This window comes from Molossus molossus, unplaced genomic scaffold, assembly GCF_014108415.1.
Source record: "Molossus molossus isolate mMolMol1 unplaced genomic scaffold, mMolMol1.p scaffold_m16_p_3, whole genome shotgun sequence".
In the NCBI taxonomy this organism is placed as follows: Eukaryota; Metazoa; Chordata; class Mammalia; order Chiroptera; family Molossidae; genus Molossus; species Molossus molossus.
Window position 1 is genome coordinate 20,852,353 of NW_023425366.1, and position 288,358 is coordinate 21,140,710.

The 288,358-nt window shown below is 35.0% G+C and overlaps 1 protein-coding gene across 3 annotated transcripts; it reads left to right on the forward strand.

Annotated features, from left to right (window-relative positions):
• The first annotated feature begins 23,392 nt into the window (after window positions 1-23,392).
• CDH10 (cadherin 10) lies at window positions 23,393-159,109 on the forward strand. Of its 3 annotated transcripts, XM_036279250.1 has the most exons (12): window positions 23,393-23,621; window positions 79,029-79,384; window positions 112,753-113,047; window positions 114,293-114,412; window positions 114,829-114,996; window positions 135,492-135,679; window positions 137,291-137,544; window positions 141,796-141,932; window positions 146,971-147,092; window positions 152,220-152,328; window positions 155,330-155,581; window positions 158,060-159,109. In XM_036279250.1, exons 2-12 carry the CDS (start codon window positions 79,154-79,156, stop codon window positions 158,548-158,550), a joined length of 2,367 nt encoding a protein of 788 aa, XP_036135143.1. In that variant the 5' UTR covers window positions 23,393-23,621; window positions 79,029-79,153; the 3' UTR covers window positions 158,551-159,109. The 3 variants fall into 3 exon arrangements, with proteins under 3 accessions (XP_036135143.1, XP_036135145.1, XP_036135144.1); XM_036279252.1 differs by lacking the exon at window positions 141,796-141,932 and having other exon boundaries at window positions 23,417-23,621; XM_036279251.1 differs by lacking the exon at window positions 23,393-23,621 and having other exon boundaries at window positions 158,066-159,109.
• Window positions 159,110-288,358: the final 129,249 nt, after the last annotated feature.

Consider the following 288,358-nt stretch of genomic DNA (forward strand, 5'->3'; position numbering starts at 1 on the left):
TACATTTTTTTTTTGCAGGAATTTCATATTCTTAACATTTACATATAGGTTTGCCATCTTTGTCAAATTAGTTGTGGCCTGTGGAGGCAAAGATTTGGGATCATCTTTTTTCAACATTTATCTGTTTAATGCAGCACTGTTTGTTGAAAAGACATTCTTTCATTCTGAACTTCTTGCACTTTTGTTGATAATTGTCTATATAAACTGTGTTATTTCTATTTTCTCTCTTCTGCTTCATTGATCAAGTTTACCAACTTAAGTCAACACTATAGTGTCTTATTACTGAATCTTTGAAATGTTTTAAAGTTTGCATTAAACAGTCATTTATTTTTTAAAGTAATTTAATAGAAGCAAAAATACTGTATTTTAAATTTCACTACACATTTACTTTTTTGGGTGTTCTTCATTTCATCTAACTGATCTACATTTCTATCTTGGACTATTTCCCCATTGTTATGAAGAATTTTTTTTAGCATTGTTTGTATTGCAGGAATTCTCTCAAACTTTTTTTTCTCTAAATTGTCTTTATTTTGTATTCATTTTGAAAGATGTCTTCATTGGATATTGAATTCTGAAATGACAGTTACTTTTTGTTGTTGTTGTTGTTGTTCTGCTATGTACTGGTTTCTTCCTGATTTTTAAAAATATATTGCTTTTCCTATCATTCTTTTCTCAATACAATGCGATTTTTTTTAAAAGCCAATTTTAAGAAATTTTTTAGCTTTGGTTTTCAGCAGTTTGCTCATATGAACCTTTCTTTATCTTATGTTAGTTTTACCGAGCTTCTTAGATTTCTAATATAATGTTTGCACCAAATTTAAAAGACTCTCAGTGATTTTTTTTTTTCCTTTATTGATTTTAGAGAGACAGGAAGTGAGAAGGAAAAAAGAGATAGAAACATCGGTGAGACGGAACATCGACCGGCCGCCTCCTGCATGCCCCACACTGGGGATCGGGCCCACAACCTGGGTATGTGTCCTGACCGGGAATCGAACCAGCGACCTCCAGACTTAGTAATTATTTTTACAAATAAGTTTTTATTCCTTCCCATTATTTTTCTCTACTTATTCTGTTATTCCAATGATATATACGTTATTCCAGTTTATAGTTCTCACAATTCAAGGAGCTTCTGATCATTTTTATTTTTCAGTTTGATTTTTTTCCTTGTATTTTATATTGGATCTTTATTCAAGTTTATATTCCTATGTTTTGCCATCTCTTAATATCCTGTTGAATTCATGTGTTTTGTGTTTGTTTATTTCAAAATTTCAGGTATTATAATTTTTATTTCTACATTTTTAATTTGATTATTTGGTGTAGAGTCGTCTTCTTTTCTGAGATGGTCTATTTGTCTGTTATGACCATGTTTTCATGGAAGTGTCTAGACTGCAATGTTATACCACCTGCTTTGTATGACTTCCCTCTCCCTCCACAACAAATTGTCACAAAATTACCTGCCTCAAATAACACCAATCCATTTTCTCACCGTTTTTAGGTCATCATTCTGGATGCATTTCATTAGTGTCTACTAACTGCATAGGGTCTACCCAAGCTGAAATCAAGGTTTCAGCTGGGCTGGGTTCTCATCGAGTGGTTCTAGGGAAGAATCCACTTCTGTTTATTCTTGCTTTAACTTGTGGATGTAGGACTGGAGTATGCATTGTCTTTGTAGCTTCTAGTCTAGGGCTTCTTGCCACTTTTACAGACCCTCTTCACCTCCTAGAAGCCACTCCAGTCTTTTCCTGTGACCCCCGCCATCTTAAATGCCAGCGCATGGGTCAAATACACCTTGTGCTCCAAATCAAGTAGATAAAAGACTTTTTACTTTTAAAGAGTGAATTTGCTTAGAATAGGTTCAACTAATAGGCTATCTATATATATATAACAAAATTGGCTGCTGTGACTGGTTCAGTTCTGTAGTATGGGTTGGCAGTAAAGTGATGCTGTTTCTGTCTGAAAGCTGGTACTCTGGGGACTCAGGAGAGTCTACGGCCCAGATGAAGTCTGAAGGCAGCCTGTTGGAGAGTTCTTCCTTGGTCTGGAGGCTGGTCTGATCACTTTATTCAGGCCTTCACCTGATTGGAAGTGGCCCACCCACATTATGGAGGACAATCTGTTTTACTCAGAGTTCACTGATTTAAATCTTAATCTTGTCCAAACATACCCTTCATGTTGACACATAAAATTAATCACCACAAGTAGTAACCTTAATTTTTTAAATTTTCTTTTGCCATGTTACATGGCATGATCATTGTTGTGATAGCTCAATATACTACAGTTCCAGGAATTCAGACAGAAAATTTTGGTGGTTCATTTTAGGATTCTCCTAACACATGTTTTAAAGTTCTTGTTTGTTCATTTTAATACCCATGTCATCTCAGTTTCTACTTGTGATTGCTTTTCCTCTTGATCTTTAATCATATTTATTTCCTGTCTACTTTTCACTATAAACTAGATAGTGTGTGTGATGGCATGTAGTAACTCTGCATTCTGTTATCTTTTTCGAAAATGCATTGATTTGTGTTCTGGTGTGAAAGTAAATTACTGGCAATCACTTTGAATTTGTGGAGGTTTACTTTTTTTTTTTTTTTTAAGGAAATGCCTTGAATCCTGCAATCTAGTCTATTCAGGTATGGCAATTCTAACTCTTCAATGATAAATCTATGATATCTATCATTTCCTTTAGAATGTTTGGGGGCTACACTCCATACTTCACCTCTGCTACTGTTAGCAATTATCCTTCCAATGGTGACTTTCTGATGGGCTTCTTGAAGTACCCTTTTGCATGGCTAGGTCAGGGTATAGTCAAGGATTTATAGCGACTTGTACACAAATTGTGGACTTGCCCCTTTTGGCTGGCTTCCTTCTTTTCAGGATTTTGTTCCTCAATTTCTAGCAAAACTGGCAATTCAGAACTCTATTTTCTAATACCTAAATTAATAAAACTGCATCTTTCTGCTGGAGTTTTAGTCACCTTATGCCTCATAGACTGAGGATTTCACTCAGATTAAAGCATTATAAGAATTTCATTTAGTATACTTCATGTTTTTCAAAGGGTTGCATTTATTTAAATATCTATTTGAATTTATTTTCTTTCTAGTGATTTTTTTCTATTCCATTCCTTAAGTTTTGTTTATTTATATTCAGGGAAAAATATGACTTTTTTTCTTAAAAAGCAAATAAAGACAAAGTTTCTATATTTAACAGCTTCAAGTTAAAACGTGTTCTAACTCTATTAATATCCCTTATATATTTTCCAGCAATTAAAAATTCAATGATCAAAGCCTAATATATCTCCATGCAGTTTTCACTTAATTATATTCTGAATCTTTTAAAATTTCTGTGTTTGATTAGATGTTCACAGAATTAAAGGCACACTAATTCAAAAAATGTAATTTCATTATCCCATTACAATAAACACAAACATGGATATAAAAATGTGTTTTATTGCTCCATAATTTTTGAGATATGGCCAACAAATTTTTCCAGATTTAGCTGCAGTGAGCAGAGAGCTATGGTAAAATATAGGAGGATATTATGACAACTTGACTGAATCAATTGATGTTTTAAACTTCTCATCTGAATCATAGGCCAAATGTAATATGGTGTTTAGGCAAAGCAATTCACACTTTTCAGATGCTGGGTAAGTCGGTGTCTAGAAATAAAACATATCCTATATAAACTTATTTGTTATGATAAACTGAAACCATCCCATTTTTCTCAGATTTTAATCTAATTATTATAGTTAGAGATTTTACCATTTATAAGGTTTGCATAATCATTATTTTTTTATTTTAAAAAAATAGAGCTGGTTTTATTTCTTCCTCCGTACTACCAGGGAAGATATCTAAATTTCCCAATGCTAAATTGGTTTGCTAAAAAATATGCATTCTATCCAGTTAGTTGAAGCAAAGTAAAAAACTACTAAAGTCTGGGATCATTTCAAATCAAATTTAAAGTTATAGAAATTTTGTTTGTTACCATATTCCTCATTTCACATTGAAATATCTCAGCCACGGTGCTGTATCCCATTTGGTGTCCTGCACATGTATTAAAATAGTTATGCAATCCTTATTGTTGCTATCAGAAAAATACATTTAAGATTATTATTCAAAAAATGTTAAATTTGTTTGTTGAAAGTATTGTTATAAATAGAAGCACAGGGATCTAATTAGCTTTGGTACTGATAACACAGAAATAAGACAATAGAATTATCACTCAACCAGCAAAGATTATTGAAAACAAAGTATGTTTCCAACATTAGTATATAATTCTAGGAAATTAGTAATGTAGACTGATGTAAAGTCTACAGAACACTCTCAAGTACATTTTTCAGAGGAGAAACTGAGGCCAGGAAATTTAGGAAATATGTCAGTGTCACTCAGCCAAATGTGAGATCCTGCAACTTACATCGGTCTGAGTACAGACTGTGAACTCTCTATTCACTATGAACAGTTTAAAAAATAGTCTTTAACTTTGTACTTATCTTAAATAATTTTGCTCTCACGCTGAGGTGGTATGAGTGATGTGTATGCCTAAAACAATAAGAAAGCCAAGTCAGTATGAAAAGTAGTGCTAAATCATGTTTTAAATATCAGTGCTAACAGTCTTTGAAGAATTCTTTATTTGGCAGATAGAAATTGAATTAGATCTTAAAGAAATAAACAATTTGAATAGTTTAGGATACATGATTACGCAAAGACCAGCTGTACTTACTTTGAATAGAGCAAATTGAATGGCATATAATGATTTCAGTACTTCTTCCAAGTGCAGTTATATCGAATTCCATTTCTACTGAAGATGAGTATGTGTATGTATATATGAATACATATGTAAGTACGGGTGTATAGTTTGTATACAAAGTGTAATAAATTTAAAATGAATTTCCAAATTTAAGGACGCATTACAATTAAGCAGTTATTATTTGTATTATTATTATCATCCTCTGAATATTTGTTAGTATTTTAAATTTGATGTCTTTAGGACATCTACTTCAGTAATGACAACTCAGTTCAGTTACAGCCAGTATCAGACAAATCCTGTCACAGTGAAGCATTATAACCTGTGGACAAAATATAAAGTTAGGTAAATGAATAAACAGCATGAGATCTATCCTCTTAACAATTTTTTTAAGTGTGTAATAGATGATTGGTGACAGTACCTACAATGTTATACAGTATATCAATTATCCATCTTGCATTACTGACACTGTATGCCTGTTGGTTGGACACTCCCTGTTTTCCCTGCTCAAGCCCCTTGCAACCATGTTTCACACATGCGTCTAAGACTGTGCCACTGGAGGCACCTCCCAGAAGTGCTTGTCTCTCTCTGACCGGCTTATTCCGCCTATGGTTGAATCATGCGGTAGTTCCACTTCTAATTTTTTGAGAAACCTCCATACTGTTTTCTGTAGTAGCTATTCTATTCTTAAAGTATTAACAACACTACAAGTAATACGGACAGGATTAAGCATTTTTTCCATGTTATAGACGAGGAACTGGAAGAAGAGAGAGTTTAAGTCCCTTGCTCAGTGTCACACAGCCACCACATTTCAGTCATAACCCTCAGCACACATACACTAATGTAAAGTAATATGATGAAATATGTCACCTATTTTCTCACTGACGAGATACATTCCAATCACCCCCGTCATATTACTCTCACTCACCCCAAGAAGAGAGAGAAAAAGAAACATGAAAAAATAACATACAAGGCTCTGCATAACATATATAGCTCTACAAATACACTGAGATTGATATCTTACCTCCTAAACAAATATATCACAGTTTAGACATTATCGATTAAGCACCAAAGAAACATAAATGCTTCATTTAGAACAGATCTTTCTAAATGAAACCATGGCTATTCCTCTGGATAGACCTAGTCAATGTCTGCATTAAATCAAAGTTTGTTAACTCAGGACTAAAAATCAGTGGGTTTTCTCCAAATGCTGTCAAAAATACTATTTAGAGTGTTGAAAATAATTAGACTGATTTTTTTAAAAAGATTCAAGTAGTTGTACTGTTTTGTGATGCAGCAACAAATACAATAGCTGATATATTTTAAAGCAGCAAAACATGGCTTTGTATTGCATAACATTTTATACATATTGTGTTATTTTACATATTCTCTTTAGTCCCCTACAAATGTCATTGCATGAGTGAGTGATTGTTTGGCAGTTTTATATCTATAATTGACCAGTAATGAAAACGTAAGTGAGAGAAAAATATATAAGATGTCAGATGGTGATAAATTTATAGTACAATTTTTTCATGTAATGTTCTATAATTGAAACAATATTTGGAATAAATTATCTTAGAAGAAATTTTTCCTGAAGGCATGCATATGGAGCATTTTCCAAATTGCCTTTATTAAAATTTTATTGAAAACAAATTATTTAAGTTTTATTAATATTAACCCTTCAGTATAATGAGTAGTACTTTTATTATGATAATATCGAGTACATGAGCATCTAGAAATAGCTCTATGCTTGAAAATGCTTCCACTATAAGACTATGGTACTGAGTGATAGTGTCATGTAATTCTTTTTTATTTCTTAACTCTATATGGCTTTTAAACACTGAAACATAGGGAAAACAAACAAACATACCCAAACCTCTAAAACTTGAGCTAATCATCTCCCACAGGTCTTCATTATAGTTCTGATCTCTTTTAGTACCACACATTAGACATTTTCAGAACATAGATTTGGATGAGGAACTGGGATAAAAAATCCTCAGCTGGTTTTCAGTTCATACGTGAAAAAAAAATAGGTCACTGGCCTCTTAAACTCTTCATTTGCTATTGCTGTTTGTATGTTCATTTTTTTTTTTAAACGACCTTAGGCTAAACTCTGTAATTATTATTATTTTTTTGTGTGGGGGGGGCTTATTATTCTGTACTCTACTGTACTTTTTGTGGACAAGGAGATTAAAATTTCTTTGGGGAACTTTTTATGAGGAATATCACCCAAGGGATTCTACTTAAATGAGCATCACTTGCACACACAGGTGTTCTTGAAGATTGAATCCTCTACTCCAGACACACAACTCCAAGTTAGTAAGTGCATTAGATCCCAAAGGACGTGGGATTCAGTGTGCTTCTAATACAATGACAGCATGCATAAGAATAAATAAATGCTTAAGTATCCAGTTGTTTGACAGGTCCCAAATGTGCTAAAAATCAGAATCTTAATACCAAGCAGGGATTAATATTTTTCTGACTCAGCTTATTCAACTCTCAAACAATGATCTTAAAGAGGCTTACTCACAAGCTTGCAACCAGACCTAAGATTTGATGATTTAGTGAGTTAGTTAACACTCATGTTACTAAAGAGGTCACATCAGGTAGTCACCAATTAAAATGAGAAGAAAAGATAATCATGCAGGAATCAGAGAACCCTATTAAATATGACAGTCCTTTCTCCACTGTTCACTATAAGACATCAGAAAAATGTTGTTGAGTATAAGTGATAGACAAATACTAAGATATGAAAAGTGGTGGTTTAACTTACAACTAAAGGCCTTGTAACAAATGTACAGAATAAATTTAAATTAGTAACTTTGTAATTTAATTTGGTAAAAAAAAAAAAAAAAGACCTGTACAGAACTTCATTAATTAAATATTTGGAAAGCAAAACTGAACATTTTTACTTTGACATAACTGAATTTTATGTGCAGAAAAGGGAAAATAACCCTGCTGATTAATGATGATATTAACAGGAATAAAATTGTGGTCTCCATTACATGGAATTGATCACATTTCACATTAATTTTTAAAAATAATGAGGTTAACAGAAGCTATTCTGCATCAATAAATTTTAGATGATTTCAATAAATTACCAGAATAGTAATTTAGTACTATTATTTTCAAAATTCTGCATTTAGTAGAATATCCATTTTATTGTGAAACATAATGAGGGATTATTTTGGGGATAAATGACACTTTATATTTAGACATAAATTAGTGAGCATATTTTATTATATTATTAATTCAATAACCAGGTCATGGCTTAGCTGGTGCTAAAATTCATTATGAACTATTTACTATTTACTACAACATCCTTTTTTCCCTCTATGTTGCACTCTTCACACTATGTATTTGTAATACTTTACCCAGATGTGTATGCCTACATGACAGTAGCAAAGGTCAGTGTTAGCACAATGAATCTTGCAGGAACCTAAAGTAGCCACAAAAAGCTTACATGCTCAGGCAGGGAAGAATGTCATTTTTTTCTTTGAGAATTTCTAAATCTTAATATTACTTTAAATATTTGATGATAATTCACAAAATGCATAATCCCAATAATTGTATTACTTGTCATTATTAAAAACAAAATTGCCCTGACAGTGTGGCTCGACCCATGCCCCAAGAGGTCGCTGGTTCGATTCCCAGTCAGGGCACATGCCCAGATTGTGGTCCCAATTCCAGGTGGGGGTCGTGCAGGAGGCGGCCAATCAATATTCTCTCTTGTCGATGTTTCTATCTCTCTCTCCCTCTCCCTTCTTCCCTCTCTCAAAATCAATAAACAACAATTAAAAAGCAAAAGCCAACTGATTAAATCTGAAGATCTAAGTGGCTTTATTAAGCAGTACATGAATTGGGCAGCATCCCATCTAGCAACTAGAAAGTTAAGATTTTATAGGAAGAAGGGTGGGGCAAGGGAGCTATTAACAAAGGAAAGGAACGGATTATTCTTTGGTCCAGACACCTGTTTTGGGGGGAAGTACACAAGGAGTGTTCTTACAATGCATGTTGTCTCTTTCTTCTCTGGGGGATGGAGAGGGCCCATGTGACAGGTCATGTTACTGGTGCTGAACCACACAATTCCCAGACTGATCATGAATCTAGGAGAGGTTGAAACTTGAATTAGATCAGCTATTAAACTAGGTTTGGTATCATGGGCATTTGGTATAAGTGACACTATTTTAGGTCTGTGTTTGTTTGTTTCCTTTAACACCATTAAAATGTTTTCTCAATAGATAATTTAATGGGAGTTTATGTTGATCAGCAAATGCTTAAGAATATTTTGTGCTTGGTCGAGTGGCACAGTTGGTTGGAGTGTTGTCCAGTACACCAAAAAGGTTGTGGGTCTGATTCACAGCCAGGGAGTTATTAACAAAGGAAAGAAAAGGATTATTTCTACCCCTAGGTTGCAGGTTTGCTCCAAGGTAGGGACACGTAGGGGAGGCTACCAATCAAAGTTTCTCCCTGATGTTGAAGTCTCTCAGGTGAGGATTTAAAAAAAAATACTCCTTTTTTTTTGCTATAGTAAGAGATCTACACATTTAAGTTACATTAAACTAAACATTATTTTATATACAATTTATAAATTCATATCTATATGTTGAGTTACTTTATATGGGTTTAGAGACAGCTGATTATACAGATGTCTTTTTAAACAAGATGGCAATTCTTTTTTTTTTCCCCCCACAGAAATGTTCTTAGTTTATTAATCCTTTCATGAAAAATCTGTACAATCACAGCAGACAAAGTCACTGAAGAATCTTTACTTCTTTCTTCAGCACCAACATTGGTGTTTGCAGTCGCCCTGACTTTCTTCATTCTGTTCTTCTGCTCCTTTTCTTGAGGGCTTCTTCTTCTCCTACCGGCCAGGTCTTGCCAGTCTATGTTTGGGTTTGTTTTTCTTTGTACAATCCAAGGAAACATAAATCATGTCAAAGGCAGTTGTCTGGCCACCACCAAAATGAGTTCTGCATCCAAACACACAGATGTCTGGTGTGGTCTTACATAATTTGGCTAGTTTTCCCCAATTTCGGTCTTGGGTATTGTTGCCTTCCCAGGGTGAAGGACATCAACGACCGTTCATATCCGTTGAAGTAGTCTGTTTATCGTGAACTTCCTAGTCCAGATAATTACTGTGTTGTTCATGATGGTAGCTGATCTTCAAGCAGCCAGGGAAGAAATGCAAGACAGCAATTTTTAAAACTATTTTCATTAAATGCAAGTTATCTTTTACTTTATTCTGATTAATTCGCTGTTTAATAAGTGTGTACACTTAGGCTTCATTCTTAGTACAGAGTTTTTCACTTATATAATTCTGACATTTTCTAATTAATGAAACCATAGTCATTACGTTGAATGTTTGAAACCTATCACTGATAGGCCCAAAGTGCTCAGCGCACACAATACCCCCTGGGAAGCAACGGTCTGCGCTAAGAAACCCAAGTGCAGAACTTTCATAATTCTGAAATCTCATCTCAGTAAATTTGCATATACCTTCAAAATACTGTTCTTATTTAGATTGTCAAATTTGGTTTTATTTAAAAAGCACTGACTAGAAACTACGTAAGTTAAAAACGTGCAGTTTGCAAGGTGGTTAGGGAGACGGGGAGCAGAAAACCCGGCAGATCTGAACTTCTGGTGGTCAGCACAGAACTGGTTTGTCAAGCATGAGAGTCCCCCCAGTCTCTCCAGCATTCTTCTACATTTTTTTTCTGCCAACATTAATGCTTTATTTAATAATTCCTTTAGACATTGAAATATCATATACAACTTACTTGTTAAATCAGATTTGTTATTATATAAACTATTCCCTGAAAATGACTAGGGATTTTTTCATAAGCAAAGTTTTTTTGTTTTTTTATAATTTTTTATTAATTTATTTTTGTTACAGATGTTTCTCCTTTTTTTTCCCCCATTGACACCCTCCTCCTCACCCCCCCCCCCACCCTATACCCGGCTTTGTTGTTAAAAAAGCAATAATAGTCACGTCTGATGTTGAAGGTAGAATAAAGGACAGATACATTTAACTCATGTGAGGTGTGGAAAAGTAAGAAATGTTTTAAAATCACAAGGCAGCCATTTGCCCATATTTTGGTTGGCCACGGACCTATTTTTTCTCATTTCAGCATGGCAACTTTGCTCTGCAGTTGGAGGCATCACCCTTTTATTTTTCCTAACACTAACATCTAATCTATCAGCAAATACTCTTAAATGTTTATACTTATCTTCATTCTCTATCCAAAATATAACTGTTTTTCTCCAGCCCATAATGTCATTATCTCCATAATGTCATTATCTTCATAATGTCATTATCTTCTATTTGAACAAGTTTCTTTGTTGGTCTCCCAGGCTGACCACTCTTACTCTTGCCCTCCTACAGTCAGTGATCAAATGACCTATTTAAAGTCTAAATTAGATCTTTTCCTTTACCCCTAACCTGCAACAGCCCCTGTCTCAGTCGGAACAAAATGCCATGATGTCACCAGCCCCAGCATGTCTGGCTCCCTGAAGTCGGCACTCAGCCTCAAGGCATTCCAGCACCATGTCCTTGATTTACTGTTTTTTTGGTCCTGATGATTTCCTTGCTTTTCCTCAACAACTGAGCATGTCCCTGATGCAGGGCAATTTCAGTTGCTGTCTCCTCAACCTGGAGAATTCTTTCCAAGGTATAGGCAAGGGCTGCTGCGGTCCTTGGGGGAAGAATCTGTTCCCTTGTTGTTGTTGTTGTTTTATCTTTTGAAGACTGATCACATCCTTTGTCTCATCCATCTTCAAAGTCATTAACTGTGGATGGGTTGGGTCCTTCTCATGCTGCCATCTCACTGGTTCTGTTCCTGTGTTTTCACATCTCTATTTAAGCTGAAATATTCTCTGCTTTTAAAGACTCAAGTGATTATATTGAGTCTTGCAGAATTGTGCAGGGTAAACTCTCCATCTCAAGATCCTCAGCCTAATCACATCTGCACAGTGCTTCTTGCTGTGTGAGCTAATATATTCATAGGTTTCAAGGGTTGAGGTGTGGACATCTTTGGGTGACATTCTTCTGCCCACCAAACCTCCTTCTTCTGCTTTATTTTAACCGATAGCTCTTATCACCATCTGCAGTATCATATGCGTGTGTATCTGCTTCTATCTTTCTCTCTTTCATTACATGCAAATTTCTTAAGAACAAAGACTTTGTATAGTTTCTTTTTTTAAAGAGTAGTTCTTGATTTTGAGAGACAGAAGTGGAGAGAGAGAGAAACATCGATGTAAGAGCAAAATATCCATTGGCTGCTTCTTGCATGCCCCCTTCTGGGAATCAAGCCTTCAACCGGGCATGTGCCCTGAGTGGGAATTGAACCACCAACCTTTTGGTATGCAGGAAGATACCAACCAACTGAGCCACACTGGTCAGGGTTGTATATTTCCTTTTTACTGCTATATTCCTGAGGCCTAGAATAGTCCCTGGAATACAGAGGCATTAAAGAAATATGGGTTCAATGAATAAATAAGTATTTAATAACTAAAATAGATATTTATGACTAGGAATAGTAGATTCACTATTGAAATTAAAAACTATTACTCAAGAAATTTGAATTAATTTGAATATAAGAACAGAATTTACAGGTGTAGTGAAACAATAAATCATGTTTTCATTATAGCAATCTGTCTGCAAACCACCACATCACCCAGGCCCAACCAAGGAACAATAGTTAAGTAAAGAAAAATGAGCAAATCCTGTATTAAAAGCTTATAGGTAGGTGAAGCTTTTAAGAAAAAAACAAAATATACATTAGCTTATTAGCTATTAACTAGATTACCCTCTAAAGATTCTGAAGTGTGTATGGGTGGGTGACGGGGGTCACTAGAAAAAATAAATAAAGTCCAAATATTTCACACCTAGAGTATTGTACATCAATGTCTTCTAATTGGAAAGTACTAACACTCATTGAAAAAAATTATTATCTGAATCCATTCCCTTTGCCATTGGTCATAAACCTATCCTCACAGTTTTCATTTAACTTTTGATTATATTTAATTTTTGAGGGATTGTATATAAACAATATTATATTTTTGAGGCACTGCATGTAAATAAAAATCTACTGATTTATTTTTATTGGCTTCAACAATGGACACAATGGTGGCTGCACTATTTATGGACTGTGAGCTAATAAGAAAAACACAAAGAATAAAAATAATATCATGCTAAAGTTTTTTGAAGCTCTAGTAATTAACACCTTCAATGTACTTCCCTTTATGATATCGATAGCCATTTATCTGTGACTATACTGTACTAAATTTAAGCACATGCACATATTACATATGGGTCCCATAGCTTCATCAATACCGCTAAAATAAAAGTGTACATATTCTGATTTGTATGTGGTTATCAGCTTCATAGATTTTTTCAATTAATTCTATTCATGTATAATTTTTCCAAAAGAAAAATATATGAAAATTAATTAACATTATACCAATCAGAGACACAAAGACACAAGAATAAACGTAGATATTAATGAAAAATGCTAAGACAGTGAATCATAAACTCATATTTTATCATAGTCCACTTTATCTTCCATCTTGGTTTTATGGGGGGGACAGTTCATTGTTGTGGTGACAACCACCAGCCCCAAGCCTGGACCAGAAGCCCCCAGTAGTGAGGCCAAACTTGGAGGCCTCTCTATCCTGCGGCTCTGATTCAAAATCAGTTTTGTTCCCATTTCTTATAGGCCCCTGCATATCTTCCCTCAATTCAGGCCTTCTCTTCTCAGTACTATTCTCTCCCAACCCCAGTGATGGATATAAGGAGCAGAAAATATCTAGACCGATTAATGTGGAGTGAGACTGAACTTATTAAAAATGTCAAATAGGTCTGGAGGACGTGCAAAGGGATGTGTGAGTGACAGAGAATGCAGCTCAGGCTAAAGACAGAAAAGAGAAACCTCTCTCTCTCTCTTTTTTTTTAATCCTTATCCAAGAACTTTTTTTTGCATTTATCGGGGATGAACCGAAACCAAGGTACGTGCCCTTAGCGGGAACCGCACCAGGTACTCTCTGGTCCACAGGCCAACGTTCTAACCGCTGAGCTAAACCAGCCAGGGCAGGAATTCTGTTTTTTTTTTAAAGTAATCCCAAGAGTCCCGAAACACCAATCAGAAAGAATATATGAGCCCCCAGTGTTCATAGCAGCACTATTTACACTAGCCAAGATCTGGAAACAGCCCAGGTTCCCATCAGTAGGTGAGTGAATAAAAAAGCTGTGGTACATATACACAATGCAATACTATGCAGCTGTGAAAAAGAAGAAGGAACTCTTACCTTTTGTAACAGCATGGGGGGACCCGGAGATTATTATGCTAAATGAAATAAGCCAGTCAAAGAAAGAGAAATATCACATGATCTCACTTATATGTGGAATCTAAAGAACAAAAATAAACTGACAAACAAAATAGAACCTGAGGCATGGACAAATGGAACAGACTGACAGATCTCAGAGGGGAGGAGGATGGGTAAGATGGGAAGAAATCAACTAAAAAATATATGCACATTTGTGCATAACCCAGGGGCACAGACAATAATGTGGTGAAGGCCTGGGGGTCAGGGGCAGAGTGGAGGGAGGCAAAAGCGGGGGAGGGGGGGTTTGGGGGACATCAGTAATAGAGTCAACAATAATAGAAAGTAATAAAAAAGTTTAAACACACTTTTATAATTACCATACTCTAAATATTGTGTCTGTACAAATATATTTAAAAGTTTTAGAGTTATTGTAATATCATTTGATACGAGATAACATTGCAAGTCAATAGATAATTTCCTATCTTAAATCTTTCCCACTGTTTAGTATACTTATTTTATTGAATTATGTTGTTTTCTTATTTTTCTTAAATATTGATCATTTCTTTTGTTAGAGAAAGATTGTTTGACTATACTAGAATAATGACAAATTATAAAAGTAAAGTTGATAATGAACACACTTAAAAAATTTTCTACTCCTGGAGCCATATTTATAGAAATCAACTTAGGAATTTCACAAATGATCATTCTCATAATTTGATTTGTTTTGTTTCTTAAATTTAAATTTAATATTTTAATATAGACAGTAACTGAACTAATCATGTTAAATCACCTAAACTTTGCTTTTCATTGTGTACTTTTTGCAAAGACTTTTAATCCATTTGCATTAGTTGAGTTAGGATAAGAAATGCAAAAATGTGAAGCAACTATACTTAGCTTGAGATCTTGTATCTAGTTGAATAGTTACTGTATCAATTAAACAATGAAATTTATGACATATAAATCTTTATCTAAAAATAAAACTCTTCTAATCAGAGTGCATTTATTTTGACTCTTGGTTTAAATGAGGGTTGATTCAGATTGTGTTTTCTAAGTACTTGATAAATTTTAGTCACTCTTGGTATTTTGATGCAGGGACCATGATAAAATATGTATATATTTTATGTAAATATATAACAATATGCAATGGCAAAGATCACTATATTAATAAATTAATTATCCCAACGGTTTTTTCCCCAATGATTTTCCTAAAATATGGTCTGATACTAAATAATTAACAAATGGTTCAATAGTTGCTGTTTTTCTTTGTTTTTGTTTTGTAAGGTTTGAAAGTTTTTGAAAAACTGCAGATTAAAATACTTTCACAGGGACTAGATAGAGGTAACCTTTGATACACTGTGGTAGTCAAAGTATGTTCTGCTTTATTCCAATGACCTACAGCATGAGCCAGATGTTCTTAGTGTAACAAAATACATATATGCATGTATGTATAACATGTCTGATATACTAGGAATGTATTGAGGCAGTGGTTACAGATATCTACAGTAAAGGACCTACTTGGGCAATTAGGTGCTAGGAGGGCATGATTTAAGAGTTACCACCAGGCAACACACACAATGATTTTCTTGTAAAAATCCCTGGAGGAAAGGACATTTGGTCAGGTTTCTAATTTCACCTCATCTAGGAAATTTCCCCGGTGCCCTTCCTAAACTCTCTTCCTACCTGCCCTCTCTCAGTTGTTAGGTCAGGACCCTTCTCTAAACTGCAATGGAATCAAGTTCTTTTCCTCAGAGCACTTATCAGGATAAATAATAATATAATCATTTGTGAAATTCAATAATTATTCTTTTCTCCTACTAGAGAGTGAGCTCTACGTGGTCAAGGACTGAATGAGCTATTGATTACCATCACATCCCTAGTGCTAAGCAAAATGTATAGTACATTCACAGCTCAATAACGAACTGGAGAATAAATAACTGCATACATGAATGAATGAAATTAATATATCTACTGATTTCACTGAGGCCTTATGGCAGTGCCTTGACACTGGAGATCAAATGTTACAGAGTCAAGCCCAGCTTAACAGAAGTCAAGTACACTTTATTGTCCTTGTTTACTAATGACAAATACATTTATTGATGTCTTTGTCTGTTAAATGTCAGCATTGATTGTTGTCCAAACATTCACCTATGACAGGGCCTTTCTAGACCGTAGGTGACATCATACTGCATCAGCATTATCAGCCAGTTACTAGGCAGATCAGCTACAAAATCATGTGCCCCAATGCAAAGTGAAATGTAGAACTCTTTGCTCAAAAATTATTTAAAAATTCAAAAGTGCATTAAGCCAACAATGAGCCCTTTCTAAGTATGGGGCCCTGTGTGACGACACAGGAGGCACACCCACAAAACAAGCCCTGTCAATAAGGAAAAAGACATTTTTTGGTTTCCTTTAGTTTTGGAATCTGATTTTATAAAACTTTTCTTCCTGTTTTCTCTCCTTGTTTTGTTTCTTCTTCCTGATTTTCTTCCATAATGTCACATAAGGGATTCCAAGGGAGGGGGGTAATGTGATCACAAGAGAAAGTGGGATAAAGACAGACATTTGTATGCAAAGTAAGCTACCCTCATCAATGGAGATTATAAGAAAGAAGTTCAGAACTCCTCCTCCTGGTCTGTTCTCTAGGCAACTCTGGTGGGACTGCTTCATCTACATGCTGCTGGATGGAGCATCATGGCCAGGCGTTTTCACTGCCCTCCTCCCCGGAGCATGTCGACAACTGAAATGAGAAACCGAAGCTGACATTCATCAGAGTTGTAATTCTCTATTTTGAAACCTCGAGAGTAACTGCTTCTACATTCATCACACACTTGGCAAAATTCCCTTCTTTCTTCCCCTTCATTTTCTTTTGTGTATCACTTGTCTTCATTACTGTCTCTCTCATTAGATGGTTAAATCCTTATTTAGCCAAGACCGTGGTTATAGCTCTCTCCCACAATCGTGTAAACAGCATAATGTTTTGCAGTGATTCTGCATATAATCTATATGTGCTAAAAATAATAAGTGATTGCATAAACAAATCCCTCATTTGTAAACCATGAGCTTTAAGTCAGGGTTTCTTTCTTTCTAGATAGCTTTAAAGCAACAGTAGGCCTGTGATTCTCAAATTGTAGCTCTCAGAAGCACCTTCAGAAAGTTGGAAATGCAGAATGCTGACCACTCCCATAGTTTCTGATTAGTAGGTCTGAGACGGGGCCTGGAAATCTGCATTTATATCAAGGTCAGGTGATGCTAATATTGTTGGTTCATAGTATGGTGATTACCAGAGGGAAAACCGGGGTTCTGGGAAGGTAGAAGAGGGTGAAAGGGGATGAATGATGATGGAAGGTGACTTGACTCTGGGTGGTGAACACACAATGTACAGATGACGTATTAGAAAATTGTGCACCTGAAACCTGTATAATTTTATTAACCAGTGTCACTTCAATCAATTCAATTAAAAGAAAGAAAGAAAATTACTCAGAAGAAACATCAGGAGCAAGAGGGGATTCTGGCTACACGAACCTAACAGGATTCTGGTAGAAAGCAGGACAGGATGATCAGACCTCACCCAGGGGATGGTAGAGCACAGAAACCTGATCGAAAATGGAAGGTGATATATGTACCCCCAGGTTTGTAGCAGCACTATTTATAATAGCTAAGATCTGGGAACAGTCCAAGTGTCCATCAGTGGATGAATGGATAAAAAAGCAGTGGTACATATACACAATGGAGTACTATGCAGCTGTAAGAAAGAAAGATCTCTTATCCTTTTAGACGACATGGAGGGACCTGGAAAGTATCATCCTAAGTGAAACAAGCCAAACAGAGAAAGACAAGTATCATATGATCTCACTTATTTGTGGAATATAATGAATATAACAGTCTGAGGAATGGGGTAGTCCCAGAGACGTGGAGGTGGGGTACAGACTGACAATCCCCAGAAGAGGGGTGTGGTGGGGGAGAGATAAACCATAGAACTTATATGCATGTATGCATGAACAGTGGACATGGACAACAAACTAGGGACAGGGCGGGGAGGGAGGGAGAGGGGGGAATCAGTGGGAGAAAAAGGAGAAACATCTGTAACAAAAATTAATTAATAAAAAAGAAAAAGAAAATGGAAGGCGAACAGAGAGTGTGGGTTGGGATTCTGATTAAATTGATTTAGCAAGATTCTTGCTAAAATTGGACAATGCAGCGACAAACATGAAAGACCTAAAGTCAGACCTAGTTGAAAAGTTCAGGGGAGTTTGAGTCACGTTTGATCAAGGAAAGAGTCTTTGTTACAAGCTCTATAATTAGTTCCAGAGGCAGATTAGCCAGTCATTTGCTGACTTTCCCTAAGGGTGACCATGTGTAGGGCATAGGTATGTTTTCCAGCTGATACTTCTCATTGAATCAATAAATAATAATCTTGGGAGACAATTATCCATATGTCTCTCACATTTCTGCACTAACTTCCTTTTTCTTTAAAGTATCATTTCAAGGACATTCATAGAGGAACATCCTTGGATGATGAGTTATTGTCCCCACCAGAGTAGAAGGATTTGCATACTGTACAATAAAATAAAGATAATGTCTCCCTCTGGAGTAGAGTTCAGGCAGTTTTGTTCACAGCTCATTTTATAACGAGCAGGGCCCCCTAAGCTTGGTTCCTCAGCTATGCTGCAAGCCCACTGCAGGTGCAGGGACCCTGTGCCCATTTCAGGCGCTGCCCAAATGAAATGGGGGCAATGGAAATCGACACAAATGATGGTCAGGCTGCTTCTGGTGCCTTTGTCTTGGGCACAGGAGTCTCGTGTCTTCTGCCAGTATCCACAAAGCTAAGGAGCTAATTTGATAGCTTACAGGTAGGATAAAATACCATAAAATTAACAGTTATTGACAGATAATAAAGGAAAGTAGGAGGAAAAATGCAATGATATAAGAGAGAAGTAAAATAATAGTTATGATTTGTCTAGTTTCTAATAGATATTTCATTCATTTAAAAATATTACTTTTTCTTGCCCTGCCCAGTTTGGCTCAGAGGTTAAAGTGTTGGTCCAAGGACCAAACATTCATGAGTTCGATTCCAGTCAAGGGCATGTACCTGGCTTGTGATTCAATCCCTGGCCCTGGCTGGGGTCATGTGGGGGCAACAAATGGATGTGTCTCTCTCACATTGATGTTTCTCTCGCTCTCTCTCTTCCTCCCTCCTTCCTACTCTATCTGAAAATCAACAGAAAAGTATGCTCAGGTGAGGATTAAAATATATATATATATATATATATATGTATTGCTTTTTCTTAAAAAGATTCTAAGGATTCTTAGAATGGCTTTTGGTGATAATATTAATTAAAATCTGACTTTTATCACTCAGACCTAATGTCTGCATTAACAACTTAAAATATAAAAATAAAAGATTATATTTTTGTCCATTAAATATAATTGCAAACACATTAGATTTCTGATTTATTGTTTTCCACTATTTTTTTATTTGAAAGATTTTTCTTTCTTTCACTTTTTCAGGCATATTTTTATTTATTTATTATTATTATTTTAAATTTTTTCTTTATTGATTTTAGAAAGAGGGAGGGAGAGAGGGTGACCTCTTGGTGCATGGGTCAGCCCTCTACCAGTGAGCCACACTGGCCGAGTGGTCTCAGGCATATTTTTAAATCACCGCCAGACAATAGAAAATTCACTCCTTATTATTTTCATTTCACCAGTGTTTCAAAATTTAAAATAGGCCAATAACCTTATTTAGGTATGAATGGAAACAGATTGAGTAAGAATTTACTTTTCAAACAACATGATAATTATTTAATCTCTTTCTTTTTCGCCTCATGAAGAAGGTAGGATTCAATTCTCTTGTAAATCTTTTCACATGTAACCAATTTTTTTACATTAAAAATTATAGAGGAAAGAGATCAAGCAGTCTGATTTAGGTTTGATCTAAGGAAGTTAGGAAAACCAGCCCTGATCTTTATCCCTTTATTCTTTCATTAACACTTGATTGTTTTTCAAAATAACTATATTTTTGGAAACATAACTGGCTATTCGATACTTTAATCGTGCGCTGGCTCGGTCCTCCCCGGCCCCACTCCCAAGCTACAGGATCTCAGAAATGTTGAGACACATTTAAATGGTCACGATAGCAGAGGCTGCTGTCACAGAGGTTTCAGTAACATTTTAGTGCAGGTAACAGAAAGCACTCTAGCTACTTTAGGCAATAATAATAATAATTTCATTTTGAGTAGTAGGTGGCAGTTACAGCATGAATAGAAAGAGAAAGACTAAGTGAACTTCAAGAGCACTCCAGCCCTCCAAATCCCACATCCAATGCTGTGGCCCGAACCGCTGCCAACGCTGCCCCAGGTGAGGGCAACTGCAAACCCGGCCCCCTCAGCCGTGGTGGCCAAACATTGCCTTCCACCTTGCCTTTCTCCTTATTTAACTCAATTCCCAATTCAAGGATGCTGAGGACATCTTAAAAATTGGCATGTGAATTCCTCTCCTTCCCCACCCTGAGCACCCGCTGCCAAAGGAATGTAATTTTTACCTTTTCCAGTATTTATAGTCCAGGAATGCAGACTGGAAGAAGATTAGACAAAAACTGTGCCTAATTATTTTTCTGCAATGTGTTTGTGGACAGTAAGGCAGCATAGACTTCCTCTACTCCCTTTTTATAGCCACAGAGAGAGAACTAGGTTTAACTTATTATCATAGTGGAAATTGATATTGTTTGTCTCTAATATAATTAAAAGAACCCCAGGAAAGGGTAGCTGGGGAACTATTGTTTGAAAACAAGTATGTGGCTATTTAGCAAGTGACATCTTAAGGATGGATGCTTGCTATATAGCAACAGCATGACATTTTTAGGCATATAATTCCACATGGAATGGAAGGTTATTTTATTTCATTGATTTCATTTAACCAAATTGGGTCTTTTACATTTGCAATGAAGGGCGTCAGCCTTCAGAGGGGAATGCTCTTCAGTTTCTTGAGAGTTTTATGATTACAGGAAGGCATTTCCTATGCAATTTCACATTTAGTTTCAAAAGTATAGAAACACAACTTTAAAAGTTTTCAGCTTTGTTTGCTCATAATATACATGTAGCCTCTCCTCACACTGGGGGACCCTTTTTTGGGACACTGACCCATTCTTCCCAGGCCTACAGAGCTTACAGTCTTTTTTTCTGACTTTTCATGGGCCATTATTTCCTAACACTGGTGACTACAGGGAAGCTTTATCTAATTCACAGGACTCCTTCACATGAAATTTCCAGAGAAAGCCCGAAAGAAATAGAGAAATTTGCAGAATCCCAAGTTTACCCATTTATAGAGTAAAACAAGGAAGGAACTGAAAAATGATATTTTTTAATTAAACAAAACTCATCATGAGGTTTTAATTTTTAGCCAATGTTCTGTTTGTTCTTTATTTTAATTTTTATTACTAAAGCGTATATTCAATAAGATAGCAGATGAGGGCATTAGAAGAAGGACATTAAGGAAAATGGGATGTTTAAAAACAATCATTGTACATTCTCTCTTTCTCTTTCCTTATATCTACATTTACATCTCTTGAACTTTGGAATACATGGATGCATGGATATTTTGTTTATCATTTAATATGTGATCATAAAACAAAATGTGCAACCACTAGCAATACCATTGTTTCATACTTCAAAGTTTAAAAATATTATTAAAATTATTTGCAGAGACTCCATTCTCTAAAATAATGACAACATTTTAATTTTACGTAAGAACACATTTTGTGTGTGTGTGTGCTTTTTTTCCTCCAAAAATCCATACAATGTGCTATAGTTATGACAGCACTGCAGTTCTTTGTATCCAAGTCTGTCATCTCCTTCCCTAAAAGTATCAATGATTTCAGCTGGGCAAACAGATTTCCAGAGTAAATCCTACATTTCTAAGCCTCCCTTGCAACAATTAGTGGCTGTCTTGTTTCCAGCCAATGAAATCTTAGCAGGTTTCTGTGGTAAGGAGCCATCCTTCCTTCTTCATTTTACTCCCCTTTCTAGAAGACAGATGTAAGGGTAATCTCTCTTGGATTATCTAAATGAATTCAACTCCAAAAGTATTGAGTCTTTCCTTTCCTGTTATGCTCACAGTATAAGGAGACTACTGATACTGAAATAACAAAATATGTACCCAAGAGGTAGTATGCATTTCAGGAACAGTATTAACCTGTAATTATAAATATATATTATGTATTTATAGAAATATGAACTGTCATTATAGTTTTGACTCTGTCACTAGTTTCCTTGCTTAAGCAAGTCATTTAACATGTCTGAGCAGTATTATCTACTTTTTAAAGTTATAACTGGACAAGGTTGTCTTCATCATTTATCACCCAGCTTTAAAATGATTTTCTAGTATATTATTTCATAGTGTGTTTAAATAATTTACTTTAAAATGGTATCTACATGTAGCCAGAAAAATATAAAGATGTTCATTATTTCATGGAGCTATACTGACATCCTTTGGTAAGGTTTTGGTCGATTCCGACTTAATGTACAGATAGAGAAACAGATGGACACTGAGATGGTTGATAAGTAAATAGAAGCACGCACACATTTGGGCATGAAATTGAAATTTCTTTGGGGGAAAAAAAAAGTTCTTTAAAAAAAGAAGGCGATTGTGTCAAGTCCAAAGTCTCGATATTTTAATGGAACTCAGTGCATATTCAAATTACGAATACGATATTTGGATCTTTAAAATAGAAAACAGCAAGGCAGACCCAATTAAGCAGACACATCTGGCTCACGGACGTTCCAGGACGACGAGCAAGGTAGAGCCTCCTTTGAGAAGCAGCAACCAAAACAAGGTCTTGGGAGAATCAGGAAAGGAAAGTTCCCTGAAAGCAAAACCCCAAATCGTCCAGCGCACAAACATCACTTGGGCAGGAAGGTGCCGGGCCTGGCTGCAGCGTGACTCGGCGGCCCGCGAGCGCTCGCCGGCGGGTCTGGCGCGGGGGCGGTGCGGGAACACGCGTCAGAAGCAGAAGAAGTGTCTGTTTAAAAAGGATGGCGAGACGAGCCCTGCTCCGGAGACTGCGTTACGGACCCAGCCGGATTAGATCGGGCTGATTACCTTCGCCGGGAAACAGAGAGTCTTTCTGGCCTGCGGGGGAGGGGACGCCTTTCGCCGCCCCGCGCCCCGAGGCGCCCCCCTGCTTTCACTTGCAAATCGCCGTGTGCTCGCTCGCGGACCGCGCTCCCCGCTCCGCTCCCGCGGCTGCAGCGCGACCGGCAGCAGCTCTCCCGGCGCGGGGATCGCGCCCCCACCCCGCCGTCCCCGCTCCTTCATCAGAGCCTGAATGAAAGCCAATCAGAGCCGGCCCCCCACCCCGTTTTCTTCGCTTCCCTGCCGTCCAGAGTTAAAAGTGATGCTGAGAGAAAGCTTGAGTTAGATCGAAGTAGAACCGGTGATAGAAAATAACAGCCGAAAACAAACAAAAACGGGACGTACTGACAATTGCTCCGGGGTTATTTTGGCTGGAACCAACTTCCGTTATCCAGAAGCTGATTTAAAAAAAAAAAAAAAAAAAAAAGGTAGGAAGACTTCATCTGTATTTTTATTTTTTTTTAAACTCCCTTATGGTCTTTTATTTCCTTGGGGTGAGGGGGGATGTTTGTTTTTAACTGAATTTTGCAATTATTTCCAAATGACCATCTTTAATACATAAATAAATATGTGTAAAACTATGCATATATTGGGTTCTAGAAACAACTGCTTTGGATATCTATAGAGGTAATGTAGAACTGGATACATTGTATATTATGCTCAACAGTGGGTCATGATGTTAGAGTTCGTGAATGTATTCACTTTGTACAAACGCTAAAAATAGATTATGGAGTGAAATTTGGCATGTTCATACTCGTTCTTTATTTTGAAAATCACTTGAAGAGGTAACATTGTTGCTGTGAACTCCAGCATCATCTAACATTACTTTACATTCCATATGAATGGACTCACTGCACTTATTCATAATCATAGTTCATTGTACGTTTCCTATAAGGAGAAATGACAGGAAGAAGACAGATTCCTTGAAACAGTCAATGGTCACTAAGCATCTACATAAATAAAATAGATTGGCATTTATCAGAAATAGACTAGGCATCATTCCCATATTCACATTTTTATGTCTGAGTCAGAAGTATGAGGGAGGGGAGATGAAGAGGGGAGATTAAATGCATGTAGTCAGCAGTTGCAGCATTTATTGTCTCTGCTGCAATAAAATCCATATTTTATGTGGTGTTAAATTAATGCAGCACACTGCAAGTCCAAATGCATGTTCCCAACAAGTAACTATTGATAGCACAGTAAGTATGGGCAAAAGCAGAAGTCTCAAAGTGTTTTTATGCCCCTGCAATAAAAACCTACCATCTCCTTATCATTAAAAAGGGGAGGGGGTCTAGGGGTGCAATCAAAGACACTCATCATTTTAAACTCTGACTTCTTATCTTTTGCTTCCAAAAAACGAGATCTATTTGCTATGATTGTGGTTCTTCATTCCAGTAAAAGCTTATGTTAATCAAAACTACACATCCATTACTCTCAGCTCTTTGGAGATGCATTATTTTTGTCCCTTTCTTTTTTACTCGAAGGACCTAAATTAAAAATAACCTGTCCCTCGGATGCGGACAACTGTTATACTTCAATGCATATGTTAGTAGACTTTTTTCCCCTCTACACCATCCCCCTCTCTATGCTTCCTTAAAATGTAGCTACAAGAGCATCTCTGTGGTGAAAACCACTTGGCAAGAGTGTGTTCATTTTTTAGGTCTGGTATGGTGAGGATTTTCAATTAGTAGAACTTTTGTGAAAACATTATGTCATTGGCAAGAGCTGCTGGTTCATTTTGAGTTAAAGTGATGGAGAAAAAAGGAAAAGGTTGTGTCGTAGAGAAATAGGTAAGCGAGAAGTTGCACAGATAACCTGCCTTGCTCCCCTTCCCTGCAGTGTGGTAATGAGGTACATATGTATTCAGTGTGTAATGTAGACGGAAATAGTGGTTTATTGGCGTGGGGAGGGTGAAGGGCTTGGAATGTGCACAGATATAAGTAGAATGTCTCTGTGGCTTACGAACACATCAAATACGAATCCATTCTGATGAAAAGAACATAAAGAAATTCTTCTTTCATTTGCTTTTACTTTTTTTTTTTCTGGCCGTGTTTTTAAAATATGAGTCAATGTATGCTTTCATTAAATCAGTTACTTCTTTGGTTTCAATTACTTTCTCTTAACAAATTGACTTCCCTGGTGAATGCATATCCTTTCCCTGACTCCAATGAAAGAATAAAATTCCTCACACTTAGGTATCTTGGAGAAGAAAAGAAAAAACAAAATAAAATAGGAAGACAGCATATAATCTGTGTGATGTTCACATGCATATGTATATGTATGAAGTCTGTGATTAAATTTCCTGATCAGTGCTTCAGGTGATATTCCTAGATGTTTATAAAAAATTAGCTGTTTATTGATCAGGACAGTAATATATAGGTATTCATTTTGATGCTATACTCTAAAATTTTACCTACAACTCAGATTTTCTTTCAAAAAGAAAAGAAAAAGGGGATAGAAAATAAATTTTCTATCTACTGAGAGAGGCGTTTCTGGCACATTATTAAGAAAGTTAGTGTCATCTAAAGGAGGTATGATTTTTTTGTTGTTGAAAAAGAGAATATTTGCATTTGAAAAGGTTCATTCTAAAATATGTGAACCCTGTTCAAACGCCAGGGGAACTCCTTGAACTTCACTTGATTTCCCATATAAACAAGTAACTGGGGCAGAGTATATGTTGTCTTTGGGATTTCTGAACATATGACTTATTTCCTCTGTTTCTTAACCTACTTTGCAGCAAGTGATAACACCGTGTCCTGGAATATGTCATTTTTATACCAAATCATTCCGCTAGGCTGCAGCACAGGAACAGCATTAGCTCCGACGATGCTGATTCAGCAGCAAAGTGAACCATATTTTGTTAAGTGTTATTACCAGTAATAGTGTTGCATAGTAAGCAATTAGTACAAATCACGATGTGAAACCAACTACCTGTGGTCTAGCCCTTGGGTTTCAAAAGCATTAGCCATAATATATTCTTATTTTTACTGTGCAAATTACATTCTAATACTGTTGCCACATTAAAAGTGCTTGTAAAACACTGAAACAAAGTAACAAAGTATAAGCAGATAAATAAAAAGTATTTATACCAATCATAAGTAATTGTATGCAGACATTTGATCTCCGAATATCAGGTCTATGTTTGAAAATTCTACTTTTTGATCAAACTAAAATATTATCTGGATAAGGTTTCAGGAAAGTCTCTTTACTAACCATATTATATTGAACAGTTATGTCTGAAATAGACTAGAGCTAAAAATCAAGTAACAAGAAAGGTGCTCTAGGTATAGACTGAGCCATGGTTACACTGATGAAGCACTATACTGTGTACATGGTCCCTATTTGAATATTTTGAAAAGAGAATCAGGGTCCAAGGAATAGCATTAATGAACACATATTTGAGAAATGAAAAGTTAACATTGGAAAACCCGTTTTCCTTTTCTGGATACTTTATTTGAACCAATGAGTTCATCCAGAAAATTTTATTTTGTCATAATGATAGTAACCTGAAATATACAGATAGAAAAAAAAATGTACTGAATTTAAACATTTTAAAATCTGTCTTCTTTTTTTCTAAAGAATTTAGATTAGGTCCACAAAGCTTTTACCTTCAATAAATTAAACACTCAACATTACAGATTTTTTTTTATGCCTAAGAATGAGAAATTTTTAGACAGTCAACAAGGAATGTCTGTTTTCTGAGATAACAATATCAGCTCAGAGTCATCTCTGTCCTTTTCGTCCTTCTTGCCCTACAAACAGCAACCTCACCTCTCTTGACATTTTAGTATGAGACCTTGAGCCATTTAAAGTCCATTTCTGTGGAATTTTGTTAGGTTGTCTAGAGCTTATGAGGCCATTTTTGCCTCTGCCATACCTTCTTTGTCTCTACTCTATCCAACTCACTCAAGAGGCAAACATTGTAAAAAATACATCTGTAGCATCAAAGTTGTAGATTTCTGGGAAGGCATTATCCTTAATGAAATGTTAACATTGATCCGTTAAAATAATCAGAGATTTAAAACAAATGTTTTAATACAACTTTTGCTTAACTCTTTATTATCAATGGAACTTCTCACATAAATGTAACCTGTTCTTTTCAAAGAATAAAAGTACTTTGTTTCTACCAAAGTCTTTACATTTTTATTTCTCTCTTGAAATGTGTGTGCTGCTCTCTAGGTAAACATTACCATATTGGTGGTGGGTTTAAAGAAAGGGAAAGCTAGAAATTGAGCAAGAATGAATGAAACAAAATTACATTTTGCCTCATTTTAGGAAATAAATGTAACATTCCTCGAAAATAATGACTGCCTGTGGGAAGTTGAAATGCCTTCATATAAACAATCCCCTGTAGTAGAGGGATACATGTCCTTGGAGAGTTTGTCAGTAACATTATAAAGCACGTTCCCAAACCATGTGATCTCAAGTTCAAATCCCCTCCCCTCCACCACCACCCCCTTATAGAAAGCATCCTTGATTCTAAATACTCTGCATGAGGTAGAAATATAAAGTTAAATCACATTTTGAGTTTCAGGACAGAGTTAAGAGGAAGGTATATTACAACATTGCTTCACAATAAGAAATTCATCATTAAATGACATGTCTAAACACTTCAGAGCCCTGTTGATCTCTCTCCTCCTCCTCCTCTCTTTCTCCGTCTTTCCCTCTCTCCCTCTCCCCCCATCTCTTTTTCTCCCCTTCTCCCTTTCTTCACTCCTCTTATTTATGACAATCACAAAGGTTATTGAATGAGTTTTCCATGGACTTTTTAAATACCCTATGTGAAATAATATTTCTGTAAAGCTTGTGATTTTTATAGCCAGTATTTTATCATCTGCTATATCATACACCGGATTCATTACATTATCCTTTGCATTATACCATGAAGTATATGATCGTTCAGTTGGCTAGAGCATGTCCTTTAAAATTAAAACAATTCTTATAGATATTGTAACAGATATTGTAACAGCTTTTAAAGATTTGAAATTGGAACCAATGTTTATTGCACTAGCAAACAATAATGGAAAAGTCAGCCTTAGTAATGAAATGACTTCTCCAAAGCATCAGGATGTAGAACGCATAGACATGAGTTATTTTACTCAGTATATCAGTTATTGATTGGGAATCTTTGTTGATTTACTGTAACAGAGAATATTGAAATAGTTTGACAGAGCCCTGATTTTAGAAATACATTAAACATAAATTGTGTGTTTCCAAAGGCAGCCTTTGATTAAACATGTTGATTCTTCTTTGTTGCTAGGTATACATAGTACCAGTTTGTAATCTAACAATATAAACTGATATATAATAAGCAAATGTCTATTCTAAATATTGTAGAGTAAAATACTACCAGTTCTCTCTCTCATATCAAGTTGAAAAATTGGGAAACAGATTAACTGTAACCAAGTCAAGCAGAATGTGTGGGATATTAAAATAATCAATAAACTGAATTAAGTTAATGTTTTAACTTGGGTTATTCTGGTAATTCTTTGCAATGTTCACATAGTATTTATAAATACAGATTAAAGGCTATCAGCATATTGGCCTAGGTTTTAAGTACGTTTACCTCATTTACTAATATCATACATTTTTGAAATGTGACTGATACTCCTTTTTCATGTAACTCTACTCACGGTAAAATCAAGTTAAAACTTGATTTGAAAACCATAATAACTTCTGGGATTATAAAAAGTCATGAATGTTTTTATAATTCTTGAATCAGACTTCAAATGTAGATGAAGTATCATAGTGTTTTTGGATTATTTCACCTCTCAGTATCACCTTTAAATTAATAGCCTCATATTTAGTTAAATATGAACATGTTTGAACCAAAGGACTTTGATGGTTTTGTGTTTACTATGTAAACCTTCTACATATAAGTATATTCATTCATTATTTTATTTAAAAAGTTTTCTTTAAACTAGAAATAAGTTTTTACAGCTTCTAATTCATTGGTTTAAATCTATTGGTAATAAAATAAGGAATATGAATTGTGTATTCTTTCAACAACAGCGTGGTATTTGCTTTTTCAATAACATAGATAAAAGAAACCATTGGAATAAAATAACCTGTGTGTCAGTTTATTCAGTCTAATTAGCAGAAACTGAGTACACAGTAACTAACCATTAGCCAATTATAAAAACTTCTTCTCCTCCTCCTCCTCCTCCTCCTCCTCCTCCTCCTCCTCCTCCTCCTCCTCCTCCTTCATAAAGAATTATAATTTGGGGGTTATTGCTGCTCTGTAGTGTTGAACTATGTTTTGTCAAGAGAGTGACTTTTATATATGTAGTCCCTGGAAAGTAAATCTACCAACATGAACATGTATTCAGTTGGCATCTAGTTTCCTAAACTTGAATAAAAGCCTTTCCCCATGAGTAAGAACTTCTGGGAAGTCTTTCTCTACTCCCTTCATGAAGTCTTCCGTTACTCTTTTGGAAATTTATTCCAGATTGAATGCTAAGTACAGACATGTACTTGGAAGTGCTTGTCCCTCTTTCTCTACTCTACTCTACTCTACTCTACTCTACTCTACTCTACTCTATTCTTTCTCTCTTTTTCCTGCTGAAATGAAGAGTGGTTATTTTCTATAGAATTTCTATTCTAAATAAATGTTTTTTCCCCTACTGACATATAACTTTTTTGATTCAGGCAATAAAAAATGAGAACTCTACATTTTTCTAAGAATCTCTTTTAGCTACTATGCCTTATAAAAATGCATGCCCTGCCCAGCTGGTGTGGCTCAGTAGTTGACCATATGCACCAAGAGGTCACTAGTTTGATTCCTGGTCAGGACACATGCCCAGGTTGTGGGCCTGATCCCCAGGGCGGGGCATTCAGAAGGTGGCCAATTGATGTACTCTTTCATTAATGTTTCCATCTCTCTCTTCCTCTCCCTTCTTCTCTCTCTAAAATCAATAAAGAAAAAAAAAATACATGCCCCACCTGGCCAGCGTGGCTTAGTGTATTGAGTGTTGTCCCATGGACTGAGGGGGTCCCAGTTCGATTCCTGGTCAGGGCACATGCCCAGGTTGCAGGCTCGATCCCTAGTAGGGGGTATGCAAGAGGTGGCCAATCAGTGTTCTCTCTCACATTGATGTTTCTATCTCTCTCTAAAAAATCAATGAAAAAGTATATTTAAAAAAATACATATTCCTGTTTTTCAACATTAAATAACTAGGTTGTTCTACATATTTTAAAAATTCATTCATAAAATTTCACCATCTTGGGTATAAATACAAGTATTTATTTTCAACATTAAAAACAAAACCAAAAAATACTGGGGAAATTAAATATCCCTAAAATCTAAGTTAAGAGAAATACTTTCTGTACTCACTTTTTAAATTGGAGTTGGATCCTTCATCATAGTGTTTGAAATCTGAACAAAGTGAGGGGAAAACGTTTTCTTTTTTAGTACAAAGACATGTCAGTGTTGGGTGTACAATCTCTGTTGAGCATCCTGCCCAGTGGCGATGTGAGCCTTGACTTCAGAGAAGAGACATTAATTCACTTCACTTTATTGGTAGGAGCTGGATCAGCCCCATTCTGAGTCGGTCCAAGATGAAAAAGGTGCTCTTTCTAGAAACAAACTAAGATGTCACATGTTCTCCACTATCCTCAAAACATCCTTATGAACCATTTCAATTTTTAATAGTGCTAACAGACTAACTACAATGATAAGGCAAAGCTTACAATAATTAATTTAACTGTTTTTTGATTTTAGGCTATCAAGTGTAGCAACTTATTTTTCTGCATGTGTCTTTTTTTTTTTTTTCATTTTTCTTTATAAATTTAAATGGCCTAAAATCTAAATAGTAGCTCGCTGATTTTTTTCTCAACCTCTAATTTCATTTATTTGGGGGGAAGTTTGTATGAACCATTTTTTTAGTGCCACACCCAGAGAGATAAGGGTGAATGCAATACCAATTTTATATTTAAGAAGGGATGGTTCTAATGTGAGATAATCACAATTAAATATTATATAATTTATAAAAATGTTAGTATTTCTAAATGTTTTAGTTTTCATAGAACAGTGTTATATCAGATAGCAGAAAAGCATTGGGAAGTTACCCAATATCTCCACATAACACAGTTCTCAGTTTTAATTTTCTTTTTATTAAATTTTTTTTTCTTTATGGATTTTTTAAAGAGAGGGATGGGTAGGGAGAGAAACACAGAAACATCGATGAGAGAGAACATCGATTGGCTGCCTCCTGCATGCCCCTGACTGGGGAGTGGGCCTACAACCTGGGCATGTGCCTGACTAGGAATCGAACCTGTGACCTCCTGGTGCATGGATCAATTCTCAACCACTGAGCCACACCGGCCGGGCAGTTTTGATTTTCTCGTATATCAACTACTGAAGAAACCTCTCCATATCTTATTTCCTTCCTTCCTTCCTTCCTTCCTTCCTTCCTTCCTTCCTTCCTTCCTTCCTTCCTTCCTTCCTTCCTTCCTTCCTTCCCTCCTTCCTTCCTTCGCCATGTATTCCTTAAGCCCTACCACAGGCCAGACACTGCACGAACATCCTGATACACACATGGAAAGAGAGGAAAACAAAACAAAACCCCTGCACAGTGAGGCATTAGATGAATGATCACCTGACTTAGTCTATTCTTGTTTTGAGAACTGTAAGAAGGATGAATATTAGGTACTTTTAGAATGAACAGCACAGGGCACCCATTTCACCTCTTTTTTTAAAAAAAAATGCATTATTGTATTCAAAGCCACATGACATTTTTCAAGAACATAGTGAGAATAAGTTAGTAGATTAGTTCAAAATACATTTTGTGTAGCCTCAGTTCTCTACCGCGGATTCCGGAGAGTGAACTCTGCAGGTCAGAGGAGCCGTCTTGATTGGTGATTTATGTTACGCTTATTTGCAAAAGCTATTGACATTTTGCAGTGAGGACTCAAAATTGAGACCAGTATTTTAGATCCAGACAAGAGGCCTAAGTAAAAAGCATATGTCTATAGACCAAGTGAACCCCAAAATTCTATTGCTGAAAATTCTCATGAACAAAAGTTTTCATGTCCCCACAAGCATTTAAAATATTCATGGCATAGAAGCCATAGAGTTGCAAACTTGGTCACTCTGAAAGAGTTTCTTTGTGCAATATTCTACTTTTGTGAGGACACCTGACGGAGGTCATTTTTAATGAAACCACACAGTGAGATTGCCTTTCTTATAATGGCAAGATTGGCAAGATCACCTTTCTTAGAATTTCTTTGATGGATAAAAGCATGGATCATGGTACCAAGCTCTTTGAATTTAAATCCTATGTCACTTATATATTTAATATTAATATGCTTAATATTTAATATTCCTGGTGGTTTTTCATCTGGAAAATGGGTTCATAATTGTACTTACATAATAGTACAACTGTCATGATTAAAAGAAACTATAAGTGTAAAGGGCTAATCATACCTGTCACACAATAGGTGTTCTAGTGCTATATATTATCATTATCTATCATTTTATTATTATTATATGAAAATTTATGTGACCTGTGATTTTTCATTAATATTGCGTGTGTATTTTTTAACTGTAGCATATGATATGTGGCTACCACTTTACAATTTTTGAAAAATTTAATTTGTTTTATGTAATAATAGTTTTATGCTTACGTTGGCATGAGAAATCCTTGTCATTTTAAGTCTGATTTTGTCACTAATTCTACCAATAGTATCATACTTTTTTATTCCAGCATACTTTTTTGGTTTGCAAAAATTGGAATTTGAACCATATAATTTCTAAGAACACAGTTCATTTATCCATTATCATTAGAACAGGCTCATACAATCTATTGTAACTGGACAGGGCTCCATCTATAATTGTTATAAATATATTCATTTCCTAATAATTGTGAAAATGTCCATTCCAAAAAAGAGAGAATGTAACCTGAAAACTTAAATTACATTCTCAAGTTCACACATAATAATTGCACGAGCTAGGGAATTAGTAGATGTGCAATTTGAAAATGATGTAAAGGACCTAAGAAAGAGACCAAGGAGGGAGAAGGCATTAGAAAGATGGAGACTGACTGTTGTGAGTTCCATAAGCCACATAAACTCACTCAGGTGAAACATGAACCATCTGAACCTACTGCAGTAATGGCTCCGTTCACAGATTCTCCTTCCTGAGGTCAGAGTAATGAGAATTAGAACGAGAATGATGGACAGAGGCAATGCATTACAGAAACAATCTCATTAAGGTTTGGATACATATAAATCTTAGGAATAATTCAGCAGTATATATTGCAAGCTGAAAGGTCAGTGGGATACCACTTTCTCACACTAGTTCCTGGAAACCGTCTGATGAAGACTTATCATCTGCTGTGAAATGTGAACATTTTAACAGGTTTTATTTAGATAGTTCATTCTGACTTTATGTTCAAGGTGATATGAAGATCAATTTAAAACCACTGTTTCTGTTTTTTCTTTCTTTTTAGGGCTCTATTTATATAGTAATTTAAAAAGCATCTGGAATGAAAATTCTATGCATTACATAAATAAAAACAAAAACATTAAGATGATAATAAAATAGACATTTATGTGACTCATAAATACATTTTTTTAATTTTTATTTTTAAAATTTAGAATTATATCAGTTTTCATTTTTATTTATAATTCAGAATTAATTAATATATTTATTTTAGAAGTTCACATAGTTAAAGAATATACTTAGCACTTTATCTTTTTTACCCACCTGTCAAGGGGAGGTGAGTCATAATAGAGACAAACCTAGACAACAGGTTTAATTTTGTGAACATAATAACAATAATTCTCAATTTTTTTTATCACTTTATATTTATATTTGTTATCTATTTAATTGCTTACTATTTATTTAATCAAAGTCAAAGTCTTCTTCATATCATCTTTATTAGATGCTGTGATCATTTAAAAACATTCATTTTGTTTTCATGATTTCTCTATAATATTTGGTTAAATGAGTTTACTCTGTGGCTGATTGATTAGGATGGCTAATTGAAAATGTTCTATTAATATTACATACTTTTACTTGATTTTCTAAAAGTATGTAATTTTAGAATTAGGCCTTCCAAGGGCTAACATTTGGATGTGCTTTCTCTTTAGTTTAAAAAATTTTAATTATATTGGAGAAAAGTTTATTGAACTTGCAGATACTTTTAGAAATCAAGTGAGAATAGAATTGTGAAGAATTTAACGGAGAAGTTAATTTTAAAAACTTACAAAATAAATGTTGAAAAAAAAAAAAAAAGCCTAGCTGGTGTGGCTCAGTGGCTGAGCATCGACCCATGCACCAGGAGGTCGCCAGTTCCATTCCCGGTCAGGGCACATGCCCAGATTGTGGGCCTGATCCTCAGTGTGGAGTATGCAGGGGGCGGCCGGCCGATGTTCTCTCTCATCAATGTCTCTCTCCCTTCCTCTCTCTCTAGGGTCAATAAGAAACAAATAAAAAATAAAATAAAAAGAAATGTTGAATAATTAGTGATGCAGACTAAGTAAAATACATCAAATTCTTCAAGGTTTCCCAATATTTGATGTGTTGTTCAGAATGTTTGCATTTTAAAATATAAATTATACTCAAAAGTAAATCAGAAGGTTGAAGTGAGTTTATATTTTTTGAGGTATTGACCTATTTATAGGGTAACTTACTCTTAATATTTCTGGTAAAATTCTATTCACATGTTAAGAGATGAAATAACATACTGCGGTGTTTGGCGCCACCTAGTGGCCATATTACAGCACATTGGGGAATGCGCTGTGGCCTGGCTTCTGTTAATTTTCTAACTGAACATTGCACTTGGAAGCAATCAAACCAATGTAAACTTACATTAAGAGCTATAAAATCGCATTTGAATGATTACATTTTATTGATTAAGTTTTTTTATGTTTATATGAATTATAATAATATTGTTTCGCAAAAATATAAGCAAAATACTTTAAACACTTTGGAGGCAACATATACTTCATAAGCTAAAATATAATTTTACTGTGCAGGTACAAATCCACTTTAGTGACTCCTTAAATGTGTAACTTTCTCAAGGCCTAATTCTCTTCGGCATCCTCTGGTGTGCAGGACAAAGAAACCAGGGGCTTGTTATTGTTATTGTTGCGGTTTGGAAAACTTAAATGTGAAGATGCAGCCTGCACGAAAAGCAATGAACTGATGCCAGCAACCCTTGGTTCCTGAATGTGCTTTTCAGGGGATGTTCAGAGAGACTAATTTGTTTGCTTTCATTTTTCCATGAATACGAGAAAATTTATAATTCGCATGGTGTAATGCACATATTCACCCAACATCAAACCTCTCCTACAAGGTTATTTGTGAGCTAATGACAAGCTTGAATGAAAGAGGGACCCATAGATGCTGCTTCTCCTATAATTTTACAAGAAAATAAACTTAAAAAAAAACACACAATACAATGATTTCCTAGGGACCAGAAATAAGCACTTCTCCATTTAAAAATCTGTAACGATCATTGATTACTTATGTGGTCTTAGCTCTCTTTGTTCATTTTACTATCTGAAGACAATAGTAAACAAATTTAATAAGATGCATTTTCTTTGTCCATTGCCCATAGCGAAAGATTAACAAAAATCATTCTCATTTATTTCTATATCTACAGCTATATCTGTAACTAACTCTTTTCTGTCTATCATCTATCTATCTATCTATCTATCATCTATCTATCTATCTATCTATCTATCTATCTATCTAATCTATCATCTATTGTCTATCTACCTGTCTATCCATCTGGACAGTTTATGTTACCATTCTAAAACATTACTCATCATCATCATCATCATCGTCATCATCATGAAAACCTGAGTAATGCTTCAATTCCAAGATTGGACATGGGGTCACTTAGTTACATTCACAGGCCACGATGTGAACAGTTCCTGAATCGCCTCTCTTTGGAGCACTGGATGATTAACTTCAATTATAATAGAATAGAGCTTCTGGGTAACTGAAGACAAAGTTATAAAATAACAAAAACTCTTATGGCGGTTATCTCTATGATTGTTACATGTTAAAGCTCTAAGTTGTCCATCTTTATAAAGCAAATAATTTTCTTTTGGTTTTGAACTCGCCAGGATGTCTCTTACTGTGCAGCAAGTGGACAGAGCATGTCATTTCTCATGCATAGCCCCAGAGTCTGACGAAAAACAAAGATTACTTTGCTTCCCATTAAGCCATGTTCCCTCTGTCAACAAAAGTGCTTCTATTCTAAGAGATACTACTATCGATTTGCCTTTATTCTCAAAAGACTGCTAAGGGTTGTTTTTTTTTCTATCTAATGCTGCACACTGTTTATTATTTCAAATAAATATATGAAGTATTTATTTCAACTCCAAAAGGGAAACAAATTGAAATGGTGTATTTAGAAATGTTTAAAATATAGATGAAACCTTTTGATGATGTCATATTCATCTTTAGTGCTATTGCTTAGGGGAAAGTTATTTTGCAGAATGAATAGTAAATGGATAGTTATAAATATAGAAAGAGACATAAAATCACCACCCTTGGTGAGGTAAAAAAAAAAATCCCCAAAAAACAAGAAACAATGCAAGACACTTTTAGCTAGAAATTTCTAGTTCTCATTTTTAATCTAAAGCATAACATACCTGTTTACCCAAGATATCTTAGCCTCAAGAAACAGGGACATTTCCATCACAGGCCATCATCCTCAAACCACTTTCAACTTCTTACTACTTTTTAAAGGACCTAGGACTAAAGATAGATTGTCTATAAATCTTAACACTTTTTTACCCTCTCAAATATGATTATTTAACAAATCTTTTAAATTCTTACTCCACAAAACTATAAAATTGGTTCTCTCCTTGATTCCAACTCAATACTACAGAAGAGGAGGGGCATATGAGGTTAAATGCAAAGACACAGGACAATGTTCAAGTCCAAGCCAGGCTTCCTTCGGGGATGAGATCGAAGTTAAATCCTGAAAGCTGTGACTCTGTTTCACTCACTAGCGCAAAAATTTTCCTGCAGGACTCCATTCTGAGAGATGCTTCTACACAGTGGGAAATTGTTGTCACTCCAGAGTTGGGCAGATGTACATAGAATAGTCACTCTGCCACCAAGGAGCTATCTTGTCTGGAAGAAGGGATAATGTGGCTATTTCTTAAGCCTACTGAAAGGGTTAGATGAAGCTATAATTGCAAAATACGTGGAGATTTAAAATATACATATATAGCCCAGCCCGTGTGGCTCAGTGGTTGAGCATCAACCCATGCAACAGGAGGTCGCCGGTTCGATTCCCGGTCAGGGCACATGCCCAGGTTGTGGGCCCGATCCCCAGGGAGGGGCATGCAGGAGGTGGCCAGTTGATGTTCTTTCTCATTGATATTTCTGTCTCTCTCTCCTTCTCCCTTCCTCTTTAAAAATCAATAAAGAATATATATCTATGACTGAAAATTTTCTAGTAAATAATAGCAGCATTATTACTACTTACTGGGTAAAATCCAAAATTTTAAATTTAGCTTTTTTATATTGGTCACACTGCCCCCAGGCTGCCGCTTCTAAAACTCAGTCCATTCAGGTAGGCTTCATGTGTTACTTTGTTCTTAAGATGATCTTTGAGTTCCACAAGAAAGGCTCTCTACCTTTGAGAAACTCTGAACTTTTTATTTATACTTCTATCTCTCTCTCTCTCTTTTTTATCATGGGTTATCATCTGCTTTGTAATATTTTGTACATGCCTTAACATATATTATGGTTTCCATTTTACAGATAAATCTTCTACCTAGATAAGTATGCTCTATTGAAAGATTAAATAACTCATCAAAAGGTATTTTTTCCATCAGACAATATTCTTTATCTCTCCTTTAATCCAAAGCAATTTTTAAAAAATGTACAAACCCTAAAGCAGTGTTTTGGTTTGGATCAGTAGAGATGTTTAATTGAAATATCAGAAATAGATTCCATACCTTCTCTGGAAAATAATATTTATATTATATATAATATAATATTTATATTTAATTTTTAAAATAAAATTAGATTTGTGTACACTTATTTGTGTTTGGTCACAAAGCATTGTTTTTGTAACTGTAGTTTTTTATTGTTAAATTTGTTTTTATTGAATTTATTGGGGTGATGTTGCTTAATAAAATGATACCGATTTCTGGTGTACAATTCTATCGTTTTTTTCCAACCTGATTGATTGGTTAGTAGATTGATTATTTTACTTATTTAATATGCATAACTGACCTTATCTTAGAGCTACTGCATCAGAACTTTTGGAGTTATGGTATGGCTGTATATTTTTAAAAATTCTTGCTGGGTGACTTGAATGTGCACACCAGATAAATAAATGTAACTAGAAAATACTGTGATGGTTTTATGTCTGAGCCCATAAACTGATTCTAAATCAATTTTAAAATGAAAAGAAATATATTAAAAATAACAAATATTTATTCTTGAATGTGGGAGTGTTGAAGGGGACATTATTCAGTTTGAAATGTACAAATTCTTGTTTGATTCTTTTTTAATTGACTCTTGCTTTATAGCCATTTATTGTTTCAAGCATATATTATGTACAAAGCCTTGTGCTATACACTGAAATGAATATAATAGAAAAAGTAAGAGATACATTATGATACTGAGAAACAAGATAGCATAGGAAGTGCTTGGCAGTACATAATTAAGCTCTAAAATGACTCTAAACCAGTAAGTACTAGCAATTGTTAGTGTACGGCAGAAAGCTAAGTAATGGGATAGATGAAACTGTTACTTGACCTTGGCTTTGGAGAATGTATAGAATATAGATGAGGGCAGGTGTTCCAGAATTTGTATCTCTGAGCAAAGACAGGAATGAATGCCGAGTTTTTGGTTGCTTGCTTATAAACCATGCTGAGAAAACTATATTTATGAAGAAATTTACATACTGGTTTAAAGCGTTTGGACATAAAATGATGAAAACATTTTAAAAGAGGTTTTATTTTGAAAGTTTATTTAAAAATATTACTTTGCCATACCTGCATTGGGACAAATACAGTTAAAGAAAGAATAAACCATTACTCTTGGCATTTTATATACCTCAAATGGTGGTGTTAATATAAACCCAAATGCTTCAGTTAACCAAAAATGATTATTTCCCCAAGGTAATTCAACCTGAGGTCATCAGTGAAATTATGCTAATAAATAATGTGTCTAGTTCTGCCCATTCTCCATCTCTTGCCTTTTTAAAAATCTTCAGCCAAGGATATGCTTATTGATTTGAGAGAGAGAGAGAGAGAGAGAGAGAGAGAGAGAGAGAGACAGAGACATCGATCAGTTGTCTTCCTCATGTGCCCCGACTGGGGATCCAACCAGCAACCTAGATATGTGCCTTGACCTGGAATAGAACCCAACTGAGCCACCTGGCTGGGCCCCAGTCTGTGCTCTCAAACACTTACCGTATGTAGTCCATCATGGTTTGATTGCTGTCTAGCATCTTCCATGGGAGGAAGTGGAATTTTATCTAGTCTGTGTCTGTTGATTGGTTTTGGTTTCAAAGCCATTCAAGCTACTGATGTGATGGTCCCACAAATGAGTTGCATCTTTGATGTGTCAGATGTTTTGTTTAAATTTTACTTCAGTTTAGGCTCATTTGTGTAACCGGGTGTTAGTTATTTTAAACTTTTGTATTATTTTTTCATGAGAAAACAGCTTGTCCTTAGTCTCATAACCAGTTATTGGCCAAATACTTATGTCTTAAAATTCCCATCTCTGTGTGATTACTACCATGCTGTAAGAGTTGTCAGGGTTTTTCTCACTGTGAAATGAAAATTCAATATCAACTTAATGAGTTTATTTTTTATAATTAACTGAGATAATATATATAATATCCTGGTATTATACGGTGTATAGTACATGCTCTAAATATTAGAGTTGAAGCTATCATTGTGCTTTAACTAATAGTGATTATTTATATATGTTAGTTTTGTTATTAAAATGTTTTAAAGCCAATTATCAAATATTGATAATACCCATAATAAAGATAACTATTATTTATTGAGGATTTCCTAAGTGCTAGACACTGTATAGTGTGATTTACATGTAATATTTCTTTTAATTCTCATGTTGAAGGAGATGGGTAATACTGTCTTCATTTTACAAATGAGAGAACTGAGGCACAGAGAGGTTAGGTACTTTCTGCACATCATAAAGCTAGAAAGTGAGAGAAACAGAATGCAAACCGATATTATGTTACCTGCTCCCCATGCTGAACCTCCACCCCATAGCAAGTACTCAGTAACTGCTGAATTGATGACTTTTCTGTAGCCAAGGTAAAGCAATGTTATATATGTATTAATGATAGAAAAAAAAAAAAGTATGATTTATTTTTTCTACTCCTATTTTCCTTTTCATACAATTTCTGTTTGTTATTGACTTATTTTTATTGTGTTTTTTTTTTTTTTTTTTCTAATGGGAGAAGATTGGCCTAAAAATAAGTAGGGTTTATCATGTAAAAGAACAACAGTGCCGTGTTTTAAGCACTGTTTCGATCATGTGTGCAATTGAGTTGTCAAAATTTGTGAATGAAGAGAAGATTTGCATTGTAGGTAGGAAAAGTCACTAAAACAGCTAATGTAAAAAGTTGCCATAAATTCCTCAGTAGACTTTATGGCATTCTGTTGGCATTATATAGTAACTTATTATTTTTTAATGCTACCATTTGGTGAAATAAGGCATATAATGATATTTTTGAACATACATAAAATATTTGTAAAGTATATAAAGGAAAATAGTCACAGTAGTTGCTTCTGGTTACAGAGCTAAGGAGTTCATGTGTCTACAGTTAGAGAATCGTTTCCATTGTATATACAAACTTTTGTTAGAAAGTGTTATGACTATAGATTGATTAAAAAATTAATCAGAAATGGCTTGATAATGATTATAAAGCCTGTTGAACATGTGCCAAATGAAAGATTCCAATCCCTTAAATCATCTGTGTAACGTAAATTGACCCACTCATTATCAAGTGCACAATCACACTACTCACTGCTACTTAGTAAGCTGAATAGTTATTACCAGGAAACATTAAGTAACATTTCTTCCCCACGTGGGATTTTCTTTCTCAGAAGCTTTTATATACTTTAAAGAAATTCTCTGTTACAAAGCCTTGTTATGACATAAGCCTGAGATTATGACTCAGGTTTTGTGAATTTTGAAAAATGTGAGCTTTCATATAATCATATGAATATATTTAATGCATTCATATATTTAAGGTGAATAAATGTATCTGTAACGACTCATCTCATTAATTATTTTCCATTGAGATCACCGTCACTTTCATGCTTCCACGAGGCTGTGGAGCAAGAGCAGAGGTGGGATTTTTGTATCTCTTACGGTTGCTAAGTGAGCGCAAGTGATGTTATGGTGAAGTATGTGAATTATTTCAAAATTTTGACACAGAGTAAAGAGTTTATTTTGCTTTATAAGGATTCATCTCTAAAGCATTTCCATTTTAATTTGCAGTGCCATGTTCACCCTCATCAACCACTTAGTTTTTGTAAAACAAAATAATCTGTACATAAAATTAGTATTCATTTGAGTGCTATTAATTTTGTGATTTTTTGTATTGCAATTATTACGTTTTGTATTGTAGGCACAAATGTTTATCATTTCACCAAAAGTCTGTACTAGCTCTTCTGTTTATTTCATACATTTTCCAGTAACATTTTTCTACAAATCATTCACATCAATGTAGCAGCAGGTATCATGATGGAGACACGATTTAACATGAAAGCCCATGATTAATCTGAAGTGATCTCTCTCAGTATTTACTAAAAATGTTGCAAATCATAATTACTGAGTGAAAATAATAGATGTTGATATTTTTTCAGCTAAGGTTAGCATTTTAAAATGTGATGAACCTCATGATATAAGAAAACTCTGTAGATCCCTAACACCAAGAGACTAAGGAGCTTCATGAACTTTCTGTGTACCAAAATCTAGAATGCATATCTGGCAGAGAAATAGCCTTAGCCTTTGACATGTTTTCATGTTTATGAATTTGTTTTATAGGTATACATATAATCTTCTATATAATGTTTTATAATATAATATAATCTTTAAAAAAATTTTTCTTTCCTATATAGAATTTTAGAGAGAAGAGAAGGGAGAGGGAGAGAGATAGAAACATCGATGAGAGAGAACATCGATTGGCTGCCTCCTGCCTGCCCCCCACTGGGGATTAGGCTCACAACCTGGGCATGTGCCCTGACTAGGAATTGAACCAACAACCTCTTGGTTCATGGGTCAACGCTCAACCAGTGAGCCTCACTGGCTGGGCAATATATATAACCTTATATATAATCTTTCATAATCTTATAGTTATTGCTGTTAAATGTAGAGATTTCATGCAAACACCTGAAAAGAATGCACCCTCCGAGAGAGTTCAGTAAATCTAATCACATTTTCATAATGGTCATTTGGAGAATTTATCTTGGTGACAGGAAGTTCGTTCATTCAGCGGTCCCTGAAGTTATTGAGCACGTACTATATGTTAAAGCTCTACACCACATCGGCTCTTGCTATTGAGCCCATGTTACTAAGACATTCGGTTCTTTAATTTCACTGTAAAAATGTTCAAGCTTGATCACTTCAAATACAACTAAAGAGAAAGGAGAGCCCTGCACTTTGAAAAAGATAAAAGCAGTATTAATGGTATATTGGGCCACTTTTTAAAAATAGTCTAGAATTGATTTATTGTATGTTTTTTTTTTATCTAAATCTTTTATGAACCTATTATATTTCCCACTCATGTTACTTCCATGAGCACATTACCTAATAAATCAAATGGCATGGCACTTCCCATTATTTATCCTAAATTTATCTCTTTTAACTTCAAAGGGTGCCCTTAGACCTTGTATAATTGAAGTGTGTGGATAGCTTGGCTTTCACACTATCCACCTTCTTCATGATTTAATAGATGTCAGAGTTTCCAGATTGAAGATTCTAATCTTTAAGGTCTTCCTATACAAAGCTCTTCTATTTATTAACGAGAGTCTCACTTTGTTGTACTTCTTTGAGGTAATGCAGTCTGCATTGTGTAAGAACACTGAGCTAGTGGTTCATAGACATTCATAATAGAAAGACTGAGCGTTTCAGAACAGGGGTCCAATCTGGCCCTTTTCACCAACCAAGGGATCTTTAACACATGCCTAATACCTCTCGAATTTATTTTGCTTCCATCAGAAATCGGGCGTTTAAGAAGGTTGACTTTCAAGTTTCTTTCTGAATGTAGAATCTCAGAAATAAAATTACAAAATTACTATTTAAAAAGAAAATAAATGCTTTTTAATGTGGTCAATGAGACAAGAAATATGATTAAATAATTTAGAAAAACAAAACAAAACAAACAAAAAACCTTTGTGTGGTGAATAATCTGGAAATGGCCACATCGTTTTATATACTAACATGGATATCTTCTCACACCTTCTTGATCACCACACCCAGTCTGGGTCATTTCATTATAGCTTTCTTTAAATGCCTCAGAGAGAATTAAGTTTTCTTTCCTCTTTGGGCTTATTGTTTACCCACAATGTGATTAAATAATTTTCAGCAATATTTGATAATTCTTTATTGATGCACTTAAATATTGAGAGAAAAAATCCACATATAAAATAGACTAAAATGTATGACCACATGGATTTACATTCCAGAGCAGGGATGAGACAATAAAATTCTAAACAGCAAAAGGCTGAATGTAACAATGCTATAGAGGGAGCCATGTTGAGAAAGGGGTGTTACTGCTCTAAAAGGGGGTTCTTTCTCAAAATAAGAGACTGCTTCTTGATGGCTGGGCTTTTGTCCTCTACTGTACCTTGGAGCACCTAGTGAATTCTCAGAAATTGGTTGCCAGGTGTGTATCAGGCTGTGTCCTGTTCTGTTTTTTTGTTTTTTGTTTTTTTTTCCTTCAACTTGCTGTTGGTTACCCTTTGATAGTGGAGAGACATTACAGAAATGTATTTAGGGAAAAAAGAGAGAGAGCACTTTCATTTCTCACTAGATAAGGCACAGTTCAGAAAATGAAAAACAAACTAGCTTTGAGTGATACGTTTTTCATTTTTCATCACTGATATAGTTGACAGTTATGTAAAAAAAAAGACACACGCCATGAGACAAATCCCTAACAACACATATGCAGCTGGTTTGAAGTGCAGCTCGTCCCACAGTTGCATTTGGAATTCAGAATTGCTTTCTGCTTGCTTTGTTTCTGATAGCTTTCCTTGTCTGCCAGGTAAGAGCTGCTCTGACCAGAGGATCTTTCATTTCATAAACATTTGCGTTCCGGGGATCCTTCAGTGCTACTGAAACGTCCCGCCCCATCTGAAAATCCATGTTTGAAGTTTTCTCTTTCTCTGTTGCTAACTTTGTATCATTTTGCATTCATGGAGCTTTGAGCTGATTGAAAGATATTTTTCTTATTGTTTACGTGACTTTGGATTCGAAAGAAATGCCGTCAGAGGATGCACATTGCCTTGATGTTCTCTTTTCAAATTTGTCACGGGGCCCACACGTTTGGGACCCGCACTGCACATGTGTTCTGTTGTATATCGTTACTGCCTTTATCCTCACTGGATGTCATATTTTATCTGCGATCATCACACACTTTCATGCTCAAGTGGTCGTTAGCGGTGCTCTCCAGCTGTGCGGGACTGTTAACTAAACCGAGTACACCCAGGGGGAGTGTGCCTGCCTGGCTTCCTGCGTCTCCAGGAACCAGTGGCTGCGAGTGGCTGCAAACGAGCACCTTGGGGCTGCCCTGAGCTGCAGCTGTTTCCAAGTCCTGTGGTTCTTCCTGTGTGGCCCGGCGGACAGGTGAGAGAATAGGCACTTCTGCCGGAGGCACACCATGCTCTTCTTCTTCCTTCCACACGCTTAGCATTGTAAGCACAGCACTCTTTGAAGCTACCTTACATTTCCATGTGTCCTAGAAAGTGCCAGAACTCAGGTCACATCGGCAAGTCACATAACTTTATTTGGTCTCAGAATCCCCTTTATGAAATGAAGAATTGGACTGGTGGATTCCTATCATTTCCGAGTTTTATAAAATAGAATGATTCAAAGTAAAGGTTTTATTTTAAATATGTGGGTACAATATAAGTCTGACATTAAAGGTTCTTTTTTTTTTCTTTTTTCTTTTTTTTTACCTCTAATGAGCTGTATTTTATGTCTTTGTGATTAAAACACACTAAGCGATGTTTGGTGTTTCATAAGTTCTGAGAGTTACCATAACACCTGCCATCATACCACCAACACCACCAATAAATGCCTCTTCTGTCCTAGGATTTTTAAGTGCTGGGAACATGAGGAGGAGTCAACCAGAGTCTGTCTCCAGAAGTTTATACTAATAGATTTAAAGTGAATCTGATAATGTCCAAAATAACAGGTTTAGAATGGTGACACGATCTTCAATCAGAGTGTTTTGGCTAGAGCAAATCTCTGATTCTGCACATTCTCATCCATTCTAATGTATTTCAAATTCTGAGCACCCTAGTACAGACTCTTGAGTGTCAACAGAGCTATAGAATCTTATATGGCTAGCTATGAGAATGCCCCTTCTTCCCCCCATGCTCCTATTTTCTTCCTGCTTGCAAATGCTTGGATATATTCTTGATCAGCCATGTATACTCTTGCCCACCATATTCAGAAGCTAAGAAATTTTGGTTACCAGTCATTCAGCACATCAAGTGAATATATTTTGTCGAAGATCATCTGTGACTCATGAGACTGAGTGTGTGCTGACATTTTCCAGAGTCTTCGTGCTGACTAAAGCTACACATGGGTGTCCTTGTTTCCCTACCTGCCCTACCTGTTCTCTCCAAGTGAGAGTGCGTCACTCTTCTGTGCAAGCATCTCGCTTGGTGTAAAAGCCAAAGGCTTTGAAAGAGCTGGGAAGACTTCTCTATAGTTCGTTCCTCATTCCCTCTCTGAACTCATCTCTGTCCCAGGACTTAACACTGCTTCTGCCGTCCTGGTTTCTAGCTGATCATATAACATTCCGTTATGCCCCTGCTTTGGGTGAGGTGTTTGCATTTTGATGTCACTTCTGCATGGAAGGATTTTCATATATATGTATATATATTTTTACATATATGTATCTGCAAGGGCAGGCTCACCCTCCAATCCTTCAGGTCTGTACTCAAATATGACCCCTTCAGGAAGGCTTTCCCTGACATCCCTCTTTAAAATAGAAATTCTTTAACACCCTCTCTGCCATTTTTCAGTTTTGGTGTTTCTTAAACACTTCTCACACCCAACACACTATATATTTTACTTATTCCATCTGTTTATTATTGCTATCCTCTCAAGGAAATCAAGTTTCTTGAAGATTGAATTTGCTTGCTTTATTTCTGTTGTGTTGCTTTTTTATGGTGTTTATTGTTGGAATCTTCCAACGTAAGCTCTGTGCTGGTGAGAACACGGATTTGTTTAGCTTCTCGTCCTCTCCACTCACATGTATTGGTTGAATACTTGAGCAAATGAATAAATATGGGGGTTCCGTCAGGTTTCTAGATGGTGGCCAGTCATGAAGATTTCAAGGTGACTAGATCAATCCTTTGGTTTTCTTTCTCCCGACTGCTACTCTGACACCCCTCAGTGTTGTGGGCGAGGGATGAGGGCAATGGCAGCCGGGGCTGTCCTCGAGTAGACAGCTGATAAAGGAGGCCCCTTCCTGAATTAAATGACATTTGCCTCATGCTGGCAGATATATCCAAGTTACAACCTCAAAACATGAAGTCAGATGTTGATACTTCCAAATGTCTTGTATATTTGTTGGCAGCTAGACCTTGATGATAAGATGAAACTAAAAAGAGTTTTCCATTAACCTTCAAAAGTTGAAACAAACTGTCCAGAGCTAGTCAGTTAGCTAAATTGATTGCTGCGTCATAGGATTTGTATATTTTGCCTGGGTCTTTTCTGTCAACATTCTTTATGTCTAATATGAATACTGACTGGCACAGGCTCACTTACAAACCTGACTGTGAAACGAGAAGAGCCCTGCTTCTCCCGTAAGTGTGGTAATTTATAACTGGCATATTCGGAGTTGATTGCCTAGAGTAATCCTAAACAATATATAAAGGTCAGACAAGTACAGCATTGACAAGTGCATGTCCTACCCTTACCATGCACCCAGAAGAATAGTTGGAATTATATGATCTTAAATCCAACGCAGTGTTAATATGCTTCTTCATTTTTAGAAAACTTCCTTTATTCAAAGTTCAGATTTTGAGAAGAAACAGCTCACAATCACATTTTATATGTCTTATGCAATAATTTGGTCTTACCTTAATTGATTCATAAATAAGGCTTGTTCATTTTAGACACAGTAAGAGATTTGCTTTTAATGCTGTGTCAAAGTTGTTGTCAGGATGTGCGAAAATTGTCTTAAGTTGCAATATGCTTTAATATGTTTGTTTGTTTTCCTTTTTAAAGGAGGTCATTTTTTAATGTTCAGAGAGGAGTCAGTCAATCCCTAATCATTTACTGAGTTTGTATTCTGTCTTAGATGAGGGGGCAGGGGGTGGAGGTAGATAAAAGGCTAGGCAAAATTTTACAGTGAGTTTATAATCTAGACAGGGATTTTAAAAAACACATGCTTATAAAATTATCTCTGAAGATTTAAATATTTGAGTACCAAATAAATGTCTGACTCAGACCACAGGAGGATTTAGGACTCTTTGAGATGACTCCTGAGGGCACTGCATTATTTCATCAGCGTCAGTGGGCCTATGAACCCAGTTAGCCGCCTTGTCGAGGAGTTCTTTGTCATAGAGCCATCCAGTGTTAGAATAATCAAGTATCTGCTATAGATTGAATGTTTGTATCCCTGCAAAATCCCTGTGGAAACCTGATCCCCCCTGTGAAACACTTCGTAGGTGGAGCATTTGGGAGGTGATTACTTCATGAGGGTTGAGAGCTTATGAATGGGATGTGTGCCCTCATAAGGTGGACCCCAGAGAGCTCCCTTGCCCCATGCTCATGTGAGGACATAGTGAGAAAATGGGCATCTGCGCGCTAGGGGGTGGACTGTCACCAAGCACTGAATTTGTTGTTGCCTTAATCTTGGACTTACCAACATCCAGAACTGTGAGAAATAAATGTTTGTTGTTGCCCAGCCGGTGTGGCTCAGTGGTTGAGCATCGACCCATACACCAAGAGGTTGCTGTTTTGATTCCTGGTCAGGACACTTGCCCAGGTTGTGGGCCAAACCTCCAGTGGGGGGCATGCAGGAGGTGGCCAATCGATGCTCTCTCTCATCAATGTTTTTAGCTCTCTCTCTCTCTCTTTCTTCCTTTCTTTCTCTCCAAAAATAAATAAAATAAATAAATAAATAAACATTTGTGTTTAAATCACCCAGTCTATGGTATTTTTGTTATAACAGCCCAAAAGTAAGAATACAGGATCTTAGCAGTCAGTCTTTCTCCACTTCACCCCCATTTTATTTTATATACCATTGTTAAAAATGTTTTGTGATTTCACCTGCCCCACAACTGCTAGAAGGTAGATAATGTCCCCAGTTCCTCAGGGTCCTAGTTTGGGAGACACCAGCCATTTGACATGCAAAGTCTGTAAAGCTGGTTGCTAAGTGTGTCATTACCACTTGTTTTTTAAATTCTTTCAATTAATATGATATTTATAATTTACTTAATAATTATCAATAATAAAATGCATGATTATATTACTATGTTTAAATGATCAGTGAACAAGCACAAAACATTTTTCTTTGTTAAACTTTATATTTTTATCAAAGTTCTTTGGTCCGCAGGCCAACGCTCCAACTGCTAAGCCAAATAGGCCGGGGCTCAGAGTTCTAAATTTAGATTAACTATATCTTTTAAACTCTGGCCTCGATTTTATTCTGATTATAGTGATTTCAAGGAAGTACTGGTTCCATCTAACTAATAATCAGCTAACTTATTAAACAAGTGGGGTTCATTAATTAACACTGGCCATTTTATAGAATCATCGAGGAGAAAGTTATAATGTATGGTTATCTCAGTGATGCTTGACCATTACAACAGTTTAATCAAATGTTTATTTATAGTCATAAAACTTTATCTACAGAAACATTTCCTTTTCTTTAATTGGACTTTCCTTTGTAGAGGTTACTTTATATTGAAATTAAATGACATGTTAAGAGTATAGAGGCTTTGCAGAGTGTCCATAATTATTGTCCTATCTTTTTAATTATCCTCAATGTTTTTTTTAAAAAATTACTTGATTGCTTAATTTTGAATTATTTTCAAACTTCAAAGTCCTCTGTCAAATTTCATTTTTTATAATTGTTATTCTTTATTGTTTTAGTGCATTGTCTAGGATTGTTCAACAATATACTAAAAGAGTCAAACTTAAATAACTCGAAATATAAAAATTGGCAAGATTACATACAATAATGATATGAATTAGCTAATCCTTAAATATTTATACAATTGTTAATATATTATCTTAAAATTGAAAAGTTGGGAACACAGAAAGGTAACTCTAAGCATCCTTTTACACATGTTAGCAAGATGTGAATTAAACCCTCTTCTAGGAAAGTATATTAATTATGTGTGAGCATCCTAATTTTTAGAAGAAAATGTAGTCATAAGTTATTTAACCTAAATTACTTGACATTGTATCCTAGATATATGAATTATATTAATGGAGTTCAAGTTTTTAAAATATTCACTGGATTAAATTTGTGCTTTAGACTTAAGATTCAAATAATCAAATGTTTAAATCTGCCCTGGCCGGTTTGGCTCAGCGGTTAGAGTGTCGGCCTGCGGTCCAGAGAGACCCGGGTTCGGTTCCCGCTAAGGGCGCGTACCTCAGTTGCAGTTTGTCCCCGCCCTGGTCGGTTGTGCAGGTGGCAGCCACTCGATGTGTCCCTTCACATCGCTCTCTCTCTCTCTGTCCCTCTCTCTCCCTCCCACTCTACCTGAACAAAGAATGGAAAAATGTCCTTGGGTGAGGATTAAAAAAAAAAAAGTTTAAATCCTTATTTATGCCTACTTAAAAATTATTTTTAAAGTAGTCAAATAAAATATAAAAGCTATGACACAGTGTTATTAAATAAGTCCACTGATGAATTTAAAAACCCTCACAAAATGTCCTAGGAGTGTCAGTGAGCAAGATATGGCTTGTATGGAAACACACCCTGAAGGATTCAAATTGCAAATTTCTACAGAGTATAAATCCCATTGAAGTGACCATTAAAAGTCTTCATAACTGGAAATTTATTTGGAAATGTCTCACACTTACCAAAATGAGTAATAGTATCATGATGTTTTTTTCACACTTAATCTATTATGTTAAGATGTTATGTAAACATGCCCCTTGCTTAATTTTAAAAATTGCTTAATTTTTAACAAAGTATAAACACATGCTAGCTAGGAAAAATTTTCATAATTAAAGAAATACATGATCTTATATTTGGAGCTAAACCAACAAGTAACATTTTATTTTAAGTTATACATTCTTAGCTTGTAGCAGGAAGTTAGGATGATTTTGTTTGCAGATTTTAGTGAATCTCCTGTTAGTGAATCTCATTACGTTTTTAAGATAGCCTGTTGCTTCAGTTAACTAGAAAGCAAGAGTCGGGCCATTCTTCCAGTTTTCTGATATACAGATTCTATGTTGTTCAAGAACCCAGGTTCCTTCTGGCTCTCTTCTCTAATTCAGTTTTTAATCCCTCTAGTGATAAGGTCTCTCATGATTGTAAAAAGTAGCCAGTAATTATCTAGGCTACATGCTTTGTTGCTTATGACTAGTAGGTGTGAAAGAGATAGAAAGAGAAAGTGAGACAGAGATATTAAGAATAACTGGAGAGATTCAGAATTGTATCCTTGAATCAATCATTAATTTGCAAATTTGGATGTGGTTAAGGCTTCGCTTGAGCAACGTAAGTTGACAAGGCGGGAGTGGAATAAAAAAATCAAAATATGAGATTATTTAAGAAAGACACAAAAGGAATAAATGCTGGCTAACTATTGGATGTTTTATTCCAGTTTCTGAGTGTGTTTTTTACAATAATATGCCTAGAAACTGATCATACTGCTTTTGGGTATATTTAAAGCTTCACTGAGCTGATCATGGTGTGAACTTGTAATAATTTAACATTTCAATTAAGCAATAAAGGTTATGTATTCTACATTCTTTTAAGGCTACAGCCAACTCTCTTTTTTCTCAGAGTATGTAAATAAAGCCCTATGTTTTCGCTTCTTATATAGCCTTTTTAACAGTTCAGAGAAGCCTGCTTGGAGGAAGAAGGGCAGCTTGGCTCCAGCCATGAAGACCCACAGGTATCTGCCATAACAAAAATGAGTAGAGGAAGAAAGAGAAGTAGCATGTTTACATTCCCCTTCAGTTCCCCATCCCTTTACTACTCGTGTACACTGCAAGTCCACAGATCTTCCCCCTGATCTTTTTGTTCTGCTTTGCCTCTCTATGTTTATAGAAACCTCTGCCTACACTGAGATATTAAGATGGGTTTTTGAGGACTAAGAAAAGTCTCCCATCTCTTGAGATACCAGCACTTTAATAAACCTCTTTTCTTTTAACCAGCATCTGTCTCATGAGTTTGGCCTTTGTTGCGGCAGGCAGCCAAACCTGAGTTGGGTTACATAATTAGGTCAGCATTCATTTTAATACTCATTTGTCCCCATCTAGTCATGATTCAGAAAATCTTTTGGATCTGCCTAGGTGTTTTTGTTAGCTTGAAATTGATCGAAGTTCTCAAAATATCTAGTTATTTCTGTCATCCTACTTCATGGTTAGCCCAAAAAATACCCACCGTCCTGTTCAGAAATGCTAGAGAGAAGATATTTGTCCTGTTATCATGGTTATCACTCAGGTATACCCAAATACTTAATTACTAACTGGACTCCAAATCCTTGAAGTAACTCAGATCTGATGTAACTCAACTTTGGCTGAAGAGCCAGATCTTTTTGTAGTTGGAGCATCATTTTTCTACCTGGTCAACCAAAAGGTTTTTCATTTACATAATGATTGTCGACCTTAGGGTGCTGTGCATGTATTTAAGTCCTAGAGACTCTATGATTAATTAGGGACTAAAAAAAATGCTCTCTTGCACCGCCACTATTAATTGTAGAAATTACATCTTGCATCTGATGGTTCATTAATATTATTTGGTCTTAACACCCAAGGATCTTGTCATGCCCATGGAAATAAGAGAGCCTATTTTATTTTTATTTTTTTTCTTTATTGATTTTAGTGAGAGAGGAAGGGAGAAGAGGAGAGAGATGGAAACATCAATGAGAGAGAACATTGATTGGCTGCCTCCTGCATGCCCCGCACTGGGGATTTGGCCCACAACCTGGGCGTGTGTCCTGACTGGGAATCAAACTGGTGACCTCTTGGTGCATGGATCAATGCTCAACCACTGAGCCACACTGGCTGGGCAAGAGAGCCTATTTACTACAAAATTTCTTAGCAGCAAAATTTCTAGTTAACAGAGAACAATTTCTACAAGACTTTGAAAGATAGTGATGTGCCATCTTCCATGTAGTTCTCGGTACCCAGGTTAGAATGAATTTTTTGCCCTCTCTTAAGCAATGTAAAGAATAGTTTGAATGAATTACACATGATAAACCCATTCTCATTTCCTCAATTAAAATAATCTTTTTTATATACAAAATATTAAAGAGTTTTAGTCATCTCAGAGTCTTCATTAAGTCCATATTTTAATTAGCTAACCAAGCAAAAAAAATCAAACCCCATTATCATGTACAGAGGTTCATACAGTAATTCTAAACTTTACGAGGATGATCGTATTAATATATGTTGCATTATAAAATTACGTTCCACAATCTTTGGTTTAGTACTTTCAAAATTTATTGCTTTGCATATTTTCTAGATTTTGCTGATACAAATCCATAAATTGTTGTGTTGTTTTCATACTTAATCATTTCTTCTAGAATTTGAGTTTGTAATTGTCTCCCTGGGGCATGTTGAGTTCTGCTTCTAATTTAGATCAGGAGATAATTAGAAGTGGTGGAGGATGGGCATAATAATAGTTTTTTCCTTGTGAGTTAAGTCTCAGATGAGTTTGTTATTGGATTTCAACAAAAGTGAAAAAGACCTTCTTGGGCTGGAAAGGAAGGGCTGCTTTTGCAAACAATAAAGACTCAGATGTTTGGGAGTTTGGGGGGACACTGATACATCTGGATCCTATCTCATTTCCCTGCTCCAGTATTCAGAATCTTATTTGTTCTCAGTCAGTTCACTGGCTTTTATACTGTGGTAGTAATGAGACCATGCATACAGCCATCTTTTAAGTTTTATAATTGTCAGGATCCAACTTTTGAGTTCAGTGTTCAGATTTAGTTCTACAGTTGTAGATGATACAAGATTATTTCATCAGTCATAAAATTCCCATGGTTTCCTCTCTAGGCCTTGAGCCAAAATTTAGGGCTTTGAGCTTGTTTCTCATTTACTTCAAGCTGTCAGTACAGTTTGATACAAGCAATTTACCTTTCCAGTTCACACATTCCTCATGCCATTTACATTGTTCTCTCAAACAGCTACCTGATCCCTCATAGCCTTGTGCGCAGTGGGCATTTCACTCTAGACTACCCTAAGTCATAATTTAATTAGCTGTTTTGCTACTGCAAACCATGTTATGATAAAATTTTGTTTTTAATTTTAGCTGGATATTTTTGCGATATCAGCTCTACCAGAACTGATAATAAAGTCAACATTTCTTCTGTTGTCCTGAGGTTTGCAGTGGTTGCCGACAACCACTTCTACCACTTCATATCATTTCAGGTTCGGATGCATCAAGTGTGTGAGGCCAGATTCTCATGTAGTTTTCTAACTGCAAAGGAGGCTAAGAAATCTGTGCTTTGGAATTATTACTTGGGATTCAGGGATTATAAAGCAGGTCATTCACTAAATTGGAAGGATGTTTAAAACAAACTTGTCAGCAAACATTGCGGCAAGTACATAAACAGTGATTCTTGTCTACCTTTGGGCATTGCCCAATTTTTTTTACTTTTTTTAAAAAATTATAATTCTCATTGTTTTTTCTGCTTAATTTGTCAGAACACTCTGTCCCTTAGAGATATTAAATTCTTTTTTTTTTTTTATCCTCACCCGAGGTCATTTTTTGTTCAGATAGAATGGGAGGGAGAGAAAGGAAGAGAGAGAGAGAGAGAAACATCGACGTGAAAGGGACACATCGAGTGGCTGCCACCCGCATGACCAACCAGGGCCGGGGACAAACTGCAACCGAGGCACATGCCCTTAGCGGGAACCGAACCTGGGTCTCTCGGGACCGCAGGCCGACGCTCTAACCGCTGAGCCAAACCGGCCAGGGCAGAGATATTAAATTCTTTATTATATCTGTTGCATATATATTTTACCAAATATGCCTGTTGACCTTTAAAAGTCTTCAAAGACTTTTGAAAACGTCATTATTTAGCATCGTGGTATGAGAGTTCTACAATTACCTTTTGATTTATTTGATTTATATTTCATTACAATCCTTCGTTGCTGTGTTTTGTTTTCTCCAAATGTCACTCTAAAATACTCAAATCATCTTTTCCTTATTGATATGAAATTAATATATGTTTGGAAATATAGCTAAAACTTATATTTGTCCACTACTTTTTAATGTCTTTGTGTAAGCAAAACAAAATCTTAGTAGTTCTCTTGTTCCTGACTCTGCCAGTCAGTGGCCTAAACAAGTTATGTGACCACGATGAATGTTAATGGTGTAATGATGTGGGTGGCCTTAACTCAGCAGGGAGGATTTTCTGCTCAGAGGGATGAGGTAGAGAGTGTAGACATGCAATGCTAGCAGAAGGAGCAAATAACAACTTAGGAACGGTTAATTATTTGTTTGACATCTCTTTCATTAATTTATGGTTAGCTATTTTATTTATTTTTTTGTTATGTTTTCATTTTAAGAACTGAAAATATTAGATAATAATTTCCCTTTGACATTTACCCTCTAAGTCATTTGGAATTTATGTTGACATCCTTAGACTATAAGGACCTAATTTTATCTCAAATAATCAAATACTTTTATAACCAAATTTGGCTGAATATATGCCTTTTTCCATGTTTTAGATTACTGCCAAGTGTTTTTTGTTTGTTTGTTTTTAATTTTTGGAAAGTGCTATGAGTATTGACAAAAAGTCACATAAGGTAAGATCATTAAGTCATAAAAAATACCACAATTGACAGTGTATTGTCATTATTGCCTTCAAACCAAAAATGAAGACATTGTTCCCAAAATATATGTTGAGTTAGTGCATTCCGAGGAAAACCAAGGTGAAAATAAAGATAGATGGTTAGGGAAACTCTTAGGATAAACACTCTAAAAACTATACACTGCATACTGTTTCTTATGAAAGGTGACTTTTTAGCTCCTCAAAACCCAAGCATTCCTGACTCTACCTTCTCCAACATACCTCAAGTACCAGTTTTCCGGCAAGTCTCTGGGCCAGGTATTACAGTATACAACTTACTAAGCCTAGTCATACACACACTGTAGTGTAAAGAAGCTTTTCAGTATTTTCCTGAGTTCCAGTTTGATGTGTTACAGGACCGAGACTAAGTGTATGCTTGAAAGTGTACAGAATATTTCAGAGAGTAAACTGGATGTTTTAGAGAATATACAAAATGTTTGAGGGAATGTGGTGTATGTCTGGAGTGTTGGGGTTTGGGATCAGCTAGTGCCTGTATTAACCTTTGGGGAAATAATTTACCTATGATGAATCATTCTTTGCATTTATACAGTTACTAATTTAGATTAGATTAACTCCAAGGTCATTTTAAATTTTAAGCTTTTCTGAAAATAGCTTAGAAATGAGAAACAGAATGGTATTCATAAAAATCTTGGCTTACATTCTAAGTTTGCATCTGAATTAATTAGCAAACATATGCTTAATGCCTACTCTTTTTCAGGACTTTAGCCAGATCCTAATTTCAGTCTTCATTTTCTTTAAACTTACACATTTTTGTTTAAGGTTTGCTTTTCATGCTTAGTTAAGATTTTGTCTAAATATAAATAATTATAGGTGATGGTAGAGTTTTGTGGATCTTGATTGGAGACAGTTTTGCTCCTACTCCCCCAGGGAACATTTGATAATATGTGGCGACATCTTCATATGTCAATAGTGAGCATGAGGTTGCTATTGGTGTTGGGTGACGAGAGGCCAGGAAGGCTGCTAAACATTCTCTCTTTAACAAGATGGCCCTCCCAAAACAGAATTAGCCAGGCTAAAATGTCAATAGTGCTATTCTTAAAAATCTCTGATATATGCAACTGACTACAACTTGATGCATTTGCAAAGGGCTAGATTTGCCATTTCTTTCCGGTAATAACCATGCAAAGATTTTTGATTAAAGGGATATATGTTTTCAAAGATACATTATTAAATTTAATCAAATCGTAATAATGAGAGATTTGTGTTTTTCTAAAATCACTGTTTTGCTTAGATTCTCTTGAAAAAATAAGATATATTCATAATATATCTGCTATAGGATTGGTAGTGCATACACTCTGAGGACAAGTACTGTCAATAGTAATGCCACAGAGTGGCCTCAGCTGACACACCAATTAAGAAACATAAGACATGGCCTTAGTCCAAGGGTCTAATCGATATATGAAGTTGATGCTCTTGTTTATCTGGAACAAATGGACACATCTGAATGCCTTCCAACATTACTCTGGGCAATAAATATGATTTTCTTTCACATTTATGTTCTCACAGAAGGGGAACAATGGCTTGGACAATATTTTTAAAAAATATAAAAAATATTAGTTATGTCCAGATTTTTCAGAATAATTGCAATCTAGTAAGAGCTCCTACTTTGTACATCTATCAATGCTACCATATTTATTTTTTTATACTTTTCTTACTTTGTTTTAAGAAATCCTCGTGTATGAATATGGGAAGAGCCCATATTCGGTGTTCTATAAAAATGCAAAAAAAAATCTTGAAAACAATATATTAACTGTATTCCAAATGTATTGCTTAAAAAACAGGTTCCTGATCTGATTCTCATTAGTCTTGGGAAACAGGAGAAATATCACTCATAGTTTAATGACTTGCATAGTGAACATTTAAATGTTACTTGGTCTTTGCAGTAGAAAAATGAGTTAACTGGTCTACGTTTTTACTAAACCTGTGTAGCTTTTAAAAGTTACTACACACAGTAACTTTTCATTTTTACTTGCTTAAAAGAACAAAATTCAAGCAATGTAATGTAATATATCCTTTTTTTTTGGAAAAAGCACAACAGGTAAAATAATTGTAAGTAACAATGCATAAAAAGAGTGTGGTTCTCATGATATAATTTGGAGTAATTAAAATAGAAGGCAGGCTGCTACTTTGGTAAGGTGAAACGATAAATAAAAAATGTTAACCCTAACCCTAACCTTAACCCTAACCCTCTAATTTCCAAAATATTTGGTCAGTGAACATGTGCTGTGGCCGATCACAGTAGGAACCACTTTATGCTTCAAAGCATAACTTCCAAAAGCTACGGCATGTTCAACCTGATCACTAAATGACATATATGAATTAAATGATCACATCAGTATAACAAGTGTCAGTCTAAAGGATCAGCTTGCAAGTGAGAATCCAAACTGTTCTTGGGAAACAAGTAAAAGTTAGAGATGTCTTTTATATTGTTTACAATTATATTCACCAGAAGAAGCACTATCCATGACACAGAGGAAAGGTTTTAAGGAAGTTCCCTAGTCCTAGAAAGGAGTCAGCTATTCATCAAGTCTTTGTTTCGTTTGATTTGTTGCAAAAAGAGCGTTGCTCTACAATGTGCTCTGTTATTGTGGCTGCAACAAGAAACAATAGACATTAGTTTCTTGTATTCGTGTAGAATTTATTTCAGGGATAGATAATGAACAGTTAAACAATAATTAAAAATACCAATCATATAACGGTGTAATACAATCTGTGTGAAAGGAATGAATGACACGAAGTGAATGAGAATGTCTTTCAGGGCTAGTTTCAAGTAGGACAGTCAGACATTTCTGAGGAGATGATATTTGAGTTGCAATTTGAGAATGTTAAATGTGAAACGTGAAATATGAGTAAAGAGCTTACGATGCAGAAAGTATGTTCTCCCATCCCCCCTCCATACACACACAAGGGCAAAGGGAACCAAGGAATGTTTTGGACATGATGCTTCTGTTATCACCATTTTTTGTTGTGATCATATCATGAGTATATATGTATGTCCACACTCATCAAAATATATTCATTAAATATGTGCAATTTAAAAAAATATATTTAGTATATGTAAATAAAATTAATTTAAAAAGAAAAAAAGCATAATTAAAAGTGTATGTTAATGGATTGGGAAGGTGGCCACACCCATCAGAACATGTGAATGTCTCCAGGTGCTGGACTTCGGCAGTGGAAAATGGCATGATGTCTAAAAACCAAAGCCTGCATATCTTCATCAGCTATTGCTCTAGGCAGGAAACTGGGCAAAACTACATTAAAAAAATGATCCCTGCCCTGGCAGTTTGGCTCAGCAGTTAGAGCATTAGTCTGCAGACCAAAGAGATGCGGGTTAGGTTCTGCTCAAGGGCACCTGCAGTTTGGGTCCCAGACCCTGGTCAGGGTCATGTGGGAGGCGTCCAATCAATGTATCTCTCTCACATTGATGTTTCTCTCCCTCCCTCCCTCCCTCCTTCCCACCCACTGTATCTGAAGATAAATGGAAAAATATCCTCAGGTGAGGATTAAAAAAAAATGATCCCCATTCTCTTGGATTTTCTTAGGACAAGCAAGTGGCAAAATGAAAACCGAGGTAAACATGGGTCAGATGCTATGCCCCAGTTTAAACAAGTGCCCAAAATTTATCCCCAAATATCACATTTTAGTCTAGTTGGCAGAGAGAATTATTGCAGACACTGCTAGCTTAAGAGTTGTGCCTAGTTCTCTGTTTACCTTGTCTGGAAAACAAAGCTAAATGCTTCATCAAAGGGTGGCCCCATCAATGAGAAGCTTATGGAGGATGATGACAAAGAAAATATGGTGGCATTGAACCAGGACCCATTTTATCCTCACCCAAGGACATTTTTCCATTTTATTTATTTTTTTGTTCAGATAGATCGGGAGGGGGAGAGAGGAAGAGAGAGAGAGAAACATCGACGTGAAAGGGACACATCGAGTGGCTGCCACCGGTATGACCCAACCAGGGCCGGGGACAAACTGCAACCGAGGTACATGCCCTTAGTGGGAACCAAACCCAGGTCTCTCGGGTCCACAGGCCGACTCTCTGACCGCTGAGCCAAACCAGCTAGGGCGAACCGGGACTCATTTTATAGGCTTCTGACATGTCATGTTGGCTGTTTTGCCAAATACTTATCAACCATCTATTATTAGGATTTAAAACCTTGGTGTGTCCATTTTCAACTATAGTCAGGCCAGCAAATACAGTTTCGTGATTCTTACTTTTCTGTTCCAAATTAATATTTCCTGAATTCTGTACCATATGATCAGGAGGGAGTATGGCTACCATTTAAAGGGTTCAAGCTCTAGTTTTAATTTCATGACAAAAGAGGTATTTTTCTATCTCTATGGTTTTAGAAAGGGGATATGTTGCATGTGTTATGCAGGTCCAATTACTCAAGCATGCCTTTGATCTGCGCTTTTTGAGTTTTCTATTCTGTTTTTGTATTTTCATTACAGTGATGTGGTCTATCCTTAGATTCACAGAGTGTGTCCTCTCAATAGTGAGTAATTACTTTTATTTTTCTAACACTTTCGGATCCATGGTGGTTGTGTTGTAGCTATATAGTAACACTGAACATACAACAGAAGCAGAAAACACCCTTTTCAAATGAGACTATGTTTCTTAACCTGTCTGGTCTGACTGCAATCATACTCTTTCTGTCTCCATGTTTTCACCCATAAATTAGTGTTAGTTTTGCTATTTAGGTATCTCTCCAAATAGATAAATCCTCAGATTCAAAGTTGTATTTGTCATTTTTCTGTTACAAAAATGTTTTACTAAACAAGCATCCATTTATTGAAAAGTTAAGGTGTTTTCAGTAGAGGTTAGGAGAACAAGAGAAACCCAGTTCAAAAAGTCTTTCTGCCAGAAGTCTTTCTACTCAAAACAGTTAAAGTATTTCATCTCTACTATGTGCTGTATCTTCATAAGAGACCAGTCCTTTAATGACCAATACAGTATTCACCCCAAAAGAGCTTATTTAAAGCTTGAGACAATACCCAGGAAGTATTGTCTGTAGCAACACTGTCCCCGTCATACTGAGAATGTCTTCACCAGCTGCTCTAGGTACTTCCAAGGACATTCTTTCATTTTTATTGCAAATGAAAGCTGTCATTTTATGTTTTCAGTGAAAAGGATGCTTGCAAGCCAAACAATAGAGCAAAGAATACAATGAAAACTATGAACAAAATTTTGGAAGCTACTGTACAGGAAAGAAAGAGAACACATAGGAAACAAAGATGATTTAATCTCTTTTTGCCAGCAAGGCTATAAAAGTGAATCATGGTGCTGTGAAAATGAGTTTTATCTAACCACTCAGTAATTTATACTTGGTTATAGATATATGAGCAGAAAGTACCAATGCATTTTTTTCTGAGTTTGTTTCTTAAGGTATTTTACTAACCCCAGCTGTAGTCAAACAAAACATGAAATAATAACAGTCCAACGCTGATACCACTCTTCACTCCCCACACATTCTCTGCTGCTGATTTGCACTTCAATTAGCATTTTGTTTTAAGAAACCTCTCATAAGGGTAGAATAAAACTCATTACATTGCACTGTTTTAACATTTTTTTCTGTATGGAAGTGCTCTAGGATTATCCCAGATGATGGCTGTGATACCCACATTCACTTACTTGCCGTTTGTGTCAGAAGCAGATGTGAGTTACATCTCTTGCAGGGGTGTGTCCTCATGCTTTGCACACTCCTGATAAAGAAATCCAAACATCTTTTAAAAAGACCCAAAAACATAATAGTAGTATTCCATCAGAGGTTCTCATTACCATGTACTTTTGTTTTTTAATTTTTTTATTGATTTTTTAGAGAGAGAGGAAGGGAGAGAGAAACATCAACGAGAGTGAGAGAGGAACATCAATCGGCCGCCTCCCACATGCCCCCTATTGGGAATCGCGCCAGCAACCTGGGCATGTGCCCCAACCGGAATCGAACTGGGACCTCTCAGTCCATGGGATGACAGTCAATCCACTGAGCCACACCAGCTGAACCCACATACATTTCTTGATGGATCGAAAAACTATTCTACATTCCCAGAGTTCAATTTGTGTCATATCAATTTCACTATATTGATTAAATGAGACCACACCAATAAATTTGAACAAGTGAAAAATTTTTTTAAATTGCTGTAAGACATATGTGTATAGCCCTGGCCGGTTTGGTTCAGGGGTTAGAGCGCTGACCTGCAGTCCACAGAGACCCGGGTTTGGTTCCCGCTAAGGGCATGTACCTCGGTTGCAGTTTGTCCCCGGCCCTGGTGGGTCGTGCTGGTGGCAGCCACTCGATGTGTCCCTTTCACGTCGAAGTTTCTCTCTCTCTCTCTTCCTCTCTCTCCCCCCTGCTCTGTCTGAATAAAGAATAGAAAAAAGTCCTCCAGTGAGGATATTAAAAAAAAAGAAAAAAGAAATATGTGTATAAATTAAGGGTTATATTTTTTCTTAGTTGACTTCAGAATTCCTAAGGATCACTGTATTCAGAAACCTCATCTTTTATTCCAATATCACGGAACAAAAAATTAATAATGTATATCATTAATACAATTTTACATTGTTGTGGTTCATCAGTTGTATGAGCACTATTTGTGTCACTATGAGAACAAGCTTTAATTTATTCAACTGTCATTGATTGAAAGACATTTTCTGCATTCAAACATGGCAAAATATGAAAAAATGCATTTTTGAATTGATTACATAAATATATAAGAAGTGGGGTTCACAACAAATAATTTTTATTTATACATTTTGTATTGATATTAGAGAGACGGGAAAGGATAGGGAGAGAGAGATAGAAACATCGATGAGAGAGAACATTGATTGGCCGCCTCCTGCATGCCCCCCACAACCTGAGCATATGCCTTGACTGGGAATCAAACCAGCATCCTCTTGGTACGTGGGTTGACACTCAACCACTGAGCCACACCGGCTGGGCTACAACAAAATAATTTTTAAAACTTTAAGAAAGTTTCCATTTTGAAACACCTTGTTGCCATTGGAACCACATTAATTATGGCAGTTACTGTAATTGATAATGATTTATCAAGTAAATGGGATTAATACTTAATATGACCTAGTTGCCGGTATCTCGTGAGGGAAAAATGTGTTTCTTCCCAAGAAATTACTGAATGACAACACACACAGGGATCCATGCTAGATCCTAGGGATAAAAAAGAAGTAATAAATAATCCTTTCCCAGAGCAGTAAAGAATCTAACAGTATTTAAATTATATAGAAATATGTCTGATGTATGTAATAGGCACTCAGCTAATGTTGGCCCTGCAGTCTCTTTGTTTCTATTTTCTACTGCTTTATATTGATTTCTACATCCTTCAGTGACAATAAAGGAGCAACTGTTACACTCTTAGGAGATCAATGAAAGGGCATCATCCTTTCTTTTTCAGCACTTCCCCTGTTAGTTTGCCTTTCTTTACCTTGTTATCATTTTTCATTACGCTCCCCACCCTCTAAAAGCACCTAAGTACAAGGCACTTAAGATTTTCTTGTGGATTTGATCTGAGGAAAACAAAATATTGAGGATGAGAATATTGCCAGGAAATATTTATTAATGTTAGCATGAAGATTTCACCAGAAATAAATTAAATCAATATATAATCTCTATGTCCAGGGATAATAATTCCATTTGCTAGAGCTACTTAACATTGCCATTCAGAGGAAATGTAATGTTTTATTCATAGGTATTTTCTGAAATAGAGGCCAAACATTCATATTTATAATATGAAAAATACATTAATATTTATACATCGGTCTCTAAATTTAATCAGATACAATTAGCATAATGGATGTAAAAATACAGATGACCCTGGTCAATACAAATTTTAAATGAACTATAAAACTACTATTTATCGAAATTAAGATTAAATAACTCAATTTACATTTAAGAAACAATTTAGTATATTATATTCCATAGCCCGACATATGCATCTTAAGGATTCTCTGCCTTATTTTTCCCATTTATATAATTAAAAATCTAATTCACACTATTTGAAGAATTATCTTAGTGTTTGGCATATATGAATTGGTCATATATGAAAGATAATTTTCCAAAACTGTCTCAAGATAAAATTAGGCTCTACAAGCAAGGATCAACTAGTTAAACACTTCAAGTATGTGTGTATTAATCTGGAATATTTCTGAGACCAGGACCCTCATAAAATATGCTGGAAACGTCTGCATTTCCCTCTATGCTCCTCTGCTCTGCACACCTATCTTGCATTACAATGGTTACCAGGTGGTCTAGCCTGAATTCTGGGACTAGAATGGAAGGCAGTGAACAGGTATCTAAGAGGCAGGGAGCAGCATGATCAGTAATTCTGATGGGCGCCCGACCATGGAGGCCAAGCAGGTCAACCTGGGAAATGAGAGTCAGCAGCGGTGAGAATGACGTAAGCCAGGTTGGGCAATGCGTTTGCAGGGAGACCTCTAGTAAGAAACAGCAGAGCCCAAAACATTCCAGGGAAGCTCACATGGCCTATTGGTGGTGGCACCTGGTCCCTTGATTTCCTGTTGGCCTCTGTTGCAAAGTCACTTGTACTTAAAAACCTACACCATATGGCCCTGGCCGGTTTGGCTCAGCGGTTAGAGCGTTGGCCTGCGGTCCGGAGAGACCCGGGTTCGGTTCCCGCTAAGGGCATATACCTTGGTTGCAGTTTGTCCCCGGCCCTGGTTGGTTGTGCGGGTGGCGGCCACTCGATGTGTCCCTTCACGTCGATGTTTCTCACTCTCTCTCTTCCTCTCTCTCCCTCCCACTCTGTCTGTACAAAAAATGGAAAAATGTCCTTGGGTGAGGATAAAAAAAAAAAAAAAAAAAAAAAAAAACCTACACCATACGCCTTTGAGGGGATGATCATTTTGGTAGATACCCTCAGAGATGTGCTTGCCTCTGATGTGATGTAGGGGGCTTAATACCTTTCTAACTGGGCTGAAGAGGTCTGTTTGCCTGCATGCATCAGAGCCCAATCAAAGAGAAACAGGAGTTTGAGGCCAAAAAAGTAAAGGTTTTTTATTTGAGAAAATGGCACCTTGTCTGGATCACAGGTAAACCGGTGTTAAAGACCTGGCTTCCTGGTGGCCTCCAGGGCATGGGATATACTGGGGGGAAATTATTAAACATATTGGCTAAAGGAGTTGGGATCTTGGGCCCTACTTACTGGCTGGGGCCATAGTAGGGAGTAGTTAATCATTGTATCAGGTCCTGATGTCAGACATGGCTTTGTTCTGTCTGGTGTCATGAGGGCATGGTCTCTAGTGTCCTTCAGCTTTCATGGTCTGGCTGAAACACAACTGAAGTCAAGATGTAACCGTAGCTTAACCAAAACTCTTGTTTCTATGGTCAACAGACCCACTGAGGCTTTGTTCTTAGACATTTTGATACTGACCAGAATCTGATATCCTCAGAGCTTAATGATGAAGGAAGCTAAAATGTCCAAGTTAATTTTATTAAAAAATAATAATAGTAAAAAGAGAAGCTTGCTTTAAAATATAGAATTCCTTTAGGCAATGCTGAGTTAGTATTTTTTTTTATCACCTGATAGTTTTTAATATTTTGGTCAGGCTAGGTAATAAAATATTTAAAGTTTTAATAAAACACTTCTATGCGAATCACAAAGCATTTGCTTTTGCTCAACTATGAACAAAACTTTCATTTGTATGATTTCCTGAAAAATTCTTCATAGCTCTGTGAATGATTCGTAATTCAGCTCCTTTTGAGCCCATTTGACTTTTTAGATATAATTTTAAAAGGTGTAACTAATGGACAGTCTTAACCACTAAAGTGTAAAATACACTATTTGGAAGTCTTAACTCACAGTTCTAATTTCTCTGTGATTTTACAAGGGATTATTAAAAAGCTTAGCAAGTAAGTCTTACAAATCTTATTTTTTTTTTTTGTAATTTATGTTCAAAATATATGTGTGAATAGAGTGGGAACAAGAGAAGCCTGTTGGAGTCTTTCATAGCCTTTGTTCTTGTAAACAATACAACTCTGTTGAGGTTGTTTCCCAAGTTGGCTTGCCCTGAAGTGTACCCTTCCCTATTTTTGTTCTGTTCCATCCGTTTATTGCATGTCTCACTCCCTTTGAGAATAACTTTCCCACCTTTGTGTGTGTCTCCAAGGGAAAATGTAATCTTCCTTCAGTCATCTAATTAGCAGAGTCTCTGTGCTGCAGGCTTGCACATCAACACCAGTGTGATGAGCCAGCGTGCTGACATCAATGAACACTTTATTAAATTACACACTCCCCCAAGCAGGCACAGCTTTCTGAGCCCTAATATTTTATGCACCATTGCACGGACACCTTGTTTTTGGAGCTGCAAGTGTCCAGGCCAAGCTGAGGATATACATTTCTGATGGGATTATGTAGATTTTTTAAAAAAAAAATTTGGCACACCGTTAGGTGTTAAATTTGGCCTATTGTTTTAACAATGTATAAGTAGCTGGAATTACAGAATAACAGAAAACAATACTGGGCATATAATTTAGGACATGTTGTTCTTTGGAACAGCAGTGTCTCAGAGTAGAATAAAGTATCCATTGGTCTGAGTAAAATTTCAAAATGGTAATCCTTTTCTGGATATAGCATATTTAGATTTATAAATAGGATGTGGTAGTATTTTCCTCTCAATAATTTATAAGTACACATTTTTAGTCTTTATTTATTCAGTAATTTATAAAAGCACACATTTTAAAATACTTTTAATTATTCAGATATTTAATACTTGATAAAGGAAAGTGCAAGGAGGGTAAATATCTTTTTGTAAAAATGACATTCACCCTTCTATGTAATAGTGATCCTGACAGGTGTGAGGAGAGATTTCATTGTGGTTTTGATTTGAAATTCCCTGATAATCAGTGACGTTGAGTACCTTTTCATGTACCTGTTGGCCATTTGGATGAACGTATAATCTACTTAGAGTGAATTAATCTTTTCTAGTGTAAAATTCTATGAATTTTGATAAATGTATACCATTATAACCACAATAATATATAAAATTGAAAGCATTTCTCTTTCCCCCCAAATTTTCCTCATGTCCCTTTGCAGTAAATAATAGGCCCTGCAACCATTAATCTGTTGTTTTGTATCCTTACACTTCTGCTGGATGAATACATACACTGTTTATAATGTTTGAGTAAGGTATCTTCTACTTAGCATAATGCATTAGAGGTTCATCCATGTTACTGCATATATCAGTAATTCTTAGGTTTTTATAGATAAGGAACATGTCGTCATATGAATGTTCCAGAACTTGTTGATACGTTTACTCATTTGAGAACATTTGGGTTGTTTTCGATTTTTGATGATAATGAATAATGTGGGTAAAACCATTTACATATGGTTGTATGTAAACAAGTGTTTTTATTTCTCCTGGACAAATATATAGGATGGGACTATTATATCAAATAAGGGCATGCTTAACATTTTAAGTGATTGCAATTTGTTTTCTAAAGTGACGATGGTATTTTGCATTCCCACCAGAAAGGTAAGAAGATTCATTAGCTCTGCATTCCTGGCAACACTTGGTAATGTCTTTTTTAAAAATTTATTTTAACAATTTTAATGCAATGTAGTGGAATATATTGTGGTTTTCATTTTCAGATTTTCATTCCATAATGGTGAATGATGTTGAACATGTTTTTATGTGCTTTTTTGCCATTTTTATAGTTTTGTACTTGTTACAATGTCTAAGTCTTTTTTCCATTTTAGTTGGGTTGTTTGTTTTTAATAATTGAGATTTATGTTTCTTAATGTAATATGAATACTTTATCAGATATGTATTTGAAATTATTTTCTCCAAGTTTTGACTTTTCTTATTATTTCATTAATTATCTCTCATAATAGACATAATATATATAATATATAATATAAAAGTATATATAGTAAATATATATGTATATTGTATATACATATATGCTTGATTTGGGATTAACTTCTTTTAACAGTTTATTAAGATAAACATTTAGATAATTGATTTGATATGTTTCTCCTTACTGAAGTTGGTATTTCATATTATACATTTTTCTCTGGGTACACAAGAAACATATTTGCGGGCAAGAATCTGTGAAGGACCGCTATAAGCTTTATGATCTTAAATGACATTTTGTTTTTCATGTCTTCTCATATAGTTTCATTATTCTTTTCTCACTGATGTGTATTCTTGTTGTTCAGAGCTTTCAAGTAAATTCAGCATTAAAAGTATGAGCACACTGTGTGTGTGTGATAGATGTATAGATATATACATATTTCCTGCTTGATTTACATTACAATTCAAGACAAAAAGTTCAAGTTGAATTGAATAGTTCTTACAACTAAAGCTGAGGAGGGCAGAAATTGATACCTCTGGTTAGGCAAAATGCCACTGTTCTTTATCACACTGTGTTCTCTGTTCCTATATCACAGATGTGTTATTTCTTCCCTGGTAGATTTACTGCTTCTATTTTTAAAAAATCAGGTAAGTTTTAGAGTTTCATTATCAAATGAATCTGCTATAATCCAAGATAAGTTATGGAAGTAATCAATGGACTGTGCTTAAAGGGTGAATATATGTGTTTACAAAAGAAATTAGGAGAAATCTTGAAGGAATACAGGAGGCTTTTATTCTAGAAAATTAGGACTTGAGACATATTCGTTGTGACTATTCTCATTCTATAGCTGACCTATGGGGAAGAGAAAGTGAGAAAAATCAATCTAAATATGTTCTTAACTTCTTTTTGATACACCCCACCCCACCTCCCCATCCACAGGTATCAAGGATTTCATCTTCCCAGGCAGTATTAGGAGACAAAGAAACAAGTTAAAATGCTCTCAAGTAGAAACTCATGTGATCTAATACTTCCTTTCACACGTACACACACACACACACACACACACACACACGACAGTAAAAGGATGCATTTCCCCAAGATGCAGAAAGAGTGTCTGAAGGAAAAGTTAGGAATTCAGAATATGATATCATATTTTCAATATATATAATCTGTGGTCTTTAGTTCAGATATCCCACATGTCAGAAATCTTCCATCTTATTTCTGCTCAGCAGTCTGGAAGCTAGCCAAGATGTCTTCTAGATAAGAGCATTAATGTGTAAGTTTCAACCACAATACCATTTATTAATTATTAAATTATGCAGGATATTTCAAAACAACTCAAGGGGAATCTGGTGACCCTAGTTATATTTCTGATTACGACACTAACTTTTTGAGACTGATCACATCACCTAGCATTACTCCTGAACCTGTTGTTTTAACTGTCAGATTAAGTAATACAATAAAAACTTTATTTCTGAAGCTCAGTTCCAAGGTACAGTGATACCTCGGTTCTCGAACGCCTCGGTTTTCGACCAAATCGGTATTCAACCAGGAGATTCGAGAAACTTTTGTCTCGGAATCCGAACAAATATTTGGAACTCGAACTTCCGAGTTGAGCCGAATGGCGTTCATTCGGCCCAGCGCGCCTTGCTTGCGTCATCAGTGTGAGTGCAGAGAGAGAGTCACGCTTTGTGGAGTCACGCTTTCCTATTGGGTTTCATTGCTTCGGTTCTCGAACAATTCGGTTCTCGACCGTCCTCCTGGAACGAATTATGTTCGAGAACCGAGGTATCACTGTACTTGATCAGTCCTGCGGTCAGGCCCAATTTCTCCATTAGGCAGAGCAGACTCCCTCCCAGCTTAGGGCCCTTGATCCTTTCAGGGAGGGGCCTATAAAAAGGTTTTAATTTCTTTAAAAATCAGAGGAAATAAAAACTTTGAGGTCAAAGACACTGTTTTAATCATGTAATATTGATATTAATATACGTGTCGTTATATGAATGCAGATGCAAGATACGTTTTCTATTGTTTTATCAAGAAAAAAGGCCCACAAAGGTGAATTGCCCAGGTCTTGTGAAAGTCATAAGGCAGTCCTGGCTAAGACAGAAAACTGTGGCTGAAGGACTAGATGATTTGGACTCCACATTGTAACAGGCCTGGGCCTAAATTTAGGTTGGAGCTTAGGCATCTTAGACTGTGCCATTCAATCTGTGTGAAAGTATATCCATTTGTGAATATATATGCTCCTTGTATTTCCCCTGTGCTTCGTACATTCCTTTCCCTGTCTGTGACCCTTAAATACTCATGCTCCATTATTCCATTTAATGGAACACGGTTCCACCCTCTTGTGTGGCCGGACCTCAGTGTAACTCCCTCACCTCTGTGCATCCAGCGTGTACACCCAGGCACACACCATCAGTCTGTCTCCTCTTACCTGTGTGTTATCTAGGACACGATTTCCTTCAAAAAGATTTCTCAGACCACCTATGTTTGCCCTAGGTGATCTTTTTATCGTTCATACTGTTAATTCTTAGATGTTGAGAATTATTTCACTTTTGTTTTCATTTGAAAGATTTCATATAGTAGAATGTGAAGCACAGAGACAGCACTCCACCCTCGTTGTGGAAAGATTCAGAGCCTCACTGACCCCATCTATAGAACAGGAATTCTAAACACACTGAAAAAAATCACACACGTGCAACAATGTGCAAGTGGTTTATATTATAATCTAGCCTACTTCTACCACTTACAAATCTAAGAGTATGTTTTAGAGTCTAGAGCCTGTACTTGGTTACTAATACCTTTAAGAGTTAAAAAATAAATATTAGAGCCCTGGCTGGTTTGGCTCAGCAGTTGGAGCGTTGGCCTGAGGACCAGAGAGTTCCAGGTTCAGTTCCCGCTAGGGGCATGTACCAAAAAAAAGGAAAAATAAAAAAAAAAAAAAATATATATGTATATATATATATATATATATATATATATATATATATTAGAAAATAAATAAATAAACCATGTATTGTCTTTTTAGTTCAGGTGAAAACTGATAAACTGATGAAAGTACTATTTAGCATTGAGCCAAGCATTATGGAAATAGAAAATCAGTTACAATCTAGTCCCTTTCTGCCCTCAAGAAGATGAAATTTAACTCACACACTGCTATTCCAATCTTATATTTTGGCTGTGGATACATACTTTAGGAGTTAATCCTTTTTTTAGGCAATGGGCCTCATATAGAGATAAGACAGACTATCTAAAAATGAGCAAATATTGAAGCATAATTCGAATTAAAAATTAGTGCCAATAACATTTTCTTACATTTAAGTCTGACCATCTCATAAATGTATATGACAAAGATGTCTTATGATTACTGTGCTTATCCTCATGTAATGACTATATTTATACTTTTAAGTAGATTTTTAATGGCCAATAATATATCTGTGTTTGTACCTTTGCTATTTTTCACAGTTGAGCGTCATGTACATGTTTCCCTTTCAGGTGTAACAGCAACAGCACACTGTGCAATACAGTTAATCCCAATTTAGTACACATTCTACACACTTATATAGTGGACACTCTAGAATGCATATTAATGACTGTTTACACACTTTTTATTAGTATATGCACAGAAGGTCTTCCTAGAAGTAACTTTGAATGTACTAATAATACATTATGTGAGAAATGACACCCATCCTGGGTAGCAGGCACTAATAAAACTCCCACGCTCACTCTCCCCATCTCTTCCTTCATTGATTTTCAGAAGCGGTTCAAGTCCTGGGGATCAAAGGAAATAGGGTACCAGATGGTTTTTATTCTAACATCTTTAAGTTAGGAGAGCATTCTTGCTGAGAGTTGCTTGCTACCAATTTCCACATAATGAAATAAATCCTAGCTACAGTAGAAAGGGACTTCCAAGAACAGCAGGTGTAATGTCACAGCTGTATTAGCACTGCTAACTTGATCGTGGATCAACTTACATCTGGGACTGTCACACTCACTGCTGAAGTTTAAAAAGGCTGCTGAGAGAGTAGCAAGAACACCTGAGTGCCGTTCTTGAGCTTATTAGCAGCATCTTAGAGAAAATGGCCGCACCAAGTTATGTGTGTCACCGTCGCTTGTCTTTAACGCTGCCATACGCTTTATCCAGCCACCGCCCGACATTTGTATGGGTTGTAGTTGGTTTTGCAAATTATCATGTTAAGATGTTAGCACATAGTATAACTGCAGAAATATTACTGGCTTGTGTGCAGGTCACATTCCTGGAGGATAAAATTAATTTCAAATGGTTTTGCTTGAAGGGGAATTTTAATCTGAGTAGAATAACAAGGATCAGAGCTTCTTGGAGTTCTCTCTATATTGGTAGTGATCTTAGCAACATATGATAACTTATATCTAAAACTAGCAAACCTTTGCTTTGTGTATTTTTTAAACAATTATTTATTGATTGCCAATTTGAGTAATGCCTTGTGTGAATTCTGTGATTTTATATAAAAATAGGATATAAGCATATAATGGGCTAAATGGTCCTTGACATGTTGTTGTGCTTTCTTCAGAAAAGGAACCAAATTTCCTTCTAATTGAAATATTGCAGAAAGGATAACCCCTTTAATCCAATTAAAATGTTTGTTGACTATGGTGAGCAAGTCCTAATATTAGCCAACTTTGGATGTAAACGTAAAATCTAGCTTTAAACTTAGAGTCTAAACAGAACTTCATATGCAAATGCATACTTAAACTAGAGTGATAAATATTAAATGTAGAATTATACATTTTCTATGAGATTAGAGCACAGTAGGTAATGTGTAGTGAACTCTTGGAAATATAATCAAGCATATGGACTCATATTATTTGAGTCTTTAGTGGAATGCTTTGATTCAATTATGTCACATAATGCTTTCTACAAGATGCATAAAATGGTATCAGTGCATAAAAGAAAGTATTTAGTATTCACTGGCTCGTTTTAATTGTATAAACACACCTGAAAAATGTACCTTTACTTCTTACTGTTGAAATTTCATTAGACTCTATTGGTGCTATGAAACTCTAAAAGGATTAAAACTGTTCATCCGTGGAGGCTTGGGTTTGGTCTCAGTAATCATTAGCATTTTCTATTATGATTATAAATGGTAAAAAGAAAAAAAGCTGGTACATTAAGATCTTAATCAACATAATCAACTGACTGAAGAATGACTAATTCCTTTTATTAGCTAAGGATGGATTGTAGCTTAATTGATCACCTGTGATGTGTGGAGACTTAATTAATAATTGAGATACGTCAAAATGCCTATTATGTTATATTCTGTGATTTACTGTCCTTGGCTTCCTATATAATAAAATTAATACATTATGGAAAAAGCAATTGCAGTAAGTATATCAGAAGAATAATGAAATCTCTATGATTGCAAAAATAAAATAAGGTTAAATGAGACAAATACTTTAAAATGTACATATAAAGAAAAATACAGTTTATAGCATAAGCCGTAGAAGAATTGACGTAATGTGGGCTGACTTGAGTCAGAAAGATTCTTCTGCTTTAAAATAATCTGGAAAGAGACTGGTTATTTAGAAATAATGCTCTGCTCTCCCATCGTTTTAGCCTTACATTTTGTTTTCCCACCAGAGAAATAAACTACATACCTAGTTGTGAGGCTCTGAATTAGAAAATGTTGTGGACATAATCTGAAGATGTTTTAGGTTTGGCGTGGTCTGCAGCTTTGCTGTTCAGTGTGTGGTCTGGTCTCATTGGCATGACAGTGGAGCTTGTAAGAAATGCAGAATTTTGGACCCTACCCCAGATTTAGTGAGTGAGAACACAGATCTTTAATAAGAGCCCCAGGAGATGTAAATATATATTAAAGTTTGAAAAGCACTGGTCTAAAGAAATCATGGGAATGTAGAATGCTAAGGGATGGTTTAAGAACTCTTAAACTTCATGCAGTATACATATTAAATTATTTTTGAGCCAATAATAAGAAAATGTGGTTTTGAAAGAATTTATTTTTTTGCTTTGTTTTGTTAATCTTCACCTGAAGATATATTTCCATTGATTTTTAGGGAGGGAGGGACAGAGAGAGAGAGAGAGAGAGAGGAGAGAGAGAGAGAGAAACATCAATGTGAGAGAGACATATTAATTGGCTGCCTCCCACAGAACCCCAACTAGGGCTGGGGATCAAACCTGCAACCCACATAAGTGCCCTTGACCAGGAATCAAACCTGCCGCCCCTCAGTCCATGGCCAACGCTCTAACAGCTGAGCCAAACCAGCCGAGCCAAACTCGCCAGGGCTGAAAGGGTTTCTGAATAATGAAATTTATTAACTGGGAATGATACTATAGAATATTATTAATTTCTTGCATTTTTATTCCAAGAAATTTTTTAACTGTCTCAACCCACTTGCTTCTCTCTAATTATAACTCTGCTTACAATTTCAAACAAATAATTGCCCTTAAATAATATTTTCTTGCTCTAAAATGTAGGTTTAATGTTTCACTGTAAGTAATCAAACTATTCAGAAAGATTCTTTTGTAAATGCACTAGTTATTTAATTCAGGAAGTGTTTACTGTCACATATATATACACAACAATGTGATATTCATAAGTGAGGGGAATTCCATGAAGTATGATCACCTAGACATGATTTGGAATTATATATTAATGGGAATGTAGTTTGTACATATAAGAAGTTACACATCAGGCTTAAAATTAGATAAAAAATTGAAAATAATGTACAATACATTTTAAAAATATCATCTGGTTTCAGATGCTGCAATGAAATAAAAGTTCAGATATTATCTTCCTAGTAGTAGACATGTTTAAAATTTTTAATTGATTTGGGTTTTGATGAAATGGGTTTTGGAAAATTAATTTAGCTGACACCCTGTAGGATATATTTTAAATAAGAAAGTTAAGGTTATGAAAACCTGTTAGTACATGAAATGAGGATGATTTAAAATGGTGTGGTGGCACATGTACATATAATAGGAAAAAAAGCTGAGGGCCGAAAAGGAAAATAGTGAAAATAAAAAAATAAAGAACAGGAGGAGTGCTTGGTTAAATGGAATTATCAAAAATGTTCTGGCCCTGGCCGGTTTGCCTTAGCGGTTAGAGCATCGGCCTGCGGTCCAGAGAGATCCAGGTTCAGTTCTCGCTAAGGGCACGTACCTTGGCTGCAGTTTGTCCCTGGCCCTGGCTGGGTCGTGCGGGTGGCAACCACTCGATAAGTCCCTTTCACGTCAGTGTTTCTCTCTCTCTCCCTCTCCCTCCCAGTCTATCTGAACAAAAAAATAAAAAAGTGTCCTCAGGTGAGGATAAAAATAAATAAATAAATAAAAATGTTCTGTATTTTGAGTCAGATTACTGGAAGAATTATTATTTGTGGTATTTATAATAAAGGAGCAATGTTTTGAAAAGGCTAATTAATAGACTCCTAGCTACATACCATTCTGAGGAGGAACTAACAGGGAAAATCAATTATTGGTTTATTTCTTATTATTTCTTTGTGTGTGTGTGTGTGTGTGTGTGTGTGTGTGTGTGTGTTGAGATCAATTATTCATATTTTTAGAAGTTTTAGGTTTCGAAGAAAATTGAGAAGGGATAAAGGTTTCACATACACCCTCTGCCCTATACATGCATAGGCTCCCTCTTTATCAGCGTCACTCATCAGAATGGTCCTTTTATGTTTTACTAAGATGTGCCTTCATCAATACATCACAACCACCCAAATTCCGTAGTTAACCTACGGGTTCAGCTGGGTGTACATTCTGTAGAACAAATGTCAGAGGAAGAATATTGAGGATTCTTTTGCTGTGTCCTCTTAACTCAGAGATTCCTTCCTCAGCCACATCCAGTCACATGCTAAGGGGACTGTTACGTCACTTCCTTGAATTGTTTTCTAACTCGGGCATCTTTTTTTAGTTCACGATTTCCATGTCTCTGCTTACAGTGCCCATCTGTTCTTGCATGCTGTCTACTTTCTTCATTAGAATCCTTAACATATTCATTTCTTTAAATTCTCAGTCTGATCATTTCAACATCCCTACTATGTCTAGTTCTGATGCTTATTACTCTGCCTCTTCAATTTGTATATCTTGCCTTTTGGTATGTCTTGTAATTTTTATTTTTCTCGATAGCCCCACTTGATGTACTGGGAAGTGGACCTGCTGTAGTAGTCGTCAGTAAAGTTGGGGTTAGGTGAGGGGCAGGCGAGCGTTCTGTAGCCCATGGTCAATACAGCTTTTAGTGACCTGTGGCTCTAGACTGAAACTCACAAGTGTTTCTCAGTTTTTCTTTCTCCTTTCTTGGGACAGGATGGCTAGAGGGAGGGCACTGGCTGAATTGGATATTTCCCTTCCCTCAGGTCAGTCAGACTCTGATAATATTGTAGCAGGTTAGCCTCTGGTTAACTAGTTTCTTCTGAGGGCGGGCCTGGTTAAGATCAGAGTGAGCTGAGGTATTTCAAAATGTTTTATTTTCCCCTCCCCTTGTCGGCAGAAGCAAAGGGGTCCTGCAGGTTAATCTCACAATACTGAGCCCCTTCTCCCGCCCTGACTGGGTCTCCCTGGAGCTATAATTTTCAGAATTGTGCACACTGAGACTCCAGCAACTTGTCAAGTGCAGTTCGGAGTTCAGGTTCCTACCCGGGTACTGGCTCTGCGTGGTTCCTGCTCGCGCGTGTCCGTGATAAGCCGCGTGTGCTTGTATTTGCCTGTCTGCCCCACTGATCTCGCAAGCAGTAATTTGTCCTGAGTCTTCCAGCTCTTGTGGATCCGAAAATAGTTCAGCAAGACCTGTATACTGAAATCTCCAAAACATTGCTGAGAACTCAAGAATGCGTGCAATCCCAATCAAAATCCCCTCAGGCTTTTACATGTAAATTGCAACGTGATTATAAAAATTAAATGCAAAAGACCTAAAATAAACAAAACATTTTGTAAAAGAAGACCATAGTTGGAGGACTAACATGACCCGATTTCAAGATTTCTAAATTACAGTAATCAAGATAGTGTGCTGTTGGTATAAGGATAGACAAATACATGAATGTAAGAGACTAGAGATTCCAAAAATAGACCCACGCAACTGATCTTTGACAAAGGCATAAAGGCACAAAAGCAGTTCAGTGGGAAAAGTGTGCTTTTCAACAAATGGTGCTGGAGCAATTGGTTATTCATAAGCAAAGCAAGGCCTTTCTGTTCATACGCGGTAACATGTACCAAACTTGATTCAAATGGACCATAAACCTATATGTGAGAAGTAGGACAACAAAAATTATAAAAGAAAACATAAGAGAACATTTTTTTTTATCTTAAGTTAGGCCCCAGCTATTAAAGAAAAAAATGTATAAATCAAGTTAATTAAAATGGAAAACATTTTGCTTTACTTATTTTTAAACATGTTACTGTTTAAGAGGACTTTATAATATAATATATAAAATACATTTTAAAGATGTTTTAATGATCTTCAATCAGTATTAATGTATTTTGCTACAAACTACTTAGGAAATTGATCAAAAATAATAGAAACGAGCAATAATGAAGAAAAGATTCCATGCATATGTGGAGTGCCAATTATTTACTAATCAGTTTTACAAATAGAATTTCCACCAACTTATTCCCAAAATATTGGTGCTTAAACTTCTAAAATAATAGGTAATGTTACAATCATATTGAAAATGATCACTGATATGTACTTCTGGCAAATAGTTTTTAAAGGTAACAAAAGAGGGATAAAATAAGAATGGCGATTGCTTCAACGCGTTTTAAAGTTTTCAGAGAGAAGGTGCCCCGAGTTACCAAACTGTCCTCTAACTCCTAGGGAACTGCGTACGTTTATAGAAAAGAACTTCTAACATTTGGTAAATGCTCCTGTTACTTAGAATCCAATCAGTCTGAGATTCTGTAAAGTCAGTGCTTTGTGATGTAAAGTCATTTTATGCATCAGGTAGTTCCTGTGCTCCGTGTGTGGCATCGCAGGACGTATTTGAGCACAGTTCCCATCTGTCACATCGTATGCTTCACGTGCTGTGGGAACTCCACTGCCGTTTAACACACTCAGGAGAAATACTGCTCTGCTGTTCATCTTACTAACACTGCACGTTTGCAGTAACCTTAAAATCTTCTTAACAATGAAACAATAGAAGTAAACAGATTGTGTACAAATCATTGTGGATCAAAGCATAAATGTCAGTGCTGGAATATGGAGACTGTATTGTTGTATTAGAGAATTAGAACTCACTCCTTGTGGTCCCCAAACTACTCTATATAACATATTTCATGATATACTGAAATAAAATTCATGCCTAACAGAAAACAAATTGAAAAAAATTTAAATAAAAAGTGATATTCAAACAATATAAATGAAGAATAAAATTAAATAATAATTTTAAAATATGTGTTTCTATTCATATATGTTGGGATATAACTACATAGAGGAAGTATGGTACTCAGGTGTTTGGATCAACTTATAATTTATTCATTCAACTGAAGTGTTAAATTGAGTATCTATGACTCAATATTCTGTTCTAGGCAATGTGAAAACAGTAGCAAAAAAAAAAGAACAAAATCTCCTTACTTCATGGGATTATAGCAGGGAGACAACATATACACAATAAATAAATAAAGCGCGTGTAATATATTGGTATATATGACATGATAGTGGTTGTTTAAGAAATACCTGCAGGAACTGTGTTCTCCTGATGGCATCTACCGAGAAATGCATTCCAGGCAGAGGGAATAGGTAGAAAGGTCCTGGGTGAGGGGCAAAGCATCTGACATGAGTTGCAGGGTGAAGTGAAAAGAGCACTTGGGCTGGAAAAGCCAAATTTTGCAGACTAGTGTGGAGGATTAGAGTAGAAGATGAGGTCAGGGAAGTGACCAGCAGTCCTGAAACCAAGTGCAAATTGTAGGTCCTTGTCTGATGTTGGATTTTATTCAAAGTGAGATGAAAAGTCGTTGGAATGTTTTGTGCAGCGATGGGACATGGTCTGACTGACAGTTGAATGGGACCTGGGATGTTTTGTTGAGAAAATAAGCGCAGGAAGGGAGGTGGCGAGCAGAAAGGGCGGCATGGAGTTCTAGCCTGCATAGTAGCAGGGGGTGTGGTTCGAAGTGGACACGTTTCCCAGGCACATCAACATGGTTACATTCTTCAGACAATAGTATTCACTACATTACAACTTGATTTGCCATAGTAATGATTTTTTGTTCTGTTTAAAGGAAATTCTAGGTGTTCCACAGACCAGTCTATGGGGAAGAGAGGAGAGGGCTTCAGCTGAAGGCATTTTTGCTTTGGTTTCGTTGTTTACTTTTATGTTCAAGCAGGATTAAATTTGAAGAAATGGTGCCACTGTTTATAAAACATTCACGTATCATTCCATTACACAACAAATGCATGTTTTCTGTAGCTTATTTATGTCACCATTTTGTTTTTTATGTTTTAATTTATGTTAAATTACTCTGGAGGAATTAACATGCAAAATCAATTTACATCTCACTCTATATAGAGATTATAATTCCTGAAAACTGTTCAAGTGCCAAAACAAAAAAAGAAAAGCTTAATATGTCCCTGCTTTAGAATGTGTTTGAAATAAATTATTTACTATTCATCTTTTCTTAAATTGTAGACATGTTACTAGACAAGTAATATTTTTTAAAATTAATCATTATTTTATGTAAAAGAAGGAAAATAAATGTTTTGGTTGCTGTTATTCATTAATCTTTGTACCATTAAGTTTTAAGTGACAGGTAACATTCATAATGTTGTCAACTGACTTTTTAAAAATGTTGTGTTTGTTTGTTTGAAGCTTTTGGAAACATGTCCAAAATATTGATGAAATGTTGGAAACCAGTTGAAACACAGTAAAATTCAACCCAATATAATAGGACTGCTTTCTCTTCATCTGCATTGGGAATTTTCAAGAAGTGAACTATGACAATATATCAATTTTTGCTACTGTTTCTACTCTGGGTATGCCTGCCACATTTCTGTTCTCCAGAGATAATGTTCAGAAGGACTCCTGTGCCTCAGCAAAGAATTTTAGGTTCACGCCTATCTAGAAGTGATGGCAAAATTCTGCATCGTCAAAAACGTGGTTGGATGTGGAATCAATTTTTCCTACTGGAAGAATATACAGGATCTGATTATCAATATGTAGGCAAGGTAAGTCTGTATTGAAATCCAAATATTTAAATTCTTTCTTTATGTGTCTTGTTAAGGAAAAGCTGAAGATCATCAAGACCATCATTCTCATAAACTTCTCTAAATATTTGTAAAGCAATAATTGTTTTGGAATACAAATTATAATTTGAAATTTCATGGAATGAATTAATATAGCACCATAAAAGAATTCATTTACTAAATTCTGTCCACTAACCCATGGATTAAGAAGTACTAAACATTGCCATTTTAGAATTTGTAGTTAGAAATCAATGATAATGAGAAAACTGTGTCATATAACATAAAAAAATGTATAGTTTACATTGCTGTTGACTTCAGTAAGGATGAAAATACATGCTTAGAAGTTATTTAATGTTCTACAAAATAAAAAAGCAAATGTCATTTAAAACATGACCTAAGGCCAAAAAAAATTGCTTATTTATGAGAAAGCATTTCAGATATTTATTTTTCTTAAGTCCAAAATGGATACATTTAGATAAATGAAAATAAATAGGAAGACAAGCAGGTAATAATAGTTAACCAATGGTGATATGATGTGTACAAAGAGGTATTATCATCCTGCTTAATTAAAAGAGTTAGTGAGGAAAATTAGATGTGTTTGGGAAAGGAATGAGAAGTGTGACATACAAGTACTGTAACAATACATAATTTTATACACTAGACTGTATTAATTTCCAGTTTTCTCTCTTGGCACTATTTAAATCTATTTGAAGTTAGATAATGTCTTAAGAAAGAATTTGCTTTAATAGTTAGTTATTATTTTTATGGACAGTCTATGAAAATATGTCAAAGAAAAAAAGAGAAGTTAAACACACCAACAAAAGGAAAGCAGATATAATCACATTTATACATCACATATTAACACTATAAAATTATGGTAAGTACATTGCTATTGGGGACTTTTGCATTAACCTAAATTTTAATAGTTTCATTCAAATAAAGAAAAGTGTGTTGATTTTAAAACACTTTGATACTTTTTTTTTTTTCATTTTTCAGTTATTTCAGTCTTTTTTTGTGTCTGGCAATAGGGGAAAGTTGACATTAAACAGTAAATGTTATATTCACTACTAGGAGAAAAAAAGAAACAGCAACCTAAGCAATATTACCAGAAAACACACAGAGGCAAACTTATCATGATGCCTTTATCTGAATGCTTAAGATCTGAGGGTTAAGATAAAGTTTATGGTTGCTGCAACTGGCAAGTTTTAGTTTATGAAAGCATCCATATGAAATATAATAATAGAAACCTGAACCATAGAAACTGTAAATAGTTTCCTTTGGTTCTTCCTAGACATAGTTGTTATTTGCTTATTTGTATCTATTTTTCCTTAATGAGGATTTAATAAATATTGGTAAATTGAATTACCCTTACTTTATGCACTCTCTCATGATAGTCAAGCTACTTCATATGTAGTTTTATTTGTTCTCTCCCCAAAGAACATGAACACTTGTAAATCAGGAACTTTACTTCATATTGCTCTTTGTTTCTGGCTGTCAGAGTAGAGCCTATTGTTTAGTTGATTGAATTGACCTGATTTGTATTGAATTGAATGTCCAGAGTCAACTAACACCACTTGGCTCTTGTTAGGGAAAACTAGTCTAGAATTTTAAATCACTGTGGGCAGTTAAAGCTGGTAAATACTTCAGATTTATGCATCTTGATATACAACTCAAGTCATACTCTTCCTTACTCTGTTTATGAAAGCAAATCAGAAAAATTTTTAATGATGACAGGCCTAAGGAATTAGTGAGATGTGTTCATCAGTTCTTTTCTATACAGTGTATGTGTAACTACTAGATTAACAGAAATATATTAGATGCTGTAGCTCTGAGTTTACTTCTAATGTGCACAGTGTCTATTTTTAGCTTATATTTTCAAGTCTATTTTGAATTTCTATCATTTATGTCATGACTTTTGAAATAGCTATTTTAAAATGTATCTTGTCTATAGTATAGTCTTATATTAATTACTTATTATTTATATGCATTAATAATTTATACAATTAAAAAACTTATTTTAGATATAAACACAAATTTTTCTATGCTGAAAAGGCAACATACAATGTAGAATATTTCAATAAACATACACTGTAATGAATACAAATTGAGGCGAAGACATATTTTCTTCATGATGTATAAACAATTAAAATTTTTTTAAAATTTAATTATTTTATTTTTGTTACAAATGTTTCTCCTTTTCCCCCCATTGACATCCTCCTCTCATTCCCCATACCCCAGCATTGTTGTCTATGTCCATTGGTTATGCTTATATCCCTAAGTTCTTTGGTTTATCTTTCCCTCCTCCTGACCCCCTCCTCTGAAGTTTGTCAGTCTGAACCCTACTTCTATGTCTCTGGGTCTATTTTGTTCATAAACTTATTTTGTTTATTATATTCCACAAATAAGTGAGATCCTGTGATACTTGTCTTTCTCTGACTGGCTTATTTCGCTTAGCGTAATGCTCTCCAGGTCCCTCCATGTCGTCTCAAAGGATAAGATTTTTCTTTCTTACAGATGCATAGTACTCCATTGTGTTTATGTACCACTGCTTTTTAATTCACTCATCTACTGATGGAAGCTTGGGCTGTTTCCAGATCTCAAAGGATAAGAGATCTTTCTTATAATAAAGAATGAATGGCATACAATTTCTCAGCTAAAAACCCATTTCTGCTTAAGATGTTAAAGCAAAGGGGAAAACCCCCTACTTTTCATTTGGTTAAAGCAGAGGGAATGTTAGGAAAAGGATATAAATGCCAATCAGAAGACCTAGGAGGTAACCTTGTTTCTGCCACCAGATTTCTGTCATTGATTAAAACAACTGTCTTCTCTTGACCTTCATTTCTCATCTATCAAATCAAAGTGTATGATTATGTCAGTGGTTATTCATTTACATATTCACTTTTATATATATTTGACATATATATTTATATATTAATATATCTTTATTTTTAATGTGATCACATGATACAAGTAGAGTATATGAGTATTTAAAAACCCATTTAGAAAAATAAAAATATAAAGAGAAGAGAGAAACAAGAAAAGAGAAAGAAACCCCAGGAACTTAATTATCACTGTCACAACTTGTTACGAAGACACCAAGCCAACCAACAATGTACCCAAAGCATTTCTTTGTTCAGCTTTCAATGACCAAAAAGCATTTTTATCTAAATAATTCCATGAAATACATTCTAAGCCAAAATATATTAGGTTTCAGTTATTATTTTCTTTTTGGCAAGATAATCACAATGCTAATCTTTTAAAAATGTCCTATATACAGGAAATACCTGCTCCCCCCTTTTCACCTTCCAAAGCAAAGGGTTTGCAATTTGAACTTCAAGTAATCTACTTCTGCACTGTTGTCATATTGCAAACCTTATATGAGCAGATTCAAAATTCCCAGTTTAAGATTTGAGAAACATTATTATTATGAACAATTTTTTATTAGTTTAAGGTCTTTTTACATGCAGTGTATAATCATGGGCTCCCATTGCCTGATTCAGTTTTGCTGGATAGATAATTTAAAATTTTCAGGTTTCCAAATATGCAAATTAGATAAATTATGACATTAAACTAGATACTCTTGAATTTAATTTTAAGTGTAGCAAATACAAAATTCTAAGTGAATGACTAATTTTATTTACTACACAAAACTTACCTGTGTTTTATGTAATAATTATTTTCATTTGGAGAAAATAATGTTAAAAATAGATTCTTAATCAAAATTAGAGACTGAGAAAAATCCCAAAACACCAAAAATTTAATAATATAATCGGGCAACAATAAACCTGTTTCTGAGTCAGCACAGTAAATTAATTTGCTCAGAGAAGTAAAAAACATGATATATGTTTAAATAAGTAGGATAACTGTCTATATTTTTCGACATAATGAAAACATACACCATCCAGAGAGGAGAGATATTCTTGGGGCTTCCAAGCCATTCAGACCTAATGGTGTGTCAATTGATATCATCCAAATACAGAATACATGTGGCACTTACAGTCTTAAATTGTTTGTAAGTCTTGCAGAGTTCTCAGTTCTTTCCCATTATTGAAGAACATAAACCATGCTTGATTATTTAATCTCATATTCCTTTTGTTGAAGAATTGATGACATCCTACAGCTAGAGCAATCATGGCTGCTTTTTATTTTAGCAGATTAAGAATAATATAGGTATTGTCTGGCTGGTGTGGCTCAGTGGTTGAGCATCAACCCGTGCAATAAGAGGTCACCAGTTTGATTCCTGATCAAGGCACATGCCCAGGTTGTGGGCCAAATCCCCAATGGGGGGCATTCAGGAGGCAGCCAATTAATGTTCTCTCTCATCGATGTTTCTATCTCCCTCTCCCTTCCTCTCTCTCTAAAATCAATGATGTAAAAAAAGTTTTTTAGAAAAAGAATAGTATAGGTATTTATCATTTCCCTTTACTCAGATGATTACCCGAGCCCCTCTTCATCCAGAGGTTTATGGTCCCCATAGTTTACAATGGCATTGTCCTTCTATGATTTATAACCCAGGACAAACCTTCTTGCCCCTTCTTAAGTAGCCAATGAAAATTATCTCCCTTTTCCTAACAAGTTCATTTTCTTCAGAACCAACTACTATTATTTACACAAGATCTTACTGATCACTTGACTTTTAAATATTTCATTTTGTACTTTCTGACTCTAAACGTCCCATTATTGAAAATGATAGAATGAGTCATATATTCTTTGGTCTGTCTCACCACTATACCTTTAGTACTGTCATATTTGCCCACGTATCCCCTAAATGAGCATGAGTAGGTAATTTTAGGTAGAAAAAGTCCTGGATGATTATAAAGACCTTCCTATGAGAAGACGTTTGAGCATTTAGATGAAACAGTATTCCCTGATAGGTAAAGATCAGTGAATAAGGTGAACCTGTATGTATGTTTGAAGGGAGTTGTTACACTAACCCTCGAGCAAAGGGTAATAACAGCATTTAAAATAGAGACGTGCCCTGCCGAACCCTGATCTTTCCTAGGCAGGCCACCTCTTGGTCAGTGCCAAATAAATTTAGAAAATCTTTACGTATGACTTTAAAATATTCAAATTCAAATAAAAAGTTTAATCTATAATTTAACCCATCATTTTTCAAATATAGAGATTTAGGGAATAGAATCATTTTATAATGAAGATATGTGAAAAATGAATAGATGACTTTTAGCAAAAACTCAAGATATATCTCCGTAGATGAAAAATGTATTCAATCACACATGAATTTGCTCTGCAAAAGGTATCTCAATATAATTTATCAGTAACAGGTGTGTGTGTAATGGCCACAAAGCATGGGAATTTATTATTATGGTATTATGAATTTCTACCAAAGCCTTCTTATTTTCTTTCTTGCAGACGATTTATAATTATATATTGAACTAAATTATGTCCCCATTGTATTGAAGAATAATGTTCTTTTCAGTAAAGAAAATGAAAACGTGGAATGTGTATTATTGGGTTTGCTCATTAACGTCTCACTTGGTATATGTTCATATTCTCAGTTGCTTCTCACGAAGAGATGATTAGAAGAGGGGGATCACTTTAATACGTTTCCTGAAGTCAATTCTTTAACACTCAGTTAAATTTGTATAAACATTTTCTTATATAATATTATTTAATATTAATATTTTATTGTATTACCTTGCTAATTAGATGATTGCATTTTATTGCTTCTGGTAATTGTAACTAAAAGTTAAAAAGAAAAACATGTACATTTCCAGGTCAATGGATAAAATTTAGAAAAGGAAGCACTATTTTTAAATGCCAATATCAAAGATAAAACCTGTGGTTCTCAGAACCAGTGGTAAAAAGCATTTATATAAATTTCACATTCCTCCTTGGTAAAGTTATTTTATTAACTTCACCTTTAAAACTATACTTTATGTATTTATAGATTACCAAAAAAACCTTTTAATTTTAGAATTTTAAATTAAGATATTAAATTTCAGTGCAGGATTATTTTGCCAACTAGGAAACTGAGCTATGATAATGTGTACCAATATAGAAATTTTTCTAAAGGAACATTTCCCATTTTGGTTGTTGCATAGCTTAAATCGCATCACTGACCTTCTCCACTCCATGCTGTCTTTTCCAAAAACCCCAAAATAGCTCCAAGAACACTGAGTTTTCAACTTTTCTTGTCACCCATTCTGTCACTATTTACAAACCAGCAGTCAAATCGGCACTGAATTTAGTCTGTATGCGGTTGCTTCTCCTGAGTCCAGCCGAGCAGAGGGCTGGAGGAGGTGTGAATCAGGAATCTGTCTCTGGGCTGGCTGAGCAGTCTCCTCACGCTGCTGCTTCTGACAGTTTAGACATTTAATCAGGGATCACTTGCCTTTGTTATGAAATATGGATATTTATTAGTGTATATGTGGGCAATGGTATCTTCAGTTTTGTTCATCTGAAGGTATTGTTGGCCTTATGTTAAGAATTTAATACCTGTGGGTGTGGAATTTAAGAATGGCAGACACTTGAGGTAACATTTCTCTCTCCTGGATTATTAATAGAGTGTTGATTTTGAGAAATCAGCTGACAGCCTGGCTCTTTTTTTGAAGATAATTAGCCTGTTTTTGTCTGAATTCTTTCAGGTTTTTATCTAAGGGTTCTCTGCTTTGCTTCCATATTTTTAATCTGGCTCAGAATATGGGTGAGCTCCAGACTGCGGTCATGGCCTCCTGGCCAGTGCTTTTCCCTTTCCCTTCAGCTCACTTACACATTTTCTTGTCTTTATTCCTTTATCTTTGCTGTGGTGAAGTAATTTTCTCTCTAGCATGAGCAGCTGGTTTTTTACTGTTTACTGTTTGTATGTTGAGTCTACATTTTGGGCCTTGAATTGTATATCTATTACCCCAAGAGGGCAACAGCTGAAAAGCATATTAATGTATTCTCATAGAAAAAGTAGCTTTGTGACCCGTTGTTCCACTTAGCGATCTAGGCTTCTACTTCCCATTAGATTTGGTTCTGGCATCTTGTCTTGTCTTTATTACTTTTACGGAACTTTTGTTCATATTCTCTCCGGCAATTAAAATTGTTTTCAACGTAAGTTTTTCCCAAATAACCTCTACTGTCTCTGGTTATTTGGAATGGAAAGCTCTAAGAATTTTATTACAAGTTGCAAACATATGATCACTAGAATGTATATTCCACTTAACCATTTGCGTATGTCCTTTAAAGAGATCATTTGATTGTTTTTATGATGTGCAATTCTTTTTCTGTACTTGGCTTCTAAGATTTTTGCCCACACTGGTTTCTCTTCTTCATTGTTTTGTTTTATCTTTAAAATGTTTACATTCTACACCCAACTAATTTAGTTTTTATCTGCCTTATTTAAACAAAGACATTCTCTTATATAGCCACAACACAACCATCAAGGATAGGAATTTAACATTGATAAATTACAAACATCAACCTCAGACCCCATTCAAATTTTGCCAGCCATTCCAATAACGTCCTTTGTAGCAAAAGCATGCAGCTCACAACCATACATTGCATTTAGCTGTCATGCCTTTGGTTTCTTTTTGTCTTCTGATAAAGTTCTCCATTTCTTTTTGAGTTCATGAATTTGACTGTTTTGAAGATAACAGGCCACTTAGTTTGTAGAATTTCCTTTAATTTGAGTTTGCCTGATATTTTCTCATGGTTAGATCTAGGTTATACATCTTCAGCAGGAATCATACAGGTGATGGTGATCTCATTGTATCCCATCAGATTTCAATGTGTCCCATCACCAGTGATAACTATTTATTGGATGGAAATCACACATGCATAGCTTCCCCATTATCAACATCCTCCAGAGGTACATTTACTAAAATTGATGAACCTACATTTACACACTATAATCACTGAAAGTCCACAGTTTACCTTATAGTTCACTCTTGATATTGCGATTTCAATAGGTTTGAACAGTGTATAATGACATATATCCATATTATGGAATCATACACACTCTTTCACTGCCCTAAAAAATCCTCTATACCTTTTCATCCCTCCCCGTCCCATAATCCTGGCAGCCAGTGATCTTTTACTGTGTCCATAGTTTTGCTTTTCCAGAATGTCATATAGTTGAAATCACACAGTACGTAGCCTTTTCAGATTGGTTCTTTTATTTAGTAATATGCATTTAAAGTTCCTTCTTATCTTTTTCCTGGCTTCATAGATCATTCTTTTCAGTGACAAATGGTATTCTGTAGTCTAGGTTCACCAGTTTCTTTATCCATTCATTGAATACAATTTTGTCCAAGTCCAATTTTGTCCTGTCCTCTATGTGTGAACATGATGTGAGCTGGATGTGTATATGGTGTGAATAGCAGCAAGATTTTTGTTTGATTTTAACTCTTTGTGGCCAACGAACCAGTGGCTCTAGGAGAGTTCAAAATGTAGTTTTCTCATCTCTTACAGTCTTGTACCAGCATAGCTTTCTGCACATGTGATTCTTCTGTGTGACATCTTACATCGCCGTGTGCACTAAAACTGGTGCTCTTACTTCTGCCACCAGCCCACAGGACCACTTCCTTTCCTCTACATGAGACAGAGTTTATTCTTTCTTGCTATACTACACTTAGTGTTTTGTCACGTTGTACTCTGCCAACCTTTGTAGATCCTCAGCTCCAGGTAGCCTCTCTTAATGCCTTTTCCTTCTGCTCTTTTAAAATTCACTTGTTTTTTTTCAGACCAGGCTGTTTTTCTTTCTTAATCTCCGAAAAGCCTTTTAGCGTTTTGAAGGCTAGGAAGAGGGATACTTTTCTATGGGTACACAGTAATTTTTCAACTGAGAGTTGCAAAGCATGTTTCAAAGTTGTAAGGCTCTTTTCTGGATGTCCACAGGATGGTGGACTTCATTCCTGTAGCTCTGCCATTTGGGTTTCTCAGGTCCATTTAAGCTCCCCATTAATTTTGATTCCAGGCCAAGACAGAACTCTAGCATAACATTCTCAACAGCCGGGCAGACAGACAACATTTTATTGTGTTATGTTTTCTAAATACCGGTCTAGGTAAGGTATGAATTTTTCAACCAGAAAAACTTATAAATTTGAGTCTACCCTTTCCTGAATTTATGCTTTTATTAGGGTCTTTATTAAACTAGACATCGCAGTAATGGTATACTGTAGCCTGCTGATGCCAGCTTGTAAAAACCCATTGTTAATTTTTCAGGCTGTTTGTATGCCAGTCGATGCCATGCTGCTAGTTTTAAATTGAGTATGGTGTGATAGTTACACCACAGGAATTGGCAGACACAAATCAGGAATCCTGCCTCTGGAGAGCTAGTTGTGAATGATTTGCTAACTCCCCACTGTATATTTGCATTCTTTTCATGAAGATATTGCTAAAATTGAATATAATAATTTGTGGAATACATCAGTATGCTTTCTAGCATATTGTAAATATGCAATAAAAATTTGTAATTTCTTCCTTTTTTTGCCTTTCTGCTAGCCTCTAACCGGTGTCTTAATTTCAGTTCTCATGGAATTTCTTAATTGTTTCATTGTTCTTATGCTGACCTTGACTCAAAGCTGAATGATAATGCTTTCTTGACCTGTGACTTAAATTAATTTACTTTCCTATCACACTTTTCACACTTGTATTCTCTGAGGCATTTTCTTATGGCTGACCTCTATGGCTTTTAATATTAATCAATCTCTTCTTAGTTTAATTGAAACTGTTTCTGTTATTCCTTACCTCCTGTTTAAAAAATAATTCCAGCTTCTTAAACATTTCCCCATTGTCTATACAGTCTTCAGTGTTCATCATGAATCTCACTATTAAATGCAGTATTTAATAGCGTATTTAACAATTGACTATTGAGATCCTAATTGTGCTGAATGCCAAATAAAGTGAGAGAAGATTGGTTCTCCCTCAAAATTTTTAAATCAGATATTTATTGACACTAAATTCAATTTTTTATAATATGCAACTTCTAAAAGAAGGAATGAGTTAATGGACACTATTTCTTTTCTTTCCTCAGATCAAATTCTGAAATTGCTATCAGGAACAGATCTTTATTAAAGTATGTAAAAAACCAGCAGAGCTTCAAAATTAGCAAATGCTAATACTTTGTTCATCTCACACCGTAGAGAGTCTAGCCAGGTCAAAACTGCCTTTGCAAGTCAAAATGATTTTAAAACATTCACAAAAGTACCTCATTATTAATTGGTAAAGTTTATGTGGTACTAAAGCAAATTAGATAAAAAATGTGAAGCCCAAAATAATCATCTGCAAAATAAGCAGATACTGTCTAGATATTCTACAGATAGATTTGAAATCTGGAGATCTGATCACATAGACATGTGGAAAGCATTTTCCTAGTATAAATTTTTTTGTGGTAGTCAGATAACAAAGAAAAGTATATACTTTGGGTGTTGCATGATGCATCCTTTCAGAATATATGTGAGGGAGTTCTTGGTATAAACACCTGTGGAAGGGAGATGTAAGAATTGGGATTGGACAAATAGAGACTGGGTCAGTGATGCAGGTCCTGCGGCCCAAGCCCACCCCATGGGTTTTCTGGAGCTTAAATATTCCATCAGAATATTGAATGATCTAGACCCTTACACCTCTAGCTCCATCAGAGTCTGGGTATGGGATCCACTCAGAAATGGTGACCTGGGGTGAGGCAGCTCTCTGAAGCTGAGGCAGTCATGAAGGGGATTCACTCAGCTGGGACAACACTCTGTCTTTCCAGGCCAAACTGGGTCTGAGTCTGCACACCCAGAGATAAAGAATTTAACATTATTGTTTTCAGTTCAAACAAAATTAATGAGAAATATTTTGTCACTGTTAAAATCTTATGAAAATGTTCTTACAAATTAATATTGCTATGAAAATAATGGATTCTAATGCAATAGAAAATTGGAACATTTCTGGACAAAAATAAATCTCAAGGAAAACACACTTGCTCACACTGACACACACACAAAGACCATAGTATCTCCCCTAATTAATTCAGTATAAGAATTTGAAAAAAAAATGCATATATGTTTGAAATAATCTTACCAAGTCCACTAAAAGTTTGTAAGAAAAAAATTGACTTATTTAAATTAAGAAAATGTATGGAGTCATTTGAAATAATATAAATTTGTACAAATTATTTTAGAAATCACATTAATGGTTCTGAGAGAAATCTGTTTGACAAATGAAATTATTTTAAAATCTCAGTGGGTTTTTAGTGCATTTATTTTAGCATATGTATAAAATGCATTACACATCATGTATATTAAAATTAGTATGATATTAACATTCTTAAAATAATTTCTTTAATTATTTTGGTAAAATATATATAACAAACTGAAACTCTGTACCCATGGAACAAAATCTTTCTTTTATTTTCTCTCCTTTCTGCCCCTAAGAATTTGCCTATTCTAGGTACCTCATCTCAGTTGAAACACACAATGCTTGTCTTTTTTTTTTGTCTGGCTTATTTAACTTTACGTAATGTTTTCAAGGTTCATTCCTGTTGTAGTATGTGTCAACAATCCATTCCCTTTTCAGGCTGAATAATACTCTATGGTATGTATATACTATATTTTTACTTATGCATTCACCTGTCAATGGACAATGGGGGTTGTTATTACATTTTGGCTATTGTGAATAATTGTTTTGCGAGCATTGTTGTACAAATATATGTTCGAGTTTCTGCTTTCAGTTTCCTTGTGTGTATACCCAGATATAGAATTTTTGTGTTATAATAATTTCATATTTAATTTTTTGAGGAATCACCATACTGTTTTCCAGAATGGCTGTACCATTTTACAATTCACTGGTAATATAGAAGGGTTCCAATTTCTCCACATCCTTGCCAACACTTATTTGTTTTAGTTTTGTTTTGTTGATAATATGCATCATAATGGGATCTCATTTGTGGCAAGGACTAGTGACGTTGAACATTTTTTCCATGGCCTTTAGAGAAATGTATATTCAAATGCTTTGCTCATTTTTAAATTGGGATACTTGTTTAAAATTACTTCATTTTTAATCATTTTTTAAATGCAAACTAAGAGTACATTCTCTATGCCCAATATTCCTTTATGGACGTAACACATTCAACACACTAATGTTTTTCTGACTGATTCTGTCTTATGTAATTTTATTTTTATAATAAGCCTAATTAAAAAAAAACTTTTAAAGTTGCTTATGTGAAAAACTAAAATACACAGTTAAAGGCAAACATAATACAAAAAAACTCATCTGTGGTTATTGAAATCATTCAAATCATGAAGTTAAGAAAAGACTAACTGTTCCGGCTGCAAAGATACTAAAAAGAACTAACGCCTAAAGCAGCGTTTCTCAACCTGTGGGTCACGACTCCTTTGGGGGTTGAACGACCCTTTCACAGGGGTCGCCCAAGACCAGTGGAAAACACATATTTCCCATGGTCTTAGGAATCAAGACACCGCTCCTCTATCCGTCTCCAGACGGGTCCGCCCACATGCAGATACGCCCACATACAACATGAGGAACTGTATTAAAGGGTGGTAGCATTAGGAAGGTTGAGAACCACTGGCCTAAAGGCAACATATGGTTAAGCTGAACACTTTTACTACATAGGCTACTACTGGAAAAAGTGGTGAAATTTATATGAAGCCTAAGGATGTACCTATTACATTAGTGATTTTTGATAGATGATTGGAGATTATATACAAGAATCCCCTTGGTAGGAAATGCCAACTAAAGAACTCAGGAATGATAATTCATCAAGGTGACGACTACTCTCAAATTGCTAAGTAGTTTTAACTTATTAAAAGATCTTATTTCACCCTTTAAATTAATATACTTGTGATTGTATTTTTATTTACTAACTGCAACAATTAAGTTCTTTAGTATTTTAAACAGAAATTATGAGAATGGGAAAATTTTGTCTTGTTTTGACTTTACAGAGAAGTCATTCTGCCTTTCCACACCATATATGATTTTAATCACAGAAATTATGTAGCATAAGTAGAAAATAATATTTTTAAGTTGTTTATAATGAAACACACACAGTTAATGCTAACACTCTTGTAGATATTTTCTCTGAACACACCCCATGCTCTGCCATAATTAGCAGTGTGATTATGGGCAAATCATTTAATCCCTTGGGTTTCTGGTTTCAACAAACCTAAAAACAGAGTAGTTGATGAGATTAAATTTGAGATGCCATTACATTCTTTACATTTTGTACTTCTATATTGACATGGCTAATAAAATAAAAAGATAAGAAACAAAAAAACCACTATACTCAGGAAAAAAATGGAAAATAACTCGACTTATTTAACTTTTCTCTAGAAATCTTTTCAAGAAAATATTTTTCAATTATTGAGGTATAATTTATATAAAGTATGTTTCCTTACAAAAATTTTGAGTATGGCTATATAAGTGTCTATATTTAAATTTATATGATCGGTATTTTGCTAAAGTAATTCCATTCTTCATCTTTTTCTTATTAATACCATATTCATTTTAAAGATTTATAATACTATTTCCACATCCATAGTGTTGAATTTAACTGTTGCACAATATTTCACCATATGCATATACCACAAAAATAACAACCAACCAACCATTCATCAGCCTTACTCAGAAAGACTTTGATTCATTTGGTCAACAATAAGAGCTAGACTTTTTTGTTTGTTTATTTTTGTTTGTATATTTAGAATTCCTGTGCATGGGACACAGTGGGAACAAATACATAGCCCTGCCTTCCCTAAAGTTCTTAATCCTTGTTTTTAATTACTATGGTCATTATCCCATGGTTTCTTTATAATATAAATTACATGGAATGAGAAAAGGGGAAAGAAGAACGCAATAGGGTTGTGGCTGATGGACTGTTGGAAGCTGACCACCAATTTACCTTAAATTAAGTTCAGAGTAAACTTTCTGAAACACTGCTAGAAATATATATAGTATTGTCTTTCTCCTTTTCCCACCAAAGTTTATCTTCGTAATTTTCTCATAGAATTATTTATTACTTGCTTATTTACTTATTTAACTTAAGACTTTACTTTTTGTAGCAGTTTTAGGTTCACACTAATATTGAGGGGGAAGTTACAGATATTTTCCCCATACCTCTACTCTGGGACATATATGTTATCAACATCATTCATTAAAGTGATATAACTGTTAGAATTGATGAACCAACATTCACATGTTATAATTGCCCAGAGTTCAAGGTTACCTTAGGATTAACTTTGGATTGTATATTCTATGGTTTCAAACAAAGGTATAATGATATGTATTCACTGTTATGTTACCTTACAGAGTATTATAACTGCCCTGAAATTCTCTGTGGTCCACCTATAAATCTCTTCTGCCCAACCCCCAATCCCTGCCAATAATGCTCTTTTTACTTTTCTTGATAGTGTTGCCTTTTCCAAGGTGTTACATAGTTAGAATCTAATATTATGTAGCCTTTTTCAGATTGGCTTCTTTCACTTAGTAGTGATGGTTATTTCATAATTTTTTCATGGCTTCCTAGTTCATTTTTCTTAGTACTAATAATATTTTGCTATCTGAATGCACTATTTTACTTATCCATTCACCTATGGAAGGACACCTTAGTTGCTTCCAAGCTTTGGCAATTATACAAGCGTGGGCAAAAGTCGATTTACAATTGTAATACAAATAAATAGTACAATAATTAATAAGTGATAATACAGGATTAAATTGTGTTTTGCTTACAACTGTAAACCTCCTTTCGCCCACCCCTACAAGAAAGCTGCTATGAACATCCAAGTGCAGGTTATTGTGGGAACACAAGTTCTTTCAATTCCTTTGGGTAAATACCAAGGAGCACAGTCACTGGACCATATGCTAAAAGTATGTTTAGTTTTGTAAGAAACCTTCAAACTGTCCTTCCAGTGGCTGTACCATTTCGCATTCCCACTAGCTATGAATGAGAGGTCTTATTGTTCCACGTCTTTGCCAGCTAGAGTGTTGTCCATGTTCCAGATTTATGGCATTGGAATAAGTGTGTGGTGGTAAGTCCTTGTTATTTTAATTTTCATTTTCCTGAGGACATATGATGTAGAGTCTTTTCATGTGCTTATTTACCATCTGTATATTTTATTTGGCAAATTATCTTTTAAGATCATATTGTTGATTTTAAGAGTTCTTGGTACATTTTGGGTAACAGTCCTGTATAATTGTATTTACAAATATTTCCTTCTATTTGTGGTCTATCTTCTTATTTTCTTTATACTCTCTTTTACAAAGCAGGAAAATTTGATTTTTTTAGGTACAGCTTATCAATTCTTTCTTTCATGATCATGCCTTTGATTTTTTATCTAAAATGTAATGTACATCCCCAAGGTCTGCTCTAAGTTTTCTTCTCTGCTATCTTCTATGAGATTTTAGTTTTGTATTTTATGTTTAGGTATGTGATCTATTTTGATCAAATGCAGATCTGTACCACACACATAATCCTGAAGTAACTAATACATAGTATGAGATTTATGTTAATCCCCTGAAATTTCTGTTTTCAAATTCCATAAGTATTCAGTGTCATTTATATTTTTACTATATATAAGCATAATATTAGCACTATATAAAAGTGAAATGTGTGTAATATTTTAAAACATTAAGTAATAAAAGTAATATTAGTTACTGTTCATGGAGGGCAGGGTGTATGCCAGCTATTGGCAGGCACTATAGATGCTGTAACTCAGACGACAATATTGCAATACAGAGATTGCTTCCTACTTTACCGAGAGGAAACTGAAGCTTAGAGAACCTAGCTATTATATCTAGTTATTTAGCTCTTAACTTATTATACTGCTATGATTCAAATATAATTCAGGATACTTGAATTATTTCACTATAGTATACTACCATATTAATAACTTTTCCTTATTACATTTTATTTTTGTAGGTAATACTCTTATTGAATACATGAAGCTATCAGCAATACATTCCAACCTGAAATTCCTTTACTCTTAAAATACTGACAACCATTTATAAAGAACCCTGAAGTTTCAGTTTCTGCACACATTAGCAGCCATATGCTTTGAAAGTATGACCTAATCCCTCAGTCTCAGTTTCTATATTTTTAAAACAAATAATAACATCTATTCATACAAGTTGTAACTTTGGAAGTTAAAAGTAGATGATGAATATGCAAACTTTTAAAAGCCCCATTTAAATAACTGCACAGAATTATTAAAATTTAGGGCACACAGCAATGAAACAATACAACAGCTTATAACAAAAACTATATTTAGTTCAATGCAGTTTTAATTATCAAATGAAAAGAGGAATCTAAAGGAAACACTCAGAAATGGAAGTGGCAGCATAGGTGATAATTACATGTTGGTTGCGTGCTATGCTGGTTGTTGGACTTCTTTCTCCACATGTTTCCCTACTGGCCTGTTTAATATGTTCTGATACATGCAAGCCATTGGAAATGCATAGAATACTGAAACGCACACACACACACTTACTCATATAACACATATAAAATCGGAAATATTTCCAAATGAAACATCATTACCTTATTTTTTAATTTCATCAACAGAAAGTAAGAACATCTTGTTTTTAGTTGAGAGGTTGGGATCATGGATTACCTAAGTAAAATCATCCAAAAAAAAAAAAAATGTTGTTGAATGTAAAACACAAATTTAGAGATCAAAAATGAAAACTAGTAAGTCACTTAAAAACAATAATATGAAAATAGCAAACGATTAAAAAGTCTTACTTTAAAACATGGAAAGTATGCTATACATTTAATTTGTCTCTTGCCAAAAGCAGTATACCAACTGATAAAATAAAGAAACGAATCCCCCCTCCATTTTAATCAGTTAAAGAGTTCCAAATAAAAACCATTCTCCATTTTTTGAAGAGTAATTTTAAACGAGGTTGTAATATTTATTAAATTTGCACTTTGTTCTCAAAGAATCATTTAGAAATCCGTTTTTTTTCTTTAAACCTCATCAGTTACTGTTTTAACCTGTCTCATTGTTATGTGCAACAATTTTTCATAATATTTAACCACAATTTTTTCAATAAAAAAACACTGCTTTTCTCTTTCCTGCCCAGTATGTTTTCGGTCAGCCAAAAACCTTTGATGTTTTCTCTGCCAATAAACACATTTTTTTGAGATAAAGTAAATACTGCAGTGTGGATCTGTCCAACAGTGAAGGGTCTAAAGGCAGGGTTGTCATTTTGACATTTATCTAGGGTCAATATATGCATACTGTAGCTACGCACTAGGTTGTTAAAAAAAAAAAAGTAATGTATTATGAATGTTTTATTTATGTGCCCAGACATACATTTGTGTTCAAAAATTAATAGGCAAGCCCTGGCCAGTTTGGCTCAGCGGTTAGAGCGTTGACCTGCGGTCCAGAGAGACCCGGGTTCGGTTCCCGCTAAGGGCACGTACCTCGGTTGCAGTTTGTCCCCGGCTCTGGTCAGTCGTGCGGGTGGCAGCCACTCGATGTGTCCCTTCACGTCGATGTTTCTCTCTCTCTCTGTTCCTCTCTCCCCCTCCTACTCTACCTGAACAAAAAATGGAAAAATGTCCTCGGGTGAGGATAAAAAATAAAAAAAAAAATTAATAGGCAAAAATGTCACAAACAACTAACACATTTCACAGATGTCTACTCATTACTAAAATTGACTGTAATATACAACTTGGCCACAGAGGGTGAGTAGGGTGATTTTCCTGAAGAGTAAAGTGATAACAGCCTGTTATCTTTACCTGTTTATTTCTACTAAACAAAGGGGGATTACATTTTTGAAACCTATTTTCTTACAGCATGTTTATTGGTGTGAACCAATAAACAAAATAAACAAATGTATGTTTTATGAGAAGAATTGTCTCAGTGAAGAGAGCTGTTAAAACAAATAATTCATACTTAGCAGACTCTCTCCCCTTCCCTCCTCCCAACACCATGCTACCCTAGGCAAAATGTTTGCTTTTTAAAGAATAGGATTTTTCTAAATGAGATAAGGCTAGGCTTATGAGAATATATACTGAATTTTAAAACACATAATTGTAAAATATTTCAATAACTAATATGAAATGTCAAATTTCATATTAGCAGGTCATAGCAGGGTAAAAACAGAGTCTTCTCCTTCATTGACTCTAACACAATGTACATGCTTTGTGTTTGTGGAACCAACTGATATAAATTGTAATTATATGTCTTCTCTTACAATATTCTCTGATTTATTTTTACTCTCTGTTTGAAATTCTGAATGTTCTGTAAAATGCAGAATCCAGATCATAGCTTATAATAATGAACAGCTAAATAAATTTAATGATGTAAATTCTGTATGTAATTTCTGTATAGCCAAATATTCTGAAATGATAAAATGTAGTAGTTTTGTATTAAACATCCTCAATTGCATAAATTTGCCCCCAAAACTTAAATAAGTCTCAACATTACTTTCTGAGAATCTTACAGATATTCAACAATTAAATAATTTTGGTTGATAATATATTTACTTTATTACTCTCTATTAAAATAACATTGGCTTTTTATTTTTATTATGCTTAACATCACAGTGAATTATGATAAACACAAAGTATTTTTTCTTTATACATCGTGCCTTGTTTAAAAAAAACTTCAGTTTTGGGGGTGGTTTAATAAGCAAATATATAAAATTATCTAATGATTTTTCAAAGGAGTTATCAATTCAATTCAATTCTTGCCTGAGAAAACTGATATGTATCATTAGTTGTATATTCAATCCATTCTATTTATCTTATTTTATTTAGTGACTATAACAAATTTTAAGCAATTGTTAAATTCAACAGGGAGGGTTTAGTTGGAATATTAGCAGTGATTTCAGAAGCTGCAGTGGTTATTTGTTCTCATAGACAGGGAGAGTTACTGACAACCTCAATTTCTTTTTTTTTTTAACTGAATGAATATTCATCTCATTTTCTTCTCCCTTGACTAATGACTAAAGTATACAAGAGAACAACTTAGCGGAAAAATTAAATTAAGCTATTGAATTTTAATAGTGTGTTGTTTTTATTTTTAACGTGAAGACACTCACGGATGAAATTAAGCATAAAATTATATGGAAATATATTGAACTCTTTTTCAACCAACAATTGGTTATATTTTACTAAAAACAAAATGAATATAATTTGAAAATGACAAAAAGGAAAATAAGAATACTTATACGGATATTAAAATAAAAAATAAAATAATCAAGCCTTTTGTAACTAGCCATAAACTCAAATGACAAGTAATGCAGAAAACCCTGGAAATGTTCAACTTCAAAAACTGTCAAGGTTATATTAGTGGTAAATAGAAAGTATCTAAATTGAAGTGTAAAAAGTAAATACAAAACAAAAAAGAAATTGATTTTAATAACCCCACTTTTATCTGTTTTCAAATTGTGGAATACAGTCCCAACAGCACTGAAAGCCACCTCCTCATCACATCACCGACCCATATCTGCATCAACACTTGTAATGTAAATTAGGCAAAAGAAATGAGGTGGCCTGGGCAAACTTGAAACAGTAGCTTTAAATATAATTTATAGTTATGATATTTAAGAAGAAGTGAAAAATCTTGAGATTAAAATTTATCAACTTTTAAAAGTCATTTTCAATATATGAGAGTATATCTAAAAATATTTTATGAATAACTCTAGAAAACAAAAATAACGTGTAATAATTATCAGCATGTATTAATAAAGATAATGTTATGCTTAATTAATTTTCTCTATTATAGGCTGTCATACACACTGTCATACATTGGTCTCTATTATAAATGTATGAAATATTTTATTATTTAAAATGTGTTTTCCCAACTGTATAGTCATTAAATTATTTAAAAAATCACAGAAATAATGACCATTTAATGGTTAGTTTAAACATTTTGTTTAACCATTGGTAGTAAAGGTGCCTTTGATAGATTTTCTGTAAGGATGGAGTTTAGACTTAGTAATTTTAATCAAACCTTGGAAAGAAAGCCGTTTCTTTCTTTCTTTTTTTTTTTTGGTGGGGCTTTTTGTTTTGTTTATTTTTCGTTTTAATTAAAAACTTTTTTTTTCAATTATAGTTTACATTCACTGTTATTTTGTATGAGTTTCAGGTGTACCACATAGTGCTTAGGTAATCAAATACTTTACAAAGTGTTGTCCCCAGTATTTCCAATATCCACCTGACACTATACATAGTTACTACAATAGTATTGTCTATATTTCTTATGCTGTACTAAAGAAGGCTTTTGAATTAATCATACAAAATAGTTACATTCTATAGATTTTAAATATCCTTGAAATTTGAGATTGTACAGCACAAAATAAAAATTAACACAGCCTTCACAGTTATATTTCATTTAATAATTTAAATTAAACCACAATTATTTGGAGAGCAACTAGAGCTATAGTTTTAAATTGAATTAAGTGTAATTACATCATTGAATTTATTATTGTTATTATTATTATTTTAATCCTCACCCAAGGAAATTTTTCCTTTTTATTTGGATAGAGTGGTAAAGAGGGAGAGAGAGAGAAAAACATTGATGTGAGAGAGACACATTGATTAGATGCCTCCCTGACCAGGACCAAGGATCAAACCCACAACCAAGTTACGTGCCCTTGACCGGCAATCAAACCCATGACTCTTTGGTCTGTGGGCCGATTCTCCAACCACAGAGCCAAACCAGTTGGGGCTGCATCATTTTTTAAAATAAAAAGATCTGTTTCCATCAACAATGTAGCCTAATAAATCTTGCTTATTTCTTTTTTCACCTAAAAAAACAATTAAATGATATGTATACAGGGAACAAACTGATGAACAAAAACTATGAGCACTTTGTGGGCCAGCTCAAGTAGATGAGGTCACTGTGACAGCCTCACCAACCACTAGAAGTAGACAATGAGAGTAGTATAGGAGAAAGCTAAGATGGAAGTGAGTATCAATTTTTACTTTAATTTGGACTCATTGATTATTTAAATTCCTCCACAACAATTAGTTGTATTGATTGGCTTCTCCTACCCATCTCCCCATCCACAGCTCTACTAATAGCACAAAAATAGCATTCAGATGGGTATCTTTCTAGAAGAGATTATGGCTCTTAAATTGGGTATTACTAATCTCAGTATCCAAGCATTATAGTGGAGCTGGAACCTCATTATCTCCCCTTTTCCCATTTGTGCAACTTACTTTGAAGTTCTCAATTCCAACAGACATATTCTATTCTATTTGGAAGACAACCTTTTATAAATTTCTTCCATTGTTTTTACTTCTAGGTATTAACAGCCGATTTGCTTAGGTTAATTTACCTTCCAGAATAGTACAAATAGAAACTAGCTGACTACCCCCACGGTATTCCAGGATAGCAGAATCTACAGGAAAGATTGCTTACATTCCAGGGAAATAATGCTGGAAATTACTTGGGGCTTTCCTGGGCTTAGAGTCTCTCAGCCGTGACACTGACTTATATGCACAGTGGGTCTGTGATGCTGCCTCACCCCCTTGGGATTGGGCAGCAAGGAAACCTGATCCGAACATGCAGCCTAGGCTGCCAGTTTGCTTAGCCCAGTAAAACGTCTCAATCTATTTTGGTCCATTGTGTCTTTAGTGGCCAAATTTATGGATGTGTGGGAAGCCAGCCTAGCAATACTTGGGAACTGCGTGCAGTCCTCATGCTCACTTAATGGCCAGGCTTGTAAAGAAGGAGAAAAGTCATTTACGCCTCTAATGAACCTTTTACACAAATGTAAAAGACTCACAAGATGTCACTAACACCTTAGAAAATCCCACAGCACCAAAAAAGAAGAACCTCATTTAATAAATGGAGCATCACTCTCTGGGGTAACAAGAAATAAGTCACAGAAGAGTAAAGAACTTTAGAATAATTAAATTAAATTTCCTAAGACAGTGGAAAAATGTAGGACATTTTTATAAAAAGAATCATTTGAAACATGTATTTTATTTCATATGATAAATAGTCAAAGCAAATGTTAAAAGGAGGTGATATGGATAAAACAGTCAAAGATGAATCCAGAAGGTCTAATAAGCTTCTAATAGAAAACCTAGAAAAAGAGAGGGGAAGAGAGGGGGAAGGAGAGAGGGGTGAGGGGAGGGATGGGAAGGGAAGGAAAGAAGAGAGCACAGCAGAAAGCACTAAGGTAATCAAATATTAAGCATTGTAATACTATTTACCAAAGCTGAGGAAAGACATCAATGATCAAACCTTCAGATTCCATAAAACATTAAAACGAAAGGGCGCCCTGGCCGGTTTGGCTCAGCGGTTAGAGCGTCGGCCTGCGGTCCGGAGAGACCCGGGTTCGGTTCCCGCTAAACCTCTGTTGCAGTTTGTCCCTGGCCCTGGTTGGTCGTGCGGTGGCAGCCACTCGATTTGTCCCTTTCACATCAATGTTTTTCTCTCTCTATCTCTTCCTCTCTCTCTCTCCCACTCTATCTGTACAAAAAATGGAAAAATGTCCTCGGGTGAGGATAAAAAAAACCAAACAAGCAAAAAAACCCGAAAGGGCTTAATTTCTAGTATTATTTTTATGAGATTTTAAAAACACAAGTACAAGATCTCCAATCTAAAGATACCCAGAATTTTTTTTTTTTTTTTTTACCATAATCAAATAACAATTATTAGATTCTGGTTAGAAATCTTCAACAAAACCGTGCATTAGAAGAAAATGGAACAACTTCTAAAGTTTTTTGAGGAAAAGATTATTTGGAATATAACGGTATATCCAGTTAAATTTATCAATCAACCCACTTGAAGAAATCTGTTATTATAAGTCATAGAGAAAAAAACAGAGAAAGAAAAGCAATTTGAAGGAATTGGAGAATATGTAGAGAAAAACAAACATTTTCTATAGGTATGCAAGATAAGTGTATGTCAGTATTTAATCAATATTAATTTATATATGTTACACTGAAAAATAAATAAAAGATTGTTCTTTTCTTCTGTTTAGCTATTGCTGCCAAACACCACAAATTTAATGACTAACCACAATACAATAATTTTATTTGCCATAGTCTCCCTCTCTCTCTCTGTCTCTGTCTCTCCCTCTGTCGAGCTGGAATTCTTCAGAGCCTGAGAACTTCACAAAACTGGACAGCTTACACCCTGTCTTCTGAGGGCTATCGCCCCAGTATGTTAGCTCACAAAGGTATAAGTCTCCTCACTTTTTCTGACCCAGCCTCGAACATTAGGCTGCATCACTTTAGCTACATTGTTTCCGTTACAAGAGATTCAAGGGAAAAGGAATTGAACTCCACCTCTTGCTGGGGGTTCCAGGGAAATACTGAGCTCTTCCTCTTGTTTGGATGGTCACAAATCAGTGGAAGGGAATATAGCAAATACAGCATGGAAATAGTGTTGCAGCCACCTGTGGAACTACTATCTGTTAGAGCTACGTATATAATTTTTTTTTTTTTTAATCTTCACCCAAGGACATTTTTGCATTTATCATCAGATAGAGCAGGAGGGACAAAGGGAGGAAGAGAGAAAGAGAAACATAGATGTGAGAGAGACACATCAACTGGCTGCCACCCACACAACCCCGACTGGGGCCCGGAACAAACTGCAACCAAGGTACGTGCCCTTAGCGGGAACCGAACCCGGGTCTCTCTGGTCCATGAGCTGACACTCTGACTGCTGAACCAAACCAGCCGGGGCAGATGTATATAATTAAAAAAAAAATGAATTCACATAGATAAAATTGTCTTTGGGATTTAAAGATTTGATGCCAAGTATAGAAATCTTAATAGATGGCATGGAGAATGACATTAGAATCATAGCCTAGAATTCAAAGCAAGAAGGCAAAGATGGAAAATCCAAGGCAAGGAACAATGAAATTAAAAGGCAAGACAATAAGGAATGGCACCGAATAGACGTTTCAGAACAAGAAAACATGGAGGAGAGAGGATATCAAGGAGAAATGCACTAGATTGTCTCAGAACAGAGCAGCCTGAGATTGCAGAAAGGCAGTCACAGGTCCTTGCCCCCGAGTCCAGGCCCAGAGCTGGCAAATTCCCCGGGGGAAAAGCAACTGGCAATCCACAGTTCACCTCTGTACAATTCTCTCCTCAGCTGTCAGTCTGTTCGATTCTTGTGATTTATATAGCCATTTGGCCTTGGCAGTATGTTGTGGTTTTGTTTTTGTAATCTATCTGGCTGTTCTGTATGTTGTCAATGGGAATGTTGTCCTGCTATTATTTATTTCTATTATTTATTTATTTAAATATATTTTTAATTGATTTTTTGAGAGAGAGAGGAAAGGAGAGAGAGAGAAACATTGATGTGAGAAGCATTCATTGGCTGCCTCCTGCCTGCCCCCTACTGGGGATTGAGCCTACAACCCAGACATGTGCCCTGACTGGGAATCAAACCGGGACCTCTCAGTCTATAGGATGATGCTCAATCCACAGAGCAACACTGGCTGGACATTTCTGCTATTATTACCTCAATACCTTATCCTACTGGTAAAATAGATTGACAGATGTCTGCAATGACTTATCATATAGTTTCAGAGACAAGTGTAGATTTACACTTCTATCCCTGGCTACTACAGAACACTTTAAATTTGTACCCCAGTAAATCATGTAGATATATTCCACTGATTCCATCTCGTATTTAACTGGAATTTCCATCTAACTTCCAGCCCCAATCTTTTCCACTATGAAGAATGATTTTTTTAATGAACACTTATACTTATAATGTAGTGAACAGTACCCACTTTTTATTATGGACTTCTGATTCCATTTTACTCTATCTAGAATTTTTAGCCCTTCCAAAGACAAAATGAATTCTTTGTTTTTCATGTCTGTGGCATTTGACTTTGATGTCCATTCCTTCTACAAATAAATAATTCTGAGTTGTGTACTGTGAAATGTTAGTGCATTAGTGGTTCTAATCCTCAAAATAAATATATTTGTAGCTCCATAAAGTCATAAAAGTAATAATTCAAAATTTTTCAGTGTTATAAAATTATATGTATATATACACATTTATACAAAAACAAATTAGAAAGGGAAGAGAGGTCAATTTAGCCTTTAAAAAGTGCTTCATGTAGGATATAGGGAATAAATAGGAACTTAACAGATGAGTAAGGATTTGCAGGGTGGATACATCAAGATAGTGGGGAAGGACACATGTTATAGGGGTGTGACATTGTCTGGTAGTTTGGGAAATAGTTTTCATAATTTGATGAAAGGAGAATGTCTCAACCAAATGACCAATCTCCTTTCTTGACGAGGACATTTACTTGATTTCTAATTTTTCTTTTCTGTATGGCAAAACATAGATGGCAAACCTAGACTAGAGTTTTGTTTTGTTTTTTATTTAGTGTTCTATGGCTATATTTTAAAGGATAGTTGAAACCCCAGATACTACATAAAATATTATATTTTACACACACACACACACACACACACACACACGTGCACATTTTTTCATGGTGTTCCTATTCCTTTTTTTTTAGATTCTCATATCAATCAGTGCCTCAAAAAAGACAATAAATGAAAATATCTAAACTTCTTTTAATTTTTCTTCTCCTTGATCATAACCTCTAGAGAGAACATGCAGCTGCCTCATCCGTCTCCTTTGGTCACCCAATTATGTACTTATCACTCTATGGCTTTTAAGATAAAAACACCTTTACAAGCCTTAGAAACCCAACAGCTTCAAATACTACCTCTGTAGCAAAAATGTCTAAAATGTCTTAAAACACCATACCTAGAACTTTCATCACTCTCTCCAATTTAGTTTATTTTAGTTCAATCTAGTTCAAGAAATACTTATTTAAATAAACTTCAGTAAATACATATCCCTAGCCCTCTCCCCTTCTCTCCAATTTAGTTTATTTTAGTTCAATCTAGTTCAAGAAATACTTATTTAAATAAACTTCAGTAAATACATATCCCTAGCCCTCTCCCCTTTTACATTTTGTATCACCAAACCTTTCCTGGCAAACAGGAAGGAGGATAGATTCTCTCAGCTGCCTCTGTAGCCCATAGAAAAGAGGAGATTATTTATTTTTTCTTCTCTAATTTCTTTTACCTGATTAATCATTAAAAAAATCTCTTGGCTTTAAATATTTTACATTTACTTAACAACTTTTTAGACTTGTATTTACATGTGTCCTCATATTTTAATTCCAAGAAACCTAAGAAGACCTCTTGAAGTTTTAAGGGGAAACAGGTATAGAGTGTTCGATGTCATTTTCACACCCCAAGGGGATACTTTGTATAATTTAGTGATTTTTCAAAACTGTAAGAAGGAAGATGCCAGGCTTCTCAAAGAATATAAACCTTCTTTAAAATATTTTCCCATTAACTCTCTTCAGAAAGGATAGATTAATCATTATAAAGAACGTTTCCACTGTGTATTATACATATCATTTAAGGTCTTGAAGCAGATAATGCCCTGTAAATATATGTGTTTGAAAAACTTAAATAAATGCCTTCAATGCAATGTTGGTATCTTTGCAATACTAGCAAAGAAATGTACTTTCTTCAGCCACTTCCAGATGTTAGCAGCAGCAGTCTGGCCGGAGTTGTCTTCTTGAGTTTCATAGCACCCTCTGTGAAGAAATCTGACCTGTTATAGGGTCTTGGGTAACCCTTAATATCTTCAAATGAGCCCCAATTCTTTAGGACAATCCCAGATTGGACTCGCTGGACAGAGTAGCCCATAAAACAAGGCCAAATTTTAACAAGCTGCACTCTCGGAAGACCAAATGGGAAGAGGAAGAAGACGAATCCCTACTTAGTGAATCTAGACCCACTAGGGTTTTTTCTCTTGGAGGAGATCACCAGAGCACTCTCTCAATTGTGGAAAATAAATTACTTCATTTTTTTGCCAGACCCTAAGCCATCATTTAATCCTCTGTGCTCTCCTCTGGCCCCAGAAAGAAAGTGTTCAGAAAAGTATCATTCTAAATTATCTATATGGTGATGGCCAGAGGGAAAGGGGGGCGGGGGCTTGGTGGAGGTGGGCAAAGGAGGGGACAATAGAGACATCTGTAATAGTGTCAACAATAAAAGGTAACAAATTAGCCCAGCTGGTGTGGCTCAGTGGGTGAGTGTCAACCCACACACCAAGGGGTCGCCGGTTCGATTCCCAGTCAGGGCACATGCCCAGGCTGTGGGCCAAATCCCCAGTGGAGGGCATGCAGGAGGTGGCCAATGTTCTCTCTCATCGATGTTTCTATCTCTCTCTCCCTCTTCCTTCCTATCTCACTGAAAACCAATAAAGAAAAAAATAAATAAAAAAGATAAAAGTTAATAAGATAAAATAAATAAATTATATTTATGGGGTATTTTTAAATTATCATAATTGTTTTCATAATCCATTCCATTGTTAAACTTTATTTCTCCTCATTTCTATTTTTGAAGGGAAAAAATGGTTTCATTTGGATTCATAAAATTTAGTTTATATTTTTCTATGTTATTAATATTAAAATAATGTCCAGTCTTTTCTGTAAGCTTTATATACTCAGTTTCAAGATTTCCCATCCTTTTTTTCTTTTTTCCCTTAGTCTGAACAAAATGAGTAACTACTTATTTATTTCTGACCAGATTGTGTTACATGTTTTAACATGCTTTTAGCTGCTTCCTGATACTGGGCCATTTCACTAATATTTTTCTCTTTAAAAAAATTTTTTTATTTATTTATTGATTTTAGACAGAGAGGAAGAGAGAGGGAACGAGAACTAGAAACATTGATAAGAGAGAACATTGATTGGCTGCCTCCTGCATGCCCCTCACTAGGGATTTTGCCCACAACCTGGGCTTGTGCCCTGACTGGGAATCAAACCAGCGACCTCTTGGTGTGTGAGTCAATACTCAGCCACTGAGCCACACCAGCTGGGCTCACTAATATTTTTTGTTAGAGGCAAATTTAAAGTTATTTCATTTAATGCCTTATTTTTCGTTTGGTATTATCTTACTCACTAGAGCAGTAAGAGCAAAATGCTAATGAGGATGCTACCAGAATAGCATAGCATATTTGCCACAATCTGATTTTATTTTTAACAAATACAGAATGTATTGGCTGTTTGAAAGAACAGCAGGCATAAAATCATAACTGCATTAGCAAATCTTTTTAATAATTTGTAAATTATTTTCAGTTAATGAACCCACACACAAAAATAAGAAATTATTAAATCAAAGAATGAATATTATTGTCATTGTGATACGTTCATCAAAATTTATCCTTCAAAGAACTAGTCTAACTATTTAGTTACAATATAATTCTATAAATACCATTCTAATTTTTCTACATTTTCCCAATTTTTTTAACTTTATTTTGATTATTGACACTCTTACAGATGTCCCCATTTTTCCCTCTTTTGCCCACTTTCACCCCGCCCCCAGTCCCCCTTCCCTCTGGTCAGCTCCACGCTGTCTGTGTCCATGGGTTTTGCATATATGTTCTTTGGCTAATCCCTTCACCGTCTTTCATCCAGTCCCACCCAACTCGCCCTCTGACAGCTGTCAGTCTGTTTTATGTATCCATGCCTCTGGTTCTATTTTGTTGGTCAGTTTATTTTGTTTATTAGGTTCCACATATAAATGAAATCATATGGTATTTGTCTTTTCTCTGACTGGCTAAGTTTGCTTAACATCATAAACTCCAGGTCTATTTATTTTTGCAATATAACCAAATACCAAAAATTATCAATATCCGAAAGGCATCAATTTAATGAATAAACTGAACTACCAAGCAAAATAGAGACAGCTTCATAGAGAGCAGGCAGACACCTCTGGGGGGTTAGAGGGGCGAAAGGATTGAGCCAAAAAGGTAAAAAAGAGAACTAAGAATACATATTTGAATAAGAAAGTATCTGACACAACAATATAAGTCCTGAACTACTACTCAGACTTTTACAGGCAGAATTGACAGATAGGTTTTTTACTTTTTAAAATTTGTTCCTGATTTTTCTTCTAGACAAAGTGAAAATATAGTGTACCATTTTTTATAGGTTATCTTTTGGTAACAAATTACATACATTTCCTGTACTTTGTGATAGATTATAATAGTTCCTCATTCAATGTGAGGAACTGAAGAATAAAAATGAGCTGATATTAAGAGGCACCCTTTCCACCAACATAGTACCTGCAGAACATATGAAGTGTAACTTACAGTAACTTCTGTGACATAAACAATCAATTGGATCTCAGTTTCTTCTTTTAGTGTACATACTTTTAAAAAATTAAAGAGGGCTTTAAACTATATAAGCCGCACGACCACTTTCAGCTTATAAAATGTGTCTTAGACAAATATCTTAAGATGAAGGCTTTACATGAAATGTAAAATTATCAGAAGCCTGCCACATTTAAATTTATCAGACTTCCATTACATTATCTGCACTACAAATTTGTCTTTAAATTCAGTGGATTGTTTAGTTTAAATTATTAAACTGCTCAATATAGGCAGTGAATTACAATTAACCACATCTAAAAAATTTAAATAATAGGAAAATGTCTTTTGAATGTGCAGCGGTTCCCGTTTCATTAATTGTCATGTATCTTACCATGTCCTTTATCTGCTTGTGAATTTACAAGGAGCATAGCAGGTTGTGAATTTTTAATAGGTTTTCCTCAAGGAAAGAAAAGGTCAGTATTAACATAAAATTCCTCTTCAAGATTTGTGGCACAAATGTTTCACACCAAAGAACAGGTGTTACTGAGGAACTAAAGCCTCAATAATCTGACATTTTTTTCTCCATTTAAAGAAAACTTAATGTCTCACATAATAAAATAGCACAAGGTCAAATCAATATAAAAGTTATTTCAAAGTTGATGCTGTAAATTCTTTGACACATAATCCATAATCCCACTTCTCAGTAACAGAAATAACTGATTTTATTCAATGAAATGTTTAATAAATCCAAATATTGATGACTGACATCCAAATATAAAAATGCAGAGTAATAAGAAAGCCACAGTTGTTAGTACTAATGATCATCTGATAATTACTTAGTAAATGAACTGAAATGTGAAATAAAATTCTATCAAGACACAAGAAAAGAGGAAGAGAGACAATACCAGGGTAAGGATAGAAAAGGTCTGCAAAGGAAGAAGTAATTAAAGTAATAAAAAGAAACTTAAAAAGAAGGAAAGGGGCTTAGGCAGGAGACTGTAATTAAAACACTTTGTCCATTGCCCTTTTTTTTAACTTAGGAAATCATCAATATCAATTTACGAACCTGTTACTAGCTAGTTCTTGTCTTCTAACTCTTTCATCTAGGGGAGGGAGCAACTCCCCAAATCTCATGTCTAGAAATGCATCTCTCAGCCTTATAGTAGTAAGTATCTGTTTTTGTTGTTGTTAATCCTCACCTGGGGATATTTTTTCACTGATTTTTAGATAGAGTGGAAAGGAGGGAGGGACAGAGAGAAAGAGAGAAACATCAATGTGAGAGACACACATCTATTGGTTGCCTCCCATACAACCTCGACAGGGCTGGGGATTGAATCTGCAACCCAGGTATGTGCCCTTGACCATGAATGGAATCCATGAACCTTTGGTCCACCAGCCATTGCTTTAACTGCTGGGCCAAACCGGCCAGGGCTGTTGTTTCTGTCCAGTTCTCAAATATGTGTATTTAAATAAGATTTTAGTAAATATAAGCTAATGGCATTGGAAGTAACCCCAAACAAGGTTACTTTGGCCTTTTATTTTAGTGGTCAATTGTTTCTCCCTGTAAGAAAAGAAGGCACCTTTCCTTCACGTAAGCCTAACTGTTCAGGGAGAGTTTATTGTAAGTCTAGATCTTTAGGCCAAAACTTACAAATTCATAGGTCTAATGTATTTCTCTTAATTAAGAGAAGACAGAAATCTTTTTATTTCTGATTCTCACAAACTCTGTACTTCAAATCAATGTTCTATATTCATCCAATGTTTCCTAGGAGATGTAAAATTTGTAAAATGCAAGAAAATTCCCAAGTTTAAGCCTCTTCTCATTCTTCTTCTTTTTTTTTTTTTAATTTATTTTTGTTACAGATGTTTCTCCTTTTTGGTGTTATGTACTTAAGGAAACCCTCACTCATTTCTGTGGGCTATTTTGTGGGTTGTCTTATGAATTTCCATTACACGCAGTGTTTGAATCCTCCACAGCACTAGAATGGAATTGATTTCCTTTTAGAAGTACCTGATTCTGTGAAAGTAAATAAATATTTCTCAATTAAAATTGTCGAAAGACAAAACAATAAACATCATAACTGTCTACTATAAGCCACACAATTACCTGATCAAGTGATTGATAATATTAATAATCTTTTCTTGAATTATTTTGATTCCCAGACAGAGTAAGAAATATGTAACACTTATAACCTGTCATTTGGAATATTACCACTGTGGTACATGTCCACATAATTGGAAAGTTTCCAGGCAACTACATGCAATTTCAGTTACTAAATAGCATCCATCTTTTGACTTTCTGAGAGTGTTTCTCTGGACAACACAGTCATTAGTTACTTCTGAGAGCTTTTTAGTTAAAAGCAGGTGTTTCTTGAATTTCTCAACCTTGCTTTATTGTTTATGAATGGCAAAAAAATGCAATAAAAATTGTCACCTGACTTCTTTTTCTCCAAAGTATGTATCCACTTAGGGTTTGCTTATCCATTGCGTCAATAATAATAATTAGTTATTTGTCCAGAAAAAAAAAAAAATAGAGTCTGATCCAGATTTGATAGCTAAATGCTAATGACTGCAAACCAAAGAGCAGACTGCTTTTGTAGACGCACCAATACCAGTAATAAAATATATTAGGAGTATGTATGTTTTAAAATATTTATTTAATTTAAATAGTTTTAATGTTTGTATAAACATCTTTTTATAGTTACGTTCATTGACATAAGCTCCCATAAAGGAAATTTTCAAATAAAGAAACAAAATTGTATTTTAAATTAGAAATAATCAGTTTGATATTTTAACACATAATTAGATGAAAATATGTGTTGACATAGTCATCTAAAGAGCAATAATCAATCCTATTTAAGTAAACATGTCTCTAAAACTTTTTGCATAATTGAAAAATATCGTCTCCAATTTTTAATTTTCTAAGCTACAGATCAGTGTGCCTATTCTGATTTATTACTACATTTTATATGAATATTGAAAAAGCATGTTCATGATGATGTATAAGTTATTATAAATGCTTTATAGAAATTTAGATAATCTACACATTGTTTTTATATTTCTTATCTGGGTAAAAATTTAAAAAGTATACTCATCTATTACAAGTAATCAAACTGTGATCCTAGCATAGAAAACGTTTATTGGTTGGATGGTACAATTAAAGAGAAATGTAGAATTCTTGTGTTTTACAAAGCCCTGTGCTGTTCCTCGCATGGCTGAGCCCTTTCTTTCCTGGTAAGAATTCCATGGCAGCAACGGGTATTCACATCTGGAACCAGTATGTCCATTTCCAGACCGTGCTTGGGATTCTTGGGACCCATTAGTCCCTGATCAGACATCCCTGAACTTGCTTCGAGGTCTGGGGAGGATCTCTCTTCCATGTTCGCCACCTTCAGACCAGACTTGTCCACTGTGACAAGCACCCCTTTCCCTGAGGGCTGACTTAATGGGCAGCTGTTAAAACAACAACGTAGATGGAATTTTTCCATGACACATGGACTCCTGGGCAGCATTTGCATTAAAATAAGGCATGTACTGTGTGAGGTGTCCACATGAATGCAAGTAAAGCTCTCTGACATGTTGACTTGATTGTAGAAGGTAAATGTTATGAAGATAAGCAAGAAAAAGACTGGCCCTACATTGCCTTGTTCTTGCAGAGTTTTTGTGAGAGGTTGTTAAGAGCATAGATTTAACAAGATAGGTTAGATACAACATATTTTATTTTATAATTTATTAACTCAATTTATAATTTTTAAAACATATAAGCAAGTGTTATACAGACATCTATTTGTAGTCTTGCTCTGAGCCCCAGAAATATTTGTAGGGCAGTCATTTTTATATTAATCTGAAGTGATGCATGGTGTTTGTAACATAGGAATTGATAGGAGATGCATTTCCTGCACAATATGAGAATAAAGTATTTTTCCACTCACAGAAAGAAAGGAGAGAAGCAGTGTTGCACTAGCATATCAAGACTGATGAAATGAGACTTTTTTTCAGGATTTGTCTATGAAAATGGTTTACTAAGTAAAGCAAAGGGGGAAGCTGAATTTAGTTTCCTTTTATTACTTTTTTTCATTTAGAGTAAAAATCACCCTAATATGTGAAAGGCTAGTTCTATTGTTTACCGTATATATATGAGTGTGATCATACTTATTCAACTCTCATTTCAAAACTAAGATAACTGACCCCATTATTCAGTGCTGGGACATGAGAGACCCTTGAATTCTATCAGCCTCGTGTCCCTTTATACATTACCATGGATATACTCTTTTTTATTCCCCCTAGCTTCATTCAGACCAGGATAAAGGAGATGGATCACTCAAATATATTTTATCTGGAGATGGAGCTGGTACTCTTTTTATTATTGATGAAAAAACAGGTGACATTCATGCCACAAGAAGAATTGATAGGGAAGAAAAGGCCTTTTATACTCTACGCGCACAAGCTATTAACAGAAGAACTCTGAGGCCAGTAGAACCAGAGTCTGAGTTTGTGATCAAAATCCATGATATCAATGACAATGAGCCAACATTCCCAGAGGAAACTTATACAGCGAGTGTTCCTGAAATGTCCGTTGTGGGTAAGTTTATTTATGGTGGTATTCAAAAGTATTAGAAATTCAAAATAATTCTTAAAATATTTTGACCAGTTAATTAAAATCATCTTAGATTTCCTAATAAAAATATACACTTAATATTCTTATTTAGGATAGGAGTCAGAAAAAAAAGCCATCAGTGCATTTTTTCAGTTCCCATGTATTTGTAAATATTGCAATAAAAATAAGTGGACACTTTCCTCAAATCCTAGAAAATACCATATAACTCAGTAGAAAATTGTCAAAATATAATTTTTGTGTTTGGATAATAGCTGTGTAATATTTTGACCCCAAGTACATTATGAGTACATTTAGAATACATATATAATAGAGAGTCTCTACATATGTACTCAGGTCATTTGCCTAGAGTTTGTCTAGATTTTCTTGACATTTTGAATGATGGAATTAACGAGTTCATCCAATTATTTTATATAGACTGCATTATTTTTTTTCTTATGAAATACAGGATTATAAAAAAACGAAATATCAGAAAATAATAAAAAAAATTTTAGAGATGTATGTTTGGATTTAGACAAATTTATTTCTCAGATGTGGGAGGAGTTATATAAACTGATAAAATAATTGCATTTTTTTTTTCTTGTAACAGTTGTGACAGCAAATTTTGAACTCTGCATTTCTCAAAAGCATTATTCAGGGATTATTACTTAATATTTACTTCACCAAATCCCAAGAGCTTTTGCCAATTGCCTTATTGTAAAGCCCTTTTAAATATCTTGAACTTTATTAAATAGCTTTTAATAGTTCATGGAACATGGGATCATCTTGGATTGCTTCAAAATTTAAATTTTAATCTATTCATAAAATTGTATTCTAGAGCAGATCTTAATTATTTTTATAGTTAATTAGTGGAGAGGGGGAAAGAGGAGCATACTTACTCCTTTGTGATTAGATATGCCCTTTACATGAAACAAATCTATTATGTGAAATGAATTTAAGTATCAAACCTGAGCATTTGTAAAGGGACTGCATTTTTTTATAATAGGATACAATTTAGCATTATCTATGGCACACATAAAAATACACTTGTTGGTTAAATAAATATGTAGTTGAACTCAGAGTCTATATATGATTTTCATCTAAATTATCAATAAATGTTTCTTTAAGAGGTCATTATTAAAGCCAAAAATCATTCAAGTCTTCCATGAAAACCAGTGCTTTTGCTCCTCCTTCTGGTACTGTGCAGAACTAAGCTGAGTTTGGATACTTCAGGTACTTCTGTGGTGCAAGTCACAGCTACCGACGCCGATGACCCTTCCTATGGGAACAGTGCCAGAGTCATATACAGCATCCTTCAAGGGCAGCCATATTTCTCGGTGGAGCCTGAAACAGGTCAGGAACCATGAATTGGTTTGTTCATTTCATAATCTTTATGATCTTTACAAGTAGGAAAAAGGTGGGAAAATAAGAACAACCATTAACGTTAATACTCCCAGAACAATGATGATGCCACACTTAGAGATTTATGAACTGAAGGTGAATAATTGAATGAGCTAATGAAAATATTCCTGTTTTTATGTTTTTAGGTATGGGTTTAGGTCCCATACAATGTTCTTTAGTAAATTTTAAAAAATACAAATTTTAAAACATCTGCATTGGATCACTTTTACAATTTCTAGACAATAAAAATTAATAGCAAAAACATATTTTGTGTTTTAAAAGTCACTAGTTTGAACATTCAATTTGTGAGCTTAATCAATGACTAATTGAGATTTTAATGAAGATAACAAATGTTTTTGTATTTTAAGGTATTATCAGGACTGCTCTACAAAACATGAACAGAGAAAACAGGGAACAGTACCAAGTGGTAATCCAGGCCAAGGACATGGGCGGCCAGATGGGAGGCTTATCGGGGACCACCACAGTGAACATCACGCTGACAGATGTCAATGACAATCCACCTCGCTTCCCCCAGAGTAAGCTGCTTTGAATGGTCTTTCTGCAGGGCAAAATCTTTAGAGTAAAAAAAGAACAGAAAAAAAAATGTCAATCATTTAATATAAAACACGATGAAAGTGTGCTACAAAAATGAAAAAAAAAAAGTATATATGCTGATGAATTTACTGTTATTTAAAAATTAAAAATTAAATATTTCAGACATTTTATTCAGAGGCAAGATTTATGATTACAAAAGCTCTCTCTCTCTCTCTCTCTCTCTCTCTCTCTCTCTATATATATATATATATATATATAAAAATTGTGATCTAAAACTGTTTTTTTCAGTTAGCAAAAAGAAATAATATTTTATTGTACAACAAAGTAAGTCATAATTCTATAACAAACCTGTTCGTTTCCATTTAGAATTTAGAAATTTAGAGGGTAAATTTTCTGGATAAAAAAATCTTTTTTGACATATTAGAAAGGGCTACATAGAGAGAACTATACAAACTAATCAGATTTGCATTTAATATTACTGTGTCATTTAATCTGTCCATATTTGCAATGGCAGTCATAAATAAAACATTTTGTATTCTATTTGTATTATATTTATAGATCTATTTTGTGTTATAGAATTAACCTTCAGTTTCACAAAATAAGTCATGTATGGGTTAAGAACCATGAGCTTTTGACATTACAAAACAGGTTTTTCACTCTTATACAAATTTGGTAGACATACAGCTAGAAAGGATGCTGTTGGGTTTCAGTGGACATTCCCAAGACTTAGCCAATGTCCTGCCAATCTAAAAGATCCTATGCTCAAGATGAGATTTCACATTCTTAGGAATGTGCATAACAATGTAAGGTCTCATAAAATCTATGTGCTTAATTTTTGGCATTTACTGTGTATTAAGTTACAATTTGATTCCCTAATCTTAGGTCAACCTTTATGATAAAGTACTAAAATACAACTTCTTGTGATCTTTATGTTTTTACACTAAAGATTATTGCACAGAATTATGATCTAAGAATTCACTATGTTATTTCAATTCTTTAAAAACATTGTACCTCTTTTCTGTGCTATTCTTCTCTAACTTCAATCATTGATGGTACGTCATTTAAATTAAATTGTTTAAAAGCATGTGTGTTAGAAACACGAAATTCCAGTAGAGTTTTATTGAGCAGTATTTGTGATAATTCTTTTGTTAGATAGTTCAGGTACATGACACTCAGGTCTGCTATTGTGGTATTTGGTCCAAAATATAGGGAGGAGCGTATTTGCTTGTGATCTTTTCAAATAACCATGTTTCAGCTTGAGGTTACATTGAATGCTGACAAGAAAAAGGAAACCAGTTATAATCCTTTATAGTTCATTCAGGGTTAAAGACGTGCCTAGTTACATAAAACTTAAATTTTACATTTTATATGGATTTCTGGTTGTCGTTTAGTGAGAACATATCACCAGGAGAATGGACATACAAATCGAGGAGAAAAAAAATAATAATGACCAATTGGATATTCTACAATGACCAAAAATATTTCTGAAAAAGTATTTTGTCTATAATAGTAATTTACCATTAGAAGGAATACTATGTTTTAAGCTCCCAGGAATTTATATATGTATGTTTTAAAGGCAGTCCATTTAAAAATGGTGCATTCAATAGACACATTAAAAATTCTAATTAAATAAAAAAATTGGAAAGTTAATAATGCCTGATGAAGATTATTTTATTATGTTCTATCTGTTATAACACCTTTATTAATTAATTCAATAATTATTTCCTTTCCTTTTAAGTCAGAATTTGTGACTGGTATCTGGTAGGCACATTATACCCCAGATTAATATAATAATAAAGTATAATTTATATTATCTAAGCAATTTTATTGGACCCTGTACCAAGTTCTTTACTGACCTATTTGATATAGTCATACTGACTCATTTAGGTGAGTATTATGATCCCTATTCTACAAATGACAAAATAAGGGCCACATTGCAAGTCATGGCAGAAGTGGGCTGACATCCTTGTGCAACTCCAGATGTACAAACCGATTCATTTAGAGACATTTTGGAGTCTCCTATATCTTGTAATTATTTTAATTATTTCATAATTATAGATGGAAACATCATTTATGAATTTTTATTTTTTCAATTATCTTTTCTTCTGTGAATATTTGCAACCATATCTTACTATTGGGAACACTCAGTCATGCCAATTAGAATGTTACTTAATTTGTCATCTAACATCTGGAACATTATTGCACTAAATAGCCAAGTTTTGGGAACAGTTGCACAGTTTATGAAGTCTTTTATATGGAGCATGGCTGAAATATCATAACTAACTCGTATAGACCATTGTTGTCGTTGTTATACCTAATGTACAGAAGAGGTAAAGGAGGGTCAGAGAGGAAATGGCAAAGAAGTAAATCAGTGCTGCTTGATAGAAATGGAATGCAAATCAGAAATATGTGCCACATTTGTCATTTTAAATTTTCTATCAGCTGTATTTAACAAGTTAAAGCAGAGGACATTTATTTAATTATATATTTTATTAACCCAATGTTTTCCTTTACACATGTCGTCAATGTAAAGCTGATTCAGATATTTTACATTCTTTCCTCCCATGTTTCTTTGAATATCCACTTACATCGAGTATTTTCTAGCGTCATCAAGTGTCAATTCAGACTTACCACATGTCCAGTCAATAGGTATGTTTGGGTTGGTGGCTTGACTCATGGCTGTCAGGTGGGACAGCGTAGGAACAGACTTTGGGGGTCATGCTACATGAGTCTCAAAGCTGTCTTCTTCACTTAGTACCCTTTTTACCTTGGTCAGTTACGTCAAACTAAATCGCAAAACATATCCCATGCAGTGGTATAAAACTAAAGAATTTAGTGTTTAAATAACCAGACTAAAATATATATGACAGAAACCACTGAAAGGAAATACATGAATATCTAACAGTCATTATCTTTGGGATGAGGAGGTGAAAGGTAATTTTTAAATGCTTTCCTGTGCTTTTTCACATTTTCTTTATTATTAATTAATGTATTATTGTTACAGATATTTCTCCTTTTTCCCCATTGACTTCATCCTTCCTGCTCCCTCCCGCCCTCCACCGTCACAGTATTGTTTTCTATATCCATTGTTATGCATATACACATATAACTTCTTCGGTTTATCTCTTCCTGCCCTCCCCAACCCCTTCTTCTGAGGTTTGTCAGTCTGTTCACTACTTCTAAATCTCTGGATCTATTTTGTTCATCACCTTATTTTCTTCATTATATTCCACAAATAAGTGAGGTCATGTGATATTTGTCTTTCTCTGATTGGCTTATTTTGATTGGCGTAATACTCTCCAGGTTTCTCCATGTCATCTCAAAGGATAAGAGGTCTTTCTCCCATAGCACTGTATAGTGTTTCATTGTGTACATGTACCACAGCCGTTACATCCTTTTGTCTATTGATGACACTTGACTGTTTCCAGATTTTAGCTATTGTAAATAGTGCTGCTATGAACATAGGGGCACATATATTCTTCCTGATTGGTATTTCAGGCTTCTTAGGGTATGTATTCCTAGAAGTGGGATCACTGGGTCAAATAGCAGTTCAATTTTTAATTTTTTGAGGTAACACCATAGTGTTTTCCACAGTGGCTGCACCAGTCTGCATTCCCACCAGCAGTGTACTAGAGTCCCCTTTTCTCTACACCCTCGCCAGCACTTGTTGTTTGATGATTTGTTGAGGGCAGCCATCCTGGTAAGTGTGAGGTGATATCTCATAGTCCTTTTAATTTGTGTCTCCGTGATGATTAGGGACATTGAGCATTTTTTAATATGTCTCTTGGCCATTTGTCTGTCCTGTTTGCCGAGAGGTCTATTTAGGTCTTCTGCCCATTTTTTAATTAGATTCTTTGTCTTCCTTTGGTTGAGTTGTATGAATCTTCTATTTTGGAAATGAGTCCCTTATGTGATGTGTTATTGGCAATTATGTTCTCTTCCACAGTGGGTTCACTTTCCATTTTGATGGTTGTTTCTTTTGCTGTGCAGAAGCTTTTTAGTTAGATGTAGTCCCATTAATTAATTTTCCTTTGTTTCTTTTGCCTTAGATGTTGTATCAGTGAAAATTCTGCTGCATGTGATGTCTGAGATTTTGCTGCCTACATTTTCTCCTAGTATTTATATGGTTTCACAAGTGACATTTAAGTCTTTTATCCACTTTGAATTTATTCTTGTGTATGGTGTAAGTTGGTGATCTCTTTTTTTTTTTTTTTTTTTTGCATGTAGCTGTCCAATTTTCCCAACACCATTTATTAAATAGACTGTCTTTACTCCATTGTATGCTCTTGCCACCTTTGTCAAATATTAGTTGAGTATAATGTCTTGGGTCAATTTATGGGTTCTCTCTTTTGCTCCATTGGTCTGTTTTTGTGCAAGGACTGGGCTGTTTTGATTACAGTGGCTTTGTAATATAACCTAATATCCTATATTGTGATTCCTCCTACTTTCTTTTCCTTTTTCAAGATTGCTGTGGCTATTTGGGTTCTTGTTTGGTTCCATACACACTTTTGGAGTATTAGTTCTAGATCTGTGAAATATGCTACTGGTATTTTAATACTAGATCTGTGAATTAAGTTATTGGTATTTTAATAGAGATTGCATTGAATCTATAGATTTCTTTAGGTAGTATGGACACTTTAGTGATAATTCTTCCAATGCGTGAACAAGGTATATGCTTCCACCTTTTTATATCTTCCTCTATTTCTTTTTTTTTTTTTTTTTTTTTGATGTCTTATAGTTTTCTGAAAACAGGTCCTTTATTTCTTTGGTTAAGTTTATTCCTAGGTGTCTTTTTGTTGTTGTTGTTGTTGTTGTTGTTGTTGTTGTTACAGTGGTAAATAAGATTATTTTTTTAGTTTCTTTTTCTGTGTATTCATTATTGGTGTATAAAAATGCCAGTGATTCCTGGATGTTGATTTTGTATCTAGCTACTTTGCAGAATTCATTTATTAAATCCAGTAGCTTTTTGATGGAACCTTTCGGGTTTTCTATGTGCCATATCATGTCGTCTGTGAATAATGACAGCTTCACTTCCTCCTTCCCAATTTGGATGCCTTTTATTTGTTCTTCTTGTCTGATTGCTGTGGCTAAGACGTCCAGTATTATGTTGAGTAAGAGTGGCAAAAGCAGACATCTCTGTCTTGTTCCTGTTCTTAAGGGAAATGCTTTTAGTTTTTGCCGACTGAGTATGATGTTGGTTGTAGGTTTGTCATATAAGGCTTTTATTATGATCCTTCTATTTCCACTTTGCTGAGAGTTTTTTTTTATTTTTTTTAATAATGCTGGATTTTGTCAAATGCTTCTTGACATCTATTGATATGATCATATCATTTTTATCTTTCATTTTGTTTATGTGGTGTATCACATTTATTGATTTGTGAATATTATATCAGCCTTGCATCCTTGGGATAAATCCCACTTGGTTGTGATGTATAATTTTTAAAATCTATTGCTGGATCTGATTTGCTAAAATTTTGTTCAGGATTTGGGCATCTATGTTCATCAGGGATATTGGTCTGTAATTTTTTTTTTTTGTCTTTAGTGTCTTTATCTGGTTTTAGGATTGAGATTATGGTGGCCTCATAAAAAGAGCTTGGAAGTCTTCCTTCCTCTCCTCTTGAATTTTTTTTAATAGGCTGAGGAGAACAGATGTTAGTTCTTCTTTAAAGGTTTGGTAAAACTCCCCTGTAAATTCGTCCAGACTATGGCTTTTGTTTGTGGCAGTTTATTGATTACTGCTCCTATTTCCTTAGCTGTTATTGGTCTGTTCAGGTTTTCTGACTCTTCCCAGTTGAGTTTGGAAGACTGCATGATTCTATAAAATTGTCCATTTCACCTTGGTTCTTTTTTTTTATTATTAATTAATTTTTGTTACAGATGTTTCTCCTTTTTCCCCCACTGATTCCCCCTCCCTCTCCCTCCCTGCCCTGTCCCCAGCTTTGTTGTCCATGTCCATTGTTCATGCATATAAGTTCTGTGGGTCACCTTGGTTCTTTAATGTTATTTTTTATGTCCAGTTCCTTATGTCATATGGCATTCTCAAAATAAAATGACTTCAGGATATCTAATAACATATATGTAACATAAACTTAGTTAACAAATTCCTACTATTGGATATTAACTTTAGTTCTTCATGTATACGTAATTCTATTATTATACCTTTACATATATGCCTGGATTCACATCACTATTATAAAAATAGACCCAGCCATACAAAGAGATGAGAAAATCCTTCAAGCAGAGAGAACAGCATGTGAGAAACCCAGAAGCTGGGAACTGAGTGATATATGTCAAGACCAATGTGGCCATATCAAGCAACAAGGAGGTTGGTGGGAGACCAGATGAGAGGACTCTCTGCTCACAGGAACATTGACAATATTGAACTTTTATTAGTTTTAACAAACACATAATTGTGTGTCTGATCTAAATTACCATTATCATCTTGTGGTTTTAGAGGTGAACATGAATATAACATGTGCACAATAGTATGATTCTAAAGCAAAGTCAATGGAATTAAAGGTTGGGGTGCAACTGAAAACTGAGTTCCAAAAATATTTTCTGCTGTTTTTCTCTAGGTATAAATTTTTCACTTTCCAAAAGAGATCTCTGTTGCAATTATTTCAGAGTCCTCAATTATTTTAAGTGCTTTAATTTTAAAAACAGTAAGTGAAGGGGAAAAAAATCAATTGCTTACCTTCTAGGAATAAGCAGCACATTTTCCAATTAAGCACATGAAGATTAATAAGTCTTGATTCCTGAATATGGGTGGCTTGTTTTCTAGCAGGATGTTTCCATATGAAATGACAAGTGTGATAATGGAGCTACGCCCAGAGCAATGGGAGTACAGAGGAGCTGCACTGGCCCAAGTCTGGGGCATGGGGACTGTGTCCTTTACAGTGGAAGCTATTTTTGGAAAACCTATCACTTGACCTAAATCCTGTCTTAAAACTACTACTTAAACCTACCATAATCCATAAGAACAGGAGAAGAAGGAGAGGTCACAAAGTAAGAAATTAGCAAAGTTACTTATTTGTGAACATATTCTTCACAGGAAAAAAAAAAACATGCTTCAAAGTGAACATGAAGATTATCTTTGGTGATGAAATAGTAGATGATCGTAATGTTTGCTTTTCTGTATTTTTTACTTTTAGGAATTTTTATAATTTTATAATTCTGATAAAAACAGAATAACATGATGGAACAGTAAAATGTGACAATAACATGAGCACTAGAAAGCAACTACTGGAATTGACATAACGTGGGTAATTGGGAATAATCTTTCCCAGTTTTAGGGGAAATTGTTTTGGAAGAAGCTGGAGGATAATATGTTAGGGAATAAAATAAAGGCAGAAAGAAGACTGAACAAATAATGAATGCCCGTTAAGAAGATTGGGATGTACAAGAAAATAAAACAAAAAGGAATATGTTGTAGAAGAAGAGATTCTGGATTAGGAGTGGGTCACCAGATAATTTTTGAGAACCTCGTACATCCCGGGCTCTCAGCAGGAATTAGACGACAGTGGCCAGGGAGGTACCTGGGTTACTGGATGAAGGTGGAGACAGAAAGTTTGTGTATATGAGATCTGGTACATGCTGTGAAGAACATAAAGTAGGGAAAATGACTAGACAATGACAAGAGTGTCGTTTTAAGAAGAATGAATAGAGGGGACAACTCGAAGGAAGCCTGAATAATTTCAGAAACTCAAAATGCGTAAAATTAGGCAATTTAGCTTCTCTAAACCTTTGTTGCTATATATATACAATACTTATCTCATAGTATTACAATTAAGAAACGTGGTTGCATGTATAAAATGTATTCAGTAGTAATTGTAACATATAATAGTTTCTCCATAGTTGGATTTCCTCCCCTTCCCGTTTTCTTCTGAAGGAGCATGCATGATGTTTCCAAACTTACTGTTTTCTTCTCTGATGCTAGTCTGTGATTCTTGTATAACGAACCAAAAACTAAATAAAAGTACCTTAGGTCTGGGGAGACCTATAACCTTGGTGGCCAAACAAATGAATGCACTTAGCACGTATGAACAAATGAGTACTTTTACGCGTGAGGAATCCAGAGCAAATTTCCTTGTCTTCAACCAGTCAACATTCAATGGTCCTTGAATTTTGATGTATTTCGTTGTGCTAAGGTAGAAAAACTTTATAGTTCCTTACCTTAAATCTAACAACCTGGTGCTCCTGCTTGAAAACTTTAATCTCGCTCACCTCATTTTTATGTCCTTCCTTCTTTTCCTAAAATCAGAGGAACAAAATAGGGTCCATGGCAAAAGTCTATAAAATGTTAAATTACTGGAACCTGATCATTGTAGGGTTTGGCAAAACCAACTGGACAACAGGATGTGTGCCCAAAGGGCCTTTTTCTTTCTTTCTTTCTTTTTTCAAGCATCTTCGGGAAAATGGTAAGATATTGATTTTCATCCCGAGCAGAGTTAGTAAGGTCATGTGATCTCCAGAGCCAGGCTAGTCCAGGCATCTTTGCGTCAATAGAGTAGAGACTGCTATGTGATAAGACTATCACATCCATTAAAACCAACAAAGAAAGAAACAAAAATCAATAGATAGCAGAAAGGAAGTCCAGGTATAGAGAAAAAGAGTTTACAATTGCAGTTGAGCAAATGGTCAAGGTCCCAGAAAACCAGCTGGTGCCTAGGACCTGGCTCTAGTTCTTGGATGGGGCAATATTTTACCAGGACTCAAGAAGAATGAAGTTAGCAGCTGACTCTCATGCTCAAAGCTCCAACCCACAAATGAGACAATTGCAGAACACACTTCCAGGAGACCACAGCTCTTCATCACATTCGGTTGCTTTCCAGCACATCCTGTGACAGACGAAAGACGGAGTGTGGATTGGTTTTCTCATTCTTTTTAACAGCGGGCTCCTGAGAAACAGCTCTCAGAGAACCATGTCCCTGATCTATTTAGCATTGCCACAGACTTTTTTGCACACAGCTTAGGTGGACAAGTGTAAGTCAGGGACAAGTAACAAGTACATTTATGTAATCTCAGCTGGGTTGAGACTTGATGAGGGCAAAACATATAAATCACAGACAAAATATATGATTCAGTGATGATCATATTTGTATTTATTTATATTTGCCTGTCTCATGATTTGTTTCAGGATATTCTGTATATAGGTAACATCAAATTTATGAGAATGTGGTATGATATTTATTACATAAGCTTCCAGATTTACCCCAAGTGCACTCAAATGAGTGAATTTATTGCTGTCTGCATTATTCTTTTCAATTATTGAGAATAGTAACAAAAATCAGTTCTTCACCATTTTATTTTTAGTTGTAAAATGAATACGTAATTACTTATAGGCAAATTTTTATTAATATAAATTAAGAATGATGAGGCATTTTGGGTGTGCAAATGCATTTAATAAGACCCTAATTTCCTGAGTATTTTGACAGTATGTCTTTATATTTTGCATCAAATTATTTCTAAAGATTATATACAACTACAGTCACTTTAGAAGCAAGAGTAAGCAATTCCAGAATCACTCAGAGCCTAAAAGATAGTTCATATCTATCTCTCTATCTATATTTTTTATCTGAATTATCTTGATTGGTTACTGACTTTGTTTAGTACATTAAATTACATAGATATGCATTTTCTGGTTTGCCTAAAATTAAATAAACAAAGCACAGTGTTAGAGTATGTATTAAACACTATAAATATATGACAAATGCTAACTCATTTAATTTTCACATATGCATGAGGTATATTAGTTTTGTTAGTTCAAATTTAAAAAATGTAACAAATATACTTAAGTCACTTGTTCATGGTTCTACAGGTGGAAATTATAAGAGGTTAGGGACCCAGGTTCTTTGGCTCAAAAAGCTATACTTCTCACCACTACACCAAGAAGGAAATTGGTATGTCAAAGACTAACCTTCCCCAGTGTATCCTGCATTTAGTTTATTTCATGATTCACTATATATGTGTTATAGGAACAATTTCAGGTTAGGCATACTGAATTCTTAAAATGTCTACACATTTTTAAAAATTGATTTGAGAGAGAGGAAGGGAGGGAGGGAGAGAGAAAAAGAAACATCAATGTGGGAGAAAAACATTGATTAGTTGTTTCCCACATGCACCTCGGCCAAGGAACAAACCCACAACCTGAGAATGTGCCCTGACTGCGACTCGAACCTGCCACCTCTTGGTGTTCACACCTTCCAACCAGCCAGGCCACACCAACTAGGGCTGTCTGTGCACTTTGATACACACACAGGAAAACTAAAGCTTGGCTGGATGGTGCATTTACAATATCTTAGACCAAACACAACTGGCTCCTTTGCTGGGGTCATTTAAGTAAACACGTTTGGGTGGCTAAATAAACAAAAGGAAAGGTTTTTTAAGGAAATGTCTATATGATATACATAGGGATTTAAGACACGTACATTCAGTGAGCTGAGACTATCTTAATCCCTTCCTGGTACAAGAGAGATTTGATTTAATAAGTGCTGATTTTCACTCTGTAAATAGAGTCAACCTCTCCTCTTCTGGGGATTCCAAGGTAATGTAAGCCCCAGGCTGATCTGCATATTTCAAAATTATCAGGCACATTTCAAATAGAGCAACAGTCAGGTATTTCCCCAGAAAGAGGCTTTCGCTTGAGAAAGAAGGGAATGAAATTTAAAATGTCTCTTTTTCCCTTTTTTATTATCCAGGAAAAAACATCCATATATTCAAAAGTACTTTTCTACAATTCATCGTGTTTAGATATAACTGTGATTTTTTTATTTTTATTTTTTACTTGTGACCATCAAAAACCCTCAAATATTTGGAGGATTTTTTCAATGGTTTCTATGCCTGTAATTTCTAAGAATTACAATGAAATAATGTTATTAAAGCATTCCTTGATTATTCAACATTGACTGAAGCCATACTATGTGACAGGGAGTGTGCTAGGAGATAACACTAAACTAATAATATTAAAGGAGAAATGGAATACAGTATACAGCCATAGGTAGTTTGCATTTTGAAAGGTTATGCAGATACAATCTCTCTCTCTTTCACACACACACACACACACACACACACACACCCCTTTAATTTGTTACATTGTAGTTTTTTGTTTCACTCTACATTGTCTCTCACTCTTTTTCTTATTTTTTTTTTGTATGTAGATACAGGTTGTGTGTATTTTTTGCACAAATATACATTATATATACACATATATGTATATAAACTATGTACCCACATTTAATTGGAGAATGATACATTAACGTACGCTAAATTGTCCACTGAAACCCAAATCATAAAACGAGAAGCTTTTCCATTGTAGGGAGATCAGGAAAGAAAGAAGAAATCTTTTGAGAGTTCTCCAGGGAGGACAAGGGGCATCGCGGGAGGGCATTTTTGTTGGGAGGACAGGATGGATGCAGGTGGCATGCAGGGAAACGTGCGACTGGGTGTGGCTGGACCTCAGGGCTTGAAGCAGGATCGGGAGTGACGAGAATGGAAATATTGGCAGTGTTAGCATTGTGAAATGGGTGGGACACAAAAAGTAAAAGATCACATAGATTACCTAAGGAATCATTTTTTAAGAGAAGCAAGACAGATTTCTTTTGACTAATTATTCCGGCAGCAACTAATTATTCTGATCCAGCACATTGAAGAAGAAGAGTTGATGAGAGTTTGAACTGGTGCCGAGGAGAGGAGGGATTTGAGAAAATTTAAGTGGGTGATACACAAGACTTTGTAATTAGGTCTGTGAAAGGTTTGAGGGAGAGGAGAGCAAATGATACTTTCTAGCTTTCTACCAGAAGAGCTTGTATGAGGAGAGAGAAGGGATTTCAGTTTGATGTAAACATTTTGAACTGTGAGGTTCATGGAAAGAGAATGAGGTTTAAATATCTAGTAGATGGTGAAATAAGGTGCACACATAACATATCAGTGAAAACAGACACGCATGATATAAGGCTAAATGTTTAGCATGATGTGACTGGGGAAATATACAATCTCACCCATGTGATGAAATATGCAGCGTGGGGCAAACGTAGGTTTACAGTTATTCTTATGGAAATTAATACAATTATTAGTGAATATAATATAAGGATAAGCTGTTTCGCATACTCAAAACTGTAAACCTATGTTTGCCCCACCCTGTATAATTCCCGAGGAGAAATAGCATTGCATGGAAATTATTGAAAAGTACACTAGGGATTCTCCTTAGACTAGACTACTTGTCATTTTGCATAATGGGATTCAATGTTTCTATGTATTATGACTTCCTCAGGAACAAACTTGGGGGAAAAAAAACCCTGGATAGATATAGATATTAGATATGAAACTAGCTGTGCAAATAGTTTAGACTCAATTAGACTGCATTTACAATCTTTACTGTGCCTACTTGGAGACACATTGAAAACAGATTGAGTATTTGATACAATGTTTATGAATGCTTAATTTAAGGTTATGTTAACTTCTCCAAGTCTATATTCTTGTTATGTTTTGTGTGTATCTGCTGATGCCAATCAACTTGGAGACAATTTCAAAGAAATACACCAGGATGATTCCCTAGTCTCTGGGGGTCAGTGGTACCTTTTCTAAAAGCGTTGGCCTGTTACTTTCCTCACTAGCAAGAACAGAGAACTAAGACATAGTGCAGCATCTCCTTTTGCTCTACTTTAAATTAAACGCCCACAGCTAAGCTGGTGGCCGCGGCTCCAGTGCTCACAAATTGAGGTTTCTGTCTTTTCTCTGATGAGAATCTTCAGTTCCAAAGCCTCCACCCACTGTCAGTCTCTGGTGTGACTTTGAGCTCTCCTCTAAATGCCCATTTAGCATTGTATAATTTCCTTAACTACTTGCAGTTTCCTCCAAGGAGCTTTATCTTGTTTTTAATTTCTTCCTGTTAAGCTCATTAAAAAACATCTTTTCAACATTATCCAATGGAATGGTTTATAAATGTGCATAATTGTGTCATTTTTCTTAAAGCAAGTATTGTTTGAGATTATTGCGCAGCATAGAGATGTTACGATAAGATTCCACACAAAACAAATTTAAAACTTAAACTAATGTTAAATTATTGTGTTGATTCATATATGTGTGTGTTATTATGTTGTTGTTGTTGTTGTTATTAATCTCAACTCTAGGAATGCTGAGTTCTTATGCAAATGTGAGACAAGGGCAGGAACAAAGGAAAAAGACAAATTCTCTCTCTTTGAGCCTCATTCCTTTTTATCAGTAAAACCAAACAACAACTATTTGTAGCCAAGCTCAAAACCGAACTTTGCCCTGGTTATCCTCTCCTGTGTCTTCTGGCATCTTTTGTTCAGGAGGAGCCCACAGGCCACGTCTCTTACTATAGCTATCATGTTCGTCCCCCCCTCCCCTAAGGCCTCTTCCATTGAGCTGTTCGTTACTTCTAATTCTGGTACCCAAAGCTGCAGCGTTTTTAAATATTCAAGTGCAAAGGTCTTATTGATAAAATTTTGCATAGGACAAGTGATGTGGAATATTTAGTCTTGATTCCCAAAAAGCCAAAAAGATCAAAATTGCTTGAAATCTTTGAATAATAAAAGTTCCAAAGTGTGAGGTTGTCAGTAAGTCCCCAAGTACACATATTTAAGGAGCCGTGTATTTTGCCCAGTCCCTAGGAACCATTGCAATATTTCTTTTTAGGTTTTAACTTCTAAATATAACTTTCCATATGTTTTACAGAAATGGCAGTTACCTCTCTGCTCCTCATATTTGTGCCTTTGTACTTACATCGATAAGCAAACTAAGAACATAGTCACCAGGAAGAAATATTTATCTGCCCTAAACATTAAGAGAAGCAGATGATTCATTCTGACACCTGGGAATGAATCTAAAATATCTGTAAACTGGAACTGATAGGAAAACGAGAAGCATACCACATAATTAAAGCTCCATCCACTGTAAGATAAAAAATAAGATGGGTGACAGGCACGACTTTTCCTTTGTCAGTGTGCTTAGCAATCTGTCTCCTTCCTGGTCCCCCTCCTGCTGTTCACCCCACGCGGTAAACACACCTACAGGCCTTAATGAAAGTAATTTCAGGTTGCTTGACAAATTAGGATGGTTGTGCTCAACAGACTAGTCTTGGAAATAAATAAAAGTATGAATGAGTATCTCTTTCATACATTTAAAATATAGAAATGTACTTTTTAACTTTGAAATAGACCCAATACATCTTGTCGATTGGTTTATGAGCATCCGCACAATTCCAGAGAAAGCATTATTGAATTATTTATCTTGGGTACTGAATAAATATTTGTTGGATAAATTAATTACTATAGTTGCCATATAATCAAAACAATCATTAATGTGTATATTGTGGGTGTGTATACAACACATATCTTTATGATACAGCTTTTTGAATCACTTCACAGAAGAACTAAATCTATACTGTTGTGATGAATAGGTCAATTACAGCTTTCCGGAAAAGTATGGAAACCTTGAAAACACTTTTATTAATATTTCTGGGAAAAACAAGTAGATGTATATGTATGATGAACACACACAACTCAATTACTGTGTGTGTGTGTGTGTGTGTGTGTGTGTCCCTTCCAACAGAGTACAGTAGAAGTGTACTGACATGTACTTTAGTCTTATTATAATATGAACCAATGCACCATAGTCAGTCACTTCCCTGGTCAAGTCTCAGAAGGCACTGAAAATTAACATGGACAAAGCTTACTCTAATATATGAAATAAACCTTGGAATGAAAGTAGTCTCTGCACTAACCAAGATATAAAATGAAGTGATAAATAAGTTTGGAACCTTGACCAAAACTATAATAAGCAGACAGATTTTCAGAATCTAACCATGTGCCTAAAAATACAAGCAGTTTCCAAAAAAAAAAGAAGTCCAAGCTAAAAATAAAAAGTAGGAGAACAAATTCCCAGAGACAATACAGTGAAATCTAAGTAAAGTTAATTAAACAATAAAATCTTTCCTTTTTCCCTTTGTTCTTTTTCTTCTCTCTCTGCCTCTGGGTTCTCCTTTCTTTTTAGTTTGGAATTTGTGCTCATTTTTACTACCTTGACTCTCTGTCTCTATGAGCCACAAATGTTGTTTTTAAGCTAAAAAGTTGAACTGAATTATCTAGCTGTGTTACTGGAAATGAAGTCTAATTTAATGTATTTTAATGAACTACATTATCTTATAAATTATCAACTTTTCAAAATGCTAACCAGTAGAGCAAGTAGATTGATTTATTTGTACTCTTCTGTGATCCCATTACTCTCTGATGAAGCACCCAATTGTCTGTCAAAAAATCCTAATTTCATTTTTTTTTTTTTCAGTCCTCAGATCTAGAAACAACAAATCTTTAAGACTTGGCTTGTATGAATGACCAGTGTTCAGGCATTAGGAATTTGTTTAAGGCTAATGAAATGGGATTCTAGGCCTTTTTGAGTAACAACAATTAAAACCAAATGTGCAGCTGATTTACAAGTATGATATTATAGTGTTCCTATTGAAATACTTTTATTCTATTATGCTACAAGATTTTCTCTTATGTTGAAAAGTTTTAAATACAAGTGGTGTAAATCAAAGCACTCTAAATTCCATATTATTGGATCATAACACAAAGAATAAAATAAATGTCCTTGACTTTTTTTTTAATCCTTACCTGAGGATAATTTTCCATTGATTTTCAGATAGAGTGGGAGGGAGAGAGGGAGAGAGGGGCAGGGAGAGAGACATGTCCATTGGTTGCCTCCTGCATGACCCCTACCAGGGCCAGGGATCAAAGCACAACCAAGGCATGTGCTTTGACCGGAATCAAACCTGTGACCCTTTGATCAGAGGGCTGATGCTCTAACCACTGAGCCATGCTGGCCATAGCTGTCCTTGACTCATAACTTATATAAATATATAATAAAACATATAAATAAGAGTTTTTTCTTATAGAATTTCAAGTAATAAATGTGGAAATAATGAAGAAAATAGAAAATCACTATTATAAAATTATTACAGTCAAGACCACTGATTGATGCTGAAATTAATGGAAGTGAGACAGAATATTTGCATAATCTTTTTTTCTTTATTGATTTTTAGAGAGGGAAGAAGGCACAGGGAGAGAGTGATAGAAACATCAATGAGAGAGAACATCGATTGGCTGCCTCCTGCATGCCTCCCACTGGGGACTTGGCACACAACCTAGACATGTGCCCTGACTGGGAATTGAACCAGCGACCTCTTGGTGCATGGGTCAATGCTCATCTACTGAGCCATACCAGCCAAGCCATTTGCACAATCTTAAAATATGCCTCCCAACATATATATAAATTATGAAGAAAAATATTTACTTATCATAGGAGATAACTGGCAGAAACAGCCTCTTAACCAAGTGATAAAGGTTAACATCAGCCATTAACCATGTGGACATCACTGTTCCCTGACATGCTACACAGAGAACAGATCGCTTGTGTGATATCCTTGACAAAAACGCATAACCTCAAACTCATCCTGAGAAAATTTGAAACTGATCCAAATTGAAAGACATTTTACAAGTTAACTGACCAGTATTGTTTAAAGGAATTAAGTTGATAGAAGATGAGGACAGATGGAAGAACTCTCACAGATCAGAGGAGAAGAAGAAGATATGACAACCAAATGCAAAGTAGGATTCCCTGAGAAAATTTTAATGGAACAACTGGTGAAGGTCAAATTCTGAACTCAGTTAATAGTAAAATTATTAAAGTGACATTTCTTATAAACTAAACTTTTTATCAGTGATTATGAATTAAAAATTAAAAATGAACTTGCTAAATGCTATACAACTAGACATGGTTGAGCCTGAGTTCTAACCAATGCTATACAACCATTAGACTCTTCTTGTCAGGTTTTGGACTCAGGGTTCTACTGATTTCATATGAAGAGTTGGGGGACATTTTTTCTTTTCTTCAAAAGACATTGCACACACAGTTATAAATTACCTTTGATAAGTAAAATCTTTTTTTCTGCATCATATGCTTTATTTTCATTGCTTTTTCAATATTTTAAGTCTCCAATTTAAATCTTATTTGAACCATCAGTTACATAGAAGTCATTTTTAATTTTCTTTTAAACTTTTATGAATATGAGTATTTGGGGGTTATCTTTTTGTATTAACCTCTACTTTAATTGGAGCATGTTCAGAGAATACAGAAAATTCTGATTTAGCAAACTTGTCTAATAACTTGATAGTTGACGAAATTGAGTTTAATGCTTTATGTGTGCTTGAAAAGAAACTTCATTCTCTAGATTGTCTGTGCAGGTTTTTATACACATCACTCACTTCTGCTGTATTATTTAATTTATTTTATTAAATAGTCTATGTATTGATAATGTTTTTGGTCTGGTTGACCATTACCTAAACAATGAAACATTGGTGTGGCTGTATTTCACATTTACTCTAGATTTGAGACTAGATAAACATGGTACTGAATATTTTGTTGTTGTTGTATTTTTGTTACAGATGTTTTTCCTTTTCCCCCCATTGACACCTTCCTCCCAAACCCACCCCCTAGGATTATTGTCTATGTCCTTGTTTTAACAGAAACCAGATTTTACAAGATATTATAAATCAAATGGAAAAAATAATAATTTATTCTAACATCAATAATAAATACCTACAATAGAGCAGTGGCATCTCTCATGAACTTCAGAAAGACTACTTATGTTTCAGTGTAATCAATGTATTGAGTCTGCTTCTATATCATTTCATTTTTTTTAAAGAAAGTTCTTGCCATAAGTAGGCCATATTTGATGATGTCCTGGGGTAAAAACATAGTGAAATAAATATATAACGAAAGGAAGAGTCAAAGGTTGCCAGGCAAAAAGTTGTATGGTAAATCTCTCATAAGGAGGAAAATGTACTAAGTTGAAATAAAAAAAGCACATGGGAAAAAACTGAAGGAAACCAGTTTTATGATGAAAAATAAAGAAAAGAATAACAGGAAAGAGGAGCTAATTTAGGGAGGGCCAGCCTCTATATGTTTTATTTTAATCACAATAGGGGCACTAAACAGATTTTAAATCTCTGAATAATTATTGATAAGAGTGTTGTTTTCCAAAGGCTAATACTACTGCCGTATGAATAGAGCATTTGAGATTTCATTGGATTTGGCTAACTACAGAAAATGGTAGAAGAGTTAGGAAGTTACTCATTTATCCAATACATAAATAAGTATATAGTAGCTACTATACTGAAATACAGTAAGAATTTAATGATGAAAAAGAAGTACTTGTTCTGTGTAGCACATTCTCATGATTCATGCAAATGAATAAGTAAATAATATAATGCCTAGCAGGGGCAAGTGATATGAACAGTGATTGGGGGTGGTATTCTTAATAAGATTATTTTCAGTAAGGTTATTGGAGAGAGCATCTGAGGAGGTCACAGTTAAGCAGTCATCTGAAGGAAGGAAGGGAGAGAGCCATCAGCCTACCAGGGGCAGGTGTTTCTAGGAGAACCAGCAAACACAAAGAGAGCCAGTAAGACTTGAAAACTCATCAATGAGATGAGATTTGCTTTCAACAGTGTGTTATCAAAGATAGGGAGGAAAATACAGAAGAAAGAATAAAAGATGCGGACTAACAGACTAACTGGAGTGTGGTGGAAACTGAGTCTAATGAGGTCTCCCAGGAAATGACTCCCATAACCAGGCAGTGGGGGTGCTAGGTGCCTGGACTGGTTAGTTAGGGCTGCTGTGACAAGTACTACAGACAGGGTGGCTGAAGCAACAAAATAGTCCTTTCTTGCAGTGATGGCAGCTGGAAGTCCAAGATCAGGTGTCAGTACTGTTGATTTCTTCTAAGGCCTCTCCTTGGCTTGTAGATACCACCTTCTCCCTATTTCTTCACACAGTCTTCTCTTGGTGCCTATTTATGTCCAAATCTCCTCTTTTAATAAGGACAATATCATATTAGATTAAGACTCACCCTAAATGTTCGCATTTAACTTTACATCTTTAAAGGTCCTATCTTCTCATGTCCTTTGAGACGACATGGAGGGACCTGGAGAGTATTATGCTAACTGACATAAACCAGTCAGAGAAGGACAAATACCACATGATCTCACTTATTTGTGGAATATAATGAACAAAATAGACCCAGAGACATAGAAAGAAGTATGGTTCAGACTGACAAACCTCAGAGAAGGCGGGGGGTGGGGAGATAAACCAAAGAACTTATGTGCAGGTATGCATAACCAGTGGACATAGACAACAATGCTTTGAGGGAGGGATCGGGAGGAGGGTCTAGGGAGGAAAAAGGAGAAACATCTGTAACAAAAATAAATAAATAAAAAAATTTTTAAAAGGTCCAATCTTCTGATACAGTCACATTCCAAGGTAATGAATGTAAGTTAGGGGTTCAGTATAAATTTTGAGAGACACAGTGCCCTCAACACTCTGCCTATAACAGTGCCATTATTTTTTTCAGATTTGTTTAATCACATTCTGATTACATGAGGGTAGTGGGGGAAGAATTTTACATGAGGGAAATAGCACGCAAAAAAATGTGAGATGTAGGAAATTACGTTTTGACAAGAAAACTTAGAAAAGTCTAGTTGGGTGCAAGTCTTTTGTGTAAGTGACTGAAGGAAAAATACATTAGGAAGGCTATACTCAGGCAAGAGCATGGATACTTAAGCATTCCGGACTTTACTATGGATTTTGAGGAGAATTACTTAAGGTTTATCAGCAGTAAGCTGCGATAATCAGAAGGATGCTTCAGGTCTGTTCATCTGTCAGTGACATACAGTTTATGATCAAAAGCTAAACCATAAATCTCATTAGCAGTAGATATTGTTCAGGCTGGAAACACATCTCTGTGTACCAGGGGCTTGGATAAATTCTTGTTTTACTCTGAAATGGAGGGGACTTTGTCACAATTTAATGTTTGTATATTGACACTGTGAAGGGCAATTTTGTATTTCTCCCACAGACTAACCTTTGTTTCTTCCATCACAAATAGAAATAGGATTCCTCCTGATTATGGCTGATTTCTTGGAATTTTGTAACATTCTGCCTGGCAGTAGAGGCATGCTGAATGGTATATAAAAAACACAACAGAGGAAAAACAATTAAAGATAAATATCCACTGCTTATTTCATAACTCATTATAACTGCATAAACACACACAGGGACACATCTGCACTCAAAGCCGATTCTAGTTATTTGTGTAAATGCAAAAAAGACAAATTACTCATTCTTACAACCAGAATTGCTAATACGATTAGAAGCTGGTACTTGCTATTCATAATATTCATGGACAAATACCCCAAAGCTCTACATTTTCTGTTCTTAGACATCAATTTAATATTATTTTATTATGTGTATTCAACTTATTAATCCAGTCAACATCTAACACAGTGTTTATGATTTATAATGTTTTTTCATAACACATTGACTTTGGAATATTTTGAGAAATCTCTCTCTCTCTCTCTCTCTCTCTCTCTCTCTCTCTTGTTTTCTTTATTCTTTGTAGGCACCATTCACCTTCGAGTACTCGAATCTTCCCCAGTTGGTACAGCCGTTGGAAGTGTAAAAGCAACTGATGCTGACACTGGAAAAAATGCTGAAGTTGAATACCGAATTATTGATGGTGATGGGACTGACATGTTTGACATCGTCACTGAGAAGGACACACAGGAAGGCATCATCACTGTGAAAAAGGTGCCCTGCATCAGTATAAATAAGCATCCAACTGCGGAAAGTAGAGATTTCAATATGTACTCTCTGTTTATGCATTATCCATTGAAAAACCTCACTGTCAAGTTCAAATATAATTTATATTGTTCATAGTCTGAGAAACATAAAGCCAAAGCTCTTAGGCGTTTTGACCAAGTGTTTTTATTGAAACCTGAACCCGAGAGTTCACAAAATTTACAAAGCAAGTTAATGTACAGGGTGGGACAAGAGTAGGTTTTCAGTTGTTCATATGGAAAATAACACAATAATTAATAAATACTACATGAATAAACTCTGTGTTTCATATACTCACAACTATAGTCTTACTTTTGTCCCATCCTGTATGTGTGATTATATTTATGAACCACAGTAATAAAAGCCTTCCATAATAACATGCTTTTCTTAAATAAAAGTTAATAGCTAATAATGGCAATATGTTATCACAGTTGGAGGCATAAAAAGGAGCATACCATCTATCCAGATGTATGAAGTAATAATTAGAGCTGCTAGACAACATGAATTGGAAGATAATTTAATTGTTCACATTTTTCCTTCTGCTACATAAATTAAACTTTTCTGCTAAGATATGCTTATCAATATGATTTAAAGGTAACTAATTTTTATTATAGACTCAGTACCATCATTATAAGAAAAAAACAAGGCACAGTAAAGTTTAAGTCCCAATGAAATATCCTGAACACTCTATGCATGAAATAACCACCTAAGCACTGGTTAACCACAAAACTATCCTGAGATTCTATTGCACAGCCCCAGGTACACAACCACTTTTAAATAGACAGCAGCCAACAAAGGGGAAAACAGCTTTCTTGTTACTTTTCAAGATTGGGAAGTAATGGTCATGCAGGTGGAATCTCATATAACTGTTGAATGTTTTATATTAGTCTTCAATTTCATAAAGTACTGGGAGCCCATTAAACTGTATGGAATATCCACAGCATAAGTTTAAAAAAATAGCTAAATTTTTTCTTATAAAAAAAATTGCAGTGGCCAACACCTGAGGGCACGTGCATGCGTGTGCGCGGGCACAAACACACACACACACACACAACCCAACAGCCCATTTAAAAAAAAAATGTTCTTTTTGTGATATATTAGAGACAGAGAAAGGGAGAGGGAGAGAGAGATGGACACATCGATGAGAGAGAACATCGATTGGCCACCTCCTGCATGCCCCCCACCGGGGATCAGGCCCACAACCTGGGCATGTGCCCTGACTGGGAATCGAACCGGCGACCTCTCAGTGCATGGGTCGATGCTCAACCACTGAGCCATACCAGCTGGGCCCAACAGCCTATTTTTATGAGTCACCACCTTAGATTTGAATCCTTTGTAATTTTTCCAAGATTTTCAATTTTATTTTTTTATGTTCTCAAGTATAACACATTAAATATGTAAAAAAGTAAAATTAAATCCTGTTGATATGTAAATGGTATATTATTTTTATTACTTTTATTTGTTTGCAGTCAATGGACATCTTAGAACTCAGTCAGTCTTTAAAATCCTACTGTAATTTGGAAGGAACATCTAATCCAATTTCCCTCACTTGAATTTCATGGTTTATTTTTTTTTATCCAGCCACTTGACTATGAGAGCCGGAGACTTTACACTCTGAAGGTGGAAGCCGAGAATACCCATGTCGATCCACGTTTTTATTACCTTGGACCATTTAAAGATACAACAATTGTAAAAATCTCTATAGAAGATGTGGATGAGCCTCCCGTTTTTAGCAGGTCCTCCTATCTGTTTGAGGTTCATGAAGATATTGAAGTGGGCACAATCATTGGAACCGTAATGGCAAGGGACCCAGATTCTACTTCGAGCCCCGTCAGGTAATGATGCCTTTGCTTTAGAATAAAAGAAAAAGAACTGAAGCAAATATAGAGGTCATGAAATTCTATTTAAAGCATTTAATGCACTGAAAGATAAGAAGGCCTCTCAATAAGTGGCACATAAAGCCGTCTCTGAAGGCAGGGCATACACAGGTTTATAGTGGCTTCAGTTCTAATCATGCCTTGAACCTGGAACTTACCTGCATCATTTTCCTGTCTCTGTAAGGTATTTGTTGTTCTGATCCTTGGGATAGACAAAGGACACTGTTTCCTATTTTCATCTGTACATTTATGATGTAACTAAATTACTTTATTTGTACTTTCAGGTTCTTACATAATATGTGAAATTGAGAGGAGTATTAACAGTTGAAAATATAATTATAACAGTGTTTTGTGCACTTACATTATGGTATTAGAAACACCCTCATATTCCTGCCATCAAAGAAGAAATGTTTTTCTTGTTGTTGTTGTTGTTATTTTGGCTTTATCAAGTAATATTAGACATTCCAGAAAGATTAGAGTAAATGGCAGCCTGAAAACATATGAGACACAATAAAAGCAGAAAAAGTGAGACTCAAAGTTTTCACTGTCTTATATCATTTAAAAGAAATTCATATATCTATGCACAATATTCAGCATCAAAATGACTGCTCACTTTAAACTGTTAGTCTGGCATGTATTTTAGACTTTACTTGTTCCCCGAATCCTCAGCAGGCTGACTCGGCTTGCCCCCTGTTCCCTGTGGACCAGTCGAGTAGGAGTTCAGATGATGTTTGCACGCGCGCTGTTCTCCGCTGTCTACGTGTGCATCGCTGCAGTCTAGAGCCTTTAATTGTATGCGCCATGTGACTCTCGCTCGCCTTGGCGTTAAACATCCTGTAGGTTCTGCAGTATCTTCAGTGAAGTCATATTTGATGCATATTAAAATTACTATTTGATTTATGTAATTTTACCTAAATATTTTCTTCTATTCACACACAGCATCACAGGTTACATGAAAGCAGAAGAAACGTGTGCATGGCAGCCACGTAGAGTCCCCATATGCCCCCTCACCTTCTTGTCAATGCCTCTTCTCCCATTTATTTATCTTCATTGAAATTGCTGCATTCTTTGGATATCTTTCCCTTTGAAGCTTTAAATAACTAATATATACATTTAATTTTCTTCATTAAATACTTAACCAGGATTTTCTTGTCATAGCTCCCAACTGACTTTAACAGGCTGTGCTCTGTGTTCTGATTCTAAAATTACCTTAAAAATAAATTTATATATGTGTGTGTGTGTTATATACATATACGCACACATATATATATATTTTAAGAATTCAATTTAAATCTAGTTGCACTGTTAACTAGCAACATAAAGGTATTTCTCCATACAATGAAATAGATTTTTCATCCTCCTGTAGACTGATGATTGTTTTATGTCAAATATGGCTATGGATTTTTAAAACAAAAAATTAATATATTTAATCAGGATGCAAGTACTAAGATCAGGAGAAAATAATCTATTTATTTACACCATGTGCAACAAAATTAATAATTGCATTGATTTTTAATGACGGGATCTAGACCGTGAAGGTTGTTGTATGCGTGAATGTATGCTACCATGATTTAGAAAATGCAAGTGAACATTCTTGAATGTTACTTTTGATAGACCATGGAGGTTAAAAATATTTTTTAAACAAACAAAGAAGCTTTATTAATGCTGTGTAATTTTTGGATGGATACTATTGGACATGTTATATGTTGTCATATATTGTGGATCTTTTTTTTTTTTTAATTCTTCTTTTTTTATTTATTTATTTATTTTTTGATATTTTGTTCAGATAGAGTGGGAGAGGGAGAGAGCGAAACATCGATGTGAAAGGGACACATCGAGTGGTTGCCACCCGCACGACCCAACCAGGGCCGGGGACAAACTGCAACAGAGGTACGTGCCCTTAGCGGGAACCGAACCCGGGTCTCTCCGGACCACAGGCCGATGCTCTAACCGCTGAGCCAAACCGGCCAGGGCTATATTGTGGATCTTGATACAGTAATCAAATGGATTTATTTAAAATGTGTGTTTTGGAAATTATTTTAAAAATGAAATTTAAAACACAATATTCCAGTAAATCATTGAAAAATATAATTATATCAAGTTTGAACAAGAACCAGCATCTCTGTATGGTCCAGATAATTTCACATAATCCTCTAAATTTTGTCATTATTTCTTTAAACTGGACTATAAGAAATAATTAAGATAAAACATGCAAAAATGGATTTGGCAAACACAATGATGTTTTATATTTACATGCTGCAACTTCATGTCATATTCTATAGAAATAAGGAACCCTATAATTTGCCCAAGTGCCAAAGAATTCATTCTCTTTTATTTAACTAATATTTGTGGATCACTATATCAGATATTGATGTATTTCTCAAAGAGTTCTCAGACTGTTAAGGATGGTGATTCATTATGAGCAATAATATTCATTGAGTGCCTACTACAGGCCAAGTAAGATGCTTGGTGTTTTCATGTTTTATTTACTGTATGAGATGTGAGATGAAATGAATTCCTAGTGCAGTGGTAAATGACAGCAAAGAGTGGTAAAGGTACTTTATGAGAAAGGGGGCAAATTCATTTGACTTCAGGTAATGATAAGACACTCCAAGGAGGAATTTATGTTGTCTTTCAGAAGTAAAATAATTTCGTCAACTTGGGATAGAATTTTTGCATTATTCCATATATAGAGATACAGTGTTTTGCTTTATTTGTGAATGGTAAGATGTGCATTTTGAATACAAAACAATCCATATTATGTTAATGGAAAGAGCTGGAGTTTATTACGGAGATTTATAAGTTATTGGTATATTCTATTTAGAACTGATTTAAATAAATTTCAGTTGACTTTTGTAAACATGATACAATTTTGGAACACTACTAGAGAGGAGTTGTAATGGCACCATTTTTATTTATTTTGTATTATTATTCACAAAACATACTTTAAAATAATATTTCATATATGTTTTCTTAAAATAGATGACAATTGTGGCTTAGAAAAAGATATATCATAACTCAGTATTACTCCTGGTCTTGTAATCTTTGCTTTCTTTGTTTTTTAATATGGAGCATTAAATATAATTTGGGGTTATGCTTGCTAACTCAAGAATGATGAAACATTTGCAAGCCACTAAGATTGTGAAGTGACAATAACTGATGAGGAGCATAGCAATTTTATAATTTTTTTTTTAATTCTCACCTGAGGATATTTTTCCATTTATATTCAGATAGAGTAGGAGGGAGAGTGAGAAAGAGAGAGGGAGGTAGATATGAGGGAGACATATCAATTGGTTGCCTCCCACATGACCCTGACCAGGGACAGGGATGAACTGTAACCAAGGTACGTGCCCTTGACAGGAATCAAACCCACAACTCATTGGTCTGAGGGCCAACGCTTTAACCACTGAGCCAAACTAGCCAGGACCAGGCACAGCTATTTTAAACCGTGGTTGACAAACCAAAGAATAATGACATATATCTGAAGTGCATCATCCTGATCGATAAACCTGCTATTTGGCTCTAGAACAATATCTAGCACAATGCCTTTAATCAATTTGCAGAATAATTATTTTTGTTTTTTATATATGCTAAAATTTTATTTGATGCACATGTGTATATAAACTTCTATCTCAAATTTTTATTTTTAAAACATCTCTGGTTAAAATTTTTCAATGATACAGTTAGTCAAGAAACTGAAGCTACATAAGTGTCGTACCATGAAGCTAGTAAATACCATCATAAATTGCTGACCTACTACTCTGAGAAAACTAATGGTGTCTCCAATTTTCTGACTAAGAACAAGACTTGGCTTCTGGGAATAATCTGTTGTGTTAGATCCTTATAGTAATTCCTCAACAGATTCTTAATAATTAGATAAAGTCAATTGATAATGTAACCATATGTAATACCAATTCTGTCAAAAAATACGGCAAGGTCAGTTGAATATTGAAATAAATAATGATAATAACAAAATGTAGAAGACTATAATTTGATGTGGAAAATATTGCCAACTCATGCCTTGGGAAGAGGGTGTGTGTGTGTGTGTGTCTTTGATAAATTAATAAAATAATCTGCATTGTAGATCACTACTATGTACATTCCTGAAATTATGATATATCCCTACATATGTGTCTTTGCATTTTACCATTTTATCCTACAAATCAGCACTAACACTGCCATGTATTTTTCTTGGCCCTCTACATTCAGATTTTCCTTGGATCGCCATACTGACCTTGACAGGATCTTTAACATACATTCTGGAAATGGATCCCTTTACATATCAAAGCCACTTGACCGGGAACTATCTCAATGGCACAATCTTACTATCATAGCTGCTGAGATCAGTAAGCTGAATTTTATGTGTATAATATTTCACATGCCTTTTTAGTTTTTTATTTTGTTTTTTTTTTGTTGTTGTTGTTAATCCTCCCCCATGGATATTTTTCCATTGGTTTTAGATAGAATGGAAGGAAGGGAGGGAGGGGAGGGGAAGAGAGAGAGAAAGAGAGAGAGAGAGAGAGAGAGAGAGAGAGAAAGAGAGAGATCAATTGATTGCTTCCTGCACGACCCCAACAGGGGCTGTGGATCAAACCCAGGTACATGTCCCTGACTAGGAATCGAACCTGAGACCCTTTGGTCTTCGGCCAGCACTCTAACCACTGAGCCAAACTGGCCAGGGCTAATTTTAGGTTTTATTTTATGCTTAATTATTTTTTTCATTGCAAACATGATATATATTTTAATCTAAGTTTTTAAAAGCTTGTAAATGGTCTAGATAAATCTATGTTTTATATTATCTAACTTAAAATCTATCATTGGGATAGAAAGATAGTCTCTGTTGGGGAAATAATATGTATTAGATTTGTTTCATGGACACTATGAATTAGAATCTGTTCTAGATTCTGGATGTGTATCATTTAATTTTAATAACATACATGCAGGCAGATACTATTACTTTCTTTTTTCAAATAAGGAAACCAAAGTTATTGTAATAGTAGCTAACAAACACTCTGTGCCAGGTATTAATCTAAGAATTTTAAAATAATTTTCTTGGCAATATCTTTATTGACCTTATTGGACAGAGAAGAAAATAAGGTTCTAAGGGTTTTAGTAACTTGCTCAAAATCACAATGTCAGATTTAAACAAGTCATTTGTTTCCAGATCAAATACTTAATTCTGTACTTAATTTACAAAATTGTATGCAACTCGTAGTGGGCAGAGCCAGGGTTAAAAACCACATCTGTATCTAATAGTGAGCATCCTTACCCATACAAAGGATTGGCTACATAATTTGGGGAGCTTATTCTAAATGGAGACAGTTAGGCCTCTTGCTAAAAATAATTAAGAAATCTAACAGGGCAACAGCAGAGTGTTAACACGAGTCTGTGGCCCTTCCGAGTGTGAGACCCTGTGCAACTGCGCGTGTCCACAAAGCCACCCTGTCTGCACATGCAGACCTGTTCATGGTTTACGATTCCTGTACTGGGATGTACATGGAGAAGACAACTCCTTCACTTCTTAAAAAGACACATTAATTAGGGACCAAATCATTGTGAGAAACTAAGCCTATACATTCCATGTTGAAATACCAAGCTGAATTCACAAACACATACTAAGGTCAAGGTTGTTTGAAGCATCCATTCCCAGACTGGGAAGGCAGAACCTTGAGGCTGAATACCAAGTCTCAGAAACATGGAACTAGACTAGACAGGTCATCAGCAATGAATTTGGAACTTCGAAATAAAGTAATAGATTCAGCTTTCTCCTTAGATCTGGCTCTGAAAATGAATTAACATGATGATCCAAATGGTCCAGTGTCTCCATAGTGAGCTCTAAATAGCTGTGCCTTTTAAGAATAACAGAAGAGTCCGGTCGGTGTGGCAAGTGGTTGAGCATCGACCCATGCACCAAGAGGTTCCAGTTCAATTCCCCGTCAGGGCACATGCCCAGGTTTTGGGCCCAATCCCCAGTAGGAGGCATGCAGGAAGCAGCCAATCGATGTTCTCTCTCATCGATGTTTTTATCTCTCTCCCCTTCTCCCTTCCTCTCTCTCTCTAAAATCAATGAAGAAAAAAAAGTTTTAAAAAAGAAGAATAACAGGAGATTTTTAAAGTTTTTCTTTTAAAGAAAGCTTTCATTTCTGTATCGGTCTCCAGATCACCATGGCCAGAAGTGCCCGGCAGCATCCAATCAGGTCATTCCAGAATCGAGATCGTTTGTGCTCTCTGTTGATTCAAGATCCTTATTCAAGCCAGTGAGCTAGAAATTGCATTTTCCATTTCAGTTACTTTGAGAAAATTAACTTCTAAAGCTAGTAGAAATAATTACAATTCTGTAAAAAGCAAAGCCAATTACATTTTTAAAAAAAACTAAACCTATTTCTTGCCCTTAAGCGAATCCATCTATGGAGTCACTGCTGGGAATGTCTACCTGCCAAACCACTAGCAGTCAGGGGCCCATTATGCTGTTCCGGTTATTAATGGGAATGAGGGTAAGAAGGAAACAGTATAGAGGAAATTGTTTCCACTAGATTTTAAACACTGGGTTTCTGGTAACTGTGTCATACACCAAGCCCTAAGCAGGGCAGAATGACATATAAATGTACTTCTTACCAACATATTTCCAGGCCCTGACTCTAACAGTTTAATTCTACAGTCCACAGCAATATAGCCCATCATATGGCAAGTACTACTTCAGGTAATTATTTAGTGCAGTATACCATGAAGAACGTCACTGTTTTTTTCTTTAAAAATCATTTGAAATGCCACATAAAGAATACAAAATCTAAAATTAAAGTCACAATCAGGGATTGTAGGACACATCGTTGTAGAGACCATGCATTCCTCCCCCACCTCAGAAAATTTAACTATAACCATTGCAATACATCCTGACGACAGTTGAGCGAAGTTTATGCTGAAGGACTGACCCCATAGATATACCTAGTTGCTTATTAATGGGACTACTTGCCCTAAGCAAATAGAAAAGATACATCTTTCTAAAGCCTGAGATTTCTAGGTAATGATGTAAATTTCCTCTTCCAGGAAGTATGAAAGCCTGTAGTTACATAGAAGATTCTTGACTGCTAATATATTCTTGCTACAACAGACTTTGCCTTGATGACTCTGAGAGAGACTCAGGTGGTAAATATGTGCCAGCTACTATTCAGAGTGATGCTTCCTTGGAATGCTTTATACTTTTATTTATACAATAGGCTGCTGCATCTGCCAGTTAAAAAAGATCAACACAAGCACCGGGTATTGAATAGGTGACTCCAGGCTTGATGCTTTACAAAGCACATGTGGATTTAGCTCTTCATTTGAAGAGCCTTGAGTTGTTTGTAGAGTCTGGAGAATCTCTATGTAGTATTGTTAGAGAAGAAACTGCAGTTTTTTTGGATATGAGACTTTTCTCTCTCTGTCTTGACTCTTTGGCATAGTTAGAATTTGAATTGCCACCCACAAAAGAGTTATTTTTATGTCAAGACTTTATATTGGAAGAAAACATTGTTATGTCCCATAACTGTGTAAGTAGGTTAAAGAGCATGTTCTAGAGAATATGGAAAACTCATACCTTCCAACTCGTCTCCAAATAACTGTAGATAGTGGAGGGTTCATGTGGAGGCGAAGACTGTGCCTCCGGGTGTTAACAGTGCCAAGAAGCATTCGTCTCCTCTCTCCCCTTCTCCCCTGAGGCACCCCTCTTCAAACCCACAGGGATTGTAGGAAAGCTAGTTAACAGGTTTGTATTGTGTGGAGAAAGAACATCAGCTCTTAAGTAACATAGGAAAATGAAGATATGACTTGATATTAAAGATGATCTTAATAAGAAGCAACACCAACAAACTGATAGTTTGATCAGAAGTTTTCATGCATTAACTCATCGATTTTTTCAAATAACTCTATAAGAAGTTCTATTTAGATTCCTATTGAGTAAATGAGGCATTGGAGATGAAGTAAATTGACCTGAGTCACACAGGGAATGGGGCGGACCTGGGAATCATGTAAAACTGAAGAGCTAAGGAAAGGTTCCTCTTGGAAAGGTAAACACACTTCAGAATGGATTTAGAATTCTGCCTGCTTGCCTTCATACTACTTCAGCCTTGGACATGTCCCTGCGGAATAATCAGTTCTTCCACAATATATTTTTTTAAATCCTGATCTTTTTATTTTAGTAACATTATAAGAATAAATAAATTCTTTTGACAAGTGACATACTCCCGTTTGCATGTGACATTATTTTAATTCTTGTGTCTGAAAATTCTTTAGATCATATTAGAAAGTCAGATAAATTTCACAAGGGTAAATGACATTACTCATAACCCATGTTGGTAAAGGCCATTAAATAAGATTGCTGCTGTCCCTCAGCTCCCTTGCCCCTTGTTTGTTTGGCTTTGTTTTTAGCTAATGATCTTCTTTCTCCTCTTACGCTGATCTTCAGCTGAGTTCTCCAAAGTTCACACAGAAGTTGAGCTATTCAAAGGCAGGTTTTGAATTCACAAAGGCTGATGAATATAACCTGAATTTAAAATGTCAAAGCACTTTCAGATATCAGTCCATGTGCCTAGAAAAATCTATAGTGGAGATAATGTAATTATGATGAATACTAGGTTGTTACCCAAAGATAAGCTAAATAGACATTTCTATTTTAAAATTCTGTTTACCAATCAGAACAATTTTTAAATGAGTTTTTATGTGAAAACTTTGATACTCTTGATTTTTGCATTTGTAACCAAAAAAATCATAATTATTACACTATCTGTTAGTATTGAGTGAATTTTGTTACACAGAATTGTGCCTGGGTTGTTGAAATAGTACTACTAATAATTTTATTAATAAAATCAATTTCATTGTAAATTTCTATCTAATTTGTAAAAGTAGTAGCTATGTACTGATAGTTCCAAAAGGAGAGTTGGGAGTAGCAGGTGGAATATATTTTAGTGATAAAAGTGGTCAGAGGGTAAGTTGTAATATAACAACCACTTAGGAGCTAATGACTTTGGGTGAGTTACTAATTTATTAAATACTACTTCAGGAAATATTATGTAATATAATAATGAATAGCAAAGTTTTATTAAATTTTTGTTCTTGATTTACATATATATTTTACAATAAGGACACAAATATAATATGAACTCAGTTACACTGGATTGTACTTTTAAAAAGATTTTCCAACATAATAACAGTACTTTGAGCCCAGTAATAACGGAATTCATGACCACATAATTAGGCTCTTAGTAATGGTGTTTATTTCATTGGTTCATTATGTTAGTAGAAAGGCCATGGTGTTTATTTGTACAGGAGCACTTCATATCCACAGATGCTTATATAAAGTAGACCTGTGCAAACCATGTCTTCCTGAACGCATTTCTTTCCTTTTTCTAGACAATCCCAAAGAGATGACGCGTGTGGCTGTTTTTGTGAGAATTTTGGATGTTAATGACAATGCCCCACAATTTGCTGTGTTCTATGACACTTTTGTATGTGAAAATGCAAGACCAGGACAGGTGAGTACTCCTAGGATTTAAAAGCATAAGGAGATTTTAACAGCACGGGTCAGTATTCTCTTTTCTCAATCTTGAGACAGATGAGATAAAAACACTCATATAAAGTCTCAGTAATATAATTAAAAACAAACAAATAATTGCTGATGTTTTTAAGGTCGAAGATATCATAAATAACAGTATAACAAGTTTCATTTGTCTTTTGTAAATTTCTAATGTATATAAGATTTTATTATAGCCACAAAAGTTAAAGTGTAAGAATAAATAACTCTACGTTTTTAAACTTTTAAAACCAAAAAACAAAACAGACAACAACAAAAAAAAGAAAACATCTGCTGTGCCATTAGATAAATAATGATAACTGGTAGATAGATGGGAAATAAAAGTTGAGAAAAACAAAGACAAATACATGGGATCAGCAAAACATTCCATCAATATTTCAATGTATGCAAACATGGTTTCAAAGTAGCACTACAGAATTCGCTCCTGAAATTCACCCTTGCATTTCATCATTATAGCAAACACATAAACGACTTAATGACTTAGTTTTTGTCCTTTAAAACATTCTTCCTCCATCAGCTTTGTTGATAACTCTTTAAGCCTTTTCCTCAGTGGACTCATTTTGTTGTTTGAAAAGCTCCAGCGTATATGGCTGAAAGGAATGCTCTTAATTGGTTTGAATGCTATCTTCACAGAGGGAAACTGCATGTTATAAATAATAATTGGGAATCAAATTTGTTTTACTAAAGAAATGGGAGCCATCATAAAACTGTATGATGTTTTGACATCATTTGATGCTCTTTATAAACATCAATGTCACTGTTACATTTTTATGTAAATTACATTATGCAATAACTCAGATGCTTCCTTCTGAAGATTGTAACAGGAATTCAATAGCTTGCCTATTGTGTGAAATGGTAAAATTGTTGCAATCTGATTCATTTTTTATTTGAAAATATTATGGAAATGTTTAATCTAGAATATTTAAGTGACCGAGCTACTTCCAACCTGCTTCTTAATGAAATAGTGTGTGCCCAAAAATACCATCGCAAATAGTCCTCTGCTTGCCAGACTCAGCATGATATAAGTTGAAGCTTTTTCACTAAAAGATAAAATACGCACTTTACAACTGCCACATACAGTGCTTCCTCTATGGTTATTTTATTTAATTTTCAAGAGATGTCTCTCCAGAGCATTTGAGTCTTTATAAATACTGATTTCCAAATGTATTTAAATACACAAAATAAAGGATTGTGCTTATTTTTCTTATACCCCCCCTTTTTTCCTTTTCAACATTATCTGGCTCAGTAACTTTATATTTTTAGACTTTTAATACCAGTTGACATGTTGGAGAAAAACATAACCAAATCAAAGATGATTTTAATAAAAAGGTACTTAGTCTGACATGTGATAGAAAAAACATGATTAATACATTTTGTCTAATTGGCTACATGCACAGTAATCTCTCACGGCAGTAATTTTTAATAAGACTAGTTTGTTAGATGTCATTGTGGTCTCATAGGCTGAAAAATGGTTGCTTAAACTAAGCGGTAATATACACAACGGTGGAATTCTAGGTTATTATATCCCAGCAGGAAAAAATCAAAGTGGTTATTTGGTGAAGTCCTTCTTCACTGATGCTTTCTTGAAATTCATTTGTTAACTCTGTCTTTCCTCTTCCAAGGAAGTAAGAGCTTTGTTAGGACTTCTGGGTGTGCTTCAGTTATTTATAGAGCATTTCAATCCACCCGTACGCCTCTGAATTAAGTGCTCTTTAAGAATAGCATTTAGAACAACATGGAAAAGAATTTTATTTGTTTGGTGTGTGGACAAAATGAGGAAGACAGAAATAAAGCTAATTGCCACTCCCCAAACTACTTTCTTGCCTATTCCTTGCTGTAAGGGTAGAAGACTTTCCCCCTGGGAAAGGATACAACTTATATTTGACGTAGTATTAATATCCTCTTCTTGTTTCTGAACAAGGCCATTTTTCTATCTCAGAGAGGGTAGGGGACCTTGGGATAGGGGAGAAGAGAGGACCTGCTATTTTTGTTTTGGTTTTTTTCCATTTTCCCTCACACATACTCCACTCTTTCAGTCAATAAAACGCATTTTAACAATTTTTTCATCTCTGTGGGAAGGAAATAGCATTTCACTCTCACAGGAGATTTTCCAAGAAGTCTCCCCAGGGACAGGTGCTGCTTACATTTACCCATCCATAGTATGTCAGTCCCAAGCCCTTCAAACCCAAAATACTCCTTACATAGTTATCTTAAAACAGTGTTCAGTTACTTTTTTAACAAACGAAAAAGTGTCTTTTTACCAGAACAAAGGGAATTTTTTCATCAACAGAAACTAATATCATTGTAATTAACTAGTTTTTAATACTAAAAAAAGGAACAAAGCCAGGCCAGATATTACAAGCACGGCCCTTTGGGCAGCTACACCAGGAAGCTGCAATTTCACATTCCCTAGGGAACCCCAGCCCATTCGCTGCAGATTAGTGGGTGAAGGAACTGGACAAAGGGGAAAATGGGCACATGTGCAGTAAAGTTGGGGTGTCACACCGAAGATGCTTGTCAGTCAAGCTGGGAATAGAGATCATCGGCCAAAGGGGGCAGGGCCAATGCAAGCCCATGAAAATTTGGGGACACAAAATCCCCTAGACACAGGAGCTTGCTCTCTCAGCTCTTGTGTGGCTCTTAGCTCTTAGTGCTCCTATGGCTCTCTTGCATACATGTTCCCTTCATAGCTGTGTGGTCCATGGCGATGTGGACCCAACATGCAATGGACTGATGGACTAATGGACTGCAGCGGGAAATACAAGCTAAACTAGCCTGATGCTTGACTGGACTTGTGCGCCAACAGCAGAAACTCTGGACACTGGCTTTGATTCTAGCTCTCCCAAAGCCACAGCTGCACTTCTATGGTGGAACTGAGGGAAATGGGACCTGTAAACTCAATGGTGTAATTCCACATAAATAAAGCTTTCTTCAGTATCTTGTCCTCCCATGGGGTCCTCTGGAAATCCTTATTCCAGAGGCTCCCCAAGAACCCCACTTCCCCTGATAACAAAACTATTAGTCTTTCCACATTAAAACTTAGTGACCAGCTTTCTTACTTTAAACATTTTGAAATCCACTCATCATCCCACATTCTATTATTGTATGGTCACTAAAACACCCTTCAAATTGATTTAAGGTTGTTTTAGAATAGTCCAGTGGAAATACAAGCAAATTATATAATTGCTAAGGAGATAAAATATAAATGACTTAGGTTTTATGTTTTAATTTAATATGTTGTAGATTTCTGACATGTGATTCTTATTTGTATTAATATGAACTTCATTTATTTGTTTTATAACATTTAATGAAAATGTATCAGTGAATCACTGATCTTGAAATCTACAATGCTACTATCTTTTATTAAAATAGTACATTTTAATTAAAAATGTTATGTAACTCTATAATTACTTACAGATATATGTAAAGATATGGCCATTTTTCTCTGAAATGTATTATTTTGGTGCATACAAATGAATTACCATTGTAATTTGTAATCACAGTTACAAATGTATTATGAGACACTGTAGTTTTTATTTTAAAAGATTATTAGCTCTACTTTCACATTTCTATCATTTATGTATCTATTTGTGAGTCTTAACATCAATCTTAAAGAATTTTTGTTAGTCTATTACTTTTCTTGCTATGCTATTTCAATTATGTACATTTTTTCTCATCTACTTATTTTCGTAAATCACAACTTAAGAGTAAAATTCTTTGGAATACTCAACAAACAGGTCAGGCCAGAAATGTTTTTGTATTTGAATCAATACCTTTAAAAGAATGTTAGTAACATTATTTTCACATTTTTCTCTCTAATTCCTTAATATAGTACCATATATATATTTTTTACAGAATAAATAAGCTATTAATTATAAATTCTTGCTTCTATTTAAATTTGAATCACCACTAATATTTCTCAAAGTAGTTCTACTTTAAAATGTATTTTGAAATTATTCAAAACTTTAAGTTTTGCTGCCTGTTTCTAGACAATAAACATTTATCTTTGTTTGATGCAATTATATTTTTGTATCATTTTGCAATAAATGATTAGGGTTGTAATTAAATAAGGAGTACCCCAAAATTGCCACTTTTTTTATTAAGAAACTTTAAAAGAAAAATAATTTAATACAGTACAGTTAAAATAATTTCTTAATTTTTCTGATTATTTTGCATTGCACTTTAAAGTTGAAATCCTTCTTTCAATCAACAAACATCATTAATAAATATCTCCTTTAAGGATCCATGCAATATTGCTCTGCCTGATGTGGCTCAATTGGTTGGAGCATCGTCTGTGCTCCGAAAGCAGCAGGTTTGATTCTGTCAGGGCATGTGCCTAGGCTGCAGGTTAGATCCCCCATCTGGGTACCTACAGGACGCAATCAATTGATGTGTCTCTCTCACATGTCTCTCTCTCTCTCTCTCTCTCTCTCTCTCTCTTTCTCTCTCCCCCACCTCTCTTCCACTCTCTCTGAAAAGCAATGGAAAAAAATATCCCTGGGTTAAGAATAATTCTTTTAAAAAATATATAATAAAATGTTTGTCTTTCCTTTTAAAAGTTATATATCATCTTGTCTATAAATTCTCTACATATTTTGAATAGTTTTCACTTTACTTTTCATGAGGAAGAAAGCCATAATGAAAATGCTTTAAAAAATTTTTTCTTACATTAAATTCTTCCAGATCAATGTTTAAATAAATAAAATAACCTACTCACTTCAAATTCTATGTCTCAATTAATAATATTGCCAATAATATAATATTACCATTTGTTATTTTGAAGGAATGTATAATATTTAAGAAAAATTGAGAGAGAAAGTGAGAAGGAGAGAGATATAGAGACAAAGTAACACAGAGAACGTGAGAGAGAGAAAAAGATAAGGACTTTGTTAAAATGAAAGTAATAGTAAAAAGGATGGAATAATCCAAATAAAGATAAAAGCATGTGGAAGAAAGTCAATTGCCCTTAAAAAATTTTAGACAAAATTGGATATCAATAAGTTACATGTTATAAAGCATGTACTACCCATGGAAGTTTGATAAATATGCAATTTTCTCTTTTCTGCAGCTAATACAGACAATAAGTGCTGTAGATAAAGATGACCCTCTAGGTGGACAGAAGTTTTTCTTCAGTTTAGCTGCTGTCAATCCAAACTTCACAGTCCAGGACAATGAAGGTAAATTGAAGAACATATCTGTTATGATTTAAGGAGACATTAATAAGAAATTGTCCCCCAAAGTAACAATTATCATATATGTGATGTATTCATGTATTGATCTGTATTACAGAAATTTTGTTTTTATCAGATATTTAATGAGATATTATGTTAATTTTTTGCTTGATAGTGTTTACTCTCTTGAATTTTAAAATAATAAAATATGTGAAAGAAGTCTCTATGTAGTTCCTAATTAAAAGATTGAATATTGAAAACATTAGAAAGACTGGAAATAATCAGTTCCTTTAACAAAAAGGATAGGTAGGACACAAGAAGAGGAGTGAGAAGAAAGAAAGGTAACATATTAACTTGTGAAGGGATTAAATGCAAAAGTGTAGTTGCATGGACAAGATACAATATTCTCCTGCATAACGCATGAATTGTATAATGTTCCTGGGATCAAAAATGCTGAAATTATTTTTTGCATTCTCAAAAAAGTTAGAAACATATTTTAGAAGAAGAGGATATGTTAATGGTTACTTTTTTTTTTTTTAAATTGAACAGGTTTTTCTTTGCAAAATATGTACGGTAATTGGCCCAGTGTAAACCAAAGAATGTAATTACAACTTTTCTTCGTAAATATGTTAAACTAATTATATCAGTTAGTTTTTGGTAGAAAGTCATACTTGTTTTAGAGCAACTGTAGATACAGTTATTCTTCAAATAAATCTACATTGGCATATTTACACCATGAAAATGGCGTATTTATGCTGGCAGAGCCGGGTTGCTATAGGACCTCTGGGTGACTTTCAGAATATCAGAAAGCAGTTTAAGATAATGAAGAGTTTTACATTGAGCCATATTTGATGTAGTAGAAACTTTGCACAAATCTGTTTGCTGAATCTGACTTTTTGCAATGTCTATATTTTCTAACCCTTGGACACTTAAAATAATTGATTGAAAAATTAACATACTGCTGGCCGGTAAAATATGAAATAATCAATTACATCTGAATACCATAAAAAACAACACCCATCATTTTACTTTGCTGTTGTGGCAACCTATACACAGAACTTATATTGGACATTCTTAGTATTCAATTGATAACATTGTAACTTTTTGAAATTGTATTTTAATTTGTATTTTGTTCTTGTTAAACTGAGCTGTGGATCCCAGCAAGTATCTCTCAACTTCAAAGAGTAATAGAGACTTGACATAGTATTTCTTACACAACAGTTCACAATGATTGGGAAAACAACTTAAGGCAAATCTTAACTTTTGACAAGTAGTGTCATTTTCCTATATTAGGAAGAGTTCTTGACCCTATATGTTACTCAGATCAAGGGTTGAAGCCATATAAATATAAACCTTAACACGTCACTAAATAGAATACCACTAAAGTCTGATGGAATATTTGACCTAATCCTGCATAAATTACTATTTTCTGTTACTGTGTAGATTTTGCAAGAAATTGCAGTGATATAGACATCACCTTAATGTTGCTCAGCTGGAGAAGATACCCTGATATTTATAGTTTCTTCTTAAAAATCTGTAATTCTATGATATCAGTCTTTGAAAAATAAAACTAATTTTTGCTTCCATGATACCACATTGGAGCTTTTCATTCCTAAAATTCTCTTACTTTTCATTAACTTATAGATCAACAGCATTATTATACAAGATTTTTCTGAGTATTTACTAAATGATTTAAATAGAATTGTGAACTTAGGGTAAAACTTTGTTTGGTTCTTCAATATATCAAAACTGTTATAGGGAGAATTAAGAATTGGAAACTTTTCAGAAGTTAAAGTATAAGGTAGGACATTCTAAAAATACCAAATGCGCATATGCATGTGGGTTTGAGAATGGAAGAATTGTATCCTAATACTTCTTGGAAGATAAGTCAAAATTGTAAAATTATCAGGATTATATTTTGCTTTAAAATACTTCTTATGTATATCTATTTTGTTAATGTACTCATAGCTTATGTAGCTAACTGATATAGAAGTTAACTTTTCGCTAATAATTTAGAAAATGATTATTTTGGTTTCAATCACTATACTTGCAAAAAATTGTTTTGTTTTTTATTCTGTCCTGTTTGATGTAGCAATTGGCTAACTTAGTTCCTTCTTTATATTGACATTTTAAATAGTCCTATGAGATTAACTAAACTAGACTAAGTGCATAGGGCAAACTGAGAAGGAAATGATTATCCAAGGATATATTGACTTTATTTTTTATTACATATTGGTTAAATAGGACTAGAAGATATCTTTTTTATTAATCCATAGCCTCCATTCATAGATTCTGGATGACTTTTCAGATGAAGGAATATCAGTAGCAATATACTAGGTAGTAGGATGCTGGCCTTCCCCAAATCCCTACGTTTTCCTGTATGTCTGTCAGACATTCCACTCAGTTGTCTCTGAGCTATACCAATACTTTGAGTAATACATTATATTAATTTTAATGGGTGAAAATCAAAGTTCAGAAATATTAAGTAACTTACTCACTCTTGTTCATATATTGGGACTCAAAGTTTTTGACTACGTTATTGATTTTTAAAGTGCAACTATACTGAAACTTTACCCAATCATATCCTTCTGCATAAATATTGAATTAATGTATTGGGGGTGTGTGTGTGTAGATGCACATGCACATTTATAAATAAGAAACATTTACTATGATTTTTTTTGTTTGATATTCACAATATTTGTTTCTGAAAACAACATGCTATCATCTATGTAGTCTTGATAAATGATTCATTTACACAAATTTACCGTTTTAAAAACACCTGAGAATTAGTTGAAAATCTAATATCTAAGCAATTATAGTATTGGATTCTTCAAACTATCTAATATACTTTATCTATATTTTAATTGCATTGTGTATATTTTATAGGAAAATTGAGGTTTTATAATTTACGTAAACATCTTTTTATTTATATGTCAAAACCATGGCGATGAGGATGAGACAAATTTACCGTTTCAAGTCATTTTTAACATTTTAAAATTTATTTTAGATAATACTGCCAGAATTTTAACCAGAAAAAATGGATTCAATAGACATGAAATAAGTACCTATCTCTTGCCTGTGGTGATCTCGGACAACGATTACCCGATCCAGAGCAGCACCGGCACGCTGACCATCCGCGTGTGCACGTGCGACGGCCGAGGCAACATGCAGTCCTGCAGCGCCGAGGCCCTGCTTCTGCCCGCCGGCCTCAGCACCGGCGCCCTGGTCGCCATCCTCCTCTGCATCATTATTCTGCTGGGTAAGGCCCTCGGGAGAAAACGTCATCATTTCTCAGACTGTGACTTTAGTGCACTTGTAAACAAGAAATTTTGCTATGAAAATGCTTTCCCCCAAACTCACCCCAGCGTTTAAGAGAGACATAAATTAACCATGGAGTGTTGTCTATATTAATATATTTCATTGGATCAGTTATTACCTTCTTTTTTTAAATAATAAAACTGAACATTAGAGATTTTCAAAGCGTTTTCTAAGGCTACACAATTTCTGACTGGCTGAACCAAGGGAAGGCATCTTGTGGTTTGTCACTATATATAGATAGATGATAGATGATAGATAGATAGATAGATAGATAGATAGATAGATATAGATATATTAGTTTTTCAGTAAATCTAAAGTTCATTTCCACATTTTTTATGGCTGGATGGAGGCCTTACTCTCTTACCTCTTCACTGAAATAATGTTCCAATAGTCGTTTTTACCTGGTTCACTTGTCCATAAAACAACGATACTAGATTTTATAACCAAGAGCAAATTGATTTTTAACTGCATTTGAATTAAGAATCAAGTTAAAATTACTCTGTAATTGCATTATCTTAAAACTATGTGAGTATTCCTGTGACCCTAATAAGAAAATATAGTATCTGATGTTTTAAGAAGCAGTGAAATGAAGTTGAATTTTGGAGCCAATTTTAGTAAGTTTCATTATCTTCATTATTAGAACTTTAAAAAAAAATTTTTTTTTGCTGAGTAAGATCATTTTGTTGATAAACAATCTGAGGTTTAAAATCTTTATATCAAAAGTTTACACATGTGTGTTTGTGTGAATACAAAAATTTAGGCAAAATAAAATGTCATATTTTTTCCAAAACTTGAAGAATAAACATGTTTTTTCTCTAGGAAATGTCCTATTTTGTAAATCACTTTGAAGGCCAAGAACACATCAATTTATGTTATGTTGTTGTTGCATTAAAAAAGTTGCCTGTTTACCCTCTTACATAAACTTCATAAGTTTGAAGACAAGTAATCTGACCATTCTATGTTAACAAAAGAGAAAACATAACTTTATACTACTTCACATAATAATATAATTGTCTTTGTCAGTTTGGGCAGCTATAACAAAATACCAGCCTGACAGCTTAAATCATAGTGTTTCATTTCTCACGGTTCTGAAGGCTGGGACGTCCAACTTCAAGATACTGGCAGATTCGGGGTTTGGTTGAGGGCATACTTCCTACTTTGCAGATAACTATCTTCTGTGTCTTCACATGGCAGAAAGCAATGATCTCTCCTGTGTCTCTTTTTATAAGAACACGAATCCCATTTATAAGGGCTCCATCACTGTGATCCAATTACCTCCCAAAGACCCCACTTCCAAATCCAATCACATTGCAGATTTAAGCTTAAACATGTGAAGTTTGAGAGGACACATTCAGTTCATAGTAATAATAAATCCCATATTCTTTAACTGTCTGTCCTAAAGATGCTAAATAAAAAGATATTTCTTCACACATCTTCCTGCTAAGATATTTACCCTCCCTTTCTTCATCTAATTGCATTTACCTCTGTTTCTTCAAATCATCATTTTAAAGAATCATGACCAAAATGAGAATGGGAAACTAATACAAGCAGATAGAATTTCATAGTATCTTTCTCTTATCTTTTATGACATTATCAATATTATGATTAAAATTATTATTATTATTACTGATACCTTGTCATGAAATCAGGAAAATCTCCTTCGAGTGATACACCTTTCTACTTGTGGAGCTACAACTTAAGATGCATCTAACCAAGGTTTAATACATTGTTTTTGTAGTTAATTCAATGTATTAATTTAAATTCTCCTTTGTCATCATGTGATCCAACAATTATTTTTTTATCTCCTGCATGATACATAACCTCATAAATTTATAAACCAATAACATCTAAGTAAGGTGGCTCCCCCCACCCCGCCCCTAGTAATTAAGGTCTTCTTTTAACAATGTAAGAAAAAAAATTTATGCAAATCCATCAGTAAAGCTATTTAACAGAAACCAATACGCCATATCTTGTGAAGAATACTGCCTTTTTAATATTGTATAAGGATGTGAAACCTGTAGACATAGTTGTGCCCTTCTTAACTGTTTTATTTGAAGCTAATTCCGTTTGTGTCAATTTTTCTAATGCAAAGTATAAATAATGTCTGTACAATCAGGAACTATCTTTAAATAGTTCTTAGAAAAACAGATTAAATAAACCACTGGATTTGAGACATATCCCGCATTATTTAAAAAAAATGAGTTAGACACACTGCTCTTAACCTCTACTCATCCTAGCTAAATCCTTCAATACCACTCCCACCAAAAGATAAAGTAAATTGATTGAAGAACAAAATTAATCTTAAATTCTAACCTGTCCTGGGAAACCTATGACTTAAACTCCTTTGTATCAATCAGCACCGCTCGTTAGTTTGGGTGCTGTAGAAGGATTTTAATCTCTTTTTTCCTTCTTCTTCCAGTGATAGTAGTACTGTTCGCAGCTCTGAAAAGACAGCGAAAGAAAGAGCCTCTGATCTTGTCCAAAGAGGACATCAGAGACAACATCGTGAGTTACAACGACGAAGGGGGCGGAGAGGAGGACACCCAGGCCTTCGACATCGGCACCCTGCGGAACCCCGAAGCCATCGAGGAGAAGAAGCTGCGGCGAGATATTATTCCAGAAACGTTGTTCATACCCCGGAGGACGCCGACGGCCCCGGACAACACGGACGTCCGCGATTTCATCAACGAGAGGCTGAAAGAGCACGACCTGGACCCCAGCGCTCCTCCCTACGACTCCCTCGCAACCTACGCCTACGAAGGCAACGACTCGGTGGCCGAGTCCCTGAGCTCCTTGGAATCAGGTACCACCGACGGGGACCAGAACTATGATTTCCTGCGGGAGTGGGGCCCTCGGTTCAACAAGCTGGCGGAAATGTACGGTGGCGGGGACAGTGACAAGGACTCCTAACCGAGGATACCTGCTCTGTTCAAACCAGAAGAAGTCACTTGACCAACGGTGTCTCCACTTCACGGTATTTGACATTCAGGAGAATTTTCCTGCCACTCAGCACAATTTTTTTTTTCTTCCCCATTTACTCTTAAATTTGTTCATTAATTACATTAATTCTTTCCTGTAGGATGTCTCATGAAATATATACGACGTTTTATTTAATCACTTCCAAGAGCCAAAGCTATGGAAATTCAATGGTGTCCATTTTAGAAATAAAAGATAATTTCAGAAACGTGAACAGGATAGTTCTCTCCCTTAAGCAACCTCACAAGCCGCTTCTGTTAGATCCATGCCCTGCCCTTGCAAATGAAGCTTTTAAAAAAGGTGAAGAAAAATTTAAGGTATATCCTGTTCTGTACATTAAAGAAAAAAAATGTACATGTGGTGTTAGTAGGTGTGATATGCAACCTGGTATACAAAACGTTTGTGCAATTTCATTTCATCAAATTCTATCTGCTAATGTTTTATATTTATATTTTTGTATTTATTTTTAAAAATAAACCAGTTTTTACAACTACATTGTCTCCAGCTTCTTTTTTTCTCTAGGAGGAAAAGTCTTTTTCATGGACTAAATATTTGGTACAGAATTACATGGAATACAAGGTAAAAACATAAAGTCATTACGATTACTATGGAGAGCTCTAACCAAATTAATATGATTTAGGTAAGGATTATTTTTCCATTGAGTTTGTTATGCTGTGATATGTGAAAAACTCTTCACATAAAAAGTAATAGTCATTTTTAGACCATTTTAAAAATTACCATTTAAGCAAATTTAGAACATGGACACCCTTATTCTAAATATCCCACAACACCAGCAATGCAGTTACTTCATTTTGTACATATTCACTAAAATAATTTCTGAAAGAGTAAAACATTTTCTTATTTTTGTATGACATTTTTGCATTCAAGATTTATAGGCAATAGAGTTCAGACAGATTTCAGACTGAAATAGTTCTTTCATGGAAAATATACTCACTCCTCTATGGTGACTTTGAAAATACTTAGTAATGAAAGTAACAATGCTGAGTATTTCATTGAGCTAGAGCATTGTAATTATGTCAATTTTTCAAAAATGTATTACATATTTACTTGCAATAAAGTCTATTTTTCTGTCAATGAATGACTTAATACAAAGCAAACGTAATAACAATACCAACAACAAAACCCAAACTGCCACTAACTGATCCCTCCTTTCACAAGCTCCAAACACGATTTATTTATAAATGGATCACTTTGTTGGGTCTGCACTAAGAAGGCGCATTCCCTGCCGGGTACATCATAAACAATACCAAGGATTTGTGTGTTCTCTAATTAGTGAGAATGCTATGCTTTGGAGTGAGTCATAGTGCAATACTGACATGTCCTTAATGTGGAATTAATTATTTCAATCTTGAATGATTTTCTTTCCCCTAGCTTCCAGGCTGAAAAGGCACACATCCCTCTGAGTACAGACATATGTGTTTGCATAGTAATCTAATTATGAAAGAAAAACAACCCATGTGGTCTTGAGTAAAATTGCAGTCACATTATAAGGTTAAGTGGCACATCAGACCATAGAAAATCTAACTTGGTCATTTCTTATATTCCAATAACCCATTTATGTACCCAGAAGTCTGACTGTCAAAAGTTCAAACTTTAAGGAAAAAGAAAGATTTAATCAAATATAATGAGCTGAAGGAAGAGTATATAACCTCAGTATCCTAGTAGGATTATTCATTCAGATAAAGTCAGCAAAAAATGAAAAAGATAAAAGTGAGCATATATTATGAGCATTTCACATTAGTTATGATTTAAAATATAGTGTTAACTTGATTAAAATTTGTTTTTAAATTTCTATTAGCTATTTGTATTAATATTAGATGTCAATAATTAAATTCTTATTTGAATATTTTTAACTATCTTCATATAATTTCAAACTGACATTAACTTGCTCTGTTATTTATCTTTATTAGTCATCCATTTTTATAAATTTAAAGAATTGCAACAGTTATCTGGCATCATCCAAACCATGTTTTCAAAAATTCTCTTCAAGAAGATTGATTAGGAGACTTATTTTCTAGTATAAAAACTATATTATATATAAATAAGTAACAGCCTAACATTATTTTAATGAAGGTGATATATAATTAATTTAGAGACCCTAAAATTAAGAAGTATGCCCTTAATGACCTGCTCAAACTTCCTCAATAGGCTTTGTTGTATGATGCTCTCCCAAAGAAATGACCAATATGTAGATTATTCTATGTCAATTTTATTTTATTTTTTTTATATGGGAAGTGGGGAAAATATCTCTCAGTATCACGTTATTGACTTCATCAGACCATTGTAGACCTTTTTACTTATGTATTCATCTATTTATTTTTTATCAGATATTTTGAGCATTTGTCATAAAAATCAAAGGGTGTTCTAGGCCCCAGAGATGTAATAATAAATCATATATAATTTTTATATATGCGTGCAATTCCTCTATTAGTGAAAAAATTTTAAAAGGGTAAAATCATTATCAAAACACTCAAAATTCACAACAGATCATCTTTTACTATAATTTTTAAACAAATTATTGTAATCCTTTTTGTGTTTTAAATATTCAGATAAGTGAAATACTTCTAAACCTTTAATCAGTAGAAATGGTGATTAAGTTAATCAATTTTCATTGGTTCTATTTTCAACAAAATATCAAAGAAAGTTTATGTAATGATAAATTCATGTTTTCTGGCTGAGGTTTCTCTGTATATGTCAAGTGGATACTGTCACACAAATGCAAGAGTTCCAGACATTTTTTGTTAGACTTAAACATATGCATTATGAGTAATTAGATATATAGAATAATCTAAAATAAATCTATGCTCTAGGATTGAGGATTAGTTATATCTACATATCTGTATCATTTGTCAATACATCTCCCTAAGTGTCTATACGTAATGCCCTCACCAGCTGCAACGCACCCTACTGGCCATCTGTTACCTTGCACTGACTTACCAGCTGCAGCTTCCTTGCGTGTGGACTTGCACTTGAACGGGCCCGGCTGGGTGGCGCTGCAGGACTGCCTGGGCAAGCTGCAGCTACTGGTGGCTGTAAAGGAACCTCCCTGACGCACATCTGCACGTCTCCACATCTGCTAGAAGTACACAGTGTCCCCAAACTTGGCATAAAGTGGACCCTTGGTCTCCATGAATACCCTGGCCAGTCAGCTAGACGTTCACTGCTTTGAAAAAGTGGCTTTGAAAAAGTGCAGTATTGGCCCACAGAGAGGGGGCAGGGCTCCTGCCTTAGTAACTATGTCAGCCTGTGTAAGACAGCAGCATCGAGTCGCTTCTTTATTTTGACCAGAGCACACCAGAGAGCCCATTATTTCCCTTTTTCTTCCAACGTTAAGGCTCAAGCCCAAGACTTTGTGGATGTTCTGGATCTTATTTCTTGCCAATCCTACACCCAAGAAGTTGGATTTGTTACCTTTTAAAAATATACACAGAATCCAACCACTTCTCACCATTTCCATTCCCTGGCCCAAGACACTAACATCCTTTTCTCCATAATTAGGAGCAACTAACTTTCTAACTGGTCTCTCTCCTGTCACCTTGCGGCACGTACACTCCATTATCAGCATTGAGGTCAAGGGATATTTTCAAAATGAATTTGCCATTTGGTTGTTCCCTGGAGTTAGAGGCTATTTCTTCCTTGTTATACTCAGGATAGAGGACAAAATCTTTAGAACATCCTTAAAGTCTCTTTATTCCTTCTTTGACCTCTTCTGCAATTTATTTACTGGGCTCCAGCCTCTGGCTCTTTGCTATTTCTTTCTGTCCTCATGTGTTTACCCTAACCACCCTCCTTCCTTCAGCTTGTGTCCTGACCTCCTTCAAGTTCTTTATCAAATATCATTTCTAATTGAGGTCTACCCTGTCCACCCCACTTAGTGTTATAATATTTCCCTAGACTTCCCATTTACTTATACTGCATTTTTCTCCCTGACACTACCACCTTTTCAACATGGTATATGACTTACTTGCTCACAATTATTTTCTGTCTCCCTCAAATAGAATATAAATTTCATGAGAGCATGGATTTGGTTAATTTTGTTTGTTGCAATGCCCGATAAACAGAATTATGTCTATCTGTTTAGGTGTTCAATGGACATTTGTTGGAAAAAATAAATATTGTACCATTAGTTTTATCATATATTATGCTTAATTTATATATATATGTATTGATTAATTTAAAATTATATGCATATGACATTTCTGCTTCTTTCGATGGTAAACTACTCAAAGTTATAGGATATAAATGATTTTTTTTGTGTTCAATTTCTGGGAAACCTTTTCTTTCAGACTGGTACAGGATAAATGAAAATCTGCTAACAATTATTTTGGCTAATTGTTTTAGAAAAGCAGAGATAAATCTTAAAGGACAAAAAAATCTGGGAGTGTCAAAACATTATTTTAAGTGAAGTTATATTGAAAATATGTTTTGAATATTTGCAATGTACCAAAGATTATGACAGTGCAAAAGACATAAAATAAGTGCTACAGTCAGAGAACAACTACCTTTTCGGGTTCTGTTCTGCTCTGGTTGAGGTCTGGGTCATAAGTTTTGAGACCTTAATAATGCTGTGAAAGGGTCAGATGAGGGGAGTGTTGATCAGAAAAAGTTTTGAGAAAGAATGTGGTAAAGGGGGATGTTGACATGGAACAGAAGATGAGGGAGCCCCAAGGAACACTCTCCTGCTCCCTCACTAAAAGGCACTGCAGTTCAATTTTTTAATGTATTCGTGTCTTGTATTCTTTTTGTTTGTTTGTTTTCTCCAGGCCATAATTACTGTGTATAAAGAATTAGATGTATATTTTATTCATTACTGTAAAGGAATCTCATTTGTTGAGATTATTATTAATATGCAAAGAGGACAGCCTTCAAATATACCTAAGAGTAGACTCTAGACAAAACCTGAACCAAGAACCCACGTCAAAACCACGAAAAGGAGCTGAGAGAATTGATGTGAGTGAGTAAAGGTACTTAGAGCCTAAGGTAAATTCTGGTGGTTAAAAAATAAAAATACACACACACACACACACACACACACACACACACGTATGTCTGAAAGCACTTTCATTATTTTTTTAAGGCTACAAATATAGTAGCTTTCTCCAAAAAATGGGGTGGAGGGCAACAAAATTACATATATTATTTAGCTCATTCAAATATTTATTATACATATTACAGTTTTCATCCAATTTTCCTGATAATCTCATTATTTCTTTAAGGCTATAAATGCAGTATTTTCCTCCATGCTGAACTTCTTTATTTCATTTTTAAATTTGGAAACCAACTAAGCACAGGAAGAGAGGGAGAGCGACTTTTCATAGTTGTATTTAGTAAGAGAAAAAAAAAGGAAATAAAGATACTTTGTACAACCTTTTTACCTACTATTACTACAAATGGAATTATTGTAGCATATACATAAAGTAGCACAGTAAACATTCTTTATTAAAGGATGTATATAGGGAAGATTAATGTTTAATAAGAACATAATAGAAAACTAGTCGTCAGCGTGTGAAAAGTATTTTCCAGCTGTGAAATTTTCCTGAATTTGGAACATGACATTTACAACTCCACAGGAAGGATAGCACAGCTTCATTCTCAGATTTGTCTGAATAAACCTCCTACACAATGTGAAGTATTTAGAAGCATTCCTAAGACTCTTGCCACGATCTTTCCCTCTCTGCTTTTACATTCAAGAGAATTTCAAATTAATTTCTCTTTATCAATGTGTAAAATCTCTGCCACTGTTACAGTTTACATTTATTTCCATTATCTCCACTAATAATATAGCTTAAAATAAATCTCAGCTAAATGATATTGTTAACGTGAATGTATCTTTGTAAAAAATCAGGCAAAGTTAGTGATAGATTCTGGCATTTCTACATTTTTTTTTTTTTTAGAAGAGAAGTATAACATCAGAATGTTATTATTTGTTTGAAAATATATTGATCATTTTCCAGCTGTATTGAGATACAACTGGCATACAACATTCTACAGGCTTCAAGTGTACAATGTAACGATTTGATATATGTAAATGTCTTAACTACAATGTAAATTTTTGTTTCTTCAAAAGGTTAAATTTTACTGTAGGCAGAATATGAGTCTTCATTTGTAATAACTGAGCATAGAAAATACTCATTCAAAAGGGCATAGGTACTTAAGTAGTTCCAACATATGGAACATTCTCTTGGCAGATCTATGTAATTTAGATGAAAGCAACTCCTTGAATTTTAGGTTACATTTGGTTAAACACTTAGACCTGATAAAATTCTAGTTCTATACAACATATTGGACATCTTAGTAGGTACTACATAAATGCTAGTTGAGTGATTGATTAATCTTGGCATTCTAATACTTTGTTTTCTAATTTTGGCACTGTGGAAAATGTCAGAATCCATGCCTTTCCTACCCTTAACCAAAAAGGCAACATGTTTCATTCATATTTGAAAAAGCATATTCTAGAAATGTCACAGTAACCTTTTAAGATGACGGTGTCTGCCTAGGAATTCTTGACAGCAGCTCTGCACAGTTGTGCCAGCTATATATTGAAACTTTCTTACATCATCTTTCCAAAAGTGATCGCCTGAGCAGACAGCATTTAGGTGATAGAAGGAAATGCAAACTTGATGCACTCTTTTTATACACTGTATTTTGAGCCAGAAATAGAAAAAGTGAAATTCAATTTCTGGTTTATTTATTGTCAAAGTGAATAATTTAAGTTATTTAAAGATAATTCCAGTATGTCTCAATTTTCCTATCTGTGAAGTTAAAATCTCAGTGCATTATTAATATATAATATTAAACAATTAATTTTATACTTAATAATTCATTGGTAAAATTTTTTTAGTTTTGTTGAAAAGTAAGAAAAAGATAAACACAAAGGTTATGCTCCAAATCACTCAAAATATAATGATGCATAGTTCACAAAAAAGTTTTTTTCATAGCGTTATTAAAAAATTTTTTTCATAATTTTTTATTAATTTGTTTTTATGACAGATGTTTCTCCTTTTTCCCCATTGACACACTCCTTCCCACCGCCCTGCCCCATCCCCAGCTTTGTTGTCTATGTCCATTGTTCACACATACATGCATATAAGTTCTGTGGTTTATCTCTTCCTCACCCAAACCCCCCTCCTCTGAGGCTTGTCAGTCTGTACCCCATCTCTATGTCTCTGGGTCAATTATGTTGATCAGTTTGTCTAGTTCATTATATTCAACAATAAGTGTTTTTAATTGATTTTTAGAGAGAGAGGAAGGGAGAGAAAGGGAAACATCGATGTGAGAGCAAGCATCAATAGACTGCCTCCTGCATGCACCCTGCTGGGGATTGAACCTGTAACCCAGATATGTGTCCTGACCGGGAATCAACTAGCAACCTTTTGGTTCATGAGACAGCACCCAACCAATGAGCCAAACAGGCCTGGGTTATAATGAGGCATCTTTTAAGTGGTAAACTGAAGGACAGAAAATGTCAGTGATTAACAATATCTTTAATGTGTGTTCTTAGAAAACTTACACACGGAATTGTAAGGTTGTGTCTAATTTATGATAACAGTAATGATTAATATGCTAGAGATGATGATGTTGAAGATGATGATAGTAACTGAAATGTATGTGCCCATTATATGCCAGGGATTGTTCAAAGTGTCTTACATATGTTAACACATTTAATTGTCATATGAATCTGTGAAGCACGTACTTTTATTATCTCCATTTTACGTATGAAAAAAATACAGCTGAGGATTAAATAAAATTGCCCAAGTTTCCACTCTTTTTAAACAATGGACACAGCTCACACAGCTCTAAGGTTACTGCTCTTAAAACCAAGACTACTATTAATAAGGATAAAAGAAGTCTTGATATCTCTGGGAATAATGACAGTGAGAAGATTTCTAGTAACAGTGTTATAATGGAGAGTGAACTTTTTAATTAGAAAAATATAGTAATAACCCAACAAGTGTGGCTCAGTGGTTGAGTGTAGACCCATGCACCAAGAGGTTGATGGTTTGATTCCCAGTCAGGGCACATCCCCAGGTTGTGGGCCAAATACCCATTGGGGTGCATGCAGGAGGCAGCCAATCAGTGTTTTCTCTCATTGATGTTTCTATCTCTCTCTCCCTCTACCTTCCCCCCTCTCTCTAAAATAAATAAAAATAAATAAATAAATAGTAATATTTGAACCACATACATTAGGCCTTAGCTTCGCTGATGATATGGGCCATTGTCTGGGTCAATAAAATTTTTGTAATAATTTTCTCTTACCAATTTGGTAGAGGTTTGTCCCCTTGAGCTCTCTACTGTAAATGGGTCATGTTGCGCAATCCACCCTCTATCTAGTTGCCAGTGTGGAAGATGGTGAGATGACAAAAAAAATCAAAATGGTAAAGAGAATACATTGCTGAGAGGATGTGAATGATGTTCTCTCTGATGTCAAAGGAGTGTGAGCTTCCTGGAATCCCTAGCAAGGATGTCCTTGGAGAAAGCTGGTAGTTGGTATGAGTGACTTAGAGACTTAAGGACAAGCAATTGAGCAGTATTAGAACTTGGGGTAAAATATTTATCCATTTATGGGGATGATGTATTGTTTACAAGCTGAAGGACAATATCTTTGAGTAGACCACTGTGTCTCTAAGTCTGGCTACTTGGAAAGGGTAAGTAAGAAGGAAATTCCACAAGATTCCATGTACTGGAGCCCATTAATGAACAGTTTGGGTACAATGGGTACATTTTGGGTACAATGGGTACATTGATTTAAATATATAATGTCTGGTAGGCCAAAGGGGGTGAGCACATACCTGGTTAAGAAGATTACAAGGTAAAATGCAGCATTTCTGGAGGGAGCAGCCCACAGGACGCCAGTTCAAGTATCAATGATAGTGGTTATATACCTATTAGCTACAGCAGAGGGCAGCAGTGGTCAAATAAATCAATTGGCCTTCGTGAATAGTGAATAGGGTCTGTCAGCTGGGACACATGTTCCCACCTGCGAGCCTTCCAGAGTCTTTGTTTTAGAACAAAGAGGGCAATTCGTTACCACCTCTTTGGCTAGAGCTGTGGCGTCCCCACGTCTGTGTTCCCAATCAGTGAGCGTTGTCACTCCTTATGGTCTGATGTAATATGGACCATCTCTGCTAGTAAGTATGGCATCTCTAGAGAAGTAGTTGTGTCTGGTACTCTAACAGGGGCTCATGTGGGGTCTGGGAACAACCGTGTAGTTTGGATAAGGAGGCTGCAATGTTTTTATAATGTGCTTCTGGTGTTTGTGACGGTAATCAGCATATTTGTGAGCTTGCTATCTCTATCAAAATCGAGGTTCCCCAGAGACACTTCCTTTAGGTCATGTAATTATCCTTTGCCATTGTCCAAACTAGACTGCAAGTTCATTGGCTATCACCCAGGAGATAGTAAAAATGTGTTGCCGTTGGGAGTCACATGTGTATGGCCTGTTGTAGAGTCAGATGCACCGCTACCAATTCTGCGAAGTGTGTCAAGCTTGAAGCCTCGGCTGACCACTCTTTGATGTCAGCTGACATCAGTGGCTGGTCCTTGGATCTTATGGGGGGCAGTGACCCATCCTCCCTGCTGTAAATACTGTGTTACTAGGTATAATTCTTCCTGGACAGCATCTTCAGAAATCCCCCATAATAGAATATCATCTATAGAATGCCAGAAGTAGCAGTGGATTAGTTTGAGTAAATTTAGGCTAAGTGCTTTTATTTATCTTTAATTTTTTTTTCCTTTACTGATTTTAGAGAGAGAGACGAAGGGAGAGGGAGAGAGAGAGAGTGAAACATCGATAAGAGAGAACATCAACTGGCTGCCTCCTGTATGCCCTCACTGGAAATTTTGCCCACAACCTAGGCATGTGCCCTGATTGGGAATCGAACCGGTGGCCTCTTGGTGCATGGGTGAACCCTCAACCACTGAGCCACACTGGCTGGGCAGGTAACCCATGGGCAGTGGGGTAAACGTGTCCTGGGTGTCCTCAAAACTGAGAGCAAATTGAGGTTGTGAGTCTTCGGTTCCTGGCACTGAGTGAAACACGTTGGTTAGTTCTAGGACAGCAAAGTAGGGGCCCTGAGCTTATTGAATATCATCTATCATCTTTATAATATGGAAATGGGAGCCTGAATAGCCAGAACCTGTGCATTTAAGTTTAAATAAGTCAAATGTTAATCTTCATTCATTGTGGCAAGTTTTAACACTGGCCACATAGGCTGTTACAAGGTTAGATGGTGGGCCTAATGACCCAGTGTCAAGCATCGTCTCTAATGACAGGGGGAAGGCCCTCTGTACCTTGTTTTATAATATAATATAATATAATATAATATAATATAATATAATATAATATAATATATATAATGTAATATAGTAATGTAATATGATATGATAAAATATAATATAATATTTACTATTTTTACTAGAGTGAACAGTGGACTGGTTCCCATTTTACAGCGCCCACAAAAAAAGAAAGAATAAAAAGCTAAGCATTTGGGTTTGTTCCACCAAGCCTATAGCTGGGCAAAGTCATCCATAGCTATAAAAGTAGGAGAATCCAGGGACCATAGCTGTTTTAGAAATATAGAGCCAATAGACACATTCACCTTAATTTGTGCTCCATAGTTTTCCCTGCTATGTCTTGTGGGCTGGAGGAAGGTCCCCTGGTGAATTTAGAAAGGTTAATTGGAATTACTGTGACTTGGGTTCCTGTGTATAATAGAGCCAAGAATGTCTGGTTATTGCTTTTGTCGCAGTGGTGTCAAATGGGTGATTATCCCTGGGAATCCAGACAAGCTCTGGGAGGCCACCTCACCTCTAGGGTAATGTTCTGGGGAAGCTGTTTGCCACACAGGGAGCCTTGGGACCTTATGAAAGCCTCTACCAGCAGTTCTCAACCTGTGGATCGCGACCCCTTTGGGGGTCGAACAGCCCTTTCACAGGTGTGGCCTAAGACATAACAGTAGCAAAATTACAGTTATGAAGTAGCAAAGAAAAAAATTTTATTGTTGGGGGTCACCACAACATGAGGAACTGTATTAAAGGGTCGTGGCATTAGGAAGGTTGAGAATCACTGTCTAGACCTTTAAGACTGGACTCTGCAGTGATGCAATTGCTCTCTCAGTGGGGATCCCAGTTTGTGGAGATACCAAAAGAAGGAACTCCACTCTAGAACTGTCTAGAACTGTCCTCCTGAAAGTTAATTTCTGACGGATCAGATTCAAGCAAACACTATTTCCTTCAGAACCAAAGTTCTCCTGTGTATCATTCTTTACAACTAAAGAGCTAAGAGCTTCCTGTTGCCCAATAATGCAGAGTACTAGTAAAGATGGATTTGAGCAAGGTTTTTAATGTTTTCTAAGTGACAAACCCTATTGTACTGTCACCTTTTATTTCTTTAACTTCTAAGTTCTTGTTGATACTGGTTAAAATAAAACTAAATTTATGTAGGAAACCAAAAGTGTTTCTTTAGAACTAAACAGAATTGCTATCATGAGAATATATCAGAAGTAGCAAAAAGGCAAAACAAAATGCCATATGCAAATTTCTATTTTCATGTATTGATCAAAAGACCACGCAGACATGACACAGCTCTCTCCTACTTCAGTTTCCAAGCACAATTTCCTCTTTGAATAAGAGGGCTTTGAACTAGATGATTGCTCTCTCAACAACTGTACTTTTATGCTTAATATCTTTAATTGCTTTTTGTTTCTATTTCAGGTTTTGAATATTCTCTTTTTTTAAACAGTATTGCACACACCTGCACAGGCATACATGTACACACACGTTATTTCTGATTTTTTTATTGGTGGTTTACATTTCTCATCACCTTTCACTTGGATTGTCTTCCTTACTCATGTGTTCATGTTTAATGCTCCTACACCTATGATTTCAGTTCAGCCAATAGTACCTAACCACGGCCAGAAGAGGGGTGAAAGCGGAAGCTCTGTCTTAGGTTCTTTTAATTGAAATTACAGCACTATTTTGAAACTTTTGTTTCATTGCAATATACTATGGAAAACATATTTTTCATAAAAGGCCCATACTTGCATTTACTAAAAAAATGTTTATTGAGTGCCTATAATATACCATATGTTGATGCAATCTGACTTTCTGGGTATCAAGACTGAGCAAAACAGACTGATATCTATGTGCTTCTGGGCTTAATATTTTACACAAGTTAACATACACACACACACACACTTGAAAAGTTTAACTTAAAAATATTTCAGGAAAATAATACTTATGGTCACTCATGTGATATACTTGATGTTTCAATTCACTTTCATTTCGTTTAAGCACATTCACAGTGGCCCACTAAAATGGTTTTGTGACCTACAAATAAGTTATGTCTGGCAGTCTGAAAAGCATCCTTTCAGTGAGGGAGGAAGGGCTTGATCTCTTTGCCTTTTCTTCTACAGTCCTTCTTATAACCCAGAATAATTTCTTATCACCTCTGTTCTAGGCACGACATAATGCATGGCCTGCAATGGTCTCTTGTAATTGACAAGTACCCTGCAAATGGTGCACGCTGGGAGGTAGATTGGGAGTAACGAGATGGAACACACAGACATACTTATTTTAAACATTGCTGGTACCTAGTTATGCACTCCAGAGATATTTTCTTGTTATATGGCATTGGCTATGCTTTCTTGTCCTCAGTGAGCCAACAAGTCGGCTAAGATTACTCTTGGTCCATTTGCAAAGAAACAAAGATACAAATAATATAATTTCCCCAGCCTGTCCTCTATCATTAGTGTGTGTCTTCTTGTTTGCTGTCATTTCTTTTTTTTTTTTTTGCCAAATATATGCAAAGTATAATCCCCAACCAAATTAATTTATAGAACATTTTCATCACTGTTTCTTGGTTCCTATTTTATCCACTAAGTATTATGTTAGCTACAGGTTTTTCATAGACATTGTTTTTATATTAAGGATGTTACCTTCTAGACTTAGGTCACTGAAGGTGTTTATCATGATTAGGTTTTGAATTTGGCCAATGCTTTTCTAATATTCATTAAGATGATCATATTGATTTTATTCTTTATTCTGTTAATGCAGTAAATTACGCTAATTGATTTTGAATTTTCAACACATTATCTAAATAATTTATCTATGTCAACTCATTTAATCCAAAACATCTGTGAGGGAGGAACACAAGGTCATGCAGATAACTGCAAAATAAGATTTGACCCTGTAAGTTTACCACCCAGATCTATGCTCCTGTATATAATGATAACAGTCACAAGCACACAATCATTTATTACTCTCATACAAAATATATACAATAAAAATCTGTAATAAAAATAAAGTTATGTAAACACTTTGAAATTTTCAAATGGTAAAACAATATACCAAAGGCCAAAGTCTTTCTAAATCAGCCTATAAGTTTGAGTATTTGGGGAATTGAGGCATCCAATCTCAATTACCTTCTCACGCAAGAAATAACAAATGTCTTTTCTTGGCAGAGATCCTCGTTCCTGTCAATTTCACTTGGTGTAATGATGAGAAAAACAATAATATTTAAAGACTCTCTGTCGGTTTGGCGGGCATCTAAACAGTGAATTCATTTTAAAAATCTAATGAAGATCATTTTTCCCAATGCGGAAAGTGGAAAATTGTAGCAGGTCAGAGCTCTTGAGGACTTTCACTGAATTATTCAGTTCTTCTGGGAACTTATCTACTGCAGCATTATGAATATATTCTATTTTCTGTAATAATAGTAATGTCAAAAATACCACAAGATTACCAAAAATATTAAATAAAGTCATTTTTTAGATTTTTCTCTATGTCAATCTCACCCAATAAAAATATTAACTGAATTAAAAGTTATTTTAGTTATTTTCAAAGTATAATTTAAAGATACTTATTTTATAATAAATAATATTTAACTTGTATAGCATGTTATTTCAAAATGTAACAATATACATTTATTTCATGTGAACTCTACTAATTTTTATAACTGGTAGATTGTTTTATTGATCTTATTTGTTGTATTTTAATGGTACCTGCCTCCTATTAATTTTAAGGTGTTTATTCCCCCAGTGATTCACTTTCCTGAGTAATTTTTGTCAGTCCTTTACCCTTAAGCATGATTTGCAAATTAACAGATTTCTGGACATCACAAAGTGCTAGTCTCAATTTCCTTCAGAATTTTGTTTCAAGGTTACGGTTTTAAAGACAAGATAAAACCAAGACCAGGTAGTCCCTTCCTCCAGTCAAATTCCCGACCCTTTCTGATTTCTGCCACTTCTGAGGTCCTGTCCCCAACAGGAAGCACTGTGTTGGGTCACTCTGCTGTTCACAATCCACCAAATACTACTGCAGTGTTGAGGGGGAAGAAATCTTAAAATAATTGAAGACTTAAGGTAGAATGGAGAACCAAAGGCCTAGTTTTACCTAGAGATGGTGAGGGTTTGCAAAAGAAAATAATTGGACTCCATCTCAATAGTGTACAGCAGACCTCCCTGCAATTAAACATGGTAAACCTGCTGGGAATGCCAAAAGGCACCACCACTTTGGAAGACAGTTTGGCATTTTGTTATAAAACGACATACTCTTACCACATAATCCTGCAATCATGCCCTTGGTATTTCCAGTAGGTGAATGGATAAATAAACTCTGGTACATCCAAACACTAAAAATGAAAATGAACTATCAAGTCATGGAAAGACATGGAGCAGCCTCAAATGCATTCTACTAAGTGAGAGAAGTCAATCTGGAAAGTTTACATACTGTATGATACTAACTGTGTGACATTCTGGAAAAAGCAAAACCAAAGAGACAGTATAAAGCTCAATGGTTGCTAGGCATTGGGATGACAGAGGGGAGATGAATGGGTCAAGCACAGAGGATTTCAGGGCCGTGATACTGTGATGATGGATACATGTCATTACACACTTGTCAAAACCAATAGAATGTACAACACCAAGAGTGAAACCTAAAGTAAATTTCAGACTTTGGGTGATATGACCTGTCTGTCAATGGTCAGGGGATGTTGATAATGAAGGAGCCTATCTTGTGTGGGTATATGGGAACTCTGTACTTTCTGCTTAATTTTCTTGTGAACTTAAAATGGATTTTTAAAATGTTTATTTTTTAAAGTGTTGAAGTGATTTCTGCCTGAGTAAATATCTTATCTGCATCAAATACACATTCAGGGTTGGATCAGCATGTGAGATGTCTAATAGACCAAACTCTGAGCAGTACTATATCATCACTAGAAATGTAACAAGGTAGAGAAAATTACTTTTACTAAGAGTTTTTAGAATGTTATACTGTACATATTAAATTATATACCATAAAATGGTTAAAATCTGACTTTTTTGACAAAGGAAAAAATGTTAATTTTATATGTCTCAATCTAATATTGGAATGTTAATGCTACTTTGTGGTTTATAAAGGGGGGGAGGGACGAGTGTAATTTCTTGAAGTTGAGTGTCAATAAAATGGCTTAGAAGAAGGTGAGTCCAGTGGAGCATTTGTGCTTTGTTGAGAAAGTCTTCATTTGTTTGTTTATTTTTTAATTTTTGGTTACTGAGAAGTGTATGGAAGACCAGAGCCAGAGGTGAAATGCTTGAAAACAAGAAAGGGAAGAGTATAGATAAGAATCCACCTGCCCAGCGTTTGGTTTCTGTAATCGCTATACATTCAAGGAATACTTAGAAACATTTTTCTGAAGAAGCATTCCCTTATACACTGTGGTGTTTAGAGGTTTCAAGTGAGACCTATGCATGGTCAGAGATACTAGAATGAGGATGAGGAGCCAGAGAAAAGATCTCCAGATCTGATGGCTTCCGGAAACTGGTCGGAAAGATATGAACTAAAAATCATGAGGAACTTTGTGCCATCTGGGATGACAGGTCATTCTCCAGAGTCCCTGGAAATTCGTGGAAAGATGAGATCTGGTTTACGCTTCAGAAATGTATATACTGTGAAATAAATCGATTAATTGGGCATGTTAAAGCCACTGAGGTGAATACCATAGATCAGTCAAGAAATGATCGCTATGGATCCTAAGAGTGGTGGCAGAAATGTACAAAGGGAACATGTTAAAAGATTTAATATAAAGTATCGGACAAAAACAGGTAAAACAAACAGATTGAGGAAACCTCAATATATAGTTTAAATGAAAGGAATAGGAATGAAAGGGGAAACAAAGATGACTTTGAAGTTTTGTGTGGGGATATTGGGGAAATGTTGTTGCCATTCCCTGAGGAAAAGAAACAGAATCAAAGAAATAAGCACATTTTCTATATATATCTTTATTCAAGCAATTTTACACAATTGTGTAAATTTGTGCAATTGTATAAAAAACAGTACAATGTATTGAAAGATAAATATGAGGTTACATCATGGACAACAGAAAGGTGGAGTTGGTTAAAATATTTGAACAAAATAATAAAGTCAGAAGTACATAAAATGTATCTCTCACTTAACATGCTAAGAATGGATCAAAAACGTATTCCACAAATAAGAATAAAACTATAGTTGTCTAACAAAGCAAGAAAAAGTGGTGTCAGTTGACAAAAATACTCAGGGGATCTTTAAAATTTAGAAGTAGACATGTTCAGATATCAAACGTGAAGAAAGCACTTCTGGACCACAGATAGCAGATAACTGCTGCAAAAGTAGGGAGAATATTAGAGCACACCAGGCTGAGTCAATGCATGCAAGATAAAGCATTGAACTTGGAAACATTTGTTGTCAAGGAGACTAATGGGGAACATAGATTTGAAACAGTTAGACCATTTGAATTCCTCCAATTTCTGCTCAGAATCAGCAGTAATGACACTTAATCTTGAGCTGAAGTAGTGAGTGTCAGCCTTGAGAATGAAGAAACAGAAATGTTTTTGGAAGCTAAATATAACCGGAGGGAAGGAACAGCTCATACCCAGAAGAAACGACCCTGGTATGTACCTCTCAATAGTGGCAGTACATTCTGTCCATTTTATACAACATCTGGGAACAGACCACTGGGAATTAGAACTGGAATAGGATGTAATAGTAATGATGATGAAAATAATGACTAAAACAAGTTACCAAACTATTGGAAAACACTTCTATAATGAGACTAAAACAACAAATTAAACCAGTAGAATTAAACAAAAAGTGGATAGAAAATGGGAGATGTTAGAATACATACAATTTAAAAATTTCAGAAAGATATCTTTGGATATTGCATACATAACAATAATCAACCAATAAAATTGGAGATTAAATTTTTTATTTCAAAAATAATGCAAATTTTCATTATGTGTAGCATATTGTATCAGTTGGAATAATTGCTTTTATTGGACAAAATTTATATATTTCCTTATAAACTAGTTGCCTTTAGCATATAGTTTCCTTTTCTTTTAAGATTTTTTTTTTTTTTTATCCTCACCCGAGGACATTTTTCCATTTTTTGTTCAGGTAGAGTGGGAGGGAGAGAGAGGGACACAGAGAGAGAGAGAGAAAAACATCGATGTGAAAGGAACACATCGAGTGGCTGCCACCTGCACAACCAAGGTACGCACCCTTAGCGGGAACCGAACCCGGGTCTCTCAGGACCGCAGGCCGACACTCTAACCGCTGAGCCAAACCGGCCAGGGCATCTTTTAAGATTTTTTATTGATTTTTAGAGAGAGAGGAAGGGAGAGGGAAACAGAGAGAGAAACATTGATGTGAGAGCAGAACATCAAAGGCTGCCTCCTGCACACCCCCTACCAGGTATACAACCTATAACCTGGGTGTGTGCTTGACTGGAAATCATACTGACAACCAACCATTGGTGTACAGGAATCGCCCAACCAACTGCACCCTGGCCAAGGCACCTTACAGTTTTTGAAGTTTATTTTCAGTTAAGAGCATGCCAGATATTTTCAAAACAATGTTGATTGAACAAGAGAAGAAATAGACTTTTTACAATATAATATTAAGACAAGAAAATTTTAATGAATTTGAACTTTTATTTTGTTTTAAGACTACATATGCTTAATTAAAATTAATAAAATCTTGTTCATGCCATTGATTTTTTTATGTGAAAATTAACCAAAGCTATAAGAATGGAATATTGAGTTTTATATTGTCACCTAAATTCTGTCTTTGCCTATCGAGTATGTAGAATTCATATTCCAACTTGCATTTCTGAATTTGATTTTGGTATTAATTTATCTCTTGCCAAGGATAAATTCCTTGAAGATAGGCATCACTTTTTATTTGTGTTTTCTTCACAGAAATGCTGCATGAGATCTACCATGTAGTATACTGTGCTATTTTGTTTCACAAAACCATTTTTAAAGAAATAGTGTTAAAATAAAATCAAGTGTAAAATCAGTTTCAATTGGGAAGTGTTCAGGAAGTATGCTACCTCAACATGATTTTCAAAGAGCAAATAGAAAACTACTCCTCTCTTGCACTGTGTTCTTGTCTCTGTCCTTCACATATATGAAGTTATCAGGGAGGATTATTCTTTTGAAATTATGAGGAGATTGTCTGACACCTAGTGGGCGCTCACGAAATGCTTGTTGAATTATGTCATGAAAATACAAGAGAGAAAGAAATGAGGGCAATGTCAGCAAAGTACGTAAAGCATCATAAAATGCCTAAGCCTAGAGCTGAGACAGGGAGAAGGGGCTGGATTTGGGGAACTCTTTGGAAACACTCTTTGAGATCATTCTCACAGATGCTAATACGGATATCCTGAAGTTTTAAAACTAACAGGAGATATTGAATAAGACACACTAATCCAAATAGGTACATGCTTTTTAAGAACAGAGTAAATTAAAATACAAAATAGGTTTAAGATTAAGGGGATAAAATGACCTAATTACACATTGTAATTTATCCACAGAATTTGATATAACATAATAGAAAAATTGAGAATTTTGATCTGAATAGATTATATTTTATATTTTGCAGACTGTTAATTGGGTTAGCACTTCTATGTTTAGTTAGAGGTTTAAAATCAAGAGGACTCATGCTACACAATGAATCAGTGAAAGAATAGGAGAATAAAGAGATATATATTTTACCTAGAACAGATTAGGTCAAATTTAACTAGTTTAATAAATGCATATCTATTCCTTGTTCTTGGATTTCATATGCCAGTATTATTCAAATTTAGGGCCTTTATAAGAGAGAATCCTACGCATATATCCCCTGTGTCTTCATTGCTCAGAATCACTACTCATCCATTCATTTTTGGCCTGAAAATATATATTGATGCAAATATGAATAAGAAATATGAATAAGAAGATGTCTCTGAGAGGAGAGATCTTGCGTTCGGTCATTAGTGTGTGTACTGAGTGTAAGCTGCGAAGCACAATGTTGCTGGACACCGAGGTGTCCCTGAAAGAGTCTGACCTCCTCTTGATGTGGCCCAAAGCCACAACGGCAGGTGGAATTTCAGGGCCACGAAAGGGAACATAGAAATCAGATTTCATGTGGACTTCTTCTCCTTCAGAAAAAAAACCAGGGACCATATAGTTTGAGCAGAGTATGTACTTCTGAAGTTGCCACCATCAACTAAAATGTAGTTATTAATTGAAATCCATTATTTGATCACACACTTTTGAGTTACAGCACAATGGTATATTTGAAAATACTAGAGAGTTGCTTGATTTTCCTGAATCAAGGAAATCAAATGAAGAAACCTATGGGTTACATGCCAAAAAATGGAAAATACAAAAAGCTAATTTTTTTTCCTATCTCAATATGAGATCAAATAAAGACCTTTGTAAAGCTAAATGTATTCAGTAATGTAAGATATACTGAGTCTTTCCCCCTTTAATTGTCAGTTCAAGTTACATGATAATCAGCATTGACACATATTAATAGCATTTTTTTTTTCTAGCCTATCTAACCACATGAATATGTAGGCATAAGAATAAAGTATAATGAGACAAACCAAACAGCAAAAGGTATAAACGAGTCCAGGGACAACATTGTACAAAGTCAGCTGTACTCTACAGGGCGGACACCTATCATTTCATACTTAAGCTGGCTAGTTAAAAAAGACCCATAAATCTGTCATAATATTTTATACTGCTGACCAACCACACGCATATTTATATTAATAAAACGAGAGAGACTGATCTTTATTCATTCAGCAAAAATATATTGCCCAGTTCTGGGAACCAGGCACTGTGTGAGCTGCTGAGTGCACAGAGTTGGGTCAGACATGGCCCTCAAGGCAAGGAGGTCACCGTGGAGGGTGGCGGCATTAACAGGTGTGCCCTGTGGAAGCACCAGGAAGGTGAGGAAGTCACCTGTGCCTGGAACTCACAGGAAGCTGCCAAAGCAAAGCACTAGACCATCTGAAACTTGAAGGCGGGTAAATGTGGAAAGACTTTTCTCACTGCAGGGTTGACATTTGAAAAGGAAGGAGGCAAGAAACAATGATTATTTTTTTCATCAAAGATGTGCACTCAGAGTGGGAGGTTCGCATTGATCTTTGCTTAATGTCTGGCAGGATACAACTTACCCGATCTGATATAAATCATTTCTTTATCTTTCACAATCATTCCTTTTCAGAATCTCTCTACCAGTCACTTCTTCATTCAAAATAAACTGTAGGAAACCATTTTCCTCACCCTCTTCTCTATTATTTCCCAGAAGAGACAGAGCTCTAGCATGGATCCTGTCTCCCGGGCATCTACCTCTGTTAGGAGCTGGCACAGCATGTGGGTGACGCCTTCTGAGTACAGAGTCAGGTATCCAGATGCTAGAAGTCAATTTCACCTTCCACCGCCTTGGACACTTCACACATTATTACTGGCCCCTGCTAAGTCCAGGTTGCCTGGGCCCTGTTGTGACGGCCATTCTGGTGTTAACTTGTCTAGGCTACGTGCCCAGCTGTTTGCTGAAACACCCGTCTGGATGATGCTGCAAAGTTCTTCCCCCTAGATGTGATTAACTGTGCAATCAGCAGATTTTGAGTAAAGCAGCCTATCCTCTCCCATGGGGAGACCAGTCACTTAAAGGCCTTAAGAGCAAAACCTGAGGTTTCCTGAAGGAGAAGGGATTCTGCCAGAACACTGGAACTAGACATTCTGCCCACGTTTCTCGTCTGCCGACTACCCTACAGATTTCAGACTTCCTAGTCCCACAACCACGGGAGACAAGTCCTTAAAAGTCTCTCTCTCCGTCTCTCTCAAACCATATATATGTATATGGTTTGTTTGTTCATTTCCTGATGTGAATGAGGCACTAAATAAATTCAGATAACATTTTGTTCTGTAGACTGAATGGATATAATATTCTGTGAAGACATTTCCCAGCCTGCAATGTCTGTCAATGAGTCCTCCACGCAGCTTCTGGAATGATCTTCCAATGGAATAAAGCCCTAATAATAATAATAGCAATAAGAACAGCAACATTGATAACTGAAGTTTGACTAGAATTAGGTACTATGTTCATTACCTAAATTTTACTATTTTATTTAAACATGTCAAACCCATAAAACATATTCATTATTTATCCCCATATTTAAAATATGAAAACCAAGCCCTATAGATTACATGCAGTTTGTCCGAGGTGAGACAGTCATTACTGTAGAAGCAGAATTCAAGCCAAGTTCTTCCTTATTCCAATACCCACAATTCAACCATATTTCAAAACCGTTTCCAGTTTAACATTTAACAGTTTTTCTCCAGCTAAGCCCCTGGCTCATCCTTTGCGCCTTCCTTTCCCGCAGTAACACTCTGCTCCTTCTGCTTGAGGAATCCATGCACTTTTAGACCTTCTGTCTTTTCTCTATTTCCTCCCTGGGACCTCTGGCAAACTGTTTCAAATACTATAGGATTCTGTTGAAGCAACCTTCTCTGGGAAAGTTCCCCTGAAAACCAACCCACCCAAAGACGGTGTGCGTCCTGCCCCCCGTGTCGCTGAGGTAACACAGGCACGCCTCTGCTGTCGCTGTTACGCTGTTCGGCTTTGGCTGTTTTGCCTGCTTCGTAGGCATCTGTAATGTGCAATGTCAAAACAAGGACATGCCCTGTTTTCTTTCTATTCTGTTACCTCGCTGAGGATCTGACACATAGAATGAATATTTGGTAGAAGGATGCATGAATGAAGTGAGTTTGTGAACAAATGGTGTAAAAATGGTTTTAAATCTTGCTTTTTAAAATGCCATCCATGTGGCCATTAATGAAAATATTAATTGCTTTTTAGCATATTGGCTAAGAATGTTGATAATAAGAACTAGGTTAGGCAAATAGAGATAAAACATGATTTCTTGACTGAATTACATCTGAAGGGCTTTATATTTTTCTGAATTTACAGATTTTGAAAAAGAGAGAAAGGAGCTAATTCATGACTTAAATTGATTAGACATTTTAGAACTTTTGAAATCCACAAGATAATTATACAAATTTCTACAGAGCTTTATATCCCTGACCCAGGGGTCAAAAAAAAAAAAAAAAGTAAAAATGAAACTTTCTAACTTCAGGCAAAACTAAGCATCCCACTAATTGCTATGCGTCATTTGTATTATATAAGCATAAAATTTTGCTTCTAATGAACTACTTTATGTACGCCTAATTATTCCAAAAAATGTAAATGGCTTTGTGCAAATGCATGACTCCAAAGAAGTTATAAAAGAGAGTATGAAATGCAGGTTGTTATCAAAAAGAACATCAGCACATAAAGTCTGACAATTTTGCTTATTTCTTCATGTGATACAAATTAAAACAGTCTTACATGTGAAAAATAGAAATTTTTTAGTATGCATGTGCATAGTAATTTAAAATTCTGCAGGCAAATAATCTGTTAAATTTCCTTTTAACTACAATTGATTAGTCAAAGCATAAGTCCATAGACCAACTAATAATAAAAGAAAGCTCTCTGGGGTATTATCAAGAATATACTTTTTAAAAAATTTTTAATTAAAAAAAAATCCCAGGTTCAGTCTTTGACCCTTTCTTTTAGTATTTCTGGGCTAAGGACACATTGTGTTCTTAATATACCTACCTCTGTTTTTTGATCCATGATACGAGAAAAATATTTTTTTGGCAAATCTCACAGAGCTGACATAAATGCCAAATATATTTATCTCTATGAAAGTGCTTTGAAAATAATAAAATACTACATTTATATGTCTGTTATTAATATTGCTATTTCTGTGATTTTTTTGACAACAATGAGAAATTATCTCAGAGTACAAAGTGAAAAATAAGGATAGAAAAAATTGTGAAGAAAGAACATTTAATGAATGTTCCTGGGAAGTGTGTGTGTGTGTGTGTTTAAACTTGGGTTTAGAAGTATAAACTATGCTAGATTTTTAGAACAGCAGTGTGAAATATATGCTTAGAGGAAAGACATTTTTTGGAAGGAGAACAAGTCATAAATTCCTCAGATTGGCTAATTTAATCAAATATCGCTAAATGACTTTGCAGAACGCCGAGGCTGAAGCAATATATTTTAAAGGAGTCATGACAAAGTAGCAGGACTCAGAGTGTGCAACCCACTTGTGCTGGAGAAAGACAAGGTCTCAAATGAGTCTTCCTGTCAACTTCAGAGACAGGAGGTGGGACTGAGTTTGATGTCGCAGATGATTCTTGAAGAAAGCTGAAGAAGGAACAAAGAAAAACTACTTTTCCTGTTCTTTCCTTCAGCCTCTTAAAGCAGAGACCTGTTCATTGAAGGCGAGAAAATAATGAAAGAAGTAATGCCTTCAAGTAAACTTCTGTCCATTCCCCCACACTTGGTCTTCAGGCAAATGGTTCTAAAAACAGACTATGCATCCTTGGGAGGCATGTGGCTCATGGCAGTGGCCCCCTGTACCATGGTGTGACTGCCACTGTGCCACCCAGCACAGGCATCGGGGGGAGGAAGATGTGATTTTCAGTCAGATGATCTGAAGAAGTGGGATGTCATGGACTGAACTGTGTCCCTCTTTCCCCATTCATAAATTAAGACCCTGACCTCTGATGGTATTTGGAGATGGGAACTTTGGGAGGTAATTAGGTTTAAATAAAATCATAAGAGTAAAGTCCTCATGATGGTATTAGTGACCTTGTAAGAAGAGACCAGAAAGCTTGATCTTGATCTCTGCCATGTGAAAAAACAGCAAGAAGGTTGCTGTCTATAAGCCAGGAAGAGGGCTCTTACCAGCCATGCCGGTACCCTGATCTTAGATTTTCAGCCTCTAGACTGAGAAGTAAATGTCTGTTTTTAAGCCACCCAGTCTTGGCCTGTTGTTACAGCATCTGGAATTGAGACATGGGACATCCAATGATGTGATCTTAGACACATCTAGGATTCAGAACCTTCAGGGTAGCGTTTCTGACCACAGATCTCACACCGGAGATAATATTACTGATCTCTTTTCTTTAAGGTCATTGTCTATGAAATGGAGGCTTCCCTTTTAATTGGCTATTCAACTACAATTCTAATTAATCAGAAACAGTATTCTTTGTATTAGTATATATAGTAATCCACATAAAGCAAAACAACAAAATGGGAACAAATGCAGAATGTTTAAAATGGAACCTTTGGCTGCATCATATAGCTTGATTTATTTTTCTTTATTTCATTCAGCAATTTGAAGCACATACCATAACAAAATAAAGGAAAAGGTATGTAAAACACATTCATTGTGATCAACTGGGGCCGGAGACAAACTGCAACTGAGGTACGTGCCCTTAGCTGGAACCAAACTTGGTCTCTCTGGGCTGCAGGCTAACGCTCTAACCACTGAGCAACTGGCCATGGCATGTGGTCATATTTTTAAAGAAAACAGTTAGAAATAGTAATAATGTTTGAAGACAACAAAAGTTTTTGTAATTTTATAGAAAATTCCTTAAGTGGAATACTATACAACTATTACTTTGTATTATGGTAACTCTTCATAAAAAGGAACACATGTAAATTACATGTATATATGTGTATATATTTAAAATTTACTTATATACATGTATAAACACACATACACACACATATAAACTAAGTGCAACTGTAAAATATCACATGTAGTTATTTCTGGTAAAAATAATTTTGTGTGATTTTTTTAAAACTCCCTCTGATTTTGCCCTGGCTAGTTTGCTAAGTGGTTAGAGCATCGGCCCAAGGACCAATGAGTCACAGGTTTGATTCCAGCCAAGGGCATGTACCTCGGTTGCGGTTCATCCCAGCCCTGGTTGAGTTCGTCCAGAAGGCAGTCAATGGATGTGTCTCTTTCTCATCGATGTTTCTCTCTCTCTTTTTCCCTCTCCCTCTCTCTCCCTCCCTCTCCCTCTCTCTCCCTCCCTCTCACTCTTTCTGAAGATAAATGGAAAAATATCCTTGGGTGAAGATAAAAAAACAAAACAAAATAACTCCCTCTGATTTCAATATCTTTGCAAAACCTTTGCAATGAGTACTAACACTTGTATAATAGAAACATTATTCTTATAAATGAGGTTATGTAGAGAGAGGCGCTATGTGACAATGAAGTATCATTGAAAGGAAAACCAGTTTCACTTTACATTTACAGTAAAGAATTCCTGTATAACGTTAATTTTAAAACAATATACACTGCTTGTATGTAGTTATATCTAATCAGGTTACACAAAACTGTGCTTGTAGTATCCTTTTTAACAAACGTCCTTATTGTAAAAATTAGGTCACTTTTATTAGTGATTGTAAAACAAATTACAATTTAAGAATTTTATAATAGTGTGTTGATTTCTCAGTGGGGGAAAGGTTGAGAGGAGTTGGAGGAGGGTATAGGGGGATAAATGTTGATGGAAGGAGACTTGACTTGGGGTGGTGGACACACTATACAGTGTACTGATAATGTGCACCTGAAACCTGTATAATTTTGTTAACTAGCGTCACCCCAATAAAATCAATAAAATATTTTTTAAGGAATTTTATCATTTTTATTTTACTGAAAGTCTCAGCAGTTTAGTGATTATAAAGAGATATAAGAGTAGACATAGTATTTAAACAAAATTTAAAAATTAGGCTAAGCTCTTAATTTTAGTCTTACAGAGGCCCAGATGTACACATGACGCTAACAGTGATAAATGTTAGGAGGAGATTATGTGATGATAAAGAAGAAAGAGTGCATGAGGAAGAAAGTGAATTTTTCAGTCCGGGACTCCCCTGAGACCTCTCTTCCCGGATCTTCTAAAAACTGGTATGTGCTACTGTATACCCACGAGCACCTGTTCCACTGCCCTGCGTTTGGTATTTAGTATCATCTGTTTGCTCCACCGCGGTGTCAGCTGCAAGAAGCAAAGGCTCTGGGCTCCATGGCGCAGGCTGCACGCACACACGGCACCCATCGTCTGACACTCTGCAAGCAATCCATCAAGATCTTCAAATTAATTATTGAGGAAGATTAGGCAATCATGCAAATGAAGTGGAAGAATGAATAAGAGGAAAAGAGAAAAATCAAGATGGTTGAGATTATTTTCAAATAAAATGACGGATGAATGATGTGCACTGCTTTCTTTTTCTGTTGGGTGTTAAATCTAAAGCAGTATTTTTGTTTGGGGTAGATACAGGTATTTGAGAGAGCTGAAAAAATATTCAGGGGTTTTTATTAAAGTTTCTCTAAATCAAATTGAGGCAGAAGAATGTAAAAGAAGGTCTGATATCTTATACATTTATACCACGTAAAGGATGTAATTAGTTATTTTAGCAGTACAGATGTTCCTCCACCTACAATTATATCAGTATTTATTTTCAGAAGTTAAAACACAAAATACTTTTATCTTTAACTCTGCAAATGAGCATCAACACAGCAAAGAGCAAGACAAAATGAGGATCAACGAAATGCTAATAGAAAAAAAACACACCAAACTCACACTTAGAGTAATGAGTGGTAAGTGGGAGTCAGATAGATTGCTATACAAGGGCAAACAAATATTTGTGCCAAAAGTTAAAATAAATGGAGTACCATAAATTCTCTGTCAGAACCTATTAAGAAATACAAAACAAATATTTTATTTTTTCTGATTATAGAGCCAGTTTTAAAAAAAGAAGTTTGTTGATTATGGTAGGAAGAAACATTGAAGCAAGTGGAACTTTCAATTAGTTATGAGCTGCCTGGAAGGTTCTGCTTGGCTGGGACAATGGATTTGTTTCACTTTCTGTTTGTACTGTGGGTAATGGGGAACTACTGTTTGAGATATGGTACTCTGCCAATTCCAATACCCCAAGAGTAGAGTGCTTGCAAACTTTAGAAAATCTATTCCAGAACGTGGGAAAGTTACAATAAGGAGGATGAAGGTTAAACAGACCATGTGTTTTAGTTGAGGCTACAAATCTATCGCGAGTACAAGCCAATAAAAACAAGTAATGTCTCTGATTGCAAGGCAAAGAAAAAGCCTGTTTAGGATTCTTGCAAAAGATAAAACCTTGTAAAAAAAAAAAAAAGTGATGAAATCTGTGACTTAATGAGAACTCGTTTTCTGTGGCATTTTTTGTATCTGAATCAGTTTCATTCTGTGAGTATTCCTTTATGCTTATGTTTGACTACCTATAGTGGTTTTATTTATTTTTTAAATAATGTTCTTAAAAATGATTGTGCTTCATATTTCCTTGGCTTACAATATCTATATTGTTACCTTGCATGTAGTAGTCACAAAATATTTCGATGGTTACACATGGTGTTTGTTAAAAAAATAGATTATTAATGAATTAAATAGAAGGTCAACAGGGCAGAAGAAACTTCCCTCAGATTTTTAGAAATAGAGAAGAAGCAAGAGCACTTTAAGAAAAGGCACATGATAGGAAGCGAAACATACTTTTGGGAAGATATTGATTAGGATTATGTGTTAATTGGCACATGTAATGTTAAAATTGATATGCTTTATTTTCTTTGATTCCATATTTTTAATTAGGATGTATCCTTACTTCTGTTTTTTCTCTTACCTGATTTTCAGATATTTTGCTTTATGTTTTTTAAAAGTAATCCTCCATAGTACTTTTACCTGTCTTGGGATAACTTTTGTTCCCAATTCTATTTTCAAGGATATTGTATAGCAAAGAGCCTTGCAGGATACGAATAGGGTCCCCCTTTGGGGACAGAGGACAGATGATGAGTTGGAGAAAGATAATGCCTTCAATGGAGCAAAGGTTGGTCAAGCTTGCTAGAAACCTCATAAGACAGGGCTTTTACAGGCTTGAAACTCTTTATTTATGTATGTATTTATTTATGTATTTATTTATTTTTGTTACAGATGATTCTCCTTTTTCCTTCATTGACAACCTCCTCCCAGTCCTCCCCCCACCCACAGCATTGTTGTCTATGTCCATGGTTACTCATATGTGCATATAAGTTCTGTGGTTTATATCTTCCCTCCCCCCACCCTCTTCCTCCTCTGAGGTTTGTCATTCTGTACCCTAATTCTACGTCTCTGGGTTTATTTTGTTCATTATATTCCACAAATAAGTGAGATCATGTAGTATTTATCTTTTTCTACTTGGTTTGTGTCGCTTAGGATAATACTCTCCAGGTCCCCCCATGTCGTCTCAAAGGATAAGAGATCTTTCTTATAGCTGCATAATATTCCATTGTATATATGTACCACAGATTTTTTTATCCATTCATCTATTGATTGACACTTGGGCTGTTTCCAGATCTTAGCGATTGTAATTAGTGCTGTTATAAATATAGAGGTAGATATATTCTTTCTAATTGGTGTTTCAGGCTTCTTAGGTATCTTCCTAGAAGTGGGATCACTGGGTCAAATGGCAGTTCAACTTTCTACTTTTTGAGGTAACATTATAGTGTTTTCCATAGTGGCAGCACCAGTCTGCATTCCCACCAGCAGAGTACTAGGGTCCCCTTTTCTCCACACCCCCACCAGCATTTGTTTGATGATTTGTTCATGGTAGCCATTCTGGCAGGTGTGAAGTGATACCTCATAGTTGTTTTTATTTGCAACTTTCTGATGATTAGTGACGTTGAGCATTTCTTCATATGTCTCTTGGCCATTTGTATGTCCTGTTTGCAGAGGTATCTATTTAGGTCCTCTGCCCATTTTTTGATCGGGTTCTTTGTCTTCCTTTTGTTGAATTGTATGAGTACTCTATATATTTTGGAAATTAACCCCTTATCTGCTGCATCATGGATAATTATGCTCTCCCATATAGTAAGTTCCCTTTCCATTTTGATGGTTGTTTCTTTTGCTGTGCAGATGCCTTTTAGTTTGATGTAGTCTCATATGTACACGTTTTCCTTTGTTTCTCTGGCCTTAGGCATTGTATTAGTGAAAATTCTACTGCATGTGATGTCTGAAATTGTGTTGCCTACATTTTTCTTCTAGGATTTTTATGGAATCATGAGTCACATTTAAGTCTTTTGTCTATTTTGAGTTTATTCTTGTGTATGGTGTAAGTTGGTGGTCTAGCTTCATTTTTTTTACATATAGCTTTCCAATTTTCCCAACACCATTTATTAAAGAGGCTGTCTTTACTCCATGGTATGCTCTTGACACCTTTGTCAAATATTAATTGAGCATAACTTCTTGGGTCAATTTCTGGGTTCTCTGTTCTGTTCTATTGATCTGTATTGGGCTTGGAACTCTTCATCTGTTGCAAGCATCCCTGGTAGGTGCATGGTACAGGTGGGCTTGCTTTCATATTGCTCCTGGTAGAGCTTGGGCAATTGGTCAAGTGGAAGCCAATGCAAAGGTGTAATCATACTACCTATTGTTCAGTAAATAATAAACTTCTTTATTTGTGGCCCAGGAATATCATGTTCTCAGCCAGAATCTGGGAAACTGTGGCAGATTAACTTTGCAGATCTTTACATTTGTAATGGCAGATTCTTCTGTTTTGAGGAATGGTATAAGAAGATCACATATGGAGCATATTTATGTCCTGCAAACCTAGTGATAAAAAGCAGACATAATAGCTTTTTGAATGTGATTAGAAGAAGAAATTTATTTTAAATAGTTCAAGAACTTTCTCCTTGAGTAAGGAAAGTTCCTGTTTTAAAATATGCAGTTATTTTAGATAAACAATTTAAAAGTATCTACTTTTTGCTGGGACCATGTCTGTCAATGGCCACAGATGAATAGACCTCTATTTTTGTAAGAAGGGGAGGGGTGTTCTTAGGAAACTTACGCTTAGATTAAACTGTGAGCATCCTGCCCTGGCTGGTTTGGCTCAGCAGTTGAATGTCAGCCAGCAGACCAATGAGTCTCAGGTTCGATTCCGGCTAAGGGCACATACTTCAGTTCTGGTTAGTCTCCAGTCCTGGTGGGGTCGTGTGGGCTGCAACCAGTCGATGTGGCTTTATCTCGTTGAGGTTTCTCTCTGTCTCTCTCTCTATCTCCCTCCCATCCACTCTATCTGATGATAAATGGAAAACTATCCTCGGGTGAGGGAAAAAAGAAATTCAAACTGTGATCATCCTGCAGAACTTGTTGGTTTAGATAACATTAAAGTAAATTTTTTTTTGTTATTTCCACATTTTGAACAAGCAACTGAGAAGAGTTCCATCTATTGATCAATACTATCTAAGCACTGGTCACGACCATCACTTCTGTCCCCAACCACCTTCATCATCGTGGTGAATATTCAGACCATGAAAGCTTCCTGTACTGAGAAGGTGATGACCATTTAGTTGAATGTTACCTGTGATGCCTTCCTTTGTCACTGCACATATACATGTGCACAAAAATGGCCTATTTTGGGGGTTGAGAAAAATTATAAAATATTGCATCAATATTTCTATTTATTTTGCCTCATTGACTTGTGTTTTTTTGTTTGTTTGTTTGTTTTTTCTGATTTACCTGTTAAAAGATACTGGGTACATTTTGTACTAAAAGGGCCACTCTATAATTAAAAATATATAAATTATTTTGCAAAGTCTAAATTCACAGTACTTTATGGTGAAGAGCAGCTTATGCTTAGTATAGTCAGTGGGCCTCAGTGACTATTTTATGCATCACAGCATTCTGTCTACTCTGTGTGTAGTGTGATTCATATTGAATGAACCTAGAATATTATGCATATGTTTTTATGATCATGTTTTTTCTTGATTTTCTCTTATAATTAAACAATCAAATGATTACCCACAAATTTGTCTTCACACATTAATCTTATTTCAGTACATAATCAAAGATGACTTCTATTTATGAAAATACAAATATAGGAGGTAGTCATCAACTCATTTTTTTTGCAGTGAATCTATGTGCAGATTCTATAACAGAATTTCCAACTCTCTTTAACTCATCTTGAGTATTTAAATTTGTTTCTCAACTTTAAATATATTCCTTTCCTCTCCAACCAAAATGAGGTAAATGTCAGTCTTTGGATTCGATTTAAATTTACACCAAGCTCTTTCATCTCAAATGCACACATCTCATCTGTGACTGCTTATCATTGAGATGACTGAAAGCAATTGCTTTAAGTGCTTAACTCAATATATCTACATCCATCTGTAGAACTTCAGTGCCACACTCATATATATCACAATGCTCCATGCTTCTGTGATTTTCTCTGTGGAGAATATAAGTCTCAGAAGACACACTCTTGGCATTTGTCTTGAGTTACTGTATTAACCTAACCCTGCTGCCTTTCCCTCACAAGATTGGATAAAGAAATTATAGTCAAGTGTCAAAAATTGAAGACTTGGGAAAAGAATTGTGAAATATTGAGTATTTGTTATACAAATGAAAGCTAACACATACTTCTGAAGAAAAGACGTTTGAGTAGATTGATTCCCTTAAGTATAAAAATGTTTTCTCTTGTCCACTAATCGACTTTCCTGTTCTTCAACTGCAGCTGACTCAATATAATTTATATATTTAATTTTTATCTATGGAAATATAAGATGGAGAATGAACAAAATAAACAATGACCAAAATTCTCTTAGAACACCAAATTAATTTATCTGTGTAAAATGTAAATATGAATGTCAAAAATAGTTTCACCTTAACAATATTGTGGATTAAAATGGTCATAGCAGTATGGCAGAATATTGACAAGATAACCACATCAAATTTATTTTATTTTTTAATTTTTTCTTTATTGATTTTAGAGGGAGAGGGAGAGAGAGATAGAAACATTAATGAGTGAGAACATCTATTGACTGCATCCTGCGTACCCCTCACTGAGGATCTGGCCCAAAACCTGGGCATGTGCCCTGACTGGGAATCAAACCAGCAACCTCTTGGTGCATGGGTCAATGCTCAACCATTGAGCCACACCAGCCGAGCACCATATCAAATTTAAATTTGTCAAATTCCTCCCTAGACACAGACACTTCCATGATATAGCCCTCTCAATGATCTGTGAAATAGATTCTGAATCAAAATAGATAGAAGCAAAATTATTTATTTTTAAAAATTGTCTATTATTTTCAATAAATTCTAGTACTCTGTTATGAAAAGGTTTTCTGACTTTCTAAAAAGACTATACAAAATATTGTTGTGCTTATAGAATATCATTATTTGTTGTTTTAATAATAATTTGGATTAGCTTACTATCCATTACAGTAAACCAAATCTAATTAATTTCAAATTTGGAAGCATTCTCTAATAAGTTTCATCCTTGAAAATTATTTTTATATGAGTGGTATTAGGTATAAACAGATGTCACTAAGTCTTCCTATAAATCAGTTCCAAGTGAGATGGTGTTTACTGTTATATTCCATGTTGAACTATTTCCAGACATCATTTATTATCACACTTTTATTAAGCCATATCCTAGTATCAGTGTAAAATAACAACATTTCTTACCCTCAAGGTCAGGGGACCATGGCACGCGGGTGGAGGAAAAAAGGAAAGTCTCTGTAGATTTAGGAGCCATTTCGCCTTGTGTTCCCAGGAAAGGTCAAGGAACCTCCCTTTGTGAGGGAGCACCTCGTCTCCTGTCTTGCACCCAGCTCCTTGAGCTTGGGAGATGCCTATGTAGAAATCTTTCCTTGCATTTGAGGCTAGGGTGGAGCCACAAATGTCCCCCAAAGTTGAGTGTGGCAGCTTCAACTAAGGGCAGTGAACTGGCTTCTCTGCTTCCTTCTTCCAGCCTTACTGTGCTTTCAGCAGTGAAATGCAGAGAAGTTATTCTCAGTCAGCTGTCCTGGTAAGACTCTGCTTCATTTTCTTTTAAATCTTTATTTTTGAGAGTATTACAGATGTCCCACCTTTTTAATCTCCCCTAACCCCCATCCTCCTGGTTCCTGCCCCACCCCAGCTCTTCACTATACCCCCTATTGTCTGGGTCCATGGGCAATGCATATATGCTTATAAATTCTTTGTTTCTTCTCTTTCCACCCCCCTCCCTATTTCTCTCTGAGATTCTTCAGTCTGTTCCATGTTTCCATGCATCTGCATTTATTTTATTCATTAGATTATTTTGTTCATTAGATTCCACATGATCTCACATGTGAAAGACTCTTCTTCTTAACCTTGAATTAGGGTATCTGCAAAAGGGAATGGAGATTCATGAAGCAACGTGCTTAGAACCCAGTGGAGCTACTTGGTGCCTCCTGGTAGCTCTTTGTTCTGTTGTAATGGTGAAAAGATGTGTGCAGCAACTCTGGTCTGAACAGAGTATGATTGTTGAGGGTTCAGGACCCTCAGGAGTGGAAACTTGGGTTATACCATCAGGGAAACCATTAAGACCAGAGGAGGTGATAGCTACAGATGAGGGGTGATTTGAGTGAATAGTGGAGGAAGAGAAGGATAAATATTTGTTACAGGACTGAGCCAACCATAAGAAGTTCCCCTACCATTCCAAATTTCCCCTACCTGAAAACAGGCCCACAGGAACCATGAAGAAGCTGCTCTCTGAACCTGTCTAGAGAAGAACGCAGCATGGACAACAGAGGACATGAACATGCACTGCTCAGCTCTCCTGCTGTGGGACCCTAAATGACTGCTGACCCTCTGTCTGCACAACTATGTTTGAATCATGGTCACACTCCCTGTAAACTGCCATGACCATGAACAGCAAGGGTACTAAGGTCAGTCTATGACAAAGAGAAGCAGGACACCTCTTATGGCAACCTTGGCGTCAGAATCATAGTCCATCTGAGTTTGTCAGTTGGTCTTACCCAAAGAAAAGTAAACTGTCCTGTCTTCATGACAGGATGTATTTTTACAACTTGGGGCAAGGTGCCCATGGAAAATAGGTCCTATCCTCACTCAGGGCATGAGAGATGGGGGACACTACCTTCTTTCATGATTACGTTTCAAAGGGGTGCCTCCTAGGTCTTTGAGAAAGACAGTTCTGAGTTGTAAAATGGGCAAAAACTTATTTAAAATATTGACACCTAAAGGAGCAAAGAAATTACAATGACATGTTTTCTAAAGTGAATACTCTAAGGAAAGATAAGGGAGGGGCCTCTATGGTTAGGTCATTTGGATTCTGTAAGGGCCAGAGTGAGAAGAACATCAGAGACTTAGAGGCAGGAAGTAAAGTGTCTAATGTGTAGTCCAGCTCAGGAGAATGTCAAGGCCATCTTGGTCACCGCTCAGTCTCTTCTCTTCACTTGCTCCCCATCCCACCTTCTCCCCCATCAGCAAATCTTTTATGTACTTCCCTCCTTGGAGTCTCTTCTTGTCAGGGGACATAAACTAACACAACACAATACAGTTGTCCCTCGTGTGTCACGGTTAATCCGTTCCAGACTCTAGCAGTTGCATCTGATGTTGAAGGATTTGCGGGGGTGTTCGAATACATAGGCCTACAGTCCATACGTACAGTAATTTTAACTTTAATTGTAATACAGGGGTGTGTAATTGACTCAGACAACTGAGCGCGTGCTGTATCATTTTCACTGTCTCGATCAACTTTTTATTGAATATATTTGAAAAAACCGTGATAGAGTGAAGCCTTGAAAGTCAAAGCGCGAAGTGGCAGGGACGACTGTATTACATGTATCTGTCCTCTGAATTAACTACCTAGCTCACTTCAAATGTGGTTTGCCAAGCAGTAGGTGAGAGTATCAGAGAGCTTGTTGGCACACTAACACCTGTTCAAATAAAAACTGGGCCCAGATTGATGCAGTTACTATTCCGAGCAAGGCATGAGCTTGGTGAACACAGGATACTACATTCTAGTTCCCACAGGTCACCTACCCTTGAGTCCTGGTTGGAACAAAAGTCAGTAGTTTGGGCTATTGTTGTCTTTATTGCCACTATTCCACACTACTATCTCACTATGTCAATTGCAGTGGTCTTTTTGTCTTCCAACTTAATTCTGCTTACCTCCTGAATGGAAACATATACTCCCCCCACCACACAGACAAATGGACTCAAACATCTTCTTTAAGAACCACAGTGTGGACTTCCTTAAAGTTTCTGTGGGATTTAAATAAAGGTGAGTCTAAAGATAAATATAGTATTTACCACAAAAAGCAGATGTTAGAAAAAAATTGAATACATACATTATTAATTATATGTTACCACGTGAGTAATAGGGGCATGAAAAATTATAATTTCTCTCAATATTTGTATCATTTTGCAGATTTTATTTTTAGGAACTTCATTTAACCCACCATGATAGTAATGATGACTTATAATAACTGCTAAAACTTTTAGTCAATCATTGGCATGCTTTCAATTATTTGAATCTATGAGGCATGAATAATTAATTTTCAGTTCTCATTTTAATATTTTTTATTATTCAGCCTGCAGAAGTTCTCCATCTCCACCCGCGACACACATGCTCACAGGAGCAGAGCCATTTCTAGGATATTTTCTTTTTCCTCTTACTGTATTACGTAGAGTTAAAAGAAACTCGAAAGAAACTCATTTTATTTGGGGCTATACTGTGCTGGTAACTGGTCTAGGAATCTCACATATATCTTTTGGTATTCTCAACACACTGTGTGGTTGGCATTGCCATCCATATTTGTAGAGAGATTAAAAACTCAATCTGAGAAGAAAATATTAGTTCAGGTTCCTAATTAGAAAATTGTTGAGCCAGGAATGAAGTTCAGGCCTGTCTGACTCTAGTGGCCACACCTTCCCTTTCTAGGACCTATCTCTTTTCCATTATACTATTAAAGCCATCAACCAGTGAACGCATGTGTACTTAGTGGTGTGTATGACAGTGACGTGTTTATATATTTTATTAGCATTAAAATAAGCTAACGGTTATTGCTATATTACTGAGATATATGTTGTATAGTCTTAATGGTTATTGCAATATTAATAAGACATGAAGATAATTTTGTAGTGGTGATCACCACTTTAAGAAGATGTATGGAAAGGTTTATAGGCTACAAAAAATATGCTGAAGGAAAACATTGTCATAATGCATATTTGAAGCGTAGCCCTGCTTAAATGGTTATGGATTACAAAAGTAATTTCACTGGAAAGTTTTAATGACTGTTAAATGTAAAGTTAAAATGATATACTTAAAGAGAAGATATACTTAAATGGTCTTCCTGTCTTCAGACTCTCCCTGCTTTAGTCCATCTACTAAAATCCTCTTCTTTCTAAAATATAGCTTTCACAGTATGAAACCAGTTCCATTTGTTCAGTGTTGACAAAAGAATAAGGACCATTTCTATAATTTGATATAATAAACCATTCATGACCTGACTCTCATCTAAATTTCTCCTTTTCAGCCTTACCTTGTTTACTCTTTTGAATAAATTTGATTTACTTGCTCTACCTAAATCCTGGTTATATGTTATCTCTTCTAAATTACCCACGTTGCCTATACATAAAGGTCCTATCACCGTTTAATCTGTTCAAATTATACAATTTGTTAACACCTAGTTCTTAGCTTATCTCATTGATATGATTATGTTAGAAATATTTCAATGTATTGTGTGAAGTATGTTTTCACACACATTTTAATTGTATCTATAATCGTATAGATATAGGAATGTGACTGATTTTCTTATAATCAATATATATAACAGGGCTTTTTGGTTGAGGAACTGATTTTCCAGGAGTCCGGTAGATTCATCCCTTTGTTGTTTTTGTTTGTTTCGTTTTCCAACCTCATTTTCTTTTTTTTTTCTTTTTATTATTGTTGAAAGTATTATAGATGTCCCCCGCTTTTCCCCATTGACCCCCTCCTTCCTGCTCCCAGCTGCCTCCTGCCTTCCCCAGCCTAGGATCCCATTCATCCCTTTGGATGGAGAAGTTACTGAGCAGGACAGCAGGGTTTGGGGGATAGAAGTCTGTTTGTTGGTTTGGTTGTTTTTTTTTTTTTGGTGTATGTGTGTTTTCCTGGATTATTTTCACAGGTTTTATAGACAACTAATTAAATCTTGTAAAAAATTATCTTTCTGCACCTTTCTATTTACATAATATTTTTTTTATATTTCTCTGGGCTAATTATACTGAAAAAAATCATCATCATCATCATCACTATCATAATGATATATTTGGGGTTCTTAATAAAAAATACTTGTACTCTGATGTTCCATGAGAATGGAATATTCCAATCATATTTTGTTATTTTAAGAGTATTTTTAATAAGAAATGTTTATACAGATTTATTTCATAATAAGTTATGGTATCTGAGAAATATATATTGAGTAAAGATTTTATATTGGGATAGATTGGGGACTTGATTTAAAGAATGAGAATAGTTTTTACATATGCTCATCATATAAAATTATAAATGTACTTAATAGATATACACATTATGTGTGTAACCTATTCATTAGATCCTTCTCCTCTGCTCCAATATTCTTATCTTTTTTTGTAAATAAAGTTTTATTAGAACACAGCTACTTCATTCATTATTTTTTTTTCTATGATTACTTTCCCACTATAACAGTAGAGTTCAAGAGAACAAAGACTTTATAGCTGGAAGTCTAAACTATTTACTATTTGGTCCTTTAAGAAAAAGTTTGTCAACCCTGCTCTAGAACATCTCTTAATGTAGTCACTTCCCATGATTCTACTTTCCTCAGACTGTCTCTCTCTGCTCCTGATATCTAACACTTTATTTTTAAAATCATTTTTTAATTACAGTTGGCATACAATATTATGTTAGCTTCATGTGTACACCCCGGTGATTAGACATTATATAACCTACTAGGTGATCATCCTGATAAATCTCATTCCCATCTGACACCATACATAGTTATTAGAATATCAGTGAATATATTCCGTATGCTGTACTTTACATCCTTATGATTATTCAGTAACTATCAATTTTTACTTCTTAATCCCTTCACCTTTTTCACCCATCCCTCTAACACCCTTCCCATCTGGCAGCTGTCAAAATATTCTCTGTATCTTTGAGTATGTTTCTGTTCTATTTGTTTTTCTTTTTTTTTATCCTCACCAGAGGACATTTTTCCATCTTTTGTTCAGACAGAGTGGGAGGGGAGAGAGGAAGAGAGAGAGAAACATCGATGTGAAAGGGACACATAGAGTGGTTGCCACCTGCATGACCCAACCAGGGCTGGGGACAAACTGCAACCAAGGTACGTGCCCTTAGCAGGAACCGAACCCAGGTCTCTCTGGACTGCAGGCTGATGCTCTAACCTCTGAGCCAAGCCCGTCAGGGCTATTTGTTCATTTTTAATGTGACACAATTACATAGATATACATGTTTATATGTACATATATAAGCACTTAAGAGGTCATAACTATGCACATGTATATATATATATATATGTAAGATATAAATATATATGATATATATACATTATTAATACAAAACTTATATTTCTTAATCTATTTTGGCAGCTGATGTTAATCCTCAAGTGAAATGACAAGTCAACTGTGAAACAGTCTAATATAATAACAAAATTCACCAAACTGATTGCTGGTCAATTAAAAAGGCCAAACTCTGAGCAGTTTATTTCACTAAATTGTCATTAATAGGTCCAATTTGTTTATTTCAATTTGTTTGTTTGAATATTGTTAGATGGATGTTTATTTTTTTATTTTTTTATTTTTTTTCCTCACCCGAGGACATTTTTCCATTTTTTGTTCAGATAGAGCGGGAGGGGGAGAGAGGAAGAGAGAGAGAGAAACATTGACGTGAAGGGACACATCGAGTGGCTGCCACCCGCACGACCAACCAGGGCCGGGGACAAACAGCAACCGAGGTACGTGCCTTTAGCGGGAACCGAACTCGGGTCTCTCTGTACCGCAGGCCGACGCTCTAACCGCTGAGACAAACTGGCCAGGGCTTAGATGGATGTTTTATAAAATTCAGAAAAATTGGAAACCAAGGTTGAATTACCATTATGACAAATAGAAGACATTGGTTTCATAATTGGACAAATACCTTTTGCACTATCCTAAAATAAGGCTTCATGTTATAAATTCTGAATTATGCCATTTGGAAATTGTTGGAAAACAACACAACGTCAATAAGCAAATTACAAGAATGCCAAATCATATCAACAATCAAATACTGTATACATATCAGTGAAATGTTTTGGATGGATGTTAATATATTTAATTTCAAATATTTCTGGTTCATGTATAAAATAATGAAAGTAAAAATATGTATATTATCAAAATATAGATCATATCTTTGATAATGTACTGGAAATGTTTTTCCATATTTTTCTTTAAAAATAATAACTCAAACTAAAGATAAAGCATCATTCAGAATTAAATGAGGATAAACAACATTTTCTGCTCTTTTACACTGCATCTGTTTATCCTACATTTGTCTCAAATAAAAGATTCAGGAATCCAAGAACTGTCCCCTGATTTTGGCTCAGAAACATAGACTGTCAGGATGGAAGAGAATTCAGGTTTTAGCAAACTGGCACTGTATTTGAAGATTAGCCATTAGTTTCAACTACATGCCAACAGCAGCAGCTGGCCTTTAAAAGTCTCACATGCTCATTTCATTTCTGCTCATTGATTGATTGAGAATGAGTGAGGAAGAATAAACAATAAACAATAAGGAAAGGAGGACACGAGTGTCTTTATGTTGTTTTCACGGTATTGAAGTCAACAAATATAATTGTTTTTGTCATTCAAGAATCAGTAAATTTAAACACAATAGTGAATATTTTGGACCATATCTCAGAAACTTCCTCAGACAAAAGATTACATATATCATGTGTTGCATGAATGTATGTATGTGTATGTATACATATGTACACCTATACATACATATATATCATAAGGAGTCACAATTAATTTGAAAAATAGAGATACAGTATTAAATGCATAACTTACAGTCCCTCTTGAATATATATTAAGAACATATAGCTGAATTATAGGCACAGATGCTGATGTATAGTTATGATAGCTGGATGTCAATGTGATTTTAATACCCTATATGTTTTTTAAAAAGCCACTGAGGAACTAAATGCTTCCAGTAGGGCTATCTCTCCCTACCTTGTATGCCTTATTCATTATAAGATTCTCATCATTCACTCAGATGGCCAACAGAAATGGCTTATAGCAAGTAAAGATCGATTTATTTCATACAGTATACCATTTACTCAACATATTAAAATAAAAATTATGTGTCTCAGAGAACCAGTAGAATATTAAAGGGATTAAAACTTTATTGTCATATCAGCAGTTGTGAAAAGAGTTAGAAATGTTTAGGTTGGGAAATACACTTGTGTTCACAGATTGGTTGATGTACTGTGAGGTTGGAGGGCTTGCTTTGAGATGTAGCCTTCCAGACTTTAACACCTCAGAGTAAAGAATGGGAGTTGGGGAAGAGTTTTTGATTCCCTGTTAAGTCAGATCATTCTAGCAATAACTATTCAAAAATGAATTGAGGTTCTTGAGACGTGGGCTCTAGAGGTATTTAAGGACAGGGCTGACGACTGTGGTGGGGACTTAGCAGTGCCTAAGTAGTTGAATGTGTTTAGATGACAATCTATTAAAAATAGGCAGCACGTTGTTCTTAGAGATGAGATTGTATAAGATAGTTCACACATGCAATTCTGTTTTAATAACCTAAACATTTTATTTCCATCTCCCTTTTATTTAGTGATATTTGACATTATACTTCCAAATGATACAGCTTAATTTGCCCTAAAAATTTCTCCAAATGGCAGTGTGTTGTCTTAAGAATTAGAAAATATGGAAATCAAGAAGTTATCTGCAGTGTGTTTAACAAATCTGTGATTTGAATAAATTTTAAAATCATTAAAAATAAAGTGAGAAATGTTCCTCCTCTCATAGGATTTATCATTATGGGGCCATCTGGAATTTGGAATACAGATATTAAAATAAAATTCAAGAATTTTTACATTACTATTCACGATGCACGATTGATCTTTTCAGCAGATTTTTTTAAAAAATTACTCATTCTTGTTTTCCCTTCAAAGCACATATTTTATATGACCAACACATTGTATACTACCTTAAAAAATACTAAGAAGATCATTATTATAGTTTGTGTTTTTAAAGAAAATAAAAAGTAACTTCATGGTATATGGAAATTATTTGGTGAAAGTAAAAAAAAAAAAAATATTATACTCCTAGGAGGAAAACATAATTTAAAAATACTTGTTTCTTCTTTTTTGGAAAAACAACTGTAGGGTTGTCATGTAACAGCCTTTTGAAAGCCAAATGCATAATTAATGCTCATTAAGACAGTAAGGTTATTCATGCTCATGCCAGGCTTCTCCAGGCCCTCATGCAAGGGAACAATGATATATTTTGAGGGCCATAAAAACTGTGTCCAATCATAATTTAGAATGAATTTTCTTCAAAGTTCTTAATTGTAGGTCACTTCAGTGGTGTGACAGATGGTAGCGTGGTAAAGTGGATAACAAGACACATAGACAGGTGGCAGAGATGCAGAGGGAATTCTTGTCTAAAATAATGTCAGTCTTGGCACTTTGATGACATTGAGACTCCCAGGGCAAGATCATGGGTGGGGTCAGCTGATCTTCTGAAGTCATTTAGGAATTAATAATTGCCTTAAGTGAAATAATCAATTCTGTCAATTATCACCTTGAACGAACATGCTAAAAGTACATGGAGTTGTCTTTTGTAAATAAAAGAATATTCCTTGTGGCCTTCAAGAACTTTTTTAAAAATATTTTTAGAGGAATGAACAACTTAAATTATTGGCTGAATCAATTTATATATAAATAAATAAATGAATGAACAAATTACAAAATACTTGGAGAAATTAATTTGTATTACCCAGGAAGTTTCTAAACACATCAGCATATACCAACGTATTTTAAAAAAAATCATACAGACAAATATTTCTTGCTGTCTTTTAAATCTGTCTCTGTTGGCATGATTATCTTAAGAGATGAAAGGAGGAGGTCAGCCCTGGCTGGTTTGGCTCAGAGGTTAGAGCATTGGCCTGCCATCCAGAGAGACCCGGGTTCGGTTCCCGCTAAGGGCACGTACCTCGGTTGCAGTTTGTCCCCGGCCCTGGTTGGGTCATGTGGGTGGCAGCCACTCGATGTGTCCCTTTCACGTCGATGTTTCTCTCACTCTCTCTCCCTCCCACTCTATCTGAACAAAATATAAAAAAAATGCCCTCAGGTGAGGATAAAAAAATAAATAAATTAAATTAAATTAAATTAAAAAAAGAAAGGAGGGGGACAGGAGCTAGGATGACCTCCTAACCTTGAGCAGAAAGACCCAAGTCCCCCCTGTGAACTGGCTACTACTCATTTTAAAGGGCTAGAGTTGGGAGTAAAAGCAGTACCAGCAACAACCAAAATAGAAATACTTCCATAGGAATCATTCAACTAATCTTTATCTTACAAATATTTACATAAATTTCACATTTTTCTTACTTGCTGCAGCAGATTAAATAATTACATGTATTGACCATGTCTAAAACTTTGAGAACAAGCCCTTGCTTGGCATGGTTTAGGGACCTTGTAATACTCCCAGTTCCACTAGAATAGCACTAAAACACCTCAACACAGCAGTGATGTATAAATGCAAAGCTAGAGAATAAACAGAAGCCGCTGTGTATCTCATGTTTACAAGAAAGAATGAGTAAAAGCATTTATTTTGAAGTTAACAATGAGAAAGCAGTGCTTTCTGCCAGTTGAACACCCAGAGTAAAGCTCCAGCATTTTCTTTAAAAAGTAGTTTACGCATACCTTAAAACTTGGGCGAACTTTTGATTGAGATACCATAATTGTAAACCATTGCCCATGGCAACACATTTTAATTTGCAATATTTTCAGAGTATTCATCTCTTTACCTTTATAACTATTCAGTAATATCCCTGGGTGGCAGAGATGCCCGATGGATTCCCCAGCGGAAAAGTGTGCAGATAAATGTACCTAAACTTGATAAATTGAGTTTATTTATATTGACTTTTTAAATAATAAAGAATATCAGGTGTTATGAGTTGGACTGTATTTCCTCAAAGATGGTATATTAAAGTCCTAACCCCAAGTACCTCTAGAACATGGTATTATTTTGAAACATGGAAGTTGTTGATGTAATTGGTTAAGATGAGGTCATACTCGAATAGAGTGGTCCCTTAATCCAATATGACAAGTGTCTTATAAGAAGTAGCCGTGTGAAGACAGATGAACTCTGGGAGAATGCTTTGTGATGATAAACTCAGAGACAGGTGTTAGCAGCTTCAAGCCAAGGAACACCAGAGATTAGTACTAACCAACCACAAGGAGCTAGAGAGGCAATGAAGGAGCTTAAAGATTTCAGAGCAAGCATGGCTCTGTCCCCTCTTAATTTTCGGCTTCCAACCTCCAAAACTGTGAGGCAGTACATTTATGTTGCTTTAATCCACTTAGTTTATGGTGCTTTGATGTGGCATCACTAGGAAACTAATATTCCAGGCTAAGAAAATGTACACTTAATTAAAATCCATGTTAAGCTATCATATTTTATAAGTTACATCCCTAGAACAAAATTGTTTTTGTACTGGTTCCGGTTTCATAATAAATGTACAAACACAGAATATAGGACACTTGTGTCCCCTTTTCTATGATGTTTGTAGGTTTAAAATATTTTTTTTTCTTTATTGATTTTAGAGAGAGAGGAAGGGAGAGAGAAATTGAAACATCGATGAGTGAGAATATCAATGGCCGCCTCCTGCATGCACCCCACTGGGGATTTGGCCCACAACCTGGACATGTGCCCTGATACACTCAAACTGGAGATGTCTTGGTGCATGGGTCAGTGCTTAACCACTGAGCCACACCAGCAAGCAAAGTTTGTATGTTAATATAGTATTTAAAATACCTGAATTCATTTTCTTACATGAAATTACAAGAATGAAATACAACCCTCTTTAAAATATTTCAGATTGTTATATACTTTGTCAAGAAGTGGTTTCTCCTACACTTAATTCTAGACTGATATAAAGAGCAGATAAATTTGTCATATCTGAAATAGTCTCTCTACCCATAAATTATTTCTAACAATGACCAATATTAATTCAATGTAATTTATTCTTTGATTTTTAATAAAATTGTGTTAACAACTAGGCCTTTATTAGATTTTTGTTTAACATAAGATTGAATTAAAATATTAATGTAGGTGAAACAAAGAATAGCAATAATGAATAATCATGAAATTCTGCCAAAAATGTTTGCTTTTATAAAGTACAGAAGTAAAGGGTTTACATGACAACATCATCTGCTTTTTGGGTAAATGAATATTGCTTGGGATGTATAGATAATTTTGTTTTGCCTCTGACTTTGTCATGTAGTTGTACAAACAAATATGCTTGGAAGGAGAAACAGTGCTTATCACTGGATCATTCTAGTATTTTCATGTCAAGAATGGTTACAGGTCAGGACACACCAATGTTAAATCAAGTAAAGCATCCTTCTCAGTTTGGAAATGTAAGAAAATTACCTCTACATTTCACTCATCAGTATGATCATAAAATAATTCTCCCAGAAGTGTTAAAGTAGTGCCCGATAGTGGATCCTGTTAATTTGGATTATATATAGGTGGAACTCTGGAAAAGCCATGTGCATCTAGGGTTTTCTTGCTGATCTGTCGGTTATTGGGTGTATAGATATTGAAAGATTTCCAATGTGACGTCGGGCAACTGAAATTATTTCATACATGTGTTGAGGGAATTATGGATGTTATCATATGTTGATCTCTATTTTGTTAGGAAATTTACCCCAAATTTTGAGAAATGAGCTTACATTATTTTATGAACAATCTCAGAGATTGTCTATCTGGCATTTAAAGAAATTGATCTGATTGACCATTTTTACTTTAGTCAAAAAAATATTTAGACTTGATACAAGAGAAAAAAACATAAGGGTTAGAGAGGAGAAATATATATAAATATATTTCAGCTTTTTCATTAGTAAATCATTTATTACCATAATAAAAGATAAGTTAATAAATCAGAGTCTTAATAATTGAAACTCTTTACTACAATTTACTAAGATAGAATCAATTCTTATAATACCTTTAGGTCCAGGGGACCCAATAAAATGAAAAAAAAAAAAATAGGTCTTTATATATATTTTTTTAAGTTCCAATTAGATTAACCTGTCACCATTGATGAGATATTATCAAAAAGGTAGATGAAAGATCTTATATTGCCTGGAATGCAGTTCCATTTTGTGTAGTACTTTATGAAAAACTCTTGCACATCTTTCAAATTATTATTTTGATCTTTATTCTGTCCCCCTTTATAATTAAGTGTTGAGACACTTTTAACAGTTTCAGAACAACCAAATTTTCTTCTTTTTGTTTTTGAATATAGATATATATTTTATATCTTTATTATTTCTTAATATCATTGCATAAATGCATTGAGTTTAATGTACAAAGAAGAGATGCTATGTGCTTGACTCACCACCTTGAAACTAATAATCCCTAGAAAAGTTTGATTTAAATGGTTGATATATTGCCACAAACTATGATCCCCTGGACTGGGATTAATATATATATTAAAACTAGTTTTAATCTACTCCCTGACCCTAGTATTCTAGAAATATCTTTTCTTTAGCTTCACCTCTTGGTATTTCAAAACACACTCCAAGTTGAATCAGTGGAGGTGAATTTTGAAGTACAAAGAGATGTACTTGGATTTTATATATCACTTAATGTCCATGGATTTAATCGTGGGCCAGGAAGAAAGAAGTTACTGATTAAGATTTTTTTTTTTTTTACAGCTATTGACTTTATTTTTGACATGGATGCTTCTCGGGGATTCTTGACCTTTTATTCCCAATAAAACAAATATATTTTATATTTTTGAACCAATAAGACAATATAATTTCTGTATATAATGCAATAATATCAATTGCCCTAATATATACCTAAGACAGAGGATGTGCAACTGACCAAACTTTAAGAAGATGGTTTACTCTTCATGTCAGAATACATTTGTAAGTAAACTTTAAACAATAAAGTGTTCCCTTGTGTTACTGGAATATTACATTTTCACTAGTGAACATTCCTAACAAATCAGAAAGCAGAATAGCACCTTGTACTTAAACACTTTTCAGATCTATTATCTTTCTCTCTGTGTTTGAGACTAGTCAAGGTGATGAAAACAGACTTCCCTTTATAAGTCGATTTCTATGGCCCTAAAAATAGTAAGCCTCCCTGCCCTCCAGCATGTGAGGAGGCAGCTACAGTTTTCTTTGAGAATCACAGTGTGAAAGTTAACATTAACTGAAATTTACTGTAGTGTCTTTTAAAGGTATCTACCAAGGAGCCAATGAAATCTGTTTGGGGAAATTGACCCAAACACTCTAGAGGTATAATTCATAACTCAGAAACTAAGCTGCTGCAAAAGATTCTCAGATGTGAATTGATACTGAGAGTTGTTCCAGCATTATGAAGCACTTGAGTGGTGGGTAAATAGTGTGGCCATATAATTTATCATCCCCCGACTGCATATTTTGGAGTGAATGGAACATCATTAATTGTGCAGGAAAACAACTATAATGGAAGTGTCTTGGGAAAGCTAAACGTCTGGTCATCTAATTTGCAACTTCATGAATTCTGCCAACAGCAAGAGGGCTCTGATGCATTTTGAATTTCAACAGACAGTCATAAGGTCTTGAAAAAAAATATAATTAGATCAAGACTTTCAGGTTAAGGTGATTTTTCACAATATGATCTTCTACAGGTACACTGTAGGAGCTATTCAATACAGGTTGACTTGGACAAAATTTTCTACTCAGAATAAGCATGACCAATGTTAGTTATTCATAGTTCCTTCTTGAATTTGTTTGGTTTCATACAATGGTTTTAAAAGTATGTGTGTGCTCATATGTGTGTGTATTAATTAGTAGACACATATACAAAATTGCATAAATATTTTCTTGTTTTGAGGCTATTAGACTAATAAGAAAATAACCCAGACTTGACTCTTCTTAATTCCATGATTCAATTAATTTTACTAATTGATTTATATGGTTAACATATATAAAAATTCCTTAATAAATACTTTTTTATAGTGCCATAGAATTTGGAATGTTTTGGTAGAACATTATTAATTTTATTATATCATTTATATTTAAGCAAGTGACAAATAATGTATAATGAATATTTTTACAGATATACATATGTACAAATTTTAGAACACATTAGCCATAAATTATAGATAAATGTATATTTTACTCCTACCCATTTTCAAAAGTTTTTATTTTAAAAAAAGCCCCTCCTGAGAAATTGGTTAAAATTGTATGACATTTTACATAGATTAGTTAGGTATCCCTGAATTATGGAGCCAGGAGGCTCAATTTTAGGTACAATTCAGATTTAACATAGCTTTTATTCTAAAGCAATTATAATTTAATAGGCTGGCTGACTGAAAAAGAACCCACATGGAATGATCTTTATTTCCTTTTATAGTGCTAAAATTACTGTTTCCGCTCAGACCCCATTTTAATAAGATAGAGGGTGAATCTAACCATGACTGTTCTTATTTTGTAATTATATGTATGTATTATATTATATATATAAAATATTATTATTTTAAAAACTAAATATAGAGTGTATCTACAATATTTTATGGTCGAGTATATTTTACCAGTTGCCTCAGTTAACCTGTAATTGTCTAACTAAAATGCTTGAGATTCGATCAATTACTATCAAGTGCAGATAAATCAACATTGCAACATAATATTTATTTACTTAACAAATTAAGTGTGTATTTTGATGTGTAAGTTTGTACTAAAATTACTTTACCAAGCGTTCTATTTTTATCTTCACTATTTTAACAAGAAGTCTTATGCCTAATGCCTTCATAAGGTTAGGTATTTTATAATTTAATTTTGCATTTTTCCTTTTATTCCCTCTATTATGGTCTAATTAAGTTTGTTTATAAAGGCTATAATCATTTAATAAATGGCAATGGTATTAGTTTATCCTTTGCATAGGTAGGTTAATTAAAGAAATAATTCTTTTTCTTTTTGTTTTCTTTTTAACAATGTGAATAAAGCATTCTGATACAGGTACATAATTAGAAAAAGATAGATTTCAGGCTGAAATGGATTGTAAATCAACTTCTGTACTATGAATATTTTATAGCAGGCATTTACAAACTAAAAAATCTGACATTTATATAGAAATGCATGCATAATTTTCCTCTTATGTCATTTTTCTCAGATGAAGGTAATTTTAAAATGCAAGGTCAAAGAAATGATTACCCTTAACAAATAATAATAGAAGTTAAGGACAGGTATAAGAAAGCAATCTGGCATTTTTCTATTCTGTAAAGCATTTAATCTAATGTACGCTTTCAGATAAGACTAGAAAAGGGAAGGTAGGAAATCCTTGCTGTAATATGAAGATAACTGCAAGGTAGATAAATTGTTCCATTGATTTAATGCTGTTATTGTTCCTTGGCCAAAACACAGTCGGAGCTGTTCTTGTGGGATTGCAGTATCTTCTATATCTGATAAATGGTATGACCAGGACAACCTCAGTCTCAGCAGGAAAGACACTGAACAAATTGTCAGCATGATTTACATACAACTTGTCAACAGCATCTGGGTTGCTCTGTGAAAGAATGATGGGTAACAGATGTTCTGGGAAATGTTACCATCTGCCCTTTCTCAAAATACATCCCCTGTGAAACAATGCATTTGAATGGATGCCACAGAGATACCTTTCTTTAGAAGAACTTAACCATCCTCAATATTTCAATGTTACTTGTGGCCATCACAGAAGCAAACCATCTTAAGTATAAATACAGGTTAAGTAAGCAGACAGGTCCTTGGAAAAAGTCTTTAAGCTTAGTCACATAGTTGTGAAAAGAGTAGTTGATGACTCTCAACTGGGTATGCTGGGAGAAAATCCACCAGGAGGTCAAGAATTCTATTGGGTGATATAATGCCAGTGCATAATCTAGTTAGTGATTTGTTTAAATTCTGTAGTGTTTTCATAAACAGGTAAAACTACTTGTTCTGCAACCATTGCTCTGTAATAATATAACTATAACAAGAAAAATATATAATTCAATAAACTGACACCTGCATTCACCTTTTGTATAGATATCAACACTCTCAGCGATCAATACGTTGAAAGGTCAAGTGTGCAATAGTTGAACAGAATTAGTAGTAGTAAGAGGTCAAGGCTCTCAACAGTAGAGAGCATTTAGCCACTCTCTTAATCCTTTTCTCTCTGATATAAATTATTTATTTAAGCAAAGGGTTTATTTCCTCTGTGGAGATGGTGATAAGATTTGAGTTTGCTGGACCTGGAACCCAATATAAAATGAAAAACTCCTCAGCACTTAACCATATTTAAAAACCTACCAAATAGCTTTATGTACTGAATTATTAATAAGAATGTTATTCTTAAATATACAATTAACCAAAAAAAGTCATTCTTAAATTTTCCTGCCTTTGTGAATTTGTCAGATTTAAAATTTTAATGTATGAACTCCTTATGCTTGTGATGATAATATTTTATTAAAAATAAGATAATAGAGGTGTTTAATTTTATAGGTATTCAACAATACGTGATAGTGGTAATATAGACTTTGCTTTGTTTATTCGCCTTATTAATATAGAATTTTGATAATAATGGATAGTAATTTTAAATGTAATTACCTTTGAAATGCTAAATAATACCTTATTGATGTACATTTTATCATTTTAACTAATACAAATATCTCCTATATGTTTTTTGGAGATTACAATATTATGGTAACCAGAATACTAAATTCATGAAAATAATTTAATCTTAATAGTCATTCTGAATAAATACCTATCTTTTGGGTTGAATATATTTTTGGAGAAGGCTAGACTAGCCTGAGAGTAAAATTATCTGCCCTCTGAAATATATAGAACCCTCAGATAGCAATCAAAATCCTGATTTAAAAAAAGAAAATTACACAAGCAATAGCCAGCCTGTATGTAAGAACATACATTTGAAACCCCCAAACCTAGTCCTGGCCAGTTCTCTTTCAGTTTGGAAAGCCAAAAATAATTTATCATCTTCGCTTTTGTTATTTCATCTTATTTTATCTCACCATCATCTTTGACAAAATCTGGGAAGCAATTGCCAAATTGAATCATGACAGATTAAAAGGAAAGGATTAGGCATCCTGTCCTATTCCTTCAACTGATGCTTTAGAAAAATATAAAGCACCAGAAAATTACTGATTGACTTATGTTGTCATAATTTCATCCAGTTCAGTTCAGCAAACAGTTATTTGAAAAACTATTGGATACTGTTCTGTGTTAAGGAAGACAGAAGTATAAAGATGCAAATCTTGTTCACAGAAGGTAGAGTAGTGAGAAAATCTTACACAGAAATCCATTGTGAGTGCCCCAAAAAATTAAGATTAAATAAGTTTATATCTTCACAGTATTTGTTTATTTGTTTGCTGTTTTACTTATATAGGAAACACAGCTAGGGTTTCATAACAAGTCATCTATGAAAAAGGAATAAATGTGGCTAATTTTACTATTTTCTTAGCCCCAAGATGAAGAGACTCATTTTTTAAGGATAAAATGTATTATGAGAACTCTATGTTTCAATGCCAAAGATTAAAGAAGTTAGGGACATAAGAGTCATTATACATATAATATGATTCATAAGTAAAGGAAATATGTTTCATTATAGCTCATGTCTTTACAATTTTCATAATTTGATCAGCAACAGCTTATAGTAATAACTTTTAAAGTGGCCTTGATTATGCAGCACTAATCATAGATAAAAATGATTGTTCAATGTATAAAATTATAGTTTACAGTAGAGGCCAGGGATGAAATTCTTTTTATTAGAGATATCATGCAAAGTAAAGAGATTGATTGGAACCATAGCTAACATTCTCCACCATTCGAATATCCTGTTTTCTGCTTCGAAACTTTGCAGTTTACTTCACTAAAGAGGCTGAGTCTATTTCCCCAGTCCTGAATCCTGAGTTCAGTTATGCAATTGACTTAGGCCAATGGGATGGATATATAATACATGGAGAGAATTGAAAAAGGTGCTTGTGTGTTTCCATCTTCTCTTATGTTTCTCTTCATATGACATAAAGATATGACCACACTCACCTACTAGAGCAAAGCTTCTTTAGGTCATCTGTAAGCCACCGAATCCATAGACATGTGAGTTAGCTCTACTCAAATCAGCAGAACAAAGATGCATGTACTAGCCTAATTGAAATTAATGTAATCCCCCAGATGTGTGAGTTAAATAAATATTTAAAAATACATATCACTGAGGTTTTTAAGATTGTTTTCTACACAGCATGCTTGTAGCAGTAGATAGCTGATGCAGAATTGTATGAGGTTATTTTTGTTTGTATATTGTTTTTTGGAAGCATAATTTTTTCAAATTGTAATTTGAATGAATGTCCTTAGGCATGCATCTTTCAATTAAGTGAAGAGTCAATCATATGTTATTGTTGTGCACCCAACTAAAATCACACATTTATGTTGTTTGCTTGAATTTTGTAAGCTTTTCCTTTTATATTCTTGATCTTTAAGGCTATTTATAAAATGTTTATTCTTTGGAAATGGTAAAACATTAGACACAGACTTTGATTTTACAAATCTAATTGTCCATAAACTAAAAAGTCTTTGGGTTAGCTGCCAAGTGAAATATTTCAAGAATAGTTATTCAAATACAATTCATGACGTTAACCTTTATTATCAGATTTGCTAATTGTCAAGAACAATGTCACAAAGAAAACCCAGAGAATGAACAATGTAACATTTTAAAGAGTAGAATTGGTCTGTGCATCATCTATGGCAGAATTCTCATTCAGAGTATCTTAGTGATCTCAACAAATGGTTCCCTTTAAGAAGTACATTTATATAAGAATTATATCCTGCTACTTTGCCAAATTCATTTATTAACTCTAGTAGATTTTTGATGGAGTCTTTAGGGTTTTCTATGTACAATATCATGTCATCTGCAAATAATGACAGTTTCACTTCCTCCTTTCTAATTTGGATCCCTTTTATTTTTTCTTCATGTCTAGTTGCTCTGACTAAGACTTCCAGTACTATGTTGAATAAGAGTGGAGAAACTGGGCATCTTACACAGCAGAATTTTCACTGATACCACACCTAAGGCAAGAGAAACAAAGGAAACGATGAACACATGGGACTGCATCAAACTAAAAACTTCTGCATAGCAGAAGAAACAATAATCAAAATGGAAAGGGAACCCATCATATGGGAGACCATAATTGCCAGTGGTGCATCAAATAAGGGATTAATTTCCAAAATATATAGAGTACTTATACAATTCAACAAAAGGAAGACAAAGAACTCAATCAAAAAGTGGGCAGAGGACCTAAATAGACACCAAAGGACATACAAATGGCCAAGAGACATATGTAGAAATGCTCAACATCACTAGTCATCTGAGAGATGCAAATTAAAACAACCATGAGGTGTTACTTCACACCTGTCAGAATGGCTGCCATCAACAAATCATCAAACAACAAGTGTTGGCGAGGGTATGGAGGAAAGGGGACTCTAGTGCACTGCTGGTGGGAATGCAGACTGATGCAGCCACTATGGAAAACACTATGGTGTTCCCTCAAAAAATTAAAAATTGAACTTCCATTTGACCCAGTGATCCCACTTCTAGGAATATACCCTAAGAAGCCTGAAACACCAATCAGGAAAATATATGTACCCCCATGTTCATAGCAGCACTATTTACAATAGCTAAGATCTGGAAACAACCCAAGTGTCCATCAGTAGATGAGTGGATAAACAAGCAGAGGTACATGTACACAATGGAATACTATGCAGCTGTAAGAAAGAAAGATCTCTTATTATTTGAGTGACATGGAGGGACCTGGAGAGTATTATGCTAAGTGAAACAAGCCAAGCAGAGAAAGCAAATATCACATGATCTCACTTATTTGTGGAATATAATGAACTAAACAAACTGATGAATAAAATTGACCCAGAGATATAGAGGTAGGGTACAGACTGACAAACCCCAGAAGAGGGGATGTTGTGGGGAGGAGATAAACCACAGAACTTATATGCATGTATGCATGACCAATAAACATAGACAACAAAGCTGGGGAAAGGGTGGGGTGGATGGGACGGAGGGCGCCAATGGACAAAAAAGGAGAAACGTCTATAACAAAAACAAATTAATAAAAATTATTTTAAAAAATTACAAATGTAAATTGTATAACAAATAGTCCCCCATTAAAATGTACATTTTTAAGAAATATTGTAATCATTTCTTAGAAACAACAAAATTCTAGATCTAATTTTGCCTCAGTATCAGATAAACCAATGCCATATTGCTACAATGTTTTTCTATCCAAAAAAAATACAATATTCTTTTACTTCTCCACTATTTTTCATCATTGAAATTTTTCGTGTTAGAATTAATAACATGCATAGAATCACATATCAATTTTTTTATATTTGCAGTGTACAGAGCACAGAAGATAATGAGTTTTATTTAGAATGTAAGCAAATAGACACAGAATTGATATTTGGCCTTCTGTGTACGCATATCAACTATGCCAAATATAACTGCTATTTAAAACTTTCTGAGAAATTTGTAGACAAAAGAAACAATTCTGGGTAATCTTTTAGTAAATTCAAATCACAACGAAATAAAGCTTACTTTATAGGGGTTTTGAATTAAGTCAACATTGAGTAGCCCTTAGAAATACGCTCTGGGATATCACAATAGCTTGCCTGATTTGTAAAAATATTTAACAATTCATGGTGATGTATTTGACCTTCTTTTTCATTCCACTTTCTACCTTGTAAGTGGACTGGTGATAAAAAAAAAAAAAAAAAATCCATAAAGAAAATGAAAAGAAAAGAATTAGAAAAAAAATGTAATCATAGAACAATTTTGTCAGTGATTACCTATGTAAGTGCCATCACTCTCCATTCCTACTCTAATAGATGCATAGATGCTCACTTTCCTTCCTGTTGAGTCTGACTGTGAATCAGAATTGCCTGGCTAGTATTCCACACAGCCCTCTTAGTTACTCAAGGTTAGATCAGTTCTACTTAGCACTGTGAGTTTCAGAGTTCCCCCACCTCTTTAAAGAATAAATGTCTTGTTAGGTGACTCCCTTTCTATGTCAAAACAAAAACAACATTTGGAATATTTGGGGAGATACTATTTAGATGATATTTTTTGCTTTCCTTTTTTTTTAATATAGATATAATAATACTTTTCTAATATCCCTGACAATCTATAGAAATATATATTCCAAATCACTTTCAGTATGACTAGCTCCCAAATGAAGAGGGTTTGGCAATTATTAAAAGAGTGTACAGGGTAGCCTAATGCAGTCAACAAGATAATATTCTTAGGCAAGACTTTCTTCTTGGTGTCTCTTTATTGAAAGGTAACCTTATAAAATTAATTTTCTGTAGATCTAAGAAAGTCCCTGGAGATCATTATTTTTTTATTGTTTGTTTTTTTGGTTGTTTAATTTATTTTTTCAATTACATCATTAATCAATTTTAAGAATTTCTTAACAATCCCTTTTGCAAACTCTTGGGGACACAAATGTATCAGAGTACAGATTGTTTGTGGGTATTTACATATTAATAAGTAGCTTATACATCATAAGCACATTAAGATCCATGGCTTCACTCTAAAATCAAATTTCTTTTATTGCTAATAACATGTAAATAGTTATACCATGTGGGCTACATAATAACTAGAAGGAGCCTCATGCCCATGCAGAAATTGTTTTACTGCCAAATGAATTTGAACAAAACTTTCAACAACCATGACAGCAACAACACCAATGAAAACCTCCTGGTTTTAAAGCTTTTAGGGTTTTGGAATTGCTAATAAGATTTTGAGAAATGTATAATTAAAAAGGAGATTTAAGCTTTATTCAATTTCCCTCTTTTCTTATTATTTAAATGGTGTTTGATTGTTCAAACTTAAATATTCTTTGTAATCCAAATACATAGGCAATTTAAATTTCTGTATACTTTTGCTTTATACATTTAAAAAAATCAGAATCTAGGCAAAGGTGTCATGTTATTTTATTCATCTTCACTGAATGTAGTAGGTAAACGTAAGTTTACTGTTGTTTATTGTTTTCTCACCCAGAATAGCGCATCTGAAATAGATTTTTAATTAAATTTTATGTAAGGCAATGCAATTCAACAAGATCTTCTGAGTATTTTGTCGTATGCTGAATTTTATCCTGTTTTTTTTTTAAACATAGATTGGAAAAATAAATGTATTGCCAAGAATAAAGGTGATATTGAAATGAAGAACCAATATTTTGGCCAAGCATCATTACCCATAGGAGTCTCATTAATGCTTTGGCACAGAAATTAGGTAAACAACATGTGGTTTAGCAAATCTATTTAGCCCCCAGGGGAAGACTTGAGCATAGGGAGAACAATATGGAACATCAGCTTTTACTGTATTTCCCAAACGGTCATTGCTATTTTATGGAGATGAGGACACAGGTAGTATTACAAAGTTTCCCAAGTAATATCACCGAAAGTATGAAGGCATTTGATGATATTGGACACTTTAATATCATCACCAGTAACATTACCCCCTTCACACACATACACACAAAACAGTGTATTATAAAGATTTTTTCACATTTAAAACATATTTTTATAACTTTGCTCTAAAACATAACTTTCTACCTAACATCTAGTATTTTTCCGGTGGCGACGCAGTAATCTATTGTGCAGAGGGACTTGTGTATACTTTTCTTTGTTAGAAATGGATAAAGGCACCCTTTAGATAACTAAATTAGAAGGCTCCATATCAGAGCACAGGGGAATTTTTCTCTGTCACATGCTTTCTTGTCTGAAAAATCCTGTGGGGGCTAGTGCAAAAGTGTTTCTTCTAAGAATAATCACTATCTACGTTTGAGTGTCGTGTGTACACATAATTAATAAATGAGTTGATTAGATAATATCATTTATGATACATTTTTTATCACTAACTTCAAACTACTTTAAAACATGTTGAAAATGGCTGCACTACAATTTTTTTCCTTTATTTATTTTAGAGAGAGAGGAAGGGAGAGGCAGAGACAGATAGAAACATCAATGAGAGAGAACATTGATGGCCGCCTCCTGCATGCCCCCCACTGGGGATTTGGCCCAGATCCTGGGCATGTGCCCTGACCTGGAATCAAACCAGTGACCTCTTGGTGCATAGTTGATGCTCAACCACTGAGCCACACTGGTCTGGCTGCACTACAATGTTTTGTTATATTTCTCTTTATCTATCTGTCTGTCTATCTATTATCTATCATCTATCTATCTATCTATCTATCTATCTATCTATCTATCTATCTATCATCTATCTATCTATCTATCTATCATCTATCTATCTATTATCTATTTTTTTCTACTCTAGTATAGTTTAATGTTGAAATAAATGAAGACCACCCAAAGGAGAGCAGAGCTGTTGACTGAGAGTTTGTTCTAACAAAGTTTGAGTTTGGCAGATACTCAAAGGCAGGCAGGGGTGTGGGGAAGCTTTACAGGGAAAAGAGGAAGAGCTCTGTTATGTACTGAATGAAAGGAAGTTGGTGGAGGACTAACTAGAAGCAGAGCATCTTTTATAATAAGCTTAGGAGACACTGTTGAATTTCTCTTATTGATCATGGGTTGCGAGTGAAACAACACGAGAAAGGGGACCAGGGAACGGGCAGTCGGAATATGTACTGATGATTTTGGAATTCTGGACTGATTGCTTCAGAGGTTGTGGTACTGCTTCCCTTCTGTTTGGGGAGAGGCTGTGGGTCAGAATTCTACTGCCACATATGGTCTGGCCATGGCTCACTTGTTATACTGTCTCTCATTAGTTATTTAATGCACACTAGTGCTGCCTGTAGCAAAAGTTCTCAAAGGTGTGTAGGGTTTTAGGAGTACCCCATCTTCATCCCACTCTGTTTAGTCACACAAATATATATGCTTTTTTTTTTTTATTGTTGTTAATCCTCACCCGAGGATATTTTTTTAATTGAGAGTGGAGGGAGGGAGGGAGAGAGCGAGAGCAAAACATAGATGTGAGAGAGACACATCAATTGGTTGCCTCCTGCATGACCCCAGCTGGGGCCAGAAATGAAGCTGTAACCCAGGTACGTGACCTTGACTGGGAATTGAACCAAACGCCCTTTGGTTTGCAGGCTGACACTATAACTGCAGAACCAAACCGGTCAGGGCACGTGTATATATTTTGTGATGAACAGTACAAATATCAATAAAAAGTCCCCTAAATTATTTGGCTAAAATATTTCTTAATTTTTGTGGTGACTTTAACATATGTTCAAAAATTCTTTGCTATTCCTCCCTCTAAGAGGTAGGCTTAACTGTTCTCCTTCTGAGTGTAGATTGTATTTAGTAAATCCCTTGTAATGAATAGAGTAGGCACATTTTTTTAAATGTAATTTTACAGTAGATAAATCTGGCAGACGCCACTGCAACCAAGTGATCAAGGTTAACATCACCAGTGAAAAACATGTAATATCATCTATCTCCTGATAAGATTCAATGTGAAGGGTACTTCACCTAAACGGCATTGTCTCTGAAATTCAAAACATTGGTCTAATCATAAGAATATATCAGACAAACCCAAATTGAAAGACATTCTAGGATATCTGACTAGTACCTTCAAAAGGTTCAAGAGCAAGAAAACAAACAAACAAATAAACAAAAAAGCAAAGAGAGAAATGCTACAGATATAAGGTTTCTAAGGAGTCGTGACAACTAAATGCACCATATCTGACTGCATCCTGGAATAGAAGAAAAAGACATTAGTGTAAAAACTGGTGAAATATGAATACACTTTCTAGTTTAGTTAATCCTATTGTATCAAAGTCAATTTCTTAGTTCTGACAAATGTGACGTGGTGAGGTAAAATGCTAAGTATAGAGGAAGCAGGATGAAAGATGAACATGAACTATGCACATTCTTTATAACTCTTCTGTTATCCTAAATTCATTTCAAAAGAAGAGTTATAGAAATAATAGAGTCTCTATCACTTTACTGAACACTGAAGGATTCCCCATAGATTCTTTCATTTTTTAAATCAACCATTCTTCAACATGCTCCAATGCTGATGTCAGGTTTTATATTTAAGTGATCTTATTTCTGTTTTGGTAAAATGTCAATACTGGAAATATAAGGATCACTCTAACATCTTACAAATGCAAGACTCTGAAATTTGTGACAGGTTGATATTGTTCATCTTATCTTTCTATGGATGAAAGAACGCTTATCTGGGTGTCTGAAGACTGGGAATCTGGACCCAGCTAGACCAACAACAAACATGAGAAGAGATAGTTATTGAACCTTTTTAGAATTCAAATCCCTTACCAGAATATGCAGTTATGCTTATTTAAATTTAAGGGATAACAATTCTGCCAAAGATAATTTTACAAATTAGTTGTATTACTAAAAAATAATTCATCTGAATTTTTAAAAATTTATATTCATAAATGGATAGTGAAAACAAATTACATCCAAATACAATAGCATCAAAGTATTAGGAAATACAATTTTAAATATCATTTATAATAGCAACAAGAAAGAGTACCTAGAAAAAAAGTAAAATCTTCATGAATTGGGTAATACATTTTATGCAATGCCTAAATAAGTAAATAAATAAACATAATTTTTTTTAATCCTCACCCGAGGACATTTTTGCATTTATCTTCAGGTAGAGCTGGAGGGAGAGAGGGAGGAAGAGAGAGAGAAAAACATTGACGTGAGAGAGACACATTGAGTAGTTGCCACCCACACGACCCCAACCGGGGCCTGGGACAAACTGCAACCCAGGTACATGCCCTTAGTGAGAACCAAACCCAGGACTCTCTGGTCCACAGGCCGAAGCTCTAACCACTGAGCAAAACCAGCCAGGGCAATTTTTTTTTTAATAATCCTCACCCGAGGATATTTTTTTCTTTTATCTTTAGATAAAGTAGAAGAAAGAGAGAGAGAAACATTGATGTGAGAGAGACACATCAACTGCCTGCTTCTTGCATGGCCCCGGCTGGGGATTGGACCAGAACCGAGACACATACCCTTTATCGGAATTGAACCCATGACCCTTCGGTCCCCGGGCTGATGCTTTAACCACTGAGCCAAACTGGCCAGGGCAATAAATAACATTTTCCATGGAACTTGAGAATCTGATTCTAAAAATTATATAAAGAGCAAGAACAAAGATTTGCTCAGATATTTTTGAAAAGCAGAAACTAAGGGAGTGAATTTGCCATGCCCGGAGTCCAGAACATTATAAAGTTATAATAATTAATAATAAGAAAAACATAATAAGAAAAAACAAACCAGGTGACCCAAATAAAGGCTTGAGAAAGAGATCTGTGTTGATATCTGACAGATGTTACATTTACTTTAAGTGCAAAATGGTGGATTCTACAATAAAAGCTAAGAAAATTGATTATCCACATGCTTAATTGTTACCACACATCATGAACAAAAATTAATACTAGAAAAGTTAAAAATATAATGTTAACAAACATTAAAAACACAGAAGAGTCCAGCCGGTGTGGCTCCGTGGTTGAACATTGACCCATGCACCAAGAGGTCGCCGGTTTGATTCACCGTCAAGACACATGCCCAGGTTGTGGGTCTGATCCCCAGTAGGGGGCATGCGGGAGGAGGCCAATTGATGTTCTCTCTCATCAATATTTCTCTCTCTCTCCCTCTCTTTAATCAATGAATATTTGTCCCTGGCCCTGGTTGGACCTGGTTGGACCTGGTTGGCACTGGTTGGCCCCAGTTGGGGTTGTGTGGATGACAACCAGCCCATGTGTCTCTCTCACATCCATATTTCTCACTCTCTCTTCCCCCCTTTCTTCGTCACACTCTCTAAAGATAAATGCAAAAATGTCCTTGGGTGAGTATTAAAAAAAATGTTTTAAATTAAAAATAAAATAATATGTAAAAAAATAAAAATAAAAACACATGCCAAAAAATAGAAGACACCTGCTGAACATATAACAAGAAAGGATTGACTTACAAATCCTTTGTAAGAATCTTACAAATCAATAAGAAAAAAATAACCCAATTCAAGAGCAAATTATATAAATGAGTATTTTATAAAAGAATGAAATATTCATTTGGTCTAGTACATCATATTGGTCCAATGAAACATTTGACTAATTGAATATGCAGAAACATGCTTAACTTCATAGTAATGAAGAAAATAAAAACTAAAGTTATAGTGAGATACTATTTTACACCCACTGCATTAAAACATCCAGCAAACTTATTACTGGTGAGGATTCAGAGCAAAGGAGGCCATTTATGCACAACTGGTGTGGAGTTGAATTGCTCAAACCCTTTTTACTACTATGTTGTGGTGCCAAACATTTTTACTCATACCCTAGAACCCAAGGTACCCTGACCACCAGTAGACATCATAAGACTGTTTACAGCAGTGTTGTTCAAAATGACAGTAGAATAATATGGAGCAGGGGGAGGGAATGGATTTTAACTACAACATCAGTGTAGATAAATATTAAAAACTAATGTAGAGAAGAAAAAATACAGATCACAGCAAAATACATGTAGCACCATTGAGGAAAGGCCAGGACAATAAATAGAAATCACTTAACAAAACAAGGATTGTTTGTATTTGTATAGAATCCAATGTGAGTCGAGCAATGCATTAGAGAGTTTCTTCTCTGTGTAGTGGCTCAGAAATCTCAGCTGTTTTCAAATTATATGGATTTACCACTGAATAATGTGGTCTTTATTACTGCTACAAAAAGGGAAAGTACGCATAGATAGCTGGAGACCTGCTCTTCATTGCTCTGGTCTGAAAGGGACACATGTCCTCTAGCCATTGGTCATAAATAGTTAAGGGGATGGGTAAATATGAGTGAACATCTGGTTATTTGAGAAATAATAAATGGATCGATCTCAACAGCATTTTAACAATAGCAATAACAGCAATAATAATCTACTATTGGGGATAAGTAAATATGTGATAAATTACACAAATCAAAGAAAGGTTAAAAAATAAGAATAGTGACTATATGAGGAAAGAAACAGAACAATGGGACCAGGAAGGAGAAGAAAGAGAGCATCAGAAATGTTTTATATTTTGTGTTATCAGACCAGGATATTTATTTGGTTATAAATAATTCAAGTATAACTTACATTTGGATTTTACACTCTTTTATGCATGAAAAGTTTTATAATAAAAATAAAGAATTGGCATAATGTGAACAATTTTAATTTCTTGAGAAATGGACTCTCTTTCATTAGAAGAAATATACAAGGAAGGTACTTAGGCCACATTAAGGCATAAAATGACTCTTTAGTGGAAACCTATAAATTTCTTCTGTGTTATAAATATTTAATATCTTTTTCTTGACTGAGTCTGTCCCTCCTTCTCCTGAGTTATTAAACATATTAAATAGCACAAAATTAAACTTTATGTTACCCCTAAGTAATGGCAAATCAGTTCTAAGATTTATTTTGATAATCCACAAAAGTTGAAATTTGAAATATTTTATTCATGCCCTAAAAATTAGCTGGACTGAGGCTACATACATAAAAGTGTCCAGAAATTCAAAGCTGCAGCCGAATCTGGCCCCTGGGAATATCCAAAGAAAATGGTATTCTCAGAGGTTTCCCCATCTAAGCCTCATTTCACAGCCCCAAAGCATAAAACATGGTCTCATGACTTATCAATAGCTTCCTTCTAAGCAATTCATTTCTTCCTATCCTATAAACTCTTTACAGATAATACTTTGGTGAAGTCCAGCCTTGGTGACCCGATCCTCAGGCAAGACAAGTGTTAGTCTAACGTCATATTTTGCTCGGCCAATATACTCTTTTAGAGTTTTTCTGAGGGTTGGAAACTCACTGGGACCTGACTTGCAAAAGAAATTGCTGCAAAATGGAGGGAGTGACAGGAATGGACTTCATATTAGAACTATGGTCAGGACATAAAGCATAAAACAGGAATGGACAGCAGGCTTTCAGCTGCCATAGTTTTTCTCATTCTCTGACCCTCCCTCCGCGGTCCCAAGCGCCACCATCTGTGAGCGGGGAAGACGCCCGTTGCTGGGAAAGCAGACGTGGGCCTCCGAGAGGGTTCTATTCTCTGGCTCCTGGAACTGAAGGATCTTCCGTTTTTTGAATGAGTCTGTAGAGATTCCTTTCTGGCATCTGATAAACCTATGAAACACTTTTATCACAACAACAACAACAACAAAGAATTAATTTTGGCTCTTCTTTCAATAAGGTGAAACATAATATATTACTGGATAAGTAATTTAAAGAATGGCATCATGATCAAAGAATTACTTCTATCACTGAGCCCCCAATGGAAGTAAATAAGCTTGCAATATCCATTTCTGTAAAAACAGGCACCTTTGAAGATATTTGAGAAAATATAATGACTTAAAAATCATAAAAATATATAAATAAAACAGTAACTATTCTCTCCCTTTTTTTTTATGATTCGGAAAGACGTAACAATGTTACACTAAGAAAAAATCAGTTCCTCACAATAAATTAAAAACTGGTTTTGAGCAAGGCTCTTTTGTCTTGGAGTATTGTATAAGATCCATTTACTGTTGGTGCACCTGGCATATTTTAAAAGTCCACTGGCTACTGGGCTATTAATCTACATTTCTTTAATGAAAGATGTACTTTTAAAAAATCACCAATTGATTTGTATATAAAAGAAGGATCAATGTCGGAAATGAAGAAGCAAACAGGGATAAGAATTGTAATGCCCCCATAAGGTTTTGTAGTTTTTTATGTTATTATATGTTTCTTCAATAATAGGAATGAAGTTTAATGTTATTTTAATGTTAAAGTATAAAAAGTAAATTATTTTAAAGTTTGAGGTTACATAATTATATTTTCTTGTATATTAATAAGAATTGTAGGACATAAATTCACTAGTTACAAAAATTGTTCAATGTGTGAACAAAGTAAACATATATTAATTATTTCTAATAAACAATCAGTTTAATTAGCTACACAGTACCCTGACTATTAACTACAATTAATTTTAGATATATGTTTATATGTGTTCAAGAAAAATATTAATAAGAAGCTGGGAGTATATATGTAACTTCTGTACCCAGCAGCACATATTGCCCTGGCCGGTTTGGCTCAGCGGTTGGAGTGTCGGCCTGAGGTCCCAAGAGACCCGGGTTCGGTTCCCGCTAAGGGCGTGTGCCTCGGTTGCGGTTTGTCCCCGGCCCTGGTCGGTTGTGCGGGTGGCAGCCACTCGATGTGTCCCTTCACATCGATGTTTCTCTCTCTCTCTCTCTGTTCCTCTCTCTCCCTCCCACTCTACCTGAACAAAAAATGGAAAAATGTCCTCGGGTGAGGATAAAAAAAAAAAAAAAAGAAGCTGGGAGTATATATGTAACTTCTGTACCCAGCAGCACATATTGATGATGTGAAATTTCAGGCAATAAAAATAATCTCAAAGGCTTTAATGTCAGGTTGTAAGTGAGCCTGCCGTAGTTGAGTAAATAAGCACATGTTGAAGAAAAATTAAAGAGTGCTAACGTTCGCTTGGCTCTGTTTCAACACCATGTTGGCTCTGTTCCCCGTCGTCAGCTCTCAGACACACATCGGCCACACGAACATGCACATCGTTCTAGGTGGTACTCTCCACAGGAGGCTTGCTACCTTCCGACCATGTGAGAAAGGCCTATGAGAAGACACTTCTGCTAATTACACATTTAATTATTGATTTGGGCCTCTAGCTGAAATGTTTCTGAGAGGCATCGGATTTTTAAAATCCAATTTATAATTATTGTTCTTGGACCCTATTGTTAGAGTCCACACTCATTATCAATTTTAGAACTTATTTTTTTTTAAATTACAAATAACATTATTTAACATGTCTATAATTGTATTAATGCCTGAATACATATCATTTCAGTCTTTCAATTTTGGTAAACGTGATAGTAAACTAAACTAGAGTGCGTTCCATTCAGTAATACTTCACCAAAAAGGGAGTCTGGACATTTTGTACAAGGCTTCAGTTACTATTTTGTTTTTTGAGGTCCAAATGTGGTCTCTGTAGCAACTAGTGAACTCTAGCATTGTGGACAAATGTGACTACATTTGTATGTAGGTGATGAGCATAACACTATTCAATAAACATGTATTTATAAAAACAGACAGCTTGCCGAGTTGGCCCACAGGTCATGATTTTCCAACCTCTTCACTAAAACGTAAGCTTCACAAGTATATAAACCTTGGTGTTTTATTACCTTTTTAAATAAACCCTTTTTAGCCAATATTTGCTTGTTATCACGAATATACCTTTCTCCGACACATTTAATACAAAGTGTATTTTATCAGTTTTATTCTCCAGTGATCATTTTTCTCTTGTCATGTAAAATAAAAAAGATAGTGAGTGTTATTTTCTTATGTGGTATTAGGAACAAGCTTTGTTTTATGTATTTAGAATCTGGCCATCATTCCAAGAAAATATTTTATTAGTATATTTATACTTTAACTATCTTAAAGTAACAGTGTTAAGGAAACATGTCATAAGATGTATACCAGAGTTACCCTAATTATTAAAACGATTTTTGCATGGAGGAGGCACCTGCCTATTTCATACTTTAGAAAAGACAGAAGGTCCACTGAAGGAAGCAGAGAAATTAAGTGTATGTATGCAATCAGAGTGCTGATTCCAATGGTGTTCCTCTTCCACTTGCATGACTTTTTGAAGATTCTGCTTTAAAAACTTTACGAAGAGTCTGACCAGTGTGGCTCAGTGTTTGAGTGTTGACCCATGCCCCAAGAGGTCACCAGTTTGATTCCCTGACAGAGCACATGCCCAGGTTATGGGATCGATCCCCAATGAGGGGAATGCAAAAGGTGGCCAATTGATGTTCTCTCTCATTGATATTTCTATCTCTCTCTCCCTCTCCTTGCCTCTCTCTCTAAAATCAATAAAGAAAAAAAATTATAAAAACTTTAAGTAAGAAGAGAAAAAAACATAGTCATGGCTTTAAGTACGTTCTAAGTGAACTCAGGCAGATTCTCTTAGAATGAGATTCAAAGTCAACAAGCCACATTGGTGGGCCAAAAATTTCTGAATAAAATAAAATGAAACCAAAGATAAGCTGAAATTTTAGGAAATTATCTAACCTAAATATTAGAGATGGAGACAAACAGAAAAAAAGAATCTGGATGAGAAAAAAAATCAATACAGGAATAAGAAAATTAAAAACAGTATTTGATATAAAAGAAAATTTTGTAATAATAAAGCCAAGTTAGGATGCTACTATAAAATTTGATACGCTATAGAACATAAAATTTTCTCAAAAGAAAGAAAATGTAGCAGAATAAGCATTCAACTTTTATACAAAATGTTGGTACAGGAAAGAAAAATAAAATTGAGGACAGAAAAACAAAAATAAAATAGAGAATAGGATGTATCATTTAATAAAATTTGAAGACCTGTCCAAAATTTTTAACATTCAGGAAATTGATGTTGCAGAAATAAAACTGAAAAAAAGTTGCAAAGAATAAATCTTTGATGAAGAATTTCAAGTAAAAAAAAAATGGCTCTCTAGGGTAAAAAGCTAAATGAAGGACAGATAGATAAAATTAAGGACAAGAAAGGCACATGTTAATGAATGGGGCTTATTGGGAAAACTTAGGAGGCACAGGCCAGAAATGTCATTGCAGTGTCTGTCCCCACGCTTCCCTGCCTCACAGAGGCCATCTGGGTAAGCCCAGGCACACACTGCGGATTTGTGTTCCAGATGGGGACACCATCTTCTCATTCTTTAACTTTTTTAAAGAATGGCACATTGTTTTTAAATTTTAGAACAATGTGGACAAGAAGAAAATCCTATAAGTCTGGTCCACGTTGAGAACTGCTGCTATAAACCATACAGAGCTGCTCAATAGTCTTTCTGATTATTTTTGGAATTTATCATGTGCAATGTTTGACTTTTACATAGTCAGACTTCTAGAACAAATATATCATGGTACTTATTTTTGGAAATGCGAGCATTTGTTTCTACGAAACAGAACATATTTTATTCTAAAAAAAAAAAAAAATGCAAAATAACATTTTGTTAATTATGGGAAGACATGTTTTATGACCTCCAGTAATAATTAATACACATATAAAGAAAACACTGGTTTTTGAAATAATATATGTCAGAAAATATACATATAGTCAGCAAATTTTGGACTAGATATTTTTATAAGAAGTTTCTGTGAAGAGTTTTATGAAAGGATTATTTGTGAAGAGAAAAGGTGATTTTAACTTTTATCTTTTGCTTACTACAGGTAATACAAAAATCTCAAATACTTTGGTTACTAAGTTAATTTGAAAATTTTCAATGGTGTTTTCTTTTCCCGTGGATTAATTTCTAGTGTAGAGTAATTGAGGGGCAAGTTGAATATCTAAGACTACTTAAACAAACCCTTATATTTTTGTGTGCTTTACAATTTTTTTTACAGCTATTGCATTTAAAAGTAGTAGGTAAAAACTTAAAAGAATTCTGAGTTAAGATATTGTTTTCATTTTGCTCTGTTTTGTTTTGGGGAGACAGTGAGAGTTATCCTCAGACACTGAGTTTGTATTTGCTGGCAATTTATTTAGCGCAGGCTTCCTTGGGAATTGTAATAATTTCACAAGCCAACAGCATTTGGGTTAATAATCTTTTAATTAACAAAGTAAAGAAATAACTCTCTAAATAAGTGATAGACTAGTCACATTATTGTTCCAGGCAAGAGATGGAGGAATAAAGTCTAACCCTGAGAACTGATTTCCAGCTGCCAGCACAAAAATGTCCCCTGTTGCTAGAGCCCTGTTGTTAGGGAAAGAAAATGCCAGTTTTGGTGGGCAAGGTGATCTCTCCTTAGGGCACTGTGGCATTTTGTCAATGACAACCACAGTCGTATTGACCATGCAGAAGCTAAATGCCCCAAAGGTCTTCCAAGAGTTTTTAAGTTAGCAAAGAGTTGCCTTTCCCAAACTGATACTCTCAAATAGTCCACAAACTGTCAGTATTTATAGCCTGAATGTCCTCCTTGTCATCATCGGTTCTCCACATGTTATTCTTGATAAATAAATCCCCAGTAGGGCCCCCCAGCAACTGGACTGCTGATTCTTATCAAGGACAGCAGAGGTAGAATGATGACGACATCCTGGTTCACTTGAATTTATTCTTATATCAACACAACTTTTTTGTCTTTGTTGTAAACACTGGATTAAAACAATTTACTTAAGTCATAAACAAATGGATTTAAATCATACTAAACCAATACACAACACATATATTACATTTATTGACGAGATTTCTAAATAATCTTTGGAAGACAAAGACATGCAGTCTTTCTCAAAGAGAAGGCATACTTAAAGTTGTTTATCTAGACTCTAATTTAGGTGAAAACTTTAAGTGTTTTATTTTTCACAACTGAAAATGTATTTCAGTCTTTTTGCTGTTTTCTAAATCCAGTTGGGGCTTTGATAAATCAAATGTCATATCTTTTTTTTTTTTAATGTGTTTATTAATTTGTTTAAAAGAGAGGAAGTGAGAGATAAAAAAAGTTGATATGAAAAGAGAAACAACGATCAGCTGCCTCCTGCATGACCCCTACTGGGGATCGAGCAGGCAACCTGGGCATGTGCCCTGATCAGGAATCGAACTAGTGCCTCCCAGTCCATGGGTTCACTGAGCCAGACTGGTGGGACTCAAATGGCATATCTTTAAAATAACAAAATAGAAACATGGGCATGAATATGGAACAGACAGCTATCAGTGGGGAGGGGATTTAGAGGACTGATGAAATAAGGTAAATTAGCAAAAACACCCGTATACATAACACATAGACACAGACAACAGTGTGGTAATAGCCAGAGGGAAAGAGGGGTGCGTGGGTGGGTGGAGGTGGTCAAAGTGGGGGGCCTGGAGATGGAAAGGGACTTTGCTTGGGTCGATGGGTGCACAATGCAGTGTGCAGATGATATTTTATTGAGTTGTACACTTGAAATCTGTATGCTTTGCGACCCAATGTCACCCTAATAAATAAAAAAAATTTTTTTCTTGAAATTTTCACAGATTAGTATACTTCTACTGCATATGAAAATATACTAACTATACATTTTCTTAAATTTTAGGTTTAAGTATTAACATTTGGAAGTGTAGACTAGCAGAAGACATTTGCATTTCCTTAAAATTACAATTGACTGCTGTAATATCTTCAGTTTACTGTCTGACTCTTGGGATGTAACAACTTCATGGATAGTATTGAAGCTTAAACAGTTTCAATTTTCTCCCAGCTGCACACCAACTTGCCTAAACAGCTGCTCATCTCTGCCTAGGGGCCTACCAAGACCTGGATTTCAAAAGAGAAAAAGCAGCTTAGGGCAATGAATTGTTGATGTTGTTATTTTATTTTGAATAATTATTTACTTAATTAAACAAACAGGTTTTGATTTATGTTTTATCATTAAAAAATTTGTGTTTTTTGTTTTGTTTTGTTTTTACTTTAAAAGCATTAGTCTCATAGAAAGGTAATATTGTGGTTTAATATTGGGAAACTTGCCCTGGCTAGTTTGGCTCAGTGGTGAGAGCATTGGTCTGCGGTCCAGAGAGACCCAGGATCGGTTCCTGCTAAGGGCACGTACCTCAGTTGCAGTTTGTCCCTGGTTGGGTCGTGCGGGTGGCAACCACTCAATGTGTCCCTTTCACATCGATGTTTTTCTCTCTCTCTCTCCCTCCTACTCTATCTGAACAAAATATGGAAAAGTGTCCTCGGGTGAGGATAAAAAAATATATACATAGGGTAACTAGGAAATTATGTATTATAAACTTTTACATATGAATTATGAGCTAGCTTGGCTTTTTGGAAGATTAAAAATGTGCACATGTACCAGAGACATTTTTAAGATGCTGCACCCTCCTTCTGGCATGGATCTTTCCAAAATGTCCCAATATTAACTGAATATGTCCCCATTATTAACTTTTAGAGCTCTGGCCTGGACCAAGTTGATGGCCAGGGCCAACGAACTGTGGAGAATTCGAGTAAAATTAGGGAGGTCCAACTGGCAGGATTGATAAAAGGTCTCTGTAAAATCTGGAAACAAAGCAAAGATCTTTGTATTTTAGTCTAACGTCCTCCCAACTGAGCTATTTTACAATGATATAATACAATAAAAAAATATATATATGTATATATATATATCCTTCCTCCCCTGCCTATTTCCCCCGATGATGTTACAGGCCTAAGACAGTTAACTGTTCCTTCACTCTTGCTATGGTCCAGAAGTAGATGATATTTTACCCAAACACAGAGATAAAGGCAGAAGAACAGAGTTATAATTCCTGTATTTGTAAAATGGGAATGTCCCAAATGAGTCTGTGGTTAAAAGTCAGAAAATTGCTTACTCGTATAGGAGGGATAGTCAGATTCTGTTTCTTAATCTGGCTCTGATTACAAGTTTGAAACACTTTTGTAAGTATAAGTCAATTTCAATAAAGGAAAAAATATATATATTGTTCCTGTGTTATCAATCAAGTTATATAGATAAGAGAAATGGCTCTCTATTCAAAAGAGATGAGAGAGGGAAGTCAGAAAAAAAGTATATGATTAAAATTTTGTTCATTTACTTATGAAACATTTATATTTTTTATTATTTTAATAAATAAAAATTTAAGAAATTTCGGAAGTCCATTGTGACACTATTAACCAAACACAACCTCATTTTTTAGTGCGTGACCCCTTTGTTTCTGTATCCATACACACAGGCCTCTAGCGAGTAGATGGAGATAATCTAAGTGAAATGAGATTTAGGGACACATGTTTTGAATGAGAGGAAAACTTTGCATGGAGCACGGTCCCTTGTGACCTGTGAGTGTGAGTTCCAACTTGATGACCTTCAGTGTGGTCCCAGAACAGCTGAGAAGCTGCTGGGCTTCAGTGAAGTCTGTGTTTATGATGGGCTCTCCTCAGAAAAATCAGCCTTCAGCATAGAAAAGGCTAAAAAGGAGATTATCAAGCGGTGGAGCCAAGGAGCTTGGTCCATGGCAGAGGCCGGGAGATGGAAGTTTTTGAATAGAAATGACCTGGAATGACCTAGTCTTGGCCGTGGGGCTATGAGGAAACAGCAGCGATTGTTGCAGCATCTGCGGCTGGTGCGAAGTGCTGATGTCGCTGCTGAGCTCCTAAGCACTTCTTTTCAAAATGCTGGCATCTGAGTCCTTCCTCCTGTTCTCCATGATACCCAGGAACAAAGATTAATTGTCATGGAAACCATGGTGAAACCACATATTTAGAAAGATAAATATATAATTTGATACATAAACAGACTGGTAATGGATATTTGCATGTAGATATTTGGGGATGGATTCAAAGGGATTGTGAACAATGGATCTGGTTCTGTATTCCCCAACCCTTTAATTTTCAAGAAGTTTTAGATTTTTACTAGCTCATTAGTCTTTTTTTTTTTTTTTTTTCAATTTAGGAAGAAGGAGGAGGAGGGGAAATGCGTTTGAGAAATTTGTGGTAAGTCAAAGAAGAACATTTTAATGGGTCTGATTTGTTCACAGAATACTAAAGTACCAGCACTTCAGAGACAATTGGTTGGCACCGGACAGTAGGAGTTCCCACAGACAGGTCGAGCCACTCACACTTAAAGCTGTACACTGTGGAGAGAATCAAAGTTCTTTCAGAAGAGGAGATATGGTTGTAGCTGAGAAGCAGAAGCGTGCACAGATGCGTGAGAACGTGGCTCACAGCACGCACACAGGGAAGTGATTTTAGGAGGTGGCATGTGTTAGAAAGATCAGGAGTCATCTCAATGAGTCCAGCGAGGCGAGGCATGAAGACTATGACTGTGCCAGGGTTTTAATTTTGTGTGTCACCAGATGTCAGGAGTTTCCGCTCAAAGGAATCATTTCAGGCTCTGTAACATAGCATTTTAAAAACATTTCTTTCAAAGGTAAGATTTATATAAAGGATAAAATTACAAGGTTGGGTCTTGATTGTCTGCAAAGGAGGGATTCCTTCAGTGCATAAAGAGTAAATCCTGACCTGAAGATAAGTCTTTCAATGACAGAGGACACGTTGAGTTAAACTAGAAAAGGCGGTAATAAGAGGTGGAGGGGGGATAAGATGTGTGCATTCCACGGCTTGGTGGAAAAGGGAAGACACAGGGGGGATGCAACCTACCTTTGTTGCTGTACCCCTTGCACTCACGAGAGTCTTAAATAAGAGGATCAACTCTTACTTAAAACAGTTATTTTGGGTGTGAAAAGAGATTCTATTAGTAATTGGACAGTGGGTGTAAATTGGGATGTGCGAACACATTATCATTAAAGCAATTTTTGCATGTATCAGCCGGAAGGTCCATGACATGGTTGAGTGCAGTTCATCTATTCATTTAAGACGAGAGTTCTGAGTCATTTGGACCTTGGAGCACTGCCGAAGCTGTGGGAATAACGGCTTCTTCCCTGGCATTTATCACTTACTGAATTATCATCCTAGTTACATCTCCATAGGTCTCCTCTTTAACAAGATGTGGATTTCTTGAGAGAAGAGATTCCGCTTTGTGCTGTATATATGACGTAGAAATAAAGGTAAAATCAGAAGAGAAATTAGAAAGGGAGAAAATAAAGATTACTCAGTTTTGACATTGGAGTTATATCTGAAGTCTTTCTTTTTTTTATTTGTTCCATCTTGTGGTAATCAAAAAGGAAGTATGGTGTAAGAATAAAATGTCAAAACTACAGACATAAATACCAGCTTAAATGACACAGTTTGCTAATTATTTGTAAAAAAAAAAAAAAAAAACCCTCTGCATTATCTATTTACAATTTTTTTTGGTCAATATTTGGGCTCAGATTATAATAATTACATAATTTAATTTTACCTGTATTTTTACCAATTTAAAAGAAAAATAAGAATTATTAAATTATAAAAGAGTTAAAATAAAATATGCAAAGATGAATTTCTCACAAATATTTCAATCACATATTGCAAGCATTTATTTTTTTCTCAAACATAGCAAAGAAATATATGCCAAAATACAGGAGTGAAACTTACCAGATGCCCAACAGCCTCAAGCCACATAGATATTGGTCAAAATTTGAAAATTCACAGATGTAAGACAGTCTGTTATTCTGCTTCAAGCACTATTTTCATTCCAGTAAAGTCACTGAAGTGTATGACATCAGATAAATCTATTTATATTTTAACTTTGTAATTTTGATTAAATGAAGACTTTCAACTTATGGAAGATAAGCATCATTTTACTAATTCTATTTATGCCATATTTTTTCATAGTCATACAAATGGAATAAAATATTTATAAGCTAAGTAACATAAACATAGATATATCATTAGCAAAGTAAAGTGTATTAATTCATTTCTTAAATCAACTATGTTTTAAATAATGTTTCATAAAAATACAACAAAAGACATTAATGAACCTTCATAGTCAATTCTTTTATTCTTTTTAATTAACATGCAGTGAGTCTACAATGCAGCATGGATTGTACTATGCACCTTGCCAGGACTAAATAATCTTGATTTCTTCTTTTATAGAGATTGCATTCTATAAGAAAAGGGTTCCCACAGATTCTCTTTTCTTGACTAAATATACTAGCGATATATTTTGTTTGTAGTATCAATGCTTTAAAAGAAACACATAAAGGACTGAGATGAGGGGTAATAGAGGTGGGAGAAGCAAGAGCTAATTTAGGTTGTAAAGCCCTCTCATTGAGGAGATGACTTTTATACCAAGACCAAAAGAATAAGATGATAGTATTATAAAAATTGGGAGAGGGAGCATTATAGACTGAGAAAACACCTGTGCAAAGGCCCTGAAGAAAAAAAGAACTTCCGGTGTATGAAGAATAGAGAATTATCTTAGGTCTCTGGAAGAGAATAGTAAGATGAGAGATTGAAGAGATAGTTAAAGGGCCATGGCAAAGAGTTTAATCTAGGAAAAAAGAGAAATCATTAAAATGCTTTAAGAAGCAGAGTATGTGATGAAATATGCATGTTAAGAAAATTACTATTCTGTATAGGGGAGAATAAATAACTAGGGATGAGTAAAGAAGTTAATTCAGTTAAGAAACTGTTAAACAATGGATGTGAGAAATGAGGTGTTGGCAGTGGAGATTAAAAAAAAATAAAATAAAAAACAGAAGAGGCCTGGCCAGTGTGGCTCAGTGGTTGAGTGTCGACCCAAGAGGTTGCTTGTTTGATTCCAAATCAGAGCACATGCCCAGGTTGTGGGCCTGATCCCTAGTAGGGGGAATGTAGGAGGTGGCCAGTCAATGTTCGTTCTCATCGATGTTTCCATCTTTCTCTCTCTCCTCCTTCCTCTCTCTCTAAAATCAATAAAGAAGAATTTTTTTTTTAAAAAAGAGAAGTTTTCAGTGCTTTATTAGAAGATATAATTGATAAAGGCTGTTGAGTGACAAAATATGAACATGGTTATGAAGGAAACAAAAAATTACAAATTATTTCTGAATTTCAAACTTGCTTAACTAAGTGGGTTATGTTTACTGTACCGAGACAGAAATGGTTAATTGAAGGAGTGAAGTCAGTTCGAGTGAACAGAACGTTGGAATGGGGAAATGAGATACTTCTTGAACAAGTTAATTTTAAGGACTCTTCGAGGTATCTCTACGGAAATATCAGTGCCACGCTGAATGTGGGCCTGGGTTTAGAAGAGCATTCTGTTCTGGATTTATACTTTCAGAAGTCATTGTGCTAAGACAATATTTAAATCCATAGGAATTGATAGCATCACTTAGGAACAAAAAATCTAGAAAAAGAAGAGAGCCAAAAAACTAACCATGGAATGCAGAATATGTGTAGGCCGGTCACACCATAGTGTGATCCAGTGTTCCTACATGGAACCTTTGGTAAAAGGATTGCAGAAAAACTGGCTATTCACAAGGGGGATTTCTAGAAGAGTCTATACCCTGGCTATTTCCTGCAATGTTGGCGGGCGCAAGGTAATAGACACCTGCCAGGGGGTTAAGCAAGGCCACTCCAGAGCAAGGAATGACAAAATGACCAACTCTATTCATGAATCTTTTCTACTTTCCATAATTATTAGATTAGTTATGCTTTAAAAAGTTTGTTGTTGTTGTTTTGTAGAGCTCATCCCCTCTCAGCTATTCAGTGACATCACTTGAGAAATTATTCCCTTCATCTCTTGGATTATCAATTTGGATCATGTCCATAGCACACAACTATAATTTATCCATATTCAAAAGAAAGAGCAATGAAATTCCTTTGACTCACAACCCTTTCCAATTTAATTGTTGTTTATACCCCCCCACCCCCCACCCCCAGCATCTTGTCTTGAGTGTACTGCAAAGTTGGTTTTGATTTTTGGTTTTTGGTTTTGTCTCCAATGCCACTTTTGCCAAAGTAATGGATAATTTCATTTCTAAATTAAATGGTCAGTTTTTAATTCTCATCTAATCTATCAACAACATTTGACATCAATTACTACATTATCTTTGAAAGACTTTATTCTCTAAATATATCCCCTGTTTCACCATCTACTGATTCTCAAACTCTTTTCCCATTTCCCCTTTCTATTTCCAAATTAACAACCTTGGCATGCCCAAAAAACCTCTTTTCTTTCGTACTGTAATTACTACCTGGGTGATCTATCATATTCTACAGCTTTAGATACTACCTGTATCCTCACGACTTCCAGGTTTATATGTTCATCCTCTAAAATGTAGACAAACCCTGCCCTGGTTTGGCTCAACTGTTAGTTCATCGGCCTGAGAGTCCCAGGTTTGGTTCCCGCTAAGGGGACATACCTGGGTTACAGTTTGTCCCGGCAATGGTTGGGGTAGTGTAAGTGGCAACCACTTAATGTGTCTCTCTCACGTCTATGTTTATCTCTCTCTTATTCCCTCTCTCCTTCCTGTTTTATCTGAAGATAAATGCAAAAGTGTCCTCAGATGAAGATTAAAAAAAATGTAGACAAATCTAACTACCTAGAAAACATCTTCATGTAGGTGTCTACTGGGCATTTGAAACTTACAATATGCATAAATGAATTCAGCACCTTTCCATCTAAACCTCCTTCAACTCTACCAAAACCAATAATTCTTTCTTTACAATTGATAAGGCCAAAAACAAAACCTCAGATTGATGGTTGATTTTTCACAATTTAAACCATCAGGAACTCTCATAGGCTTGACCTTGAAAACACAGGGTCATATGAATTATGGGGACTTTGAAATAATTAAGCATGCTTTTGAATGTTTTTAAAATTAGACAATCAAACAATGAAACTTGATACAAGTTTCAGAATATTTTATATTTTATCACTTCTCAGTGAGAAGAAAAAAAAGATATGGAGATGAAAAGATATCTGTTAACCTCCAATTCCTACTACTGCAAAAAATTACCACCACCACAGTGACTGACAACTGTACAAATTAAATGTCTTACAGTTCTGGAGAGTAAGAAGCTCAAAATGGGTCTCACACGGCGAACGTCAATGTGTTAACTGATTATTGACTCTCCAGGTTTCTTCTGGAAGCTTAAAGAGAGAATCCATTCTCTTGACTTTTGAAGTTTCTAGAAGTTGTTCATAATCTTCGACCTGTTTCATCTTGAAAGCCAACAATGACAGAATTCAGACCTCTCTTTTCATGATCACACATGTCTCTCTGATCATCTGGCTTCCCCCTTTCATTTATTAGCACCCTTTTGATTATATTAGTTCCACGAGATAATTCAGCATATATCCCATCTCCTAATCCTTAAGTGAATCATATCTGCAGTCTCTTTTGATATATAAGGGATAGTATTCACAAACTCCTGGGTTAAGACATAGGCATCCTTGGGAATCTAACAGGTTTTTCTGCCTTCCACAATATAGCAAGCCATCTCATTATGCAGAAGATTGACACTGGATAGATTTTTAAAATACTGGCACCGTGCTGGCCAGAGTGACTCAGTGGATTGAGCATTGTCCTATGGACTGAGAGGTCCTGGTTCGATTCCTGGTCAGGACACATGCCTGGGTTGTGGGCTCGATCTCCATTAGGGAGTGTGCAGGAGGCAGCCGATCAATGTTTCTCTTTCACATCGATGTTTCTATCTCTCTCTCCCTTTCTCTAAAAAATCAATAAAATATATTTAAAAACAAAATGAAAAAAAAATTAAAAATATTGCCACCTCAAACTGCTGGCTGCAAGCACCAATGGAGTCCCTGTGCACGGTGAAGGTGCTAAATCAAATATGAACTTATTTCAGAGAATATTTTTACATAGTGACTAACTAGCATACATTTTTCAAATAAAATAAACCTAGATATTTCCATTACTTTCTAGGAGAATAAAATAACTCATGGCATTAGTACAACTAGAAGGATCTAGGGGAATAATAGTTTATAATTTCTATTGTAATGGATGAAAAGCAAAAATTTAGAAGAATCAGTTGCCTGTCCATGGTCACATGACTGACCAATGACACAGCTGAGACAAGAACCAGGGCTCATTTCTATCTTTCATTTCTGAGACAGTGTCCTTAAATGAAGCTAAACTCAGTATCCTCCAAAGAATAAACGGGAAATATGCCCATGAACTCTGTTCCTAACAGTTTTTTTTCATTTATCTTCATGTTATTTAAAAATTTCCTATAAGATCATCTTATATTTGTGTTTTCTTACAAAGGAGATAAATACTTTCAAGAAACCTGTGTGATCTTTTTTAATTAACATAATGCAATATTCATAGTTACATGTAAAACAATCATTTCTTCCTCTCTGAAGGAAGTAAATGATTACTCAATGTCAGATGTTTTTCCACTTAAGAAGTATTAACCTAAAGGAAAAAGCCAAAATAAGAGTTGAGGACTTCTAAGAAATTTAATATTATAAAAATTTAATATTGTACTTTTGGATTAGGCCAAACCATCATTGCCTCACAACTGCTTGCAAAGCTAACAGGAAAGCGGACGTCCTGACCACAAGGACAGGTGGTTATGGACATTCTTTGAATCAGGACCCAGCTGTGTATAACGAGAGTAGCCTAGATTGTTAGCATCAATAGAATTTTTTTTTTATTCATGTAATTATTTCATGTAATTGTGGGATAAAAGGTAGCCTTTTTGTTCTATAGGCCTGGGCTAAAACTAATATTAGATAAATGCTTAATCACATATTACCTATTGTTCTCATCTCCCAATCCCATTTGTTTTCATATATAAAAATTCAATATTGAGTTTTTGCAGCTCGAGCTTTGAAGCTGTTTGCAGGGCACAACTTTGCCCTTCTGGGCTCTGGAACGGCCTGTGGAGCAAACAGCCCCATCTGTGCTGATTGTACTGTTTGATAAATAGCACTCTTCACATCGTTATTAAATAACATTCCCCATGTTATAATTGTGGGATCAAAGGCAGCCTTTTTGTTCTATAGGCCTGGGCTAAAGATAGTATTTGATAAATGCTTAATCATACATTACCTATTGTTCTCACCTCACAACCTCACTTGCTCTACCACTGAATCAGTCAACCACTGAAAGTCCAGTTGTCCCCACTGATCAGGAAAAAAATGATGTAAATTTATGGTCTTGTTTCCCCTAGCAACCGACCTCTTTAGTAATCAGCTCCTTGTTTGCCTTTATTAACCCTGCCCTATCCTCTCCATCTTAGAAGCCATTCTCCATTCATCTCGAGAGCTATGCTTCCCCGATTGAAAATACTAATAAACCCTCTTGCAAGTTTATTTAAAAATGGTATCTCCAGACTTTTGTTACCAGAGGTGATATGCAATTATTTGAGATAAAAAGAGTTGCAATCTGCAGATACAGATTCAGGCAGAAACCCAAATTAAATCCTGATTATGGGGTAAAGGCAAGGGATTTTTATGGAAAAGGAAGGGAAATAGTTTCTACTGATGCTAACAATCTAGGTTACTTTTTGGCTATACACAGAGTTACTGATTCAAAGAATGTCCATAATCATCTGTCCTTGTGATCAGGAGGTCTGCTTTCCTGTTAGCTTTGCAAGCAGTTGTGAGACGATGTTGGTTTGGCCTAATCCAAAGGTAATTTTTGCCCATTTCAAATGTCAAACGTTCAAGGAGGAAGATGTGCAGGCAGTTCCTCGGAAATGGCTGCCCCAGTTCTCCTTTAAAATGGCTCCACTTAGGTCAACTTTTCACAGAAACTAATTTCAACTAATTATCTGGAAAGAGACAACTAAAGGGTTTATTCTTCAATTGCTATTGTGAAACTGTTATTATTTAAATGGATTCTAGCCTGCTATTTTTAAATGAGGCAGAGCCCAAAGATAAACAATTTGGAGGATACAAAATTGACTTGTGACATTTTAGATGGAAAGATACTTTTAAGTCCTATTCCATTCATGTTTATGATCTGTGAATGTGTTTGAAGTTCTGCTTTTATTGACAAAGACAGACTAATTGTATAATTTAGGCAGTTGTGGTTATTGGATTAGTTCCTCCTGTATGTGAAAGCATGACTGAAAGAACTCTGATGGCAAAAACTTAGCAGAGAAAGACAACCAGTTACTCTGTCACTTCCTAATGGCAGCTTTTTATCCTCTGACCCAAGGTCAATTGCATTGTCTTTGGTGAAAGAGAACTATCGCTAAGAAAGATTTTACTGGGCAGCAATTCTGAATCCATTTCCTCTGATGAAATGTCAATAGCTTTCTAGGACAAAATGTAGTTTTTCTAGAAACAAAGGTGAAATTGGTTTGAAAATGTACTCCACAAATCAATCCCTTTCAATATAAAACATTTTAGAAAGAAAAATTAACAAGTAATCCAATATGCTGTTATGTTTCCATCTTTTTTATTTTAATTCATCAAACATATTACATTTTCTCCAAAAATCCAATTTAGGGAAGCATTGATGTTCTTCTAATGGTTTTAGAGTCATAAAACTTGTAGTAAAAAGTCAGCTGCTATGAACCTGGAAATCCTTGAAAACTAACAAGAGATAAAATTCTCTGAAAGGACAGAATCATAAAAACACCTATTATGTGGCATTATAAAAAAGAATCCAGAATATTAATAAAATGTATTATAACTAATATAGCTAAATAATATATCACAATATATGATTTTTTATCTTGTGGTAAAATAATTTATTTATATGAATATAAAATTCTACCTTTTAAAATTTTTATCAACATCATTAAGTTTTAAAAAAAAATCTTTTTTTTTTTTAATGGGAAAGGGGTGATAGAGGGAAAAGGGGGTCAAATATATCATGACAGAAGATGATTTGAATTTGGGTGGTGGGCACACAATTCAATATGCAGATTGTGTATCATATAATTGTGCACTTAAAACCTATATGACTCTGTTAGCCCATGTCACCCCCAATAAATGTAATAATAGTAAAAATGCATTTTTTCAAAACAGTAAAGATGTAACCTGACCCAAACAGAAGATATCAACCATAATTTTTCTTGTAAATATGCTAAACTCCTTATAAATCTTCTCATAAGTAACATTAGTAAGCTAGCCAATTTCCTGAAAACTGTTTGCAGTGTTGATAGTTACATACTACACAGAATTTGGGTATATAATAGTCAGTTCCCAAATGTAGAGTTTTACTCACATAAGTAGAAGGCACTTCACATGGAAATAGAGTTGGGAACAGAAGGAAGGGAGGCAAGTGTAGGAAAAATGCATTTAAAAAGCCACTAATTAGTCTAGATTATCCCTATGCAGGAAGGCAGGTGTCAGGCACCAAAAATAGCTGAGAAGATTGGCACATGGTAAGGCTTCTCTGAGGAAGACACCTGAATTAGTCACACAGTGCTGCTGAGATGATCCTCCTGAACTAGCAATAGGTTTCTGGAGGATTATTTTAAATTCCAAAAGCTGATTAGGGTGATTATGCTAGGACCGTTGAATGGCAGGAGCCCTTTGAAGACCAAACTACCTAATACACTAGCCTGCACAAAACTGTCCTGTGAAGATGCTCAGACGTGATAGAGTTTGTGGAACACTGAGGACTGATACAAGCTAAGGGACTGGATACCTGGGAACAATCCTTGGACTGAGGCAGGAAGAACATGAGAATCAATACAACCTATAGTGTAACTTGGATTTCCAGTAATATCAACACAGATACAGAGCACATGGAAAATGCTTTGCTCAATATGTTGAATAGAAGAAAAGAAATTGAATCCATCCACCAAAGAAATCCACCCATGCTGGAAGGAAGAGCAATCACTGATGCTACCAACAAAGAGAGTGACAATGTCATCAAGCGCTTAGCAAAAGTGGCAGGGCCAGTGAGGATCCACTCACCATTTCTGCTTCCTCATAACTCAGCTTCTTCAGGCTTACAGAGCACACTCCACTGAATGTCCAGCCCAATAATCCTTCAACTGCACCTGCCTCAAGGCAATCTTTAACTTTCCCCTTCCGGTTTTTCTGCCAGGGTCAGCTGTGTTCTACTGTGCAACACATTGGTATGACTTCCTATCACCTTTGAGAAACTCTGTTTCTGAACGTCGGTTGAAATGAGAAACCACACAAATTTCTTGAAAAAGCCAAGACCACCAAGAGTCATGCAACTGATTCCAGTAATTCTAACTTCCTGAGATCATCCATGTCCATTCTATAGTAAATAACTGGTTCCGGTACTTCTATGCCAGGTAACTGAAGAACTCAATTCAGTCCCACCCTTGTAGTGTTTACATATTGCTCAAGACTGGAGCAATATGTAAACACTGCATGGGTGGGATTGAACACAGTTCAGTGGAGTGACCCTCAGGATTATATCTCTGCTGAAGATGCTGAAGTGGTATGGTATGTCCTCAGAAAGATCACTGGCACCATCAAAGATAATGTCGTAAACTGACAAGTTACAGGTTAGCTGTCTAATTCTCAAACCCATTGTTGGATATGAGTTTCTGTCACAGTCTGTAATGACTGCTTTTTGTTATCCTCAGGAGATATTTTCACCCCAATATTTCTCCAAACAATGCAGGTTGAGGAATCAATGTGGTCCTTAGTGAGGAACAAGAATGATAAGAAGAGCTTAGCAATTATAATCATTCAAATGTGTTATTTTTGTCTTTCAGAGAAACTGCCTGTTTTCCCTCTGGCAGTAACCACATGTCTCAACTCATCTGATCCAAGAGAACAGAAAATAGTAATCTGAAAATTGATGCCCATGTAATATAATGAAAAACCCATTCACAGAAGTAGGAAAACACTAGCTATCCTTGGAGTACTGAAGTGACATGTCTCACTATATTCCCAGTGATTCACTTAATAAAATTTTTTGCCTTTTGTCCCCATTGTGTTAGACTTGACTAAAAGTCATTGTTCCAGGGAACAGGAAAATGATTCCCTCGAGCTAGAAATTAAAATTGCCACCTGGCCTCTTTGAGATTCTTATGCCACTGAATTAACAGGTAGAGAAGGGATCATGCTACTTGTTGGGGAGATTGATCCTATTAAAGAGAAACTGACTTGCTATTATACAATAGAAGTAAAAAGTATTATGTTTGAAAAGTAGGAGATCCTCTAGGGTATTGCTTATGTACTAAAATTATGCTCTAATTTAAAGTTTATTAAAAATATAACCTATCAGGAACCTTTGAACTTGGTGATATCATAGGCCAATATTTTGCTAATACTTGGTTAATGCTATATAGCAGATATTCATTTCCACAGTATAAAACTTTTTAATTAAAAAGTTTTAATATTTATTTGTTATTTGGCAATCATTATTCTCATTTGTCATCCGAAATATGTTCCAAGGAATATGGCACTTTGATAGTTCACTTGAGACTCTATCACATAAAAACATTCTATAAAATAACTTAAATTTTTTATTGATAATGTTTTCATGGTAGGGTGACACCATTTTTCTTGATTTTTGGACATCAATATGACGACTGTACAATTTATATCATATATCATATAAAGAAAGATTCCTGAAAGAACCGATTAAACACTCTAATGTCTATACTTTCTTATACGGGTCATTAAATGCTACACATTTGTGATTTATGAAACAAAAAGGAAAGAATTGGCTGAAAAAGACCAGCGGCTGTTGGTGATGGTTTCATATACATCTAAAAATAAAGTAAAAGAGGCAGAGAGGAGGTGCTCTTTTATACTCAAGGATATAATCACTGAAGTAGCTTTTACTTTCATCGCGATGACATGTCTATACATAGGCTGATAAGTAATGATGACAAGTGCTCCATCCTTTCCCAGGACCCTGCTAACTCAGTTTATTAAATGTGTTCAGCTAATGAAGCAGAGGTCACAAGATCAATTCCCCTGTGGTCTTTATATTTTCTTAACTGCCATCACACAAAATCATTTAGAGAATTTAGACTGGAAATATATAGACGTTCAGTCTAGTTAGGCATCTTAATTAGGTCAGTCCCCTGCCATAAGAAAGAAGCGTCTCTTTGAAAGCATTTTGTACAAAAGCTTTTAAAAAATCATTTGTTTTAATATATACCATTTACACAACTACTTTCTCCAAATTTGTATTTTAATATGTTAATGTAAATGCCAAATGCTTCTATTAATAAGAATGATAGGGTCACATAAACTTGTAATTGAAGGAACAGATTTATCTCATTTTCTTTTTGCCTTTTGACTAGTTTTTCATTTGTCCTTCAGATGGTGAAAATGAAATAGTAAAAGTGATAATTAGGGAATGAATATGCAGATATATTTCTCAATTACTGATATTTTCTACTTGTATCGACACAAGGAGTTTAAGAATTAACATGTGCTTAAAGACTATAGATGATAGAAAGATAGATAAAAAATGTAGTGAAAGTATATTTTAAAAACTGTAAGTTTGTGCTGATGAGTAACCAAATCATGGAAGGGATACACAGGTTATTACTTATACACCGAAAGTCCAATCCAAGCTCATCTCAGAGAAAAAATTTCCACTTAAAAGTTGTTATTGCCCGACCAGTGTGGCTCAGTGGATTGAGTGTCACCGATGGACTGAGAGATCCCAGTTCGATTCCTGGTTAGGGCACATTCCCTGGGTTGCTGGCTTGATCTTCACTAGGGGACGTGCACGAGGCAGATGATCGATGTCCCTCTCTCATATCGATGTTTCTATCTCTCTCTCTAAAAAATTAATAAAAACAAAGTTTTAAAATTTTATCATTTTGATAATTAAAAACATGAATTAAATTAATTTTACTAAAATAACTCAATATAAAGTTGAAGTGTATAAGCATTTATTGATCAAAGACACCCTTTTCTATGGAAAATAATTACAAATTGAATGTAAGGTATAATTATACAATTCTGATTTCAATACTTATATTATCATTTCCTCAATATGAACAAAAAAGAAATATTTTTGTCCACTAGTTTCTGATATACTAAATTAAACTTGTTTATAGATGATTTTACCTTTGCTTGGAGACACAACACACAGACACATACTTATATGTTTATGTCCCACTAAATTTTAGTAATAAAAATTAAAAGTTAAAATATCTAAAATTTTGATACACAAAGTGTGTTCATTTATATTTAAAATATTGCTGAATGATATAACAACTTTCTTACTGCATGGCAATGCATAAGGAGAGACAGCATAGTGTAAGAAGTCATATCATATAGTAATATATAAAGAAGGGCAGAATAAGTAGGTTTTAAGATCATGGTTACTAAGTAAGTTAAGACTGCCTTGGCTTGAATCCTGGTTCTGTCACTTACCAGCCATGTGACTTTCGTTTTCTTTATGCTTCAAGTACTTCACTCTATTGGCAGTATATGGCACAAGGTAACATTATGCGTGTCTGTATTTACTTGCTATCATCATCATCATTATCATTGTTATTATCATTTTATAAAAATGGCTACAACCATTTTATAAAAAATTTAAACTGTAAAACTTGTTAAATTTATTCACTCTAACCACCTATATAAAATTTAAAAGTCTATATGGTATAAAAGAATGAATCTCTTAATTTACAGTTTTGATTGCTATGGCCAATTTGCACTTAACAAAGTTTAAAAACTTGTTTTGGCCAAGACAGTAAATTAACCTGAGGATGTCAGCTTCTTGCTGGAAAATGAACTCTATTGATGTAAAAAAAAAAAAAAAAAAGACCATAAAAATGGGTGTTGGAACATTAGATGATAAGCGAGGGACATTGTAGTGACAGTATGCCAAGGTTGTATTTGAAGGGCAATGTAGGTATTAATGAGTATAGTGGACCCAATTCCATTCCATGCCCTAGTCTGGGAAAAGCTAAACTGCTCAAATGTTTCTGGTCAAAGAGAATCAACCTCTGCAGTTTCCCAGTACAGATATGTTTTCTCTCGCAGGCATCAGTTGCTAAAAACTCAAAAAACTCTATAGCTATACAATAATATAATGCAGTTGAGTGATGTTAACTAAATAGAAACATTGGAGCATCGGGTACAAGTACAAGCTAGTTCAAGGCTCAGTTGTACATACACAAAAATGGCGGTGGGCAGGACTGGAGGGAGGGTGAGTGTGTGAGAATGATTGGACATGAAAGTGGACGACCAAAGTCATGCAGTGCAGAGACACAGAGCAGAAGTTTCCTGTGATGTGGACGGGAGCAGCCAGCTACCACAGTAAACTGCTCTCCACGGCGCTTCTCCCTGTGCCCTGGGGAGGTCCCACCATTTTGGAAGATCCTAGGTTTTCCCTGGGAGGAGGCAGTAGGAGCGGCTAGGGCCCAGCAACCTGAGCCTACCTGTGTACCTGGCACCATCGGACCAGTGGACACCCTGTATCAACACAGACCAGTGCACAACACTGGAGCTGCCTAGGTTGCAAAAGCCACAGATGGCTGGGAGCCCAGCACCATCCCCCACATTAGCAGCCCGATCACAGTAGAAATATATCCCCAGCAACAGAGGCTGGAGAGCAGACATCCATCCCCAGGCAACAGAAGCACAGACCAGCAGCTGAGACCCATCCCCAAAAACTACAGCAAAGGCTGAGCAGGAGTTGAGTCCCACTGGGCAGCAGCACACCCCAGCTGCCAGTGGTGGGACCTGGGGCTCCACAGAGGCCTATGCAAACCAGCAGCCCACAAGATAGGCATGGAGCCTGGTTTCCAAAGGGACTGAACAATCCAGCTGCCTACAGGACCTGCGGGGTGCTGGGGCACCAGAGAGGCCTGTGTGACCCAGATACCCACAAGATAAGTGTTGAGTCAGGTCTCCAAATGGACTGTGCGATCCAGCTGCCCACAGTATGGGAAGGGAGCGAGGCTCCAACAGGGCCTGAGCTGTACAGGTACAGGTGGCACCAGCAACCAACTGGAAACACAGCTCCAGAGCAGCACCTACCAGGACACACCAACACCAGCCCCCAGTAGTCAATCCTCCAGGATCCACAGCAAGCAAGAGGAGACATGCAACAAAACAGTCTGGGAGGCACAGTAGCCTTATTTGATATACAGTGAGCTGCATACACATCCAAACATCCCTCAGTGGGTCTAGAGCTACCAGACGGCTAAAATGGGGAGACAAAGAAACAACACCCAAAGGAAAGAAAAAGAGGAATTACCAGAAAAGGAACTGTAAGAAATGGAAGACAGCAACTTGTCAGATAAAGACTTCAAAACAATGATTTTAAGGGTGCTCAAACAATTTGGAGAGAACTACAAGCAACTTCATAAGAATTATGAAGAGCTCACTGGGAACTACCTCAACTTAAAGAAAGAAGTAGAAGCTATGCATAAATAGGTAGAAGCTATGCATAAAAATCAAGCGGAAATAAAGAATGACATAGCTATTATGAAAAATACCTTAGAAGGGTTTAATAGTAGATTAGAAGAAGCTGAAGACCAAATCAGTGACTTAGAAGACAAGGTAGAGAAAAACACTCAAATAGAGCAGCAAATGGAAAAAAAATTACAAAGCAGGAGGAAAGTTTAAGGGAGCTGTGGGACAATACAAAACGTAACAAAGTTCGCATTATAGGGATACTGGAAGAAGAATCAGAGAAAGGAATAGAGAACCTGTTTGAAGAAATAATGACAGAAAACTTCTCTAAACTGGTGAAGGAAAATGTCACAAAAGTCCAGGAAACATAGAGTCCCAAGCAAGATAAACCCCAGAAGACCCACAGCTAGACAAATCATAATAAAAATGGCAAACATTAAAGATAAATGAAGAATCTTAAAGGAAGCAAAAGAGAGACAGAAAGTTACCTACAAGGGAGCTCCCATTAGACTGTCAGCTGATTTCTTAATAGAAACGATGCAGGCCAGAAGGGAGTGGCATGAAGTGTACAAAGTAATGTAAGGCAAGGGTCTGAATCCAAGACTACTCTATTCAGCAAGGCTATCATTCAAAATTGAAGGAGAAATAAAGGGCTTCATGGATAAAAAAAAAAAAAGCTAAAGGAATTTGCCACGACCAAACTAGCACTGCAAGAAATGCTGAAGGGACTGTTGGAAGAAGAAGAAGAAACAGAGAGAAAGAGAAGAACACAGACATAAAATATAAAATTAAAATGGCAACTAATAACTATCTATTAATAATTACCTTAAATGTAAATGGCTTAAATGCTCCAATCAAAAGACATAGGGTAGCTGATTGGATAAGAAAACATGATCCATATATATATATGCTGTCTACAAGAGAACCACCTCACAACAAAAGACTCACACAGGATGAAAGTAAAGGGATGGAAATAAATTTTCCAAGCAAATTGAAATGAAAAAAAGCTGGTGTAGTGATACTCATATATGACAAGATAGACTTCATAACAAGAGCCATAATAAGAGACAGAGAAGGTCACTACATAATATTAAAAGGAGCAATCCAACAAGAGAATATAACCCTGGTAAACATATACACACCAAATACGGGAGCACCAAAATATATTAAATGTATTATCCCAAGTGAAACAAGCCAAACAGAGAAAGACAAGTATCATATGATCTCACTTACTTGTGGCATGTAATGAACATAACAGTTTGAGGAATGGGGTAGTCCCAGAGATGTGAGGTACAGACTGACAATCCCCAGAAGAGGAGGTGGGGGGAGAGATAAACCACAGAACTTATATGCATGTATGCATGATCAATGGACTTGGAAAAGAAAGCTGGGACACGGCAGGGAGGGAGGGGGAGTGGGGAATCAGTTGGGGAAAAGGGAGAAACATCTGTAACAAAAATGAATTAGTTAATTTTTTTTTTTTTAAATTTCTGGAGGACTTCAAGGGAGAGATTAATAGCAACACAATCACAGTGGGTGACTTTAACACACCACTGAAACCACTGGATAGATTTTCTAGACAAAAAATTAACAAGAACATAGAGTCTTTACAGATTATCTGGACTTAATTGATATTTACAGAACATTTCACCCCAAAGCTGCAGAATATACATTCTTCTCAAGTGCACATGGGTCATCCTCAAAGATAGACCACATGTTAGGACACAAAACAAGTCTCTACAAATTCAAGAAAATTGAAATCATATCAAGCATCTTCTCAGATCACAGTGTGTGAAACTAGAACTCAATTACAAAAAAAGCACACAAAAACATTAAAACACTTGGAGGCTAAATAGCATGTCATTAAACAACAAATGGGTTACTATGGAGATCAAGGAATAAATTAAAAACTTCCTGGAAACCAATGAAAACAAACAACAACACAAAATCTATGGGACACAGCAAAGCAGTCCTGAAAGGAAAGTTCATAGCACTACAGGTCTACCTCAGGAAACAAGAAACATTCCTAATTGACTTTCTAACCCTACAACTTAAAGAACTACAAACTAAACAAAAAGAAAAACACAGAGCTAATAGGAGAAAGAAAATAGTAAATGTCAGAGCAGAAATAAACGACTAAAAAAACAATTCAAAATTTCAATGAAACAAAAAGTTGGTTCTTTGAAAAGATAAACAAGATTGATGGACCTTTAGCCAGACTCACCAAGGAATAAAAAGAAAGAAGCCAAATAAACAGAATCAGAAATGAAAGAGGAGAAGTAACAACTGACACCACAGAAATACAAAGTAACATTGAAACATACTATGAACAATTATACTCCAACAAATTGGACAATCTAGGAGAAATAGACAATTTCTAGAATCACAAAACCTCCCAAAACTGAACCATGAAGAGATAGAAAACTTGAACAAAGGAAATTGAAGATGTAATCCAGAAACTCCCAGCAAACAAAAGCCCTGGCCCAGATGGCTTCACGGGGGAGTTTTACCAAACATTCAAAGAAGATCTAATACCTATTCTCCTCAAATTATTCCAAAAAATCCAAGAAGACAGAACACTTCCAATCTCAATTTATGAGGTCAGCATAATCCTAATTCCAAAACTGGATAAAAATACTACAAAAAAAGAAAACTACAGGCCAATATCCCTGATGAACACAGATGCCAAAATCCTTAACAAAATATTAGCAAATCGGATCCCTCAATACATCAAAAAAATTATTTATCATGACCAAGTGGGTTTCATCCCAGGCATGCAAGGATGGTACAATAGTCACAAATCAATAAATGTGATATACCACATAAACAAAATGAAAGATAAAAACCATATGATCATATTAATAGATGCTGAAAAAGCATTTGACAAAATTCAGCACCCATTTTTTATAAAAACACTCAGCAATACGGAAATAGAGGGATCATATCTCAACATAATAAAGGCCATATATGAAAAAACTGCAGTCAACATCATACTCAATGGACAAAAACTAAAAGCATTCCCTTTAAGATCGGGAACAAGACATTGATGCCCACTTTCACCACTCTTATTTAACATAGTACTGGAAGTCTTAGCCTCAGCAATTAGACATGAAGAAAAAATAAAGGGTATTTAAATTGGAAAGGAGGAAGTAAAACTTTCATTATTTGCAGATGACATGATATTGTACACAGAAAATTCCAAAGACTCCATCAAAAAATCTACTAGACTTAATAAATGAATTTGGCAAAGTAACAGGATACAAAATTAACATCAAGAAATCAACAGCTTTCTTATACACCAATGATGAACTCACAGAAAGAGAAACTAAAAAGACATTTTCATTTACCATCACAGTAAAAAAATTAAGATACCTAAGAATAAACTTAACCAAAGAAGTAAAGGACCTCTTCACAGAAAACTACAGGTCATTAAAAAAAGAAATAGAGGAAGATATAAAAAAGTGGAAGCACATACCTTGTACATGGATTGGAAGAATTAATATCATTAAAATGTCCATACTACCCAAAGCAATTTATAGATTCAAAGCAATTCTCATCAAAATACCAATGACATACTTCACAGAACTAGAACAAACACTCCAAAAGTTTATATGGAACCAAAAAAGACCCAGAATAGCCACAGAAATCTTGAAAAAGAAGAACAAGGTAGGAGAAATCACATTACCAGATATCAGGTTATACTACAAAGCCACTGTAATCAAAACAGCCTGGTACTGGCGCAAGAACAGGCAAATAGATCAATGAAACAGAACAGAGAACTCAGAAATTGACCCAAGACAATATGCTCAATTAATATTTTACAAAGTTGGCAAGAGCATAAAGTGGAGTCAAGACAGTCTCTTCAATAAATGATGTTGGGAAAATTGGACAGCTACTTGCAAAAAAATGAAGCTAGAACACCAACTTGCACCATACACGAGAATACACTCAAAATGGATTAAAGACTTAAATGTAACTCGTGAACCCATAAAAATTCTAGAAGAAAATGTAGGCAACAAATCTTAGACATCATACGCAGCAGAATTTTCACTGATACAAGACCTAAGGCAAGAGAAACAATGGAAAAAATAAACAGATGGAACTACATCAAATTCAAAAGCTTCTGCACAGCAAAAGAAACAACCATCATAACAGAAAGGGATCCCACTATATGGGAAAACATAATCACCAATGATGTATCACATAAGGCATTAATTTCCAAAATATATAGAGTACTCATACAACTCAACAAAAGGAAGACAAAGAACTCAATTAAAAAATGAGCAGAGGACCTAAATAGACACCTCTTCAAAAAGGACATACAAATGGCCAAGAGATGTATAAAGAAATGCTCAACATCACTAATCATCAGAGAGATGCAAATTAAAACAATAATGAGGTATCACCTCATACCTGTCAGAATGGCCACCATCAACAAATCATCAAACAACAAGTGTTGGTGAGGGTGTGGAGAAAAGGGGACTCTAGTACACTGCAGGTGGGAACGCAGACTGTAGAAAATGCTATGGTGTTACCTCAAAAAGTTAAAAGTTGAACTGCCATTTGACCCAGTGATCCCACTTCTGGGAATAAACCCTAAGAAACCTGAAACACCAATCAGATAGAATATATATACCCCTGTGTTCATAGCAGCACTATTTACAATTGCTAAGATCTGAAAACAACCTAAGTGTCCATCAGTAGATAAGTGGATTAAAAAGCTGTGGTACATGTACACAATGGAATACTATGCAGCTGTAAGAAAGAAAGATCTCTTATTCTTTGAGATGGCATGGAAGGACCTGGAGAGTATTATGTTAAGGGAAACAAGCCAAGCAGAGAAAGACAAATATCACATGATCTTACTTATTTGTGGAATATAATGAACTAAACAAACTGCTGAACAAAATTAACCCAGAGACATAGAGTTGAGGTACAGACTGACAAACCTCAGAGGAGGGGGTTGTGGGGGAAGAGATAAACCACAGAACTTACATGGATGTATGCATGACCAATGAACATAAACAACAAAGCTGGGGATGGGGCAGAGGGGAAGAGGAGGAGGGTTCAATGGGGGAAAAATGAGAAACATCTCTAACAAAAACAAATTAATAAATAAAAAAATTTAATTGTATGTACAAACATGCACATTAAAATACATATATATACATAAAAATCCCCCGCAAACACATATACGCATATTTAACAATTTAGTTCTATATATACATGTACATCTATTTCATTGTAATTTAATCCTCTGACCTCAATAAACCCTGTCTGTTTTTATTATTTATTTATTTTCCTTTATTGATTTTAGAGAGAAAGGGAGAAGGAGAGAGAGATAGAAACATGAATGAGTGAGAACATCGATTGGCTGCCTCCTGCATGCCCTCCACTGGGGATCAGATCCACAACCTGGGCATTTGCCCTGACTGGTAATTGAACTGGTGACCTCTTGTTGCATGGGTCGACGTTCAACCACCGAGCCTCACTGGCTGGGCAACCTTCTCTACTTTTCCTAAACCCTTTGAATCCTCTTCCTACTTGGTGGCCACTTTTTTGGAGCTTAAGAGATAGAGGGAATAACTTGGTTACAATAAACTGTTTAAGCCCTTTAATCCTAATTAATGGTAATTTAATATACAAGATCCAGAATTAAAAGAATTGTCTATTTCTCGGATGAAAGAGAATTCACATAGTTTTCTGTTAGAAGTGGCAAAGAAACTGAAATATTTCAACATAGCCCTGGCCGGTTTGGCTCAGCGGTTAGAGCGTCGGCCTGCGGTCCTGAGAGACCCGGGTTCGGTTCCCGCTAAGGGCATGTACCTCGGTTGCAGTTTGTCCCCGGCCCTGGTCGGTTGTGCGGGTGGCAGCCACTCGATGTGTTCCTTTCACATCGATGTTTCTCTCTCTCTCTCTGTTCCTCTCTCTCCCTCCCACTCTACCTGAACAAAAAATGGAAAAATGTCCTCAGGTGAGGATAAAAAAAAAAAAAAAGAAAAAAGAAATATTTCAACATATATATTAATATAGGCCTGAATGAGAACAAGGTCTAAAGTATCATTAAATGTTTTCAAACATGCATTTTTGCAAAACACAACTATTCTATCCTTTGTTTCCTCTGCTGAATTACAATAACTCCCTAGGGAGAATTTGTTACCCAGAACAATTTTACAAAACTGTTCATTTCTGTGCTCAAATAAGGCTCTTAAATTCATCTCTCTTCATTTCATTTCCATTATAATATAGAGAATCTTTAGGTGTAACTTGGCAACAGGGAATTCTTTCCTGGATGATAAGTTCTAAAGCTACCTGATTTTCTTCTCAGTGTGGTACAACCATCTTAAGTTTCTCTGATGCAAATTTTGCCAAGAATCAGGAAATTACTTTCCATTATCGTTTATGTACATCAGTTAATGTGAAACTGACCCATCTGTTTGTTTACTGTTTTCACTGGCCTTATGAACTTGGTTCTGTGTTAATTGTCATTTGTTTAGCTTTATAGATAATTATGGAAATACTTTGAAAAATATTATTAGAACTTGACCATATCAATATGTTTTATGGTTAATTTTACTCCTTTGCATTTTAGTGCTAAAATCATCTGCATTTGCTGAATAGATTTCAGCTCTACCACATGTGGCTACATTTCTAAGCTCTATTTACTTCATTTGCAAATAGCTTTTCTCTTTATATCGTCAATGCATGGGGTGCAAACCCATTATCAGGGCAAATGGAAGTAATATCTGCACAGTGTAGCCTTTTATAGAACTTCAAGTCTACTTGTTCAAATGCAAATTCTTGGTCCACTTCACTTTCTCACTTTTACACTTATAAAAGGACAAAATAGTCCACAATTATGTATAGATATATCCTCAGGATTTTTCTGACTCCTGTCCATTTTATGTAATTTATTAATTTTGTATTAAAATTTTGAATACATATATATTCTATTCTTTTGACCAATACATTATCATCAGAAATCTCCACTGATTAATCCTGCTTACTTACTAAGCTTTGGACTAGGATATTAAAATAAGTTTAAGTACCATTTTTAATAAGCCTTGGGTCAATCCCAGTACAAACATAAATTCCGGCAGAGATGTTGAACAAAAGAAAATTAATCCACCAGTAGAAGGAAACAAAAGACAACATGGTAATTTGAAAACAAACAACAAGATGATAGAAGCAAATGCTAAATTATTAGTAATTACAATAAATGCAAAGGTATACAATAATTGGTTATAGGTAAAAAAAACTATAATTTTATTTTAAAAAGAATTCATTATTATGTTATTTCCATATACACATTTAAAAATGAAAACATGGAGAGATTAACAATACAATTAGATTAAATAGCAAACAGTTGGGCCAAATAAAGAAGAAACAAAACTAAGGAAATGATGTTTTAATGTAAACATTGTCCAAATGTTACATGTTCACAGAAAAAGTACAAATCAAAAGTATATAGTTTGATATATTTCCATACAAAGAAGAAATAGATCCACAATTTCCCTCATCAGAACTTCCAGCCACTCTTTTAACCCAAGGATATCTATTACTGGGCTTCTAATACTATGAATTATTTATTGAACAGTTTAGAACTATTTATAAATGAAGTCACATACTATGGATGGTTTTGTGTTTTATTTTATTGCTCCAATTTTTGTTTTCAGAATTTACATATTTTTATGTAATTGTACTTTGTTCATTCTCACAGCTCCCATATTAATTTATTTCTATTGCGGTAAAATAAATTACCCCAAAACATCAAAGCTTAAAGAAACAAACAGTTACTATCTCACACTTTCTGTGGGCTAGGTATCTGGGCAGAAAGCAGCTGAGTACCTATGGCTCATATCTGCCCCAAGGTTGCAGAGTGTGAGCCAGGTTGGCAGTCATCTCAAAGTTTTACAACAGGAAAAACTGGTTCCAAGTTAATTCACATGGTCCACACTGAATGTTGTTTAGAAGCATTGGTTCCTTGTCTTGTGAGTCTCTTTGTAGTTGTGAGTCTCACAACATGGCAGCTAACTCCTTGTAATGCCAGTGAAATGAGAGAGAACACCCAAGATAAAAGCTCTACTCTTTCTGGTAATTAATTTTAAGAGTGAAAATTTATTACTTTTCTTGTTTTATAATAGTTAGAAGTAAGCCAATGATGTCATTCCACACTCAAAGGGAAGTGATTACACAAAATATAAAAACCAAGAATCAGAAATCATTGGGGACTTTGTTAGAGTTTGTACACTAAATCCACAGTATGAATGTATTTCAGTTTACTTATCCATTCTAAAATAAATGCATAATGGGGTTATTTGTTTTTAGCTATTACAAAAGGGGTCCTAAGAACATACTTACACATTGTTTTTGGGAAATATGTACATATTTTTTTCAAGTTTATGCCTAAAAGTGGAATTGCTGATGTACATGATATGCATATATCCAGCTTCTTTAGATACTCACAAACATTTATGTATAGTCATTGCAAAAATTCAAATCCCAACCTGCAATGTATAAAATAAGTTAATAACTTTATTATATTTGAATATCTCCACCATTTCTTTTATTTTAGTGCCTTGTATATTATCAAAAATTGTATAATCAAGATCCCTAAAATATTCTATGTCATCTTCTATAATTTTTATTATTTAAATGTTATGTTTTGAACTAGATTACATTTGAAATTTACATTTGTATATTATTGTGAGTTAGAAGTCAAAATATGGATATTTCCCATTTGGATTTCCAAGTGGTCTACTGAGCTCAGGAAATAGCGTCTCCACACTGCATTACAGTGCAACATGCACATGAGTGGGTATTCCTGGAATCGGTTCTGTTCGCTTTGTCTATTTTTTTCTGTCCTTTTTCCAGTATTGCATTGTTTTACTTATTATAGCTTTATAACAATTATGATATCAAGAAATATATATTCTCTGGATTTTTTTATTTTTCAAGATTACTTTGGTTGTTCTTGTTTCTTTGTATTTCTAAAGATATTAAATGTAACTTGTCAATGTACCTCAAAAGTTATTCTGTAGTTTATTTTCCTGATAATTATCTCAGTGTCTCTGATGTCGCCCTTCTTTTATTGTCATTGTCTGTGCTGTAGGTTTTCATCCAGTCACTTTTAGTCTTTCTGTTTCTAAATCATGCTGAGAACAAGTGATGCTTCATATTTTCTCACTCTGAAGACATCTTTTGTTGTTGATCTTGATTACTATGGACTTGACCAGTTTAGTTCATATAGATGGACTATAAATTTTCATGTATATGTATATATGTGCATATGTATTTGAAGGCAACTATTCATCAGATTTATAGAGGAGAGGAGCTAGTCATAAGTAGTATATTTCTTGTTGGTATTGAGAAAGAAAAAAGTGGCCCATGATATCTAGAAGCTGGCCTGGTAATTTTAGTTATGTTTGGCATTGCTACACATTGGTCTTGTACTCACAGCTAGGCTTTGTTGCTCTCCTGCTGAACATAAGCAATTTCACAGAACATCAACATCAGGCAAGGCAACTCTGACCATGATGGATGGAGGCGAAAACAGCACTACTACCTAAGCATGTCTGAATACAGACAAAACATAACCATTGTTCAAGCTGAAAACACCAAACTTCTCCCTCTCCCATTCAATATAAGTGATTGTTTCTTCTTTGCCAATTATAATTGTGCCTCTGTCTTGTTTGCCTTTCTTCTAAATAAGACTCGGTATAATACTCAATCAGAGAATCACCCCCACTTTCTGACAACATTCAGTCCAGTGTTCTCTCTTGATACAACAGGAAATAACTCAATTTGTTTGACTACAGTTGTATTCCTGGGTTGTCTTCGGCTGGAGAGGATTGACATTAACCAATACATAAATCATTTACTGGAAATAGCTTCATATTGGATTTTTTTCACAGATGTGAGATAAAAAGTTTGCAGAGGAAATAATTTGTTTATAATTGAAAGTTTGGAATTTTTCAGATTAATTAAACAAGCTGGACCATTTCTATTTTACACACTTTTAAAATAATGTTTACATAAAAAATGTTATTATACCCAAATATTTAAATAAATCAATGCTTAATGGAAAGAATTTGGAACACTAGTGTTGAACATATAAACCTATTAAATAAAAGGAATAAAGATTTCATTAGATTTTGTTTTATAAATCTTGTGATCATGTTCAAATTCTTAACCAGATGTAAATATTCACCTTTGAATATCTGCTAGTTCATGTCTCTGTAATAAGTTATTTTATAAGAAACTAGAAAAATGCAAACATTAAATGGAAAATAAAATGCACTAGCTTTAAAAAACTGCCTTTATAGGCATTATCTAATATATGCATGCTCTCATATTAATATATCTTATTTTCTCAACACAGTTTTCATGGGGTTTATGGGCATTACACTGTTTTTGAGATATAATGTGATTCAACATAATAAAGGCATTTGCATTTCAACAGGGTCCTTCTGTAGATTTTGTGCCAAGAAGCTTACAATGCAGTGTGATTCATTTGCTTCTTAGCAATTTCTGGACAGGACATTTCATGACCTGGTCTTATTAATCAGTGACACTTAACTCTCTCAGATACCACACACTTAAAGAATAAGAGAGCTGTCTTTAAAATAGAAAGTATGTCTACATTGCTCACTCTCTTCTGAATTATCACATTTTTTGCACTCTTTTATTATCCAATGAACACAAAACTCAGTCCTCCCTCGTTCTCAGCATTCTGTCAACTTGTGCCAATTGCCCATAATTTTGTTTTGTAGACAAAAATCTTAGAAATTGTTGTTTTAAAACATATTCATTTTAATTGCTTATTTACTTTTTCATAAAGTACAAACTATCTAAGTTGAAACTTTATATTGCAAGGCCACTAATGACACCATTATTTTCTAATCTTATACAACCTCTGCATATTTTGATATCAGGGACCATTCTCCCCCTTATTATGACCCTTTTATCCTGGTTTCTGTGACTCAGCTTTTGTCTCCTCTTTTCCATATTGATTTTGTGCTTAGTTCTCTGTCAGATAATTCCCATTCACTGCCAGATAGAGACAGAAAGTTTTAAAATCTATAATAGTCTTCTCTGCCTTCCTGTTCACTCCCTCCACTTAACGACACTGTAAGCTTTCCTTGTTTAACATACCAAAAATAAACGATTGTGTTTCTCCCAAAATATGTTCTTCCCTAGTGCTCTCCATTCATGTAGAAGGCACCATTTCCATGATTCATCTGTGTCTTTACTCATCAAACCGAAAGTAAATCACCAAATCCTGCTGATCTTGCATTCAAAATATATCACATATACGTCTTCTTTTTGCTCTCTCCTTGGCTAAAATCTCTACAAACCTTAAAAGTCTGATGCAGCTAGACTGCTCTAACAGCTCCCTAACAACTTATACTTTCCTATTATTCCCCTCACAAACTATTATGGATATTGGTGTTTCTAATCTCAGAACCCATTTCTTTCTGTCTTCTTTGAAAAAAATATGAAATTTTTAATTGCATCATTTTAGAGTGATTAATGCTTACCTTATTCAAAGGAGGAGTTTATCTTGGCTTAATAAAAATAACTACATCCACTCCAGTAAGGCAGGGTTTGTTTAAAGGATCAGCGAGTGAGAACAGCTGGGCAAATAAGAAGCAGTGAGATACCATTAAGAGAATACGTTCAAGCTGTAGAAGAAGTGGAATTTGTGAAATGAAATTTTTATATCGTGTATTCTCGCCCGCCTATAAAACAGAGTGGTTTTCTACAAAATGAAAGAGAACTACAGCACTTAGATGCTCAGGACTCTTTAGTGTCTTCCCAGTAGACTGAGAATAAAATATGGGCCTTTCATTCTGGCTTAAAAGGCTCTTGTGGGTTAGATTTAGAACAAGTCAGCACAGACGTACTAACTGGAGCCAGGGTAATGAAGAGGTTTTGCTAAGGGAAGAGTAACTTGTAAGCAATAAAAAGTCTTAAAATATTAACATTTAAAATATGGACATGGGAAGAAAAACTATAAAAGGACCATCCGTAAGAAAACCAATAGGATTAGAAGGGAAATGTGAAGGCTACTTCATGGAGAAGGAGGAGGAAGAGGTGATGGAGAAGGTGGTAGTGGCAACGGCATTTTGAGAAGGAAGCAATGGTTAGAAGTACAAAAATGATGTGTGGCTTCCAGTTAAGATGGCAGACTAAACTATTTTTTTTAATCTTTTGTGTCGGTCAGCTCAATCAAGCTGCCATAACAAAGTACCCTAGACTGGGTGGCTTAAGCAACAAAGATTTATTTTCCCATTTTTCTGAGTACTAGAACACCAGGCTCTTATGATCCGGTTCTGATAAAAACTCTCTTCTTGACTTGGCAATGACCCCATCTTTCTGAGTCCTCACATGACCCCTGCTGTGTGTACATACAGAAAGAACAGAGAGAGGAGAGAGAGGGGAAAAGAGAGAGAGAGAGAGAGAGAGAGAGAGAGAGAGAGAGAGAGAGTTCTAATGTATCTTCTTATAGAGGTACTAATTCTATCATGAAATCTCCACACTCATGACCTCCTTACTAAATTAGCTTTCAAAGGCCCTATCTCTAAAAATCATTACATTGGGGTGAAAGGGCAGGACTTCAACATAAAATTTTAGGCAAATGAGTATTCAGTCCATAACATCTTTCTTGCCTGACAACATCCCATTGCAAGACAGAAGAAGTAACGACAACACGAATAATCCTGTAGCCAAATGACCTACTAATGAGGACTAGAAACATTACAAAGTTATAAACTGGATAGGGTAACACAATGAAGCTGAAAGAATCAGAACTCAGTATAGGTAAATGAGTGAAAGTCTGAGAAGTGTATTTTTTTTTCGAAAGACGGAAATAATTTTCAAAGATGAGAAATATAAAGAGCTGTGGTTTGGGTCACATAGTAGGAAAGTGTTGAAGTAATTAGCAGTAGAAATACAGAAAAATAGTCCAGCCCTAGCTGCCAGTTGAATGGTTGTAGTACTTATTATTATTATTTTTCTAGGATAAAGTCCTATGAGAAGAAAGTACAGCTTTATCAATAGAAGCTATGGGAACATTTTACTACAGGAAAACTCTACTCTGGACATTTTGCTATGGGAGGAAAACTAGAGCAATGCCACATATAATGTTATATGTCACTGTGATGGGCAGAGATCTTCTAAACCTGGGAGGGAACTTCTTCAAACACAGAAAACAGACAGCTTGTCTGTGAATCCCCGAACACGTGCCGTGACCAGGTCTCCTGTAATCATCATTAGTGCTCACTCAGGAGGAATGGTGATTTTACATGAGTGGAGAAACCAATGAATACTGAGCAGCCTTGAATATGAATTATACATATAAACCAGCAGTCTAAATTCATCAAATGTTTAAGAAAAATTATCATGTTAGATGGGCATCAAACTGGAACAAAACCCTCAAAACAAATAAACACACAAACAACTGAATAGGGGAATCAATCTTTAAGATGTAGTGTTTGGTACAAGAGGGAAGATATATATAGAGAGAAGGATAAAATCTAATTTGCTTCCATAAACATATTTTGAAACAATGTCACTCCCATGAGAAATTAATAGTCTACCATGTTAAATAAGAAAATAAGAAACAAATACATTTAGTAATTAAAAACAGGATTGTGTAAATATAAATCAATTGAAGGATTAATGATATGACTGAAGATTAGTTTGGTGACATGTGAAAACAAATTAAAGAATTCTTCTCCAAAAAAAAATTTTAAATATACTCTGGTTGTGTTCCACTTCAGTCTAACTTCTTAGTCTGGTATTCGGTTATAGTTCTACCCTCTATGTTGATAAACATATCTTTTTATTTTTTTTAATCCTCACCAGAGGACATTTTTCTATTTTTTGTACAGATAGAGTGGGAGGGCGAGAGAGGAAGAGAGAGAGAGAAACATCCACGTGAAAGGGACACATCGAGTGGCTGCCACCCGCACGACCAACCGGGACCGGGGACAAACTGCAACAGAAGTACGTGCCCTTAGCGGGAACCAAACCCGGGTCTCTCCAGACCACAGGCCGACGCTCTAACTGCTGAGCCAAACCAGCCAGGGCGATAAACATATCCTTAATTTGTTATTCTTTCTACTTTTACTTATAATTATTTCTGGAAGATTTGTGTACCTAAATCCAACTCATTCGGATGCAACATTAAAACATCCATTTGAATGGTTCTTTAGCTTTGGACTTTTTCAGTGTGTCAAATGGTACTTTAATTCAGTTAGAAATCATTACTTATTTTTATTTTTTAAAAAACATTTTTATTGATTTTTTAAATTTGTTTTTTTTAGAGACAGAGGAACAGAGAAGGTGAGAGACAGAGAAAAACATTGATGTATGAGTGAAACATCAATTGGGCTGCCTCCAGCACCTTCCTACCAGGGACTGAGCCTGCTCACAGCAACTTCATAGAGAAGGAAAATGAGGAGGAGGAATTGACTGCCAACCTTTCTGTGCACGGGATGATGCCCAACCAACTGAGCCCACGGGCCAGGCTAGAAATCTTTTTTTTTTTTTTAATTTTTTTTTTTTTCCTCACCAGAGGACATTTTTCAACATTTTGTTGAGATAGAGTGGGAGGAAGAGAGAGAGAGAGAGACATCGATGTGAAAGGGACACATCGAGTGGCTGCCACCCACACGACCCAGCCAGGGCCGGGGACAGACTGCAACCGAGGTACATGCCCTTAGCGGGAACCGAACCCAGGTCTCTCCAGACCACAGGCCGATGATCTAACCGCTGAGCCAAACCGGCCAGGGCGAAATCTTTTTTTTTTAATAAAAAGGTCAGACAGCTTATTATGTGAAAATTAGTGGTCTCAGGGTTGATGGTTTATCATCTTCAAAAGTTCAATATCTGTCCACTCACCCTCTCATCTTTAGTGTCTTGGCTCTTATGTCACTTGTGTCAAGATGGCAGCTACAGCCCAGAACTAGCTGTATTTGTGACAGGAGGAAAGAAACACAATGGTAAATTTCAACCCTTCTCTCATACATGCCCCTTTTCTAAAGGAAGAACGTCTATGTAAATTTCCAGAAGAAATTCCCAATTATTTCATGGGCATATGCCTGTCACTGCAAAAGGAGCTAGTACATCCTTTCTTAAAATCAAAGTATCTTCACTCAGCACCTGTAAGCATTTCAGTATAGTATTAATAGGAAAGAGGGTAGAAGAATGTCTGTTGGCTTGATAACGATAACCAGAAGAGCTTAATAACACAAGTCCCCTGGTAGGGACTAATAAAACAATAAAGGCCAGTAGAATCTGCAAAAATCTTGCCTGTGAAGTAGAGGAATGCAGCATTATGGCAATAAAAGGAGAGATGGCATGAAGTGAGTAAGCGTATGCAGGTAAGTGCTCATATGAACATACACAGGCACAGGCACACAGTAGTGGCTGCTATTTTTTTGTTGTTGTTGTTGATGGGATAACCTTGAGCATGGATGAGAACCTGGGTTTAATTTCTTCCCTTAATCTTCATCTCCACAAATACATTTTCTGTTCCTCATCCACAAAATGACAGTGCATAGAATCTCTTTCAGTCCATAGAAAAACACAATTCCACAAAATAATTAATAACCATTTCAAATTTCACATTAGGCTTTGTAAGACATATATATAAGATTAACATTATAGACACACAATAAATAATTTATTATCCTCTGTTACACTTTTTATCTTTTTCCAGTATCCCCTAGTTAATTAAATTATGCCCCAATTTGCCAGAACAGTCTTAATTTACTCTATGTTTTGAAAAATAATTAACAACAGTACTTTTTTTTTTTTTTTTTTACTCTTCAAGTGTCCTAGTTTAGCCATGAAATGATATGTTTATTCTATGAGACTTAGGTCAAGTACCAGTCATCAAATTAGGAGGGAGGAGATGGGGAGGTGATTCTCCCACTGAATTCATCTTAGAGGGATTTCTTCCCCTAATCCCAATACCTCAGAATTGTCCTGTCTTTATTTGCAAGTGGTCTTTCTTCTTAACAAAGCCTTGAGTCTGGACAACACCCACTTCCTAGACACCATGTCCTAAGATAAGAAAACATAGTAGAACATATTCCCAACACAAGTATGCATTTCTTAGTAGGAATTCTCATACCTTTTGCTAAAACATAACCAAATATTTTCCAACATTAAAAGGAAGGGAGAGAAGAAGTGGGTAGGAGGAAACAAGAGAAAGAGAGAGATTGAGAAATGGATGCATTTTTCATTTTTTACATGTTTTAGTCCGTTTCCCTGCATTTCCATCATATTTAGCTCCCTTTTTAGTAGACATTCAACTCTAAATAGAAAGTTTAAAATTTTGTTAACCTAAAAACAATGATTTTCTACAAATAAGGCAATACTATATTTTTGAGTAACACTTTATGTGTAAACTAGATTTTGACTCACATATTTATGTTTAGAACCAGCACACTTATTATACACAATAATATTATGTATTCTTACTTTGGCTCATAGATACTAAATCTTATTACAGATGGATTCTCTTTTCAAAATGTGAGAGGGCCTTTAGCAATAACATAATATTAATATACTAAATTGTTCTGAAATTTATACTTCTTTCAAAACAAAATATAAATTCACAAATACTTTTCAAAGGGTTTAAGAAAATACTATGTAAAATAAAAAGACATCAGAGGAAACCATATGTCAATCACACATCTGTGTCAAAATAATACACACACACACACACACACACTTACATATGCCTTTTCATTTTATTTTAAGATCTTTATATATTTGCTTTAATTCAATCGTAAACATGATTTGGTTTATGTTTTATGTAGTACAATTTATTTTTATCCTAAACATTTAAAATTGCTATAAAATCCATTAATAATTGCTTGGTTGACAGCTAAAGAATAGATTTGAGGCAAAAATATATGCATAATTATAACTGAAAATAAGACTCAGTGTTCAAAAATAGGATCTGTCAAACCATTTGCTGTAAGGATTCCAGTCAAGTGCATCCCCTTCCATATTCCATTTAAAGTATACTTTGCTATTATAAAACACTCATAAAATAAGAAATAGAATTCCAAGAACAGTCCATGACATTTTTTATTCATGATAATCCTATCGTTTCTTCACGCTATTTTAAATGCCATTACCATAATCCCTTAAATATTTTTTTGCTCTTAGCTTCTCATAATATCTTGGTATACCAAGTGAAAAACATTTCAAACAAAAGGACATTTTCCACTTTATGAGTAGATGAGAAATTGAATTTTAAATAGATTTTCCTGATGTATTTGTATATTTTTTCTACTTTTAAATTATATAATGTATTCAACTTTCTTGTGTTAGAAGTGAATTTTGAATGACACGATTTTTATCCTATCTCAACATGAATCATCTTCGAAACCAGCTGACATTATTACTCCTTTATCCCAAGCTTTGATTTACCACTCTTTTATTTGCTAAATGTCCTTTGTACTTTTTGATCCTTTTTTGTCTATCATACAAAGAACTCTGTTTTTAATATATCATTTTCATCTGAATCTTCCACTTCATTATTATTCCATCTTCTATAATCTCTTTAGCTCTAAATAAGCTATGTTTTTCCACTCTTATGCTTTCAAAATGACATAAAAGCACATATTTTTGTGGTAATGCCTCAAGACTTTATTTAGCTAATACAAAGTCTTAGGGTACAATTCTTGCTATCATTAAAGATATTTTTCAGCCACCCTTGAATAACTGATGATTTCAATTGAAAACAAATCCAACAAAAGCATAATTTATTCTTTTCTTAGTTTACTGAAAGATTTTCCTAATGGTTTAGTTAGATTAGTACATAACATAGCTGCAAAGTTTTGCTGGCTATATAATGTATATAAAACCCACAAACATGGAGAATGATAGATAGATAAATAGAGATATACTCTAAACTAGACACCAGTAATATGTCATATATATATATATGCATTCGACTATTACAATTGTTAAACAGAATTCAACTTTCTCCTAACAAGTTGATATCACTATTATCAGTTTTTATATTTTAATATATTTATAAATAGATGTAATTTCTTCAGATTTTTTTTAAAAATTGTGACAATTTTTTATGTATTTATTAATTATAAAGAATGGTCGATAGACATTTTGGAGAAATTAGCTACCTTTCAGATAAAATTATTTAGTATATGAAAAATAATATAACAGGTAAGAAAATAGCAAACTCTGTTATGAAACCAAGAATTACTTCTTTGAAAATATTAACAATAGTTATGAAGATGGTCACGGGGATGTAAAGTACAGCATAGGGAACATAGTAATATTGTAATAATTACATATAGAATCAGTTGGGTACTTGGCTTATCAGGGAGATCACTTTTTAAGTTATATAAATGTCTAATCACTATGTTGTATACCTGAAACTAATATAATATTGTATGACAAATGTAATTAAAAAATAAAATTAAAGAAAATTGACTGAGTTCATCTATCACATAGATTATTTTGAAATAAAGTGAAAGATAACATACCATAAACCCTCATAAAAAATTAGTAGAATTATCAAAAATAAAAAGTAAAAGAAAGATTAAGACATGACTGGACTCTTTCTTCTCTCTTATGAATAGAGGAGGAAAATCTTTGTCAAGTGCCAAGAATTCATACCAGCTAAGCACTTGGTTTTTTTTAGTTTTTGTTAAATACTGTTCATTATTTAAATTCCATATATTATTCTCAGTAGATGACAAAAAATTGATTAAATTTCAAAATCTATTTCTGAATAAAGAGTTAGAAAACTAAAAGTAGAAGATACATTTCATAGATTTGCATTTTTAGGAACAGAATACATCTACAGAAAAATTATAAAGATAGAACTTTTCATTAATGTCCAAAAGTTGAGCCAGTCTTCCCTGCACACGGCTCCTGTTACATAGCGTGCTGTTGTCAGTCTTACATCACATTGTAATGAATGAGTAAGTAAATAAATAAATGCTGAAAAGGGCAAAACTTATCAGGGTTTTTATTCCAGATAAATCATTATGCAACTTTAACATAAAAGAGAGTAGATTGCAAAATATTATACTTAATATTAAAGTTTACTACATTATATGAATACATATTCAATAAAAAAATAATATTTTTATACATTAGCTAAATATGAAGGTTAATGTGAAAGAAGAAAATCATATTCTTTACAAAAAGTGAGCTATACAATTCACACATTGCAATCTTATAATTAATGTAACTCTTTTTTTAAATGAAAGTTTAAAAAATAAAACAACTGAGTTTTTATAAGTACTTTATGAAGTCTTGATATTAACCACTTATCAGATGTACTGTTGCTGAATATGTTCTCTCTTTGGGTGGGTTGTCTTTTTATTTAGTTGATGGTTTCCTTTGCTGTGCAGAAGGTTTTAGTTTGATGTAGTCTTATTTGTGTATTTTTTTGTTTACATTTCACAAGGATATATATATATATATATATATACATATTTTATATATATATAAAATCTACAAAAAATGTCTGAGATTTTGTATTTTTTTTTTTTTTATCCTCACCCGAGGACATTTTTTCATTTTTTGTTCAGGTAGAGTGGGAGGGAGAGAGAGGAACAGAGAGAGAGAGAGAAACATTGATGTGAAAGGAACACATCAAGTGGCTGCCACCCGCACAACCCAACCAGGGCCGGGGACAAACTGCAACCGAGGTACGTACCTTAGCGGGAACCGAACCCGGGTCTCTCAGGACCGCAGGCCGACACTCTAACCGCTGAGCCAAACCGGCCAGGGCTGAGATTTTGTATTTTTATAATGCCTAAGTTTTCTTTTAGAAAATTTATGGTTTTGAGTCTAACATTTAAGTCTTTAATCCATTCCAATACAATATTCAGATGACGTATTATAGTATTGTACATCTGAAACTTGTATAATTTTATTAAGCAATGTCACCTCAATAAATGCAATAAAAATTTATAAAAATAAAGCAACTGATTCTAATTTTTTCAAAAAAGGAAAATTATAATAAAACATTTAAGAAAATTGAAGTAAAATGCAAAAGCCCACCTCCACAACAACCCATCTTCCCTCCTGTAAGTGACTTGTACAAGTTCTTCAATAACAATAGACTTTATTGCTGATTTCAAAATAATATATAAAGAAAAATATAACAGTAAAGTACCTTATCTCTCAAAAAAAGTAAACTTTCTAGTTTATTGAATACTAGGTCTTTATTGGGCTTGTCTATTTCTAGTTGTTTGGCCAAATAGTAGAGCTCTGGGCTGGCCTCGCCCCGCCCCGCCCCACCCAGCCCCTCCGTTTCCTCTCTCTCTGTTTCCTATGACTGTTGGCATTTCTGGGTAAAATAAACTCAGAGAATTTACTTCTTCAAGAGTAAAAGACCCTAGGCCAGTCTATCTTCCTTCCACCTTTCAGGGTACTTTCATGATTGTTTGTGGAATTATTACCAAAGTGCTTTGCTATATTTAAAGGTTAGGGGAAAAGGAGAGTGCGTCTCTGTAATTTTATCTGGCACTAGAAGTACTAAAATTAAGAAAAAAAAATTATTAGTGGAATTGCAGTCAAAATGACTTTCCTTAAAAATTATAATAGCTAGCGGGGTGGTGGAGTCTTATTGAAAGTGAAATCTGACCAATTGTCTCTACATTTTGTTATCAATAAAATAGTAGGAAACAATAGCCCTATCTGGATTAATTTTAATCTGGATTCATCCTTTTTTATTTTTTGAATCCTAGAACAAGTATCAAGTGAATATCTCATTATGCTCTGTTTTCTTTTGTTTGTTTGTTTGTTTGTTTGTTTGTTTGTTTGTTTCCATGGTTTCTGTTCATCTCAACCCCAAAGATACTTCACTCTATCTTTTCTTTTTAATATGGTCCACTTCCCTCTTAATAGATTTACTTTTATTTAATAAAATGGCTTATATTCTATGGTCTACATCTCACATCTAAAAAATTATAACACCTCACTCATATAATAATGTTAGTTATTTAAAACTAGAAATATTCTATATCATTTTTTGAGCCTAAAATTAAAAAATAAACACTTAAATCTTTGCAAGCATACAAGTAATTTAAAATAAGTTAATCAAATGCAAAAAATGTAATTTGTAAAATAAATAACTCGAGATTTTTTTTATTATTAAATATGATATATAGTAGTAGCTATTGTTAAGGTAATCCTAGAAACAAAACAAAAAATAAAATAAAACCAAGTTAATATTCATCTAACTGACATGATCCAGTAGAAGTATATACTATAGGGCAAAGACACTTGAATTCATCAGCTAAACTTATTCAAACAAGTTTTGTATTTGTTAGAATTTAAGATATTGTGAAATATAAAGTAACTAATGATGAATTATTTAACAGAACACATAGTAAACATATATAGCATGTGGATTTCAATAGATTTCCAGTCAGCTCTTCTTGGATAACTACAACTTGTTCAAGCATTTTGAAATTTAAAAATATATATATTTTTTATAATCTATGTAGTGAGAAAAAATTTTAGAATATATTTTAATTTTAATTGTGCACAAAAATCATATATAGCTGTAAATTTAAGTATGCATAACCAAACAATTATATTTTTCTTTCAAAGAAATATGGCACATAGATAAACAAAAAATGTAACGTGAGGTGGTTACTTTTATTGCTACACGGAATGAGGTAGAAATAGTATTATGCTATAAATTTTAAAATATGACCAAAACTAAAGCTATCATTAACTACTGAATAAAGGAATCTCCCATCTAGATTATATTTCCTTATTTCTATATATATCTCATAAAGAACTGCTTTAGTTACTTAAGGATTTCCAGGACCCATAAGTTGTGATAGTCTTCAAAGATCATAAAATAGATATTAGTTCTTTAAACATTATTTTGTAGATTAAATCTAATTCTTAACAAAGTGCTTTCCTATACAAATTAGACAGTTTAATAAATTTACTCAGGAATATTACCTTTTTATAACATATTTTGGATAATTATTTTGCTATAAGAAGATTGATAACTACATTTATATTAAAGTTAAAAAAGAAATTTAAGGTTTCAAGGGAATTAGAAGAAAGTAGGAAATGATTAACTATCTTTTTGTGATGAACTGAAACAGTATGTTGTCAGAAATTTGATTAGTTAAATAGACATTGGATTCATTCTTGTCGCCATATGGAAGATAAACAATTAAAGTGCATATCTATTGTACTATGCTTGGTATTTTCAACTCCTCCAAAACTGCGCTGTATTTGACATTTCATTAAGTTTTTCACTCTGTAAAACAATAATAGTAGTACTGATAATAGATAATAAACGACAAGTTTACCTAGAAATATTATATTGCTAAAAAAAAAAAAATGTTCTTTGGCTAGAAAAACATGTTTTGAAAATAAAAACCAGCATTCACTTAATTGAAAAATAATAAAGGAGATGTCAATTTTTATTTTACAAATACAGTAATCTTATATATCTCCAATAATTATTATTTTACTTTGTTTGAAAGTTTCACTGTGCAATAATAAAGTAGTTGTGATGGTTTAACAGGTATCTACCTACCTTTTCTCCTGAGAATAAATCTAAAGCCATAGAAAATATATAAAGCAAATATAAGTTACACCTACAAGGTGTACTCCACAGAGATCTGGAGATTGTACAGAGTTGGGAGACAAACAACCAGCCAGAATGAAGACATCTCAACTGAACAGTCTAGGAATTCAGTTCAGATCCAAAAAGGGCTGTGCCATCATTGCAGGGCTAGTCTAGCCATACAGTAAGAGCTACGCTAGACCAAGTCCCAAAAACAAATCAGAAAGTTCTACTGGACTACATTGGGTTATAGAGAATGAGAAATTTCTTTCAGGAATCAATTTGTAACTATGTTCATATAACCTTGGTTTTCCTGACTTGTTTATTAAAAAAAAATTGAAATATGCACATAATATTCTAAATCCTTTGTTAGGCATTATGTTATTTTATTTTTACATTTTAAATTTTAATCTGGAATTTATGAGGTATAAATTAAAGGCCTAATTTCATTTTAACTATTTTTCTATTTGGAGAAGAAAATAAAATACTCATCATCATAAAATGAGGTCCTATATACTATTATATGTCTTTGCGTATTCTATTGTGTTCCATTGATTTATTTGTCTGAATTAATACTGAAGTCTTGTTATTATCTTGCAATATTTTTAAATATTTGTTTTGGAATGAGATTTATTATTTTCAATTTATTTTTTAAATTACTCTCAGATCATACTTTTTCATATGGACATTAAAATTATTGTATTCAATCCCCAAAGCAAATTTTATTAGAATCCCATTTAGAATTACATTCCCTTAATATATTTAATATTGGAGAATTGATTTTTTTTTATCATATTATATCTTCTTTCTTAGGACTTTATTCTGATCTTGTTTTATATGCTAATTCTATTCTTCACTGATTTTATTTAACTCAATTCTATTTTAAAAATCTATTCTTTCTTTTTTTCTTTTTTACCTTTCCTTCTTACCTAGATGTAGTTTCAATTCACCCTGTTATTATTTCATAGTGAGGGCTTCTTGGTCGTTATTAAGGATGCTAAATATTTTGTAGATTGTTTGTGTTTTACTCAGCAACATGTCACTTTGAGATATACATCTTTGATCTGAATGTCCTAACTATTCACCCCCTTGTTTGGTTCTAAAGTATTTTAAAGACTACATGTTAATTCATCTCTGCTCATTCTGGAATTAGGAGAGAGCTATCAATATAGTGCTTTCATGAGTGAGGCTAAGTCATTAGAACAGCTTGAGTCTACTGTCTCTATTTTTTCATAGTCATCATATTTTTAACACTGCAATGGGAAAGTAGGATGATTTTGATTTCTCAAATATCAGATAGACTTTATTATACACTGAATAGATCACACAACAGAAATTTTTTTTTCTCACAGTGCTGGAGGCTGGAAATTCTAAGATCTAGGTCCCCCGGGGGTTGATTTCTTGGGAGGGCTCTATGGTTTCCAGAAGGGCATCTTCTCACTGTATTCTCACATTGTAGAGAGAAGTCTCTCTGTCTCCCTCTTCTTATAAGGTCCCTGTCCTTTGAGAGTGAGGTCCTACCCTTATGAACTGATTTAACATTAACTACCATCTAAGGATTCTATCTCTAGCTAGAGTCAGCTTGGGGGATAGGGAGGCAACATGTGAAATTTGGAGGGAGACAGTTCAGTCCGTAGCAGGGTCTCAGGATCTGAAAGTGACCAAGAACACACCTTGCATGCCATTTGGGTCAGGAAGCCCTCTACTGAGCACCACACAGCCATGGAAAACTAGCACCATCTCAGAGAAGGGCTAGGTGGATGGAGGGCAGAAATTGGAGAGACTATTACTTAAAAAGACTATTTAAATAATCAGATCTAGTTCTAAATTTGATAGGAATAAAATCAATTTCTTTTCTATAACCTGCCAGACAGAGGCTTACGATAATAAATTATAAAAAAGGAAGAGATAGCCCTGGCCGGTTTGGCTCAGCGGTTGGAGGGTCGGCCTGCAGACTAGAGAGTCCCAGGTTCGGTTCCCGCCAGGGGCACATACCAAAAAAAAAAAAAAAAGAGAAAGATTTCCTTTGCTTACTCTGAGTATAATATGAATGTATTAGCAACCCTGTTATATAGTTCTTAACACTTCAAAAACAATATTAAGGGAAAAGTGTAGAAATAAAAAACACTTAAATAAATTGAAAAAGGAAATTTGAGGTCAATACAAGGGATATAAAAAAAAAAAAAGAGAAAAGGTAATGTGATTGTAAGTTAGAGTGACCAGGTTAAATGGTCCAGGATATTTCTAATTTATATCTCTTGCTCTGAGTTAATTATTAATAATACAAATTTCAATATTAAAGTGTTCCAGATTGGTTAGATCCTTATAAATATGTTGTCAAAGCAGAAAGCAAGAGAGTTACCAAAGATCATCAGAATTATTTATAAAGTGCTTAGGAGTAAGTTTGAAGATATTCCAAAAAGTCAGCAGTGAGAACTTGAGTATCAGTAAAAATAATGCAATTATTTGAAATGCATAAAACATTTAGGTCAATAAACTGATTTTAATGGAATTATTTTAGATCAGAAATTAAGAATTCAGAGTTAGAATATCATAATTTGCAATTCCTAATAAGATAAAGGAACTAAAGCATGATTATCAATAGTTTTTAATATCACAAATAGAAGGCAACTAAACATTATGTGCCTCCTGATGAAAAATGATACCTATGAGGTATTCTTGGAAAGAGAGAGAAAGGGAGGGAGGGAGAGAGACAGAGAGAGAGAGAGAGAGAGAGAGAGAGAGAGAGAATCTAATTAGTCATTAAATATAGTTGCCAATCTAGAAATAATATGTGGACAAAAGCACTTATGTGACAATTCTACAGGGATGCAATCTAAAAACTCCAGATGTGAGTAACTATATACACAGTCTAGTCAATAAATAAAAATTGATGAATATAAAGGAAATGGATGTGGATAATATTAAAAGTTATATTTTTTGTTTCAGGTTAATTAATGTTATTTTAAAGATACATTTTATGAGTCCTTATATTTTACAGGTATATTTTAATGTTTATGAATAAAATTATATAATTTTGAAATTTGCTTCAAAATAATCCATCAAGATGGTAGAAGAAATACAAGGTGTGGTGAAAGTAGGTTTACAATTGTGAGTATAGGAAACACAGAATTTATTCATGTATTATTATTTATTAATTATCATATTATTTTCCACACAAATGGCTATGAACCTACTTTTACCCCAACTTCTTTAGGGAGTGCAAATAAAAAAATTGAGCATGGATTGATTATTGTAAAAAACAGTAAATAGCTGCATGTGCACTGACTATATTATTATTTTTTAAAAATATCTTTAAGATTTGCCATGATCAAAGTTTAGAAATATATATCTTGTTCGGTTTTCCTTGCAAGCGGTTGTAACATTTGGGATTTGCAGAGGTAATTATTTTGATTAACTAGAAGTAATAGTTAGCAAAGTGGAAATTCATTGCTAAAAGGCAGTAATTGATGTCAGAACTAATATCATAGTGTTTTGTCATTAATTCTAAGATGAGACTCTCATGGACTTTTCTTGATGTATGAATTGTGGCAGAATATTTTTATTATGCAGACAGAGTTTTACAGAAAGAAAGTAGTCAAATCATTGACTAGGCCCCTAATATTTATTTAATAATTTGCTTAATTGGTATTTATTTTAAACTTGTACTAATAAATGAAAGATACTAAGATTCCTGTTTGTCATTGCAGCAGAAAGAGAAAAATGTAGGTGAGAATAAATCATAGTTTAACTTAAGATGAGTGATCCCAATTTCACATTGTTTCATTTTAAATGTTATCTTATGTACTTCACTTTGATATTCCAAAAACAGAACATCCATAAATATGCATACTCAATGAATCTTTGATACTATTATAAATATTATGGTAATTTCTGAGATTTCCTGTAATGTCACATGTATTTCTTATAAAAAATATATCACTGAAAAATTATCAGTTTCTTGGGAGGAGGATGGGATTAATGTGGTAATATTTAAAGAGTATTAAATTTTGTTCACCTAAGAGGGGTAGTTACATGCAAATTCAAATGGAGATGCCATTTGATAAGAATTTTTTCAAAAGAGCTTTATAACATAAGCAAAGGAGATATATATGACTAGCACAATTTACAAAAATGAGTTTTCAGAATATGTAAATAAGCAGATAATGAGGGGAAGCACTTTACATAATTAAGAGTAGCACAAAGAATGCATAGGGCTAGGGTGCCTTAACCTGCATTTAGCAAATGTCTCCATGTGGAAATTTAAACAAACTCTTCCTTGGGTACTGGATGACTTAAAATAATTTGGATGCAACTTATACTTAAATCCTGTTATGCTCTACAGTAAAATAAAAATTCAAGTACTAGTGGCAAAGAGCTATATTTTCCTCAGATGAATATACAGTATAACATTTTTAAGCATGAATCTTGCTATAATAGTGAATGTATTTTTTATAAAACTGTGGTTATTTTCTTAATGTTTAAGTTAGATATCATTATATAATGTCTCTGTATCATTTTAGAGTTTTAACATGAATATATATTGAAAGAACTATGTTAACAAAAGTATTTTAAGACTAAGTTCTTAAATACTACCAGTGTTTTCAATATTGAAGTCTTCCTTATATGAATGTGTACTGTATTTAAAAATTGTTCATTTTTTCACTTTAATGTATTCAGTGATGGAAACATAAAAACTGTTTTGTAGTAATTGTGAAAGAGATGTAATTTAAAACTTTTCTATGATTGAAAGGTCCTATTATGATGAGTATATTCAAAACTATAGATTTCTTTTTGAGTTAGTTCATTTTCCTCTAAAATAAAATCATTCGCATTTCTCTTACAATTTTTAAGTACTGTATATAAATTTATGTTATTTTGAGTGTGAATTAACACATGTGTATGTGCATGAGTGTATAATTTACAATTAAAAATTTTTTCCCTTTATTGATTTTACACAGAGAGGAAGGGAGAGCAAGAGAGAGATACAGAAACATCAGTGAGAGAGAACATCAATTTACCACCTCCTGCATGCTCCCCACTAGGGATTGGGCCCACAACCTTGGCATGTGTCCCGACCAGGAATCAAACCGGAGACCCCTTGTTGCATGGGTCAATGCTCAACCACTAAGCCACACTGGCTGGACTAAATTACAATTTTTTAATGTAATTTTTGATCATTACTTTCTCATATTTTCTGTTGGTCATTTTTTCTAGCTTTGAAAAGGTCTTATATACTTGGAATATGCTTTGCAATTATTTTTCTAGTGGGTGGTTTGACATTTTATTCTGCTTTGGTAATTTCTTTAACATGAAGGTTTTTTAATTTCATATGATTAAATGTGTCTATATTTTCTTTGTAAGCATCTGAGAGTTTGAATAAAAGCCCACATTCCCCACTCCCTTGCTGAGTATTCACTCCTATATTCTTCTATCATTTGTCTGGCTTTGTTTTCAAATTAAAATCTTTGATCCACTTGAATTATATATCCTGATGTATGATGGGAGGAATAGATCCAATTTTAAGATCCAATTTGCAGAAACAGTTATGCAAAAAACTATCCTTTCTTTGCTAATATGAGATTGTAACTATATCAATATAAAATTTTCAAAGCAAATTATTTTTAGCACTTTCAAGAAAAATTTCTTAAGTGGATATCACTCTGTAAATGTCTATACAAATGTCAATAAGATTGCCTATTCTGGTACAATTAGACTTAGTTTTTCTAAGGCAATATTTGGTATAGCCAATGACAAAAATCTATTTGTTTTTTCACTGACCTCCCTTATGTATCTTTCAACATTCAAAATAGCATTGACTTTTTCAGTGATTTAAAAATAATCCTGCTTAACTGTCCAGTGATGGAGATATTTGTTTTTAATTCCAAATATTGAATCTTTGATTTGTCATCTACAGTCAAATGGTAGCCAGAGGGCTTTCTAGTAAATGGCATGATCTACAGATTAATTTTTTTTGGTTTGTTTTCAAAATACCATATTTGTATTGCTAATCAATGAGTTAAATTACTTGTGATCAGAAACACTTTTGGTTAGTCTGAGCCTAACGAGGCACAGTGGCTGCCCTGGATTTCTCACCCAGTCCACAAGCTAATCTGTTATTACAACATAATTGGCTCAATGACAAGGAGAATGAATCATCCTCAAAGTTAGGCACATTATGGGAAAATGAACACTTAGTCTGTATTAGAGATATTAGCCTAATTTGTCCTTCTACACCTTTCTTTTCCCTGTGTGATCTATCCCTGATTTGTGTTCTGAGGGTGAGAGAGAAATGAACGGCTTCACAGTTAGGTAGGAGCCTGGCTGCTCTTTATCCTACAAGCTACACAGTAAAATATCAACGGAGCAAAAGAGAACTCATCAATCTCCATTTTAACATCTATGTTTTCCCCATTTAATTGGAACTCCTCTCTTTAAAAATAAGAATATAAACAAGGCCTATTGATCAGATTAGAATTAGAATGAGCAAAAGTGATTTGTATGAACTGACAAACTTGTTTCTTCTGGAGTTCTGATGTTTCCTTTTCAAAGTGCTTTCCCTTTCTTTTAGTGTTCAGTTAGTGCGCACAATACTGACAGACCCGGCGCACCATTGACACAGGCTGAGACAGCTCCAGGTCAGCAGGGAGCATAGACTGACATTAATCCGGGTGTGAGGAATCATTTCAGGAGATTCCTACCAACATACCGACACGAAGGAAGGCTAAGTTGTATGTGCATGTGGCTTGCGTATGCAAAGGTAATGGGAAGCAGAGTGTGAACATACTCAGCTATCAGGATGGTTGATGTCTCAGAGGTCTAGCAGGGCTCTGTGAATGGGTAGGGAGGGTGTCTAGCTACAGGTGTGTCTGACACTGGGTGACAGAATAACAGAGGGAAGGATAGCATCATTTTTAGGAGTGTGAATGTGTGTGTATGAGTTGGTGTGCCCATGAGTGTTTGTGAGAGAGACCTAGTTAAATAATAGGGTGGACAATGTCTAATTATGGAATTAGTTGACCTTTTGGAGTTTTATTCCTGAAGTTCTGGAATAATTGGAAGGTAAACAAGGGGCACATGCCCCAAGAAGGAAGTAAGAAAAGATGATTAATATAAAATCAAGGACTTAAATCTCAGGAAAAACACTGGGGTAGACATCTAAAATTTGTGGTTTCAATATTTGTATATTTTTCTTGTCTATGGAAAGGGCTATTGCTAGTGCCTGGGCAGAATAATTGAGGTATTTCATCAAGAAGACAATATACCAAACATGTACCCTCTTATTGTTAGGATCTAAATGAAAATATAACTTGTCAAGTATTAATTCTAACCCCAAAATAATTTTATGCTGTGATGTACAGCATCAGACACCCAAACTAGATTTGTTAATAAGTTCATGCAAATGCATATTTCATTAAAATAGGAGAGTACTTATAATATTTTAATATTTGCTCTAAAGAATTAATGCCAACATGTTTGCCTATACCTAATTAACATTTGTCCTTGAATCTCACTTTTCCTTTGGGTTTAATATATATGTACTTGAAATAGATCCCCTGGTACTTATTTTAAAAAATTTTACTCTACCGCCTGAAAATTGTTCTATTTTTTAAAATTTTCTTCCTTTAAATTAAAAAAAATGTTTGAAATGTTTATTTTGTTTCTAATTTTATTAATTTGTAATTTTATTAAAATGGCTAAAATAGTTTATTTTTTCAATACTAAACCTCATGTTAAAAATTATTTTGTCCCAAGATTCTGAAGATGTTATTCCATTGTTTTCTGACATTAGTTGTTGTTAATGAACGTCTGCTTTTAGTCTAAATAATATTCCATTACAATTATCTATCTTTGTGTCTTCTTTGCTTTGTTTTAGATTCAAGTCTTATAATGTTGTTTCAGATGTAAATTCATTTTTAGTTCGTTCATCTATTCCTTTTCTGCTTAGAGGTGTTGTCATATTATCACTTCTGAAAATTCCTAGTGCTCTTTCATTAGGTTATTGCATCTATCCTATTCTGTCCTTTTTTTAAAAAAATATTTTAATTAACTTTTTTAGAGAGAGAGAGAAAATTGATTTGAGAGAGAAATATCAATCAGCTGTCTCTTGCACGCCCCTACTGGGGATCGAGCCCACAACCCCTGCACGTGTCCTGACCAGGAACCAAACCAGGACCTCTCAATTCATGGGATGATGCTCAAATATAATGTTGCAGCTTCTTCAAGTCTCATCACCTCTCTTGTATCTTGCCTCTCTTATTTTCTCCATGCTGTATTGTGGATAATTGTCTCCAATGTATGTTGCAGTTCATGAAATTTCTCAAAGTTTAATTTTAAACTTTTAAAATCAAATATTACTTTTCAAAATATACTCCTATATTGCTTATAGGAGTTCTTTTGAAAGGTTCTTGACATTTTAATGGTATCAGGCATCCTGATTTAATTTTTTTAGAGAGAGAGGAAGGGGGAGAGAGGGAGAGAGAGAGAGACGGGATAGTGACGCATGGATCCATTGCCTCATCTTTGTGTCTGAACTGGGGATTGAATTTGCAACCTGGTAACCTTTTGCTTTAGGGAATAATGCCTCAACCAATTGAGCATCTTATTTTAAACATAATTTTTCTATAGTCTATGTAATACTTTTAATATCTAAATTTAGCCCTGGCCGGTTTGGTTCAGCGGTTAGAGTGTCAGCCTGCAGTCCACAGAGACCCGGGTTCGGTTCCCACTAAGGGCATGTACCTTGGCTGCAGTTTGTCCCCGGCCCTGGTTGGGTCGTGTGGGTGGCGGCCACTTGATGTGTCCCTTTCACATTGATGTTTCTCTCTCTTCCTCTCTCTCCTTCCCACTCTATCTGAGTAAAAACTGGAAAAATGTCCTCGGGTGAGGATAAAAAAAAAAAAAAGAAAAAAATTTACACAAAAATTGAATCATTTTGTAGATGCTGGTTCTCATTTATGGTACAATAATAATTATTTTTATTTCTGAATTGTGAGTTCATTTTCAAGGAGTATTTATATATGGGTCTAAACATGTGTTTTGAATTTGCGTTTTTTCTAAAAGAATTTGTTTTTGTTTTTCCTGGAAAATATAGGTAAACTCTCCTAAGCTTCATTTTGTTGTCATTTCTTTTTTTTTTTTTTATCCTCACCCGAGGACATTTTTCCATTCTTTGTTCAGGTAGAGTGGGAGGGAGAGAGAGGAACAGAGAGAGAGAGAAACATCGATGTGAAAGGAACACATCTAGTAGCTGCCACCCGCACAACCCACCAGGGCTGGGGACAAACTGCAACACGCGCCCTTAGCGGAACCGAACCCGGGTCTCTCCGGACCGCAGGCCGACGCTCTAACTGCTGAACCAAACCGGCCAGGGACTGTTGTCATTTCTTAACGTGGGTTTAACCTCACTTGCTTATCTATATTTGAAACTAAGGTAATGAATTAAATGATCCAAAATTAAGAATCACCAGAGACACTGATTTCCCATTCTTTAATAGTATTAATATTTATCTACTCAATTTACTAATGTGGGGATTTTTTTTCCATAGTCTAACCACACCCCAAAAAATGTACAGAAATTTTCAGATTTTGAAGTTTAAAGCTTTGACCAGGCATCTCTGCTTCCACAAAAGAAATGGTTTCTGACTTCAGTGTATATTGAAAACCCTAGCTGTTCAAATCAGAAATCTTAAGAATACTGGCTTATCACCCTGGCCTTTATTATTGATTGATTGATTGATTGATTGATTGATTTTATTCCTCAGACGAGGATATTTTTCTGTTTATCATTAGATAGAGAGAGAGGGAGGGAGAGAGAGACAGAGAGAAACATCTCTGTGATACAGCCACATCAACTGGTTGCCTCCCGCATGACCTGACGGGGGGCGGGGGGACAAACTGCAACCGAGGTATGTGCCCTTGATCGGAATCAAACCTGAGACACCATTGGTTCGTGGCTGACACTCTATCTGCTGAGCCAAACCAGCCAGGGTGCACCCTGGTTTTTAATTGTCCTTTTTTTCTGACCTCTAGTTATTTACCTTATTTTTTATCAAGACATTATATGTGCTTTCAGAAGTATGTTAGGAATGTGATTTTATTTAATTCAGAATTTTTATTGGCAAATACATCAGTCGTGATGAGGAAGAAAAATAAAAGGAGGAGGGGGGGGAGACAGGAGGGAGGAGAGAGAGATACAGAGAATTGTTTAAAATTTATAGCTGTGGAATCATCACAAGATCACAAGTCACTTCTTGCTCAGTTTTCTCAGATTTGCTTCTCAACTATTTTGTATCAAGTGATGATTATCCTTAACAAAAATGTTATTAAGGAAGGTAGCAACCTATATTGACACGACAGACATACCCAGTTTTATGTGTAGAAACACATAACTTGTTCTCTTATGAAACTCTAGAAGGAATTATATAGAAGTCCGGCCAGTGTGGCTCAGTGGTTGAGGGCCAACCCATGCACCAAGAGGTCCCCAGTTCCATTCCTGTTCAGGACACATGCCCACGTTGTGGGCCAATCTCGTGTGGGGCATGCAGGAGGCGGCCAATTGATGTTCTTTCTTATCGATGTTTCTATCTCTCTCTCCCTCTCACTTTCTTTCTCTCTAAAATCAATGAAGGAAAAAAAAATATTTTTAAAGAATTACATAGAAATAACGCAGAAGAGCCCTGGCCGGTTTGGCTCAGCAGTTGGAGCGTCGGCCTGTGGTACAGAGAGACCCGGGTTCGGTTCCGCTAAGGGCACGTACCTCGGATGCAGTTTGTCCCCGGCCCTGGTTGGTCGTGGGGGTGGCAGCCACTCGATGTGTCCCTTCACATCGATGTTTCTCTCTCTCTCTCTACCTCTCTCTCCCTCCCGCTCTATCTGAACAAAAAATGGAAAAATTTCCTCGGGTGAGGATTAAAAAAAAAAAAAGAAATAACGCAGAAGAAAGGGTATGATACACACTAAAATAACAAAACAAGGTGAGAAAATCTTTTTTTATTGCATATAAGAAAACTGCTACAATTATCTTGAAAATTAAACATTCACTGTTTAGTCAGTAAGGCTGTGATCAATAATCTTGCTAAAAACAATGCCATAATTTAAATTAAAGGCCCAGCATGCATAAAAGTTGTTTAAAAAAATTCTAGTAATACAGCTAATAGTCTGACCAGTTTCAAGATTTTAAAAATCCTTATTCAAGTAAAATGACTAGCCTATGTGTACATTGAGGTATTATTAAAATAATTAATTGCTCTTTCCCATTAAGTCCAAAGCTAAACTATTATATCTTCCAAGTCAATATAGCATGTGAAATTAAAGTATTAAAAATTAATTTTTAATAATTACTCTTTATTGAAATAAATTATTTAGAATTAATTCTAAAACTAATTTTTCTTTTGGATCATTGGTAAGTTATTTAATCCCTTTAAATAGTCTGAGGATTCTACATGGGAAATAATTTGTCTGGGGAAGAGAATGAATTACTTCAGTATAGAGAGCAATGTGTAGAGGAAGGATTATAATTTAATAAAGGTGTTACAGATGGAGTACCATTATTTATATATCTGTTTAACAGCCTCTTTCTACTCAAATGATTACATTAGTCTCTCTATGCATCAGCATTGTTTTTCCTAAACAAAAAAATAATATGTGTTACCTAAAAAGAAAGTCAATGTGTTTCCCCCTCAATTTTATTAGCCAAAGACTGTGCAGTGACTTTTATACTTGAGCCTGGCTAGCCAGTTTGAAAAAGAAAGGCAATAAAAATCTTTATCTTTCTATTGTAAAGATAGATCTAAGATAGACCACACTCAAAAATATATATTTCAGAATAATTTTTTCTTTCTGAGTGCAACTGACACCTGTAATTCATTCTCACTGATTTACCTCATCAACTGGTCATAGTTCTCTTCAGAGGACCACACAATTTAAGATTATTGTAGAGAATAACAGACAGATTCCTAGATGGGGAGACAACTACTAAATGGTCTTACACCTGAGGCTGAATAAAGTATCTGGATTTTATTTTTTTGAAAAAATGCCTGCACAGAAAGAAGGCATTGTAAATATCAAACATTAATTTGAAACTTTCTGCTGTTCAATTCTATACCTGTTGGGTATGAAGACATTGATAGTCATCAATTGGTAGTTTACACCAACAAAGTATTTTATATACATCTGAACTGTTACCAAAGAGAGATATTTTGGGAGAATGCCTTTTTTGACTACTCTAAAAGATCTTATACTTTTCCTTCCACCTATATATATTACAAATATAAACTCAATACTTTGATACGATGTAAAATAATCACCCTACTCATCTAATTAGCATATCCATCACCAAAGCCATGCGTAAGCCTACAGAGTACATTTCAATTAACTTGGCTTATCTAACTACAGGTCCAATCACCACATTATTAACTTACAGAAATCTAGTTGTCTTTGTAATAATTTGCAAGATGTAAATGATAGTATCTACTTACCTTAAGACCAAAAATTATTTTATAATATATTGTTAACCTAAGAAAACGTGTCTGTCTCTTTGAACTGTTCAAAGATTAAGTACACGTGGATGCAGTTAAATCATGATTGACTTCAAGGCCCAGACATAACTAAGTTCCAAAGTATAAATATAAGTTTAAGAATTTTCATGCAATAACCAGGATTTACTTTGAAAATGGGGTGGGAGGCTGGCCGGTTTGGCTCAGCGGTTAGAACGTCAGCCTGCAGTCCAGAGAGACCTGGGTTCAGTTTCCACTAAGGGCACATACCTCGGTTGCAGTTTGTCCCTGGCTCTGGTTGGGTCCTGCGGATGTGTCCCTTTCACGTCAATGTTTCTCTCTCTCCCTCCCATTCTATCTGAACAAAAAATGGAAAAAAAATGTGCTCGGGTGAGGATAAAAATGGGGGGGGGGGGCGAGGTGGAGTGAGAGGATGTTTTCAAAACGATACATTTTTAGGTAAGGTTTGTGATTTATTGTTTTAGTGAACTAGGGGTACGTTTCTAAAATAGAATTATGCATCTAACTCTAACTGAGGTAAATATGATATAATCCTGAAAAGTCAAATATACTGTCTACCCCACACAGAGAATAATGATGGGCTTTCTAATGTAACAAAAAAAAGCTGGAACTATGTATTGTTTTTCTGTCTCAAATAAAGTTTCTCTAACTCCTTTGTCAACTTAAAATTTAGGAGGCAATAATGAAAGAGAAAGCATTTATTTGGGATCAAATTGCAATTTGGGAAGTATAGATAACCCAAACATTGTGTGCCCCTACACACACCCATAGAAGAAGGGCTCAGGCATTTTATGAGCAAAGGAAGGAAGATGATGTGGGTTGTTTGAAAGAAGAATAGAGGAATTCATTGGTGCTAGATGAAGTAAGGTTAGATTTGTACTTTACATGTTGGATTGAGATTTGGTGATTATATTATTGGACAGCTCCCTGAGTTGGAGAGGAAGCGCTGTCCACTTCTCTGCTCTTGTCAGTATTGTAAGAAACATTTCAGATATGTGACAGCAGTGTTGAAAAAAAGCAAGTGAATTTTTTTTTTTCCTCACCTGAGGACATTTTTCCATTTTTTGCTCAGATAGTGGGAGAGAGAGGAAGAGAGAGAGAGAAAAACATCAACGTGAAAGGGACACATCGAGTGGCTGCCACCCACATGACCAACCAGGGCCGAGGACAAACTGCAACTGAGGCACGCGCCCTTAGTGGGAACTGAATCCGGGTCTCTCTGGACAGCAGGTCAAAGCTCTAACCACTGAGCCAAACCGGCCAGGTCTGCAAGTGAATGTATTAAGGAAGCAAAGCAAGCAAATTTATTAAAAATACTACACTTGGCATAAAGCATAAGTGGGCAACCAGCTAATCTGAGTGCCCCATCTAGTGGAGATGGGGGTTTTATACTTTTCTGACTACAGGTTTCAGGGTTCCTCTGCTGGATATCTTGGGCAACAGACTAAATTTCAAGGTCCCTCGTTTACTTTGTTGTGGCTTTTTCCAGAATTTAAGTGAACATCTGGAGATTTTGTCTTGGCAAGTCCCAAGACTATTGACTTCTTTGTTTACGGGTTAAGATAAAACTCCTCTTTTTTCCTTCCTCTTTCCTGTCTTAACAATTCAAGGTGGATTTAAGCTATATATTATCTGTTTATGGAAGAGAACAAGTGTCCTTGATGTGGGAAGATAAGGTCTTGTGATTCACAAATTAACTGTTAATTGCCCAAAAACTGTTTAGCTTTGTTTAATTTTCCTGTCTTAGTTTCCCTATTCCATTTGCCCATTAATTTTCCTAACATCTTAGTACCCAGCCACACACAATTAGACAAAAGGCTAGATTTGTACTTCATTGATTAGTTAGCAATTCTGTCATTGGCAAAGCCATCCAATTTCTTCAGTCCTTACAAACAGGATATTATTGTTCTTATGGACCTCTTAGAATGCTGGTGGTTTGGTCTAATTCGAAAGATAAAGAAAACAAGATATGTAGGTCAGTTCCTCTGAAATGGCTAATCTTGGTCCATTTAATGTACGGCTCCACCTATGGCATCTTTCACACCTTAAACCCAGGGTTTGTACTTTAGGCAACAAATTCATCCCTGAAACAGAGAAGGGTAATTTACTAGATGAAGATAAGGAAATGGAAATTTGCCTTAAGATAAATTATATGTATTTCTTCTTCTCTATGAATACTAAACTATCTTCTTACTTATACTAATTTTGGGACCATAAATTTGCCACCTCCATTCTAGTGATTAGATGATATTTGGAACATAGTATAAATGGACAAATTGTCATTCTAACACATCAACCAGTCTCAAATTTATTTTACTAGTGAGTTTCTCCTCCTCTGGAGATGGATAATTGTAGCTGAATAAATAAAACTGAGTTTCTGAAACTGTAAATCCAAGAGTTAGATCTTAAGATACCATGGTAAGTTCAATACAATAAAAATTATAATTTTATCATGCCAATAAATATAATAAAAAATTAGTGAGACAAAACAGTGTAATACTTAGGAAAAAACTAAGAACTGTCAAAGAGCTTTTTTTTTTTTTAATAATAAGATATTGGATAAAGAAACATAAAACTTTAGAATAGTAATTTTGTAGATAGTATGTTATGCTAAAATATTAATTTTTTTCTTTATAGTTTTTTAGAAAAAATTTTTTCTCAAAATCCAATATACTGAAGTGCACTGTAAAGTGCAGCACCATTGTAGACATTTATTATTGCAGACAGAATTTTAATTCAATTTTATTAGTATATATAAAGGACATTTTTAGAAAACCATGATCAATGTTTAAAGATGATAACAATTGAACTGTGTTTTTTTCTCTTTAAAAGTGGTCATTTTATTTTATTAGTTCAAAGTGAATCACAAATTATTTATGGGTGCATGTATGGAGGAAAATCTTTACCATTCTTTTCTTGGTTTTCTATTACTATACACTCCTCAGCAGCTAAACTGTTGTAAAGTACTAGTGACTTAACAATACATCTTTCTCTAAAATTTTTGAAATGATGCAGATATAATAAATAGGGGAAACAAATAAGTGGGAACGATTTAAAGTTTCTGCCATATATTATATTGACTTATGCACACAAAATACTGAAGCAATTCCTGGGCCTTTTAAAAAAAAAAAATTTACTTTGGAGAAATAGGGTAATAAACAAACATTAAAATAAATACTGCTTGGCACTGGCCCTGTAGCCCAGTTGGTTAGAGCTACTCAGCTTTGGAATTAATGCAGAGTCTCCAAAGGGAGAAATTAGGAAAAAATGTGTAGAATTCACTGTGGGACTCATAACATCCACGTGGTTAGAGCAGCATTGTCTTGATATAACTAAGGCTGTGGGTTCCATCCCTGGTCAGGGTATATATAAGAACCAATGAATGAATGCATAAAATGTACTGCCTGGATTTGCAGTCATGTCTTTGGTCATATCAGCAAACAGATACATAGAGAAACTTCTCAAGAATAGTCTGTTTAATGAGGCTAGGGTGGTTTTCGTTTCTGTAAGTAAATCATATTCATTCTTTTTTAATTGTTTAAAGGTTTCCAGCTGTGGTGTATGAAATATATGTGTGTTATGAGTCCCACAGTGAATTCTACACATTTTTCCTAATTTCCTGCCTTTGGAGATTCTGCATTAACTCCAAAGCGGAGCCTACATTGAGGTTACTAGTTACCGAGACAACCATGTGATGCTGGGATGAACAGCAGTGTTGTCCAAGGATTGTGTATTATATATTTTATTTAAGATTTACTAGTGAGACATTCTAAGAATCACATCTTCTCTGTGCTTGCCTCTGCCAATATGGATACACTGCCCCTTGGCTGTCTGACAAAATGAAGCCTGTCACTCTTCAGCCTGCTGAGTATGGAGGTTCCTCGGGCCCCTTGTCGTTCCTCAGAAAAATAAAGAGGGCACAGGAAATCTGGTTGTCAAGGACATAATAAAGATGAACTGTAACCCTCTTGGGTACATTTACCTATTCGGCTGAATCTATAACTGCGCTTCATGAATTCCTAACCATCTCTTTACATCTGTAACATCTTCTGTGAAAAAAGAATCTTCTATTTTTAAAAGTATGTTTGTTACATTTTAGAAATAATTTTAGCAGGCTTACAGCTGACGAGGTGGATGGGATGAGGCTGGGTGGTGGGGGACATGGACACAGTGTGGTGACTGTAGGGGAGGGGGAGGAAGATAAAGGGATAAACGGTGATGGAAGGAGACTTGACTTGGGACAGTGAACACGCACTACATTATAAAGATTATGTGTTGTGGAATTGTTCACATGAAACCTGTATGCTTTTGTTAACCAGTGTCACCGCAATGCATTTAATAAAAAGGACAAATTTTTTTAATAATCCTTGGTTTCTGACTTTGTTCAGCTGTCCCACCCTCTCTGTGCCACTTTTCCATAAGTGATCCACTTCATACTGTCAACAAAGGAACATTCAAACCTATACAGCATGTTTGTGAGTTTATCTGAGCCAAAATGACGACAATTGCTGGGAAGCTAAATCTCAACAAATTGAGATAATGCTCCAGAGAATGGCATTTTGGCATCTTATTGTATATATTACAACCAAAAGAAGAAGTATAACTTGCTTACATGAAATCCATTGCTAATAGATTAGGGAGGTGGGAGAAAGCCAAGTGGGAAACCTCTTGGATTGGATAAAAAGTAAAATGATAGACACATCTTTTCTTCAATGTTTTTCTTTCTTTCTTCTTTTTTTTTTTATCCTCACTGGAGGACATTTTTCCATTTTTTGTTCAGATAGAGCGGGAGGGAGAGAGAGGAAGAGAGAGAGAGCGAAACATCGATGTGAAGGGACACATCGAGTGGCTGCCACCCGCACGACCAACCAGGGCCGGGGACAAACTGCAACCGAGGTACATGCCCTTAGCGGAACCGAACCTAGGTCTCTCTGTACCGCAGGTCGACGCTCCAACCGCTGAACCAAACCGGCCAGGGCTTCAACGTTTTTCTTAATTGTTTTTTTTTTTTTTAGCAAGAGAAGAAGGGAGAAGGAGAGAGAAACATTTGGGGGACTGAACCCACAACCTGGGTATATGCATTGGCCAGGAACTGAACTGGCAACAGGATGATGTGCACAGGATGATGCTCAACCAACTGAGCCACACAAGCTACATCTAGGCATGGAATTCTTTTATAGGTGGGTACAGGATAGTTAACAGTCAACAATTAACATGATGTCAGTAACAATGAGAGGATTGTGGTCTCTGCTCTAGCCTGGTTCTTGTGCCTGAAGGGGTCCAGAAAAAGGAAATTTCCCTTGACATTTCAAAGGTATGCAAAAGACAATGGTCAGGCTCAGTGATGGCAGATTGACTTTTGTCAGAGAAAAGTCTAGCCTGGGACACGACTACCTGCTATAAACTGCTTTTAGTTAAAAAGTTTTAATTTCAGACTATTCTTTGTGGTTAGTTTGTCTCTGAGTGTGTCAGGCCTCCAACAGCCCCCACCCCGAGCTTGTCAGGTTTTGTATGTGGCCCCTTTTCCACAATACTATTTATAACTAGTATTTTTAGTCTGAGTGCATTTTAAGATTTCCTTTATTTTCTTTAAAGTATAGTGGATTTATTGAATGGCTTTTATTTTATCTTATAACTATTTTGATAACATATAACATTTTAAAATGTAATTTTTGTGGTAAGAATGCTATCGGTGGAAGTTGAATGTGTACCAGTGGAAGTGGGGGATTCCTTTTCCCACGGGGTGCTGGGGGTTGGGTTCTTCGAGTAGCTTGAGGAAAAGAATTTTCTAAGACTCACACGGGAGAATGAGTGATTTTTATTTGTGTGGAGTTGTAGCCTTGGGTTTCAAACATCTCATTTACTTCAAACGAGTCCTGGAAGCGTGCAGCCAGGGATCCAGTAGCTTTCAAAGCAAAGCCGGTGTCCAGAGTTTCCATTCAAGGTGGAGTTGGGTCAGTGACAGCATCAGACCAGTCAGTCCATCAAGGCTGGGGGCCCTGTGGGCGAGGGCAGAGCGTGAGCCCCGCAAACCAGAGTCAGGTGTGAACAACAAGAGAGAGAGAACCCCCTTGTTTAGGAGTTTAAATATCAAGTCTTCCCATGCTTGCCGTGGCCACTTCCATTTTTGCCGATGACCTGTTCCCAGGTGTGACTGACAGGCAAGCAGGTTTCCTATTTCATTCAGACCTTAGGGGCATGAGTCTAGTCTTCCTCCACCCAGTCCCTTCCCTGAGGATCTGCAGGAAACAGACCTGGGGAGTGTTACACTGCAGCTTCCTGGCAAAGCTGTGTAAGTGGCACATCTATATTATCTGGCCTTCCCTTTGTTCCTTTCCTGTTATTTAATAAGCAGGTTATTACAATACTATCAAGAAGACAACCTGAGATCCACCCTTCTAACAAGATTTTAAGTGTATAGAACAATATTGTTGATTATAGATATAATATTGTATAACAAATCTTTCAAACTTATTCACCTTGCTTAACTGAAACTTTTTATCTGTTAATTAATAACTTTGCATTTCTAATTCCTCCATGGCAACAGTAATTCCACTCTTGGATCCTATACATTTGACTACTTTAGATTCCTTATCATATAAGTGGGATTATGCAGTATTTGTCTTTTTGTGACAGGCTTCTTTGTCATCCTTTATCTATACTTCTTTTTCCTCCTTTCATTTTTTGAGTTGATGAAATCTTGTTTGTTTTCTTATTCTATATTTATTTATATTTAGTGTTTATATGTTGTACATAGTATGCCCAGGAATAAACTCAGAATTTTATCATGCATATTAAATTAGCAAAGTTGAAATTTAAACCTCTCTTCTCAGTAATAAAAAAGTTAGAATATTTTGATTCTGATCACTTTTATCCAAGTACATTAATGTTTCTGGTCAGTATTTAAATGTTTTATCTTCATAGAATATTAAGTGTTTTTGTTATTTTGTTGCAGACACTAGGCTGTCTCAACTAGCAACTAGAAGGTCTTTTCCAGGGGTTATAGAAAAATTAAACGTTTTTGTAGGAAGAGGGTGGGGAAAGGGAGTTACGTATTAACAAAAGAAAAGAAGAAATAGTTCCTGAGACTGAGCATCTTTTCTTTGGGGGAAGACAATGATCAGGGCTTTCTATCACGCAGATTGCCTTTTCCAGCAGGGACAGAGAGGTCCATTGTGACAGATTACCTTACTGGTGCTTGACCAGAAAATTTTAGACTGGTTATGATCATATTTCTGCAGGAGGTTGAAACTGTAATTATATCAGGTAATAAATCTACATTTGGTATCATGAACTTTTAACATGAGTGATATCATTTAGAGTCTGTGGTTTTTGTCTTCAATAGTATAGTTCTACACATGTGGGTTTTATTGGACCACATGACTAGGTTTCTCCTCCCATGGAATTTAAACTCAAGATATGGAGGTTTCTTACTCTTGAAAGATAATTTTGCTAGATAATGAATACTAGGTTGATTTTCTTTTTTTCTTTCAACATTACCAGTCTAAAGTCCATGTGTCTGATGCTTCAAAAAAGCAAAACTCAAGACATCTTAGTTTGGAGTAAAGAAAGACTTATTGACTGAGAAGTTGCCAGTCAAGAAGATGGGAGCCCTAGTAGTTTCTCAATGCATCTTAAGAAAGCATAGAATCTTCTTCTTTGTCAAGGGAAGGCTGGTTTTGTAAAATCCCAAACCCCAACTAGAATTCCTCTAATGACTGCATGTGTAAAGCAGCAAGGTCATGGGCACAATGAAGACTTAAACAAGATGGAATCATAGAGACCTAGCATTTCACTATTACATCAACACTTCAAACATATAACTACTCTTTTTATTTTCATGATCACTGTCAAGAAGTCCACTGTAATTCTTATCCTTGATTTTCTATAGATTATAAACCCTATCCACAAATCTCTCATTCTTCATTTCTATCAGTGTTTGAATTGATTGGTTGATGCTACTCTAAAGTTTCGAATCCTGGATATTTGACTCTATTTACTCTTATGAGTTTATATTAAATATTGGATCTCATCTTCCTCCCAAATTTATAAATAAAACAATTGAAATCTTTGAAATGTCTTAAACCTTAAACAAATGCAGTCAACAAATTCAGTTTTATTATGTATATGTAAATTTAATGTTTTTTAAAATTATATCTATATTTATAATAATGATCTGCTAAGACAACTTTTGGCAAAATAATTATTTGAAGGCGTCTTACACATTTGCAAATATAAAAAACAGATTTGACATCTGTGTCACTTACATTATTTTGTTTTAAATGTGCAAATTTTATTTACTTGCATATTTGCATATCTTATACTAAAAACCAGTGAATATGTGGGTTAATGGAGTAGTCATTATGTAATCAACTCTAGCTCTCATAGTCTAAAACTCTTTTGATTGAAAAGATAACAATTGTAGAGCATCAGGGTCCCTAAATAATACATTTGTAGAAATTTGCAGTATACTTAAGTCAAGAAGTGATTATGTAAGTATAATCAGAGGTTTAAATACATGTCTTTAAAAGAAATTTATTGCACTAATAACACCCAATAATTTGGCCTAAAAATTTAGTAATTTGTTCTAATGTCCAATACTCATGACATTTCGCAACATATTTAAAAACATTCTTCCAAGAAATCATTTGCTCATCGTGTATACTGCAGCATAAACCACTGTGTGTGCAAGGTATGTTGAGTACATT

Excerpts from the sequence above, each read along its gene's own strand:
- CDH10 (XM_036279250.1), top strand. The coding sequence starts at position 79,154 with ATGACAATATATCAATTTTTGCTACTGTTTCTACTCTGGGTATGCCTG. Across the intron at positions 114,997-135,491 it reads TCCACCTCGCTTCCCCCAGA|GCACCATTCACCTTCGAGTA; the intron begins GTAAGCTGCTTT and ends TATTCTTTGTAG. Across the intron at positions 147,093-152,219 it reads AAAATGCAAGACCAGGACAG|CTAATACAGACAATAAGTGC; the intron begins GTGAGTACTCCT and ends TCTTTTCTGCAG.